The sequence below is a fragment of the Homo sapiens genome, chromosome 10 (assembly GCF_000001405.40).
Source record: "Homo sapiens chromosome 10, GRCh38.p14 Primary Assembly".
Taxonomy (NCBI): Eukaryota; Metazoa; Chordata; class Mammalia; order Primates; family Hominidae; genus Homo; species Homo sapiens.
In genome coordinates, this window is record NC_000010.11 from 43,833,199 (window position 1) to 44,087,155 (window position 253,957).

Consider the following 253,957-nt stretch of genomic DNA (forward strand, 5'->3'; position numbering starts at 1 on the left):
CGTCTGATCCTGAGCTTTTTTGGGTTGGTAGGCTATTAATTACTGCCTCAATTTCAGAACTTGTTATTGGTTTATTCAGGGATTCAACTTCTTCCTGGTTTAGTCTTGGGAGGGTGTAGGTGTCCAGGAATTTATCCATTTCTTCTGGATTTTCTAGTTTATTTGTGTAGAGGTGTTTATAGTGTTCTCTGATGGTAGTTGGTATTTCTGTGGGATCAGTGGTGATCTCTCCTTTATCATTTTTTATTGTGTCTATTTGATTCTTCTCTCTTTTCTTCTGTATTAGCCTGGCTAGCGGTCTATTTTGTTAATCTTTTCAAAAAACCAGCTCCTGGATTTATTGGTTTTTTTGAAGGGTTTTTTGTGTCTCTATCTCCTTCAGTTCTGCTCTCATCTTAGTTAATTCTTGCCTTCTGTTAGCTTTTGAATTTGTTTGCTCTTACTTCTCTAGTTCTTTTAATTGTGATGTTGGGGTGTCGATTTTAGATCTTTCTTGCTTTCTCCTGTGGGTATGTAGTGCTATAAATGTCCCTCTAAACACTGCTTTAGCTATGTCCCAGAGATTCTGGTACATTGTGTGTTTATTCTCATTGTTTCAAATAACTTACTTGTTTCTGCCTTAATTTCGTTATTTACCCAGTAGTCATTCAGGAGCAGGTTGTTCAGTTTCCATGTAAATGTGTGGTTTTGAGTGAGTTTCTTAATCCTGAGTTCTAACTTGATTGCACCGTGGTCTGAGAGACTGTTTGTTATGATTTCCTTTCTTTTGCCTTTGCTGAGGAGGGTTTTACTACCAATTATATGGTCAATTTTAGAATAAGTGCTATGTGATGCTGAGAAGAATGTATATTCTGTTGATTTGGGGGTGGAGAGTTCTGTAGATGTCTGTTAGGTCCACTTGGTCCAGAGCTGAGTGCAAGTCCTGAATATCTTTGTTAATTTTCTATCTCGTTGCTCTGTCTAATATTGATAGTGGGGTGGTAAAGTCTCCCACTATTATTTTGTGGGAGTCTAAGTCTCTTTGTAGGTCTCTAAGAACTTGCTTTATGAATCTGGGTGCTCCTGCATTGGGTGCATATATATTTAGGATAGTTAGCTCTTCTTGTTGCATTGATCCCTTTACTATTATGTAATGCCCTTCTTTGTCTTTTTTGATCTTTGTTGGTTTAAAGTCTGTTTTATCAGAGACTAGGATTGCAACCCATGCTTTTTTTTTTGCTTTCCATTTGCTTGGTAAATATTCATCCATCCCTTTATTTTGAGCCTATGTGTATCTTTGTAAGTGAGATGGGTCTTCTGAATACAGCACACCAATGGGTCTTGACACTTTATCCAGTTTGCCAGTCTGTGTCTTTTAATTGCAGCATTTAGCCCATTTACATTTAAGGTTAATATTGTTATGTGTGAATTGGATCCTGTCATTATGATGCTAGCTGGTTATTTTGTCCGTTAGTTGATGCAGTTTCTTTATAGTGTCAGTGGTCTTTACAATTTGTTTTTGCAGTGGTTGGTACCAGTCGTTCCTTTACGTGTTTAGTGCTTCCTTCAGGAGCTCTTGTAAGGCAGGCCTGGTGGTTACAAAATCTCTCAACATTTGTTTGTCTGTAAAGGATTTTATTTCTCCTTCATCTATGAAGCTTAGTTTGGCTGGAAATGAAATTCTGCGTTGAAAATTGTTTTCTTTAAGAATGTTGAATATTGGCCCCCACTCTCTTCTGGCTTGTGGAGTTTCTGCCAAAAGATCTGCTGTTAGTCTGATTGGTTTCCCTTTGTGAGTAACTTGACCTTTCTCTCTGGCTGCCCTTAACATTTTTTCCTTCATTTCAACCTTGGTTAATCTGACAATTATGTGTCTTGGGGTTACTCTTCACAAGCAGTATCTTCGTGGTGTTCTCTGTATTTCCTGATTTGAATGTTGGCCTGCCTTGCTAGGTTGGGGAAGTTCTCCTGGATAATATCCTGAAGAGTGTTTTCCAACTTGATTCCATTCTCCCTGTCACTTTCAAGTACACCAATCAAACCTAGGTTTGGTCTTTTCACATAGTTCCATATTTCTTGGAGGCTTTGTTCATTCCTTCTCATTCTTTTATCTCTAATCTTGTCTTCAAGCTTTATTTCATTAAGTTGATCTTCAGTCTCTGATATCCTTTCTTCTGCTTGATCGATTCTGCTATTGATACTTGTGTATGCTTCACGAAGTTCTTGTGCTCTGTTTTTCAGCTCCATCAGGTCATTTATGTTCTTCTCTAAACTAGTTTTTCTAGTTAGCAATGTCTCTAACCTTTTTTCAAGTTTCTTAGCTTCCTTGCATTGGTTTAGAACATATTCCTTTAGCTCAGAGGAAGCCTACTTCTGTCAATTCATCAAACTCATTCTCCGTCCAGTTTTGTTCTCTTGCTGGTGAGGAGTTGTGATCCTTTGAAGGAGAATAGGAGTTCTGGTTTTTGGAATTTTCAGACTTTTTGTGCTGGTTTTTCCTCATCTTCATGTATTTATCTACCTTTGTTCTTTGATTTTGGTGACCTTTGGATGGGGTTTTTGTGTGAATGTCCTTTTTGTTGATGTTGATGTTATTCCTTTCTGTTTGTTAGTTTTCCTTTGTTAGAAGGAAAAATGTCAGGCCCCTCTGCTTTAGGTCTGCTTGAGTTTGCTGGAGGTCCACTCCAGACTCTGTTTGCATGGGTTTCACCAGCAGAGGCTACAGAACAGCAAAGATTGCTTCCTGTTCCTTCTTCTGGAGGATTCGTCCTGGAGGGGCACCTGCTAGATGCCAGCTGGAGCTCTCCTGTATGAGGTGTCTATCGACCCCTGCTGGGAGGTGTCTCTCAGTCAGGAAGCACAGGTTAGGTACTCACTTGAGGAGGCAGTCTGTCCCTTAGCAGAGCTCGAGTGCTGTGCTGGGAGATTCGCTGCTCTCTTCAGAGCTGGCAGGCAGGAACGTTTAAGTCTGCTGAAGCTGTGCTCACAGCTGCCCCTTCCTCCAGGTGCTCTGTCCCAGGGAGATGGGAGTTTTATTGATAAGCCCCTGACTGTGACTGCTGCCTTCCTCTCAGAGATGCACTGCCCAGAGAGGAGGAATCTAGAGAGGCAGTCTGGCTGCAGTGGCTTTGCAGAGCTGTGGTGGGCTCTGCCTAGTTTGAACTTCCCTGTGGCTTTATGAGGGGAAAACTGCCTACTCAAGCCTCAGTAATGGTGAACGCCCCTTCCCCCACCAAGCTCAAGCATCCCAGATCAACTTCAGACTGCTGTGCTGGCAGCGGGAATTTCAAGCCAGTGGATCTTAGCTTGCTGGGCTCTGTGGGGATGGGATTTGCTGAGCTAGACCACTTGGCTCCCTGGCTTCAGTCCTCTTTCCAGGGTAGTGAACAGTTCTGTCTCACTGGCATTCCAGGTGCCACTGGGGTATGAAAAAAAACTCCTGCAGCTAGCTCAGCGTCTGCCCAAATGGCCACCAAGTTGTGCTTGAAACCCAGGGCCCTGGTGGTATAGGCCCCCAAGGGAATCTCCGGGTCTGCAGGTTGTGAAGACTGTGGGAAAAGCATAGTATCTGGGCTGGAGTGCACCATTCCTCATAGCACAATCCCTCGTGGCTTCCCTTGGCTAGGGGAGGGAGCACCCCTTGTGCTTCCCGGGTGAGGCAATGCCCCACCCTGCTTTGGCTTGCTCTCTGTGGGCTGCACCCAGTGTCTAACCAGTCCCAATGAGACGAGCCGGATTCCTCGGTTAGAAATGCAGAAATCACCCGCCTTCCATGTTGATCTCTCTGGGAGCTGCAGACCAGAGATGTTCCTATTTGGCCATCTTGCCAACCACCTCTATAATCATATTTTTCTAATTAATAATATAAAATATGCAATGATATATATTTGGCTGGCCATATATATATGTGTATATGAGTGTGTGTGTATATATATATAGATATATATATACGTGTGTGTGTATATATGTGTGTGTGTATATATATATATGTATCTATATATATATATACACACACACATATAGAGAGATGGATCTATTTCTCTATGGCCAGCCAAATATGAATACTTTTTTTAAGCCTATATTTCAGTTAATACTGGTAATTTATGTTTTCCCAGGAAAAAATTTTGATTTTATTCAAGTTTTCTTATTACCAGATGGTCGAACATAATAGTCCCTTACAATTGCTTTAGTGTCCTTTGTGTTTGGAATAAATTTTCTTTTCTGATTTCTAATTTGGGGATTGTTTTCTCATTTTGTTATTTATTCATTGACTCATTTCATAAATAAGTATTGAATGCTTAACATACAGTTATTATTGTAGGTCTTTGGAATTGTGTGGGATTTTTGTCTAGTTGGGGAGAGATAGACAATGACCAAGTGACTTAGTCCATTTTGCGTTGCTGTAAAAAAATACTTGAGACTGGGCAATTTATAATGAACATAAATGTATTGGCTCACAGTTCTGGAGGCTAAATCCAATATCAAGGCACTGGCATCTGTTGAGGGCCTTTTTGCTGTATCATCCCATGGTGGAAGGTGAATGGGAGAGAGAAAGAGAGAGAGAGAGAAAGTGGACAAAGTCACCCTTTTATAAGGAATTCACTCCTGTAAATAAGGACATTAATCTGTTCATGAAGGCAGAACCCTCATGGCTTAATCTTTGAAGTTAAACATCTTAATACCATTGCAATTAAAATTTAATCATGAGTTTTGGAGGGGACACATATTCAAACCATAGAATTATGTTCCTGGTGTCCCAAAATTCATGTTGTTCTCACATACAAAAGACATTCATTCTATCTCAGTGGCCCCCAAAGTCTTAACTCATTCCTGTATCAACTCAAAAGTTCAAAATCCAGAGTCTCATCAAAATTAGACATGAGCAAGACTCAAGGCATGATTTATCCTGAGGCAAATTCTTCTCCATCTGTAAGCCTATGAAATTAAACAAGTACGTGCTTCCAAAATACAATGGTGGAACAGGTATAGGATAGACATTCCTATTCCAAAAGGGAGTAATAGGAAAGAAGAAAGGGGTAACTGATCTCAAAGAAGTTCAAAACCCAACAGAGTGAACAGCATTAAATCTAAGACTTCAGAATAATCTTTGACTTCATATGCCACCTTTCGGACACACTGTGGTGGGGATTGGGCACCCAAGGCCTTGAGGAGCTCCAGCCCTATGACTTTACTGGACTCAGCCCCAAAAGCAGCTCTCTCGGGTTGTAATCTTGTACCTGCAGTTCGCCTAGGCTGGTGTTGCATGCTGGCGGCTCTACAGTTCTGGGGTCTTGGAGGTGACCTTGCCCCCATGGCTCCATTAGGCCTAGTGGGGACTCTCTGCAGCAGCTCTGTCCTCACACTTCTCCTGGGCATTGCCCGAGTGGAGGCTCTCTGCAATGACTTCACTCCTGTGTTAAGTCTCTGCCTGTGACATCCTTTGAAATCTATGTGGAGGCACCCATGCCTTCTCAGCTCTTGCATCATGTGCACCTGCAGAATCAGCATCACATGGATGCTGCTAGGGTTTATGGCATGTACCTTCTGAAGCAGCGGGCCAAGCTGTACCTGGTCTATTTGAGCCATGGCTGGGGCGGCTGAGGAGCACTGTACTGGAATTGGGAAGCAGAGACTTGAGGCAGCCCTGGGCAGTGCAGCCCAAAGTCTGGAGGGTGCCCTAGGCCTCTCTTTTGACATATGTCCGTCCCCAGGAAGGATCTGGCACTCTGGACCTGTGGTGGGAGGGATGTCACCAATAATGTCTGAAGTGCCTTGGGGGTCATTGACGAACAGCCTCTGGCTTCCTTCTATCCACATGAGTCTCCTTATCAAATGGTGAGTTGGCTGCACCATTGGTTTCCTCTCCTGAAAATACTCTTTCATCCTCTATCACATGGCCAGGCTGAGAATCCTTCAAATCCCTAAACTGTGTTTTTCTTTTAATTATACAATTTTGTCTTTAAATAATTTTTCTCTTCTCAAAATTTAGTATACGCAGTTATGAGAAGCCCCACAGCATCCTGAATACTTCGTTGCTTAGATATTTCTTTGACCAGGTATTCTAGTTCATTTCTCTTATATTCTGCCTTTCACAAAGCACTTGGGGTGGACACAATTTAGCTAAGATCTTTGCCACTTTGTAACAAGGTGGGCTTTACTTTAGTGTCCGGTACCTTTTCTCTCATTTCAACTTGAGACCTCATCAGAATTGCCTTGACTGTCCTTATTTCTACCAACATTCTGATCATGACCACTTAGTAATCTCTAGGAAGATTCAGACTTTCCCTACAGCCCCTTTCTTCCTCTGACTCCTCCCCAGAGTTGCTCTTAATGCTCCTTTCATGGCAATACAAGCTATTTCCAGTCAGCTTCTCCAAACTCTTCCAGACTCTACCCATTGCCCAGTTTCAAAGCTGCTTCTACATTTTCAGGTGTCTGTTATGGCACAACCACCACTTCTTGTTACCAATTTTCTGTCTAAGTCCATTTGTGCTACTATAACAAAATACTTGAGACTGAGTGATTTATAATGAACAGAAATTCACTGGCTCACAGTTATGGAGGCTGAGAAGTCCAATATCAGGTGTCAGCATCTTTCAAGGGCCAGTCTTCTTGCTGTATTATCCCAAGGCAGAAGGGAGACGGTGAGGAAGGTGAGAGAGGGTGAGAGAAAGAGAGAGAAGAGAGGGCAAACACACCCCTTTCTTTTTTTGAAACTTTTATTTTTGGTTCAGGGGAACATGTGAAGGTTTGTTACATAGGTATACTCACATCACAGTCTCCTTTTAGTTCTTTGTGGTGAAACATTAGCACAATCATGAAATTCGTTTTGGGGGCTCTGGTGTGTGAGGGAGGGGCTGCAGAGCCTCCTGCTCAGAGCACACTTTCTGGAGGCTGTGCACTTCACAGGCTGGTCAGAGAGGTGGACAACGGGCTGCTCAATGACCTGTAACAGGGATGCCAATAGGTCAGACAGTGACCCTGAGCCTGGCAACACACCAATTTAGTGTCCAGCAGTGAGCTCTCAGCCCATCCAGCCCCAACCTGATTGAGCTGCACAGGGGTGAAGGTATTTCTCTCTGATTCCCCACTGAAGCGCCCAGAGCATGAAAATCCCTTAATGTTGTACAGATTATTACATCACCCTGGTATTAAGCCCAGAACCCAATAGTTGTCTTTTCTGCACCTCTCCCTCCTCCCACCCTCCACCCTCAAGTAGACCCCAGTGTCTGTAGTTTCTTTCTTTGAAACACACCCCTGTCTAACAAACCCAATTCCATGATAACAGCATTAATTCATTCATGAAGGCAGAGCCCTAATGGCCTAATCACCTCTTAAAGCTCTCACCTCTTAAAACGGTTATAATGGCAATGAAATTTCAAAATGAGTTTTTGAGAGGACAAAGATTCAAACCATAGTACCAGGCAAACATAAATGTTGTAATTTCATGTACTTATAAGTATTATTAACAAAACCTGAACAAGACAAGAGATATTTTTGATAATGAGGACATCTATAAGGAGGCGTTCTCTTCCATTTAGCAATTTCTGCTTGATACTTAATGGTGGATAATTTGGCACATAGAGGATTATGACAGACACATGTTTATTATAGATTATGTGTTTCATTGTTATAATATGGAATTTTAATGCCTTTTAACACTTTAAAGCCAATTAGCTTTGTGATATTGTCATGGAAGCCCCTGCTTTCTTCCCATTTCTGTCCACGTGGGTCTCTGCACTGTCCCTATCTGTTCACCTTCCTGGTTACTTTGCTGGGAAACTCTCATTTATGCAGCACATAGTAATTTTTACTCCAGTTGCATTTATCTTATTTACATATATTTTTATGGCAGAGGTACTTGCTCTTACTCTCATCCTCTTATGCTCCATTTTATATTTCTTCCAGTGGTTATTTGTATTTTCCACATTTTGCTAAATGGTCTATAGTTTCTTTGCGTTTTCTTTTTTGTCCTAGTAATATGGTAGGCACACAGTCTCTCTCTCTCTCTCTCTCTCTCTCTCTCTCTCTCTCTCTCTCTCTCTCTTTTGAGCCAGAGGCTCACTCTGTTGCCCAGGCTGGAGCACTGTGGCACAATCTCAGCTCACTGCCACCTCTGCCTCCAAAGCTCAAGTAACTCTCCTGCCTCAGCCTCTCGAGTAGCTGGGATTACAGGAGTGCGCCACCACGCCTGGCTAATTTTTGTATTTTTAGTAGAGATGGTTTCACCACGTTGGCTAGGCTGGTCTTGAACTCCTGACCTCAAGAGATCCACGTGCCTCAGCCTCCCAAAGTGCTGGGAATTACAGGCGTGAACCACCGTGCCTGGCCACACAGTCTCTTTTTAGTTCTATGTGGGGCAATGTTACGACAATTATGAAATCCCTTTTGGTGGCTCTGGTGTGTGAGAGAGGGGCTGCAGAGCCTCCTGTTCAGAGCACACTGTCTGGAGGCTGTGCACTTCACAGGCTGGTCAGAGAGGTGGACAACAGGCTGCTCAGAGAGGTGGACAACAGGCTGCTCAATGACCTGTAACAGGACTGTTCACAGGTCAGACAGTGACCCCAAGGCTGGAAACATACCACTTTAGTGTCCAGCAGTGAGCTCCCAGCCCATCCAGCCTCAGCCTGATTGAGCTGCACAGGGGTGAAGGTGTTTCTCTCTAATCCCCCACTGAAGCGTCCAGAACATGCGAATCTCTTAATGGAGGCTGCTGTGGCTAAGCCCCCCGGTGAGGGATGCTTTGGACTAAGAAGACAGCTGTACCCATGGGTGCCACCTGAAACCTTTGCACCACCACTGCTGGTGAGCTCTCAATGCCAGACCTTGGACTCCAGGTAGTGAGGACTGTTCCACGTGTTTTTCAGTGTCCCAGTGTGCCTCCACCCTGCCTAATGTGAGACTGTAACAGCTTTGCATGTGCAGCGCAGGCAGGGAGGATCCTGGGAAACAGGCACTGCCTTGCCACTGCTGTCTTCAGTGCAAACCAGGATATTCCCAGGAGCACAGACTGTATGTGACTATGCCCCTTTCACTGAGCACACTGGCCCGTGGCAGGAGGACTTGCTGCCAAATAATGGCTTGGAGTCCAGGGGACCGTGATCTAGGCCACAGTGGGAGGTGAAGAGGGTGTGAGCTGAGGCGCCAGGTAGGAGGGAGATGGTGCACTCGGGGGCTCCCTGGGGGGTCAGGGGATGGGCAATGGGGCTGGAGGAGTAGGAGGGGCTGGATCTGACCTGAGAAACGCACTTTTGAGAACCCAGATTGGAGAGACAGCATCTGTGATGAGGGGACCATTGTAATACAAGAGGAAAAATGTTGGAATGAATGAAGGCTGTGGAAATGGGCATGTTTTAGAAATCCAAAAGCAAGGAACATGGAAGGATCAGGAAATGGATTGATGGCCAGGCTGGGGGCGGAAATGCCAGGGAACGTGGGAGCTGGTGGTGCCGTTTGCTGCAGAAGGAAGCACGGGGGTTGGGCAGGGCATCGAGAGGGAGGAGTCTGGAGCTAGAGCAGCCTCATGCGAAGGATCAGGACAGGGCAGGTGGGAGCCACAGACCTTGCCACCACTGGGTTCTGGGGCTGCCCCGTGAGTGGTTCCCTGCATATGGTGTGAGAACCGGGGAGGGCAAGAGCCCCAGAGCTGCCAGGGCCCGTCCTCATGGAAAGTGGCTGTGCCAGTGGCTGCCAAGGCCAGAACTTCTTCCAGGAGACACTGCTGAGGAAGACGAACAGAAAGAATGAATTAGTGTAAGAAAAAAAGGAAGAGCAGCAGGAATGAATGGAGGAAAGAAGGAAGGAGGAAGGGGAAGGGACTTGGACTGCTTCTTATGGGCTGGGGGAGCTGTTCGTGTTATATGTCCCACACGTTATCTTATTTACTCCTTGGGGTAATCTGACATTTTTGCCTTCATTTTAAAGATGAGGAAACAGAAGCCTCATGGGGGTAAGCAATGGCTGGGCCAGAATCAAACCCTGGCAATGGGACTTGTGTCTCTTAGCTCCACTGCCTCTAAATGGAGATATGAATGAAACGTTGGGGGATAGGATGGACAGCATGCTCACTTACTGACTGCACGTATAATAACAAGGTGATTGTGTTCTGAGTGGTCCTTCCTGGATTGATCTGTGCTGTCAGAAGTCAGGACAGGGGCTAGCCCTGGAAGATGTGGGGGCCAGACACACAGAAGCCTTCTGTGGCATGAGTCACATGTGTCTCAAGCTGGATGCTGGGGGCTGGGCCTGTGGTAGGGGAAGCTTCTATAATGTAAATCTGGAGTCCTACAGTCACAGCATCTTTGGGTAATTGAGACAAGGGCTGATGCAATCAGTAGAATATTAGAATGTGTCACTGAGTTAATGGACACAGTGTGCCTGGAATGCACATCACCCTAAACCCGGGGATAGATCCACTGCCGTGGGGGTGGAATCTGTTAGAACTCTCCAAGCTCCATGGGGCTCGAACTTCAGTGCCAAAGCGGGATGGGTTTGTGGCTTCAGCTCTCTGGGACACAGCTGCCAGCCTCTCCTTGTCCAGCTGGCTTCTTGAAGGTTGGGATCGGAGGCTCATCCATGCACAAGAGCTTCTGGACACAGATTCTTTGGCTCCAGTCTTTGGTTCAAACAAAAGGCATTTTCGTAAGCCTCTGTCTTCTTGCCCTGCTTTGAGCAAGTTCAGTTCAAATTCTGAGTTGCTTTTGGCTCTGGCCAAATTCTGCTGTTCTTGGAGGTTTGCTTTGTTTCTTTTTGATGCTCTACAAGTCAAAAATTGCAACATACACCAAGGAGAAAACATGTGGCGAAGACAATGAAAAACAGATCCGGGCCTGCCAAAGAAAGAGGTGGAAAGACAGAACCTGTCAGTTCCATACATCGTGCAGTTCTGGGTGCTCCACTCCAGAGCAAATGTGCTGGCCTGTGGATGGAATTCTTCCTGAGTGAGCCCTGCTTTTTAGATCTGGGTTCAATAAAGATAATTCTCTTCATCCAGTGTAATCTTCAAGTGTTCCATGACTTTTTTCCCTCAAGATCTTTCACCTACTTCTTATAAAAGCAACTGAATGTTGATTTAGGTTTGGGCTGGCAATAATGATGAAAAGTTGGTGACTTGGGGCTCTATGTTCAAAAACCATCTGCATCTCACCATTGCGAGGTGGACTTGTGAATTCCTTTTTTAGTCATAAAAAACTCACAGAATTCCATGAAGGGAAGGAGCCAAGGGGCCCACCTCTCACAGAGGCTGCTGTACCAGGCGGGTAGATGATGACATTCTCGAGGGTTTGCAAGTGCTGCCAGTCTGTGAGGCTGAAGGGTGTCCACAGGAGGAGGGGGCCCTGTGTCTGCAGGCTTGTAGTCTCCAGTGAAGCAACTCAGGGAGATCCTGCTCCACATCAGAACAAAGGCTAGAAACAGGAATTTCTGACTCTGAAAATCCGGATTATAATTATAGTGGAGTGATTGAGAATACCAAGAAGTGATTGATTCTCAGGAGGTGGAGGATACACTTTCACAGTTAATACAGCATGACAAAACAAAGCAAAACAAAAACTAACAACCTTGCCCTGTGGGGTAGAAACAACAGAATTATCCTTCCTAACATCCTTAATTTTAAATTATATATCCACATGTATACATATTAGCCCATTTTTTTTTCTCCAGAAGATTGTTAGTTCCCTGAGGGTGAGGCCTCTTTTTCTTTTCCCCCCACTTCTGTTTTCCAGCCATTAGTACAGTTCCTGGAAGATTGTATCTTGACAATTTATGTAGTCATTTATTTATTTGAGTACTATTTATTGAAGGCCTTCTATCCAGTGAACACTGTTCGGAAGAATATCACAGTGAACAGAAGGGACAAGAATTCCTTCCTCCCAAGGCTTACATTTGAAAGGCATGGGAAAAACAAAACAAAAAAAGAAACCAAATAACTAGAAGGGATTGTGGTGTAAAACCTAAATCATAACCAAGGGAGGGGCATGCAGGTCACATTTTAGTTGGCATGGTGGTTACTTAGTCTCTGAGGTCATTAAGTGGCCTGTGGTCTGAGGCAGGTGCAACGTGAGAAATCCAGAGAATCATGAGGGGGTAGGGCAGGCTTAGAAAAGGGAGAATCTGCTGCCAGAGAGGCCAGATGCCATGAGTCCAAAGGAATCATCCCGCCCCCAGCAGACAAGCGTGGAGCCAGCCTGCTCCTCTGGCCAAAGCATTCCACCCCCGGACCTCTCCTCCAGGTACTTCCTGTCCAGACGGGCAGTGGCCCCAGAGCCTGGGAAACCTGCCCCACAGGTGAGGGCAAGGGGTGTGTCTGAAGTGGGTGAGAGGCTGGTATGAGCCTTGGTTGCTGCTCTGGAAACAGGAAGAAGAGATGTGGAAGAAGAGATGTGGGTATGGTGGATTCTGACCCTTGGCTCCCCAAAGTTCCACAGGTATGTGCAGTTTATCGGTCTCATTGATTATTAAGTTCTGTGGGGGAACGGCTCTGTCAACATCGTCCCAGAGACATCTGTTGATGCCTTAGTGTTCCCTGCGGTCAAGGTGCCTGCAGTATGGCGGAGGAGACTCATGCAGAAAATCAGAACTGTATTATCTTAGTGCCAAAACAGAAGTGGGCATTTTGACATTGCAGTGGCAAAAGGAGGACATGGTCAGCTACAGGTGGCTATCTTAGTTTATTAATAGCAAAATATTAAAAAATATTTTAAAAATTATATTTGCCTCCCAGTGGAGGGTCTTGGGTAATTGGGCAACCCAGTGCTAAAGATAGGACTGGGACTTTCATCATAAACCTTTTATACATTTGTGTTTTTTGACATTTAAAAATCAGAATATTTTCAGCTTAAAAAAAAACATAATAAGCTTCCATAGTTCTTAGAACTGGGACTGTCCACATCAGGAATACGTGATTTGCAATGCCAAGAAAGATGTGCTGAATTTATTCGGCAAACTAAAGAGAAAATAAAATTTATTTGAGTATTTAAAAAAACCCAGGAATGAGTGCTATGCATGCCACACACTAGCATGCCAGATAAAACAGATGTGGAGTCAGAAACTGAATGATGTGCCTCTTGACCTTTGATTTGACCTCTTGTGCCTTTGATTTTGTCATGTGTATATATTACTTATTTAAGAATTATTCATGTAATTGTAAAAGTGGATGAGGAAATGATGTAAAAACAGCTACTCCTTGTGGAAGGTTGGCCTTTGTGCTAAGTGCTGTTTGCTCCACCTCATTCCTAGAGCAGGGAGCATTTGCAGAGGCTTGGGAGGGAGTGGACGTGTCCCTGATGCTAAGGGCAGAGGAGGAGCGGGGCCCTCGGGCAGCTGGAAGGGCATCCTGAAAAGACGCCTGCCTGCCGCCGTTCTCCTGGCAGCAGGGCGCGCTGGGAAGCACCAGGCAGGAAGTGAAGAATTTCCGGTTGTCAGCGGAGGGATGGGGCGTCACCAAGTCTGTGGCAAGCACACCAAGAACCAGCTAAGTCCAAGGCTCACCTGCATGGCAAATGGTGAAGGTAAAGTCCAGCTGCCAGCCCAAAGTAGAGCGCTTTTACAGCAAGCTGCTCTCAAATCATTTCCAAAATCAAAGTTGCTGTAGCTGCAGTCAGGGAACTTCAACAGGATGTGGGCCAGGGGTAAGACAGAAGCATATCTTTACCTGGTTCTCCATCTGGGAGATGAGCATCCCGAGGGAGAAGGACAAGACACCTCAGTAAGGACTGGTGCTCAATGTGTCGGGGCGTGGGGGGCGTGGGGGGCGTGGGGGCTGGGTGGGTGGGTGGTGAGGAAGCAGGAGGGGCCAGATGGAGAAATTCGAATTGTTCCTTTTGCTGCAGACAATAGGAGCACGATAAAGTTTTCAGCAGGGGAGCCATGTGATCACATTTCTGCTTTAGAAACAAAGGGAAGAGCTCAAAATCCTGGAAAGATGATATCTGAGCTGGAAGCCCTCATTGAGTTCTGACCCTCTCCTTGTGAAGCAAGCAACTTGCCAACATCATCAAACCCTTCATTTAAACTCAGAAGAAAAACAAAACAAAGCAAAACAATGCAACCCCCAAACCCTTCCTGTCATTGACCCTGGGTCACCGTCCTATTTCTAACAGGCACATTTTAATTACTGGCAACTCATTTTCTTGATTGGGTCTCTACAGCAGGCTGGAGTCTTTACTCTTGAAGACGCCCTCCAGCTCTGTTCTCTGGTGTCCCACTTTTTTCTTTGCTTCTTAAACTGGACCAACCCAAGGCAAAATTGTGATGCTGGTAGCACTTATTTTTTACTTCCTTACTCATACTACGAGAACATCTGAATTAAATCTGAATTAAATTATTTACTTTAGTTATACAATAAAGTTTGGTAAAAGCAAATTATAAAAATGCACACATAGGGTGAAAGACTTAGGGTTACATATGACTGGCCTCATCTCTTAAATTAAAATACTCTCTCCCAAAAGACCTAGAGAGGTTACGTGATCCTAAACAACTAGCTGGTAGCAGAGTTAAGGCTAGAACACCTAGCTCCCAGTGTTCCTTCTCTTCTATTGTGTATACTGGCCTATTCTTCATTACATCTTTATTTTGGTATTTATTAGAGAGTATTTCTTCAGCTATTGCTGCCTAGAAAACTATGCAGAAACTTAGTGGTTTAATAAGAATTTATTATCTCCCATTGTTCTGTGGTTGGCTGGGTGGTCACAGTCATATGTTGACTGGGGCTGTATTCATCTGAAGGCTCAGCTGGCCTAGGCACCCTGGATGGCTTGCTCGCCTGGCTGCAGGTTGATGCTGGAACTCATGCATAGACTTAGACATAGACTCTTCATGTGGCATGGGTGCCTCACATCATGGCAACTGGATTCCAATAATGAGACTGCCAACAGACCCATGCAGAAGCTGCAAGGCTCCTTATGACCTGGCTTCAGAAGTCCTGTAGTTCCCTTCCGCCACATTCTATTGGCCACGCAAATCCCCAGGACCAGCCCAGATTCAAGGGGAAGGAAATCAGAGCCCACTTCTCAATGGGAGACATGACAAAGGAGGCCATCTTTAATTTGCTACAAGGAAAGTGGAGAGAGTAGGAAAAGCAGAGGCTGTACTGAACAGGTAAATTTGAGAATCATTGCAGTAAGAGTTTAGGGCAACATAGAATGAATTAAATTAAGTCAGCAGAAAGCTGGGTGGCATACCTTTAGGCATTAGGTAGACAGGAATCAGTAGGACACCCTCTGTCTTTCAGCACTCATGTTCTATTAGGACACAGATATTAAGCAGACAGTCATTCGGATTTTAAGTTTTAAAACAGAAGTGCCTATGGTTCGTGAATCCATCCATCCATCCATCCATCAATCCATCCATCCATCCACCCACCCACCCATCCATCCATTCACTAACCTATTCATCTATCCACCTATCTATCCACCCATCCATTCATTCATCTATCCATGCATTAATTTTTTATTTATTTATTGAGGTCCTGGGGCTAAGATCTTAGATCATTGAGCTTACGTTCTAATGGGGGGATAGATAGACCCATTGCAGGCAGTGATATGAAGAAAATAAGATGAGGAGGGGCAGTAAAGGGTGGGGTGGGAAAGGAGCTGCATTCCAGTTAGGGTGATGGGAGAAGTTTTCTCAGAGGACAGGAGAGATAGGATGGCACTTGTGGGATGAACAGGATCCAGCCAGGTAAAGATTTGGAGCAGAAACTATCAGGAAAACGCAAAGGTTCCTGGGGCACAAATGGGCTTGGGGTGTTCAAGGACCAAAGGAGGGCAGTGTGGCTGGAGCTCTGTGCCTGGGGAGCACAGAGGTGTGAGAGGTCAGGGAGGCCTGAAGCAGTGTTGGGAGTGCAGAGAGTCCAGGGCTTGCCCTTCCTGGGGCCACTGCTCTGTACAGAGCAGGTGATATGAGAGGTGGGTCTTCAGGGATAAAGGCTGCACTTGGCTTAAGTGAGTTTATAATGAGGGAGGGGTCATGGGAGGCTCAGGTTGGAGGCAGAGGAGGATACTAATAAAGATAACGAATATTTAGTTATCCCTAGTCATGTTCTTCTCACAGTCCCATTTAAGCTTTATAATCCCTATGCAAAGTGGGTGTTCTTATTATCCTAAATGGAGGGTTGGTGATCAGCGGTCACTTTCCGGGCTTGCTGACTTTGAGGTCCCCTTAGGAGGCATCTAGGTGGACACGTGTAAATAAACCATTGAGATTACACCTTGCTCATATTTGGCACTCAGTAAATAAGTGTTGCATGTGATAGGGGTGAAATATAAAATTCAAAGTAGCTCCTCCATGGTGCTGAACTTGAGCTGCTAGAGAAGTGTCTATGTTACAGCTTGCTTGGCACTGAAATGAGGTTGCTGAAATGTGAATTCAAATCCACTCTAATTTCCAATATGGACTTTTTGTGTTCATGTGGTGGTCATGTGTTTCTTTTTTGGGTGATGAGTCTCTGAACTCCATTCCTGTGTTTAGGCAGGGCCTTTCCCACCTTTATTTTGCAGAGCCCAGCTCCCACTGAAGGCATATGACCCAGATCCTGAGAACCAGATGCACCGGCCTGAGCTTTCGTCAGAAGCAAGGACACACAGAACCTTTCTTAGAGGCATCATTAGAGGACCGGACATGGTGGCCAGAGGCTGCAGGGACAGAAGTCCCAGGGCCATGTCCAGGAACTGGGCTCAGGGGACCTCCTGGTGCCACCTGCATATCTGAGCCCATGGAGTTCCTCTGGTCTATTCAGTTCTCTCATTTTAACTTAATTTTGTTTTTGTAGGCTTTCTTAAAAAATTGCCCAGTTCATTTACCTGATCACGTTTATTGTTCAGAGTTGAGTGTGGTTCTCTCGTAATTATTTAGTCTCCACTGGGTCTGTGATTATATTTCCTTTCTTATTGCTAATGCTGTTTGTGTTTGATTTTCTTCTTTTTTTTCTTGGCCTGACTTAAAGAGGTTTGTCTGTTTTATCTTTATTTTAAAAATAACCAACTGTTTATTTTTACTTCTCCACTGTGATTTCCCCCTTTATTTCTTTAATGTTTGAGTTTATATTTTTTCCTATTTATTTTGGCTTAAATTTTATTATCATTTTGCTATATCCTTGTGTCAAGCGCTTAATTCAATTATTTTGTTATTTTGACTTCTAAAAAATCAGTTAATTCTATAAGTTTTCCTCTATGTACTACATTGAGCAAACTCCACAGATTTCTGTAGGGGGCATACTAATTGTAATTCAATTTCGTTTTCCATGTGTAGGTCCAGATTTATTTGAATGTCCAAATACTTAGAATTGTAGGCTCTTGTTTTGTTATTAAAGTCTGGTTTTATTACATTGTGTTTAGAGAAAATAATATGGAGGATTTTAATTTTAGATAAAGCATTAATATCTTTTTTATCCTCAAACATGATCAATTTTTGACAGTGTTCCAAAAATATACTATGAAATATATATTATCTGTTGGAATAGAGTAATATATGTACACACTCTGCCATGTGCATATGTTTATATATCATATTTAGTCAATGGTAGTTGTGTTAGCCAAGTCCTGGAGTCATCTCGATTCAAGTTTGTTGAGGCAGAATTGTCAATTTCGTCCTCAGCTCAGCTTCAACTACTTAACAGAACCTGATTCATATAGGAATTAAGTAAATGTTTGTTGAATGAAATTCAGTGTCCCCAACCTTTTTGGCACCAGGGACTGGTTTTGTTGAAGACAGTTTTTCCATGGATGATGGTAGGGGATGGTTTCAGGATGATTCAAGTGCATTACCTTTATTGTGCACTCTATTTCTATTATTATTACACTGTAATTAATGAAATGATGGTAAAACTCACAATAATGTAGAAATCAGTGGGAGCTCTGAGCTTGTTTTCCTACAACTAGATGGTCCTCTCTGGGGGTGATGGGAGACAGTGACAGATCACCAGGCATTACATTCTCATAAGGAGTGTGCAACCTAATATAGATTCCTCGCATGCACAGACCACAATAGGGTTCGTGCTTCTAGGAGACTCTAATGCCACCACTGATCTGACAGGGGGTGGAGCTCAGGTGGTAATGTGAGCCAGGAGGAGTGGCTGTAAATACAGATAACACTTCGCTCACTCACTTGCCAGTCACCTCCTTCTGTGTGGCCTGGTTCCTAATGGGCCATGGACTGGTACTGGTTCATGTAGCTTTGCTAAATTTTTCTGCATTTAAAATATATTTTATTGAGATATTTCTGGAACTTTTGGGTGCCTAGATTTGTGATGTTATACAGTGGTGCTCATTTTAGGAATATTTATTAAATGCTTTTGGTGTGCTGGGCACTGTGCTAAGCACTAGAAATACAATGGCAGATAAAAGAATCTAGTGGCCTCCTGCACTTTATGATTCATACATTATAGCTACAAAACAAACAATAAACAAGCAGATAAATAAGTATTAATTTAAAAGAATCCCGGTTGGTGCTATGAAGGAAACAAATGAGCAGCCTTTTCAAGGTATGGAGGGGATGGGACTGTTTGTGGGACGGTCAGGAAGGTCTCCCTGGGGAGGGCGCACTGAAGCCAAGGCCAGAGGACAGGTGGCCAGCCCCATGAAAAGCTGGGGCAGGCTTCCAGGCAAAGAGACCATGCCTTTTGTAAATGTGGCATCCCCTTCTCTCATTTAATGTGTTACCTTGAGTTCTACGTTGGAAATACTGCTTCTGTCTTCTTTTTGTTAGTGCTTACATGATCCATATTTATCTACACAATTATACAATCCATACAATTAGGTATTATGATGGTTAATTTTATGTGTCAATGTGGTGTGCCTAAGGGATGCCCAGATGGCTGGCAGTGCATTATATCCGGTGTGTCTGTGTGGGTGTTTTGGAAGAGGCTGGCATTTGAATCGTGGACTGAATAAGAAGACCCATCCTCACCAGCGCAGGCAGGCATTGTCCAATCCATTGAGGGCCTGAATAGAACAAAAAGGTGGAGGAAAAGTGGATCTACCCTCTCCTGCTTGAGTGGAGACATCCATCCTCTCCTGCCCTTGAGCACTGGTGCTCCTGGTTCTCAGGTTTCCCTACCCAAACCGGGACTTAGGCCATCAGCCACCGCCTTCCCCTTTTCTCAAGCCTTAGGGCTCAGGCTGCATGTCACCACCGGCTTCCCTGCTTCCTAGCTGACAGATGGCAGATTGCAGAAATTCTCAGCCTCCACAACCACGTGAGCCACTTCCCTGAATAAGTCTCCTCTTCATACAGTCCTCCCTTGGTGTGGGTGGGGATTCGTTCCAGGACCCCCGAGTATATCAAACTCCATGCATACTCAAGTCCCGCTGTCAGCCCTGCAGAACCCGTGTGTAAGGAAAGGCAGGCCTCTGCATAAGCAGCCTTCGCTTGCTGGGAATACTGTGTTTTCCATCAGAGTTTGGTTGGAAAATCTGAGTATAAGTGGATCCATGCATTGAAACCTGTGTTGTTCAAGGGACAAGCATCGAGGATAGGCACAGGCTACTGGAGACAAATATGGGAATGTGGCTATGGGCAAGACAGTGCTGGTGGGGCAGGCATCACTCCAACAAGCGGACAACAGCAGGGATCAGTGAGTTGCCAGGGGTCTGGGCATGAGTGCTGAACAAGTTGGAGGTCTTCCTTGGAGCCGGCCTCAGGCTGGGAGAGGATTGTGGGGCCTGAGCGGCTCCAGCCTGGATGGGTCCAGTCAGGAACTCTGCAAGAGGAGCTCACCTGTGCACACAGGGATGCATACTGGGAGAGAGGAGAAGCCGGGGTCAGAGGCTCTGGCCCTCTTGCACTGCATGTGGGGAGCTGCAACTCAGGGAGGCTGCTGGGCAATGGTCAGTGCCAACAGAGTGGATGCATCACAGCCATGAAGCTGTGGTCATGCAGAGCACAGCATGAGAGCCTCTGACCGAGTTGTCTGACTGGGGTTGTGGATGGAGTTGATGGGCACAGGGAAGAGAGGAGGAGGGGCTTGCTTAGCAGAAAAGATACTGAGTTGAGTTGGGGGCATGTGGAATTTGAGGTGCCTGTGGGAGACCCATTTGAGATGTTCAGTAGACAAGTGGGGGCACCCAGTTGAGCACTGGAAATGGGGCTCTGGACCCTTGAAGAGAAGCCAGCAGTTGGGTCATTGCATGAGAGGTGGTTGTGGTGATGATGGGAACTGGTAAGATTGCTCAGGTTAAAATGAAGAAAACAAGCCAAGGAAAAACGATGGTCAAGGCAAATACAGTAAGGATCGACGGCATCCTTGAAGTACTTCTTTGTCTCCAAGAGCATTCATTCTATTTCATGTGCAATGAGAATTCTAGCATTTTAGCACTGTTTAAAATTAATGACTCAGAGGGAATTCTGGCCCCACACAAGCGCCTGCTAGATGGGTAAGCCTCGCTGCCTGCCTTTCTGAATTGCTTGTCGCACAATTGGGCCATTCACTGTGTTCCGGGCCCTCTGTGTGTTTCCTCTTTTCCAGCTTAGACCTATTTGTTAGGGAAAACAATCTACTTCTCAGGGTTTCAGTTTTATGTACTGTTGATCTATTGCTTTATTTCTCTAATCTCTTTCCCACAGTCAATAGTTTTTACTACCTGGAGCTGAAAACAGCCTACAGGATACCAAAGCGTGAGTTTATTTAGAACAAAGAAGACCCTCTGATTCCAGTGAGGTCAGGGAGGAGGCCAAACAGTCAACCCACTTGCTTAGGACATGTGGCCTAAACCGTAATTTGACTTTGCGTTCACTTTTCAACTAGTTGCATTGGCCTTATGGTTTTTATTAAACTGTAAATCTCTTTACCACATTGAAAATTGTGGAACGCATTTCTTCTTCTCGAGTCTGTGCATCTGAAGGCCATAGGTGGACAAGTGCACAGCGCCAGTGGAAAATGGCTTTTCTGGAATATCAGGTTCGGTCCTCAGAGACTAAGAGCACTCCATGTGGTGGGCAATAAATCTGAATTCTGCTGCGTTTAATTAAGGTAATTTTCCTACTTAGCTCCACATGTGGAGATGAGATTCAATTTTACTGTGCCTTAAAGAACATGTCCTTTCAAACGTGTCACCAGAATGGAATGCGACCACAGATCGACATGTGACGAGCCTCTATCGCCTCAAGGGAGAAGAACTGTGGCAGGAACGCAATCTGTCCCGTTCTCCTGCTCCTGTGGGTTTTTCCATTGCATGGATATGGGTTGTGAGGGAATGGAGTCCCTCTACAGAGATATCAGATGCAGATGGAGGGCAGAGCAGGGTGAGAAGTTGAGCCAGAGGAGGAGACAGATTGTTGGATAATGTTTTCTTGCTAGGTACAGTGTCAGTGAATAAATATTTTGATCATCAGAAAGACCAAGGATCCATATTCCTGACTCTTTTGCAGAATAATTAATAAACGTTATGGGAATCACCTAGTATCTCCATATCATCCATACTGTGAGGGTTGATTTTATGTGTTGACCAGGTTAAGGATGCAGACAGCTGGTCAGACATTATTTCTGGGTGTGCTCGTGAGTGTGTTTCCAGAAGAGATGAGCTTTTGAATCAGTGGACTGAGTAAGAAGGTCCGCCCTCACCCATGTGATTGGGCACCATGCAATCTGTTGAGGGCCCAAAAAGAACCGAAAGGCAGAAGGGAAAATTCTCTCTTTCTCTCCTTGGGCTGGGTTGCCCCTTTTCTCCTGCCTGCAGACACAAGCACTTTTGGTTCTCAGGCCTGCAGACTCAGACTTGAACCTACACTGTTGGCTTTCTTGATTCTCAGGCCTTCAGGTTTGGGCTGAATCACACCACTGGCTTTCCTGGGCTCCAGGGTGTCGATGGCAGATCGTGGGGTCTCTCAGCCTCCACAATCCCATCAGCCAATTCCCATAATCAATCTCTTTTTATCTATATCTATATATAGATATCTCTCTCTCTATCTTATTATTCTGTTTCTCTGGAGAATGCTAATACAGAGTTCTTGAAAAGACTCTGAAAACAACCACATCACCACCAAGGGAACATGGAGCCTCCTGGGTCACGAGAGGCCTGAGAGGCATGGTGGACGTGCCTGAGTTTCCTCTACAGGGTTCTTGTTAAGAGGTGGCCCAACCCATGCTTGGCCACGTTGAGAAAAAGGAAACGCATCCTCCCAAAGGAAGGCCCGTTCCACTGCTGGAGAATTCAGGCTACTGAAAGCTTCTTGCTTATGTGATTTTGCCCAATTCCGTTTCCGAGTCTGTCCCTTTTGTTCTAGTCCCTTCTTTTAGAGGAACATGGAGCAATAACAATGACTCTTACCGAGGCCAATTCTCTATTAGGCTCCAGGCAGCCAAGGTGACAAAGGATGTGTATCCTCATCCTTCAGAAGGTGATAGTTGAGAGGAGCGTGGGAGAAAACCATAAGCCCCCCAAGGTTAGGGTCACATCTATTCATCTGTATTTTGGTGACTAGCAGAGCACCTGGCAAAAAGTAGACTCTTCAGATAGTTTTGAGAGGCCCGGGAAACACAAGAACTACATTACCCTTCTCTAGTTACTCTTCTATCCTGTTGTCAAACTTGGCCTCACCAGTGAAAACCTGCCTCACCTTGGTGGCTACTCCAGCTAAGCTCCTGCTTCCTGCCCTCACAGCTGGCTTACAGCATCAAGCCCCATGGGATGAGTGCTCCATCCTGACTGCCATGTCTGCACTGTGTCTGCACAGTGTCTGTGAGGCCCCATCTGTCATGACCCGATGCTGGCCAGCCTGGCCTGGGCAGAGCTCCGAGGAGCATGTGAGTGCTTGAACACATGCACAATGCAACCCCCACCATGGAGTCTATGCTTCTTGGATGCTCACTCCACGAGGTGAGGGGCATGGGATAGTTGTCTCTGCTCTGTGTGAACTCAGTCTGGCCTGGTAGATAACACAGACATGCAAGGCAACTGTGGTAAGTGACAGAGAAGCTGCCAGTTGGCCCTGTAGTTGAGAGGAAGAGTAATGTGCAGTGTCAGCGTGCTGTCCAAGGAGTTCTTGGCATGGCTGGAGGCACTTCACACCTGAAGATGGCTGGTCAGACCACTGGAACATCCCTCGTTAGGCACCATGTGTCAGAAGCCTCATTAGTGTATCAAGGAATGCTCAGGCTTCCTGGAGGATTCATCCATTCACAGTTGCTAAAAGGAAGCCTACCGTGTGCTAGATGGGGCTGCCCCAGTGCCCTGGGCCAGGTCCCTGCTGTTCAATTGGGTGGGATGAAATATATAAACATGAAATAAATGAAAATATAGGGTGTGCAAGACAGGGCTGGCAGGGAAGGGCTCATGTAGCAGGGACATCTGAGTGAGACTGGCCGGCGGCAAAGGGATGGCCACAGTCTTAGGTCAGGTGAGCAGGAGTGACAGGCGGACTCCATGTGAGAAGGGAAAGGGCACTAGAAGTTGGGGAGCAGCAGGGACCAGGCCCTCCACCTTTGTGACCTTGTCCTGCTGTTTAAGGAGTCCAGTGCATTCTGCATTGGCGATTACCTAGTTAGGGTGACCAGAGTGAGCAAATAAAACACAAGATGCCCAGTTAAATTTGAATTTTAGATAAACAGTAAATTTTTCAGTTGTACTACACAAAGGAACATATTAAAATTCTTTGCTGTGGAGGCAAATATAAAACTAGGTAGAATAGGCAAGGTGTGGTGGCTCATGCTTGTAATCCCAACATTTGGGAGGTCGAGGTGGGAGGATGGTTTGAGTCCAGGAGTTTGAGAGCAGCCTTGGCAACATAGACCCCATATCTACAAAAAAAATTAGCTGGTGTGGTGGCATGCCCCTGTAGTCCCAGCTACTCAAGAGGCTGAGTCAGGAGGATTGTTTGAGCCCAGGAGGTGGAGGCTGCAGTGTGCTGTGATCATGCCACTGCACTCTAGCCTATGTGGCAAAGCAAGACCATGTCTCAAAAAAAAAAAAAAAAAAGAAAGAAAAAGAATAAGAAAATAGGATGTAAGAAGGAAGAGAGAGAGAAGTCACAGTTACCATTGCTAGTGGGAGGTGACTAGGTAGAAAACTCCAGGTTGGCTAACCTCCCTTCAGCTTTGCCAAGAGACCAGTCTATGCCATGGCCAGTGATGGACCCAGCCCAAGGTGCACACAGGTGATTGGGTTGGGGAGAGTGTGGAAGACCAAGTCTGGTTTTCCTTCCCTTCAGAACCCACTACAGAAATGAACAGTGGGGGACTCCAGTTCTCACCCTGGAGCCAAGATGGCAAGGTGACAGCATGTCATAACAGCTGTTCAGAGCTAGGACTCAGGGATCAAGCTGAGCTGCACACCAACTGGGGTGCTGTGGGCGAGCAATCCCTTATTATATCTAAGGCAGATAAGAGAAGGAGTTAACCCCTAAGGATCTTGTAAGGATTAAATTAGTTAATGTAGGGAAAGGTGTTAGTTAAATTCCTGGTCCATAGTATCTATTTTATTTTAATTCCTAAGAAAATATAGTATCTCTGTGTCTGCTTCATCGACCAGACTGTATTGCAGATGGTTTAAGACCAGGCAGCAAATTTGAGGTGGAGTCATGGTTATCAGAATGGCTGCCCAGACCACAAAGCTGATTTATCTCAATCATAACAGCAGCAAATTCCTGTTATTGTAGTGAATCACAGCATGTAAGCGCACAGATGCAGGCGCCGGGGTTCAGAGGGCTGGGTTGTGTGGGGAGGGTAACGAAAAACAGACACTTGCAGGGCCCTAACAATGTGTGTAGCAACTGAACCTGCAGCCTGCTTACACAAAACAGGCCTTAATGAAACTCAGTTTCAAAATGGAATATTTTTCCTAAATGATAAGGTATTGCATATGGTTCTTTTCCCATTGTGTAGTAATTCCTTCTAAAGCAAACATTTTAAAGATTTTAACTGAGGTTGGAAAACTAAAACTTGCCTCAGTATAAAAATGTCGAAGCCATCTGCTAGAAAATCACAGCTCTGCGATATAAAACACCCAGAGCTGTGTTGCTCAAACTAATTTAATCACAAAATACCATTTCCTTGATCCGAAGGGAAACATTTCTACTTGGCCACTAGAGCTTTCTGGAGAAAGGCACTTATATTTGCAGTAAGGTATATTAGTAATTTTGAATTTCAAAGAGAAAACAGAGCAGGGATTTTGGAAAACATATGTTGAAAGGGTAATTTCAATTCTTTGCAGATGAGAAAAGTTTTTGTTAAAACAACTGACAGACACTGAGAAACATGGCCATCAGTTTGAAGGAAAGTAATTGAGTTGTGCAGTTTGCATTTTATTTTGCACACGTTTAACAATTAAAAGCTTTTCTGTACTATGAGAACAAAACCCCCCAAACACCAATGCAATGGCAGAAAGTTGGGAGTCAAATCAGGCAGCACACACACGAACACTGTGTTCACATGATGAGGACCACATTTTTGAGACATTTTCTGAAAAGAACCTGTATATGTGTGTGTGTGTATGTATATATTCTTTTTTCCTGCCAGAATCTCTTGTTGAATGATCATCAAGTTAGTTCTGGAAAATAGGTTCCAATATTGCTCCATTCATTGGCATAGGTTGACTTTATCTTATTCCAATTTAATTGGCAGCTGTTTTCTTAGATAGTTTTGCATAAAATGGTGCTCAGAGAACAAGTAGAGTTTTAAACATGACACAGTCGTGTATTTGAGGATGTTTATGTTATATATGTGCTTGTTAATTTAGTAGTTATGAGTTTAATAATAACTTTGAGCTCTTTAGACATGGATCCTCATATATATTAACAAAATCAGCTGTGTGCCTTAACCAACAGTGAGCATATTTTTTAAAATGGGCCTCTGAATTGAAAATTTAAAAAAACCCTTCAGCATCCTATTAGGATTGATTAACCCACAGGAGGGTAATCCTGGTAAGCAAACGTAACCAAGATTCTCCTTCCCCAGTGATTCCAAGTGCAGCCTGGCTCTCCTGGTCAGGTGCTTCCTTTACTCAATATTTCCTGATCTGTTCCTAGATCCTAATACCACCCTCTGCGTCAACCTGTGAATGCATCCTCACTACCAGGGCTCAGGACTTGGAGCCGGGATTTTGCTGACATGGTCTTTTCTCTGGTTGTCACCTTCCATTTCTTCTTTGGTTTGCCTTTCATTTTAATGCCAGATTTTCTAAGTGTAAGAAAGGAGGGTGGAGAGTGGGCAGAAGTCATTGTTTCCATCATGAAAGTCAACATCAGTATTTCCTGTCCTGGGGACAAACCAGTGCCTCATGTTTCTGGAAACGCTGCAGCATTTAACTTCAATTTTAATCTGGATAACGCCAAAGCTTTTCCTCAAATTCACCCCTGGAGTCAGCTCATAGATGCTCTGATTTTGTCTACCATTGCTCCTCCTTAATATCTCTCGCACAGGTGCCATTGACCTTTAGATGGGCTGTACGGTGTGGGGTTCGGTGCCATGGATCTGCTTCTCCAGGGACCAGGATCTTGAGATCTTCAGGCTGGGTTTCCATGGAGGCATGGAGCTGCTTTTCCTCCTTCATAACTGCACTCAAAACAGCCCTGTTGCTCTAGAATGGAGACTTGGGCAACTCCTTCTGGCACAGATTTGTTCACCTCAGGTGAAATTCAGATAGAAGCAAGCTGCAGGCAGTTTCACCTCTAAGTCCATGGGTTCTCAACTGGTAACGTCCTCTTATGGATGTTAGCCCATGAGGTCAATCCTGTAGCAATCTAAGGCTTGAGAAAAATTAATCTTCTGGAAAATTCCAAGAATACATCTTAGGGAAACTGGCTCTACCTTTATGACTTGGATCACACAAGGATATGCTTTTCATCTTGGACTAGAACTGAGAGCCAATGGATGTGTTATCTAAAACTATCCCAGTGTGTTCACTATACAGAGGAAGATTCTGAGATTCAAGACTCAAGACTGAAGAAGATCATTATTTTTATTATTTTAGTCTTATGCACAAAATGATATCTACTGAATAAGCAGGTTTTTAATAGGTGACTTATATATGTTAGCAAAAATAAACACTTTGTCTTTTAGATCTATTCTAGTTTTTCAGTAGCTGTAGACTTAAGTGCTAACTTTTAGCCCATAGGATAAGAAGAAACCAAGTCCTAAAAGTAGGCCAGCACCAGGGTTCAGGCCTCTGACTTCAAGCCAAGGGCTCATCATCTTGAATTGCGCACGAATTTTTACACAGCGCCAAAGGAAACTGCCTGTACTTACTGTTGTAGGTAAGACAAACCTTTGCTTATTTTTACTTCTCATGAATAAATAGTTGCAAGAAGAACTGCTGAAACAAAGGGCATTAATGAGCTTTTGCTACATATAAATAGGGAGTGTGAACCAGCAGTGTGGCGGAAGAACATTTTCCCCTCAACTACGGCAGGACTATGCGATGTTCTCCAATGAGCTCATCTTGTCAATAATGTGTAGACCTTCATGTGCTTTTTAATTATGTGCTGATTTTATTACAAGTGAACCTGTCCTCTTGTTTGTTCCCTTATACATATTCACTGTCTTTATACCTTTCCTTTCCCTCCACGAACTGTCTGCTCATATCTTTTGCCCTTTCAGAGGGAATAGTCTGTTTTTTCTTATAGGCTTATAATATTTTAAATGTAATGATAATGTTAAGATTTTTTTGACATGTACTTTATACTTTCCCAGTTCATTATGTATATTTAAATGTTTCACTAATATTTTAAAACATACATCTTTTCTTAAATTTTCCATGGTTTTATCTCTTAGCCATTATGCTTTTGCTTTCTGTGGTATATTCCTGGGGAGTGTCTCACTGAGACCCTTCGGTTTCTCTAAGTTGGTAACTTTATCTCCCGTGATGAGAAAGCTTTTCAAAGGGAGAGCGTGACCATTTCCATATAGAGTACAGTGTTGTTTTGGGGTTTAAGATTCTATTCCCGGGTGTCATCACTTCTTTTTAAATTTAACTTTGTTATGGAAAATCTTAAGCATATGTAGAAGTAGAACAAATAGTCTAATGAAACCTCACTTGTTCATAACCTGGCTTCAATAATGATCAGTACTTAGCTATTCTTACTTCATCTACCCCTTTACTCTGTGTTTTATTTTTCCTGGAGTATTTTGAAGCAAATTCTAGAAATATATATATATATATATATATATATAAATACCAATATAGTATATATATACACACACACCGTATTGGTATTGATATATATATATATACACCATAAAATATGGATATATTTTACAACATAAAATATGGTGTGTGTGTATATTATATATATAATGTGTATAATACACACACACACACACACACCCTGGAATACTACCCAGCCATAAAAAAGAGTGAAATCATGTCTTTTGCAGTAACATGTATAGAACTGGAGGCCATTATCTCAAATGAAACGACCCAGAAACTGAAAGTCAAATACTGTGTATTCTCATTTATAAGTGGGAGCTAAATAATGTGTAAACATGGACATAGAGTGTGGAATAACAGACGTTGGAGACTCAGAAAGGGGGGAGGTTGGGAGGGCAATGCGGGATGAGAAATTACCTAACAGTTACAATGTATACTAATCAAGTGATGATTACACCAAAAGCCCAGGCCTCATGACTATGAAATCTATCCAGGTAACAAAACTGCACTTGTACACCCTAAATCTATAAAAATAAAAAAAGGAAAAAGCTATAGAATGGAATAGTATACTGCAGTCATAATAAATGAATCTCAGCTAAATATAAAAATCATTGTCCTTTTGCAGGTGCTTTGCTGGATTCAGGATGCAGACAAGGTCCACGCATTGTGGTTGGGTGAGGTGTCTTTTAGGTCTCTTTTAATCTGTAATACTTCTCCCTCTCTTTTAAAAATGCATTTATTTGTTGAAAAAACTTGGTCATGGGTCATTTTTCTGTACAGTGGATTATGTTCTGGATTTAGCTAAATGCCCTCTTGTTGAAGATTTATCTTCCATGCTTCCTGCAGGTGGTTATATCCAATGCTTGATTAAACTCACATTTTTTTTTTTTGGCAAAGCCACTTTATATGAATGCTGTGCATTTCCTGTTGTACCTTCATCACATCAGGAAGCAACAATGTCTGGCCTTCTTGCTTTCAATGTTGTTAAAATTGGTGAGTTCAGGTGTCATGGACCTAGGAGTCACCAATCCTCTACATCTTTATTGACAATTTTCTCCAGAATTCAGAGTCAGTGGTGAGCATAATGGTTGGGAGTGATGGGTTGGAGTCAGACACTCTTCAGTTTGAGTAATAGTTCTGAAAGTCACTTGTTATGCCTGAGCTAGGTTGCTCAACCCCTCAGACCTTTCAGGGCTGACTCAGCTTTAGGAGTGGATACTCCATTTTGTGTGTGGGACTGTTGTTTGAGTGGGGTGAGTTGTGTGAGCTGGACTTTGGCCCAGTCTTGGCAGAGTGGTAGTTGTGATTTAGTGGCATTCGTTTCAAGCAGATGGAATTTGTTTAGATGACCCTAAAGGTCTTTCCAAATCTGACGTACTAGGATGAATTATCAGATGGCTCCTATAGTTGGGTTACCACATATTAACGGTAAATCTGGGGGTAGGAGAGCTCACCATTCAGTTGTAATAGTTCAATAGAGATGACAATTCTGCCAGATTTGGATCCTGTGGGCAGAGCTGAGAGGTCTGTAAATTCACATTCACTCTTCAAATCCTGGTTTATAGCAGCCAGTCAAGTGTGTCACTAAGATGAAGATAAATTATAATGACTACAATTTGGTAATTCATTTACTTTACTGAAATCAGTGCTCAGTCATGTTACAGGCGCGACTCCATCTGGTTCCCATCAATGACAGAGGGAGCATCATGTTTGGACAGAGGGGCTGCATCTGTGTCTATGCAGGGAAAGCTGCATGGATTATCCAGCAAATCATGGTGTAGACCACCAGCTTGGCCAGTCCAGGTCCAAGCCAGCCGGGTGACTCTGTCTTGCTATTTATTCACTTCTGCATTCGACAAGTACTGTGGACACCTGCTGTGTGCCAGGCACTGCTCGAGGTGCTAGGGGGAGATCAGGAAGCAAGAAAAAGTTTCCCTGCCCTCCTGGAGTTGATGCGTATTCCAACTGAGAAGTGGGGGTGTAGCCAACAAACAATGAACATAATCCCCAAATCATAGAGCAAGACATGGGTGATACAAATCATGGCAAAGAAAGCATTGTGCAGACTGAGGGGTTTCTTATTTCCTGAGAAGGACGTGGATTGCAATTTAAGGTGGGATGGGGGTTGGTCCGATATGTGAGCCTGGCTAACAAGATCGGGCAGGAAGTAATGTCTCCTTCAGACCCCGCCTGCCCAGTAGACCACCCGCTTGGCACTGATCTGGGCCTTCGTGTAACCGCCGAGCACAGGAGGGCCATTGCTGCTTGGCATCACTGCCCTGGATGCCGGGATCACAGTGCTGCCCATCCCTCTGCTGCCTCCTCTCTGTGTCCTGTCAGTGGTCCTGAGCTCCATTCCCTCAAGGGTCATCTTCAGGCCATGATTTGCATGTTGGCTCTCTTTGGGGCCCATGGTGCTTCATTTATTCCCAAAGGTGCCTTCTCCTCCCTATTCTGATCGAGACTAAAAGGCCTCCTGATCCCATTGCTTTGCCAGGACAATATTGCTTCCCAGGGAAGACTCTGCTGGCACATTTTAGGCATTTCTGGAAGAACACCATATCACCATCATCACCATCATCATCAGATCTTCCCCAAGTCCCATCTGGGAGGGTCTCATGGGAGCCACATGTGGACTTGGTTAGGGAGCTCTCCTGAGCCTGGACTGATGGCTGGCCCAGCCCAGGCTTTTGTTTGCCACAGGAAGAGAGCTTTGTGCAAACCCTTGTTTAACCTGGCCTTCCCTCTTTAGAAAGAGAATGTTCACCAGATGAATCATGCCTAACATGCTCACTGGAGCCAGAGGACTTTGGCTCCCAGGCTGTTTACTGCAGCTGAGACTTTGTCCCGTAAGTGTTCTTAGGAAATGACAATGGACAGAAAATTGTCATTGTTTTTGCTGAAAAAAAAAAAAAGTTTGAATAGTTTCCTTGGCCCAGGCTGGTTGGTGGCAACCCCGGCCCCAGCATGCTCCTCAGCCGCCTGCTCTCCAGTGTGCCCTTGCCTGTCCACACTGCTCTGCAACCAGGTGCCCTGCTGTGCCCTTGCTCAGGGGCTGGCTGTGCACAACATGACACGTGGTATGTGTTGATGTCCGATGGGCTCACATGGGCAGGGCTGTGCTGTGGCTGTGCTGGAGGCCCTCACCTGGTCTCTCTGCTGACTTCCTCCCACCACTGCCTGCCTTGGGTGGGAGGACACCCGGCCTTCCTGGTCATAGGCAGGGTGGACTTAGAGAGGCAGAGCGTGCTGCAGGCAGGGTCTGTGTTTGGGTTTTGGCAGCCTGGATGAAATCCCGGCTCTGCCACCTGCCAGCTGTGTGTGAGTGGCCAGGTCCCTTGACCCATCCTGAGTTACAGTGCCCACTTGGCTCTGTTTCTGGACCTCAGATATGGCTCTTTCGGTCTCTCTCCTCTTTGTAACATTAGAGTCAATCTCTAAGACATCATGGAGTTGCCATTGAGCTTGCCTTCCCGCCTGCACAAGCAGGTCCTGAGGCAGCTTCCTGCAGCCTCGCACACCCTGCCGCATCTTCAGGGCTTGGAGGCCTCTGTGTCTGACTCTGGCTCAAATGTAATTGCAGCTCTAGAGGAAGCGACCCACACCACAGGGAAGTGAGGAGGGTGGGGGTTGTGTCCAGATGTGCCCACAGCAGGGGCCAGGAGAGCCACCATGGCAGCAGCGACAGAGCCAGGGAAAAATGCCATCCTATGATACGCAGTCTTTAACCCAAATGATGTTTCTGCAGAAACTTTTTGCATTTGCTACTTTGACAGATGGACAATGTTTCAGTTCTTAATTAGCATGTTGGGTAATTACTGCTATTAATCTTGTCCTTTTTTCCATGTTCATTGGCCACTTTGACTTTTCTATACCCATCTTCCTTATTGAAAAACAAGATAGGAAACTTTTAGTTATTAGCTAAATTATGAAGACCTAATAATGCATGGCATTATATCCTTGAAATTTGCTAATAGATTTCAAGTATTCTTATAAAAATGTGATGGATATGGTGATTAGCTTGTTCCTGGTAATCTCACAATGCATATATCAAAACATGACCTTGTACACCTTAAATACTCAATTTTTATTTGTTAGTTATACTTCAATAAAGCTCGGAAAACACACACACGCATATTCACACACATAAAGAGTAGCAGCCAAAACAGATAACTGAAGAATTCCCTTGGCAGCCTGCGCTGAGCCCCGGGGCTGTTCGTGCTCCCAGCCCTCTTTCTATCCTCACATGGTGTGGTCCTGAGCTGCTTCTCCTCTGCCCTCCTCCTCTGTCTCCATCCCTTTCCATTTGGCTCCTACTCCTACACACGAGTGGAAACTGTGCACTCCAAACCCAGGGGACTGCAGGAACCTTGTCCTGCATCTCCCCCTAAACCCATGGTGGGAACAGTCTCTCTGCCCTTCTCTGCAGGGGCTCCATTCCTCATCCATCCTTTTCTCCGTCTCTCCTGGTCACTCCTGCTGTCCACTGTCCTTTCCTCCTGGGCTCTGTGTTTCCACAGCCCCTCTGTGCATTCCGCACATGTCCTCTGAGTGGACTCTGCAGTCCCTGCCGGCCCCACACCGACTTGCCCTGTGTCCTGAGCACAGGTCTGCAGGTAACAGTGACTGATGGGTGTCTCCACATTGTGATATTCTGCTGGAACCTGAAACAGCTGCCCTTGACAACAGCTCAGCACAGAATCCCTGGCCATCCAGCTATGACAGGGACATGGATCCTGCTTCTTCTTCCCGCCAGTCTCTTAGTTGTCTATGCCTTCACCCTGTAGTGGCCCATTCAGCCACTAAGTCCAGCTGCTCTCCTTTCCGTGTCTGTGGAGTCACCCCTTAATTCAGTTCCTGCGAGCTCAGTGGCCATGATTTGATCATTCCTGTCAATTCCTGGACTACTCCAGCCTTGTCCTACACTGCCTTATTTCTTACAAAATGGCAGTATAAACATGGAGAATGGAATTCCTAGCTTTGTTTCTCTCCTTTTAAGCCACCATGATCTTCTCTGAGCACAGCTCCAATCCTACTTCTCACATATTCAAAAGGGTTAACATTTCCTCGCTCACCCCAATTGTTTTCACATGCAACCCAATGTCCCTACAGTCTGTCGCCTATTGACTTTTCAGCATTTTCGGGATGATCTCTTAGTACAGCCCTTGGAGTTCTCTTGTTGTCTCTCTTTTCCAGGGTCTCAGCAGCTTTTGTCATTGCTAACGGTTTCTTCCTCCTGACACACCATCTTGGCCTCCAGGTCCCATTCTCTCCTGGTTCCCCTGCGCACTGCTCATGGCTATTGTCTATGGGGGGCAATTGTGGCTCGGTCCTAGCTGTCACTCTTTCTCATGTGGAGCTCTCCTCTGGCCACCTCATTCAGGAGCTTGGCTTCGTGAGCTCCTGTGTGCAGCTGACATAGAAATCTCCTTCTAGAACTTTCTTCACAGCTCCAGAAACACACAGACAATCACCTTCCTGAAGCTCCCATGTAGATGGCACCTGCGTCTTGACATAATAAAAACAGAACCTGAATCTGGAGCCCTAAGTCACACCTTGTTCCCGTGCTCCTCCTGTTAGGATATTGCCTTGGAGACAGCAAACCCTCATCTACCCCAAATGCAGTCTGTCCCCGCTGATTCTGCCTGTCAGGTGTTCTCAGACACATTCACCTTTATCCACAGCCAGCGTCTCAGTTGGAGCTGCAGCAGCTCTCTCGAGACTGCATGGTGGAAATGGCCAGGATGCCTCTCTGCACTGGTCCTGTAACTTGCAAGCCTCCCCCTGCACTGCATCTGGCCGGCATGGCCTTTTTCAAAGCTTCACTGTGCTGCTGTCCTGCCTAAAATCCTTCAGTGGCTCTACATGCTTCACATCCTTTTTTTTTTTTCATTTTTTTGCAGAACAATGACTAGATCTTTACCTGGTCCACAGCCCTCCCCAGTCTGGCTGCAACCTCTCATGAGGCTGAGCTCACCATGAACCCCTGCTCTAGGCGTCTGCATAGTGTTCTGTTTGTCCCCGTGACTGTCCACCTCTTCTTTGGCCTGTTGGCATGCGCTTATCCTCCAGACCTCAGTCCAAAGGTGAGCTCCTCACAGAAGCTTTGCCGGCGTCCCCAGGGGCTGGGGCGGGGGCAAGGGCAGGGGCAGGGGCAGGGGCATGTTCTTTCCTTTGAGGCACCTCCCACAGTGTTCATTTGCATGACTTGTGTGATTATTTGGTGGATGAAAGTTTTCCGAGTGCTTGTGGGGGTCATGCCTCTTTCTCCTGAACCACTAGTTGAGAGAATACCCTTCCCTTCTTCCAGCACAGCTTTGACATCACATAGGCACCATTTGGTGGTCTTCACAAGTCACTGGGCTTTGATAAACACCCTTCACCATAAGGAAAATGAGTCGGATGACTTAAGGATCACCCCAAATCAGGCATAAAATCTGGATTCTTCTGGTCGCAGGCCAGCAGGTCTTGGTGCCTTCGGATCCTTAGAGTGTCCTAATTTGGCTACAGTTTTCTGTCTGCAGAAAGGCTCCCAAAGGGAAGACGCCAGGCTGGAACGAGAGTGACTCATCCCGGGCCCTCATTGTGCCTGATTCACCCAGAGGAAGCTTTGTGTGGACACAGCTACCCTCTGGAGATATTTCAGGCCTTTGGGAACAGAGTAGGGTTCCTGCCTTTGTAACGAGCAAGTTCTTGGCTCCCTTCCGCCCTGTTTGCCACCTTCCCTCTATTTCTGTGGTTTCCTTATTTGCCAGTTCCTGGGCCTGGTGGACCCCACCACGACTTCTTTTTGTGAGTCCGTTCTGTCCTGCATCCCTACCACAGCTGTACCTGGCCCCAGACTCCCTCCTCCTAGCTGGCGGGCGGGTGGGCAGGGTTCCTCCCCTAACCCATCAGGGCCTCATCTCTGGAGGCAATTACTGCCTGGCCTGTGAAAATATATAAGGAGACTTGAAGAGGTATCATGTTACATCCTTCATATTTTGCCAGCAATAAATCTAGCTCTTTCCTCTTGGGTGGACTCTCAACTCTAAATTAAGAGTCTATTTCTAAGGAGGAAGATTTCATAGGCCCCGAGGTTCTGTATGGCCTGCTCACATTTCAAGGGTTGACCTAAAAGCTGGAGGCTTTCAGAATCGCAGGAAGTCATGCCCAGAGATCTGTGGCTTTAGGATCCATGTCCCACTCACAGCCCTCCTGCTTCTCCTGTACTTCCCGCCAGCTCGGACCTCAGGACCTCTCTGGTTTCCACCCTGTGCTCTGGCCTTGGCTGTCCGACCTCACCCAAGCCTGGATTCTGCTTTTCTCTTCAAATCTTCCATAATCTTTCCTGGGAACACATCGCAGGCCTAGCAGGGCTTGCTGAGGGAGCAGCTTCCTCGGCTGCCTTGAAATCTGCATTTTTATCTCTTCCTGGTGAGTCTTATGCCCAGTAAGATTCAAAAATGTTTTTCTACATGCTAAGTTTTGGGGATCTGAGCTCCATTCCCCAAAGCCCTGGCTTTAGCTTGCTTCTTATTTCAAACTCTATCCTTGTGGGTGGTTCCCCATTACCTATCTGCAAAATAGTCCTAAATGCAGCCTGGGAGTAGCCCACCTCTGCCCCTCTGCCACAAGCCTCCTCCCAGGTAGCCCTGCTGGCCTGGCCTGGAGAGTCCTGCCTTGCTGGCCACCCCTTGGTGGCTTGGTGTTGCTGGAGAGGAATTTTTTAGGTAGCTCATAAAAAGAGATGTTGTCTGGAGTGTGCCTAAAGTCCTAATGAGAAGACAGAGACAGCATATGGCTGACATGGAGCTGTGGGGGGAGGCGTCAGAGGTAGGCGTCCGGCAGAGGGAAGAGGCAGTGGGCCAAGGGGGTGGCTCAGAGCAGACAGGGCAGGCTGGCAAGTGTGGTTGGTGTGGTCTGGTGTCCTTGTCCCAGAGTCAGAGCCTGGCACCCCGGCAAGGCGGCACCTTAGGGCCCTGTCTGGCCAGAGTTGACCTGTCCACACCTGCCCCCACCCGGTCTCCTCCATGGCTTCAGGCTAGAAGGAAGCAGAGTTACATCTCAGGCCCTGGAGGGGCTGTCTGGCTGGAATGAGACAGATAGGCTGTGGGGGTGGATGCTCAGCGGCATCCCCTCCCTGTTCTGTTCATCGAGTCAGGGGACCTGCAGCTGAGGATGCCCTTAGGTAGGCCAGGCAGAGACTCCAGTCCCTGACCAGCCATTCTTGTGCCTCTCCTTGGACATTAGCCAGCTCAGAGCCCTGGGTTTGAGGGGAGGTCTCCTGGGAGCTTGTTCTCCTTGGAGGAGGCCCCATTGTGAGCCTCTCTCCTCATGGACCACAGAGCCTGGGTGGTGGCTCTGGTGGAGAGTACCAATTCAAGGGGCCAGGAAGTAGCATGTGTTGGAGCCTTCCCATTTGAGGACACAGAGTCACCCTATTTTGTTTGTTTCATGGATGGAGTGTCTGGAGACCCAGCATTTCAGAGCACAGGGCACAGACCTCTCCCTGAGTCAGGTGGAGCCCGGGACAGCGCTCCTGGGATGACAGGTGCAGAGTGCAGAAGCCCACCCGGAGCCACAGTGGCTGAGGAAACTGGGTTTTGTACAGGCACAGCTCCAGAATGGCTTTCTGGTGTGTGTGGGAGGAGGAGGTGAAGGAGTGGGGGGCTCACTTTGGCTCACCTCTGCAGGAGGCTCAGCTGGCTCCTGGCTGGTATTACTGGGACACAGGCAAGGAGCACTGCCATCAATTACTGTGCTTGCTCAGCCACCTTCTACTCTCTGTAAGGACAAGGCCCTTGGTGATCACACTCGGATGGGCATCAGACTCACCCAGGAGCTCTGAGAAATCCCTGGGCCCGGGTCCCACCCACTTCAAGGAACCTGGGGCTCTATGGTCCTTATGATCCTCCCAGGTGACTTGGACATACATCAAAGTCTGAGAACCACTGGCTGGACGACACAGAGTGTGTGGGGACAGGATGGTTCTTGTGCGGATAGAATTGCTATCAGGCTAGCTGGAGGAGCCATGGACTCCAGTCTCTGTAAGGCCTGACCCAGAATTTTCCACCCCGGCTGCCTCTTAAAATCAGCTGAGGAGTTCAAAGAATAAAGATGCCTGACCCCTCCCCAGATATTCTGCTTTCATTGGTCTGTGGTGGGGCCAGGCCTCAGTACTGCTGAATCTCTCTAGGTCTTTTTAATGCGCCGTCCTGGATCATGAAAACTCTACACCCACATGGACACTCATTTTTATGTTGGTTTTAGACTGTCTTTGCTCACAGGGGATGCTTGGAAAGGCTACTCCATAGATTGCTAAGCCCACATTTTGAGACTGAGAACCAGAAATCTTGGGGATGGTGACCATGCTCCACCCACATGCATTGGAGGAAGGGTCTGTCATGGTTGGAATAGGATGTTTCTTACCTATTGGATTTTACTTTCAGGTCAATGCCATTGTACACACACACACACACACACACACACACACACACACACACGCGCCAGACAGCGAGGCCAATTTGCATAAAGGGACTAACTTCTACAGAGCCTTGTCAAAGGGCTGAGAACATGCACCTGCCTCAGGGGGAGGGTGGTGGGTGGGTGGGGTGGCTTGACTCATTTTGTTTTTGTCACCCTCTTACTTGAGGGGTGACTGCCTCCCCAGGTCTATGCCTGGGGAAGATGCAGTTGGGAGCCACGGTCACAGAGAGCTGCTGTTGTCAGAAACAATCCTCAGGCCTCTGCAAACTGTTATTGTGCATGTTCATTCCCAAGGGCTCAGCCTCTGAGGAGTCGTAGGAGAACAAAGGCAGCAGTGCTTGCCATGTGAGGCAAACGTGCTTCTAGACCACAGAGGATGGGCGCTCCGCGGGGGCTGCCTGGAGCTGCCAACTGCCCGGCCCCGCTGGAGACTTGGGGCTCTGCACATGTGGCTGGCCTGCCCTGACCTGCCCCTGGGGCCACGCCCTCAGCATTTCCACTCAAGTGGACTCCCTTCCTTTACTGGTCTCAGAGTTGAGAGGAGAGTGCAAGGCTGACCGGAGAGCAGGAGGACAACATCCCAAGGTCACCTAGTGCCAGGGAGGGCTGTGCCTCAGGGCAGGGTGGACACAGAGCCCTACATCGGCCAAGCCCGCAGAGGGATGCCCATGGGCGAAGTTCTTCTCACATGGCCTTATCTTTTCACACACAGGTCCTGTGGGGACATCGCGATTTCCATAAATGACAGCTCAGGAGGATGGGAGAGTAGAGTTCGACTTTGACTTAGCTTAAAATAATTAAATAAATCAAACACACCAAATACACACAAAAAACGTGCACTTGCCCCAAACTGTCCCCATTTCTGAGATGTTGTTGGATGGTGCAGGCTGCCTGGCAGAATATGACATGGTGACAAGGGTTGCCCTGGGGAAATCCAAGCCATACCAGCTTTCCACCTGGACCCTGTCTCAGCATTCACTGCCCCCGGGACAGTGGCTGGAGTACATGGGCAGCGGCCAGGGCACCTGACTTCCCTGGGCTCTGCTGCCTCCACATTTGTAGCCTCAGAGCAGAGAACTGCCTGCCTTCTGCCCCACACTGCCGGGAGGGCTGCAGCTGAGACAGCTGCTGAGCGTCACCATGTGCTCCCTTCCCAGACCACCAATGGGGAGAGCTTTTTTTTTTTTCTTTTTTTTTTTAAAATGATACCATTTATTTTTCATTAAAGCAAGAAACCATGTCATTATAACAATCTGCTACTGAGAATGGTTCTCACAAAGGTATGATCCAGTAAATATTTTCTCCTGAAACAATAATATGTATTGAATAAATATAGAATGAAGTTTAATTTATGTTAGATTTTTGTAAAGTTTATATCTCTTCAAATCCACATGTGGCCATGATATTACTATAGAATCTCAAATCATTAAGAAAAAATTATGAACTCCATTTATGTAAGCAGATTCTAATGCAGTCCAACTTGTTTTGTTAAAGTCATATTTGATATAGAAAGAAGGCTATTGTCAGGGTTCATCACCCACCTACTCTTTAAAGGCAAATATTACTCAAATATTAATGTTCTCCACCAGGTAGACTTAAGAAGAACACAAATGCAGAGTCTTTAATTTCAATATTCAATATCAATTATCTTATTTCGTGAATTTAAATCAATAATGGTTTAATTTAAGCATTCTCTTTTTGCTATTTTAGTATAAACATGACCATTGTTGCTTCTGAACATTTCTTGGCCAGAGAATGAATCCCTTTGTTTCTCGACTTACAGCTCTCCCAAGCTGCTATATTCCAAATTAAAAAGGAAGGATTTTAAAACAGGATTCCAAAGAAACTCTATGCTTTTTTAAAAATTTGAGTAATTGCTAATAAGATTAGAAGAGTCAACAGTTAGACCTGAGACCAAACTGGACTGAGGCTGATTTGAGCTCAATTTGGATATTTTAGGCTCACACATGGCATCCCCAGCCTGGTGAGGGGTGAACTGCCGTTTCCCACAAACGCATCCTCAGAGGTAGAAGCTATAATCAGGTCACTCAGCAAATGTCCAGCACCTCCTTGGCGCCAGGCACACTCTCTGGGTCCTGGGGCTGTGGCCTTGAAGGAGAGTACTGGCTCCCTGGCATCTCAGTGCCTGGAGAACTGCGCAGGAGGCAGAGAGTGCAAACACGGAGTGGGTGAGTCGTGGTAGGGCAGGTGAGGGTGTAAAGGAAGCAAGCAGTGTGCAGCCACAGAGGAGCAGACAAGGACTTGTTTAGACAGGGCCATCAAAAAGACCTTGTTGAGGATGTGGGCCTGGAACCAGTTATAACTATAAATCCTGAGTTTGAAATCCCAGAGCTGAAAGTAGCCTCAGAAGTCATAGGGTATAACTATGCTGTGGTCACAGATGCAGAGATGTGCAGGACCAGAACAGAACTTCCTGTGGGTAGAGGCAGAGCCATGGCCAGGACCCAGGAGACTGGGCTCCCAGTGCCATCCTGCCTTTTTCAGGGGGACTCTTATATGGGTTCTACTGTATAAGGTAGATTCTGAGACCTAAGGGCCTTTCTAGTTCCTAGATAGTAGAATTCAGAAACCGAGAGGGAGGGGGCATTTGCCACACGTGGCTGTTGAGGCAGAAAAGTCAAATTCACCAGGTCACAAATCCTGTTGTAGACTGATTTTTGTGAATTGACAAATTACATTGACTCCAAGTCAGATGGATATCAAACCATCCTGACTTTCTACTGCATTGACTCAACCAAGAAATTAGCTCACCTTCTGAGAAGTGGGAAGAGGCCTGCCAGAGGTTTATAGAAACCTTCCAAGGAGCCGCTTTGCTAAGGGTGAGCTTGGCACTCCTTGCCTTGCCAGAACCTTCCCTCTGAAGAGCGCATTCCTGGAGAGAAGCCCTTGCTTTTGGTTCTCAGCCTCAAGAGTAGGTGCTTTCCTCTGAGCCTGGAGTCTTATCTTCGCCAATAAGGCCACTCACGGAGGCTTGGAGGTTGTGTGGATGAGGCCAGGAGAGGAGGATCTGGCTGGAGCAGCTGGGGCAGAGAGAGCTCCTACCATCCAGGAGCTCCAGCCCCAGGAATGATAGAGTGAAGGGTGAGAGGCAGCGAAAGGACCCCAGCCATCTTAGCTGAACTGCGCCGAGGCTTCCTGCAGAACCGGGCTCCTCTTGCTAACCTTGGGCTCCTTCCCATGTGTTCAAGGCTCTCCCTGGAGTCACATCATCCAGTTATGTGGCACTTGCAGGGCTGAGCTCAGATCTGGAGTCTGCAGAGTTCAGGAGGCCCTCACATGGGGTAGAGTCTAGACATGGCCTGGGGGACAGCTCACACACGAGGCACATTTGACCTGGAGAAGAGACCACCTAGAGGGGAGGAGGCTGGTCCAGTGCTGGGAGGACAGTCCTATGGAGCATCAGGAAATTCAGCAGATGAGTTTTACATCTGTTTTTTCCAACTGCAGTTCAGTCCCGGAGCAGACACAACCCTGTTTGCAGAGAGCCAACATTCTAATTGACAGTGCGTGGTGGGAAACAGTGAACCGAGGGAAAGAGTGCCAGTGTTAGAGAGCCACAGTGCAGTGAAGAAGAGAAGGCAAGAGGATGTGATGCAAAATCACAGGACCTGGCTTCCAGACCATTCTGCTTCCATGAGAACATTTCAGTTGAGAACCGGATGGCATGAAAGTAAGCCAGAAGACACCAGGCAGGGAAAGACTGGTCTCCAGGTGCAAATGAGGTTGGAGCATTTGGGACTGCAAAGAATGTGGAGCGTGGTGAATGAGATGGCCCTTTGTATCAGATGCATGCATGAGTGGCTGGGGTCATGTGTGTGCTTCAGTAGAGGGTACCACGGGGACACTAAGAAATCTGGGTTTCTTTCTGAGGGCCTGGGAAGCCACCAGAAAGCATTGAGTAGGGAGTGGTGGATTGATTTATGTGTTTATGAAATCATGCTGGGTGCTGGGTGGTGCATGCTTATTGGGACAGAGAACAAGGTTGGAATTGCGGAGACCACAGCTAAGAGCCAGTTGCAGAGCCAGGCTCATTGTGATTCAACCTGGGAGGCATTGGGGATGAAAGCGATGAGGCCAGTGAGGATGTATTTCTACATATAATATGGATTAGGTAGATGGGTTTATACGTAATGTAGATTAGACTCAGAAATCAAACTGGAGCCAATGGCGGACACTTGATGGAAGGTGTACTTCAATTTCTTCCATTCTATAGAAAAGCAATACAGTGGAAAGAGTATGGGATTTGGTGTCTTTCAGACAGGATTCCACTTGCAAGCCGTGTGATATGGGGCAGCTCACCAGATCCTGGACCTCCATAAACCCCTCTGCAACGTGGAGAGAATCAGATTTCCCCACAGACTCCATGAAGGGCTCCAGAGTGCCCTCCCCCGTTAGCCACTGATGCATTCATGAGGAAGAGAAAGAGTTAAATGCTCCTTTCGAGGAAGCGGTGGTGGCCGAGTGCTGTGGGCACTGTGAGATCAGAGCTGACAGCCCAGACTGAATCGCAACCCTCACTAGGGCCATCGCGTTTTGCAGGGAGCTCTTCCCAAGTGCCCACTTTTACTAAATTACAGAAAATACCTAACAGGATAGTTTCTTCGTGTTTTAAAAATCAATGATCAATTTTTGTTTTGTTTTGTTTTTAAAATACAGTGTTTTCAGAGATAAGAGTATTACATTGGAAACCTGTTGTGACACAGAAAATTAGATGAGCCTGTGGTTGATTAAAACAGTCAAGTTGACCTACGTGTCATCTCAGTGCACAGTAAGGAAGCGTCTTCAGCTTAGAAAATTGCTGGGATGAACACAAACAAATCTAGTTCTTTGGAATGAGAATTTTCAGATTTTGGATTTATGGTCAGAAATGGCTGAGTCCCAGGGCCAGGAGCGGTGGCTCATGCCTGTAATCCCAGCACTTTGGGAGGCCAAGGCAGATGGATCGCCTGAGATCAGGAGTTCGAGACCAGCCTGGCCAACAAAGTGAAACCCTGTCTGTACTAAAAATACAAACTTTAGCTGAGCGAGGTGGCGAACACCTGTAATCTCAGCTACTTGGGAGGCTGAGGCAGGAGAATCAACTGAACCCAGGAGATGGAGGTTGCAGTGAGCTGAGATCATACCATTGTACTCCAGCCTGGGCAACAAGAGTGAAACTCCGTCTCAAAAAAAAGAAAAGAAAAAAGAAAGAAACTGCTGAGTCCTGAAATACTGATAAAATGACCAGCCCTGTTCACGTTCAAAACCTGACACTTTTAGTGTCAGGGTGACCAGGAATTGTGGCTGTAAAGGAAGCCTGAGACTTCTCTGGTTCTGGCATGAAAGAATTTTCCAAAACTATGTAGACGCTGGGGCCTTACAAGTTTGATATTAGTGTAAACAAATGTATTCTCAACAAGAATATAGATGAGTTTGCAATGAATTTCAGAATACTTAACTCCAGGCTTATAAGAGATTAAATAATTCTTTAAAATGGATTCTCAAGCACTTTATTTATGCTACTCATGGGAGCTACACTGGCAAGGGAGGTCACAGTTTCTGACGTGCCTTTTTTCTAAACTTCTGACTTTGTTTGTACACATGCAGAACATGATTTAACTATTGGGATCCCAATCCTCTATATTGGGGGATTTTTCTTTATATTTTTTACCTTTTGATAAAGTAGATCTTTAGAAATCAGAATTCCTGAGTTTCCAGCACTGTCAAATTTAGATTCTTGGGAATGCTGAGGTCTAACCTTGACTCTTTCAAATGAATGCTGGTGAACTTGTCTAAACTCCTGTTCCTGCATTCAGTTTCTCCCTCTGTGAAGCGGAGGCAATGTCACTCCCTCCTTTTAAAATCCTTAAGGTTTGGGAAAGGTTTTCAGAGTAGTCAAATAATTTAATACCCTTAGGTAAAATGTGCTTTCAAATTGTATTTCTACCCATGGAAATGAAGATTAGTCTCTTCATTTTTTTTCTTAGAATGGCCACTGGGAGATTCTGCTAAAATAAAAGATTTTTTTTTTAATAGTGCTGTTCAGGGGTGTTCGGATTCGATTGCCTTTCTTCTAACTCAAGGGTGAGTTTCAGAGACCCTGGTTCACACAGGACGGGGCAACTTCCGTCGTGTCCTTCTCAGATGAGGCATCTCACACTCGTCTTGTCTTGTGAATAACTGCACAACTGGTCATGAGGAATGCTACAGTGTGGCCTGTCACGGGAGCCCACCTCGCACACATTTAAGGCCAATACACGTCTGGAGCTTTGACAGGGCTGTGTTTATGTCTGCCTTTCACGAAAATTGGTATTCCTCTCATCTTTTATTTCAGCAGTTACAGTTAAACTACACCTTGATGAACTACGCGTGTCTATTCTCCCCAGTTCCCGGCCCACCTCCCTCAGCAACCCTCCCACAAACTGAAATGGAAGCCGGGCTGTGAAACATGAAACAGGCTGTTATAAAACTGTATTTTATAGTTGCAGCATGTTACAGTTGAAGGTGTGTTTACGTAGCTGAGGAGACAGAAACACCAGTCTTCCCACTCCAGAGTTTACCTAACTTCCTTCAGGACTAAGGGTAGAGCTGTAGATCACAATGTACCCCTTGGGGAGCTAAAGAGGAAGAGAAAGAGTTAAACACTCCTTTAGATGAAGTCCACATGCTAAGAAACAAAATGAATGGCACAAACAAACACTTCTGGGTTTTTTTTTTTTTTGAGACAGAGTCTTGCTCTGTTGCCAGGCTGGAGTGCAGTGGCATGATCTCGTCTCACTGCAACCTGTGCCTCCCAGGTTCAAGCGATTCTCCTGCCTCAGCCTCCCAAGTAGCTGGGATTACAGGCACAGGCCACCACGCCTGGCTAATTTTTGTATTTTTAGTAGAGACGGGGTTTTACCATGTTGGCCAGGATGTTCTCGATCTCCTAACCTCGTGATCTGCCCGCCTTGGCCTCCCAAAGTGCTGGGATTACAGGCGTGAGCCACCGCGCCCGGCCCCGCTTCTGGTTGTTAAATGCCGTGAGCAAACATTTCCAAGTCATTGCCACGCTGTGGTTCTTCCATTTTAGGGACTCAGCAGCAAGAAGGCCCCTGTAAGAAGGCCTTGATGGAGGGAGCGTGGGACATCCTTGGTGACTTCGCCGTCCTCTCTTCTCCACTCCTTTGCTTCAGGCCACCTCCTGCTGTCACCCCTTCGGTTCCAGTCCTGCCGGCTGCTGAAGTGCCCTGGCTTGGAGATTTGTGGTTGGGTGGGTGAAGCTCTTCTGCTTCATGTCTGCCTGTTTTCTGGTTTCCCCTTCCTGCCTCTCCCTTTCTCCCCTTCCTCCATTCCCTCCTTCTCCTTCGCCATTTCTCTTTCTCCTTCACCAGTCGGTGAGTGCCAGTCATGTGCTAGGCCCCACTTAGATCCTGAGGGTCTTGAGATAACCCCCCTCCTTCCAGGAGAACCTCGCATCACGACACTCCTTAGAGTGAGGCTGACTCAGCTTGGACTATGCAGAAGTTAGGACACATGGAGAAATCTGGCTGTGGTGGGTTCACCCGTCTGCGTTTTGGTAGGCCCTTCCTTTCAGGTATAGGGCTGGGTGGTGAAGGGGCCCAGTGAAGCCCGGGGCCATGTGTTCCTTCAAGTTGCACATGCCCACCTGCAACATTTAGTGGCATTTCTGATAACTCACTGTGTAAGGCTGTTTTGTGCTTGCGGCAGGATTTCTCCTCCGGTTTCTTACATAAAAATATCATCCATCGCCTGGTGCAGGAGCAGGAACGGAGAGACGAGAGGCCAGGGTGGGTCTGAGGCTGTTCTCCAGTCACTTCAGGCTTGGCTCACAGCCCGACTTCCTGCCCCGCAGCCTCCTGCCCCTGTCGCCAGAATGGCTGAGCCTGTTGATGACAAAGCCACAGCTCACAGGCTGACAATTTTGTCTGGATTTCTATCAAGGCCGGGAGTGCAGTCAATAGCACATGCAGGAAATTTTAAAAGATCAAGAGCAGCTGACAACAAAATCCACTCTGGGATGTTTTTAACCAAACAATCAAGGATTCAGTGCTTTCCGGGGGTGAGGACCAAAATGGAGCAGGACTGGCGGCCAGCATCACCTCTTCCATCTTCCGTCTGTCCTGAACCACGAAGGACGGCCTAAAAATAGCGCCTGGACCTTACACCATGGGTGCTTTTGTTATTTACCCTCTTTGGTCTTTTGAAAAACATCTTTATCGGAGCTGAGAGTCTCCCATCATTTATGCTTATAGAGTCCTTTTTTCTGAAGTCGTGAACGTGCCTGTTCTCATTTCTGGGAAGTCAGTGACAGGACTTCTGTGAGGGGAAAGTGGCTTCAGCCGGGTTACGGAGGGAGGTGGTCGAAGAGTGAGGTGAGAGAACCAGGGCTTCTGGGGACAGAGCATGTGCTGGCTCAGTGGCTCTCTGATTCTTCCTAAGAAAGAACAGTACCCTCTTTGCCCTTCTCTACACAAAGCCCTCCCCAGGCTTCCCTCTGAACCACACCTTTCCTATGAGGCCCTCTGGGAAGCTGAACCAGACCCACAGTGCCTCTCGCCCCTCCTTCAAGTTATACTCCCAGGTGCCTGCCTCTGGCACATCTCAGGAGGGCAGGGGCCAAGCCTCTGCTCCATTTTGAATGCCCGCAGACCCTGGTTGACAGTGATTCCTTCACCACAGCTAGTAAACCTGAGTGGAGGGGGCACCAAGTCCCCAGCACTAAATGGTGATTCAGACCTAAATCCCAAACGAGACGGCCGCCTAGGGCAGCTGACCTGCAGCCCCTGCAGACTGCAGTCTGCCGCTTTCAAGGCCGGCTTTCCCTTTCTCAGCTTCCCCATGGGCTCTGGCCAGTCTTGTCATTTTGCCACGCTTTAGTTAACTCATCTGAATTGCAGTAAGATATTGCACAGAGAATTGTGAGTGGTGACAAAGAGACCCAGAGAATTCGTCTCCCAAAACTGGAAGTTCCATGGACATGGGATAACCACGCTGTGCCCATCTTCCTCGTAGGAGCAGCTGACTGAAAAGCCACGGCTGAGTGGGATCACCACTGAGTGGGATTGGTCCACCACTGGTACTGGCTTCAGAACGCTGACCACAGCCAGGGGAGGGTGGTCAGCCCGGGAGGCCACACACTGCAGCTTTCCTTCAGGAAAAGCCCGTGGTCCCGTGGGTATAAATCAAATGTAAGTTGGGTGGATTACTTGAAGCAGAGGATCCAGTCTCACTCCCGCCCCACAGCCAGCGGGGAGCCTCCAATTCCTGGTGCTGGACACCCGCAGAGCCCCAGGCACCCCTAGCAGATGGCGAGTGTGTCCAGCTGTGCAGGCTGCAGCCCGGTGACTCGGGTGTCTGTGATCTGGTCTTACGCTCTGAGCTGATCCCCACACTCAGACCTCTGCCCCATGGCTGTGCATTCTGCTCACTGAGGTCTCTTCCCCAGTGGTCTCAAGGAAAACACGAAAGGCAAGGATGGTGAGCATGATGAACATTTCCTGTGGGAGACAGAGTTGCAGGCATTCTCAGAAAAGGAGGGCGCTTTGGAATGGGCTGGAGATGAAGGTGCATCACAGTGGGAAGGAAAGCCAGTCTCCACGGAGACGTGGGAGGGAGGTCAGCATGGAAGGGAGAAGGGACCAGGCCTGCTCCCAACACCACAGGCTGCCAAGAGCCCAGACACAGAGAAGGATAAGGAAACACTCGTGTGGGTGTCAGGGTTTGTCCTCATTTGCTTCATGCTGCTGCTCCCCGGCTTAATTGCTTCATAAATCTTGAACAATTTATGAACCTCCCCGAGCCCCAGTTTTGTCATCCGTAATATGGCTGTTAAATTACATACCTCTCCAGCAATAAGCAGATTTAATGAGAAAAAACATATAAAGAATAACAACAAATATCATAAAACACCTTGGAGTATTTTTAAGGAAAATCAGTGTGATTGCAATCAAGAAAGTTACAAAACTTTATTGGCATATAAAATGTACACAAAAAATAACATACACATTTGAACAATATCATATTCCTGAATATAAAAATGACTGTTGTGAGAATATCAGTTGTTCCTAGATTAATGCACACATTTGGTGTAGGTCATTTCAATATCCTCCTGGCTATTTTAGAAACAGAACAAATTCTAAAGTTACAGTGAAAATAATAATGTGAGTGTTCAACATAAATCTTTGAATAAAAAGATTGGTTTTTATAATTATTAAACAATGTTATCAGGATACAATGCTCAAAATAATTTGGTTATGAATAGACAAATCAATGAAACAGAATAAATAATTCAAAGACCTTGGCTCATGAATGAATAAGCTATATGGTTCATAAAGCAACACAAATACTCATAAATAAAAATATTTTCCACAAATCACATGATAATAACCTGCTTGCAGTTGGGGAGAAAGAGTAATTTAGTCCTAAAGAAAAAGCAAATTTCAGATTAACTTAAAAGTTAAAATACAGAGCAACCAAAAGCAGATGAAAGAAAAAAATGTCATCATGTGTTTTGAGGATGGGTCTGCCCTCCATTCTGTGGCTCAGAAACTCAATTTTTTTTAACCATCCCAGGGTTGAGTGAACCCCTGTACACTGATTTGAGCTGTCCAAATTCATAAAACCAACGTATAAAATATAGAGCCTAATTAATTGACAAGGAGACATGGATCTGCCTGGGGGTCCTTTTCCCACGCCCACAGGGTGCTATGGTGAGTGTGGCATCAGAGCGGGAAAAGGCTGCACCTGAGGCCGTGTGGGACCTGCAGGCTGCTGCACCCATCTGTCAAGCCTGAATTGCTGCACACACTCAGATCCAGCCAATGGCACTGCATTCCTTTATTTTCCCAGATGTCACAAAACCTCCTTGAGCACACTGCCCCAGTGTTGGTGGGCAGGCAGACGTCTTCGCTGCAAGGTCAGCTCGCCTTTAGGGTGGTGTGCAAAGTCCAGAAAGCATTTGGTGAGCCTCCCTCTCTCCAGGAGGAGGGCTCTGGTCCTTCAGTTCTCATGTGTTATAGCCACAGGGCAGTGCTGGCCCCAGCAGGCAAGGGGAGGCTTTGGGGTGACGCTTCCCCTGATGTGGTGGTCAGAGTCCCCCCACTGGCTCCTGGCCATGCCATGCTTTTCTCTGCAGCTTCCTTCTCAGCTGTACCTCCAGAGGCCCTGTCCCACTGGAGCACATGTGTCCAGGCAGGTTTGGCACCCAGACTCCTGGGGCCAGTAACCATCACCTCTCTCTCAGATGCAACTTGTCCTCTTCCAAATCTTTTGCGCAAAATAGGGTGCATCCATCTGGTCCCTCTGGAAGACAGAGGCCTGCCCATTGCCAAGTCATCCATAGGAGAGGACTGTGTAATTTGTTTTCTGAAATAAGGCAGTTTTGAGAGTGAGATGGGGAGGGAGTTGTTACTGATGATACTGAGAAAATAGGAGTAAACTAGGGCTACCCAGCATCCCCCCAACACTCTAACTGATATGAACACTTTTTCTGGGCTCCTCGGGCCAGCCCACCCTCTTCTGATGGTCACATTCTTCAGCTACTTTGGTGCCTTCAACACTGTTTCATTTTTGGCTGCCTCCACCCCTTCAGGGTAACTTCTCAAATTGCTATACTCACTGATTATGGGTCAGCTGTTACAGCAGAAGAACTCTCAAAGGAAATCTTATTTCCAAGTTCCTGAGGGCATCTTAGGATGGTTGTCCACTCACTTCCTCTCCCCTGCCCCTTACTCCCCTACCCGTTGGGGAAATTTATCTTAACAAAACAATCTGAAATTGTACTATTATTTAAAATAATGCAGAAATAAAGCCCCAAGAGCAATGCAAATGTTCAACATAAGGAACTGTCCAAGTAAAGCTGACACTGTGGCGATGAATGGTTCATGTTTAGGAAGGTGATGATTTTGGAGAATTTGGCAACATGGAAATTGTATATGCTGTAATGGTTAATGAAAAATTAGAAAGGAGGCTATACAGTTGTAACACTTTGACCATAATTATATAAAAATAATAACAAATACAGTAAGATGTTGGGGTGAAAACAATTGCCAGCATGGTAACAATAACTTTGCTTCAATTATGGGATTAGGGCTGATTTTTTTTTCTCTCTCTTTTACTATTCTCCAATTTTTCTGGAATGTGGTTCACATAATGGAAACAATGCTCTCTCCCTCCCCTTCTGCAGGAATTAAATGAGGTAATGATTATAAAGTGCTTTTTCCTTTGTTTCTCCCCTCTCCATAACCCCATTGTGTCCTGACGGACCTTGTCCTGAAAAAGAGGGAGAATGGGGCTTGGTTGGAGGATCTCTTGTTCCCAGGGCAAGGCTTTCTCTAGTTTTCTTCCTTGTCCTCGAACTGTGTCAACCTTGGGCCACAAATGAAATGCCCTCGACAACGCCAGTGGACTTATCTTGGGGATCTCTTGCACCTGCAAAGTGAAGGCCTCTGTATCCCTTCCACAAAAACTTCAACCCTGTCAAAAACAGCTTTGTTATGCGAAGTTTTATTGGGAAAGGAAGTGTCCCAAGAATTTCCTATAGCTGAGCCTGTTACAAAAGTTCACTCCACCTCTCCAACACTCACTCAGGTTTCTAGCCGCCTTGGTGGTCCCCGCTCTCTCTCTCTCTGTGTTGAGCTGTGATTCCCTGCTCAGGTCTGAAGTGATTCTGGATTTCGCCTCATCTTGACATGTGTTTTCCACTTCTTCAATTTTACTTTCTTTTTTCTAGACCACTTGTGAAGAGGAAAGTTATTCCTCTTAAAGATGAAATATCTTTCCACCCTAACTAATGAAGGCATCCCAGTATGACCTTTCCCAGGACAGTCCTGGAGAAATGAATGGCCCCCGACAGTGCTGGGCATGGGTCTGGGCCGGGGAGGGGCCAGCATTCTGCTCCCGAGGGAATCCTGAACACCGCTCTCATATTTTCTTCCACGAGCCAACTCAACCCAGAACAATGCCCTTAAAAACATTTCCTATGTCTTAGGTAAACTCTGCATTTGGTATTCTAAAGAGACTTGGAAATACATCACTGATATTTATTTCAGCATCACTTGTAATATTGGACTATTGGACATATTCTGATGTCCATTAAGAGGGATCTGGTTTAATAAAGTATGGTCCATCTAACAAGGCCCAGAGCAGTGTATGCAGTAAGGTCTCATTTGTATTAAAATATATTTATATATGTAGGTAACTAGATGTGTATAGAATATTTCTGCAAAGATAGAGAAGAAAACAGTAACGTTCTCCTCTGGGGAAGACAACCAGAGGGGCTGAAAGGCAGAGTGGAGAAGACCAATTGTTTTATTTTATTTTGTATTTCTTTGGTCCCTTTGAATTTTTTATTAATTTATATATATGTATATTTATATTTACTAGAAAAAAATTGAAACGTATAACTAGTGGGCATGCTAAGAGACCTTTCCATTTGGGTGCATTACCTCTTAGGATTACATTTTCTCATTTTCATCTATCTGCATTAAAAAGGGAAATAATTTCCATGCCTGTATCTTTGGGAAGCCCTCTCACCCTACTTTACAAAATTGCTTCAGGCTGCTACAAATATATTCAAGGTTTGTGTTCTTTATTTTTCAGCTCCTCACCCTCTTGGGAGCCACTTAAAAAATTTTCTGGCCAAGAACTTACCCCACCCCTCCTGGTTCCACCTGCAAGGGGTGGCAAGAAATCTAAAATATAAATACTGGAAAACTGATTTGTGATAAGAACGTAAGACATAATATTTATATAAACTTTAGCTCTTGCAAGAGGTGCCTCGAGTATGCTGGGTGTTAGAACGATAAGGAGGGTGCAGCTTTCAGCAGCTGAGTTAAGGTGATCTAAAATCGCTCACACGTGGATGGAGGAATTAATAAGTGGAGGGTGTAAGTTACGAGTCGCTCCTCCACACTCAGATGCAAGAAGCATCACATTTCTTTATTTTTCCAAATCAAATTACACCTGGCTCCGAGCATCTGCTCCCTAGGGTTAAGAAGAAACATGATGCTGGCTGTTCTCAGGGTTCCTTCCTCTTCAATTAGATCATGCAGGGATCCTGGAGCCCAAGAGCCCTGGAAAGAGGCAAGAGCTGCTCCTCAGCCTGTGATCAGCATCACAGCTACTGCTATGTCCTCTTGGCTTCATGATTCCTTCATCTTTAGGGCTCTGTGGCTCAGGGACCACAGAAATGCCACTCATACCACATTGTTCTTGGCCTGAAGGAGGGTTTCCCGCTTGGCTCAGAAGCAGCAGAGGGTAATTTCCAGCTTCCATGCAGCTGTGAAGGACTGGCTCCCCAATCTCCAAAGCCCTAGCTACCCCCAGACCTTGGTTTGGATGGGGACAGGTTCCCAGGGCTCACCTGCTCTTGATTGCCTGCCCGGGGCATCTTCCCAGTCTTGAAAACACCATTCTCCCTCTTCTGCTTGTACACAAACACAGAGACTTCTCTGGATGGCTTAGCTTTCCAGAGCAAAAGCTTGAGTCTTCAGGGCTGTGGTCCATCTCCTGAAATTTGGGAAATGGGTGTTCAGGGTCTCAGGAAAACAGTGCCCGCTTCTCTGAGCAGCACGTTGAAGCTTTCCCTGGTGAGCCGAGGGCAGCAGCACTGACTGCATAAATCACCATGGTGTGTTCTCCCTGACCCACTTCCATACACTCACCTCTCTAAACATAAAGACAGTGACTTCAGTTCTCTGCGCTCACCAGGAGAGGGAAAAATGGGCAGTCTCCAGCCTACATTCTTTCCTTCATCTCCCTCTGCTGGGTCTCCAAGCTCAGCCATCCTGAACCTCTTGGTGACCATGGCTCCTGAGCTTCTGTGCTTGCAGGCCAGCCTGCAAACAGCAGGTTTGATGCCTCGCCCATGGGGCAGCAGCTCCCCTTAACTGGGCTGGTTCCTTCTGCCCCAGAGACTGTAGATGCAGGAGGACACTTTGGAAGCTTTCATTCAGCACTTTGGAATATATGATTCCACCTGAGGTTCGCAGAGTCTATAGAAAAGTGATTCTCAAACATTGATTGTGTTAAAAAATCCTCTACCTGGGCTCCTTCAAAAACACACTGTCTGAGAGACTGAGACAGTTGGCTGCCTGAAAGAATTTGACTGGACTCACAGTGGATTCTAACATAGCTCGTCTCTTGAATTGTCACTGAGAAATAATCCTTCCAAAATGACAAGTCCACCTGAGATTTACCCTGTCACCTGAAATCCACACTCACTTTTCCAATGGTATATTGATTACCAAACGGGAGAAAGCAGGGCCTTGCTGTGCACTAATTAGCTCCAATACCCTAGGCTGTCACCAGGTGGTGGGGTGCCTGTTTGCTGCTGTCTACCTTGCTACCTGTGGGATCACCAGCAACTCCTCAGGAGGTTCTGAGTCCCCAGCTCCTTGCAGACAGGATGGGTGGAGACACTAAATTTTGGTTGATGGCTGGGAGTGTGGGCAGAGGGCAGGTGGATGCATAGATAAAGGAATAACTGTAAGTTTAACTGAATATTGGAAAAACAAAAGGACAATAGAGTTCTGAAGTATTCTGAAGAAAACTTTAAAGATTGTTGGCCTAGGTAGTTGTAATTTGCTTTCAAATTTTAAATTTTTTTAGATGACAAAAGAGTGATACATATTCAAAGTATTAATTTATGCAATAGAGAAATATATACATAAAAAATCATGTCCACCTGTCCATACTACTCAAAGCAATATACAGATTCAATGCAATCCTATAAAAATTTTAATGACATTTTTTATAGAAATCAAAAAAATTCTTAAATTTTTATGCAATGATAAAAGACCTTGAATAACCAAAATTATCTTGAGAAAGAAAAACAAAGTTGGAGGCATTACACTTCTGGGTTGCAAATTATATTACAAAGCAGTAATAATCACACGGTATGGTATTGGTATAAAAACACTCATACTGTATATACCAATGGAACAGAACAAAGAGTCTAGAAATAAGTGCAAGTATACATGGTCATCTAATCTTTGACAAGGCCACCCAGAAGACAAGATGGGGAAAAGATAATATCTTCAATAAATGGTGTTGGGAAAATTGGATGTCCACATGCAAAAGAATGAAACTGGATCTTTATCTTACACCTTCATGAAAATCAACTCAAAATTGATTAAAGACCTAAACGTAAGATGTGAAACGATAAAATTCCTGGAAGAAAACACAGGGGAAAAGCTCCTTGATATTGTCTTTGGCAATGATTTTTTTAAAAATATGACTCCAAAAAGCACAGGCAACAAAAGCAAAAACAAACAAGTAAAGACTACATCAAACTAAAAGTCTTCTGCACAGCAAAGGAAACAATTAACAAACTGAAAAGGCAACTAATGGAGTGGGAGAAAATATTTGCGAGCCACATATCAGATAAGGGCTAAAATCCCTATGGAGTTCATACAACTCAATAGCAAAAAAAACAAACAACCTAATTAAAAAATGGGCAAATGGCCTGAAAAGATATTCCTCCAAAGAAGACAAAAAAAATGGCCAACGGGTTTAAGAAAAGGTACTCAACATCACCAGTCATTGGGGAAATGCATATTAAAACCACAATGAAGTATCATCCTACACCTATTAGGATGGCTATTGTAAAAATGACAAGAGATAACCAGTGTTGATGAAGGCACAGAGAGAAGGGAATCCTTGTACCCTGTTGGTGGGAATGTAGATTTGTGCAGCCATTATGGAAAACAGTATGGAGGTTCCTAAAGAAAATAAAAATAGAACTTCCATACGACCCAGCAATCCCACTTTTGGGTATATACTCAAATGAAATCACCACGTTGTAAAGATATCTGTACTACCATGTTCATGGCACCATTACTCACAATAGTCAAGATATGGAAACAAGCCGTGTCAATCAAAGGATAACTGGATAAAGAAAATGTGGTAGATATACACAATGGAATGTTATTCAGCCTTTAAAAAGAAGAAAATCTTGCCATGTATGATAATATGGATGAAACTAGAGGACATTATGCTAAATGAAATAAGCCAGACAGAGAAAGAAAAATATGGCATGATCTCACTTAGATATGGAGTCTAAAAAAGAAAAACCATGAATACGTAGAAACAGAGTAGAAAGGTGGTTACCAGAGGTGGAAGCAGGTGTGGGGGAAGTGGGGAGATATGGGTCAAAGGGTATAAACTTGCGGTTATCTGAAACGGTAAGTCTAGAGACCTAATGTACAGCAAATGGACTAGAGTTAAATCTGTTGTATATTGAAAATTTGCTAGAGTAGATTTTAGGTGCTCTTGTCACATACATACACACAAAAGAAAATGTAACTATGTGAGATGATTGGTGGATATGTTAACCTACTTGGCTGTAGTAACCATTTCACTATAAATACGTAATATCAAAGCATCATGCTGTATTCCTTAAATACATACAATTTAAAAAATAAGGAAAAAACATAATGCCCACATCCCCAAACCCACAGAAGAGAGTTAACTGTTGGTATGTATTCCTCCACAGTTTTCTTAGCTGTCATAAAACTTATATGAGCAAATGTAAAGGATGTTTTCTTTCCTTAAAAAAAAAAACCACCAAAACAAAATTAAGGACTTATTATTTCATTTGTTTTGCAGTTTGCCTCTGTCCCCCCAAATAAATCCTGGACATCACTGTAGGTCAATTCAAATAGATCTAGTATATTCTTTTAAAATTGTTTCATAATATTCCATAATATGAGTATTCTGTAACTTGGTCTTTCTGAGCCTCTTCCCTTCCTTCTTTCTCTTTTCCTTCTTCCTCTTCCTCTACTTCTTCTTTTTTCCCCTTTTTTCTCCTTTTCCTTCCTTTCTCTTCTCCTCCTCTTTCTTCTGGTCTGCACAAATAACTGTGTAACAAAATCCCTGCATTATTTGAGCACCACTGCTAGTCCAAATTGTGACAGTTAGAAAAAGGCATCCCCCAAGACATTTTACTGCCAGAAAACTGTTATAAAATATATACAAATCCATGATGACTAACGGGAAAATGATGCACCTTAGAGTTCATGGTTGCAAAATTTTATGCAGCAGTCCTCACATACTAAGGCCATTATTTATATAAGATCAGATTCCCGGTCAATGCAGATACATACTTTAACTTTTAGTAGCTTCTGCCAAATCATATTCCAAAAATGTTGTAATACTACAGTGTATGCGATACACTGCCCACACCCTCAATAACATGAATTTCTATCTGAAAATAAAAACTTTCAAAAATAGCTTTATTGTTTATTGTGTAATGAAACAAGCTCATTGCCAAAAATCCCCAGAGTCCTAATAGCCTAAGATGGCCATTGTTAACTCTCAGATTAGCATTTTTTCAGGTATTTCTTTATGCCTCTTGAAATAGATGTCAATACTTTTTCCTGATTGGCATCGGACTAAAACCACTGTTCTTCGACCTACTCTTTAAGCTTAACGCTATTGGGAGCCCCTTTGTGGGCCAACAAATGGAGATGTGCACCATCATTTTCTAGGGAACATGCATTGTTTTCCATTCTCACATTCTGGGTGTAGATACACCATTACATAGCCTCACTTTTGGGGGGTTTATGCATTTGGACCCATCTTCACTGTCTTGGATTCTTGAAATATGTTGTGATGTGTGATCTGCTTCCAGATATTACTAATTTGTGTCTTCTCTTTTTTTTCCTGATCAGTCTGAATGGGGGTTTATAAATTTAATTGGTCTTCTGAAAGATCCCACTTTTGACGTCATTAATTTCCTATATTGTTTTTCTTTTTTCTGTTTTATTGACATCCACTCTGATCTTTATTATTATTCCTTGTCTTCTGCTTATTTGGAGTTTCTTTTAAAAATAACAACTATTTTTTAAAAGAAAATATTTTTTCTAATTTATTTTTTAAACGTTGACAAAAATTGTATATATTTATTGTATACAACATGTATTTTGAAATATTTTTACTAGTTTCTTAAACTGGAAGCTGAGGTTATTGATTTGAGACCTTTCTTTTCTAATATAGGCATTTAGTGCTATAAAATTATACTTTAGCTGTATATCACAAATTTTAATATATTACATTTTCATTTATAATTACTTCAAAATACTTTCTAATTTCTGTTTTAATTCCTTCTTTGATCCCTGAGTTATTCAGAAGTGTGTTACTTATTTTTTCTACATAATTGGGGATTTTAAAAGATACCTTTATTTTACTGATTTCTAAAGTAGTTCCATGTGGTCAGAGAACATGCTTTGTATGACTTGTATGATTTTACGTTCACTGAGACTTTATGGCTAAGAGTATGCCTTGGCAAATGTTCCAGGTACACCTGAAAAGGATGTGCATGCTTGTCAGGTAGAGTGTTCTATCAATGTCAACTAGGTTAAAGCTGATTGATAGTTTTGTTCAAATCTATATCCTTACTGATTTTCTTTCTACTTGTTCTATTAGTTATTGATATAGGGATTTGCAAATCTTAGATTCTAACTGACTTTTTCTATTTCTCTTTACAGTTCTATTAACAGTTTTTGCCTCATGCGTCTTGAGGCTATGTTATTAGTTGGTGGTTCATCCACATTTGGATGACTTACCTATCTTAGAATGTATTTCTATTGCCATAGACACATGACAGCTGTGAGTAATAGAGCTCTTGAGTCCTACTTTCCTCAAATCTCGATTGTTTCATTGCATTCCAGTAAGAAGAAAACTCTGAGGAGTGTCTGATAGTCAGTTAATAGTTTTCCTTTTAGGATACTGGCTTTTACTTTCTCAAAAGTATCTGTGGTTCTTTTTTGGACAAATCTTGGTGTATTTCATCCTATATTCTTTTTATCAGGGTACAGTAAACCTTTGAATTATATTTATTTTTTCTTTCACTGTAGAAAAGATCCTAGTTGAATTTTATGTCTTACAATTTTTTTCTAGTCTTTTCTTTAGATATATAATTATTTTTATATTAAATTTCTAGTTTTCTGATTATCTCTGTTATTTTCACCCTTGTCACTTTTATTTCTTTATTTATGTTCCTTTGTCTTTCTTGTCATTATTTTCTTCTTTGTTTTCTTGGAGTCAATCTCCTACAGTGTTCACTTCAACTATCTTTTGCATCTTGCATGCTTTTCTGCCCTCCTTTCTATTTCTCCTTCTCCTCCTCTCCTACTCATCCTCTATTTCCTTCTCTTCTTTCTACTCTTCTTCCTTCTTTAGTTCAAATTTCACTTAATATTGAATGATGTGATTTTAAATATACTTTTGACCCTTGAACAAAATAGGTTTGAACTACAGGGGTCCACTTATATGTGGATTTGTTTTTCAACCAAAGGCAGATCTTAAAATACAATATTTGCAGAATGTGAAACTTGATTTCATGGAGGGCTGACTTTTCCTAGAATCAGGTTCTGCAAGGCTGATGGTGGAGACCTGAGTCTGTGCTGATTTTTGTATATATGGCAGGTCCTGGAACCAATTCTCCCCCACTGTGTACACTGAGGAATGACTGTATTTACCTTTTAATAGGGTCAGTTCTGTTTGAATTTGATAACCAAAATAATGTGGGTAGAATTTTCTTGATTCTCCACCTTTTTTACTTAACCATCATTTTGAGTGTCTCCTTAGAATATGAGTTAAATGAATGTGTTAGACCTTGTGTTTGGGCATAGAGCATGCTGAGCAAGGGAGGGAACTTAGAGCCTTGGTTCTACTTCAGGTGAGAACCAGGGAGGCAACCACAAAGATGCTAGCTAAATGTTTGCTGACTGAGTGGGCAAACCACTGAATGCCTGCCTGACCTGTCTCACAGAGAAGTGCAAGGTTAGGTGAGAAGACTAAAGCCACTTCAAGACATGGAATCAACCCTGATGCCCATCAAGGGTTGATTAGATGAAGAAAATGTGGTACACATACACCATGGAATACTATAGCCATAAAATAGAAAGAGATCATGTTTTCTGCAGCAACCTGGGTGCAGCCAGAGGTTATTATCCTAAGTGAATTAATGCAGAGGCAGAAAACCAAATACCAACCAAAAACCAAGTGCATTTCTCACTCATAAGTGGGAACTAAACATTGGCTACACATGGACATAAAGATGGGAGCAATAAACACTGGGAATTCCAAAAGCAGGGAGGGTTGAAAAACTACCTATCGGGTACTATGTTCACTTGGGTGGCAGGTTCATTAGAAACCCAAATCTCAGTATCATGCAATATACCCATGTAACAAAACTGCACAGGTACCTCCAAATCTAACCTAAAATAAAATTAAAAATCCAAATTAACAACAATAAAAAAGCCACTTTGAGCATTACCAACTACTACACACACACTGAGCTGAGGTTCTTAGAGTTAGTGAAGGTGGTCACTGCAGGGCAGTGCTTTCTGGTAAAACATCCCACTTTCTCTGAGACGCCACACTTTTTATCCAAAAGAAATCGTGCCATATGCACTTGGGCTCTGTTGCGTGGCTACAGAACAATGACAGTTATTACAAATTAGAAGTCTGTGGTTGTGACCAAATTCCTGGGATGGGTGACTCCATGGCCCAGACAGACAATGTCTGCCCTTCAGAGTGCAGACTGGGGAGGGAAGTCCCCAGGCAGCACTGCCACTGATGCAATACATCTGTGCTGGGCACTCAGTAAAAAGCCTTCCTTTCCCAAACATTTTCTACCCTGCTGTGTGGGAGTAGATCCCATGAGGTACATTAAACTGTGCTCTGATGAGAGGCCCATGCCTCCCAGCAGCTTCCAGAGATGGGCAGTATGTGATTTGGGGAGGTCACCGGGTCTGCTATCACTCTTATTCCCTCTGCACTGTGACATTTTATGGAGAATTCACACTCGGGCATGTCAGAACTAAATGGCGACAGGCTGATCTGGTGTCACTGAGAATGCTCTGGATTCTTTACTGCTGCAGACTTGCACATGTGAGAGACAGCTCAGACTCCCAGGCTCCCAGCTCAGCCCTTTTCTGTGCTGGACTGCAGACAGCAACCCCTTCCTTTCAGCTGCTCATTTTGGAGCAAAGTCTTTGCCTTCATCCTGTTTTCTTGTAACTGTTCTCAGAGCTTGGTTGACCCTCCAGTGTTAATACCCATTTGCTACTTGATCTGGCCCATGATCCTGTGTTTCTGAAGACTAAATGCATCAACAGAAAAGGGACCCACACATTATCTGCGTGTAATAGATGTGAGATTTGCATCACTGAAATTGGGCTTGAATTGGCTAAGCAAGCTTCAATAAAAACTTAAGACTTCTGGGATGTGCAGAATACAGAAAGTGGGGCATTATCCAGCTCACAACTCCTGCAGGGTGTGAGTGGTGCTCAGCCACTCCACTCCAGGCCGTGGCTGATTGGTTCTAGGGAGAGGAGCCTGAGCCAAGCTCAGCCAATCACATTCTCACTCTCAGGACCATGAAAACCTGAGATTGAAGCACAGACATCTTAGGGCGGAGCCCCAGACCTAAGGCCCCCTGACCTCTCTACACTTGACATTCTCAGCCTCTCCTCCAAGGTCCTCTCATTTCTGCTCTAGCCCTTCACTCTTGCCTCTTAACATCTAGGCCTCTAGACTCAAGAGCCTAAAGACTGTTGTAACCATGCCCTTGCTGCTGGCCACACTTGTTGGACATGTCCTCACATCTTGTCTATGACACAGCTCAGCCAACATGCCCAGAATCCAGGCCTCTAAACTCATTGTCTCAGGATGCTCAGGCTCTACTTTCACCCTTTTTGTAGGCTACAAAACTCAAGTTACGGAAACAAAATGAAGATGAAGATATATGGGATATCTGCATTTTTGAAGTCCAACAAATTTGAGCATAGAAACCTCTGGTCTGGTGGGCTCAAAAATATGTCTAAAGACTTTAGGATTATTATCCAGACCTGAGATGCATGCACTCAGTTGATCAATTTAATAATGATTATAATTTCAAGTTAATGCTTGCTTTTATGATGGGAAGTAAACAAAATATAGAAATTGATTCAGTCTCAAGGAGTTTAAAGTAGACAACACTGATTGACTTATTCATTGATGGAGTAATTCTTTAATTTATTTAATGGTCATCTATTAATTCAACAAAAGTTTATTGAAAATAAGCTCATGGCAGGGCATGTTTTGGGGGAGTTCAGGGATAAGGAGTCAATCCTAAAGACACATGTCAATATATGTTGATAAACATGAGAAAAGGCTTGGCATGAGCCTGAAGAAGTACTTAAATTTAATACAGGCATTGCATTAGTTAGGGTTCTCTATGGGGACACAACTAATAGGCTAGATGTATATATGAAGGGTAGTTTATTAGGAGAATTGACTCACAGGATCACAAGATGAAGTCCCACAATGGCCATCTCTAAGCTGAGGAGCAAGGAAGCCAGTCCTCAAAAGTCGGGAAGCCAACAGTGCAGCCTTCAGCCTGTGGCCAAAGGCCTGAGAGCTCCTGGCAAATCACTGATGTAAGTCAAAGAATCCAAAGGCTGAAGAACTTGGAGTCTGATGTTCGAGGGCAGAAAGCATCCAGCACAGGAGAAAGATGGAGGCTAGAAGACTCAGCAAGTCAGTTTCTTCCACCTTCTTCTCCCTGCTTTATTCTAGCCACGTTGGCAGCTGATTAGATGGTGCCCACCCAGATTGAGGGTGGGTCTGCCTCTCCTAGTCCACTGACTCAAATGTTAATCTCCTTTGACAACACCCTCACAGACACCACCACCCTACCCAGCTGCCACAGGGAACAATGCTTTGCATTCTTCAATCCAATCAAATTGACACCCAATATTAACCATCACAGCCATGTATGAAGGCAAGGAGACTAACTAGAAGTTTCTTGCAGTCAGGCAGGTAGATGATAATGATCTAGATTACAGAAATGGTAGTGGGTATGAACAGAAGATTAGTTTCCAAAGATATTTAAGAAGTAAGTGACTGGAAGGTATGGGGATAGAGGGGGAGGTGAGAGAGAGTCAAAGGTGAGATCCTGTTGCTGACTTGTAGGGCTTGTTAGATGCTGATAGAGATAGAGAAGTAGTTTATATGGGAAGATCATTCTGTTTTCTGATATGGGTTTGTTAGATGTGAATGAAAATGGTGAGTGAGTCTGAGTTTTGGAGAGACATCTATGTTGAACATCTAACTGGAGAATCATTTTCTTCCTTTTTGTTTTCATTCTCCAGCTTTATTGAAGTATCAGAGAATCATTTTCTTAAGAGATGGTAATGGAATCCATGCATTTGAAATAAATCAACAGAAAAAAATGATTCAGAAGAGAGGGAACTAGCCTAAGGACAACTGTGATATTGTGAAATATATATATGGGTCTTCATCCTGTGTCCTGGCATACCTAAAACCCTTGGAATATCCAAAGGCATGCTTTTCATGTGCAAATGATTGACTGATGTCTTCAGGATGGAGCCAATCACCAGAAATGTCAAAGCATAATTAGAGTGTTGGGACTTTCAGCCATACCCCACACCCCTGACCTTTGGGGAGGAGAGACGGGCAGAAGGTTAAGTCCATCAACAATGGCCAGTGATGTAATCAGTCATGCCTATGTAATGAAGCTTCCATAAAAATCCCAAAGGACTGGGTCTGGAGAGCTTCTGGATATCTGAGCACATGGAGGTTCCTGGAGGGTGGTGCCTGGGGCAGTCATGGAAGCATCTCATCCCTTCCCACATGCCTTGCCCTATGCATCTCTTCATCTGTATCCTTTAAAATATCTTTGTAATAAACTGCTAAGCATAAGTGTGTCCCTGAGTTCTGTGAGCCATCCTAGCAAATTAACTAAACTGAGGAGGGAATCATGGGAAATCCAATTTATAGCCAGTCTGTCAGAAGCACAGGTAAAATAACCTGGGGCTTTTAATCACCATCAGAAGTAGGGGGCAATCTTGTGGGTCTCAGCCCTCACCCTGTGGGATCTGATGCTACCACTAGGGAGAGAGTGTCGGAATCGAATTGGAGGACTCACAGCTGGTGTCCACTGCTGCAAGACTGGTTACTTGCCTGGTGTGCTGGAAAAATCCCCTACAGAACCTGGTGTCAGAAGTACTCTGCTTTGTGAGAGTATAGGAGAAACTAAGTTTGTTTTTTCCCTCAATATTATTACATTCAAAATGTAAAAGAAGCATGAGCAGAGGGATAAGGGAGATAACTGAAAGGGTGTCAAAGGGGCAGAATAAAAATTAGTGGAGGATGGGGTTAAGGGAGCCAAAGAGAGTCTTTGGATTAGAAGAAAGGAATCATCATTGAATGATACTGAAATGTGAAGGAAGACGTCTACCAGGTTCTCAGTTGATGACTTCTATTTTCTCTGAGCAGCAGGAGAGAAAGTTTTCTGAGAATGCATTTCAGAGATTGGAGGGCAGGGCTTCTGGGCAGCTTTCCAGCAGGATGCAGGGCACAGAAAGAGATAATCATATGTAATACACTTTGAATAATTTCTGGCGAGGATTACACTCTCAATAGACGTGGCGAGCTATTATAATGGCTCCAAATTGTTCAGCTTTGTGGTTTTTCTCTAACAGTGATTAGCACCTGGGATGTAAGCACAAAACAATTGGCAGATGATACGGTTTGGCTGTGTCCCCACCCAAATCTCAACTTGAATTGTATCTCCCAGAATTCTCACGTGTTGTGAGAGGGACCCAGGGGGAGGTAATTGAATCATGGAGGCTGGTCTTTCCCGTGCTATTCTCATGATAGTGAATAAGTCTCATGAGATCTGATGGGTTTACTAGGGGTTTCCACTTTTGCTTCTTCCCCACTTTTTCTTGCCACTGCCATGTAAGAAGTGCCTTTTGCCTCCATTCTGAGGCCTCCCCAGCCATGTGGAACTGTAGGTCCAATTAAACCTCTTTTTCTTCCCAGTCTCGAGTATGTCTTTATCAGCAGTGTGAAAATGGACTAATGTAGCAGTTGTATTAATTTTGAGGGGATTTTGTCAAGAAATGAGATAGGAGAATAAGGGGATTGGGAAATTGGCAAGCGTGATAGAAATATTGTTCTCTGGAATCTTAACTGGCTTAAAAAAAACCCACAAATAAAAGACAAGAGGAGGCTGCTAGCTAACAAGAAAGGAGATGGTTCCCAAGCCAGAAAGTGTTGGTGATGCTAAGCCATTGGTGCAGAAGGACCGATTGAAAGGACTGAGGGAAGGCTGAGGAAGAGAGAGGGATGTCTACATTTGGACTCATGAATACGGCAGTCATGGGCGATGACAGTGGTCTAGGAAGCACCAGAGGCAAGCTGATAAAGTGGAATGGAGGTGAAAGCACTGGAAATGAGCTGATGGAGGGACTGAGAACTCAAGGTATAGGACCTGAACGTCAAATTCAGTGGTAGTTAGGAATGGGTAACATGACTTGGCCTGGTACAGTAGTCAAGTTCTCCAGAGAAACACAAGCAACTAGGAGATATATGTACACATATAGGTAAAGTTATTATGAGAACTAGCTCACGTGACTGTGGAGGCTGAGAAGTCCCTTGATCTGCCATCTGCATGCTAAAGAGCCAGGAAAGCTGGTGGTGCAATTCAGTCTGGGCCCAGAGGGCCAGGAGCCAGGAGCACTGATGTCTGAGGGTGGGAGAGGGTGGGAGTCCTGGCTAGAACAGTAGGCAAATGCCCTTCCTCCTCATTTCTGCCCCATTTGGGCCCTCAACAGAGTGGCTGGCTGGTGCCTGACCACGCTGGTGAAGTGGCTCTGCTTACTCAGACCACCAATTCAAACACTAATCTCCTCCAATCACAGCCTCACAGTCACCCCCAGAAATAACATGTTACCAGCTACCTGGGCATCCCTCAGTCCAGTCAAGTTGACACCTAAAATTAAATGACTACATCTGGTTTCCCCAGAAAGCATGGCCTGAAACGGAGGCAGGAGTGAAAGTGCTGTCCTGGAGCACAGTGTCCAGGGCACAGGAGCAAGGCGGGGGTGTGAAATAGGGAAAGAAGAAGAGCTGTGCAAAGTCTGTCATTGTGTCAGTCACTGCTGCAGGCAACTGTGTGCTTGATCCCAGGGACAGCGAAGGAGCTACATGACAGGGGTCTCAGGGATTTTTCTATAGAAGAGAAAGAGGGAAATGTTTATGCACCGGCTCCCATCCCCCATTGCTCAAAGAGCCCCACATAGGGTGTGATCTCCCTAAACTCTCTCTGTGTTGTGCACCTATGGGCACTAAGCAGGTTCACAGGGAAACCCTGGGGCGGAACACCAGAGGCACACGGCATGGAGTTGAGGGTGGCTGTCTCCAGGTCGTATTGCGTGGAGGGGCTGGTTCCTACAGAGCATAGCTGGAATGAGTGGCAGGTGCAGCTGAGGGCATTTGATGGGGTGCCCCAGAGACGCTCCATGCAGTCCACCCAGGGACAGTCACACCCACTCACGTTATCTGTTAAGTCCAATCTGCCACAGCATCAGTTTCAAGGCAGTGGCTGGCTATAACCTCTGCAAACATTTAACTTAAAAGTATCGGTGAAACAAGCTCCCGTCTCCACTAGTGCAGCTGACTGTGTGGCAATAACCAGTGTTTGCAGACTTCTCCTCCACCTCTGGGTCTGAAAGTCCCCCACACTAGCCAGTGCTTGGGCTGATCTGGGTAGCTTCTGGATTTGGGAACTTTGACCTTCAACCTTCTTACCCAGAATATCTAAGGCCTTGGTTGTCTTGCCCTTGTCAGGGGGCAGGGGCTGCAGTTGCCTGTTCACCATCCTCACTGGATATGGAGGCCACAAAGGGTACCCCAGGAAATCACTGCACTCCATATAAGACTCCTCCTTGAATCCATTAGGAAGTGGAAACTCTAGCTCCTCACAGCCATCGGGATCCAGGCCCTTCACCAGTTCCCTCTTGCCTGTTGGTTCACTGGCATCTGTGGCCCAAAGGTGACCGGGTGAGAGTCACGAATTTAAGCTGAGTAGAGGCCCTGTTGTGCTCACTTAGTAGAAGCTTTTCCCTTGACCACCACCTCCACCCCCTTTGCCACCCCTAACCCAGGGCCTCTGATCAGCCCAAACCTAAGGCTGCTGTGGCAGGAAGTGCACATTCCCCAGGGGTCATGGGGGTGGCCAGCCCTGCCCCTTGGCTCCTCCAGGAGTCTGTGTGGGTACACACCTCAGGTGCCTTCTCCATACAGATTGGTCAACTTCCAGTGTGGCCACAGCTCTGCCAACAGGGAGGAATTTCCTTCACTTTCGTCCTCCAGGGATTTGTGAGTAGCAGGCATGGGCAGTCTACTTTTGCTGGTTGGTGCTGACGCACAGGGCTGCCCTATGTTGCCCAGGCCCAGTTCCGTCCCATGGCAGCTAATTGCAGGGAAACCCTGGAACTGGCCAATGCCAGCTGAGAGCAAGGTATCAGTGCAGCAGGCAGGGGCGCGGGAGCCTGGGCCATCTGTGCACATCATTTTCTCTTCCCCTGGGTCTGCTCGCGCTGGATCTTGAGCATCCCAGTTCCTGTGTGCAAAGGATTGCTGCCGTGCCCACCCAAGCTTATGGCACAGGGGGCATCCGACTGCATGCAGCCCTGCCTAGGAGCTCCTGTGGAGCCCAGCGTTGTGCCTGGAGTTGCTCTTCAAATATGAGTAATTCCTGCCACAGAAGAGGCAGCCCTGCCCAGATCCCAGGGGCCCATGCTGCAGCTCTGCTACTGGGGCTTTCCAGAGACTGGAGCAGAGGCATGCTCCATCGGATGCCGTGTGGCCTAGGGGCAAACTGCATACAGCCAGGGCCTGCAGTACAGCCTTTTCTGGCTCTGAGCCTCATGCAGAGTTGGCAGCTGACTAGGTCATGTGATAAATAGATCAGATCAGTACTTCCAGGTGTGGTTTATATGGCATCGGAAATCCACAAGGCCTGGCAAAAGCCAGATGCCGTCTTAGTGGTAGGGAGTACAAGGTGCAACAGCATGTCTTTCACCCCAGAAGAAACGTCCCAGCATCACCCAGACCACCGGACCTATGAACTTTGCAATGGGCAAAACTGCTTTGGGATCTGCTTCCACCTTCTGGGCCTCATGTGCTGTGAATACCAGTAGAGTATGTCATGCTTCCAAGTCAGAGGACTTGGGCTGCACTGGGTGCCTCTAGAGGAAAGGTCAATTGAGTTGTGATTTCCAGCATTAGGGTTCTCAAGGCACAATGCATTTATTTCTATCTGAAGAATGGGACTATTAATGTCTTCCCTACAATCCTCCTACTGTTATTATGTGGGTCAAAAGAGGAAATACACAGGAAGCACTTTGTCAACTGTGAAGCATTGCTCAAATATTAAATGATTGATATTATTATCCTGTTCTAGATGTCTCATTGCTTTTTTTTTTTTTTTTTTTTTTTTTTGGTGGGATTGGAGGCTTGAAGGAGGGGAAAGGCATGAGTTATGGTTGCCACTAACAGAGCTCAGGGCCAGAAAAATCCTGAAAATGAAGTGAACAGGGCAAACAGGGGCATGCTCCCATCCAGGTGAGCCTGTCCTGAAGCTTCCTCTACATTTCAGCTGGTGCCCTGGAATGGACAATTGAAGGGTGAAATGGAGCATTTCTAAGCCCTAATTATTTGACTGGTAGTTCCCTTAGGTGGAGCTATACCTACTCAAGCTGTAACCAAACTCACCCTGAATGGAAAGATGACCAAGCACTTCCTAAGCTCCATGTACTGCACGCGTGGCCTGCTCACTCCATGAAGCGGGCCGCCAGGTCAAGGCCCTTGGAGCAGACCTCTGAGGAGAAGGTAAGATGTCGTCTAGAAACTCAGCAGCAGCACACTATTTTGGGCTGGGAGCTTGGTCTGGGATGGATTGGATTTTCCTGAGGTCTCATTTTTCCTTGAGTAGAAGGTGTGCCCCAGAGCAAGCAATTTGACTTGGGCACAGATGACCAAGTGCCTGGATTTCTGGGAATGACAACCGGAGCATCACAACAGGTTAATGACAATGACATAGGAAGAGGCTCCAGGAGCAAACCTTGGGGGGTTTGGCTTCAGGAGTGAGTTCTGTCTGGCCTCCCCCGCTCTGTTGCAGGGCTGCACCATAGTTGAAGATGGTCGGGGGCCAAGCTGCTCCCCTGTGCACCGGCTTTCTGGGAGCAAATGTATGCTGGAAATCCAAGCCTTTCTCTTGGCAGTGATTGAAGGAAATCACTGGAAATACAGTGGTATCCCTGGACACCGAACAAGCGTGACTTATGGTATGCAATCTCAAAGCAACTTTTATTGTCAGAGTGCTGATTTTTATTTTTTCCTGGTCCTGGATAAAAACTCAGCAGTCCTTAAGTTTTATTGAAAAGAAAATTTAGAAATTAGAAATTAGAAAAATATAGAAGCACAATACTAGGATAATGTGAGATTATGAAAGCACACAGGGACATTCATGCAGAAGCTGAATAGTGAAGAAGGACTGAGGGCAAAAGTGGAAACATTCTTCTTTCCAGGGCTGAGCCTCATGGTTTTGTGCAGCTGACATTAGGCCTGGCCTGAGTAAAAAAAGTAAGTCTTCATGGACGTTTAGGTGTCTGCAACTTTAGTGTGGTATATCTACCTATTTTCCCCAAAATCAATTTGCAGACTTTTGGAGAGAATAATGATAAAATGAAAATAGCAAGGAAAAATAACACTTGTAAAAGATTAGGAACGAATTTGATGGCATATTACTGCCTTTTAAAATTAATGACAATTCTAAAGCTAGTATAAAATGGACTTTATTTAAATAAACCTGATCACATTGTAAATATCTTAAGAAGAAACAGTTTTCTTTGTATCATACTGTAATGTTAGTTTGCATGAAAAGCTCTGTGGTGCAGTGGCAAACAGGGCTAAGGATGTTTGCTGATGTCGCAGTGGAAGTATTAGGTATTGCATTGTAAGTAAAACATACACAGTAAAAGTTCACATGTCTGTAAACTATCCCCATATTATTCTAAATTTCATGGATTTTCAGTCTGAACTAGAAATCCACAGGGATCCTATCACTTGTAAACCTGGAGCTCGCTCCTGTCTTCACCCTGTCTGGCTGGTGTTTCATCTCAGAGAGTGATGTGGCTTTAAGGCAGAGGGCTCCAAGCAGATGGGCTGGCTGAGATGTTCAGTTTATTTGCTTTTGACCATGGAAAGTTATATCCCCTTTCCAAACCTATATCTTCACCTGTAAAATAAGGATAAAAAAATAGCACCTATTTCAAAGAGTAACTGTAAGAGAGAAATGAAACAATACACGTGATGTGCTTATTTGCATTGAGCCTAAAACTGAGGAGAGTTGATAAATGACACCTATTTCTATTTTTCCTCTTATGAGAGACTTTCATCAGAGTCTGAGTGAGCTGACTCAAACGACATTATAAAGCACCTGCTTTGTGCAAGACATGTGGGGATTTGGACCATCACAATGATTTCAAAAAAAAAACAAAAAACAAAAAACAGAGAAATGGTAGAGGAGCAGCCGTTGGCACTTTAGGAGTGTGAAAAGCACAGCACACACATACAATGCATGCACCCACAGCCCATAAACATCCACACCCCCTCCCACGTGAATGCCAGAGCAGAGCGCTTGGCTCATCCACGTTCCCTGTGCTCCCCCCATTTTCCAGCCTCCCTCACAGTCAGGTCAGATGTTCCGCCCAGTGGCCTGTGGGCGGCTGTGAGAAGGGTCACCTCCAGGTTGAGCAGGTGGGAGCCCACAAGCTTCCTTTGTCTTTGCCGCTTTGACCTGGGAGGCCATGGACCTGGGTCACATAGAGCAAGGTGAAGGAGGCTGCCTGACTCAAATTGAATATTGTGTGAGAAATAAACTTTTGTATATTGCAATGGTGATACAGGGGTTGGTTTTAAGAGCTAGTTGAGTGTCAGTCATTCTGCGATGTTCATCAATTACCTAAAAGGTCTCAGCTCTTGAATGACCACTGAGTGAGAGAACAATATCCAACAGCTGCAAAAGCAGACAGCTCAGATAGGGTTTCAATAAATGATGCACCCATTAAGAGGCACCGCTGGAAAGACCATCCTGACAGTGAGCTCTTACAGCATCCACCCAGCCTGTATTTGGAGAAACCATCTTTTCCTTCCCACAGTGGCTTATGCCATGTTGGAGACCCTCGGAAACTGGATTCTTCCCTTATCGCCTTCTGGCCCTCCTGATGATTGAGCCTCATGACCCCCAAATCCAGATGTCCAGAACATGAGATGTGGCTTCTTGGCAGGAGGTAGTGAGGGATGTGCGAAAGATTCAGATGAGTCCCAGCCACAGGCAGAGGCTGTGACAAGGCAGCTGGGGATGGGCAGGACTGTTGCCGGACTGTCTACACAAGCCCATTGGAAAATAGCAACTTGTGGCATTTAGGCTGTGAACAGGATCAAAGGGGGTCAAAGTCTCCTAATGGCAACTGGGAACAGGGAAGAGCTAAGAGGCTGGCAATTACAACATGGGCAAAGTGCAGGTCCACTCAAAACAGTAGCCAGCAGGTAGCCGTGTCTGCTGTGTGGTAAGCGTCTTACCTACATGATCTGTTTTGATCATCCTGATAACCTTATGAAGTAGGATTGATTACCTGTTAATGATGAAAAAACATTGAGGTTCAAAGATGGTAAGCAATTTGCCCAAGAATTACAGAATGATTAAATCTTGGAGCCAGATTCAAGATGAAATTCCTCAGACTCAAAAGCACTTACTCTCTTCACTTGAGCTCATTGCATCCCAAGAAGGAAAAGACATGAAACAAAATGGATGGCTTAAGAAGCCGGCATGGCCATTACCTGTGTGACTTGGCAGGACATCATGTTGGGACTTCAGAAGGAGGCCAGTAGGAAGAGGAAGCTGGAAATAGATGTGGCAGAAGCAGCAGGATCCAGGCCAGGGTCGCTTTCGAAGGTGAAATCTATTCTGCTAGTCTGGGCAATGGTAGCAGTTTCCAGTACCTGCAGGTGGACTACGAGGCAGTGACATTCTCGTTCCACCTGATCTGTTTAGCACCTTGCTGGATGTGTAGGGCAGAGTCTCACCTCCTGAGAAGGGGTCTGGGCAGGACTGCACAGGGCATCATGCCTTCCACCTGGACCTCTGGGCAGGGCTACAGGCCCTGCGGGTGGACTGGATGCAATTCGGAACATGGAGACAGACATGTTGCATTCCGACTAGGGAGACCTGGCAGAGCTTAGGGGACCCTGACAGTGCAGAGACTGTGAGGGAATCTAGGCTCGTCTTGGGCTGCATGGCCCCCCTGAGCAGCAGCAGGGACTGCTCTCTGGATGGCAGGGCTAAGCCTGCAGATTCTGGGGCTGCTGAGTGCCTACAGCCTAGGGTTGCGGAGAAAGTAGCACCTGACACCGGTTCAGAGGAGACAACCTGCCACTCTCTGAGTTACAGGCTGCATTTCACTTCACTTGAGGGTCCGATTCCGGATGGAATATAGGGCCATTAGAGGCGAGGACTGAGGGTCGGTAAGGCTGGAAGATTTGTTGGAAGGTCAGTGATGTGGCTGTTGACGTGCATGAAAATGAAGATGATGAACCAGGTACCTGACATCCGGCAGTTTATAGACAGCAGATCCCTAAAAGGGTGGGGCAGGAGGCAAGGTAGCTGTCCCTCGATACCTACAAGCTGTGAACAGAGTCCCCAGGACCCGTCCCTCTCTTGGGAACCACAAGCTGATGACTCTTTGGCTCCCACTGGTTTTGCTTGGCTTGCACAGGGTTAAAAGCTGAATTTAAATGTCCTGGGTGGGGCCTGTGTTTTCCAGGCCCACCAGTCCCATCCGATACCCAGACACCTTTACTCAGGTGCGCCACCTGCCTGGGTTGTGGGTGTCTGGGAACTGTCGCGGGAGTGCCGCCAGCCCGGTTTTGTTGTCCCATGCAGAGGCGGTGGTCCAGCCTCAGACTCTTAGCTGCAGGACTGACAGTGAAGTGAGAGCATGCCTTGCCCTTCCCTGCCTCCCCTCTGCAAGCTGTTTCCCCAGGACAGGACCCAGAAATGCCCCCCCAGCAGCCCCACCACCATCCTGCTCAATCTGGAAAGGGAGAGCAGAGAGGAAAAGAGGAGAGAGTTTGTGGAGAAACAGGGTGAGACAACGATTGGAAGTGGGCAGGGAAGACCAAGGGAAAGATATGGCCTTCTCCTGGGAGTCCAGAAGTGATTGTTATGTCTGGGAGCTCCCAGACATGTATTTTCCAGGTCCTGGGATTTTAGTTACAAAGTTCTGCATGAGCTGTGAGTGAGGTGGGCTGGTAGCACAGGGCTAGGAGTGATGGTTCACACACGATTCTTCAAGGGGCTGGTAGAGGGGCACCTCCGAGAGGGGGAGCTTCAGGGCCAGGGAAATACGAAGACCCGAGCAGAGCTGAATGAGTTAGAACAGGGGGAGGTTGTTCTTCTTCACTGCCCAGCCTGCCCCCATCCCAGCTGCCGGCACACGAGCTACTGAGACCCAGGCGTGTGGCCAATCCACAGGAGGTGGGCTGTGAGTGTGAAGTGCATGGCAGACACACACGAGCTCAAAGACCTGGCCTGAAGAGAAGAAAGCAACCGATCCCATTAATAAGTTATGTGAAGGTTACATGCTGAACTGATAATATTTTGGATGTATTAAGTTAAATAAATTATATTACATGATTTTACTAGTTTCTCTTTACTGTTTTTTTTTTTTTTTTTTTTTTTTTTAGTGTGGCTCCTAGAACATTTGAAACTATGTATGTGCTTTGTATCACACTCTATTGGACAATACTAATCTAGGCTCTTCTTAAAGCTCCAGGAGCAAAATATACAAACACAGAAGAAAACACACACGTGCACGTGGACACACACACACACACACACACACACACACACACACTCTAGAGGGTTTCAGGCAGCTCCAGCAGCTGGAAGACAAGACTGCTCGAGATAAGTCTGTTGAAACTGTGATAAATTAAAAAATAACGCAGACCACCCCCGGCCCTTGGGGAGCTCCTGCTAGTGCTCAGTCCCCATTGTGCCAGCGCCTGACTCCTCTTTTCCTGCCCTCGCCTCCAGCCCAGTTCAGGCTGCTTCCCACTTTCTGAACGCCACCACAGACTCAGGGTGTCAGATGTGCTGGGAGAAAACAAGCGCTTACATTTCAGAAATAAGAAATCTTTTTCTCAGGCTTTGGGGTTAATGGTATGAGAGTTTCTGCATTCCAGCTGCTGTGCTGGGTCTCTGGCAGGCCAGCTGTTCTCTGCTCCAATGGAAAACATAACTAAGTAGTCATTTCAGTGTGTAAAAAGTTCAGCAGAATTGTTGGAGCTATCACCATAAATCAGAAATGACTTTCTTTAGGGACTCGATTGCCACTTGATTTAGCATTTCCTGGCACCTTGCCTATCATAGAATGAAGCCATGATTGCTTCCTATACAGAATGTTATCTGTAAAACATCTCACCAGAAGCCCACAGAACGCTGACCAGCCTGCAAGTTTTGATAATCTATGGCTGGCCTTCGTATTGAGAATAAATTTGACAATGGGACCCATTGTTAAATTAGATAATATATTTCATGGAACAGCTTCCAAATGAAAATGGGGTTCATACAGTTTTTTACATATCATTTGTTCCAGAAAAAGGAAAAATGGACTCTGTTCAAGGGAGAAAATTCAGTGAAATATTCATACTGTGAAATCTGAGAAATTATCCTAAGCAAACTACATGCTGACATGCTTTGTTACTGTATGAATGGGGAAATGTGAATCGGCTGAGGGAAGGGTAGGGTGACAGCCGCATGATGGAAATGTCGAGAGTTCCCTTAGCTTAGTTCCTTACATGTAAAGAAGGAACAATGTAGTTGGGAAGGATCACGGGGAAGGTCTAGAAGACTCTCTCCAATGCCCTGTAGCTTTTCCTGGCATGTGCGCTGTCCAGAAGAGAGGCCCAGAGGGGAAGAGGGAGGCTGTAAGATTTGTAGGTAGAGATTCTGCCTTTCACAAAGCCAGGGAGGCACTAACCCCAGCTGACACTTGTCATGGGCTGTGAGCCATGAACAGGCCAAGAACAGGGGTGAACCTCGCTGGCGCTCAGCAGAGAACAAGGGCACTTCCAGGAAACTCCCAGTGGCTTCCAAACTGAGAAAAGAACCAAGGGCAGAGACGCTCCACTCAGGCCATCTCAGAACGGCTTGCTTCCTGGCTCCCGGGGCTGCTGAATCAGCATAGAGAACTGAGAACTCGGTCTTCTTCCCTGCCCCTTCCCTTGGGTCGGAATAACTCAGACCGGGATCCCCACTAATGGTTCTGGACAAACATTGCATTCCCTCTGTAATGTCGAGCACACAGATGAAAATCACCAGGAGAATGAGAAGATAGCACAGTTCAAAAGGAGGAAGCACTCTGAGGAATCAGGGGAAATATTTTCCTATAAAATATAGTTTCTGAAAGAGATGGGAAAATTTTGAGAACACTTCTGATCTGTGTTTCCAATAAACTTCAAATGAGCATTTCTTCTATGAAATTCGAGTAGAGAACCATAAAGAAAAAAAACAAACAGGGTAGGGAAGGCTGTGAGATGATTTAAAAAATGTTCATTTCAGAAATGGAAACGGGGAAGGGGAGAGCAAAATGGACCTTTCAGTAAAAAAGGTTTTATAAGAGAGAAGTCAAATTTGACATCACAGAAGTCAGAGGAAGAGGATAAGAGAAGGTTAATTAGAGAAAATATAGGAAAAGCATGGGCTGAGATATATTTAATTTATAAATATTAGGCATTCCAGAGAAAGAACCTCCAAAAGTGGAGCTATCATTAAAGAACTATTTGGTGGAAATTTTCCCAAGTTAAAGAAAGACTCTTCAGAAATCTAGATAAAATAATGAAGGGCTTTTTTTTGCCTAGACTTACCCTGATAATTTATTTTAATTTCAAGAAAAAGCCCCCACAAATTCAGTGAGGGTCAAGGCGATAAAACTTGGTTCCTGTTTCTTTGTAACACGAAGACAATGATCATCAGTTGCAGAAATGTGACCAAGAAAAGTATGGTGACCCACATGGGGTTTCCAGATAAAATGCAGGATGCCCAGGCAATATTGGGGGCATTCTTATACCAGAAGCGTTATTTCATGTTTATCTGAAATTTAAATTGAAGTGTCTGTCCTGCATTCTCCCATTTTGGCTCCCCTAGCTGCCATGCAGACATTGAGATCCCAGTGCAGAAAAGCTGCGTTCTCTTGTGAACTTGAGAAGTTCAGACCCCATGTGAGGGTCTGGACAGACAACAGCCACAAAAAAATGCAAACAAGAAACATCTTAGTGAGTCATTTTTAAGCCAACTGAGTGAGGAATCAAAATATCAAATCCAAAAATGGAGAATTCATGATATAAAATACTAATAAAAATAAACAAATAACCTCTTCCCCCCAAACAAACATAAACTATAGAACAAAATTAATGTAATTCTCAATGGGACATTAAAACACAACAAGAATGCCAAAAATAATTTCCAAAAGAGGACACATGGTTAAAAATATTAACTAAGTAATAGTTATCTAGTTCAAATAACCTACTGTATCACTAAAAATTGGGAATTGAATGGCCAGAAGACAAGATGTAAAAGTGGAGTATATTCCTCATATCACACAGAGAAGGATCAATTTATATTGTCTTTTTTTTTTTTTTTCCTGAAGAGGGGTCTTGCTCTGTTGCCCAAACTGAAGTGCAGTGGTGCAATCACAGCTTACTGTAACTTTGAACTCCTGGGCTCAAGTGATCCTCCTACCTCAGCCTCCCAAAGCACTGGGATTGCAAGTGTGAGCCACTATGCCAGGCCTATTTTTGATAATGAAAATTAGAGAAAGTAGATTCCAGTGCATACTTATTAAATGTCATTACTAACAGAATGAAAATAGTAGATGTGAGTTCCAAATCACAAGGGAAAAGTCAGGTTAAAAAAGTAACCTCAATATAAAAGGTGTATTAAAAATGACCATAAAACAAAATAGCAGAAATAAAATTAAGCATATAAATCATGTTAATAAAATGATCAGGATGAACTCTTATTTTGAATCACAGACTCACATTTGGTTAAGAGTAAAATCTAAATACTGCGTTAGTGTACCCAGTTAATCCAAAAATATTAAAAATAAGGCAATGGGCAATGATATAGTGAATGAATCCCAACAAAAAGAGACAGGAGTGTGAATATGAACAGGAGACAAGGTGGAACTCAAGGCCAAAACAGCTAAAAGAAAAAATCCACAATGAAAGAATGACAATTTTGCACACTTCTATGGTGATTAAAAAAAAGCATCAAATGTAATTAACAAAAGTTTTAGCAATACAAAAGAAAATAAGGGAAGCACTGTTGTTGTAGTAATGTTAACAAACTTGTGTTGCAAGAAATCACGTGGACAACAACCAATAAGGGAGTAGAGGATTCAAACCATGTCACGTATTTGTATTGCACAAATGGATAATGTATTTTTCCAAATATACTTAGAATATTGATCTACAAATTGATCATAAAAACATCTTAACACACTTCCCAATTACCAGTTAAAATTTGCATTAGTGCCTAGTTTTTGGTTGTGTCATAAAACACCCAGTGCTGTTGGGGGATCCTCACAATGATGGCTATTGTTATCATAAAATATTGACTGAGAGCCTGCAACGCACATGTGCCCCTGCAGGGTGGCATAGACGGCGAGCCCAGGGAGGCCACTGACATGCATTCAAGAGAAAAGAAAAGAAGCCAGGCTTTGGTCAGTTGTGAATATACCATCTCCTGACTCCCAAGCATTGGTTCATCATCCAGCTGGCAATTGTTGAGCCTCAGCCAATGGTGGAACCAAAATCTAGTATCTCTGGAGTAATTTCCATTTCCAACAGAAGGAGAGTGACTTTCACTGACTCTTACTCTCCATTTGGATTTCAGGCATAAGTGCTTCATGGTGGAGTGAGAATGGCTTGCCCTGGAAGGGTCATGTTTTAGAAGGAGTGATCTTCATTGTGAAGTCTAAACTGTTCTGGAAATATAAGCTTTGAAACCCAGGTAGGCAGGTTTCATTTTAAGCAATATTGCAGGATCACAGGATAATTATTGGTTTATAAGGTGATTCTTCACTGTACAAAGTATCTTAAATACTAAACATGCTGATGTGTTGCAAATTTGATTAGGTTTTCACAAGACTTCTCTAGAATGTGTTTATGTGTACCTATGAGGAAAAATTATTGACTCTTTTACCAGGGCTGCCAACAGGGTCTAAAATGAGACCACAAGGCTCTCCTTGACAGGAGTGGTGTGCTTAAAGACAAAGTCACCTGCAAGGTTAATAAATTATTTTTAATAAGTAGATAATGGAGAAAAAGCATGAAAATGTTTCCTTCAATATGTGGCATGGGCTCCATTCTAATGTGATTCGGCGGTGACTTTGTATTTTTAAGGAGCTGAACTCCTTGGCTGTCCTCATCCAGGTTTGCAGAATCTGACCAAGAATGATGTTGAACAGCTCCTCAGCCATAAGGCCCCTGAAGTTGTCAGAGCCCCACTTGTCCTGTCCTGGGTCACCCTGCTTGTCACAGAATGGAGTCCAGTTCACATACTCCCCATCTATACCTAGTTCCATACATACACAATCTTATCGTGAGCTCCTTTTAATTTAAACACTTACATCAGTTATTTACAGCTGCATGATTTCATTCCACATGGTGGTGATATTTTTTTCTCCAAATATGGACTCATTGGATGGTCATAAATAAAGTAATCTGGGCGTAGGAAATGGAGTATCCTTCCCCCGGGGTCATTCCAGGGGAGGCAGGGAAGGAAGAGCTTCGCTATTTCGGGAAAGCTGGTGGACGCTTCGGCTCCGAGGCTGGCTGGGAGGGCCCATAGCTAGGCGGCAGCTGCCCTCAATCTCACAGCTTTAATGAAGGAGGGCTGCCGGATTTACATTGTTTAAACACTTAACGAAATTAGCTATGAAAAGAAGGATGGGAGGAGCCCTGGGTAGTGGGGGAATTTAGGCCTTCTGTCTTCACACACTTTACACACACACACACACACACACACACACACACACACACACACACACACACACACACACACAGTGATTTTCCTAAGAGGCTGCCAGTAGGAACTGGCAAGAAATTATGTGCCTCTTTACAGCAAGATTAAAAGCAACAACAGTGACAAAAACGCCTGTTTTGGAAAGCTGTGCCTGGCAGGGGCTGGTCAGGACTTTGGCGCGCTGGGCCCATGGGCTGCGCTGATTTGGAGCCAGCTCTGGATCAGCAGGGTGAGCGGCTGGCCTAGGGCGGTGGATCTGAAACCTAAGGATGAGATCCCAGGGGCTTCAGTGCCAGGAATGGAAACACTGGGATGGAGGTGGGAGCTTGCAGGCCCAGCCTTCTGAGGCTCTTTCAAATTATTCCTGGTCTACTAGATTTTTAGTTTGGCTCTAGTTGGTTAGAACAGAATTATGTCTAAGAATGTTAAACATTGACTGTTTCTCAAGCTGGGGTGATCTCTAGTGGATGGCCACAGAGCTCTGTCATTGAACCTATTCTCTTCAACATTTTAATCAATGGGTTGAATGGCATCATGGAAGACATACTTACCTAACATTCTAGTAACAAATATAAAAGCGCATATGAAATAGAAAACAAAATCATGAGTGGAAATAAATGTGAAAAATAGTAAATTGAGCTGAGATCAACAAGGTGAAGCTTGCAGGAGTAAATGGAAGATTCTAAAATTAGATTCCAGAAATCCATTTCATAAGCACAATATAGGAGAACCCTAGCTGGGTGGATACGACAGACACATCAGAAAACCCTCTGTGGTTCTGGTTAAGTGAGGAAAAATCATTGACTCTCCTATCAGGGCTGCCAACAGGGTATAAAATGAAGAGACCATGTCTCTCCTTCACAGGAGTGGTGTGCTTAAAGACAAAGTCACCTGCAAGTTTAGTAGATTGCTTTTAATGAGAGAAAAAGCATGAAAATATTTCCCTCAATATGTGACATGGGCTCCATTCTAATCTGACTCCATGGTGACTTTGCAATTTTAAGGAACTAAGCTCAAGGCGAGCCCCACAGAGCCAGGACTTGCTCCCTTAAAAAGCCCCAGCAGATCTGGATTGCCTCTGAGGCGAGAGACGCCCCAGGCCATTGCTACAGCACTGCTAGTGCCATGGCTTTCTGAATTAACAGGTGGACACTGTTTAGTCCTCTTTAAGAAACAGGATTGACTCTTTCCCCTAAATGATGTCATGAAGCATCTTTGATGAACAGGATTTGTTTCTCACAGTTCTGGGGGCTGAGAAGTTCCAGACCAAGGCACCAGCAGTTTAGTGCCTGGTGAGAGCCTGCTTCCACATTCATAGACAGCACCTTCTCACTGTGGCCTCATATGGCAGGAAAAGCATGAGAGAGCTCTCTGGGATCTCTCAGGTCACTCATCTCATCACAGGTTGCCACTGTCATGATCTCATTTAAACCTAATTACTTCTCAAAGATCCCATCTGCAAATACCATCACACCACGAGTTAGGTTTCAACATATGGATTCTGGGGGGACAAACAGTCCATGGCACTGTCCTGTAGCCCCTAAGTCAGCACCCTCTGCCCTGGGCGTTTCTCCTCTAAGGTCCACATCACCTGGCACACTTTATCACCATGAGCCTACCCTGTGTTTCCTGAGGATCTGCCACCTCCTTGGATCATCATTGCCCCTCCTTGTCATTCTCCTCTGTTGGCTGTTTCAGAACTCAGAGGCCCATTATTACCATGGGGCTATTGTTACATCTTCCCGGCTGGTCTCTCCTCTTTCCCAGCATCTCCTTCTTCTCCCTCTGCTGGAATAATGACTTTGGTGGGTATGAATTTAATCACCCCAGCCCCACTTACCATCTTTGGCTGACTCCCAGCTGCCCAAGGTTGCAGCCCAGGTTCTGACCCTGGCCTTTACCCACGTTTCCTGCCCTGACCCCATCTCTCTGTCTGTGCTCACCCTCCCAGCCCTCATTGCTTCCCCAGTACTGGTTCCTGCAAGCTGCTTGGTTGATGCTCCAGTTCCTCCTTTTTCTTCCTCTCTGCCTGGGGAACCTCTCGCATCTTTCAAGGTCAGGATGAGAGGCTCTGCCTCAGTATGTCGCAGTACTTCTGCCTCCTTGAAAATTAATTGCTTTTTCTTGGGATTCTAAAGGTTTCTTTGCCATTTCTCTGTAGAAACAAATCCTGAATTTGAGTTCCAATTCTGTCCCATACTTGCTGGTGACTCTGGGCAAGTCCTGACAGGCCCTGGGGAACTTGGCCTGTTAGAATCCCAGTGTCTTTTTGTAGAAAGTCAGAATAGTAGTGGTTACCTCTGTGCTGTGGACGGAATTGTGTTCCCCCAATTCATATGTGAAGTTCTTACCCCTAGTGTGATAGTATTTGGAGATGAGGCCTTTGGGGAGGTGATTAGATTTAGGTGAAGGACTTGAGGGTGGATCCTCATGATGGGGTTAGTGTCCTTATATGAAGAGACACCAGAGAGCTTGCTCACTCTGCCATGTGAACACATAGCACATAGGCAACTGTCTACAAGCCGAGGAGAGAAGTCTTACTGGGAACCAACCCTGCTGGAACCTTGATTTTAGACTTTCAGTCTCCAGAACCATGAGAAAACAAATCACACTTGTTGAAGCAACCCAGTCTGTGGTATTTTGTTATGGCAGCCTGAGTTGCTAAGACACTTGGCAATTGTCATGAGGTTTAAATATGATTCCATAAGCTGTACTCTGTGGGATGACCCTGGCAATCCATAACCCACACACCAATGGAACTGGCACATACTGGGGGTCTCAAATTATTACTGCTGTTATTCTCATTATTATTTTAGGCAATTGCATGAATCTATTTTCTCTCCTATCTTGCTAGCTCTTTGAAGATAGGACCTAGTCTTATCCATTTTTCTATAACCCAGAACTAGTCTAGAGTTTGGCACATAATAGTTGCCTAATGAATATCTGCTACATGAATAAATAAGCTTATATTTTAATATAATATGCTGTTCATTACAGAAAGGTCATCAACGTAATGAAGTAGCTTACAGGTAGTACAAATAATGAGCAATAATTAATTATGTGCTTTGGGCCACTTTTCATGCAGTACTGAATTCTCACAGGAAGTCTCAGACGAAGACACTGCTAACTCCACTTTCAGAGAGAAACACTGAGGCTCAGAGCTAAACTAACTCGCCTCAGAGCCCACATCCTGGACTTGAGCCTCAGGGTGTTGCATGCCAAAGCCTGTCCTCTTCACCCCAGCTTCCTGGGCATTGGAGCGGATCCATAGTGTTAGATATGCAGTGGGAATGGCCCCCATTCCAAGCCACTTCCTGACCTGATGGCAGCACCCTGCTAGTCCTCACATGGAGCCCTGGAGAAGCCGGGTTCCTTAACCCAGATTTGAATCAATAGCCTCACACCTGGTATGCACATCCAGGCCAAGTGTGGCTGAATGGGGAGCATCTGTTCTGGAGACGGCCACCCTCATGGGCTCCTCTGCTTCCTGTCCCTTCGGGCACTGATTTATGGCACACAGCAGGGAAGGGCCTGAGCTTGAGCCCTGACCATCGTTATCATCACCATCTTCATTCCAGTGCAGTGAAGAACATTCTGAAGGTAGAGATGAAGGTCTTCTTTCTGAATGAAGCTCCTTGCATGATTCAGGGATCTTCCTCTTGAAGGCACCAATCATTTTGACTTTAATGCATGCACTCTGACTTACTTGTGGTGATCTCTCCTGGAAATACATGGAAAAATGAAAAATAGGCTAACTGGGGAGATTTCTTAAATACCAGTTTGTATGGCTGTGTTAACCTGAATGATTAAATATAGGATTGTTTTTTAAGTTACACATTGTGGGTTTGTGTTTTCCTCATTAATATCAATTGGTTCATTTATTTCTGCTTGCTCTGAAGCCACAGAGTTCAACAGAACTGCCTGTGTGTTTGCTGCATCTACTAAACTGCCATGATCTTACTGAATATATTTCTTAATATCCTTTTTATGTATGTCATTTTTGTTAAGTTCTTGAACCAGAACTGAAAAAAAGATTAAAACGTTATCTATTTACAAAACTTTTTTTGATGTTTTGGTAACAAAACAATTTTGCACTTAAAGTTCCCACTTCAGATGTTATTCTTTCTATTTTTTTTTATTTTTTATTATACTTTAAGTTCTAGGGCACATGTGCACAGTGTGCAGGATTGTTACATATGTACACATGTGCCATGTTGGTTTGGTGCACCCATTAACTTGTCATTTACATTAGGTATTTCTCCTAAGCTATCCCTCCCCCATACCCCACCCCATGACAGGCCCCGGTGTGTGATGTTCCCCGCCCTGTGTCCAAGTGTTCTCATTGTTCAATTCACACCTATGAGTGAGAACATGCAGTGTTTTGTTTTCTGTTCTTGCAATAGTTTGCTCAGAATGATGGTTTCCAGCTTCATCCATGTCGCTACAAAGGACATGAACTCATCATTTTTTTATGGCTACATAGTATTCCCTGGTGTATGTGTCACATTTTCTTAACCCAGTCTATCACTGATGGACATTTGGGTTGGTTCCAAGTCTTTGCTATTGTGAATAGTGCCACAATAAACATACGTGTGCATGTGTCTTTATAGCAGCATGATTTGTAATCCTTTGGGTATATACCCAGGAATGGGATTGCTGGGTCAAATGATATTTCTAGTGGTCCTTGAGGAATCGCCACACTGTCTTCCACAATGGTTGAACTAGTTTACACTCCCACCAACAGTGTAAAAGTGTTCCTATTTCTCCACATCCTCTTCAGCACCTGTTGTTGCCTGACTTTTTAATGATCGCCATTCTAACTGGTGTGAGATGGTATCTTATCGTGGTTTTGATTTGCATTTCTATGATGACCTGTGATGATGAGCATTTTTTCATGTGTCTGTTGGCTGCATAAATGTCTTCTTTTGAAACGTGTCTGTTCATATCCTTTGCCCACTTTTTCATGGGGTTGTTTGATTTTTTCTTGTAAATTTATATAAGTTCTTTGTAGATTCTGGATATTAGCCCTTTGTCAGATGGGTAGAATGAAAAAATTTTCTCCCATTCTGTAGGTTGCCTGTTCACTCTGATGGTGGTTTCTTTTGCTGTGCAGAAGCTCTTTAGTTTAACTAGATCCCATTTGCCTATTTTGGCTTTTATTGCCATTGCTTTTGGTGTTTTAGTCATGAAGTCCTTGCCCATGCCTATGTCCTGAATGGTATTGCCTAGGTTTTCTTCTAGGGCTTTTATGGTTTTAGGTCTAACATTTAAGTCTTTAATCCATATTGGATTAATTTTTGTATAAGATGTAAGGAAGGGATCCAGTTTCAGCTTTCTAGATATGGCTAGCGAGTTTTCCCAGTGCCATTTATTAAACAGGGAATCCTTTCCCATTTCTTGTTCTTGTCAGGTTTGTTAAAGATCAGATGGCTGTAGATGTGTGGTGTTATTTCTGGGGCCTCTGTTCTGTTCCATTGGTCTGTATCTCTGTTTTGGTACCAGTACCATGCTGTTTTGGTTACTGTAGCCTTGTAGTATAGTTTGAAGTCAGGTAGCGTGATGCCTCCAGCTTTGTTCTTTTTGCTTAGGATTGTCTTGGCAATGCGGGCTCTTTTTTGGTTCCATATGAGCTTTAAAGTAGTTTTTTCCAATTCTGTGAAGAAAGTCATTGGTAGCTTGATGGGGATGGCATTGAATCTATAAATTACCTTGGGCAGTATGGCCATTTTCACAATATTGATTCTTCCTATCTATGAGCATGGAATGTTCTTCCATTTGTTTGTGTCCTCTTTTATTTCACTGAGCAGTGGTTTGTAGTTCTCCTTGAAGAGGTCCCTCACATCCCTTGTAAGTTGGATTCCTAGGTATTCTCTCTGAAGCAATTGAAAATGGGAGTTCACTCATGATTTGGCTCTCTGTTTGTCTGTTGTTGGTGTATAAGAATGCTTGTGATTTTTGCACATTGATTTTTGTATCCTGAGGCTTTGCTGAAGTTACTTATCAGCTTAAGGAGATTTTGGGCTGAGATGATGGGGTTTTCTAAATACACAATTATGTCATCTGCAAACAGGGACAATTTGACTTCCTCTTTTCCTATTTGAATACACTTTCTTTCTCTTGCCTGATTGCCCTGGCCAGAACTTCCAACACTATGTTGAATAGGAGTGGTGAGAGAGGGCATCCCTGTGTTGTGCCAGTTTTCAAAGATAATGCTTCCAGTTTTTGCCCATTCAGTATGATACTGGCTGTGGGTTTGTCATAAATAGCTCTTATTATTTTGAGATACGTTCCATCAATGCTTAGTTTATTGAGAGTTTTCAGCATGAAGGGCTGCATCTATTGAGATAATCATGTGGTTTTTGTCTTTGGTTCTGTTTATATGCTGGATTATGTTTATTGATTTGCATATGTTGAACCAGCCTTGCATCCCAGGGATGAAGCCCACTTGATCATGGTGGATAAGCTTTTTGATGTGCTGCTGGATTCGTTTTGCCAGTATTTCATTGAGGATTTTTGCATCAATGTTCATCAGAGATATTGGTCTAAAATTCTCTTTTTTGGTTGTGTTTCTGCCAGGCTTTGGTATCAGAATGATGCTGGCCTCATAAAATGAGTTAGGGAGGATTCCCTCTTTTTCTATTGATTGGAATAGTTTCAGAAGGAATGGTACCAGCTTCTCCTTGTACCTCTGGTAGAATTTGGCTGTGAATCTGCCTGGTCCTGGACTTTTTTGGTTGGTAGGCTATTAATTATTGCCTCAATTTGAGAGCCTGTTGTTGGCCTATTCAGCAATTCAGCTTCTTCCTGGTTTAGTCTTGGGAGGGTTTATGTGTCCAGGAATTTATCCATTTCTTCTAGTTTTTCTAGTTTATCTGTTTAGAGGTGTTTATAGTATTCTCTGATGGTAGTTTGTATTTCTGTGGGATCGGTGGTGATATCCCCTTTATCATTTTTTATGGCATCTATTTGATGCTTCTCTCTTCTTTATTAGTCTTGCTAATGGTCTATCAGTTTTGTTGATCTTTTAAAAAAACCAGCTCCTGCATTCATTGATTTTTTGAAGGGTTTTTTGTATCTCTGTCTCCTTCAGTTCTGTTCTGATCTTAGTTATTTCTTGCCTTCTGCTAGCTTTTGAATGTGTTTGCTCTTGCTTTTTTAGTTCTTTTAATTGTGATGTTAGGGTGTCAATTTTAGTTCTTTCCTGCTTTCTCTTGTGGGCATTTAGTGCTATAAATTTCCCTCTGCACACTGCTTTAAATGTGTCCCAGAGATTCTGGTATGTTTTGTCTTTGTTCTCGTTGGTTTCAAAGAACATCTTTATTTCTGCCTTCATTTCATTATTTACCAGTAGTCATTCAGGAGCAGGTGGTTCAGTTTCCATGTAGTTGAGCGGTTTTGAGTGAGTTTCTTAATCCTGAGTTGTAATTTGATTGCACTGTGGTCTGAGAGACAGTTTGTTGTGATTTCTGTTCTTTTACATTTGCTGAGGAGTGCTTTACTTCCAACTATATGGTCAATTTTGGAATAAGTGTGATGTGGTGCTGGAAAGAATGTATATTCTGTTGATTTGGGGTGTAGAGTTCTGTAGATGTCTGTTAGGTTTGCTTGGTGCAGAGCTGAGTTCAAGTCCTGGATATCCTTGTTAGCCTTCTGTCTCGATCTCTCTAATACTGACAGTGGGGTGTTAAAGTCTCCCATTATTATTGTTTGGGAGTCTAAGCCTCTTTGTAGGTCTCTAAGGACTTGCTTTATGAATCTGGGTGCTCCTGTATTGGGTGCATATATATTTAGGATAGTTAGCTCTTCTTGTTTAATTGATCCCTTTACCATTATGCAATGGCCTTGTCTCTTTTGATCTTTGTTGGTTTAAAGTCTGTTTTATCAGAGACTAGGATTGCAACTCCTGCCTTTTTTTGTTTTCCATTTGCTTGGTAGATCGTCCTCCATCCCTTTATTTTGAGCCTATGTGTGTCTCTGCATGTGAGATGGGTCTCCTGAATACAGCAGACTGATGGGTCTTGACTCTTTATCCAATTTGCCAGTCTGTGCCTTTTAATTGGAGCATTGAGCCCATTTACATTTAAAGTTAATATTGTTATGTGTGAATTTGATCCTGTCATTATGATTTTAGCTGGTTATTTTGCTCGTTAGTTGATGCAGTTTCTTCCTAGCATTGATGGTCTTTACAATTTGGCATGTTTTTGCAGTGGCTGATACCGGTTTTTCCTTTCCATGTTTAGTGCTTCCTTCAGGAGCTCTTGTAGGGCAGGCCTGGTGGTGACAAAATCTCTCAGCATTTGCTTGTCTGTAAAGGATTTTATTTCTCCTTCACTTATGAAGCTTAGTTTGGCTTGATGTGAAATTCTGGGTTGAAAATTCTTTTCTTTAAGAATGTTGAATATTGGCCCCCACTCTCTTCTGGCTTGTAGGGTTTCTGCCAAGAGATCCACTGTTAGTCTGATGGGCTTCCCTTTGTAGGTAACCCAACCTTTCTCTCTGGCTGCCCTTAACATTTTTTCCTTCATTTCAACCTTGGCGAATCTGACAATTATGTGTCTTGGGGTTGCTCTTCTCGAGGAGTATCTTTGTGGTGTTCTCTGTATTTCCTGAATTTGAATGTTGGCCTGCCTTGCTGGGTTGTGGAGTTCTCCTGGATAATAACCTGAACAGTGTTTTCCAACTTGGTTCCATTCTCCCTGTCACTTTCAGGTACACCAGTCAAATGTAGATTTGATCTTTTCACATAGTCCCGTATTTCTTGGAGGCTTTGTTCATTTCTTTTTACTCTTTTTTCTCTAATCTTGTTTTCTTGCTTCATTTCATGAATTTGATCTTCAGTCACTGATACACTTTCTTTCACTTGATCGAATCAGCTACTGAAGCTTGTGTATGTGTCACATAGTTCTCGTGCCATGGTTTTCAGCTTCATCAGGTCATTTAAGGTCTTCTCTACACTGTTTATTCTAGGTAGCCATTTGTCTAATCTTTTTTCAAGGTTTTTAGCTTCCTTGCAATGGGTTCGAACATCATCCTTTAGGTCAGAAAAGTTTGTTATTACCAAATTTCTGAAGCCTACTTCTGTCAACTTGTCAAAGTCATTCTCCATCCTGCTTTGTTCCATTGCTGGCAAGGAGCTGCAATCCTTTGGAGGAGAAGGGGCACTCTGGTTTTTAGAATTTTCAGCTTTTATGCTCTGGTTTCTCCCCATCTTTGTGGTTTTATCTACCTTTGGTCTTTGATGATGGTGACCTACAGATGGGGTTTTGGTCTGGATGTCGTTTTTGTTGATGTTGATACTACTCCTTTCTGTTTGTTAGTTTTCCTTCTAACAGGTCCCTCAGCTGCAGGTCTGTTGGAGTTTGCTGGACGTCCACTCCAGACCCTGTTTGCCTGGGTATCACCAGTGGAGGCTGCAGAACAGCAAACATTGCAGAACAGCAAAAATTGCTGCCTGATCCTTCCTCTGGGAGCTTTGTCTCAGAGGGGCACCTGGCTGTATGAGGTGTCAGTCAGCCCCTACTGGGAGGTATCTCCAAGTTAGGCTACATGGGGGTCAGGGACTCACTTGAGGAGGCAGTCTGTCCATTCTCAGAGCTCAAACACTGCTGGGAGAACCACTGCTCTCTTTAGAGCTCTCAGGGACATTTAAGTCTGCAGAATTTTCTGCTGCCTTTTGTTCAGCTATGCCCTGCCCCCAGAGGTGGAGTGTACAGAGGCAGGCAGGCCTCCTTGCGCTGCTGTGGGCTCCACCCAGTTTTAGCTTCCTGGCTGCTTTGTTTACCTACTCAAGCCTCAGCAATGGTGGGCGCCCCTCCCCTAGCCAGGCTTGCTGCCTGGAAGTTCGATCTTGGACTAGCAGTGAGCAAGACTCCGTGGGTGTGGGACCCACTGAGCCAGACGTGGGATATAATCTCCTGGTGTGCCGTTTGCTAAGACCATTGGAGAAGCATAACGTTTAGGTGGCAGTATGCCCATTTTCCCGGTACAGTCTGTCAGGGCTTCCCTTGGCTAGGAAACGGAAATCCCCCGACCTCTTGCGCTTCCCAGGTGAAGCAATGCCCTGCCCTGCTTTGGCTCACCCTTCGTGGGCTGCACCCACTTTCTGACCAGTCCCAGTGAGATGAACCAGGTACATCAGTTGGAAATGCAGAAATCACCCATCTTCTGTGTCAGTCATGCTGGGAGCTGCAGACCGGAGCTGTTTTTATTTGGCCATCTTGGAACAGACCCGCTATTTTTTTTTTTTTTTTTTTTGAGACGGAGTCTCGCTGTGTCACCAGGCTGGGGTGCAGTGGTGCAATCTCGGCTCACTACAACCTCTGCCTCCTGGGTCCAAGCGATTCTCTTGCCTCAGCCTGGTGAGTAGCTGGGATTACAGGTGCACGCCACTGCACCTGGTTAATTTTTGTATTTTTAGTAGAGACAGGGTTTCACCATGTTGGTCAGGTTGGTCTTGAACTCCTGACTTCATGATCCACCTGCCTCAGCCTCCCAAAGTGCTGGGATTACAGGCATGATCTTTCTATTTTTATACAAATCTTTTTATCCCTCCCACCCATCTTCAGGGGAACACATAGCCCCAGGTACATTTGGTAAGGCAGTCGGCATGTAACTACTCAATGCTGCTGGTGCAATGTGCAAATTGGCACAGGCAACACACAAACGAATACGCATGTCCCAGCAAAACTTAATTTACACAACAGGCAGTAAGCACATGGGACCTTCAGGCCAGAGTTTGCCAACCCCTGTTCCACAGAGTCAGACATCTCAGTTCAAGCCCTGTCTCCATCACTAACCAGTTCTGTGGGTGTGTGTCAATGGGAGCCTTGGTTTCTGTATCTGTAAAATGGGCATTACAACCCCCTAGTCACCTCGGAAGGAGCTCACTTCCTAATACTAGCACATTGGCAGCACCTGCATTCTGGAGGGGACACATTCAAACTGTAGCCGTTTCTGCAGCTGGGGTTGGTCTGGAGACGGGGGTGGAGAACTGAGCCTGAGTCCCACAGGTGTGTGCACCAGGGAAGGGCCTAGAATGTGGAACAGGATGTTACCCAGGGAGCTGTCTGCCCTTCATATCCCAGAGAGATGGCAGACTCCCCTCACAGCAGTAGTGAGTTAAAAGGCGAACAGAGATCATGTAGATTCGGAAAACACTGGTGAGCAGTTGCATCTCCCCTCCCTCATCATGTTTGCGTCTTCCTCAAACCAGGGATGGACTTCCAGTAGATTAATTGGTGGTCTTGACTCTGAATCTTCTACGGCCTGTGGTTCTGAAGTCAGGTCCACACCTGGTTGCCTCAGCCATGGCCTGGAGTTCTGGACGTTGTCAGAACAAAGGGCATGAGTGTGTCCCCTCTGCCGTAAGGAGCCCAGCCTGGAGACACAAGGCTTCAGTGACTTTGCCCAGGAGGCAAAGGGCAAGGGCAGGGGTGCCCTGGCAAAGGGTGTCTGTGTCAGTGGCTGCCAAAGCCCTGAGGTAGTCCAGGGGCCAGGGAGAGGGTTCCCCTAGTCGGGGTTCTCTGGGGTGCTCACAAATCACCTCACGTGACCCCAGAGAGAAGCAGCATCGGCAGACGGTGGGACTCGTCAAGCGGGATCTTGGTGGCCCTCACCCTTCCTCCCTTCCTCCCCAAACACGGAGGAGTGAAGACCTAGCAAGCAGGGGAGGGGAGGGAGTAGAAGAGTCCATGGGGCACTCGCAGACAGGCCTCAGCCAGGGACGTTCACAGTGGTGGCTGTGAGAGTTGATGGCTACTTCATGCCGGAAGGGGGCTGTGTTTGTGGGAGAAGGGATCAGAGAACTTCCTCATGACCTGAGAGGGCCTGACAGGCACCGAGACTTCCTCCAGGGACCATCAGGAAGTGGCAGGCGGGGAGAATGGCTGGGAGGTGACCCTGGACCTTTGTGAGGTCACTGATCTGAGTGGACCCTCCCCACCCAGCTGGCCATGGTAAGGAGGCAGGGGCCACAAAGACCTGAGGCAGGGGCTCAGGGTTTAGATAGAGGCTGGGGCAGGGTGGGGACTATGACAGCATGAGAGGGGGCTCTGGGCTGAACTGGGTCCCCTGCACCCCACAATTCCTACATGGAAGCCCTAGCCCCCAGCATCTCAGAATGTAGCTGTATTTGGAGATAGGGCCTTAGATTAGATAATTAAGTTAAAAGGAGGCCACTAGGGTGGGCCCTAATCCAATATACAGTGTCCACATAAGAAGAGGAGATGAGGACCGAGATGCACACTGGGGTGAGACCATGTGAAGACGCAGGGAGAATGCAGACATCTATAAGCCCAGGAGAGAGGCTCAGGAGAAACCAGCCCTGCCACACCTCCATCTCAGACTTCTGGCCTCCAGCCTGAGGAAACTGCCATTTCTGCAGTTTAAGCCTCCCAGTCTGTGACACTCATCATGGCAACCTGAGCACATGAATTCAGGAGGGCTGGAAAATCACTTCCCTCACACCCTTCCCCAGCCCTACTGAACTGCTGCTTCCTCCTCCCCTGTCCACCCGGATGGGGACTCAGTTGCCAGTACCTGTACCTCTTTGTTGAACCCTCCTTCCCCATCTCATTTCACCAACTACTATGAATTCCTGGCGATCCTGCATCTTAAATATCACTGAGAATAGAATGACCCCATAATTTACTATCAAATAGGGACACTTTAGAAGTGAAAGTAATTGTGAATTATGTAAGACAACAAGCAGACAGCAGGCCCGACCTAGCAATGGTGGGGCAAAAGTGGCCCTCTCTTCTTTCTTACCTCCGTGGCTTATTTCAGGTCCTCATCCTTCACCCCCTGAATGACTGACAGGCCTTTCACTTCTCTCTCTGCCTTTGCACTCAGCAACATCCTCCAGTAGATAATTGCTAAAATGCAAATCAAATCATGTTACTGCTTAGCCAATAAAATAACCACCACAAAATCAAGAAGTGGAAGACACACTAAAACTTAATGTGAGAGATTCTCTGTTGCCTTTCAGCATGAGGAGAGCCAAGTCCTTTACCAATGCACCCAGTTCCTCCCCAGCCCCTCCCTTCCAACCCTAACCTCCCGTCCTAAGGGACTGAGCTCAATTTCTCCATGATTCAAGGCTGCATCTTGTTTCTCTGAACATCAGTGATATTTGCTTAGGATACTGTCTCATTCCTTACCTGCCACCTTATACTCAAGATTCAGGTCAGTCATCCACTGGGGAATATGTGTGAAAGATTACTAGCCAGAAGGTTATTTGCTGGTGCAAGCAGACAACAGAGGCCTGTTAGTGGAATGAGGACTGTGACCATGAAGATAAGTCAGGTCCAAGTGCTACATGAGCAAGGAGGAGAGGCCTCACCCAAACTGGAGGGTCAGAAGACCTTCTAGAAGGCTGGTTTGGGAGATCTGTTCCCTTGAAGGAGAAAGGAAGAATCAGGTTCACCAGATGGGGAAAATATTCCAACCAATGGGGCAGGATGTTCCCAGAGAGGGGAGTGGGCTGGACCTTTACGAGAACCTAAAGGAGGTTTGATGTGGATACATCACAACATTCCTAGTCCCCAAGGAGTCCCCTGCATCCCCCTCCCAGGCGCTAATCCCCCATGGGGAACCATTGACTCCTGGCAGCATCCATCTGGCTTGTGAACTTTTGGACTTGCATAAATGAAATTGCATAGTCTTTAGTCTTTTTACTTGTCCCCTGTCTCCATTAGACACTGAACTTCTTGAGGGCAGAGATTGCGTCTTTTGTCTCCTTGTCCTCAGTAGAAGTTCAATAAATGATGTTGGCGAATGAATGAATGAATGCATGGTCACGACTTCACAGGGGCCTGGAAGCCTGGGGATGGCCACGACTTCACAGGGGCTGCTCTGTTCCCACACACACATTGAGGTGACCAGGTGAGGAGTGCATTGACCGTGGGTCTTTGAAGGGACCCTTGACTCAGGGAAAACCTCGGGACTGTGTCCAGATGACTTTTGTTTTGGTTTGAGTGCACAGTAAGTTAGTCATGTGATGTTCACGATGGGCTCAGCCTTCCCATGTGTGAAATGGAATATGAATTTGTCTGTGTCAGATCAGGGAGGGTACACTGTAGCTCTCCAGAAAAGACAAATTTTAAACAGCAAGTACAAAGACTTTTTACAGATCCTGCAAAGTGATTCTTGACCAGGTCCTGTGTGTCATGGACTGTGGTGAGGCATTCTTCTGCTCAGAGAGCAGAGCAGGTGAAACACAGCCTATGGCCATTTTCATTGGTACAAATAAACGAAGAAGCCTTTTTCCACCCAGAGGAGGATTTTTGTCTGTATCCTTTTGGTTTGGTCCTTAGGGAGAAATACTGTAGCCACCATGAATCCCTCCTGCTGCTCCCGCTGAAGCTCCTCCAGCCTCCAGCTCTGTTGCTTTCATGGTCCTTGGTACTTGGGGTTTGCTTTTCAGGTGTACTCACCTTAGGAATTAAATTACGAGTGATCTGAGGCTGGTCCATGTCAGATTCTTCATTTCCAAATGTCAATCTGTCCCGCTTCTCTCCCATTGGGCTTTCTCTCTGTTGAGTACTCAGGGAATACTGGAATAAAATGTTTCCATGGGGAGAATAATTGGGATCAGAAGGGCCCAGAACAGAGAATGGAGCCCGAGCCCTGGTGGGCAGAGGGCTGTGGAACCATAACAGGATTTGGGGACATCACACTTTAGCTCTCTTTGTAACTGTCCCTCAAGCTGGATCTGCTGATGGGCAGCTTTTGGGAATGCATGTCTGCTGTCACTGAGATGGTGGTCTCTGCATACTAAGGCAGGCTGTGAGGGGAGATGAGCTTTGACAAAGGTAGTCTTAGCCAGCTTGGGCTGCAGTGACCACAGACTGGGCGGCTTAAACAACAGACACTTCTCTGGAGGCTAGAAGTCCAGGATCAAGGCACTGGCAGATCTGGTGTCTGGTGGGGGCTCTCTTTCTGGTTTGCAGATGGCTGTCTTCTAGCTGTGACCTCATGTGGTGGGGAAAGACAGACAGAGAGAGAGAGAGAGAGAGAGAGAGAGAGAGAGAGAGAAATAGAGACAGAGATCCACTCTCATGATCTCCTTACCTCCCAAAGGCCCCACTGCCCAGCACCATCACACTGGGGGTTAAGATTTTGACATAAGACTTTGGTGTGTTTAAGGGGGCACAAGAGTTCAGTGCATGATGAGGCTTTCAGCACCCAGGCTGGCTTCACATTGATACAGCGGGTCCTTCTGCTGCTCCGAGGATTCAGCACTGGCAAGCACGGTTTTCACAGATGAAAAACAGAATATGGACCTATGCTTTCCACCCCTGCAGCTGAGGCACGCCGTGGGCTTGCTGGTTTTCCTCTTTATCTTCTTCTTCATCCTAGGTGGCCATTTGCCTCAGGGAGGGCTTCTGATCATACCAAGGCCCCGAGAAACTGTACTTTCACCTATACCAGAAAATTGGAGGGGGCGTGGGTACTGGATACTGACTCCAGTTGTTCCAGATGCTTTCTTTGCAATTTGTATAATGATATTGGGTTCTGGCCAAACCGAACCAACTTTATTGTCAATGACCAGAATGAATCTGTCATGGGAATGCTGTCCTGGCTTAGGCCAGAGCACTAGGGAATACTTCCCATTCCAAATCAAACTCCTTCTGCCGACTCTTTTGCTGCCTTTCTGAAAGGAGCAGAAACCTGACCTTCTCAAACAGATATTGATGGACCTGACCATCAGAAATTTCAGTGCTGAGTCCATGAAAAACATATGTCTATATATATTTGCTGTTGTTTGTGCCATTCTTAGGGTAGTCAAAGACAACCAAAAAATAAAAGGCGTGCATTTGACCTCTGATGCACAGAACAAACAGACAGCATGGGTGGCCCTGCACTCCCTTCTCTTCTTACCCCCACCAGAATGTGTGTGTGTAGCGGGGAGGCAGTAGCGTCAGCTGCTGCGGAGAGGGCACGGGACCTGCTAGGGGGAATGAACTCTTCCCTCCACCAGGGCACCAAGACCACAGGGGTATTTTGGACCAGATGAAGCCTGAAAATAATCTAATTTTGTAACAGATGAGGTATCCACTATGTTCTGCCTGTCTGCAGTGTTACAATGCAATTTCTCAAGCCATAAACTGGAGAAAGATCAAAAGAGCCTCTTGTGGACACCCTTTGGGGAGGTCCCTCATGGCCAAGTGACTGAAATGGGAGGTTGGAGTAGACCATGGCCAGGACTGAAGAAAGAAGGCAGGAGGCACGGACCTTTATGACACCTTCCCTGTCCCTGCCCTGTGGAGGTGTGCTGTGGTGCTGTCTAGAGGAATGGCTCTCCTGCACTGAAGACGGGGCCAGACCCCTTGCTCCATGTTTCTGATCCGTGTTCTGGCCCCCTGCAAGCTCCTGAATGTCCACCCAGCACTCTACCACCAGTGAGAACCTGCGTGCTCATCAGACAGATGCCGCTCCGTCTGCAGGACACTTCCTGTGTCTCAGTCCATTGCATGTCCCGTGGGACTCACTGCAGGGGCATCTCCCAGGTCTTTCACCTGCCCAGCCCCTGCCCCTGAGTCTTCCCTTGGCTCTGCCATGCCCCTGTATCAGACCACCCTCCTCCTGAGCTGGGTTTCTCTCCCACTGGGCTGGGAGCAGCTCAGGTGAGGCTGTGTCCTCCCAGGCTGTCTCCCCAGCAGCACAGCCAGACAGTCCCCATTCCCAGATGTAGGTGGGGCAAAAACAGGATTGTTTTCTTAGAGCTTCTTTTTTAACTTGATCCTTATTTCCTTCTCCAACTCAAGTGTAGTTGTCAGGGGAGCTACTGCAGTGTGTAAAATAGAGAGGAGCACTGCAAATGTGGAAACAAACTCCTTGCCCTTTGGCAACTCCATCCTTTTCCTTCCGTCTTTCTTTTTCTCCTGCCAAGCTATTGTGGAGCCTCACGATGCCACAGACCCTGATTTCCAGGATATGGCTGCTCTGGAAAATGGCTTCACCTTTTCTACTTAACATGCCCAAACCTCAGTTTCCCCATCTGTAACATGGTGGTGATGGTAGTTATCTAACAGAGTTCTTGTGAGAATTAAGTGAGGTAGCAGCAGTAATGAGTCCGCTCTGAGCCGGCTCAAGGGAACACACGCACTGTGCCGGGTGCTCTCCTCAAGGATGCATGAACTCCACCTAGAAACCTCTCCCCTTTCTGTAGCTGATAGCATCCATTTTCAGTATCAATTTTGGGAGAGGAAAATACTTTCCCTCTACCCTCTGAGGTTTGGTAACTCGGTCTATGAAATAAACAAACAGCATGGAGATTAACAGGAGAAGACAGCTACACTTATTGTGTGCACAGAGGTATCACAGGGAGAAAAATGTGGGTACCCGAAAGAGTGGTGAGATTTGGGAGCTTACACATCATCTCCACAGGGGAAAGGGAAGAAGAACTGCAGGCCACTTAGGGGAGATAATGATTTTTAGGAAAGATGAGGAATGCTTTGAAGAGCAGATGGGCGATATGAGGCGAAGCTTGTCTAGGTGTGGTGCTGGCTTCTGGTCTCCGCTCTTGTGACAGGGGTCAGTCTTCCTTGGCTGATAAAAATCCTGAGGAGGGGACTCGTGACTTGAATTGCTTTTGCAAGATCTTTCTTTAGGCAGTTAAGAAGAGTTCAGAGAGAGTTTCTTCCTGTATTTGCTGTTTTTCAAGCGTCTTTAACTCAAAATAATCAGTATATCAAAGTGGCATATTTTGGGGTGGCACATTCCAAACTCCTTCACATGCTTTTATCTCAGCTCTGCCCATGGCTGTATCACCCACAAAGTCACGTGGCCTCTCTAAATCTCATCATTCTTGCTCATGAAGTGGGAATAATAACATTACCCACCTCACAAGGTTATTGCAATGGCTTCCACAGTGTCTGGTCTGGATGACAGTTCCACAGATATGCCAGGGGTGGGAATGTGTGATACCGACGCTCCCACAGGCCTGTCCTGGAGTCCCAGCCTGGGAGGCGCTTGGATCTGAAGCAGAATGAATGGCATCTTTGCCCACTGTTTGCTGGACCATCCTCCAGACGGACCCTCATATGCTATTTTTGGATATAACTTGTCATCACATTGGCCACACTTTCCTTCAACATGAGGATGCCAGGCTCTGAAGTGAAGCTGTGCCCATGACTCCTGGGCCCCTGCCCTCCTCTGAGCTCATTGGTAGAGTTAAGGCTCATTTCCTTCATAGATCTTTGTGCACTGATAACACTGGACTGACGAGACTATGAGAATAGAGGAATGAGGTCTTGCGTTTCTTTGGCATCTTTCCTCAGAGGCTAGAGCACTGTGGACATTCACCATCCCCTTCAGGGCTCCATTGTGAGCTTCAGGGATCGGGTGAAGGAGCTTACTCTTTCCTGCTTTCCAGTCCCATTGCCAGCAGGTGATTTTGAATCAAATAGTGGGACAGCAAACAGAAAAATGATTCTAAAAGAAAACCATGTCAGAGGGCTCTAGATACTCCTAAACATATAGTTTAAAATATAAGAAGAGTAAAATGAGACCACAGCCTGTGTAGCGGAAAGCCAGGGTGGACAGACTCTCCAGAATTGTTCTGCAGTGCCCCGGGGGCTCTGGGCTCCGTGCTCCTTGGTCCTGTCCCACAGGGACATGTCATGGCATCCAGCTGAGGTTCGTAGGCATAGAGGCAGCACCAGTGTCACTGGAGCCACAATCCTGGAGTGCACATCACAGACCCAGGGCTGGCTTCATGAGTCTGCGCTTAGAAAAACCCTGGGCTTGGCTTAGCACTCTGCTGTCACAGTCTTGAAATTCTTCAAAATTTTTGAACAACGGGCCCTACATTTTAATTTTTTACTGGGTCCTACACAGTATGTAGCCAGTCCTGCTCATTTTCAGCCCAGGCCTATCAGAGTCTCCAGAGGAGGCCCCCGGTGTGCATCCATGGAAAGGAGCCAGGCAGATGACCCAGCTGCTGGCCAGTCTTGGTAAAGGAACCCCTGGCACAGACTCAGGGTGGAGACTCCTTTCAGCCACCAAGTCTTACTGAGGGATCCTGGGGCTTTCCTGCGGGCACTTGCTGCTCTGTGAGAACTCAGGGTAAGCAAGAAAGCAGATGCTAAGACACCCCCGTCTCTTCTGAGAGTCCACGTTGTAGCCTTGAGTCAGCAGGCCACTCTGTGACTTGGTTGGCCTTAGTTTCCAAACATTCTGCAGCTCTTTATAATTTCCTGATGATTTTGAAAAATGCAACCTTCTAGTGATTCTGACAATGTGTAAAGCATGGCACCTTTGATAGAGATATTTGGACATGGAAAGAGCCCATGGTCTCTTCCTTTAGAGACTGTGGAGCCCGGTGGGGAGAGTGTGGAGCCATGAGGGGATGGTGAGTGTCCACCGGGCTCTAGCCTCTGAGGGAAGATGCAGAAGAAATGCAAGACCTCATTCCTCTATTCTCATAGTCTTGTGAGTCTAGCGTTATCGATGCACAGAGACCTCTGAAGTGAGCTCAGAGGAGGGCAGGGGCCGAGGAATCATTGGCACAGTTTTGCTTCAGAGTCCAGCATCCTCATGTTCTCTGACATGACTGTGTGTCCAATAAGGTCAAGGCAGGTGGTGCACCTGGGAGGGGTAAGCACAGGGTTACCTAGGGGGAGATGGGTGGTGCTTCAGCTGGCTGGGTGCTTGGCAGGGGAGGGTTAAAGTGAGTATCAGAGATGGGTAGAATTTAGATGCAGGAGTACGGGCCATAGCTGAGGAAGTGGGATTTGCTGAGGCCTGGAGGAGGTGCTTCTGAGCAAGTCCCATGTATAGGGTTTGCAGGAAAGTTGGGGGGAAGGGGCGGAGAAAGGTCCAGAGACTGCATCCTGGGGAGGGGCTGGCTCTAGACTAAGAAGGGGTCTGAGGGGAAGCTACTGAAAGACAGAGAAGTGGCACGATTGGATGCATGCCATGGCTGCAGAGTGGAGAGTGGACTCCATGTTGGGAGGGAATGAGGAGATGTGAGGAGGCTGGGGGAAGTAGATACCGGGGTTTCAGAAGATCAGTGTTTGCAATTTATCTGTGAGGTGGTTTGATCCTGGGCAGTGGCAGGAGAGTGACAACTGACACAGAGTTCCACATGTTTGGAACCAGGCTTTAGAGGCCGAGGTTAGGGAAGGGTGACAGAGCAGGGGAGGAAGAGTGGTGGCCAGTTTCCTGCTTGGGGCTGTGTGGAGGACCTGGCCATCTGAGGTCAGCATCCTTCCAGGAGAGCAGGCTTTCAGGTAGGGGAAAAAGCATGAGTCCTATGTTAAAGAGGCTGAGTCTGCCATCCCTGTGAGACATCCCTGAGTGTCCCACAGGCGATGCGGTAGCTCAGAGAGGGGGTCTGCATTGTGGAAGCAGTCAGCCTGCAGGTATGCATTGCACCTGGGCTGCTGGTGCATCTGCCCAGGGAGAGCAGAGGGGTGGGAGAGGGAGGCCAGGCCAGCTCCCAAAGGAGCACCACTCTGCAGATGGGCCACGAAGGAAAGTCCAGGAGTTTTCGGCACTGCCTAAGCTTCCACAAAAGCTTCCAGTTCTCTCTTTTTAGGAATGTTTGTGGATGTCTTTCTGTGCTCTTGTCTCCTCTTGGCTGGGCCTACCTATCTCAAAAGTCTAAACTGATCCCAGTGCCTTCTGGAAAGGGGGACACTGGACTCAATGGTCCTGGACACAGTCTTCTTAGCACACGAATTTTCCCAAATGTGAAGTAATTTGAGCAAAGACAAATAGTCAGGATCACTGCACTCACAGTTAGAAGCACGCCTCACACATAGTAGTCACCCAATAAATATTTGTTGAGGGAATGAATATACACTTAGCAATTTTAGACATTTCCAGGCAAAACGGACTCATCCTTGAATACAATCTGGGCAATCAGTTCCTTCCTCAGGGGCTGAGAATAGCTGTTGTGGCCCCAGTCATCAGAATTTCCTGTATGGGGGATATGTTTCTCAGAGGGGCTCAGTTTTCCCCTGGATAATCACTAGGGCCCTAGGGACAGACATGGCTGCCTTGAATGGCAGCACAGGAGGGAGAACAAGCAACACTCACCCTTCTGTGTGGCCAATAGGGTGCCTGGAATGCACTCCAGCTCCAGTATAGAGAAGGAAGCCAGGGAACTGACCTGACCCAGACAGATGTATCTGAAGCAAGGGTGTTTTTATTTTTTTCTAATCCTTTTTATTGTGGTAAAATACACGTAAAATTTGCAGTTTAGTGGCACCAAGTACATTTGCATTTTTCTGTAGCCATCACCACCATCCATCCCCAGAACGCTTTTCATATGCAAAAATGAAACTGTACACATCAAACAACTCTCCACTTCTCCCTTTTCCCCTGAGTTCCTGGTACACACCACCCTACTTATGTCTCTCTGATCTTGACGACTATAGGTACCTCATATAAGAGGAATCACATACTATCTATCTTTTTGTGATGATGAGCTTATTTTACTGAGCATAAAGTCCTTAAGGTTCATCCATGTTGTATCATCTGTCAGAATTTCCTTCCTTTTTAAGGCTGAGTAATATTCCATTGTGTGTATAGATAGCAGTTTCCTTATCCATTCATCCATTGATAGACATCTGGCTGGCTTCCTCATTTTAGCAATTGTGAATAATGCTGCTATGAACATGGTGTGCAAATATCTCTTGGAGACCCTGCTTTCAATTCTTTTAAATATACACTCAGAAGTGGGATTTCTAGATCATAAGATAATTGTATTTTTAAATTTTTTTAGAAACTGACATATTATTTTACACAGTAGCTGCATCATTTTACATTCCCATCAACAGTGCACATGGGTTCCAATTTATCCACACCCTTGCTAAGGGTTACTTTTCATTAAAAAATATATATGTATATAAAATAGTAGCCCTCTTAATGGTGTGAGGTGGTATCTTGTTTTGATTTGCATTTGATGATTAGTAACGTTGAGCATCTTTTCATGTGCTTATTAGCTATCTGTGCATTTTCTTTGGAGAAATATTTTCTGAAGTCCTTTGCCCATTTTTGAATTGAGTTGTTAGTTTTTTGTTGTTGAGTTTTAGAATTTCTATATACATTCTGGATATTAATCTCTTATGAAATAAGTGATTTGCAAATATATTCTCCCATTCTGTGAGTTGTTTTTACTCTGCCAATAGTGTCTTCTGATGCACAAAAATTTTAAATGTTCATGAAGTTCAATTTATCCATTTTTTCTTTTGTTGCCTATTCTTAATCAAATCAATAACTACATTAAATGTAAATGAGTTACATACCTCAATATAAAAGAAGACATTATCAGATGCAACCCATTTATAATGTAAATTTAAAAGAAGTAAGGCCACGTGTGGTGGCTAAAGCCTGGAATCCCAGCTACTTCAGTGGCCAAGACATGAGAATTGGTTGTGCCACTGTCCTGTAGCCAGGGTGACAGAGTGAGACCCTGTCTCAAAAAAAAAAAAAAAAAAAAAGTAAGACTGAGCATATGCGGCCTAAGTAAAACTCATTTTAAATACAAAGATATAAATAAATGAAAAGTATAAGAATTAAAAAAAACTATTCTAACTCTAATCAAAAGAAACCTGGAGTGGCTATTTTAAATACAAGGCAAAGTAGATTTCAGAGCAACAATTTCTACCAGGAATGAAGAAGGTCATTTGGAGGTCATTTCAAAATAACAAAGGCATTAATTTATCAACATGACGTAACAATTCTAAATTTTATGCATGTAATAAGAACTTCACAATAAATGAAGCAAAACCTGGGAGAACTTGAAGGAGAAATAGACAGATCCATAGGTATAATCAGAGATTTAACTAGCCCTTTCTCCATAACTTATATGCTATATAACAGAAAATCAATAATAATGTAGAAACTTTGAACAACAGTCAGCCAGCTAGAATGAATTGACACCTCTGACAACAGCAGAATACATATTCTTTTCAAGCGCACTCAAGACATTTACCATATTATACCATATTCTTGCCATGAATTGGAGGCCTTATTGATACAGAATGTTTGGGCTCCTGGCTAAACCCCACCCTTAAGCCTGGAACTGTAGCCCTAAGTGAAAACAGCTGACCTTGTTTTTAATGCCCAAATGTTGCCTTTTTGGTCTATCACTCCCCTATTCTGTATTGCTCTGCCACAAAAAGACATCAGCTGGCAGAGCAATACAAGCTGCTGAGTGGCAAGCACAGAAGCAGCAAGGGAGCTTCTGAGACTAAGGATAGACACGGCTAACGTCAGATGGTGTGGCTTCAGGGAAAGATCACCTTCTTTCCGCACCATCCCCTTTCCAATTCCCCATCCCACAAGGAGCCACCTTTATCACCTAATAAAATCCTCTGCATACACTACCCTTCAGTCTGTTTGTGTGACCTGATTCTTCCTGGATGCCAGGCAAGAACCTGGGTGCTCAGAGGGCAGGGACTTGGACACTGCTGCAGGGCCCACACAACCTGCTCCTGACAGAGAGGAGTGACCGGCTGGCTCTAGCATTCATTCCCTCTGGTTCCTGCACTTGCTTGCTCATGTGCTCCCTCTCTCAAGGAGTGGCCAACAGCTGGCTGAGTGAAACAAGCCACTCCAGTTCCTGCCCACAAAGGGGCTCAAGGGAACTATCCTGTCTCACTAGCTCCAAATATAGTCACACTGGGGGTTAAGGCTTCAACATATAAATTTGCGGAGGAGGATAAAATTCAATCCATAACATTTGCAAAATCTCTATAAACTTAAAAGCATTTTACAAAGTATGTTCTCTGACTCCAATATATTAAATTAGAAATCAATTTTTGAAAACCTCTGGAAAATTCTCAAATATTTGAAAACTGAGTAAAACAGTTCAACATAAACCATGAGCAAAAATGAAAACTACATTAAAATGAACTTCTAAAGTGTTTTGAACTACCTGAAAAAGAAAATAGTACATATCAATATTTGTGGTAAGCAGCTAAAGCAGTTCCTAGGGGAAAGTTATAGCACTATAATTCTATTATAGAAAAGAATGTCTCAAATCAATGACAACAGCATCTACCTTAAATTAGGGATGGCAGAACAAGTTAAACACAAGTTAAATAAAAGAAAGAAAATAATAAAGATCAGAATAGGAATCAATGAAATCTATAACAGAAGTAAAATAGATAAACTTAAATAAATTAATAGTTGCTTCTTTGACAAGATTAACAAAATTGATAAACCTTATTGCATGCCGATTAGAAAAGAAATTACTAATATTAGAAATGAGAGAGGATCCCTTCTCGGAGTTTTGGCTAGGATCAAGTATAGGAATGAGAGAGGTGACATCACTACAGATTCTACAGATGTTGAAAATAAAATAAAGAAATATTTTAAACAACTTTGTGCCAATAAATCAACAATTTATATAAAATGGACAAAGCCCTTGAAAGATACAAACTACCAATGCTCAGTCAAGTAGAGATAGCTCTACTTGATAGATAGCTCTATATCAAACAAATAATTAGTTGTTAAAACCTTCCCACAACAAACCTCCAGGCCCATATGACTCTGCTGGCAATTCTTCTAAACATTTAAGAAAGAAATAATATGAGTCCTACAGACATTATTCCAGAAATTTGGAGAGGAGTGAATATGTTCCAACTCAATCTATAAGGCCAATTTTATCCTGATACTAAAATCAAAGCCTTAACTGAAAAAGAACATTGCAGACCAATATCATTTATGAACATAGATGCTGTATTAGTTCCCTCAGGCTACCATAAGAAAATATCACAGACCAGCTGTCTTAAACAACAGAACTTTATTTTCTCACAGTTTTGGAGGTTGGAAGATGAGATCAAGGTGCCAGCAGGCTGCTGGTGGGTCCTCTCTCCTGGGCTTGCAGAAGGCTGTCTTCTTGCATGTCCTCACATGGCCTTTCCTCATGCACATTCACTCCTGGTATTTCTCCCTCTTCTTATAAGGACACCAGTCTTATTGGATTAAGATCCCATCCTTATGACCTCATTTAACTTTAATTACCTCATTAAATGCCCTATCTCTCGATATAGTCACATTGGGGGTTAAGGCTTCAACATATAAATTTGGGGGATAGAATTCAATCCATCGTAGAGGGAAACACTCTTAAAAACATTTTTTTTAGCAAACCGAATTCAATAATATAAAAAATGAATCACCACCGAGTAGTTGTATTGCAGGGATTCAATGATGATTTAACATTTGAAAATCAGTCAGTGCATTTCACCACATTAGGAAATTGAAAACGAAAAAAAAAACCCCACCTATCATCTCAACAAACACAGAAAAAGTATTTGACAAAACTCATCACGTATTCCTGATAAAAACTCTCAGAAAACTAGGAATAGAGAAAAAGTTTCCTGATCTGACAGAAGGCAGTTAGGAAAAAACTCTGTAGTTAATGTTCCTACTTCAGGCTGACAGACCGAATCCTTCCCATTATGATCAGAAACAGAACAAGGTGTCTGTCTTTACCTTTTCTAGTCAACAGATACTGGGTGTTCCTGTCAGGGCAATTAGGCAAGAAAGAGAAAAAAGTCACTGAGAGTGGAAAGGAAGAATTAAAGTTATTTTTACTCACAGATGGCATAATAGTCCATGAAGATGTGATGGATTCCACAAAACCTCGTAGAAGACATAACAGAGAATATACTTCAGTAAGGAGACTTTGAAATCAGAAGGTAGATTTCCCAATAAAAAGAAGTTCACAGGAAAAAAAGTAAACTTTTCGGCCATTTAAAAAATGCTAAGACTGACGATTTTTGTTTTTTGAAGATTTATTTTTATTTTTATTTTTGAGACAGAGTCTTGCTCTGTTGCCCAGTCTGGAATGCAGTGGCGCAATCTCGGCTCACTGCAACCTCTGCTTTTTGGGTTCAAACAATTCTCCTGCCTCAGCCTCCTGAGTAGCTGGGACTACAGTCATGCACCACCACACATGGCTACTTTTTGTGTGTGTGTGTGTGTGTGTGTTTTTAGTGGAGACAGAATTTCACCATGTTGACCAGGCTGGTCTTGAACTCCTGACCTCAGGTGATCCACCCACCTTGGTCTCCCAAAGTAGAACTAAACCATTAGGCAATATGATCAGTTGGCAGATGGGCGGAGATGTACTTAGGATAAAAAACATTCTGAAATTCTTGTTGTCTGGGAAGAAATTAAAATATTAACTTTACACTTTTTAAAGTCTAGTATGCACATTGAAATGTAATGGTAGCTAATAAAAATAACAGGAATAGAATGTGTAATTCTAAACCAACAGAGAGCAAGGGAGGAGGATGAATTAAACCTGCATAAATACAATGACAAGTAAAAAAGAAGAAATAAAGAAAGAAAAGGTACAATAAATTCAAGACGAAAGATAGAATGACAAAATAGGCCCAAATATATAAACATTTACAATAAAGTTAGTGATTGTTTCTAGAGAAAAACAACTTTTTCCAAATTAGATTTTAAAATCTAATTATATTACATTTACAAGATGACCTAAACCTAAAGCCTAGAATGAAAGAGAAGTATATTTACATCAAAATTATTAATAAATAAAGCAATACTCATATTAGGCACAATATATTTTTAAGCCTGAAAGCAAGGAATAAAAAGGATAATTACTCAAAAGAAAAAGAAAATATTGATTAGGAAGGCAAAATAGTAAAATAATGTGTATTATTTCTCCAAACCAAAAAACATAGCATCAAATAGGTAAAATGGAATCTGATCAAATTTGGCCAAATTCGCACAGGGATTGATAAACCTGTAATACGCTGGGAGATCCTCATGGACCTCTGTCATAATTGTTGAGCTAAATTAACTGAATAAGTTTAATCTAATAGCTATACAGAGAGAGTGCTGCATCAAACCAGGAAACAGTCACGATTTTCGACCACTTGGAAAATGTATAATGATAGAACTCTCTGCAAATACCAATGCATCATTATCATATAGACCATATTTTCTGACCACAATGGAATAAAATTAGATATCAATAGGTAGAAGGCAAAAAAGCCCTAAACAAACATCAAAACAACAACAAAACATAGCAAACTAAAAAGACTCCTTTAAAAATTTTATGGGTCCAAATAAGTTATTATGAATATTACCAAAGATTTAGAATTTTGTAGTAATATAAGTATTGCCTATCAAAAGCCATGGAGTAGAGCTAGAGCCATACTTAGGGGAATACCAGTAGCTTTAAGTGTATATATTGTTATTTAAAAAAGTTAACACAAGAAAAATGGAATAATCCCAAAATAAGAAAAAAATAAATAATTAAAAGAAAACGTTAATGAAGTTGTGTGTATTACACACACAATTACACACACACCACATATACATTTAAATCAAAAGCTAGGTTTTGAAAAGATAGGTTGTAGAATGGTACATTCTACCAACAAGCTTAATGAAGCAAGGAGAGAAAGCACAGATCACCAATATTAGAAGGAGAGAAGGAGGAGGAGTGTTGAGGTTGGAACAGGCTGGGGAAGGTCAGATTTTGATTAACTTGTACAGTGTGTCAAAGATTTGGGGCTTCATTTCAGAGCAGTGGGAAACCTCGAAAGTTTTTAAGTAGATAGTAAATATATGGATGGGGGAGGGGATGGTGGATTGGGAAGGAGTGAGTTGGACTAGGTAGGAGACACCAGTTACAGAGAGGACTGCAGAAGCCCAAGCAAAAAATGATGGCGGTATTCATAAGGGAAGAAGCAGACAAAATGAAGACCTAGGAGACTCAACAGAGATGTGGATTGTAGAGCAAATGGGATTCAGTGTTTGAGAGTGCATCAGTTAGGTCTAATCAGGAGACAGAAGCCACGCAATAATTTGGACTGAAAAATTTTAACATAAAGAATTCTTGCTGGGCGTGATGGCTCATGCCTGTAATCCCAGCACTTCGGGAGGCCAAGGCGGGTGGATCACCTGAGATCAGGAATTTGACACCTGCCTAGTCAGTATGGTGAAACCCCGACTCTACTAAAAACACAAAAAATTAGCCGGTATGGTGGCGTGCACTTGTAATGCCAGCTACTCAGGAGGCTGAAGCATGAGAATCCCCGAACCTGGAAGGCGGAGGTTGCAGTGAGCCGAGATGGTGCCGTTGCACTGCAGCCTGGGTGACAAAAGTGAAACTCCATCTCAAAAACAAAACAATTCTTAACTGTAATGTGGGAGTAACTATAAAGGACAAAAACTAACTTTAAAGAATACTCTGGGGATGAGGAAAAATACCCAAGGAGGATGGAAACTTGGAGGGCCCCTCACCAAGGCTGGGATTCTGACCCGGTCGGAGAGGGTGTGGCTACTGCCCATTACACGTCACAAAGGAGGTGGCCAGGCGTTGCTGGGCTGCCCAACACTATGAACTGCACAAAGATGGCGCTCCCCATAAGTGAGGCTGGGCAGAGCCCCGCTGTGCACCCCCATCTCCACCTCCGCATGTCATTTCTGAAGCCTCGCCACTCAGTAGTAGGAGGAATAGGCCAGTACCAGCAAGAGAGCCCCTTTCTGCTGCTGCATCCCTCCAGTGTCCTCTATTGACAGTTGAACCTGGTGGCAGTTGCAGATGAGAAATGCTTACAGCTCATTTTTTTGCTGAGCAAGAAATGAGAGATGAGTTTAGAGCTGAGAGGCATTCAACTGCTACCAGATGGGATGCAGGGAACCCATGACTCCCAGGAAATTGGCCAAGTCCCTGAGAGGACAGTTGGTGGCATTCTCGGAGACAGGACCCTTGAGGAAAAACTCTAGAGCAAAGCAGAGGAACGGTGTCAGCATTTTGAAAATGCTGAGCTGAATGACACTGAGAAATGCCCAGTGCAATGATAAACGGGCAGATAGTTTCTCAGGGGCCTGGGGCCTGGATGGGGGCTGGGCTGGAGTGAGAGAGAGGCAGGTCTCCAGCTGTGCTATGCACACCTCAGGTTGAAGATGCTACATAGGTAAAAGCGCTGATGGTTCAGCATGATTAACAAGGTATTGGGGACTACATTTAGACTGAGGCTGGTATTTTGCATTGCAATGGACAAAAATATCGCTGTCACAGCTGACTTGGGGCTCATTCATTGCACATGCAGTGAAGGCAGCTGTGTGGCGGTGGGGCCACAGGGCAGGTAGCATGGATGGAGAGAGGATTCTGAATAACTTTGACTCCGCAGGTTTTTCATAAGGAAGGGCTGAACAAAAGCAGCCAAGGGGGCCAGAGAAAGAGAAAGTAGAGAGTGTGAGATTAGAGGAGATGGGCAAGTTCTAGTGAAGATGCAATGGCCCATAGTGTCACAGAAGACAAAGACTGCAAAGAGGCCCTTAGCGTCAGTGACCCAGAGGCCTGTGCTGAGGCCTGCGCTGACTTGTGGCTGGTAAAGTTTCAGTGGAGGTGGAGGCAGAGATTACTGTGGGCCAAGGAATGGGGGCAGGAGAGGAAACAGCTGGTGACAATCTGTGGTCACATTTGCCTGTGAATGAGAGGAGAAAGGATGAGAGTAACTGTGGAGAGGTGTGAGGCTGAGGCAGGGTTTTACTTTTACTGGGAGAAGGAGCATATTGATGGTGATGAGATTGCGAAGGGTGGCAGATGGAGGTTACATACTGTCATGAGTGTGAGCGAGGGAGAGAAGACTGCAAGGGGCTTGCCCAGAGCCGGCAGTCAGGGATGGCTTAGCACGTTTGCTCACCAGCTGGGAGGCCTATAAATGTCATTTGGATGCCTTCCAGGGATTAGCCAGGGGACACAGATGGATTTAGTAAGGATGATAACAGATAGTTCTCTTTTTAAGCAAGGTCACATGGTAGTGCATGGTGTGTGTGTGGTGTGCATGTGTGTGTGTGCTGTGCACGTGTGTGTGTGTGTTAATAGCTACCAGAGCCCAGGTTTCAAACTGAAATCACTTGCAAAAGGGTGAATATGGCTGTGGGGGCTGGAATCAGAGAATGAAAGGCTAAACACTGGCCACGACCTTCAGTTCTGGCCTGTGAGCAATAAGAAGACATCATTAGCATAGTCTGACTTTCTCTTTTTTTATTTCTATCTGCGGTGATTTCTCAACATGTCTTCCAATGGGCCGCTGTGAATTTCAGCATCAGTCACCAGCTTCTACTTGCACATGAAATGCATAGTCCCCACTCCCAGCTTTTCAGAGTGCCACACATCTGGAAGCAGCCTCCTGATGCTCCCAGCTCCTTTTGGGTTGTGGATTTGTTTATTTTGCATTTATAGTTTTGCCAAGTTTTTGGCAAATTTTTTGTTGATTTACATTTAACTTTATCAGTCTGTTCAGGGTTTCCTTCCCTAGCTTGTTCTCAGATGTGGCCAAGCATCACTCTTCACCAGGAGGTGAGTGGTTCTCTCCTGGCTGTGGGAACGTGAGCAAGGTTGTGCTACCTCCCTTCACCCGAGGCTCACATCCTCTCCTGCAGTGTGGGATGTCTGGACAGTGGCTCTCCTCCCTCCAGAATCCCTCAGGGGGAGACAATAAAGGATGTGTGAAGATATTGTGCTTACAAAGCCATGCACACATCAGGTTGAAGATGTTGTATAGGTAAAAGTGCTGATCATTCAGCTAAATGCAGCAGGACTGCATTTAGACTGCAGCTGGTATTTTGCATTGCAATGGACAAAAATATTGTGGTCACAGCTGACTTGGGGCTCATTCATTGCATTGTATTTTGTATAAAAGTGTATGAGCCAGAGTGAAGCAGGATGCTGAGGTCCTGCCTTTCTGGGCATCTCTGGGAGGCAAACCACACTGTTGGGCTTCCAGGTGTCTGGGTAAGATTGTCCTGCAGCCTACCCCTCCATTCCAGGAAGCTTCCTAATGTTTGGTTTCCAGAAGAGACCAAAAGTCAACTGACTTTAGGAGCCCCAGCCCTGCTGCCTGCCCCACTGGAGCACTTAGCCAGATCTTGCATGTTTGTATTCCTCTGATAACATGTGGGAATCTGGCAGTACTAACTGGAGCGCACACTCCATTAATTAACTCAGCTCCTAGAAGGTGCCAGGGACTTTCCTAGGAGTTGGGGTGCAAAGATGGAGCAGATATGGCTCCTGCCCTTGAATGGCTCATGGTTCAGTGGGGAGATGGTCCACAAAGCATTGGAATAAGCAACCTGAGAGAGGCATGTGCACAGTGCCATGGACACACAGATGAAAGAGCAGTCGATTCTGAAACTGATGAGACAGAATGATGGCATGGGAAGGGAGCCAGGAAAGGCAGGCTGGGCCTGGAAGGATGACGAGAAGCTCATCATGTGGGGAAAAAATAGAGAAATGGCATTCCAGGTAAAGGTGAAAATGGGTAAAAATACAGACGTGGGACTAGGCACTGAGTGTGCAGAGAAGAGGTAGCATCCTATGAGATGGAGAAATGGAGGGATGGAGTGAGAGAGGCTGACAGAAATTAAAACCAAAGGGAGTGTTTGGTGCCCAGTTTGAAGAGAGCCTAATGGCCGAGTTCCCTCTTCAGCAGCGCAAGCTGTAGAAGGATTCTGAGCAGGGGAGTGACTGAGGGAAGGTGTGGATGCCAGAAAGTGAAACTGCGGGAAACAGAGTATGGCTGCAGGGCTCCTGGCTCACCTATTAGTGGGTGAGCTAACAGGGGCTGCAGGCACCATCACCATGGAGCTTCGTGAGGCCCTGCATTTCTGAAAGCTGCTCTGTTCTGCATCTTTCTGGGAGAACTCAGCATGCCTGGGAGAGCCCTGTGAGAGGCCCTGCAGTTCAGGGATGCTGCGTCTCCTGGCTGGAAGCTGAGACTTCCCCAGAGCAGTGCGTTTTAGCAGGGAGTGGCCTGGGCTAGACACGAGGGGCAGTGGGGACTCGAGTAGCCAGGGGTTCTGGCCATGCCCTCCTTAGCAACCCCAGGTGAGCGTGTGATTTAAGGAGAAGCATCTTCAGCTCATGGAAAGAATAAGGCTATCGCCTGTAAGACAGGAGCCAATTTCAAAGCTGCTTCCAAGTGCTGATTTCATCAGCTTCTCATAGAAGAGTGTTTGCTACAGACTCTTGTAACGAACTCAAATCAGCAGCAGCAGGGCAATCTCTTTTGGTGTGCACAAATTTTTCATAATTAAAGCAAGGCAAGGTCATGACCCTTTCCTGCCAAATGTTTCTTTTTGGATCCCTTCAGGCAGAAAGATCCTACTGTCTTCTATTTATGGTACTTCTGAACAAACTCAAAATGAAACTAAAAACTGATGGCCCTAAAGGGGACCCCGAGATACCAGGTGGCCCCACATCACAGAGGGTAGATTCTGAGTAGGGTCGGTTAGTGGCAGTTATGCGGGAAGCTCTACATGTTTGAAAATCAGTGTTCTGTGGAAAGGCTCTGTGACAACCATGTGCTAACAAGAGTATCAGTCAGCCCAAGTGCCACCCAACAGAGGGTGGCATCACCCCATGTCCTCCCATGGCCCAGTGCTACCGTGGTAGGGGAATGGGGATAAGTAACTGTTCTGTCATGAGACAGGTGATAACACGGACCTAGCTCCATTCTTAGTGAAGGAAAATTACCTTTCTATTTTTCCCATCAATATACACCACAACAAACAGAAGACACTAAAGTAAAAGAACCATCAACACAAGTGACATGTCATAGCAGGAGCTGACACAGCCTCACCAGCCCATGCTCGGCCAGACTAGGTATGCTGCTGAGTCTGGGTTGGGAGGCGGGTGTGGGGGTAGCCTTGTGGGGAAGCGTGGGTGGGGGGCATGAGGGTGGCTGGGTGGGGAAGCATGGGTTGGTGGAGTGGGGTGGCCATGGGGGTGGCTGAGTGGGGAGGTGGGGGTAGCCAGATGGAAAAGCATGGGTGGGGGACGTGGGGGTGGCTGGGTGGGGAAGTGTGGGTGGGGAAGTGAGGTGGTAGCCGAGCGGGGAAGAGGGGTGGAGGGTGTGGGAGTGGCCGGGTGGGGAAGCTCGGGGGAAGGTGTGGGGGAGTGGGGGGTGGGGAAGGTGGCAGGACCCGGGGAGGGAGCGAGCCCCCCCTGAGCTGAGCTGCCGCTCCCGACTCTGTGGAGCATGACAAGCTTTACTTGTGCGGAAGTGCTTTGAGTAAATTAAGTCCCAGTTAATCAAGAAGGTTCTGCTTGAATTATGGTGCCTTTGGAGGCACTTTCTTTAGGAAAGGACGCTGATTCTCTTTTTTCACCAGTCAGCATGATTTGGGCCCCGAGGTTCCCGGCAAGGGTGACAGCTTGTCCCCACTCCTGTCTGACAGGGAGCATCGGCCGCTTGTTCCATCCTGTGCTTGTCTGCCTGCCTCTCTGTCATGAGACGCATTCGAAGAGTCCTGGGCCCAAAAGCAACTCACAGTCCAGGAAGACGTCCAGGCCTTGGGTGACGCTCAGTCTCAGTAAATGGCCCTGGCTGGCAGGTGGTGGTGGGAGGGACCCAGGTTGGTCCCTGTGGCTGCCTTTGTGCTCCCTAAATCCCCTTGTCTAGGGTCAGCCTAGGGTCTGGCATGGGGCAGAGACAGGAGTGCCCTCATCTGCCAGGGAAATGCTCACTGGGGGAGGGAGCAGCCGGCCCCCCAGGCCACACTCCATGCCCCACCCTCTAAGCTGCAGAGTGCATGTACATCAATGGAACACAGAGGGAGGGTCCCAGGCTCCTGTCCACACTAAAATGCCCCTGGACCCCAACCCTTAACAGACGAGATCCTGTCTCATTAGAAAGCACATGTGACTTCTCTAGCAGCTCATTCCCACTTCCTTTGTCTTCAGTAAAGACGGAGAATGGTGGCCTCCTCCACAGGAATGGTGCTCATCATTAGCCATGACAAGCTTCAATGTTCAAAATGCCTTTGCAAAAGAAATACTGGACAAATTACACAGGGTTTCCAGCCACACACATTTGCTTCTCTATTTGTCTCAACATCTTGGCTCCTTCCTTAGAGATAAGCGTAGGAAACCCAGAGAGACACATAAATTATCTGGCTCTTTTATTACTCTGGTTCTCATAATAGGCTACATTGTGTGACCCGACCATATCTTTTCTAGGAAATTTATGTTGTGGCAGTAATAATTCCTCCTAACAGAAACAGCCCATAACAGGGTAGGTTTATTAGGAGAGTATTTATGGCTAATCAAGCTGCCACAGACACTCCTGGGGTGCCAGGGAGCAGATCCTGTGGGGCATGGTGGGCACTGGAGATAGCACATGTTTCTGAGGGCAGGAGACCCTCAACCCCCAGCAGCGTTGAAACAACAGGGTGAGACACTTCCCTTCTCTTGACCAAACTTTTGTCAGCTGGAAAGTGGACAGGTTGAATTAGGTGAACTTCATGCCCTGTGATTGTGAATCTGAGGGTGGAGGCCAGGCTGTGTGCACAGGGATGTGACATGGGTGAAGGATACCAGCACTCTGAGGCCTTAGCCCCCACCCACCAGTCGTGAAGGTGACAGATAGTTTAACCTAGTCCAGGAGACAAATCGGAAAGTCAAAGTAAGTTAGACGACCCAAAGCATCATGTTCAGTGTGTGTGTGTGTGTGTGTGTGTGTGTTTGTGTGTGTGTGCTCCCAGTGTCTGTCCCTGACCCACACTGAGAAAGCCATTAGGGAAAAACACACTAAGTGACCTAACAGGAGGCCATCTGTGAGCCAGAAAGTGCCCGTCATTCATCACCTCCTCTAAGTGTGTCTGCTTCCACTCTGGGGAGACTAACGACAGTCTTCCCACTCAGGGATCCTGTCCATCTCCCAGCCACAAATCCCTAGACAAATACAGCTGGGAAGAAATTATTCTCACAGTCAGCAGTGACACATCCATCTTGAAAACCATTTTAGCTTGGTTCTGCCCTCCCCCTTGCTGAGGTGCTGGGTCAGTCTGGACCCCAGGGAAGTCAACTCCAACTAACCTGGCCCTCCCCACCCCCTCATGTACCGGGAGAAGGAACTGCAGCCCTTGCTTTCTCAGTAGGTCGCCGCCTATGTCCAGTGACGTTCTGACTCCCCAGAGGAGACGGGGCTCATGCTGTCCCACCAGTTAGGAGCAGACAGGATTAAATGTGTGGCCATTTCAACCAAATCACAAATGGCGACTTACCTTTGGTCAGTAATGGCTTCACCACCATCACTGCAAAGATGCAGGCTTTGTACCACCCACGGGAAGGTTGTTCTAGGTGACTGTGGAATTATTTAAGATACAGTTCTGGCCCTGAAGGGGTTTGCTGCTGGAAACTTCCTGTTTGAGAGAAAAATATTGATAGAATTATTTATAGCTGTCAGTTCTAGGAGGTGCTCCTTGACTGGGTGAGAATAAGGATTGACGGGGACTGCATGGCAGGCTTGGCTATACTTGGCGGTCTGATACTGGTTCCCACTGTGTGATCTCTCTATTCTTATGTCCCTAATAGGAAGACAGCAAATTACTTTACCCTACAATTAAAGGATCAGACAGCCATTTGGAACAGTTGTGCTTACACTGACCACTACCAGCAGCCCAATCGCTCCTTTCATCAGAATGCACAGCTGGCCTTGTGCCACCAAGATCCCCTGCGGACAAGACCAGAAGTAAATCCCAATGTGTTTTCTCATAATTTTTTAATAACACTTTGAGGAGTAGAGTTAGATGTGCTTTTGAAAAAGAGTCTGTAGACACTTGAGAGGGTAATAAATGACATCCAGCCCTGCCCAGTAAATCTAGGGCAAAATCTCTCCGTAGGAAGTAAAAGTACAGGTGACCACACCCCAAGGAACTGGGTGATTGGAGCCTTTGTGTAGCACTGGGTGCTCCAAGGTTTTATGCATTCCAATCTGGTCCCTGTAACTAATGGTGATAATAACGGCAATATCGTTAGGTAGTTATCAGTTATCAAACCTATCAGATATTGTGCTAAACGCTTTATGCATGGGACCTACTTCAACACTTCCAACAACTCTATAAACAGATGCGAATTTCTCTAGACAGGCTCAGAGAAGTTCAGCCAGTTACTTGAGATGAAGCACCAGCAAGCCTCAGAACTGAGATCTGAATCCGCTGCTGAGTTCTGCGCTGTCTAGTATTCCACATCCGCCTGTTCAGTCCCACGCCCTCGAGGAGCGGGGTTCTCTAAGGCCAGGTTTCTAAATGCTGAGGTCTGCCTCTTCCTTCATCTTCCCGTTTAACCACATCATTTGTATCCAAAATCCCAGCATCACCCAGTATGCCCATTTAACATACCTGCACACGTACTCCCTGCCTCTAAAATAAAAGTTGAAATTATATAAAAATTTTAATACATATATTAAATTTTAAAAAAATAGTTTGGAAACCCCTGCATAAAATTGATAACTTGAAAGGGAACAATTTCAAGTAAAATTCTGAACTAGTAAAACAAAAAGGAAGAAATGAGGGATAGCAAGAAAATGTTCTTGTCTCCAACAATAAAAAAAAATCATATGAAAGAAAACTAATAAAGGCTTGGAACACGGATTCAAACTACTTATGTGGCCAGGGGGAAAACGATTAAAAATTTAAAGTAGACCTGGACAATAAGGGCCCAAGATACCTTGCAGAAACTAAGATAAATTTTCTTTGGGAAATTACCTCACAACGAAGACCTCAAGGAAATTCCATAGATAAAAGTTTCAATGAATATAATCTCAAAATCAAAGACATGATAAAACAAATGGAGTCATCAAAAATTAGAAACTAAAGTTAAGATACAAACATACTTGTGACATTGGAATTACCATATAAGAATATAAAATAATATCTCATAGGTTTAGAGAAATAAAAAGTGAAATAAAATTATGAGTAACATATAAAAGCTAATACACATCTCCACATCTTTAACAGCTTTATTGATATATAAACCATATGCCATACAGTTCACCCATTTAAAGTGTAGATTAAATGATTTGGTATATTCACAATTATGCAACCATCATCACAATCTAATTTTAGCACATTTTCGAGATCCCAAAAAGAAACCCTATAGCCATTATCAGTCACTCCTAATCTTTCTTAACCCGTAAGTGCTGGACATTATTAACTCTGTCTTCATAGATTTATCTCTCCTGGGATAATTTATGTGAATGAAAAATAGGTTATGTGGTCTTGGTCTTTTACTAGGCATAATGTTTTCAAGGTTCACTTATTTTATAGCATGTATCACTACTTTATTCTTTTTTATTGCCAAATAATATTCCATTCTGTGGATACACCACATTTTATTTATCCACTCAACAGTTGATGGACATTGGGACTGTTTTCTAGCTTTGACTATTATGAATAGTGCTGCTATGAACATTCATGTACAAGACTTTGTATTGCATGTTTTCATTTCTTTTGGATATATACCTAGAATTAGTATTGCTGGATCACATGGTAACTATATTTAACTATTTGAGGAACTATCAAAATTTTGCTGCACTATTTTACATTAGAATACATTGAGTAAATTCTTTATTCAGCAATCATTTTACATTAGAATACATTGAGTAATTTCTTTATTCAGCAATATGTGAGAATTTCAGTTTCTCCATTTCCTTACCAATGTTGTCTTTTTGATTATAACTATTCCAGCTGGTGCAAAGTGGCATCTCATTGTGGTTTTGATTTGTATTTCCCTATTGATTAATTATGTTGAGTACTTTTTCATGTGGCCACTTGCACATCTTCATTGTAGAAGATTCTATTTAGAACCTTTGTCCATTTTCGATTAGTCTTTTTATTATTGATTTGCAAGAGCATATTATATATTCTAGGTATAAGTCTCTTATCCAAATATATGATTTGCAAATATTTTCTCTCATTCTGCAGTCATCTTTTCACATTTTTAGTCATGTCCATTGAAGAGCAAAGGTTTTTTAATATTGATGAAGTCCAATTTATCTATTTTACTTTTTCACTTGTGCTTTTGGTGTCATAATTAAGATACCATTGCTTAACCCATGATTATGAAGATTTGCTCCTAAGTTTTCTTCTAAGAGTTTTGTAATTTTTAGCTCTTACATTTACATTTATGATCATTTTGGGTTTTTTTTTTTTTTTGGTATGGTGTAAAGTAGGGTCTCAGTTTCATTCTTTTGCATTGAATATCCAGTTGTCTGATACTTGTTGTCAGCATTTATGTGATAGTTGTCACCATCTGTTGAAAAGACTAATCTTTCCCTCATTAAATTGTCTTGCTTCCCTTGTTGAAAATTAATTGACCATAAATGTAGGGGCTTATTTTTGGACTCCAGATCTATTCCATTGATCTGTCCTTATAGGAGTACTACATTGACTTGATTACTGTAGTGTTGTAGTAAGCCTCGAAATCAACAAGTATGAGTCTTCCATGTTTATTTTTCTTTTTCAAGATTATTTTAGCTTTTCCAGGTCACTGCCATTTCCATGCAGATTTCAGGATTAGCTTATCATTTCTAGAAAAAAGCCAGCAGGTATTTTGATAGAGATAGCCTTGAATCTGTGGGTGACAGGTTCAGTATTCTAAACCAATATTAACTAATATTGGTTAATATTGACTTATATATTGGTTAATATTGGCTTAATATTGATAATATGACAATACTAATTAATACAATTAAGCAATATTAATCTGAGGCATTTCTCAATTTATTTTTGTCTTCTGTTTCTTTCAGTAATGTTTTGTAGATTTCAAGTTCAAAATGTGCACTTCTTTTGTTTGCTTTATTCCTGAGTATTTTATTTATGTTAATGTTATTCTAGATGGAATAATTTTTAAAAATTTCATTTTTGTGTGGCTCAATGTTTGCATATATTGTATTCTGCAAATTTGATCAACTTGTCTATTAGATCTAATCGTTTTGAGTGTATTCTTTAGAATTTTCCATATACAAGATATGTCATCTGTAAGTAGAGAAAGCTTCGCTTCTTTTATTTCAATGTGACCTTCCTTCCTTCCTTCCTTCCTTCCTTTTCCTTTCTTTCTTTGCCTCATCGTCTTGGCAGGAATCCAGTACAATGCTGAATAGAAGTGGTCGGAATGCACATCTCTGTCTTGTTTCCTGAACTTATGATAAAAGCATTCAGTTTCTCATCATTAATTGTGAAGTTGGTTGTGAGTTTTTCATAGATGATTTTTATCAGGTTGAGAAAATTCCCTGTTTTTCTAATTTATTGAGTCTTTTTATTACAAAAAAATTTTGAGTTTTTCAAGTGCTTTTTCTCTATTTATTAAGATAATCACATGCTTTTGTTTTTATTAATATGAATTACTATTTGAATTGATTTTCAGATGCTAAACAAATCTTAGATTCCTTGAATAAATACTAATTAGTCATGGTGTATGATTCTTTTTATATATTTTCTGGATTTGGTTTGCTATTATTTTGTAGAGGATTTTTATATGTATATTTGCAAGTGCTTTGTCTATAGTCTTCTTGTTGTGTGTGATGTTTTTGTATGGTTTTGGTGTCAAGGTAATACTGGACTTGTAAAATATATTGGAGTGTTTCCTTCTTTTCTATTTGTTTGGGAAGAGTTTGTGAAGGATTGGTGTTGATTCTTCATTAAATGTTTGATAGAATTCACCTTTGAGGCTATCTGAGCTTTAGCTTTTCTTTGTGAATAGTTTTGAATTACTAATTCAGTATCTTTACTTTTATAGGTCTATTCAGATTTTATTTTTATTTTTCAGTTTTTATTTTAGAATCAGGGGTACATGTGCAGGTTTGTTACAAAGGTACATTGTGTGACACTGAGGTTCGAAGTGTGATTGAACCCGTCACCCAGGCAGTGAGCATAGTACCCAATAGGTAGTTTTTCCGCCCTTCCCTCTTCCCTTTTCTCTCCTCTCCAGTAGTCCCAAGTGTTTATTCTTCCCATCTATATGGGAAGAAGTTTAGCTACTACTGCTAAGTGAGAACATGCAGTATTTGGTTTTCTGTTTCTGCATTAGTTCACTTAGGATTATGACCTTCAGCTGGATTCATGTTGCTGCACAAGACACGATTTCATTCTTTTTATGGCTGTGTAGTATTCCATGGTGTACATGTACCACATTTCAAAAATCCAATCCACCATTGATGGGTGCCTGAGTTGATTCCATGTTTTTGCCATTGTGACTATTCATATTTTTTATTTCTTCTTGAGTCAGTCCTAGTAGTTAGTGTGTTTCTAGGTATTTGTCCATTTTATCTAGGTTATTTAATTTGTTGCCATACAATTGTACATAGAATTCTTCTATAATCTCTTTTATTTCTCCAATAGTAGTGATGCCCTCTATTATTTTTGATTTTGATAATTTGAATCTTCTCTTATTTATTGGTCAGTCTAACAAAAAGTTTATCAACTTTTGGGTTTAGTGATTTTTCTTGTTTATTCTTCTATTCTCTATTTTATTTATTTCTTTTCTAATGCTTTTATTTCCTTCCTTCTGTTTTCTTTTGGGTTTAGTTTATCTTCTTTTCTAGTTTCTAAGATGGAATGTTAGTTTAATGATTCGAGAACAGTGAATCCTAACCACTAGACCACCAGGGATGCTTGGTTAATAATGGTTTGAGATCTTTCTTCTTTTCAATTTATAAGCATTTAGAGCTATAAATCCCCCTTTCTTCCAAGTACTGCTTCAGCTGCAACCCAGAAGTTTTTCTATGTTGTGTTTTTATTTTCATTTTCATTTATTTCAGGTATTTTTAAATTTCCCATGTGATTTCTCCTTTAAGCTATTGGTTATTTAATAATATGTAATTTCCACATATTTGTGAATTTCTTAAATTTCTTTACTTTTATTGATTTCCTATATCATTGTGATTAGAAAAATACGTTGTGTAGATTTAAATTTCTTTACATTTATTGATCCTTGCTTAGGGTGTAGCAAATCCTGAAGAATGTTCCATGTGCCCTCGAGAAGAATGTGTATTCTGTTATTGTTGGGTGGATTGTTCTATAGATGTCTCTCAAGTCTAGTTGGTTTGTAGTGATTTCTAGTCTTCTATATGCTTTTTGATCTGTCTAGTTCTCCTATCTTTACTGAAAATGAGGTATGAAAGTCTCCAGCTGATGTTATCAAATTGTCACTGTCTTCCTTCAGTTCTGTCAGTTTTTGATTCATCTATGTTGTGGCTCTGTTGTTAGGTGCCTGTGCTTATAATTGTTACAGTATCCTAATGGATTGATCTTATTTATCATGATAGAATTTCTCTCTTATCTCTAGTAATTGTTTTTTTTTTTGCCTTAAGGTCTGTATTGTCTGATATTTGTATAGTCATTCCAGCTCTCTTATTGTTGCTATTTGTATGACATGACTTTCTACATTCCTTCACTTTCAACTTGTTTGTGTCTTTGAATCTAAAGTGTCTCCTGCAGGATTTTGTGGATCCTGTGGATTTTGTTTGGCATCTGGTCTTAAAATATCTGCCTTTTGATTGGATTGTTTAAAGTATTTCCATTTAATGTTATTATTGATATAGTTGAATTTATGCCTGCCATTTTACTTTTTGTTTTTTATGTCTCGTTTCTTTTCCTCTTCCTCTGTTCCTCCAAAATGAATATTTTCTACTTAATATTTTAATTCCTTTAATAAGTTTTTAAGCTACTTTTGAATTATTTTCTTAGTGGTCGTTCTGGTGCTTACAATATGCATCTTAACTTATCCAATCTAATTTAGATTTAAATTAATTTAATTTCAGTAAGATATAGAAACTTTACTTCTATATGGCTTTTTCCCTTCCTCCTGTCATTTATTATTGTTGTATATATTATAACATCTATATAAGTTATTAATAGAAACATAAGGATTCATTGTTATATTTATTATTTTACATATTTTTTTTTGTTTTAAAGAAGCTGAGAAAAGAAAACAAAGCAAGTATATATTTACAGAGTTTCTTAATTGTCATTTCTGGTTCTTTTCATTTCTTCCTGTGGATCTGAGTTACTAGCTGGTGTCATCTCCTTTCCCATACAACCTTTTCTCCATTGATCTCTTTCGTTTTGGTATTTTCAAATACACTATATTTCTATGTGTTATAGACCCAATGACACAATTATATACCTTTTTTATGTAATTGTTTTTTAAAAAATATACTTAGAGAAGAAAGGAGAAAAATCTGCAGTTATACTGCCTTTTATAATTATCTACATAATTACCTTTACTGGCAGTGTTTGTTTTATTGTGTGGATTTGAAATACTTCCTGAAGTTATCTGCTGTTAGCCTGAGAGATTCCTTTAGGATTTCTCTCAAGGAAGACCTTCTAACATTGAATAATCTCATTTTTTATTAATTTAGGATTTTCTTTACTTAGCCTTCATTTGTGAAAGTGTTTTCCTGGTTGTAAGGTTCTTGACTGACAATTCTTTTTCTTTCTGTATTTTTGAATCCCACTACCTCTGGCCTCCATTGTTTCTGAGGAGAGGTCAGCTGTTAGCCTTCTTGGGGTTCCCTTGCATGTGATGAGTCACTTTTCTTGTTCTGTGTTCAAGGTTTTCTCTTTGCTTTTGCCTTTCGACTAGTTCAGTGATGTCTATTTCCCTGCAGTGTGGAGCCTCTGATGTCTCTGCTCTGAGGGTGCAGCCTTGAGAAGGCAAACAGTCTCCCTGGCCAGCATAGATCTGTGAGATCTGTGGTTTAGTTGGGTGCACTTTGACTCTCTTTCCGTGATCTGCCTGTTTTAAGCTTCTGGCTGGTCTGCCTCTATTCATGTCTCACACAGATATTAGCCTCCAGTAATTGCTATTTTCTCTATATTGTTTTAAAAAATACCTTGGTGTATAATGCTTCATAGTTTAATTCAATTAAAGCCATGTCTTTTTGCAGGGCAAGGTGTTCCCATCTTCATGTCTTGCACTGACCCAAGGAGGGCTCTTCTTAGCAGTTTCTTTCCCTGGTTCCTCTGTCAAACTTCTAGCTGGTATACCATCTTGCTTGTTTCTACTACTGTCATGGATAGACAGCTTCCTCTTACTCATCACCAAGATCTCCGTTGCTTTTAACAATGCCCTCAGACATTTTTCTGTCAAACTATATGACAAATAATGTCCATTCCTTTAAGGAGAGTTGAGGGTCTTCCTGTTCTTAAAACTCCCTTCTCCTTTTGGGCAGAATCTCTATGCCACAAAAAACAGAGCTGAGGGTGGTGACAGTGGCCCTTTTCTCTTGGAGAGATATCCTTGCTCTATGAGTGAGGTCTTCTCCTCTTGCCTCTCCTGGCATTGAGCTGCCACCCTGCAAGTGAGCTGGGGCAGGGGTGATCAGTCCCATGTTCTTAGCCTTATGAGTGGGGCCTGAGTACAGGAAGGGAGCCCTGGTCCTCTTAGGCACGCCTGCCTAGAATAAAGCTCGTGCAGCACAGAGCTGGGGAGGGCTGTGAGATTGGCTGACAACCTCCCATCCTGGCTGAAACTGTAGCTCTAGACTTGGATCTTGAGGGAGAAGAAGCCCCACCTTCTTGGCCACACCCACCTAGAGGAGAGCTTCTTTCCTGAGCCGAGGGTGGGCATGGGAGCTGGTTGTAACTCAGATGTCACAGACTTTCACTGTTATTACTAAGATTTAGTAGAATTTCTTGAACGAATGTTCCCTATCTACCATATGCCCTTAGGACAATTCCCAGAGACTTTAAATCATTGTTTTGTGAAATGTTCTCCAGTTAAAAGTTTGTTTTGCTGGGGAGAGGGTTTACTGAACTCCTCCCAACACCACTTTTCATGTCCCCATCTGCACCGCCCTATGATCCTTTTGAAGATGGAGCAAAATCTGCTCTCCTCTAATCTTTCAAAAACCATCACAACACAGTTCTACAACTGAATGTTATGAAAGTTTATTCTCCCACATAATATGGTCCTAGAACTTTTTAGCTTGGATTTTCTAGCTTTTCATTTTCTTTGCTTGCCTTTGGCCAGTCAGCCATTTCTGCTTTATTTTTTTGGCAGCCTGTGTGTCTGTAGTTACTGTCTTTCATGCTTTCTACTTTTCTGATTCAAGGCTGACTGGAAGATTATCAGAACTGTGGGACAATTACAGTAAAACCATTCTGACTGAAAGCCTAGAGAATTCTTCAACAAACCAAGTGCTGGTGCTTTGAGTCATGCCATTCCATGAAGACTATTGAGAGCCCCTGTGGAGTCCTGCTTATTTTGGTGTTGATGGCCTTCCAGAAAGGGGGCTCATGGGGAGCTGACGGGCGCTACACAAGGGACCTTGCAGGCTGCTCCCAGCATCAGCAGTGATGATTGAGCCAGGGAGTCAAGAGACTTGTGAGAGTGTCACTATTTTAGCATAGAAAGGGAACACCTTACCAGGGTTGCTTACAGGGACTGATAGCCAGTCCTGAGGTAAGGCAGGAAGAAGGCCAGAATTTTCACGTAACACAAAGAGACCAGCACTGGCCTTGCAGCTAGTCCCACCCAAGGCTTAGAGTGTCCTGATTCTTATAATGGAGCTGTTGCATTTTCTCTGCCTCTGAAGATTGCCATGGAAGACTGCTGCTCAGAGCATCTATGCCCTGGAGTGGTATTTCACCTTTGCTGTGTCCTTGTGAGAGATTTGCATACACAGCAACCCCCAGCTGGACTAGGCCCCTCAATGACAAGCCTTCCTAATGCTCACTGCCAGCTGTCCAACTGCCTATGGCTCTGGCTCCTATCTGTGCCTGGTGTCCTTTCTGCAGGGTCCCGTCTGTTTTCTGTGCTGTACCAGCTTGCTGTGACCGTCTCCTGTGGTCTTGCATATGTCCCTTGCTACAGCTGGTCTGTTGGTCAGTGAACATGCAACCTCAGTTGGAAGGTATGTTTTAAGCCCTGGACTCTCCCAACCTACTCGGCCAATGTGCAACCCAGCTGCAGGTAATGGAGACCTAGTAGAAACAATCAGTGCTTCTCAAACTCCAGCAGGCATCAGAATCACCTGGGGGTGTGGAGCTGTCTTTAATACACAGATTGCAGAGCTCTGACCCCAGGGTTTCTGATTCAGTAGGTCTGAGGTGGGGCCAGGAATCTGCGTTTCTAAGAACTTGCTAAATAGTACTGATTGCTGCTGGTTCAGGAACCGCACTTTGGCAACCACTCATCTAGAAGGCAATACCCTTAAAATGGTTCTAGTTGTTGTCCCTGGGGAGATTACTGAAACTGATTTTTAATGTTTTCCCACAGTTTTAAGTTTGTATTTCCAGTTTTTATAATTAAAGAAATAATAAAAGGTAATAGGAAAAAACACAAATACCTATGCCTTCAAATGCATGTCCTCAAGTTCTCCATTCAGGTGCTTGACTCCAGCCCCTGGGCCTTCTTCCTTTTCCTTGAGGAAAATGTGCTTGTTCTTCTTCAGGGCCACTGATGAAGCTGTTCTGTGCCTGCAGAGGACCCCCCAGGAGGCCCTGCCATTCCCATCAAAGGTTACACCCTCGGAGAGAGTGCTCCTAACGTGTGCCACTCTCTACCACCTGAGATGCTATTTTTTATAGCACTCTTCACAACCAGAGACAATCTTAGTTGTTTGTGTTTGGTGTGTTTTCTGTTCCTGACCTGCCCCTTCTTCCACCTCCCTGTCCTTAGCTCAGTCACCAGAGCATCAGCTCCACGTGTCTTCCCTGTTCATGCTGAGTCCCACGGGCCCAGGGCAGTGATGGTCACATAGCAGGTGCTCAGTAAAATATTTGTTGAGACTAACTGGAGATAAGAGAAGAAACAGTAGTTAAAAACAACAGGACCAGACTCCCCACTGTGCTTTCAGCCATCACAGGGGTGTGTGCTTTAATTTAGCTGGAGCAGCTCTCTAGGGAGGCACTGTACCTGAGCAGGGCATGGAGGAGGAGGGCATGGCAGAGAAGGAGCTGTCAGAGCTCGGGGACTGAGGGGACAGTGGACAGAGTGCTGCCCCACAGCACGGGGAGTTTCAGTGGGCTGCTCACACTGTCAGACAGAGCAGGGAGCTCCTGCACGCAATGGACAGAAAGTTCTATTTGCTTGCAGGTGGTTGTGTGTTTGCTAGGGCTGCGTAACAATGTCCCACAATCTGGGTGGCTTAAACAACAGAAATGTATTCTATCACAGTTCTGGAGGCCTGAAATCCAAAACCAAGATGTTGACAGGGGCACGCTGTCTCCAAAGCCTCCAGGGAAAAATCATTCCTTTCCTCTTCCAGCTTCTGGTAGCCCAGGGGCTCCTTGGCTTGTGGCAGCATCATACCAATCCCTGCAGCTACAGGGTGTCCCGTTCCTGTCTGTCTGCGACTGTATCTCTTCACCTCTTCCTGTGAGGATGCCAGTTGTTGGATTAGGGCATACCCTAATGACCTCATTTTAACTTGATTACATTGGCAGAGATCCTATTTCCAAATAAGGTCACATTCACATGTACCAGGAGTAGGACTTCAACCTATCTTTTTGGGGGACACAATTCAATCTAAACAGTGGTCTTTGTAGAGCAGTTTCCATGGGGTGGTGTTTCATCTGCCAGAGATCTGCACCAACAGGTTACATCTATCCAACTGAAGAATGTTGCACTCCACAGTCTCCAAAGGAAGAGTGGCCCACTGAAGCCCCCCAGGAAAGGTACCTAAGTCCAGGGCCCCTCAAAATAGGGAGTACTCTCACCCAGACCCCTAAAGGAGAAGTGTCTTACTCCAGAATCCTTCCAAGAACAATATCCACTGATGTACCCTAAAACTTAACATGATCTACATCCAGTTAGGGACCATTTTTTGATAGATTGGGAGGGCTGAGATTACCCTGATTTCAACTGTGCTAACAAGGCAAGCTTGACCTGTGTCTTTGCCTGGGTTTTAGAAAAAGAGGAGGCTTCACTGCTGTGTGATGTGGCACATCTTGTAAAAGCCAAGTCTTTCTATGTATGTGCTGGTGCAACCCTATGAGCAATGTACAATGATCCCTTATACAGAAGAGGAGACAAAGGATCAGAGCGGTGACAAAGACTTGTCAACAGTCACATGACTCAGTAGTAGTAAAGCCAGGCCTCATGGCTCTACTCCAATGATCTGTGCTTTGTAACATGAAGAGTCTGTGTTATTGGGGTGCAGTTACCATTGGTGAATCTTTAATCCATGCTTGGTCCTTTAAGACTGGAGGGCATCAGATGGGGGCTGAGGGGAATCCCTGGACAGTGAGCTTAGTGCAGAGGACCCTCCTATCTCACAGGGCCATCCTCTCACCTGCTCATTGTTATTAACGTTGGCTAAGCACAGACCAAGCATGGCAAGGAAGCTGTTTCTGTGGAGCCTGCAGCCCCCTAGGCTCTGATATTTGCATTCAGCATTGTGCATGGAGACTTCTGGGGGCAGCCAGCTAACCCAGATGGGAGGGCTTTTGCTTGAGGACGTGACCACAAAACCAGGTGCGGGAGGATTCTAGGAGCTCGGCACATCATGGAGGGAGGCCTGGGGTGGGCCAGTGAATGGGCTTCCTGGATTTAGACCATGGGGAGCAAGGAATGGTAGGATGAGCCCTGTGGTAATCAGAGGTGAGGCCACAGGGGGCCTTGATACCACACGAAGGAATGTGATGCTCTTCATTAAAGTCCTCAGGGATTGGGATCATCCAGGGAGCAAGAGAGATGGGTATCAGCCTTCTAGATGCCGCTGCACTGTGCAAGACAGGACCCTGCTCACTGCGCCTGCCTCCTGGGTCCTGGCATTGTTTAGTGCTGCCTTGGACCTCCCATCCTGAATGGAGAGGAGCAGCAGCTGTGCTTGGGCTGTGTCCTCTCACTGATGGGGTCAGACTATACCGGGGCCGTGAACCCGGTAGGATCCTGGCCTTTCTCCTAAGCCTGTGACCAGAAACACGCCCTGCCTGGCTGCTATCTCAGTACACTAGGGAGCAGGGAAGCTCTCTAAGTCCCTGGCTTCATGCCATTCAACATGGCCACCAAGAGTGGCAGCCTTGAGACTGGCAGAGCAGGAAAGCCTGCCTACCAGACTGGCTGGGTGAACAGGGCCCTCATCAGAGGCACCCATTCCATCATTCACTTAAGCATCAAATATTTACTAAGTACCCACTGTGTGCACAGTCACCTGCTTACTGCAGGGACAGAGAGGTGGGGAAGGGTAGACCCTGACTTCAACCTCCCCACAGTGCAAAGAAGCAGATGCCCAGAAAATGTTTACACATCCAGATCTGGGATCCAGAAAAGGGAGCAGTCAGCCACATCACCCTTCACCTGAATTTTGCCGTAGCATTACTGTTGATTCCACGCCTATAATGTACCCTTTGCTAGTCCACCCTCCATGTTATCTCAAGAGTGAGTTCTCTAAAAGCACAAAGCTTAAATTCAACCTGACTTTCCATTAAAAGTGGACAGGACTGTTCAGAATCTGCTCCCTCCTCCCTGTACTCTGATGTTCTTCACCTTCCCCTATGACCTCTGTCCCTGCCTGCAGCTCCAGGAATCTGGAATTGTCCTGGCTGTGGGCACTGCTGACTGCCCACCCTGTACTGCTCTCCTGCTCTCTCCTCATGTCCCATTACCCCCTGCCCAGCTCTTGGGAGGAAGGCGGCTTGTCCTCCTTCTCTGCACGCAGCATCCCCTGCGTAATTGACCTGGGGTGGAGAGTCAGGCTGAAGCGAAGATGACTTCCTTTCTGTCTCACTGGTGTGGATAAGAGAGCTTGTAGCGTGTTGCTGTTGGCTGCCCTGAGACAGACCACTGGGGCCACAGCCCTGGGATGAAGCTGAGGGTGAGGACAGTGAAACACATGAGGAGAAGGCAGCTGGGTCCCTGGTGGAGGCATTAAGATGCTGAATGGCACCTCACCTGGAGGCTGACTTGGACTCGAGTTACACACACTTAGCAATGGTTTTTGTTACTAGCAGCCCAAATTCAATAGATGTTGTTCATGCCTCCAATGCCTGTGCACACTCTGTTTAGACACAGGGTGAACACGTGTCCCACATGGCTGGGGACAGCACTGGTTTATGCCTATTGTTTGATTATCATTGGTAACCGCATCCCCTTTCCCTCTCCAGTGTTCCAAATCTGGACAATGGAGTAGGTGTTTCTGCTGCTGGAATGAGGCTGCACAGACATCTGCCTGGCACACTCCTAGCCAGAAGCCTAGAGCATCGCCTCCCTGAGGAGGCTTATCCAGCCTCTCTCTACACGTCCCTGCTTGCCTGAAGGGAATCCCGTACTCCTTTGTAACAGCCCCTGTCATGTGGACATGCTGGTACTGCATGCACTAGACTGCACTGAAATAACTTATATTTATTTTTATTAGATTGTGAGCTCAAGGGGAGGAACCACATGGCCACGTGTGCTCAATAGATGATTGTTAAAGACATAAATAAATCATTCAAGATATATCATTTTCATATAGTAGGTAGGGCCCTCTGAGCCACAAGGTGGCCATGTAATAATTTACAGGGGACAGAGCCTGACAGAGCCTTGGGCTCCTCCTCCAAGGTCATGGGCACTCACTGACCAGCCAAAAGCCGTCAGTGGAGGAATCTTCTGACCCTCCTCGGCTCACTCAGCAGCCTGCAGGGTCTGCCCTCAAGAACCTGGCACGGTGCTCTGGGCTCCATCTGGCCGGGGAGCTGGCAGCAGGACAACACCAACGATACCCCTAAAGGCCCCCAGCTGCTTGGCTGAGGATTTTGTGATGCCTGAGCTGGGTAAGGGCTGTCCCCTACTTCTAGAAGCCAAGGGTCATTTCAATGGACAGGGCCCCAGGGTCCCCACTTCCCATCTCAAAATGAAATGCCCCTTTATTCTTAAGCAGACATCAGGCGTCCTAGAACTGAACTCCATTTGTTATTTCTTTGTTGCTCTTTGTCCTCGTGCACAGGCCTGGGGGCTTCCTTGAATAGTTTCTCTATTGGAAAGACCTGAGTAAAGGGAGGTTGCATGGCTGTAGGTCTTCATTCTGTGTCTCCAGAGAAGGTTCCGTGCAGCCATGTGCTGCCTTCCCTCCTGGGCTGCCCTGGAAAACTTAGTTTATCAGATAGTCCCACCATCCTAGAACAGAGAGGGCAGAGGGGACCCCAGCAAAGGAGATGGCTCCTTAACAAAGAATGTGGGCATCTAGACAAGGAGAGTCAAAAAGAGTCCCCAACATCCTCCTAAAGCCAGCACCACCAATGAGAGTGACACAACCATTGGTGCTGAGAAGCACAGCTTGTGGCCCATGGCGGGGCAGCTCAGCACCCGGAGAGGCCTCCTGCCCTGCCTGCACTGTCCATGGGTCCCATATGGTCCTGGATTCTGAAAGCCCAGAAAGGCAGGAGCTGGAGATTTTGCAGAGATCTGTCAGAAGTAAAATACACCTATCAGAATAAACGCCTAGCATCATAACATGTATTCGGGAAGTTTTCTAGCATCATCTCTGCACTCCCACCTGCTGTCTCCAAACACAGATGGTCCTGGGCCCTCAGCATCACTGACTTGGACTTCTCAACCTCTGTGTATTTGCCCATCTATTTCTATCCGGCAAAACCGTACCAAAACTTTTAAACCCAGTTGAAATAACTTCTCCTACAAAGCCTGCCGTCTACGAGCTTCCAAAGTGGAAGAAATTGGGATTTATTTTTACTCCTAAAAACATTGGACCTCCTTGACTACAGATGTTAGGATCCTAGAGCAACCATGTGAGTGTGTGTATGTGCGCATATGTGTGTGTGCAAGCCCTAGCGACTGTCTGAGATCCCTTGGGGGGAGGCACTGTTTTGTCCAGATTCCCAGAAGTTTCTCTGTTTTGTGGTCCATGCTCTGAAACATTGAATGAGTTGATCACTTGCCTGAGGACTGGAAGGAGACTGCTGGTTTCAGGCAGATGAACTTGAAAATTATGAAGAATGATCTTTTTTCTCTTCTGGTTTGGCAAATAACTTTAATTCTCTAATGGAGAGCTTTAATTGGAACCTTGATTCTATATTCAGAGGTAATGGGCTTTACCAAAAATGGATTGGAGCAGTTCATAAATTTTTCCCAAAATGTTAACATACTACGGGGCCGATAGGGGTTGTTTAGCTTGGCAAAAAAAACTAGCATTAAAGATTAAAATAACAACTTCCTGGATTCCTGTGCAGGCTGCTAACTTGTCCTGGTGTCCTTGGGCCCTGAGTGGACAGTCGTGACATCATCAGTAATGACCATAAATCAGCAAGAATCCCAACCTCTTCATAGTTCTCTTGCAAGAAGTTTGAGGGAACAAACAGGCAGAGTGGGTGTCAAGGAATAATGACTGATAACAGCTAACTTCCTGAGTGCCCATGCCACCCACATCTCCTGTGAGGGCTGTGCCTCGGTGACCTCTGTAACCTCCTTCCAGCCTGCGAGTGGCTGGGTGCCTTCCCCAGGTCGTGTGGCTGAGAACATGTGACTGTACTGGATTTGAGAGTCCAGGTCCCTAACTGCTTTGCTGCACCTTCTCAATTAGAAATAACCTGCAGAGGTTCCAGAACAGAGAGCTTGGCTGAGGCAGAGAGGCGTACTCTGAAGGTTCGGATCTCGTGTTCTTCACTCCAGGCCAGGGACCATCGTGCCCCAGACACAGTGAGGCTGGGCTCTGGAATAGGTCTAGACTGGGTCTGGATCCAGCTCTGTGGAGGGACAGGGTACCTCTGGGCTTGTTGTTCATGCCCTCAATGCGTTGGTGTCTTCATCTGTAGAATGGGGTCTTTATGACATTTAAGGGAGACACTTCATGTGCAGGGCTCAGCACGAAATCTGGGCTTGCGGCGAGACGGAAAAGGAGAATGGGGAGGAGGAGGAAAGGCAATCGTGGCTGCGGGTGTTGGCAGGGCAGGGGGCAGAGTCTGTCTGTCCTCTTGAAATTGCTCCCATTTCTGTGGTCCTAAGAATGTTCAAAGAAAGAAAAATAAGTATTTGCAGACAGGCCCTCAGGAATCTGCTCCCCATGACTTTCTAGTGGCTGCCCTGTCTTTCAGCGCCTTTGGAGCCTGGTGCCCAATTGCTGCTTCTCCTTCACTCTTCCCCTTCTGCCCGCCCTTGCCATCTCTGGGATTGTGGGCTGGCCACTCAGCTGGGTGCCAGGGCTGGTGCTTGGGTTTGTGTGGGGGCCCCAGCACCAGTACTGCACAAATGCAGCCGGGCAACAAGTACTCTGTCCCCTCTCCTGCAGCTCCGCTGAGTGTTATACCCCAGCCCAGGACCATCAGAGGGTGGGACCCTCTGGACCACTCCCTTAAGAGTGACCTGCTGGCTATGGGACATCGGGGCCAGGCCTACCTTCCCGCAAAGTCACAGGGATGTTTCCCACAACTGAGAGGGTTTGGAGCTCTTCCACCCAGCAATCCCTTTGACCTGGAAACCAGGGGGAGAGATTTATGGATCTCCAAGTTAATGAAGCTCAAACACCAGCTGCCTGGGCTTCAGTGGAAGGCATGGCCCTTCGTTCACTTTCTCCATAGCTCTGCCGCTTTCACAGCCAGAGCCAAGATGACCAAATTCCTTACATAACCACAACACTAATTCATCATGTGTGTTTATAATAATGAACACACTTCAAGGCCATTGACAGAAAGCAGCCTCCTGATGGTTGAGTCTCCCTGGTCATGCAGTGCAAAAGCCCATCAGCCAAGCCTCGAGATCCGGGTGAGATGTGACTTATCTTGGGAATGGCTGGCTTTGAAAAATACACACAGAGTGACCCACGGCAGACCCTTAAGCCCTGTTTGCAAGCCCTCATGTATTCTCTGCCTCATTAAAAATGTTGTTTAAAATTGCCGAGGGATAATTAAACAGGCCTGTGGTTGATTTACGGAGGACAAACAGAGCTATGAATGCACAGAAATATTGTGTTGTGGGGGAGGCAATTTATGAAGATAAGGCTAACTGTTGACCAGAGGTTGGCCACAGAAGTGATGTGTCTTGATGATGCTTCAAGTCCACAGAGGCCCAAAGTGTCCAGGTATTACATGTTGACTGCCTGGCCCACATTTTGAGTTTAGTAGCTTTTTAATCTCAATACCCCAACTAACAAATGAAATGAAAGATTGTTGCCCATGCCGCTACCCCACACTCACAGACACATGTTTGGAATTTGAAGTGGAAAACAGGGTGTCTGACTGTGATACTGATGTTGGAGTGGCCCCCACTTCTCAGCACCCAGCCTTGCCTGGCAGCATGGTTGACAATCCCCCAGGTGGTTTTTATGGCAAGTTATAAATCAGAGGGTGTGGGTGCGACTCAGGCACATCTGGGTCCTCATTCTGGGAGTTCTTTGGAGTAGGATGGGGAAGGACATTGTCATTCTCTCTTTGTGTTGATGCTCTTAGTAAGCAAACAAAACACAGAATGTAGCCGAGGCTGCCTTCATAGAGGAGAACCATCCTAGAAGGCAGAGAACATGAGACTTATGAGCCCGTGACCTTCCCTGCCTGGCCAAGCTCCCTGCTGATCCAGGAGCAGCTTCGGTCCATGCCTGGAGTCCTGATGCAGGCCCTGCATCCTGGCAGCTCCTGGAGCTTCCAGCAGCTGAGCCTGGGGCTAGTGTTTTGGGGCCACAGTCTCTGTCCTGTTTGGTCCAGTCCCTCAGTGGTCGGTGGTCACAGGGACACCTACTTCCAGCCACTTTAAAAGATTTGGTCTCCACTGTGTCTGAGAAAGGCTCCTTCTACCCTGAGAGCTGTGTCCTGGAAGCCAGCCTGCACCAGGGCCCTCCTGGACACCTTTGTGCATTTACCCATCACTCCCTTTTGGCCACCTCTTGTCTTCTCAGCTCTGCCCTGAGCATATTTCCATCCCTAACGCCTCCAAACCTGTGACCCACCCCGCAACCACGTGCAGAGTTCCACACTGGAGCCCTGGGACCCGAGTCCTCTGTGCTTGGGCGTGAGGCCAAGCTTCACTTCCTCTGCCTGTGCACTCAGGGTTGCGTACCCTGAGTGCCCCAATAACTTCCAAGGGAAAAAAATTAAATCGAGCTCTAGAAATGACCACAGGTTGCATAGCGTTCATGACACATTTTCCCTGCAGGGTCCTATCTTGAAGGTGCTCCCAATATCATCAGGGTGACCGTGAGAAAATGGCCTGATCCTGGCTTCCTTTGTTGGCTCAAGTCTACCCACTCTTCTGTTCACCACCTTAGAAACTCTGCCCTCCTCAGAAACCCACGCTTCTGCTTCTGTCTTTCTGAATGTCCCTCTGTCCATCTCCAACAACATCCCCACATGTCCCAATTAATGAAACTGCCCTCCTCAGCGTTAGGCTATCACCTTTCCTTCTGTCAGAAACCGCCTCAGAATCTGAGTAACTCTTCCGGGCTCTGAACTCAAAGCTATCCCCAAATCACCACCAAACCTCCCTTTGTTCTAAGGAAGGAAACATTTCACCAGCCTGGTTTGAGTTACTGTGTGTACTTGGAAATATTTGAAATACTCAAAATACTCTTTCCTATAGAATTAAGTTGATTTAAACTGTCCTTGTCTTCAATTTGTCTGAATTGGTAAATTTATTGGATGGGAAAGTTAAAATCAATGACTATGTTTTACACATCCCCCACAACCAAGAAACCCAAATCTTGAAATAAAGTAAATGGTTACTTTATTCTATTTAAGTGTCCCCCAGACTTAAGGTAATCACATACTTGAGGCTTTTACATTTCTGTCTTATTTGTCAGTAATTCTAACCCAAGAGCCATTAAAAAAGTGGAACTTATTGTTTAGCTTGGAAGGGAAAGCTCCTCCTGTTCCGCAAATCACCGAGGCACCTCCCGTCCCGTCTACCGTGTCCCGAGCCTTTACAGCCAGGACCGGGAAAAGTCAGTTTCCTTTTTACATAAATAGGAAAGTCGTACCGCTGTGCATGTGACCCCAGAGACTGGCCTCTGCAGTGCACTCCAATCTGGTAAAAATGTCACTTCTCCCTCTCTCTAAGTTAAAGCATGTGGATGATCCGAACAACACAAGAATAAGCTAGAATGTGAAGCAGAGTCAATCTTATCAGTTAATAAAGTCAAGTTGTTGATTCAGAGAAGATTGGCCCTGAGAGGATTTCAGGAGCAGCAGTGTCATCAGAGCCGAGGCTTCATTTGTGGTTGTTACCACAAACTCTTGGCTGAACCCAGAGGTGGACAAGATTTGGGTATGTCTGCAGGGAAGGAAGCAGTGGTGGTGGAGAGGTATTTATGGGTTTTAAGATTTAAATAAAAGAAAAAACCACATTGTCATCTGAAAGAAGATAAATGGCAAATTGTTGAAGCGACAGGCCCCTAGGGACTAATTACTCTTCCGCAGTAATTCAGGAACTTCACCAGTGACTTACATTGACTTAACATGTCAAATGTCAGTTCTGTGTTATGAAATAAAAATACATGTTCTTTTAGTGTAAACAATACAGAAATGTTCTCAGATGTCCCAAGTTGTTAGTCATGTGGGACAGATTCAGTGCCCTATGATGCATGTCCACGGCTCTGTGCCTGAGGTTACAAAGTGTAACAGGGCAGCTTTATAGTTAAAATCCAAGTAGACACCTTGTTCATCTGGGGGCTGAGGAGCACCCACACCACCCCTCGGAGACATTCATGTTGCACCTTCAGAATGCAAGAGTGATCATGAATAAGTGTTCCTGACACTCCATTCTCCAATCTTCATTCTACTTTGGTTTTGGGGAGGTTGTTGCAGGACATTGATGGGGAGACCGCTGGCCAGCTGTGCCCCTGGTAGGGTTTCAGCCAGTAGCAGGGTGGCAAAGCTTACAGCACTGCGCTACATGGTGTGAGCTGCTTTGGTTTCTCATGGGGTATCACCACAGGTCAAATACAATGTGTCTGCAAACCAGGCCGAGAAGCTGGTGCACAGCTCACACGCTACACATGCTAACTCAATTGAAATAGGCTTTCAGCAACAGGTGCACACTAGTGCTTATTCTACACGAGGCTCCATGCAGGTCATAGAGGGCTAAGGTTCTGTGTTCCGTAGAGCAGGCCCTGTCTTGCTGCTTCTTCTCTGTGGCTTGGCTCAAGGTCTAACAGTTTACAGAAACCCAATCACTGTTGGTTGGCTTGAAGACAGGATCTCTGCCTACAAACTTTTCATAGTTTAGGAGAAAAATCCTATTAATCATCCAAGGTTCAACCAAGAAGAGAGGTCACTCTAAGTATTTATAACAGAGGACTCTCATTGCCCAGGTTATAGGAAGACTTTGAGGCCAGAGCACAGTGACATTGGAGGGAGCCGCAACCCTCCCTGGGTTGAAGGAACTAAGGAGGTAAGTAGTGCTATGGGGCCCAGGTACGAGGTTCACCCTTTGGAAGCTGGCGTCTTGGCTTCCCTGGCAGGAGCTGGACCCTCAGGGAAGTCTGCTGGAGATAGTGCTTAGGTGTGGGGAAAATGGTGATGGAGAAATACCCTGGCTTCCCCCTTCTTACCCCTCTTTTTAGCACCTCTCTCTGGGGTGAATCCCACCAGAAACCAATTGGCACATGAGCCAGGAATGACAGTCTAACAGGCTCAATCCTTCCTTCCCTGAAGCCCATCCCCATAATGCAGAGAGGGAAAGGGCTTGGACTGGCTCTGAGGGCAGACAGGTTCAGGATTGGCACATCTTCCATTGGACAGCATCCCACAGCCTAGGAATAAATTTCCTTTATGTATTTCATTCTCAAAATCCCCACAAAGACCCCGTGAATGGTGCATTTTTACCTCATTTTATGTATGAGAAATGTAAGACCCAGAAGCTTCTGATAAATGACTATAAACTCCCCAGCTAGTGCCCGGCTCAGCAGTACTCACGGTGGGTCTGTAACCCCCATTTCCCTCTTACCCTTGCTCTACGTAAACCTCGAAAGGCTATTTTTCTTCTAAGGACTTATGGGGAGATCTTTCTGCTCATGAAGGTTTTGCATTTTAGATTATTGTTCAAATTGTCTATTTCCCTTTTGATCTCCTGTCTAGTTGTTCTCTCCATGATTCCAAGTGTGGCGTTGATGTTGCCAAGTATTTGTATTGGTCTATTTTTCTCATTATTTATATCAGTTCTGCCCCATGTATTTTGGGGGCTCTGTTAGAAACATATGTTTATAATTGTTATATCTTCTTCACGAGTTGATTCTATTGTTATTATAAAGTGTCCCTGCTTATCTCTGATAACTATTTTTGTTTGAAAGTTTATTTTGTCTGATGTCAGTATGGCCACTCCAGTGTTCTTACAATTGTTTGCATGATTATTTCTTTTCCATTCTTTTACTTTCAGCCCATTTATATCTTTGAATCTAAAGTGTGTCTCCTGTAGCAAACATATAGTTGGATCTTGTTTTTCTTATCCTGTCTGATCTGATAATCTCTGTCTTTTGTGTTGCTTAATCCATTAATATTTAATGTTAATATCCATAGGTTTGGATTTATGTCAGCCATTTTACTTTCTTCTTTATGTCTCATGTCTTTTTTTTGGTCAAGTTTGGCATATAAAGCTGTATATTACAAAACTGGGGTTTTGGAATGCAAAATTTAATAGCATAAAGTATTATTTTGCTTTCTTTCTTTTGTGCGTGAATCTCTTCCAAGGTCTTCTCTAGGAGGAACTCAAACACCTCTTCTCCACCTTGCAAGTCCTGCTGAGTTGCTCTGGGAAGGGGTTAGGAAGGGAGGTAGGGATTCACATGCTTCTGGTAGAAGAGATGAGTTGCAAATAGGGAAATGCCCAGTAGCCCCTCAGCCACCACTCCTCCTTACCTGCATCTCTTCAGATCATTCTCTTCAAGTCATTTCAGGTGCATGAAGACATTGGTATCTGAATGGCCAAGAAATTCTCTTCAGACTTGCCCATCACTGTTCATGGGGACCAGAGGGCAGTTCTCTGTGGATCACAGTCAGTCTAAAGCACCTTCCCCTAAAGCTACCAACATTGAGGCATCAGCCAAGGCTTCCCCACCATGTGCTTTAGTCCACCCCGTGAAAGCCACAGGCTTGTGGCAAATGATAATAGGGAAGCTGATTTGGCAAAGTGGAAAACATGATATTATCAAGTGAATAAAGCAAACTACTAAATTCTACTCCTTGCTGGGACCACCAGGAATAACTAAGAATGCCTGTGGACAGGATTGAGGGGCGGCATGGGTCAGACAATTTTTTTGTCGTAGTTCAGTGGTGATGTGCCTACTGCTTCTCTTTTGTTACATGTCCTTCATTAGTGTCATAATTCTTTTTGGTTTTTGATGTAAGAATCAATTAAAAAAAGAAAAGACAAATTAAGGAAGGGCTGATGGAAAGAAGAGGTGGGGAGGGAAAGAGGTAGAGAGGGAGAGAAGACAAAGAAAGGGAGGTTCGATTTCATTTGGGCTGTAGGAAAAAGCTAATCCCCTCAAGTTTTAAGCCAGCTATAGTTGATGAGTAATAAAGGGAGGTCCAAACCTCATTTATGTTTTAATATTGACTTTGTGTAGTAAAAAGCAGGGAAAAATAGAGTGTCATGGGGAGTTCAAGACCTAAAACGGAGCATCTGAAACATAACCTAAAAAAAGGATACTGTGATTCCAATCCAAGGACTTTAATTTCATACAAGGGAATAGGAAACTGCATGGCCTGTAAAACGTTTTTTACGTTTGGTTATTTGCTCTGAGGAAGGAAGCCGAGGCTCATCTCTGCACCCCGTCCCCTCTGAGCTCTGCAGCGGACGCTGCTGCCGCCGCGCCTGCTCTGCCCGCTGCCCGTGACTCTCCGCAAGGCCTGTGCACTGCCTGTCACAGTCTCCTCTCCTATGATCGCTGCCCTCCCTTGGCTCCCATATCCTCTCTGTCGGAACCTCTGTCCTCTTAGGCCCCATGACCTGTTCTCACCTGATTCCCAAAACCAGCTGAGATGTTTCCAACTCCCTGGAGCCTTCCTGATCTCTGGACCTCATTTTAAAAGAGAAGCTGAATTCCCCACAGTTGTGTTTCTGAAGCTCTCAGACTCTCTCTTCCTAGGAGAAATCATCACCTGTTAGGTTGCGTCCTGGATACCTGTTGGGTGGTTTATGTCAGGTCATCTTAGCTGAGCTGGCCGTTATTCCTCAGAATTGTCTTCTCTGAATAGTTCCAAGGCAGCCTGAAACACATGTTGTGACGCAGAAGGCTGCAGCATGGGAGCAGCCTGACCACTCATAGGTCCGTGCAGGCCGTGTGCCTGACCCCCTGGCTCACCTGGTCAGCGTGGGGCAACTGCTGGTGGCCACTTTCGGGTCCTGCTGTGGCCCCCGCTCTGGCCTCTCCTACTAGAGATCAAAGCAGTTTCAGTTGGTCCTTGCGGGTCCTGTGCAGCCGCGGGGGCCACTTGGTCTTTCTTCCTACACTTGACATCTGTCATCCTCCTTGAATGCTTGCCCTGTCTTACAGGCTCTGGGCCACAGCCTCAGATGCAGAAACAGCAGCAGCAGCCCCACAGGCTGAGGAACCAAATCCCTGCTTGAGGCCAAACCCCTGCAAGAAATGTATTATTCTACAGCTACTGCAGTCCTGCTTGGCACTGGACCTCACAGATGCCCCCCTGTAAGCTGCCCAGATCGCTGTCAGGCAGGGCCAGGGATCAGCTCTGGTTCTTCTCTCTTGGCAAGTTTAGGCATAGAGCAGGCACTCACAGAACACAGGTTGGTTGGGGGCCTTGATGTACCCAAGCTAGCTGAGATGGCCTTGCAGACCCTGGCTGAGCGGGTCTGAAAAGAGCAAGGGCTGGCTGGCTTCCCATGGCTGGAAGAGGCCTTTTGGTTGTGGTTGTTTTGGGTTTTTGGTTCCCCTCATGGTGGGACTACTTGTCAGGCAGGTGCTCGGAGACAGGATCCTGACAGTTGTGGCTCCTCAGATGCCTTCATCTGTCCAAATGGTCTGACGATGGCTGTGCCCCAGGGCCAGGAGTGTGTCCCTGTGCAGTGTGGTGCTTCAGGCTGCCTGTGCTGCACCCTCCTGGAGCTCCAGGATGGCTCCTTCCCCTTGGATCCCTTGGACACAGATATCTTTGTGTCTCTGGTCTTTGGGATCTGGCCCCAGGCTCTCCCACAGGAGGACAGACTGTGGCTGCTGGCCTGGTTTGTGGACCCTAACGATGAAGTCTCTATGATGCAGTTAGGTCCAACTGACACGTGTTTTCTCCCATAACTCTGGCACGACCACTATGCTGCCTCCAGTGCTGCTGCCCACCCTGCACACTCTCTGCCCCACCCTGGTGAATTTCCCTGCTGACTATGGGGTGCCCAATTGGGGGAAGGGGGCAAATCATCCCCCTACGTGGATCCTTTCTGAGCTAGAAATTCCCAGTGTGAGCTGCTGTGTTGAATTTAAGAATGATGTCCAAATGTCATCAGTATCCATTGCTTGGCTCTGCTCCCAGGGCCTGAGGACAAAGCAGGACTCTGTGGTCACAGGCAACAGGCCCTGCTCACTGCCTTGCTCCACCAGGTGGGTTAAACGGCAGCTCCATCTCCTCCTGCCCGCCTCAAAGCCTGGATCTACAAGGATGTCCAGGTCAGTGCAGCATCACAGCAAATGACCCCAGGCTTCCTTCTCTCCATTGTTTCATAAAGTTCTCTGATGTGCATGTTACCATGGTTACAAATCCATCAGTACATTGCTCTCCAAGTGATCAGAGACTTTCTGCTTCTTAGTAGCTTTTGGTCACTTTAGAAAGGGCCTTGGATGTCTAGAGAGGGGGTGTGGGCAGACATGAGATGACCACTGAATGACCTGTACTTCCAGTTTCGGGGCTCTTGGGGCTGGGGTGGCATTATGGCTGAGTTGTGTTCTCCCAAAACTTGTATGTTGAAGCCCTAACCCCCACTACTGCAGAATATGACTGTGTTTGGAGATAGAATCTTTAAAGAGGTGATTAAAGTTAACTGAGGTCATCAGGATAGGCCCTAATCCAATACAACTGATGTCCTTCTAAGAAGAAATGAGAACACAAACGTGCATAGGGGGAAGACCATGTGAGGACACAGGGAGAAGACAGCATCTACAAGCCAAGGAGAGGGGCATGAGAAGAAACCGAACCTGCCAGCAACCTGATCCCAGACTCCCACCCCTAGAAGTGCAGGAACAATGCAAACCTGGCCTATGGTGCTTTGCTACGCAGCCCTGGAAAACTAGGACAGGTGCGTCTTAGTCCATTTGCGTCACTATATAGAAATGCTTGAGGCTGGGTAATTTATAAAGCAAAGGGGTTTATTGGCTCACAGTTCTGCAGGCTGTACAAGAAGTGGGGCACCAGTATCTGCCTCTGGTGAGGGCCTCAGGGAACTTCCATTCATGGAGGAAGGCACCACATGAGGAGACGGGAAGCAAGATAGGGGAGGAAGCACCAGGCTCTTTTTAACAATCAGATCTCATGAAAACTAATAGAGTGAGACTTTGATACTCTGAGGATGAGGATGGCACCAAGACATTCATGTGGGGCCGGCTCCCATCACCCACACACCTCCCCCAGGCCCACCTGCAACACTGGGGGTCACATTTCAACATGAGATTTGGAGGGAGCAAACATCCAAGCCATATCAGGTGGTGACAGAATTCCCCTTGGCTTCCTCCAGCGGCCCCACCTATGGCTTTGGTGGATTTGGTGCCCACTCAGTGAGTGCTCACTTAGCCCAGTGATACTGCACGCACACGGCTCACTTCTCTTTCAACAGTTCCTGTGATTCTTCCCGATGTTCCCAGCCTTCCACCTTCACATTTTGGATGCCGCTGCTGTGCGGCCCCATCTTGCATGAGCTGCCTCCACTCAGCAGGTACCATCTGGGCTGCCATTTCCTCCTGGAGGGCCCAGGGGAGTGGGGACGGGGGTGAGAGGCACTGGAGCAGAGGATCCTGTCCCTGCTTTTCCCTCTTGGCCCCTGGCTCAGCCCAGCAATTCCAAAGTGGGACACCGAGGGGAAGCAGATGGAGGGCCAGGGTCCCAGGGCAGCCCCTGTCACAGACCTGAGGGGAATCGTGCTTGAACGTGGATGTCATTGACTCAGGGTCTTCCTTTGTCTTCCTCATCTTAATTCCTGGAGACAGAAAATTGCACCTGGCAGCCTTTGATGTTTTGTACAGGATATGGAAAAAAACAAATGTTGGCCTTTTTGAGTTCAGTCGCATATGTAGCCAAAGGCCCAGGAGTGTAAGCTGTCTGCAGGGAAGGCAAAAGCATCTCTGTTCATCGAAGCTGCCCATTTGTCCAGGGTTATGATAGCAGCATCCATAACCTGACACTGTATGATGGGTTATGGCTTCCTGGCCATGTTTTCAAGCATTTTTAAATTTTAATACAGGTATTGTTGTCTTTGTTTTATAAATAAGAAATTAAGATCTGAGGAGAGCATATTCTCCCAAAGTTCTCACAACTGTGATGATTTCTTTTTCTTTTCCTTTTTTTTTTTTTTTTTTTTTGAAAGGAGTCTCGCTCTGTTGCCAGGCTGGAGTGTTATGGCGCGATCTCGGCCCACTGCAACATCCACCTCCTGGGTTCAAGCAATTCTCCTGTCTCAGCCTCCTGAGTAGCTGGGATTACAAGTGAGTGCCACCATGCCCAGCTAATTTTTTTTTGTATTTTTAGTAGAGATGGGGTTTCACCATGTCGGTCAGGCTGGTCTCGAACTCCTGACCTCATGATCCACCTGCCTCGGCCTCCCAAAGTGCTGGAACTACAGACGTGAGCCACTGCACCTGGCTGGTTGTGCTGATTTCTAACCCAGTGTGACCACTGCCCCATCCACCTGGCCTCTGCCATGGCATCTCCCCAGCTCACCAGACCCATGGAACACCCAGACCCAGCCTACCTTTCTCCATATGCCCTGTGAAGAATGTGCCTCCCCAGATCTGTGAGAATGCAACATTTCTTTCCAGGGAAGCCTGTTTCTGACCTCGCTGGCATTCCCCTGCCTATCTTGATAATTTCCTGGGGGATCTGAGTCTGCCAGGTGCCTGTCCTACTCTGCCAGCTGCAGGTCTCACTGACTGTGCCCGAGCCCATCCTGAGGGTATGAAGGATGGCAGCAGCTGTCTTTCCCAACCAGGGTCAAAAAATGCCACGCTTTCTCCAAGTCCAGGCCACGCTAGTTTGAGAGTAAAGGGAAGTGGCAGTTTCTGAGCGTGATGGCATCTTCTTTCAACTGCAGTGCTGAGAAATTGCTGGCCTTCCTTTCTCAGGAGGCTTGGTGACTTACGTGTGAAATCCTAGCATGGCTCAGATATTCTCAAAGCTCAGAATCTGCTGAGGCTCTGCTACCTTTAGGGCTCATGGGCTCCCGAATAGCCCTTGGTGTCCGTCAATGCTGCCTGCCGGTGGCCCCAGGTGCTCAGGGTGGCTGAGTTGTAGCTTGTCCCAGCCCTGTTCTGTGTTGGTTGAATGTGGCATTGGCTCTGCCTTGTGTTTCTGCTTTGCCTTCTGCTGGACAGGCCTGTAGCACCCTGTCCTGGACTCCAGCCCAGCCTGCCTGGGCACTGCAGGCCCTCCAAGGGTCCCACACCAGTCATAGGCAGAATTCTGAGAGGCCTTACAATTCCCACCCCGTGGTATACACGCCCCAGTGTAATCCCTTCCCCATGGCTGGAGGCCAAGCTGCAAATCTGATGGCCTTCCTGCTAGTGATGAGGGTGCAAAGGTGAAGAACCTTGCAGATGTAATTTGCAGATGTAATGAAGCTCCTTAATGAGTTGCCTTTGAGATGATCAAAAGGGAAATCCCCTGAGCCTTTAAAATAGCCAGGATCTTCCTAAAGAGAGAGATTCCAAACAGGAGAGGGACGCCCCTGCTGGTCTTGGGGAAGTAAGCGTCGTGTCCCGAGGGGCCCTGCCTGGGTGGAACCAGGGAGGGAGGTGTGTGGCCTCTTGGTGTGGCAGGGAGCAGGTGTGGCCTCTAGGTGCTGAGAGGAGCCTCTGGCCATCGCCTGGCAAGAAAGCTGGGACTTGCTCATTCCATTGCAAGGAACTAAATTTGGCCAAGAACCACAGGAACTTGGAAGGGGACCCAGCTCCAGAGGGGACTGTATCCCCACTGACATCTTGATTTTAGCCTGGTGAGACCCTCAGCCAAGGACCCTGCCCAGGCTTCTGATCTACAGAAACTATAAGACAGTAAAGACATGGTGTTTTAAGTTGCTGAGTTCATGGTGCCTTGTAACACAGCAATGGGAAACTAATACAGTGCCCCCAACTCCCTCTCCCCCTACCCACAGGGGTCAGATTTTTAGCACAGCTAGTAGGGTCTCCTTATTGTCTCTGCCACTGTGTGACTTCTAGATTGGCCTGAAAACTGGAATCCCATTCTTCATACTCATCCTAAGGCTTAAGCCCTGACATGGGTGATGGCCCCAGGCCTTGGGCTACAGCTTATCCCAGGATGAGCCCCTCTGCCCCATGCACCTCAGTGAACAGGAGGATGGAGCAGGCGCAGGGCCCCAGTGGTCCTTTTTCAGTGGGCTCTACTCTTCATGGCTCTGTTCCTAGTTCCCATCAGGTCATTTCTAGGAACTTACAGGAACCGCAAAACCCAGGCCTTCCCTAAAGAAGATAAAGAAATATTACCATTGTTCCAAGCATTGGTACAATGCAAGGTCTTGAGTCTCAAGACCACAGTAACTTGAGACTCAAGAGGAGTGAAGATTTTTTAGAATTACAGTGCCTTCTGCTATCTGCAGGGTTGAGAAATTGTCATTTCATAGGGGGATTGGTGATTTATTTCTGAAATTCTTAGGAGAGATTGCAATGAGAAGAGAAATATCACCAAAGTCTCAAAGCTGCTGACCAGCTTATTTAAAATTATGCAATATATTCAGCAAACACTTAGGGCAAACCACAGGAAAAACAGAGGATAAAATTGATTGCCTTATGGAAAACAGTTGGAAATGTAAAGCCCAAAAATGTGTCAATAAAGATGGAAAATGGAGTAAGATCCCCATTTGATCTCCGTTTATGTAACATAATAATTTTTAAAACTCTTTTGATTTTGATGTAATTATAGATGCACAGGAAGTTGCAAAAATGGTGCACAGAGTGCCATGCCTTTTATCCGCTTCCCCCAGTAGTGATATTTTATACCACTACAGTACAATATCACAGACAGGAAACCGATATTGGTACATGCTATGGCTTGAATTGTGTGTCTGAAGTCCTAACCACCAGTACTTCAAAATGTGACCCTTGAAAGTAGTGCCATTTCAGATGTCATTAGTTAAGATGGAGTTACAGTGGAATAGGGCAGCCTGAATACCATATGACTGGCATCCTTAGAAGAAGACGGCATGTGAAGATAGACCCGCACAGGAGAAGTGCCATGGGGTGAGAAAGGCAGAGATCTGAGTTATGCAGCTGCAAGCCAAGGAATGCCAAAGGTGGCCAGAAAACCACCAGAAGCCAGGAAGAGGCAAGGAAGGATTTGGACTTTCAGGTTTTAGAGAGGGGTTCAGCTCCCTAGTCCGCCCTGCTGATCATTGGCAGAATGTTTTCCATGGATGTTTGGCTGGAGAAGAATAGTTATTGTCAAAAATACCTTCTGTTGTGTTAGACTGCTATTTCCCCAGTCCTGCAGCTGCAGGAAGCAGGCTTTTCTTGGGACATGTCTGTCTACAGTGGTTGGTGGTTCCAGGTTGCAAGTTTCTCCAGTGCTTTGGCTGAATTACATGGAAACATAAAGAAAATCCAGGCACCTCACCGTAGTGCCAACCTCAAGTCCCAAGGTCTCTAAGAAGTCACCTTGCTCTTTCCACCTCTCAGAGTCTTCCTAGGTTTGACTGTTTTTACTGTAGTAAAATATACATAACACAAAATGTATGATTTAACCAGTTTTAGGTGTATGGTTCTAAGTATACTTAGTATAGCACTTAAGTACATTAACATTGTGGGGCAACCATCACTACCACCCTTCTCTAGAATACTTTTCATCTTGCAAAACTGAAACTGATTCATTAAACACCATTTCTCCCTATTTCTGCCTCCCCCCAGCCCTTGGAAACCACCATTCTAATAACTGTTGCTATGATTTTTGAAGTATTTGTCCTTTTGTGACTGGCTTATCTCACTTGAAATAATGTCCTCAGCGTTCATCTATGTTGTAGCATGTGTCAGGATTTCCTTTCTAAGGCTGGATGACATTCCATTGCATATACTGCATTTTGTTTATCTCCTTCTTTGTTGATGGGACACTCAGGTTGCATCTGCCTCTTGGCTATTGTGAATAATGCTTCTATGAATGTGGGGGTACACAGATCTGTTTAAGTCCTTGCTTTTAATTCTTTTGGGTAAACACCCAGAAATTGGATTGCTGGGTCATCTGGTAATTCTGTCTAATTTTTTATGTTCGACTTTTATGTTATGTCCAGCAATTCTTTTTTTATTTTCAAGAGGGATGTCTAGGGATGAAATGGGGTTGCTCCACCTTGGCTAGAACTAGCAAGCTAAATCAACTTAAAAAATATTCTTATCAGCTAAACCCCATTTACAGAATAGCCAATGTGTCCCTTGAAGTTTGTGTCAAGAACATGAACACACTTCTCCTTAGAATCCTTACCTGCTTCCAGTGCTCAGGAAATCTTCCTGAGGGATGATTTTGTTCCAGGCCTTCTGGTCAACCGTGGAGCCTGAAACCACGGAGGCAAATTATTTTCTTTCTTCTTCAGTGTGATTTTCCTTCTCCTTCATACAACTGCTAATGTGTAAGTAAAACATAGTTGTTACAATAAACGCCATACTGACCCTTTTCATTTTTGAAGAAGTGTTCATTTTCATTACCTCATTCATCCTCATCAACCGCTGTGAAGGAAGCAGTCAAGGCCTAGGCTTTATCTCTACTTCATAGACAAGGAAATGGACTTGGAGTCAATTTGGGATGAGAATTCTGAAACTTCCCATGCAGAAGCCACTGCTCTTTCAACATAATTCCCATATGATTTGATTAAAGGAATGGTAAGAGCACCACTTCAGCATTTCAGACAATCAACCTCATCTCTACCAGTAGAGAGTGTCTGTTAATGGGGCTGTACCTCATTCCCTAGCCTGGGAACTATGGGAGAAGGGTAAGGATGGAGGGAGCATGCTGGTGGATTGAGAACATCTGGTTTGAATCTGGCATTGGAAAGGATCTTAACTCTGTTACCCCAGGTCTGTAGTTCTCTTTCTGATTTATCATTGGTGCTGCAGTGTTATATCCTGGAGTAGGACATCAGCGTTAGTACAAACTGAAGCACGTTTCTTGTGAATACTGTGAATTTGGGATCACCTCCAATGGAAGATTGTGCGTGGGGTAGTTTAGTAGTAAATCAGATCACATCAGGCTAGGGCTAATAGAGCCAAAGGCAGCAGGAGGGAACAGAAGAAACCCCTGGGCACTTTGGCTGATGGACACATTGGAGTCTAAGAGTCGTTTGCCTTGCCCGGGCCTGGGATGTTGACCAATTGATCCCATGAAGCTCTCCAAGCAGAAGGTCAGATGAAGACTCAGAGCTCTGCCTCCCAGAGCATGATAAGGTTTGATCAGAATTTGCAGGCAGATTCTCAGCCTAGGGGTCCCGTGGACCTACAGCCTTGCTCTGGAGCCTTCAGCCTCCCTGGATGGCAAGCCCAAGTTCCCATAGAAATGCCCAGTTGTAGTTGTAAAGCAGACTTCATGAGTAGTTTTTCCACCTATGTCAGCATTCTCCCCACGTTATTATGAACTACGCTATGTCAGAACACCAACTCTCAGCTCTGGGAAGACAAGTGAGATGTCAGGATTTCTGGGCAAGAGCACCCTAGCTACCCCTCTATAAAAAGAAAATGTTTTTCTACTTTGTTTTCACCGCTAGACATGCAGTAGGTTCATCTGCAACATGAACAGCTTGTGTAACTTCCTGCTCATTTTCCTGTGTAGCGTAATAGTTGAGTTCTCTCTTTAATGACCTCATTAAATTAACAAGTTAGGGTTGACTCTCAGCTTCTTTCTATCCCTTATACAGTAGTCCCCCTTGTTGATAGTTTCACTTTCTGGGATTCCAGTTACCCTCGGTATGGTACAATAAGATATTTTGAGAGAGAGACCAAATTTATGTAACTTTTATTACAGTATTTTTTCATAATTGTTCTATTTTATTTTTTGTTATTGTTGTTAAATCTCTTACGGTGCCTAATTCATACAACAAGCTTTATCATAGGTCTGTATGTATAGGAAAAAGCATATTGTATATAGAGTTCCCTAAAATCCGATGCTCAACCATCCACTGGGGGTCTTGCAATGTGTTCCCATGGATAGGGAGGGGCGGCTACTGTAATAGGAATGAAATAGGAGTGGAAATTTAGTTTCTGTTACAACCTTTAAACTCAGAAGATTATAAGTAAAATCTCAGGAAATCATGTGCTGCACCGAATGAAGAAAATGGCTTCTTTTGGTCTTCCATTTGTCACATTTTCAGCCTCTTAATGTTGCAGAACTTTTCCTTAGTTCAGCTAAAGACGGGGTTCTTTGTCCCATGGCCACAAAAATTCAGGCTTGCAGACAACTTGAATAATGAGTAAGACAGGGTTTTACTGGGTGAAAAGGAAGAAAATGGGCGAAACAGGGACTCTCGCAGGGCCAGAGTCCCTGCTAGAGCGCTTCCCACCCGGGTTCCACACAGGAATCTTGGATTCCACACAGGAAGAAGAGGGGCCCGGCTCCTCTCCCACCGCAAATAGTGTGAACTTCCCGAGGGTCCGCCCCATTGCGTGGGCAGGTTGGAGTTTTTCCAGGAACCCCCTCCCACCTGGATGCCTCATTAAATAATGTGGTAGCCAGCACCAAAGTGTTGATGCACCAGTGTCTAGCTTTGGGGAGTGTGACATCCAGACATTGGGTGGAAGGGCCAGCCTGTCCCCATGATAAGGCTCCTAACATCCCTCCTACTCTCCAATCACAACAGCTTCTGATAGGTCTCCATCTCCACTCCCCCAGAGTAAAATTTATGAACATTCTGCAGAAAAGAGTCCCTTGGCTCTCACTTACAGCCTATTAAAAAAAAATTTTTGTGTGTGTGTTTAACCAACTTAGCAGATTCGAATAGAGGAAAGAGGCTACATCTTTATGGCAATTATTATTTTTTTTTTTTTACAAAATATTATCCAAAGTAATGAAAACATTAAAAACAACCTGAAATGGTGACTGTGGTAGGATGCATGATGGCCTGTCAAAATGTCCACATCTGAATCCCCCAAACCTGTGAATGTGTCATATTATGTTAGCAGGAGAGAACTGAGGCAGCAGATGGAATGCAGGTTGTGTCAGGTGACCTGGGGATGGGGAGAGGGTCCTGGATTCTCCAGGTGGGCCCAATGCCGTCACAGGTCCTGATAGTTGGGAGAGAGAGGTGGAAGGCTCTCCATGCAGTGCTGTGAGGGCTCCGGCCTTGACAGGCTTTGAGGGTGGAGGAGCAGCCCCTGGAAGCTGGACAAGGCAAGGACAGTTTCTCCCTGGGCTACACGTCTATTTCAGTCTAGTGAAACTGACTTCAGACCCCTGACCTCAGGAACTGTAAGATAAACAATGTGTGTTGCCACTGAGTCTGAATAGCCCTTGTCCAAAACGCTTGGGACCAGCACTCTTTCAGATTTTGGATTTTGCATTTTTTCAGCTTTTGGAATATTTGTACATACATATTGAGATATCTTGGGGATGGGATCCAAGTCTAAATACAAAATTCATTCACATTTTATATACATCTTGTACACATAGCCTGAAGGTAACTTTTATTATTTAACATATTTTAAACATTTATTATTGAAATTATTTAAATATTTTAAATTAGGAATGCTCAGCCTATAATTTGTTATATCAGCGAGAGGAAACTAATAAAATAACATGGCAAAACGCCTGATTCCCCAAGCTTTCAGGACAGGTAAGATTGTAATTGTAACTTATGTAGGAAAACAGACGCTTGGGTTGCCTGGGGCAGTGGGTGGTGGGACGCCTCTGTCCTTGCTCTCTCCCTACCCTGCACACGCCTGCTGCTACTCTCATCAGTGGGTGGAGTTCATTTCCTTTTCTCTTTATCAACAGAATGTGGCAGAATTGGCCGGAAGCAGAATTGCCTGTTTCCAGTGAGGCCCCCTTGCCCTCTTGGAAGCAATTGCTGTGTAGGAAGTCTGAACACCTCACAGGAGATGGAGGCCAGTTCCTGCCTGCTGTAGCCACCCAGCTGAAGGGGGTCCAGACACGAGTGGAGGCATTGTGACCTCCAGCCTCAGCAGACACCTCCACACTGCGCAGGGCAGAGCAACCACGCCACCGAGTGAGCCCCATTTGCAGACTTTGAGCAAATAATGATTGTGCACGTTGGATCATTTATTGAGTTTCTCTCGTACACCAAGCACTGGTTGGATCCCATGCTTGTTGGTGACAGAACTGCTGTGATGCCAGTCCTGCGTCCCCTTCAGCCTGTGAAGGAGGAGCACCATGAACCAGCCAACTAACACGTGTCTAATCACATAAAGGGAACTGAACACCAGAGAGCCACAGTCACTTTCCGAAGGTCACACAGCAAGTGCAAATGAGGCCTCATCCTCAGGGCTGGGTTCCAGGCCTGCTGGGCAGGTCGGTTACTGCTGCACAAAATTTCTGTTATCCTAAAATTGTTTCAGACAAGCACCAAAGGACGTCCCATAGTTCTGCTTGACTAAGGTTTAATGAAGTTAATGTTCATACTTTCCACTCTATTTTTCCACTCTTTAAGGATCCAAATTTTCTTGGTGTAGCTGCGTATAAAAGTTTAACTATTACAGAGATAACCACAAAATTTGATGAGGCTTCATTGAGTGGAAAACACTGTAGTCCAAATAAATGCAGAAATCATTGGTTTGGGAACCAAGGGATAAAATGCTCCCAGCTGTGGCAGTTCCTCTTCTACCTTCTTTGAGTGAATTTGCAACACAGAAAAAGGCTGATGAAGCTGAGACATTGATTATCAAAGTGCCTTCACTTCCCAGAACCATCTGACGCAAGATAGAATCCAGCTATGCTTAATCACCACTTACACAGCACTTTCTGAAATGCTTTCTACATCTTAGGGTAGGTTTTATTTTCTCTTAATGGAGGGGTTTTCCCAGGCTTGTAGGGGACATAGTCTTCTCTGTCCCTTCCTTATCTTGGCTTCTTCTTTGTTTTTATTGTGGTAAAATACACAAAGCATGATGTTGACTGGGTTAACCATTTTTAAGCATACAATTCAGTGGTATTAAATTTACTCATAATATTGTGCCCCCATCACCACCATCTATCTCCACAACTCTTTTTATCTTATAAAATGGAAACTCTGTACTCATTAAACAACAAGTCTCCATTCTCTTCTCCACTCACCTCTGGCAACCACTGTTCTTTCTGTCTCTATGATTTTATGAAGTACTCTGTGTACCTCATGTCAGTGGAATCATACAGTATTTGTCCTTCTGTAACTGGCTTATTTCACTTGAGCACAGTGTTCTCAGAGTTCATCCTTCGTATACCACGTGTCAGCATTTTCTTCCTTTTTAAAGCTGAATAATATTCCATTGCATGTATAGACCACATTTTGCTTATCCATTTATGTATTGATGGACACTTGAGTTGCTTCCACTTCTTGGCTGTTGTGAATAATGATATTATAAACAGGGATATGCAAAAGCCTCTTCAAGTCCTTGCTTTTAATTCTTTTGGGTATGTACACAGTAGTGGAGTTCAGGATCATATGGTAATTCTGTGTTTAATTTTTTGAGGGTCTGCCATACTGTTTTCCAGTGGCTGCACCATTTTACATTCCTTGTGCAAACAATGCACAAGGGTTCCAATTTCTCTATATTCTTGCCAACATCTGTTAGTTTCTGTTTTCTTCCTGGTAGCCATCATTATGGGTGTGGAGTGGTCTCTTGGCTCCTTCTTGACAGGGGTTCTCTTTGGAATCCGTACCTGCCAGCCAGGATCCCTGTCTACTGGCTGCTCCTTGGTCCTGTGGAGCTTTGCTCCTGCACTCTGCCAAGCTCTGAGGCTGGCCTCTGTTTAGGCTGCTGATAGACACCTGTCTTCATGCTAAGGCCTAGCTGACTGGCTGAGCCAACCTACTCCTCCAGGGCCTGCCCAACCCTGATGGGTGCCTGACGCAGGCCTGGAACATCTTGCTGCCTTCTCGTACTCACAGCTTAGGAAGCAAAAAGCAAGCCAGGTGTTCATACTTCTCTGCTGGGGACATAACAAATGGCATGACAAATACTAAAGCAATAAATGAACTGAAAAATAAATGAGTTGGCAATTATTTATCACAGAATTATCTGAGATGGTATTTCAAATTATTTCTCCCCTTAAAAAAAAGGATATTTTTTTACGGCATGAAGAGTCAAATGTAAAAGTAAAGAAATGAAAACAATCAGATGGAGAGAGATGAATATTTATCAGATTCCAGGATGAACATGGGCTTTGTAATTGTAATTCTTTGGGGAAAATTAATTCACCAGAAGCCCCCCTGGGAAGGGCATGGTAATTGCTGAAAAGATGCCTGATAAGCCACATACACGGGAGGGAGATTCCCTTAGGAAGGGCAAAGGGATTGCAAAACTGCCTTCCAGAAAGCTGAGGACCTTGCTAATGAGCTGACTTTATGTTCTGCTAAGAGCTGGTAGATGGTTTAGGGACAAATATCAGGCACTGTGCAATGGAGGGGAGGGAATTTGAGGTTTTGGTGGGGTTCAGGAAGATACCCTGGGGGGAATTCATTTGTATTTCATAAAAATTAATAACTTCTGAAAACAGCAACAACAAAAATGTACCATGAGCAGAAATAAGAGTACTTAAGAAACTAAGAGAAATGTTTTCAGCAAAGATGAATAAAGTTTAGTTGGTATATTTTCAGCACTCCCTATGAAAGGCACTCAGACTCCTGAAGAAAATTGTTCAAGGTCATTAGATAAGTCAGGGGCCCCTGAGAAAAAGAGCAGAAGATGGGAGGATTTTATTCAGGGAAATGGGGGGTGAGAGGGAAGAGAGGGGAGGACTGACAGAAAGCTTGACTCCAGAGAGAGAGAGAGAAAGTTGGGAGGGAGTGCGCTGGACACCCTGGGGATTCCAGGAACACCAGAAAGAGGACTCTCCAGTTCCAGGAGCTGGGCCTTGGTCTCCCAGCCATGCCCTGGTGAGTGGGAGCCGCCCCTGGGCAGCGTGGCCTCAGTCCCAGTGCAGCCTTGGTTTCCCAGCAGCAGCGGGGCCTGGGTCATCTATACTTTCTGTGGTTGGAGTCTTGAGGTGCATTTTGTCGGCCAGCACAGATGTGACAAGAGAGTCCCAAAGGAAGGCAGGCAGATGGCTGAGGAGCATTTCTGTAGGGTGTCCTCAGCCCTCTGAGAAAGCTTCCCACAGCAAAGTTCCGTGCTGAGGCATAGAGACCTTCCGCACTGTCCTCAGGGCCTAAACTATGTAACCACAGCAGAATCAAAGATCTCCAAATCTCAAGCACAGTCCCTTAGTGCACCTCCCCATCCTGTGGTTGTCCAACCTGTGTCTGAATACCTCCCATAACAGGGTGCTCATTCACTTCTGTGACATTTCTGGACACGTCTTGAAGAGCTGTGGGTACAGAGCACCCTTGACTTAACTAACTCCATCTTAGAAAAAGGCTCCATTTTATGTTCACAGAGCACTTTACCAACAAGGATAAGATATTTTGTTTAATAAATGAATTAAAAAAAATAAGACTGCATCCAACAAGATAAGGTCATAAACAAGAATGCTCTTCTCTATCTGTTCTCACCAGAGGACTCTGACTAGAAAAGATTAGGCCTTCAGCAGCCTGGAATTGGCCATCCTAACTGACACCATCTTGCAGTCACTTGTGATAAGAGCTGGGCATCTGCTTCCAAAGGCTCTGCAGCATCAAATACTCTGCATTGCAAAACCAGTGGACCACCTCGCCTAGACAAGGGCTCCTTTAGCTACCCCTGGACTGGTTTGTTCACTTTTTCTTCTATCTGTTTTGCCCTTTGATGTTAAATGTTACTTTGTTTGTTGTAGAATGTTTAGCCTATAACATTCATATATTGATTAAGTATACTATGATGTATGGTGTGCAATACTGACTGGCTTGTGGGGTGACTTGAGCCTGTGTGCTCAGGACTATGTGCCCGTGACTCCCTAGTGCATGGGAAGTGTGATGGAGAATTGCCTTCTTGGGAACTCCATGTAGCTCATGGCTTTTGTGATTGAAATACCTTCAATAAAAGCCTGACATTGTGGAAAGACACACACGTGCATGGATCTGGTTATTTCTAACCTTGTACCACTTATGCCATCATGCGACCGAAAGCGGAGTCCACAGGTCACAGATCTGCCTGATCTCTTTAGAAATGCAGAGCATCAGGCCCACCCTCTACCTAAGGAGCGAGTGAGCATCTTCCTCTTTGTAGATCCCAGAGCTATGCATACACGTTGCAGGGTGAGAAGCAGTTCCTCAAGGTGGCTGCTGTAGCCTGAGCTAGCATTCACTCCCTCCAACTGTTAGCCTGGGTCTTAGTTTTGCTTTGTATAACCACAGCAATGGCCTTGCTCCCTTCCCTCCATAATGGCACAGTGAAGAAGTGCCATGGCAGTCAGCTCTGGTCTGGGTAAGTGTCCTGCCCTGGAGGAGTGAGGAGTGCAGGAGTTCCCACTTCAGGTGGGCAGAGATGGGATAGGAGCGGCTAGCTTTGGGGATAAGGTAAAAGTCTTTGTGCTTACGATTTAAGGATTGAGGGCAAGAATGGCCCAGATTGTCAGGGCCTTGAATGTCAGTCTGAGGACTTTGTTCTGTGAACAGCAGATGGTGCAGGTATGGGAGGGTGATGTCCACATGGCTCTCCAGCCTGGACCCCGGACCCTTCTCCTCCAGCGCGGGACCCAAATCCTCCCTCGCAGCTCCTCCACCTGGATGGCTTCCAGGAACCTTGCTCTGGACTGAATTATGTCCCCACAATATTCATATGTGGAAGCCCTAACCCCAGTGCAGCTGGATTTAGAGATGGAGCCTCTAAGAAGGTAAATGCAATTAAATGAGGTCATGAGAGCAGGGCTCTGACCCCATAAGGGACACCGACTGGGTGAGGTGGCTCATGCCTGTAATCCCAGCACTTTGGGAGGCTGAGGCGGGTGGATTACCTGAGGTCAGGAGTTTGAGACCAGCCTGGCCAACATGGTGAAACCCCGTCTTTACTAAAAATACAACAAAATTAGCTGGGCATGGTGATGGGCACCTGCAGTTCTAGCTACTCGAGGCTGAGGCAGGAAAGAATCACTTGAACACGGGAGGCAGAGGTTGCAGTGAGCTGAGATCGCACCGTTGCACTCCAGCCTGGGCAACAGAGCGAGACTCTGTCTTAAATAAATAAATAAACAAATAACATAAAAAGAAGGGACACCAGAGAGTTCTCTCTGTCTCTCTCTGTGAAGGCACAGTGAGAAGGTATCATTTACATGCCAGAAAACGGCCCTCCGTGGAAACCAATTCAGCTGTGCCTTGATCTAGAATTCCAACTTCCAGAGCTGTGGGAAATGAATGTCTGCTGTTTCAGCTGCCCAGCCTGTGGTGTTTTGCTGTGGCAGCCTGAGCTAAGACAACCTAAAATGCAGTGTCTTCTTCAGAGAACTGAGGATTTCTCCCACAGAACCTGCCCTCCCCTGCGTTCCTGGTCACTGACAGCACCACTGCAAGCCTGGTTTCCTGGCTGGGAAGCCCCTGACCTCTCCTCCTCCTCTGTCCCCTGCATCTACACAGTCACCCCATGGTGCGGCTTTACATTCTCCTCAGCCCGTGTCTCTGACCCTCTGGCTGCTGCCTGGGTGCAAGCTGCCTTAACCTCCAGCCAGCGATGGCGGCAGCTTTCTAGGTGACTTTCCTGCCCCTAAGTCCTGCCTGCAGCCCCTCATCCCACCCTATATACTGTGGACATTTTTCCAGATCCTTCTAAAGGGACTCGTTTGATGAAGTCACCCCACCATCACACACTCCTGGGCTCCACTGCTGCAGGAAGAGGTGCAAGTTACTCTGTACAAACGCGATGGTGTTGACCTTGCCTGCTGGCCTCTTAGCTCACAGAAGCCATTCTCCCTGCCCTTCCCCACCCTCCCCACCCACATGACCAGTGACCCATGGCCCAAGTCTGCCAGGCTCCCGTCTTGCATGGGAGCCTCTGCACATGCGCTTTCTTCTCCTTGGAGTATCTTTTCCTCCCCCACCTCATTACCTTCCAACCCCCTCACCTTTGAGCCTCAGCTGAGCTTCTTTAGGAAGTACCTCCCTACCTCCCAGACTCCAAGGCAGCAGTCTCCAGGCCCCTGTGGCTGCTGAGCTCCTGAGATGTGGCCAGTGCCATTGAAGAAGGGAATTTCTAAGCTGTGAGTAAACTATGCAGCAGATTCATCTCAATTTTATATCAACTATATATTGAATCTTGAATAACAATATTTTAGATATATTTAGTTAAATATATTATTAAAATTAATTTCATATTTTTAAACTTAAAAAATATAGTCACAAGGCAATTCAAAATGATATATGCAGCTCGCCTTTGTGGGTCATGTTATATTTCTGCCAGACAGTGCCCTGGTCCGGGTCAGATGTCCCTCCCATGTGCTCCCAAAAGGCCCTGTTCTTATTCCTGGTACAACACATGTCAAACGCCCTGTAATCACCAATCTGATCCCTTGACCATCCTCTCCAACAGGGTCTGTTTCCTGAAGGGGTGTCTGGTGTCCTAATCAATGGGACATCCCTGTCACCTAATCACAGTAACTCACACAGAGGAGGTGCTCCCAAAAGATCAATGGGAAGAAGGGAAGGAGGGAAGGGGAAAGTAGCATGGGTCTGAACACATAGGAGGAGGCAGTTGCACACCCAGGAGGGTCTGAGTGGGCAGCTTAGGGGAGCCTCCCAGGCTAGGAGGGTGCAACACTCTTACTGGCCTGGATCTCGAGAAGGAAGCCTCCTGGATCAATGACTAGAGTAGGTTTCATGGCAGCTGTGATTTCCTATCACGGTGAATAGCTAAGTCGTGTTAGATGTTCACTCATACACATCCCCAGAGGCCTGGAGGAGAAATGCTTGATCTCCTAACATAATCCAAAAAGTAATCTTCTAGACACTAGTATTTCAGGTGAAAGCACCTTCTTCCTCTTCTTCCTCATCTTTTAGTCCATACGATGAAAGCATAATGGATTCTGTAATTTATCCACCTGGCAGGACTTTTTATATTTTTTTGGCCCATAGGCCATAAATCAACCTGGGTCTACTTACCTACAGCAAGTCTAGTTTGCAGGGGAAGGTGGCGTTCAGATGCAGCCTTCCCTGCAGTCATTCTGGGGGAGAAGCCTCACTATGCTGACAGCTCCTGCCTGGGACAATGCATTCCATGTGGTATAATTAAACACATACCCTGCAGATCCAGGAAAGGTGAGTCCGGTGGGTTAAAGGAATCCATGCAGTGGGTAAGACATCAAATACCATGCTTGTTATCATTTTCTTCAACATAGTGGAATTGGTCCACTGACAATTTATACAAAATGCGTGTCCTAAAATGAGAAGACAAGATGTATTTCAAACATACCTAAATTAAGTAACACATCTTTATAAGTTGTCTAGCTCTACACATAGACTACAGGTATCATTGCCTGGGAAACTCTTCCCTTATGGATTATGGAAATAAATGGACTGCACAGATTTTTTCAGTTGAGGTTTAGTCAAGAATTCTCATCTAGGTATTTTGAAGACTAAGATGTTAATACAGGTCATTAGAAGCTTAGGCAATCCTTAGAAGCCTGGGTGTAAAGGACCAGGGCAAGTCCTGAAGGGTGGAGTTCTCCTTGGTCTCAGCCTCCTGCAGGACCCAAGTGAATCCGCTCAGGAGGCTGCCCAAGGTGCTTGGAGCTTCCATGTACAGCTCGGGGCCCACAGTCCTGAAGTAGGGTCTTTCCTGACAACGTCTCCTGGCAGAGGAAAAGCCCCATGACCTCTCCTGTAGGGGAATTAGATGGTTTCTCTTTCTCTTTGGCCATCCAAGTTTTATAGGAAGCATTCTTGTTTCTTGTGGGATTCAACTGAAGTTTAAGGGACTTGAGCAGATATATAGTTTCCAGGCTGTATCCACTTTGGTTTGGGGTGAGGGAGCTCAGGTGGGAAGGGAGACATATCTGGAAGGTGCCTGAAATATATAAATGGTTTTTAATTTATGTATCCACAGTAGAAAATTTATTTTCATCGTGATTGTAAATCTTTATTTTTTTTCCCTTCAAATCACAAACAGGATTGTTAAGGCTTATTATGGTCAGAAGCTGGCCCCAAGTTTTACTAGACTTACAGACCTCTTAAAAACTTCAGGCTTACCACCCATTCCCAGGGCAGGAAGGTTATTGCACCTCTTCTTTCTACAGATTCTGCATTGCTGCAATGAACAAGAGCATCATTTCGTAGAGGTCCAGCACATGTTAAAGCAAATAAAATGTAAAGCAACACTTTATAATGGCATACACGCTAAATTATAACTGTTTTCCTTTTTTGCCTCCCATCCTTAATGTGAAGGGTTTTCATTAGATGACAATGGAGCTGAGTGTTGCAAGATAAGTGGGGGTTGGTCACATGGAATTTGGGGAAGGCAGGGGATCCTACCATCAAGAGGAGTTACATACTCAAATCATGGAGACTTTCAAGAGTCTTGGGGAACCACAGGTAGATCTGCATGGCTGGATCCTCGGATAGGAACGGAAAGCATGAAGGATGAGATGATGACAGAGGCAAAAGCTAGACTCTGAGTTTTAGATTTTTATCCTAAACACAAAGGGGTCAAGTAAAAATAAGGCACAGTTTTTTGTATTGAAGGAGCCATGTGAAGAGCAGAAGTTTAATTTTATGATGTCCAAATTATCTTTTTTACTTTCTTTTTTAGATCAAAATAGGGGTCTATTTTGATTACCACTGTTATTTTATCTCTATTTGATTTTTTATTTTTATTTTTATTTTTCTAATTTCATTGTAAATTTTTAATTAAACCCAAATATTCTAGGGGAAAGAGGCAAGATAGAAATAGTCTAACTTGGGCATAAATTTTAGAGTTATATTCTCTTGCCGAGAAAGGAAACTAGCTCTCTTACAATGATTGTTTAATTTCGGACTTCACTACTTTATGAGGATGCCCAAATTATGGGCTTTAAAAATATATATCCAAACAGGGGTTCAGAAAGAATAACTAATTGTGGACAAATGATTCCACCATAAGTTTGTCCAGTGACAGGGTCTATATTATTTTCTATATATCAAATTCTACAACTGGTTCTTAAACCTATTGTACATAACCTAAGTTAGAATATTAGGTATTAGTTGATAAGACATTTTATCATCTATGAAATTTACCCATTTCTTCTAGATTTTCTAGTTTATTTGCGTAGCGGTGTTTGTAGTATTCTCTGATGGTAGTTTGTATTTCTGTGGGATCAGTGGTGATATCCCCTTTATCATTTTTTATTTTGTCTATTTGATTCTTCTCTCTTTTCTTCTTTATTAGTCTTGCTAGCGGTCTATCAATTTTGTTGATCCTTTCAAAAAACCAGCTCCTGGATTCATTAATTTTTTGAAGGGTTTTTTGTATCTCTATTTCCTTCAGTTCTGCTCTGATTTTAGTTATTTCTTGCCTTCTGCTAGCTTTTGAATGTGTTTGCTCTTGCTTTTCTAGTTCCTTTAATTGTGATTTTAGGGTGTCAATTTTGGATCTTTCCTGCTTTTTCTTGTGGGCATTTAGTGCTATAAATTTCCCTCTACAAACTGCTTTGAATGTGTCCCAGAGATTCTGGTGTGTTGTGTCTTTGTTCTCTTTGGTTTCAAAGAACATCTTTATTTGTGTCTTCATTTCGTTATGTACCCAGTAGTCATTCAGGAGCAGGTTGTTCAGTTTCCATGTAGTTGAGCGGTTTTGAGTGAGTTTCTTAATCCTGAGTTCTAGTTTGATTGCACTGTGGTCTGAGATACAGTTTGTTATAATTTCTGTTGTTTTACATTTGCTGAGGAGAACTTTACTTCCAACTATATGGTCAATTTTGGAATAGGTGTGGTGTGGTGCTGAAAAAATGTATATTCTGTTGATTTGGGGTGGAAAGTTCTGTAGATGTCTATTAGGTCTGCTTGGTGCAGAGCTGAGTTCAATTCCTGGGTATTCATGTTTACGATCTGTCTCGTTGATCTGTCTAATGTTGACAGTGGGGTGTTAAAGTCTCCCATTATTACTGTGTGGGAGTCTAAGTCTCTTTGTAGGTCACTCAGGACTTCCTTTATGAATCTGGTTGCTCCTGTATTGGTTGCACATATATTTAGGATAGTTAGCTCTTGTTGAATTGATCCCTTTACCATTATGTAATGGCCTTCTTTGTCTTTTTTGATCTTTGTTGGTTTAAAGTCTGTTTAATAAGAGACTAGGTTTGCAACCCCTGCCTTTTTTTGTTTTCCATTTGCTTGGTAGATCTTCCTCCATCCTTTTATTTTGAGCCTATGTGTGTCTCTGCATGTGAGAAGTGTTTCCTGAATACAGCACACTGATGGGTCTTGACTCTTTATCCGATTTGCCAGTCTGTGTCTTTTAATTGGAGCATCTAGTCCATTTACATTTAAAGTTAATATTGTTATGTGTGAATTTGATCCTGTCATTATGATGTTAGCTGGTTATTTTGCTCGTTAGTTGATGCAGTTTCTTCCTAGCCTCGATGGTCTTTACAATTTGTCATGATTTTGCAGTGGCTGGTACCGGATGTTCCTTTCCATGTTTAGCACTTCTTTCAGGAGCTCTTGTAGGGCAGGCCTGGTGGTGACAAAATCTCTCAGCATTTGCTTGTCTGTAAAGGATTTTATTTCTCCTTCACTTAGGAAGCTTAGTTTGGCTGGATATGAAATTCTGGGTTGAAAATTCTTTTCTTTAAGAATGTTGAATATTGGCCCCCACTCTCTTCTGGCTTGTAGAGTTTCTGCCAAGAGATCCCCTGTTAGTCTGATGGGCTTCCCTTTGTGGGTAACCTGACTTTTCTCTCTGGCTGCCCTTAACATTTTTTCCTTCATTTCAACTTTGGTGAATCTGACAATTATGTGTCTTGGGATTGCTTTTCTCGAGGAGTATCTTTGTGGCATTCTCTGTATTTCCTGACGCTGAATGTTGGCCTGCCTTGCTAGATTGGGGAAGTTCTCCTGGATAATATCTTGCAGAGTGTTTTCCAACTTGGTTCCATTCTCCCCGTCACTTTCAGGTACACCAATCAGACGTAGATTTGGTCTTTTCACATAGTCTCATATTTCTTGGAGGCTTTGTTCGTTTCTTTTTATTCTTTTTTCTCTAAACTTCCCTTCTCACTTCATTTCATTCATTTCGTCTTCCATCACTGCTACCCTTTCTTCCAGTTGATCGCATCAGCTCCTGAGGCTTCTGCATTCTTCCCGTAGTTCTCAAGCCTTGGCTTTCAGCTCCATCAGCTCCTTTAAGCAGTTCTCTGTATTGGTTATTCTAGTTATACATTCGTCTAAATTTTTTTCAAAGTTTTTAACTTCTTTGCCTTTGGTTTGAATTTCCTCCTGTAGCTCGGAGTAGTTTGATCGTCTGAAGCCTTCTTCTCTCGTCAAAGAGAATGACTCGTCAAAGTCATTCTCCATCCAGCTTTGTTTCGTTGCTCGTGAGGAACTGTGTTCCTTTGGAGGAGGAGAGGTGCTCTGCTTTTTAGAGTTTCTAGTTTTTCTGCTCTGCTTTTTCCCCATCTTTGTGGTTTTATCTACTTTTGGTCTTTGATGATGGTGATGTACAGATGGTTTTTGGTGTGGATGTCCTTTCTGTTTGTTAGTTTTCCTTCTAACAGACAGGACCCTCAGCTGCAGGTCTGTTGGAGTTTGGTAGAGGTCCACTCCAGACCCTGTTTGCCTGGGTATCAGCAGCGGTGGCTGCAGAACAGCGGATTTTCCTGAACCACGAATGCTGCTGTCTGATTGTTCCTCTGGAAGTCTTGTCTCAGAGGAGTACCCGGCCATGTGAGGTGTCAGTCTGCCCCTACTGGGGGGTGCCTCCCAGTTACGCTCCTCAGGGGTCAGGGGTCAGGGACCCACTTGAGGAGGCAGTCTGCCCGTTCTCAGATCTCCAGCTTCATGCTGGGAGAACCACTGCTCTCTTCAAAGCTGTCAGACAGGGACATTTAAGTCTGCAGAGGTTACTGCTGTCTTTTTGTTTGTTTGTGCCCTGCCCCCAGAGGTGGAGCCTACAGAGGCAGGCAGGCCTCCTTGAGCTGCAGTGGGCTCCACCCTGTTCGAGCTTCCCAGCTGCTTTGTTTACCTAAGCAAGCTTGAGCAATGGTGGGTGCCCCTCCCCCAGCCTCGCTGCCACCTTGCAGTTTGATCTCAGACTGCTGTGCTAGCAATCAGCAAGACTCCATGGGCATAGGTCCCTCCGAGCCAGGTGCGGGATACAATCTCCTGGTGTGCCGTTTTTTAAGCCCGTCAGAAAAGCGCAGTATTCGGGTGGGAGTGACCCGATTTTCCAGGTGCCGTCTGTCACCCCTTTCTTTGACTAGGAAAGGGAACTCCCTGATCCCTTGCACTTCCCGAGTAAGGCAATGCCTCGCCCTCCTTCGGCTCACGCACGGTGCGCTGCACCCACTGTCATGCGCCCACTGTCTGGCACTCCCTAGTGAGATGAACCCGGTACCTCAGATGGAAATGCAGAAATCACCTGTCTTGTGCGTTGCTCACGCTGGGAGCTGTAGACCAGATCTGTTCCTATTCGGCCATCTTAGCTCAGGTGAGGTATCTCTTTCATTTCTTGTATGGCCACTAAAGACAAAGTCGGTATCATTTTACTTAGACCTTGTGCACATGCAAAATGCTCTTTGCATCTGTTGATTAGCAGGCTCATAGCATCTGAGCAATTATCATTTATTGAGATTAAGACATATTGACTTCCAACGAGATCAGCTGGGGTTCTGTGCATACTTCCAGTTGTGTTTCATCAAAATTTTGTTAGGTGAACAAGGGAAAAACAACATCTTAATTTGCAATTATTTAATTATGAGGTATGTTGAGGTTCTTTTCAATTATTTGTGTGAAACTTGCGTTTTATTAGTGTAAACTGCCCATTTTTCTTTTTCCACTATTTTTATTATATTTTGCAGATGTGCAAAAAGCTTTTATATATATTAAGGATTTTTCCCTTCTATCATTTTGGCAATCTTTTTTCTTGTTGTTGGGTTTTTATTTTTAATCATGATATTTTTGTTGTGAAATTTATCTGTCTTTTTTATGGGCTTTAGTTTTTGCTTCTTGCTTAAAATATCGTTTCTAATAAAAGATTACGTTTACTTGTTTTTTCTAATATATTTGCATTTGCCTTTTTAAAACATTAGAGGTTTTGATTCGTCGGATTTAGGTAAATTTGTCAGGAAAGGTGGAACTGAGTTTTGCTTCTTCCTTGATGATGCAGTTTTCCCTTGTCATTTATTTAACAATCAATTTTTGTCCAGTGATTCAAAATTCTGCATTATAATATGCTATAATCCTATATTTCATTCTGGACTCTCCTTCTAATGGTCAATTTGTCTATTTCTATTGTAGAGCAAAACTTTTAATGACCACAGTTACAGAATATGTTTCAATATCAAATGGCCCTTGACGTCATTACTACTTTCGTTTTCCCCAGAATTTTCCTGACTGTGCATGCATAATAATGTTTCCAGATGAACTTTACAAATAGGTTTCATGGTTCTAGAATAAGATAATATATATGAGGAATGAAAGTTGATCTTTTTGTAATACTCAAGGTCAAGGTATAACTTCAAAATATTAGGTCTCCTATGTTCCTTAGAAATTTAAAGTGTTTCTCATAAAAATCCTTCAAGTATTTTTTGTTTAGTTTATCCTAGACATTTTTATTATTGTTTTTGCACACTAATGGGATGTCCTTTAATATTTTATTTTCTAAATACTTGCTGCTTATGCTTAAAAATACTCTTTGATGTTTTATAACCTGCCATTTTGCTGAAGGCAGTTTACTAAATCCTAATGTTCTAATGGTTTTACTATATTTTATTTGAATGATTGCCTTGGTTGAAAGCTCTTTATAAAGTCCTAGACAGTGTTGATTCATGCCATCATCATTGTCATCCTCCTCCTCCTCCTCCTACTTATCATCATCACTCTCACCGTGATCCTTATCACCATCACCATCATCCTCATCATCACTATCATTATCCTCACCATCATTACTATCATCATCACCCTCATCATCCTCACCATCATCACTATTACCAATATCACCATCACCATTATCACCATTATCCTCATCATCATCCTCACCATCATCATCTTTATCATGCTCCTCCTCATCATCTCCATCATCATCATCATCATCATCATCATCATCATCATCATCATCGGTAGTAGGAGAGGAGTAATAACAGTGATAGCAATTTCAACCCTTCAGGCCCTACATTATTGACCCTATTCTGCCCATGTAAAGAGTCAGAACAATTCTCAATGAGTGACTACCCAAAAAGGTGGGTCCCACAAATGAGAGTAGAAAAAGTATTTATTCATTCACTTAATAAAAACTTTATGGATTGTCTACATCAAACATTCAGTTATGGCCAAACATGCAAAAATAATCAAGGTACAAGACGAAAAATGGAAAGTTGAGTGTATCAATCACCTTATGTACCTCATCTCATGTAATTGTCCCCAAAGCAATTTATCAGTTGTATATTGTTAATCCTGTTTTTGTAAACAGGAGTGTCAGTGAAACTGACACTCAGAAAGGCTAATTCCCTTGGCTAGCATAATACAGTGATGTATTTGGGATTGAAACTCAGGTCTATCTGATTCCAGAGTCCTCTCTCTTTTTCCTCTACCCCTACTCCCTGGCATTTAGGAAAAGCCCTAGGCTTGAATTCTTAGTGCCATGAGATAAGTGATATAATGGACCCATGTGCAGAGGAAGGCGGGATCAAATGCCACCTGCCATTGGGGGAGTAGGGAATAAGTGGGCATTCATCAGAAAACCAAGGGATTGGGGGGAGAGGTGTTGCAGAGATGGGAAATAGCATGTATGAACCATGTATAAACATTTAACTGTTTTAAATGTGGTCATGAATTGCTGTATTTGAAATGCAGTGTGCTGCAATGGGAGGAGAGTTAGAGCTGAAACTCTGGCCAGAGGATGGAGAGGCTAATCTGAGTGTGTGGTAGGTTAGCATATCAATGGGCTGACATGCAGTTTTTCTTTTTTAATATCTTTATTAAGATACAATTCACTACTACTCTTCCATAAAAAAATGTATTTTACAGTAACTTGGATGGAATTGGAGGCCATTATTCCAAGTTAAGTAACTTAGGAATGGAAAACCAAATACCATGTGTTCTCACTTATAAGTGGGAGCTGATATATGGGTACACAAAAGCATGGAGAGTGATATGTTGGACACCGGAGACTCACAAGTGGGGAGGGTTTGAAGAGGTGTAAGGGATTAAAAGAACTACATATTGGGTATAATGGACACTGCTTGGGTGATGGGTGTGCTAAAATTTCAGACTTCACCACTATACAGTTCATCCTTGTAGCTGGAAACCACTTGTACTCCTGAAGCTATTAGAAAAATAAAGATACAATGCACACACCATAAAATTCATCCATTTGAAATACACAGCTGGGAATGCCCATCGAGAGGAAGAGGTTTACATTTATCTTGAGGATACGGACTCAGGAGTCCTCAGAGCATCTGGGGAGTGAGAGTGTGTGGTGCCATTTGAGCAAAGGGTGAAGGAGACAGAAAGAGCTTTGAGGACAGACCAGAGAGATGCTGAGACTTAGTAGGCAGGCGGAGGAAGAGAAGCCCACGGGGGAGAGAAGGAAGGAGGAGAATGAGCAGCTGTGCATCACAGAAGAGGGTGCAGGAAGAGGGAGGCATCCACCAGGAGGACTGGAAAGAGTCCAGAGGACATGGCGGCCAGGAAGCCCTGCTAAAGCTTGGTGAGGGTGGGTCAGTGTGGAAGGATGCTAATCAGAGCGAGGAGAGGCATGAGAGGCAGGTGAGGCGGCTCAGCCATTGCTCAAAGAATCGCCCTTCAGAGGCCTTCCCAGCTCCACGGTGACATCCAGACGGTCTCCCTGGCCTCTATGTCCAGAAACTAGAGAGAAGCTCGACCAGTTCACCGTGTCTCATCCTTTCTCTGGCGCGATTTAGATGGTACCTGGAACCTGGGCTTGCCCCAGGTGGGCCTTCACATAGACCATCTCTATTGTTTTCAGGAATCCAAGAGGAAAGCAGAAGAAATTCTGGGGACCTGCAGCAGACAGACCCAGTTAAAAAGGCAACTCAAAGGCTCTAGCAAGATCTCAATTTGGCTCTGGGCTATATTAATTCAGGTAGTCATATTGAACTCTGTTGAAATACGTGGGCCATGTTACATCTAGAACCTAAACTGTGGTGAAAGCCTGTGGGTAACCAATTCCAGGATATTCTTCAGAGTTACTCAGATGAAGCCTCTTTATTTATCAGCACTTCTTGATCAAGAAGAGCGAGTCCTGGGCCTGATGCCTTTTGTTGCAACTTGGGGTGACATATCTATTTTTTGGCAATTGTATTTGCAGTTCATAACAACGCTGCACTCCTCACCAATGACCTGAAACGTACACAGTTGGATGAGGCTCAGTCCTAGAGCCCTGGATCCTTCCTGCAGCCAGAATGCTGAAAGAACGCTACTCCAGGCTGGGCACAGTGGCTCAGGCCTGTAATCCTAGCACTTTGGGAGGCCGAGGCAGGTGGATCACCTGAGGTTAGACATTCGAGACCAGCCTGGCCAACATGGTGAAACCCTCTCTCTACTAAAAATACAAAAAATTAGCTGGGTGTGGTGGTGGGCACCTGTGATCCCAGCTACTCTGGAGGCTGAGACAGGAGAATCACTTGAACCCAGAAGGTGGAGGTGGCAGTGAGCCAAGGTCATGCTATTGTACTCCATCTCAAAAAAAAAAAAAAAAAAGAATGCTACTCCACTCCTGTTGGCATGGAGCAGACTGAGTGTCCTCCGGGAAAACCTGAAGTTTGCTGTAGGCTCAGACTAGAAATGATCTTGCCGTGTTACAGTGAAACCAGGTCAAGGCTTCTCTCCCACTGAGCTCTTTGACCTTCAGTTTCTCAGTATCCTGGCCAAGCCTCAGAGGTTGAGGGGCTGAGGTCATTAGTAGACAACCATCATGTCAGGCTCAACTTCTTATCTTGCAGACCACCAAGGCCACACAGAGCCATCCAGAACTGCGTGATCCCAGCAACACTGTCCTCCTCCCTAGAGAACAGTTGGTGTGTGCCTTCTGCTTTTTTAGAGCATTTCCTCACTGTGGCATTGGCTGATGCATTTTTATTTTCTGGATTTTAATTAAAATCCTGTAATATTCTGATCTAGGCAGCATAAAAACTCACATTCAAATATATGTGTGTCTGTGTGTGTGTGTGACAGCGGTGTATACACACACATATACATATGCTTTGAATAATTACAATACAGTTTTTCTCATATATACTAATTCTTTTTAAGCCAAAGGAAATAATTTATATTTTTCAAAACTTTGCGTTTGGCCAAAAAACCAAAACCCAACCAAAACCAAAACCCAACCAAAAACAAAACCAAAACCAAAAACAAAACAAAACAAATAAACCCTCCAAATCCCAGCACTATTGATTTAAAACAACTTGAAAAGTTTGAGGAGTTGCCTCATTTTTTTGCTTCTATTGTTTCCTGTATATAAATAGCCTTGCATGGCCTCATTTATCACTGTGACTTCTCTGGGGAACTTCCATTTCCTGCTACCTTAGCCTCCTACTTGTACAAAAACATGGAACAGGGAGCTAAATATCCCAAATAGAACAAGTCATTGAAAAAAAAAGCAATCAATGATGTGTGTAAATCATCTATCTGCAGGCAGGGGTATTTAGCAAGGGAATCTCAGTGAGGGTGTGGAGGAGAAAGATCTGTATAACACAGCACTAGAGAAATCTGCACACTCAAGCCTATCTCTGTCCAAGTGATGACTGGAAATCTTGGAAGTGCTGTCTGGCTGTGGAAGAAAACCAGGTGGTGGTAACTGCTTCACCATGTGGCACTGAGGGGCAAGGCTTGGGGACCAGCATGAATTAATCACAGGCTTTTAGAATGTCATCACATTCCTTGGGTCTGGCTTTGGTGAATTCCAAAGCAAAAGCTGGAAGAGAAAGGCCATTTCAGCTTCAGCATTTTCTTTTTCAAATGCCAGTGTTGTGGTTTCAGGTTCCCTTTGATGTCAGTAGCCCAGAGCCTTTGCAGAGCGGGAACCCACTGCACGTGGCAGATGTGTTCAGTGTTTTCTGTAGAAAGAGACGCGGGGATGAGTTCTCCACCATTGAAGAGGCCAGTGAATGTGTAGGGCCCTCACTGTTGAGCAGCTGGCTCAGGATCCTTCCACTGATGCATTTTGCCTGATACAATCTCTGCAGAGAGGTCCATTTACTGTTCTTTGGTCAATCTTTGAAAGAGACACATTCCCTACCTCTCTGTAGATCAGCATAGTTATGAGAATGATGAACTCAGCATTGCAATCCCTGCCTGCCAGTTTGCTGAGTGACCTTGAATGTGAGTTACCAAGGACTGCAATTGCCTGTCTTCCTTCAGAACATGCCTCGAGGAAGATATGCTCAGGTAAAGTAATCTGTTGACAAGCCAAGCAAAAGGCAACCTTTGATAATCTACCCAATGGAAACATTTAATGGAATTCAGCAGAGCTTGTATTACACGAAAATTATAAGGCATAGATATGGTCAAGTGTTCTGGAAAATTGCTTCTGGCTTTATCAAGTACTAGAGGCTTAGTTTTCAGAGACTTAACGTGTTTAGTTTTAATTATTTTTTTCACATGTAACATACTTTATTTAATAAAGTATTTGAAACAGTTTACAAAAGTACACACCATATAAGAAGATAAAGTATACACAAGGAGATTTCCAGGTTATGAATGAAACTTGCTACCTATGCCTGAATAAATATCTTCCACTTTCCAGTGGAATTCCCAGGGAATAAAGAAAAAGGTGCAAAACGTGTAGGGCTGGAAATAAGAGGTTTGATCACTGAGCCCAGCTGTGGAACTTCCGTAAGTGATTTACATACAGCTCATATCCAAAGCTCTGAACACCACCACACTGGGGAGGAAGCAGGAAGGAGACTGTTTGCCTTCACTCCATCTGCGTGGTTCTGCCTTGGAGACCTGGTCCCAGGTGTCAACCAGAAAGCCTGGCCACCAATTCCCAGTAAGAGGATTTGCTTTTGAGATGCTCAAGTCTTTCCTTACCCTACCACTTCTATGCCCAGCCACCCAATCGAGAATTTCTCTGTTGTCACATCTATTATGCACATTGTTACTTGAGTGTTTAAGTGTTCACACAGTGATTCACTGCATCAAGAAATTGAACTCAACAGAAGAGATGATGAAAACAGTTGGGGTCGGGTATGGTGGCTCACGCCTGTAATCCCAGCACTTTGGGAGGCCGAGGTGGATGGATCACGAGGTCAGGAGATCGAGACCATCCTGGCTAACACGGTGAAAACCCCGTCTCTACTAAAAAATGCAAAAAGTTAGCCAGGTGTGGTGGCGGGCACCTGTAGTCCCAGCTACTCGGGAGGCTGGGGCAGGAGAATGGCGTGAACCCGGGAGGCAGAGCTTGCAATGAGCTCCAGCCTGGGCGACAGAGCTAGACTCTATCTCAAAAACAAAACAAACAAACAAACAAAAAAGGAAACAGTGGGAACGATAGGGAATCCCCCACTCTGGGCACTGCCACTGTGCATAAAATACCTTCAGCAAAGACGAAGGACAGTGTGTGTCCACTCACCCAGAGCACTGTCTCCTCTTCACAGTCAGCACCCTGGGCCATCCCAGCAGAGGACAGGCCACGCCAGTTCAATAGAGACATATGAATCAGCTCCTGATAGACAAGGGAATTTCACCCACAGTTATCACATCACCACCTGTCCCTTAGCTTAAGCTCCTGCAGGTGAGAAAAAAGGAGATACTTTTTCCCACCTGTTGGCAAAGAACCTCAAGAGTTTTCTTGTCTTATTAGAACTTTATGAAATAAGACACTGGGACTAAAAGAGAAAAAATGATTAATCTAAGGATATGAAGAAAATGATTCACCACCTATAACAGAATAAAACTTTAATATTCATATGTCTTCTATGCTCAGAATAAAGTATAAAAAATCATAAAATCGGCAGTAAATATTTGCAAAAAATCCTACTCACTGGCTTTCCCAGGTAAAACATGATGGCAGGCATGCACAGTTTGCAGTTGACAGTTTTTTTTTTTTTTAGACGGAGTCTCTCTGTCTCCCAGCCTGGAGTACAATGGTGCAAATTCAGCTCACTGCAACCTCCGCCTCCTGGGTTCAAATGATTCTCCAGCCTCAGCCTCCTGAGTAGCTGGGATTACAGGCGCCATTATGCCAGGATAATTTTTGTATTTTTAGTAAAGACAGGGTTTCACCAAGTTGGCCAGGTTGGTCTTGAACTCCTGACCTCTAGTGATCCACCTGTCTCAGCCTCCCAAAGTGCTGGGATTACAGGCATGAGCCACCATGGCTAGCCTACAGTTTTTTGTATTGCATAAAATAGTTCTACCTTGTTAAGTACATTCAACTTTATGATTTACATTTATCATGTAATTAAAAATCCATCAATCTAGTGTATGTTGATAGAAGGTCTGCTTTTGGTATTCTTTTTGCTTGAATACTCCTATCAGTTACTGAATTATTTGGTATGTGGAACTCCTAGAACCACAGGGAGGTATGCAGGTATCATCAAACCTGGCAAATTTCCTTTGTGGAATAACAAAAACTGTGATTCCACAGCTTTTCTAAGACGTTGGAGATTCTCTTTTAGACTAAGCAAAATTCTCATTACAGAATGTAACCCAGGCCAATTTATAATTGAATCTCTATTTGTTCTGATGATGCTTCTAAAATAGCACTGATATGTTTAAGAAGTTTGGGATTTTTAATTTACTTCAAGGATTAGCTCATATGTTTAACTGGAGTTTTAATCCTGTGATACGTATATTGGATTCATGACCCTTTATGCAGCATTTTTAGTTTTGTGATGTTTGGCAGAATGACAATAAGGTTTCCCCCCATTTTGGTTTCAGAAGGACATGAATAGAGTGTATCATAACTCCTAGTCCTAACCACTTTCAAAACCAGCATCTTTTTTTGTAAATGTTGCTATTGCTTGTCCAGGTACCTCAATTGTAGCTTGTGTAATGTTTATGAATATCTGTCTCTTATGACTTTCATAATGGCTAGTTGATATTTAAAAATCTATTTCTGTTTTGAGGGGTGTGGAAAAAAAGCACTAAATAACAATTTGAGAAAGGCATATTACTTCCAGATTCTGATGTGTGTGGGAAAATACTGTCACAGTGAAAAGCTTGACAATTTACTGCAACAAGGAACTAATAGCTTATCAAAACCAACTTGTACAGACTAATACATCTTTATCATAGTAAAAAAAATCACAAAGTTTATGAAATAAAGATAATCATATGAAAGAGGTTGAAGTGGGCTGAAATTAAAAAAAAGACTTGATAAAAGCTAAGAGAGGTAAGAATGCCAAGGACTCTGTTACAAAATTAAAACCTGTACCATAAAGAGTGAAAAAAGGAGTTGGCAATTAAAAAAAAAAAATCAGTTACCTGGAGGCCAAACTTCATAGGCTGTCTAAGAAAGCAGAATGAATATATAAGTAGAATATGATGAGAGGAAATAAAATAGATATCAATAATGGAAAATCCAATTTATGACTATGTGGCATTCTGCTAACAAAAGCTAAAAGAAATGTGGCAAAAAACAATCGTCACCTGGAAGAAAGCTTTTGAGGTTATAATAGGATATCTGGACTTTTCCAATAAAATCGATCATATTGTGAATAGAACTTTGCATGCAGATATACTCTGCCCAAATGTCTTAATTTCAGTGATGAAGAATAACTGCCCAAAAGGAAAATTACAAGGAAAATATTTAGAAAAAAATCTTCCAGAGATTTTAGAAAATTCTTCTGACATTAAGCAATAGAGAATACTGCAGGGAGTCCTGTACATTTTTCTGGGGAAAGATACAGAGATTCAAAATTTCTACGTTCAGCCTATAAGAAAGACATGTTTGGTTATCCAAGACACATGTGCCTTTCTCAGAAAACTTACCGGTAGAGTGAGAAATAAATCAAACGCAAATATTTAAGAATAGGGAGATGATAATGTAAAAAACTGGTAGTGGTTGGGCGTGGTGGCTCACGCCTGTAATCCCAGCACTTTGGGAGGCCAAGGAGGGCAGATCACTTGAGGTCAGGAGTTCGAGACCAGCTTGGCTAACATGGTGAAACCCCGTCTCTACTAAAAATAAAAAAATTAGCCTAGCGTGATGGCGGATGCCTGTAATCCCATCTACTTGGGAAGCTGTGGCAGGAGAATCACTTGAACCTGGGAGGCAGAAGTTGCCGTGAGCCAAGATCGTGCCACTGCACTGCAGCCTGGTGACAGAGTGAGACTCTGTCTCCAAAAAAAAAAAAAAAAAAAAAAAACAAAAATAATGATGGTTAGCATTATTACCAGGTACACATGTAGAGCCAGATATTCAATAGTTTTGTAAATAAAGAGTCAAAGTTGTTTGTAAAAAAATATATATATATATATATATATAAAACCAGAAGGTACATGACATTTAAATAGTAAAATAATAAAAATAATCATTCTGGCATAAGCAAATGAATAAAAGCATGCAAACATTTTTCATCTAAGGGAGGGTCAAAAGTTATTAAATTTTCTTGAATTTGACAATTAGAGAAAAACAAAGAAAGATGTATGTTTTGGAAAATCTTGAAGGATACCAGAAATAAATTAGATACAGGATATACGCTTCCAAATCAATGAAGAAAATAAAAACAAAGGAGATGTCCTTAAGAAAAGCACAAAAGAAACAGTAAAAGCTTACCAAAGTAGAAAGCATAAAATGAGATGATGGAATTAAGAACAATATATATTAAGTCATTCAGCTTAAATTATGAAATAGAATCAACTACAGCTAACAAAATAAAACACTTAAAAAGATATAGAATCATGCCAAGTAAAGCTAGGCACAGATACCCTCCGCACTGCTGCTCACATGCAGCTCCTTTCCATAAAGACCACTTTCATGAAAAGTAGAATTTAGTGAAAGAAAGATTAACAAACATGAGGAAAGTTATATTATTGATGAAAGGTACAATTAGCAATAAAGAAATAATATGAATAAACTTATATGTGTCCAATAAGGCACCATGAAAAATAAAGCAAGAGTTCCTAGGAAGCTTGTAGATGAAGTACATATTTATAAAACTTCCCTCTTGGAATGCCCCCCATGAAGAAAAAGACCCCAGTATAAAGAAAGAGTTGGTCATTGGTGAAACAAAGAAACAACTCAATGGAAGAGTTGTTTGGAACTCTTCCAATGGAAGAATGGAAGAATATATACAGAATGCAATAAATTTTAGACCAAATTAGAAGAGGGTACTAAGGCAAGGTAAGCATCTCTCTTAACGCAGGGGAAGAGAGAGCCCTTGGAGGTGAGAGATGATGACAGCCTTACAAACAGCTTCCAAGTTGGAGAGGGAGTTCTGCATTATGGATGGCTTAGGGTTCATTTTCACTGCATAAAAGAAATCAGGGCCAGGCATGGTGGCTCATGCCTGTAATCCCAGCACTTTGGGATGCCGAGGCGGGCAGATCACCTGAAGTCAGGAGTTTGAGACCAGCCTGGCCAACATGGCGAAACCCTGTCACTATTAAAAATACAAAAATTAGCCAGGTGTGGTGGCAGGTGCCTGTAGTCCCAGCTACCTGGGAGGCTAAGGCAGGAGAATCACTTGAACCCGGCAGACAAAGCTTGCAGTGAGCAGAGATCATGCCATTGTACTCCAGCCCAAGCGACAGAGCGAGACTCTGTATCAACAACAACAACAAAAATAAAAAATAAATAAATAAAAGAAAAGAAAAGAAAGAAAAGAAAAGGATTCGAGAAGCCTTGGCTAAAGGTGAGACCACATGGCCCTGCCATTTAGGTTTTCTCTAATCAGGAAGAGTGACTGGACATGGGCTGGGGCAGAAGAAAAATTGGGAAAATGCCCTGGGAGTCGGCTTTGCATCTGCAGATGCAAATGAGCAGAAATCAGTTAGCATTCACCCATCCAAACAAGATGTCCTCCTTACTAGTTGACCTGCTTGCCAAGAGGAGAAATGGCCGAAATTGCAAGGGAGAATTTCCCACAATACACACATATACACCCTCTGCCTGCCACAGAAACCAATGGTCGGGGCAGAGTGTTCAGCCACCTGAACGCGAAGGGCTCCGAGATGATGTTCAGAAAGTATAACATGCTCAGGTCCCACGTCTCCACAGTCAGGGGAGGGTCCCTTCATTGGCAGCATCCTGCCACTAAGAAAACTCCGGGAGCCGCCTAGATGCCGCACTGCTCCTTGGTCCCTCCAAAGGGACTATGGGGAGCTATGCAGAAAGAAAACCACATAGGCAGGAATGTCGAAAGACTGCGGGCTCTGCCTGGAGGAACTGAAGTCCTTGTGGCCCGAAGTTTCTAAGCAGAGGCTGGGCTGCCGTTTGGCGGGGATTTCCCCTTCCTGAGCTTACATTTTTTTCAAGGACCAGGAAGAAGGGGACCGGAGATGAGCATGGCAAAAGCACGTGAGGCCCTGATTGCGGTCAGATAGCACCCTGTGTTCCTTGCTCCTCCACCGTGAGTGTAAGGACACAGGTCCAGGCCCTTCCCAACGCTGTGCTGGGGCAGGAGCCCGCAGGGCCCCAGAGCCTGGGTGGTCCCCGCTCCCCGGGCTCTGGAAGTCCGCTGTTCGGGGTAAATTGGCAGCTGCTGAACCCTAAAGTCGTGGGGCAGGGCTCCGACAGGCCTTTGCGCCTCCTTTCCCCATCAGCGTTTAGAGCTAATGGGAAAGGAATTGTTTATTTTCTTTTGTTTTTATATTTTTGGGTTAGCTTTACCGCTACAGAAAAGTAAGGTAAATGACCCCGCATTCACGGAGGGTGACTGTGCAAAGCGTGAACATGCGCCGAGTTTATGAAGCGGGTGTCGGAGCCAGCGCTGCTTCTCGCTGACCCGCATGCCCCGGCCGGCCAGGAACCTGCGCCTGAGTGCCCTGGTGTTTCTCTTTTTTCCCACGAAAGCACGTGTGAAGGGCAGAGCCACGTTTATCAAGAAGTCATTTTTCCCGTTCGCCGGCATTACACCATTAGCATTACAGGGGCCACCTACACCTCGTATTTCGATTCCACAGCTCCGGAGAACCTGCGGTGCTGCGGCCACTCTGTGGGTGTCCCCCCACCCCCATCTCCACTGCGAGCTCTCCGGCCTGGGCACGCAGCTGCTGACACACATCAGCATGGTGCCCTGGCCGGCATCTGCTCTGTGGCTGGTGCCTGCCTTGCCAGGGGCAGTAGGTATTGTAAATGCCTCTTTTGACTGGCACCAGCCCCCCGCCTCTCCTTTCCCTTTCTACAGCTGTTTCCCGGTTCTCTCACTGCTCCCAAGCGGAGAACATTTTCCTGCACCCCGCCCCCCTTCCCACCATTGCCAGGCCCTGACAGTCTCCACTTTGACGCCTCTTGTACTGTCCCACTGCCCATCAGCCCCAAATCTCATAACCTAGGTGGCTTCTTAATTTACTAAAATTACTCTGCTTCTTAAAATGCTTCGAGGACTCCGGGTTGCATGTAACCGTTCTTCTCAGGCTGAGCTGCGTGACCCCCTGGGGGCACTTCCCTGGGTTCTAGGGCACCAAAAGACTCCTGGGAGATGTCCTGTCTTACTCTGGAGCACCCATTTTACGTGAAGCTTAGAACTATTTTTGAACATTAAAACAAATATCAACGTACTTACAGAGTAGAAGATAAAACTGGAATATTTAAAAATATTTAAAATAAATTATGTGCACAGGGGTTCCCTTTAGGCTATGACCTAAGACCCTTAGGGGATAGGAGATCAGGGTCCTTAAGGAGTTTGAAGGTTAAGGGAGATCATTCTATCCAAAGAAACACAACGTCCTAGTGCGTCCTGCGCGGCCCTCTGAGGTGTAGCCTCTCCACCTGTCTGATCTTATTTCTCAGTGTCTTTCTCAAAGCCTGTGCTCTGGCCACACTTCATGGAGTTTTCTCTGCCAAGGTTGCTCTTGCCCTTCCCTTTCCAGGTGACACGCTCATATCCCCCTTCTAGGTTTATCGAGATGTTTTCTTCCTCTCTGAACCCTCTACTCTTTCCTCCCCAAATGGAGTAGAATCAGTTCCTCTCTCTCTTGTCCCCAGCCTCTCTCTTTCTCCCAGCTTCCCAACACATTCATTTTGAAAAAAGTAAGTGTTTTGGCTTCTGTGTCACAAGCGCTGTGGAGGAATTCTTTCCCAACTGTGCACATTCTGTGGGTTGGGGAAAACCAGCACCCACTTAAGGCACCTCCCTGCTTACACAATCCCCCAGCAGTGACTCTATGTGCAAATGTCACACCTGACTTGGCTCTCCTTCTTCCTCACAGTGCTGGGGCCCACATTTAGGGTTAAACACTGAGATAATCATTTCCTGGTTGTATTCCTGGGAACTGCCCCCAGAGAAACCCCAGTCAGGACTTGCCAGGGGGACCTGCTCTTCTTGCCCTGACTATGACAAACCCAGATTTGCGACTGGGGGTCCTCGCCCCATCTGCCTCACTTGTTTTCACTCTACTTTCTTCTTTGGGTTTGGGAAATTTGTCAAGAAGACCTCTTTCATCTTCCTCTAGAAAAGAGGTCTGAGAATCTGCCCTCCCTTCCTAGAACTTACCACTGTCCCTAACCCACAACTGGTGCTGACTAAACTCAAGTTGGTTGGATGGATGAAGAGACCATTGCAGGCAGCCCTGGAGAACCTCCCTCTTTCAAGTTCCTTCCCAGGAAAGAGTGTCTCTTGGGGCCACGGTTTTGTCCCTCTTCGCTAGCTTTGCCTTCATGGAAAGAATAGTACAAACATTTACAAAGAGCTCCAGACTGAGAAGGTAATTCCCACTTATTCCCAGCTGGTGTGATGTGAGGAGTGTTACCCCACCAGACCAAGGCGCCCAAATCCACATGCATGCCTAATAGCCAGTGGGACACCTGTGCTTTCTTTCCAAATCCCTCAATGAACTGTCTTGAGAAAGACTCACTCACCCACTGCCTAGATCAACCCATACCACCACCAGCCCTGTCTCTCACACTCTACATTTTCCCTGCCGTGTGGTTTCTGGGCTCAACTTCTTGTTTTTTAATTTCCAGGACCAGAAGCTTTCCTATGGTATTAGCATTATAGGTCTCCATGAAGTAGCTGAGTGGGTCGAGAAGTAGAGTTTATGCAAATAATTGGGGAGTAATCAATACTGTAGCTGGGGTAAATAAAACAATTAGAAAGCCATCAACAGGGAAGAACTAATTCTTCTTGGGGGAAGAGAAGAGCAGGGAACACCATCAGCAAAGAGGTGATGTGGGAGCATTTCAAAGGTGGAAGGAAGCAGAAAGAGAAGATGACGGCACATTCTAAAATGAAGGGAGGAGGGGTTGCAAAGGAATCAAAGCATCCCTGACCTCTCCTTCAATCAAAAAACTGTAAACAGAATATGTTTATTTATATGCGTTAGTATTTTTTCTCTTTGCAGGGGTAATTTTATACCTTTATGGAAAATCATTTAAAAGCCTTTTATCTATTAGAATTAAAAAGTATATAAGAAAAACATAAAAGCAGTAAGGGCAATGTTATTTCAGACAACTCAGAATAATTTAAATCGCCATCTGGAAAGCCCATCAGCGACAGAGCCTTCTGTGGCCTCTTTTCTCTCTCTCTCTCTCTCTCTCTCTCTCGGGCTCACAGGTCAGCCCAGAGCATCTGAACATGACCCACGTGGCCCAAGACTCGTGGTGACTTCTCACGGTGGCATGGCTCTGACTTGGAATTCCCCTGTAGAGGTCCTCCTGGGTGACATCATGTGCATTCCATGCTGTGAGGTGTTTCGAGCCTGTGAGTGTGAACTTTCTTTATGGACAGGAAGCAAAGGAAGGAAAGTGAATTTAGGAAAACAATGGTCATCTTAAAAAAGAGGTCAGATTTTAAACAAAAGTTTACCAGCCTGTTTCATATTTCTACTTATTTGGAAACAAGGCTGTTGAACTGTCCTGACAGGCTCTCTCAGACAGAGCTGGGCCCTACAATGGCGTTTTATGCAGGGCTTTGTGGGGAAATTTGGTGAAACAAGCCCCTGGGAGTTCTGTACCCACCCACGCCACAGGGAAGCCAGGGCAAGCTCTCTGCTTTTAAAGGGCTGGTGTAATAGAGCTCAGGGCTGGTGGGTTAACGGCATTACCCTTATTAACCACCTCATTTAATTCTCACCCTGGTGGGTTGTATCTCCCATCTGAGAAAACAGGCTCAGAAAGTTGTTTCTTGCCTACACTGTCAGCACTAGTGAGCGCACAGAACCGTACCTAGGTTCATTTGATGCCAAATGTTCACCCCAACAGAGGGAGGATAAAGAAGGAAGAGAATGGAGGTTAGAATGAGAACCAGTGAGTGTGCGGCCTGCAGTCAAAGTCTGTAATTGTCTCTCCTGTGGCTTGGCCAGGACAGTCCCGCTCATTAGCTTGTTTGGCCAACAGTGGTTTCTAATGAGGGGACTTGGGAAGATAGAGAGAAAAATAGCAGTCACGTGGTAAAAGTGTTAAGGTTTGTAGATGCAATGAATCAACACAGGGAGAAAATAGTCAAGTTGGGAGAAGAGAAATCACTTCCCCAACATTCAAGCTTAACTGATTTGCTTTGGGTTCAGCCTTCCACTCTTGAGTCCAAATACTACATCATGTCTGAATGTTCCTGTCTTGAAATGGTAACCTAATAATCTTCCCAGTCCTCAGGGAGATGGAGCATTGTTTGTTCCCTTCACCTTCTGCCCTTAGAAAGCACAGTCTTTTGGAAATTATCTTTGGCTCCTTGGATTTAAGCACTGAAGGCACTGCAGCCTTGTCGTGGTTCAGAAAGAACGCACGCTCTCCACGGGCCTGTTCGGCCCCCACTCCAGGAAGATGCCACTTGGCCTCAAAATATTAATGTTGGTGGGTTAAACTGGACCCTTAACCTCCTTTCCAAGTCATAACGGGTATGCAAACAGAGGGGTGGTCCTATGTGAGCTGGAAATAATGTTCTTGGCTGCCGCTTCCTTCTCTTTCTATTTTAGTCCTCAGGGACATGGCTTTTTTGCTTCTTTGAGATTTGGGAGTCTTGAGGTTTTATTGCAAAAAAAAAAAAAAAAGAATTCTGTGTGGTTTTAGAAGGCAAGTCACTTTTGAGTAATTTAAACCCTCATTTATCTAAACACGGAGGCTGAGGACCTCTTAGCGAACTGGGTCCCATGTTATAAAACTTTTGGCAAAGATTTGTCATCTATCCTGTGCTCTGCCCACACTCTTACCTAGCAAGTCCCGTCGTCATCTTTCCAAGCCAGTTTGGTCCTGCTGGTTTCTCTTCTTAGGTGTGCATTTTGTGCATGTATGTGCAGATGCCTGTGCACATGAGCGTGTGCTATACAGGAGGTCATGTTACAGAGAGCAGAGGCTGCGGCTGTTTACCAAGCCCTGCAGCCAGTGAGGTTCAGGGATAATTAAGAGAAATCTCCCTTGGCAGAAATGTGCCTGCTTGGGTCTGCTTCTCATTTTGGACAATTGGAAAAGGCAATCACTCAAGTTTTATTGATGCCAAAGAGTTTTTCACAGTCATCAATATGGGTTACAAAAATGAAGTTGTTGACATCTTATTTCTGGGGTTTTTTCTTTCAGATAATTGTAAGCCCTCAAGCATCATATATTCTGAAATAAGGCAGTTCCACCCCAGAACATAGCATTTTCAATGCACTACATGCAATTGATCTTACGGACATTCTGCCAAATTCCTGACCAATCATATCCATCTGTATCTATCAAGCGCATTCAGAGTTCTCTCGCTGCTGTAAGACAGAGGAAGAGTAAAATCTAAGAGTAAAGTCAGAGTAAAATCTGACCTTGATTTTACTCCAAGAGGTGTGAGATAAGATTTAAATTCTACATGACTGCTTTTAGCTATTTCTTAACATGATGTATATTTTGGGTATTAATTCCTAGGGTGTTGTAGAGTTTAGCTTGCTCCCTTAAGCTCCCTGTTAGTTAGGTCTTCTGGACTGCTTTGTTTTTACTCTTGGACCAACCTGGGCTGAGGCTCTACTTGGGAGCTCAGTTCAGCAGCTGTGAGCCCTGATTATCAGCTCTCTAGGTCCTAGGAACTCATTCGAATATCTGCTAGGTTTCCCAGCTTCCACGGGCTGGAAGAGGACATCTTTCCTCCCCATTTGCAGAGAGACAGCAGCCCAGGACTGAGCTCTTGGCAGCAGCCCTCTGTCCCTGTCATAGAAGGCCAGGCTCTGTGCCCAGATGATCATGATGGGGCATAAGGCTGGCTTAGCCAGTCAGGGGCTGCCCTCTGTGAGCTCAGAGGAGACTTGGGCAGGCCTTGGTGCCTGCCCCTCATGGCATGAGGAGCCATGCTGATCTCATGAAGGAGGAGCCATTTCCCCCAGGTCAGCTCCCTGAGGGCTCAGACCTGAAACCAGGTGCACAGGAAGCTGAGTCACTAGGGGCCAACACAGTTGCTCTCAGCCCTGGGGAACGCAGGGGAGCTCATTACAGCTGGCAGAAGTCCTCACCATAAAAGCAGAGGTATTTACTAGCCCAGGAAGGAAATGGAGTGACCCATATGTAGTATTACCATGGAGGAACTCTATGAAAGTCACAGTTTTAGCCATCTTTTGTTTAAGATTAAAGAGCTAAGTAGAATAATGGAATAAGTTGAAGGTATTTGTCAGGCCACCGGGATGATGTCATTTGCTTTCTGTCATTTCTAAAACTGGAGCCAATTTCAGAAACTGAAGCCACCCCTTGCCAAATTATCCTCCTCTATTCTAGAGGGTAAATACTATTCTAGACTGCTCTTACCAATCTCCACTGAAATCCATGTACACATCTATAGTTCCTTTTTGTGGAAAAGAAGTCAAAGTTTAAATAAGTTTCCCAATGCCACAAAAGAGTTAAACAATCTGGACATTTTTCTCAGACCACCTCCTCTATCATCCATCTAAAAATGTGCTTCTCCCTCCAGATATGTGCAATGCTGCAATCAGTTGCCATGGAGACCACACTCTGGCCCTGTACCCTCAACAGCATGGTTAAATAAGTGGTAATGTCAGACCTCTCAAAGCATCTTGGCGGCCCCAATCCAGGTCCCAGAGCTCCAGCCAGCACAGGCCTGGCCAGCGTGGGCACCGGGCTGGGAGCTTGTGGGAGCCTGGGTGGTCTGGTGCATCCCTGGCCAATGTTTAAATGCTGACTTCACGTGTGGGGTTGCCCTGGTGGGTTGCGGTAGAGACACTCCTCCCATGAACTGCTGATAAGAATGAACATTGTAAAAGAAACAATTTGTAACTGGCTATGGCAAACTCTTCTTTGCCATGGGTCTGGATTCATGAAATACAACATGACCCCAACAGAGCTTTAATGTGTTCAGGAGCTGGTTGTTCTTTACCTTCCTCTTGCCCCTCTAATGAGTGATTACCTGCATGCCCATACCCGCTGATGCCCAATGTACACACAGCTAGAAGTATAAATGAGTGCGTTGACCACCGAAGGTCAAAAAATATATATATATTTTTACATGATATTGCTATAAATGACAGGACTGTGGGTCTGAGCCTGCTGGAAAGCAGCTGACTTTAGGTATTCTGTCAGTGGCCTGTTGGGAAAGCCCTGCCCAGCTGGGTAGCTCCATATGGCACCATATTGACCAGTTGCAGTGTCTTTCTTCTGGATTTTGAAAATGAGACACACACAGGGATGTCAACATTGGGCCAGGGTGAGCCAGATGACTCACAGAGAGGGTCTGTGAGAAGACGCCTTTGGATAGCAGGGCGTGTGTGGGCTCAGGGGCATTTGATTGGCAGCAATCAAACGGGGATGCAGAGATGAGAAAAGTCAGATCTCCATGTGGGGTACAGGGCAGAGTGCAGAGCACACTTGCCCAGGATGGGGTGAAAGATGCCTCCTTGCAGTTGGCCTGAATTTTAGATATTTTTCATTGGTGGATGCTTTTCCCTCTCATCTTGACTTCTCTCTTAGGATGAAACCCAAAGCTGTCCTCACTTTTCCTGCCAGACAGATTTCCTTAAGTGAGCCATGTGTTGGTAATGAAATCCTGAACCCACGCGGGGTTAGACAGAACCAGCAGTGCTTGATGATCTATCAGATGTGGGTGAAGACAGAACAGAGCAAGGTATGACATGGTGCCCAGCCTCTGCTTGGCCACAGCCATGGAGGACCGGGCGAGAGAGTGCAGAGAGCGAGGTGGTGCTAATGTGCCCTGAAAAACAGTTTCTGACCTGCGTGATGATAAAATGAATCTGAAGTGCCTTTCAAAATTGTTTATTCTTCCTCCCTTTGCTGCTGTTTCTCCTCCCCTTTCCTCCTCTGCTTCTCCTCTGCAGGGCAGCACATCCATTGAATGTCTTATCAGCTTCCCTGGTGTTTTCAGGGCAAACAGGCCCCCTGATCCATCTCTTGAAGGAAAATCTTTGTTATGACATTTCTAGCTCAGAGCAAGGCATGCTCGATATAATTAATTGGCAATTCCTTGGGATGGAAAAGTTCTGCCAAAAATGTTCTGAGTTCAGGGTGAGCATGTAAATCCTTTCTGAGCTCTGATCTGCAAGCTTGGGGGCAGGAGATCACAGAAATTAATGATTGGCATCTTTTCTGCAGTCAATTTCCCTCTAAAGGTCAGCAGTGGCAAAGCACACCTGGGAAGCAGAGCTTTGTAGAACCTGATAAGAATAAGCACCCCGTGCAGTGTCACTACATGCCACGCTGTCTGTTCTAGCTCATATGTGTGCTAATCCATTTGCTTTTCACAGCCATGTGAAGAGGTACTTTTAATATCCCATTTCCTGGATGAAGAAACTGAGGCACAGTGAGGATAAATAGCTTGCATAAAGACATAGGATGGGAAAGGGCTGGGCTGAGCCTGTGGTTCCGGTCCAGGCTCTCGGGCCACCACACCCCATCCTGCCTTTCTGTATCTCTGCATCTTCCATTGCTCTTCATCTGATGAGCCCTAGGCTTGATTACACCTAGATTTCTCTCCATACTGCAGCCAATTTGAAATTATTTTCTTTAAGTTTTTAGGGGGAAAATACTTTCCTATAGAATTAACCAATAAGGAAATCCTGTTCAGAGAGGACCCTTGCATGGGTTTGCAGCATCAAGGGATTGCTGTCTGTTAGGGTGAAGATGTGGCTAAACTTAAAGCCTGTCTCCTGGAACTAATACTCATCTAGAGGGGTGGGCCCCTCCAGTGCTACTGTGCCCCCTGCAATGGTACAGGCTCAGCAGTTGACACAGGGCTGCTATAGGTGCATGAGCCCATCTGATCTGCACAGGAGTGCAGTGTGCAGGACCCAGGGTGGAGAATTTGGGATTGCACCTTCATCTTCACACTTCCTTTTCCCCTCCCCTTCTCCTTTCCCTCCCTCCCTCCCTTCCTTCCTTCCCATTTTTTCTTCCTCTTTTTATCATGGCACATACATGCTCTGACTACATGCCCCATACAACTCACTGAGCTGACATGTGCTCAAAGACACCAGTCTGCTAAGTGTAGATTGAGGGCAAATCCTTTCTGAAGCCCTCAGGTCCTGAGCTGGAAGCTACCACTTGGCTGATGTAACTCCAGGTGTCTTCTTTGCTCATTACGAGTTGCACAGGCACCTATGGCCTTTTTACAGGGCCTGCAATTGGCTCCAGCTCCTTCCCTGAGGTTTTACACCTTCAGGGACAGTTGAGCTCTTGCTGGCTCATCTTGCTGCCTGAGTACCCAAAATTTGGTGCCTTGAACTGATTTCTGATCCATCAGCTTCGACCTTTAGCCCAGGTGCCGAAATTTTGTTTTCAAAACAGAGCAACCTATAACTCCATCCTGTTTGGATTTTTTTAAACTGTTACTTCTTATTCTTACATAGCTCATTTTTCCCCCTTCAAGAAATCCTTATTCTTCTAAATTATTCTAAACTCTACCAAATTTTCACCCCATACCCTAGAGTCGTAACCCTCCCTCCTCATAGGCACTCACTAAGGACTAGGGACATAGTGGTTCAGCTTTTCCAGGAAGCCGAGGGTTCCTGGCTGTGCCAGGAACCTGTCCTGAGTCTTTTGCCTCTGAATCACCTCTGCTGTGATGCTCCATCCAGGAATGAAATGATCCCAAAGCGGCCTCGCCGCCTCGTCAGAACTCGACTTGCTCGGTGGGGATGAGAGTGGAATGGAGAGCCGTGTCCACTTCTCTTGCCCTCAAGATGCAACACCTACTGAACCTGCAGCTTCCCCATTACTTGGACACCCAGCCCCCTGTGAATTCTCCCCACTCCGCCCCCACCTCCTACCAGGCGCCTCTTTATCTCCGCCTGCGTCAGCATCCGGCTGGCTCTCCACTCAGAATGTGGTCTCTCTCTGCCTCTCCAGCCCCACCTGTCCCCGGCACCCAGGCTGTGTCCTGGGGCTCTGCGCTCTGGCCACCCTCACAGTGACTGTCCAGGTAGGGTTTAGTGGCAGGCCCAGAGAAGGAGAATGGCAAACAGAAATGCCTCCTCAGTGTCCTGTGTGCTGTCTGTCTCCCCTGCTCTGGCCCACAGTCTCCCTGGGGCCAGGAAAGCACCCGCCATGCTCATCACTGTCCAGTGCCAGATGAAGTGCCTTGTAGGACAGTCTCAGGCATCCCTACTGGCCCGACCACCACTGACCAACCACCCACAGGCGTGCCCACTGTGCCTGCCAAGAAGTGTGCACACATTATCTCATGAGCCCTCTTAAAAATCCTCTGAAGAAAACTTTGTTCTTATTTCCATTTACTAATGAGGAAACAGGCTCAGAGCAACTGAGGAAGTGGCTCCTCAGCCTCGCTGATCAGCAGAATCACCCTGAAGCTTTTGGAATACAGATTTCTGAGTTTCTTTCCAGACTTCCTAAATCAACATTTCTAGAGTCAAAATATCTGTAATTTCCAAGAGTTCACCAGGAGCTTCTGATATCAGTGGAGTTTGGGGCTAAATTAATTATCCAGCCCCCAAAGCTAGTAGGAGAGAAAGGCATGATTTACACCTGGGCGTAGCTGGCTCTAGGACCTCTGTCCTCCTGCTACAGAAACCAGGGAGTGACAGCCTCTCCTCCTGTTCTTGGAGAAGTGGAGCCTCAGGGAGCATCTGGCCATACAGCAATTAGCTGCAAGGCAGACATTAGAAGCCACATCCTTGACCCTGGTCTGTGGCATATCCCATTCTCTGGCTGCCTCAATGCGTTTATATCCCAGGCACACGGAGAATATTGGCTGCTCTGGAAGCCAGAATTTGATGGATGACTAGAATGTAATATTACAGAAATGAGTTTTAGAGGCTGGTCATTTTCAAATGAGGTAACAGGTCTGAATGTGGCACAAGTGAGCAGAAGTGTATGCAGAGCACCTGCTTTGTGGCCTGGGAGTGGCCCTGCCCACCTTCCCTTCTCAGCTTTCCCTGGGCATCGACGTGGTACCAGGGCCTCGGCTGGGGACTGGGGTTCACAGGTGAGGAGAGCACCCTAGTTTCTCTGCAGAAGTGAATGGCCCAGCCCCTCTCTGGCATACCATAGCAGGCAGTCAGGATGGCCTGCGGGAGGAGACAGGAAGTGCAGTGGATGGCATCTGAGCCTGCTGACCAGGAGTGACCAGAAGGTGCCAGCCATGCAAGAATCTCAGGGGGTAGGGGTGGGGAGTGGTGGTGCAGAAAAGCTCCTGCAGGCATGTGAGCCTGCTGCTTCCTGCATTGGAAAGGGCCAGTTTCACTGGAGCAAAGGGGGTATGAAAGAGAGAAATGTTGGATGAGACATAAAAGTCACTTGTACCCACTTTTGGAGATTTTTTTTACTGCTTGAGTGGTCAAAAACATTCTTGACTGTTTGCATTTTTTTCACTTTGTTGTTTGTTTTTGCTTCTGCCTGCCTGGTGTCCACCTCATCTTCTGGTAACAGCTCCCTAATTTTGTGCTGGAGGCCCTTTCTCCATAGGGTAGCTTTCTAGTGGGGCTGTCAACCAAGTTGTCCTAACCTGCTCCCATCTTTGCTGACCAATAAGTCAGGATGGGACCAAGCCAGGTCAATCCACTGTTCTCTCCTTGGAATTTTTGTCTGAGAGGAGAAACTGGAAGTGCGATTGCCCTGGGCTTCCGTTCGCCCCAGTAACTGCACCCCAAAGGCAGAGGCCATCATCAATTCAAGTCCTCCACATCCCTGAACTATCCTGAGTCCTGAGTCTTGTCGTTTTGGAAGTCTGGTCCTTCTATTTCTATTTTTTGAATCTCTCATAGCCTTTCAATTAAAAATGCTTTTGCTTTCATAAGCCATGGTTGTTTTCTGTTGCTAGCCACCAAAATAGAAACAAAAGCAAAAACAACCGAGAGATCCACAGGGCTAGAGAATACACTCCTAATTCTGAGAATGCTTTGGTGCAGTGGAGAAGCTTACCCCTGGAGAACTGCCTGTTGTTTGCTCTATGCTTTGGGAAATAATCTGGCAGCAGTAAAGAAATGGATAAAAATAGAGAAAACTGAAAAGTCAATGTCAGTCCATTGCAAAACCAACTTGAACTGTGACTATGTGCCAGGCCCTGAGTTAGCCACAGAGAATTCAGAAATAGAGCAGGGCCCTCCCACCCTTTACTTCCCCTTTCCCTAAAGAACTCACTTATTTTGTAGGGAATATAATTAAAGGACTACTCTCTGACTCACCCAGGCAGAGCTAGCACTGCTATGCTTAGCTTCAAAGATCTTTCTAAGTCACTTTCCTATGTAGTTAATCCCATTGTCCCATAACTTTGGTTGTGTTTATCTGCCTCCCTCAGTAGTCTCTGAGCTCCACAAAGGCAACTTTTATGTTTACTGGCTTATTCTTACCTTTTATATCCCTCATGCCTAGCTTGGAGCTTGACTCATGGGTTAACAGATGACTATTGAGTGAATGGATGAGAGGATGTATGGGACATCCAAGCTAAAAGGAAAAGGACTGGACAGGAAACTTGTAATGAATCAAGGCACAAGGCAGGCTTCCAGGTGTGGAGTAAGGTGTCGAGGCATCAGGAACAGTGTTCAGCTTCAGCGTGGCATCCTGTTCTGCCCTGGGCCATGCCTCTGCACAGCCTGGCCCTTCTCTCCTTCCTCTCCAGTTTGGATTTGTTTTCTCCAGACTTTGGATTTTGCCAAAGATATCTCTCTTCTCAGATGACCCCTAGCTTTGGGTTTCCCAAGTCTCCCCTGGAAGGCTCTGGCTTCTGTGCTCTGTGCTCGCTCTTCCTCTCAGTCCCTCCCTGCAGGCAGTGATGCCCTTCTGCTGACTTCAGCCTGGCCCAGGGTCAAGCCCGGTGGACCTGGAGACACATGATTGCCTATGTAGAAAATCTGACGGAACCTACAAAAAAGCTAGCAGAACTAATAAGTGAATTTAGTAAGATTGCAAGACAAAAATCAAATACAAAAATCAATTTTATTTTAATATGCTATAGTAACAACCCCCCAAAAACTAACATTAAAAACAGTATTATTTAGAATAGCACTAAATATGAAATACTTAGAGATAAATCTGACAAAACATGTGAAAGACCTCAACCTACACCAATAACAAAATACGTTGTTGAGAAAAATTAAATAAAACCTAAATAAGTAGAGAGCAATATGTTGTTTGTGAGTTAGAAGATGCAACGTTATTAAGATGTAATTCTCCCTGAATTAACAGAGTCAATAGGATCCCAATCAAAATGTCAGCAGACTTTTTTTAAGAGAAAAATTGTAAGTTAATTCTAAAATTCAAAAGACCTAGAGTAAAATTTAAAAGACCTATAGTAGCCAAAACAGCTTAAAAAAAAAAAAAAAAAAAAACAAAGAACAAAGTTGGAAGACCAACACTACCTGATTTAAGGACTTATTATAAAGCTACAGTAATCAAGATAGTGTAGTATAGGCATTAAGATAAACAAAAAGATCAATGGAACAAAACAAAGAGTCAAGAAGTAAACATAGTTATATGGGATATTGATTTGCAAGAAAAATGCAGAAGCATTTCAGTGGAGAAAGGATAAGTCTTTTCAACAAAAGACTGTAACAATGGACACATCCATGCAAAATAAAATGAACTTTTAACTTATGTCTTGTATCATATACAAAAGCTTAACTCAAATGGATCATAGACTTAAATGTGAAATCAAAAGCTATAAATCTTCTAGTAGAAAACGGAGGAGAAAATCTTCATGCTCTTGAGTAAGGCAAAGATTTTTTCAAGATACTATACCAAAAGCTCAATCTATAAAATAAAAATGAAATGGGTACATTGAACTCATTAAATTAAAACTTCTGCTCTTCATTGTTGATGGAATGAAGACAGACCACAATCTGGGAGAAAATATTTGCAAATAAAATATCCAAAAAAAGACTTAATATCCTAAATAGGTAAAGAGCTCTCAAAACTCAATAATAAGGAAAAACAACTAAATGTGCAAAAGATGTGAACAGACATCTCACCACAGAAGGCATAAATATGCAAATAAGCACATGGAAATATGCTCAGCTTTTCAGGAAAATGTAAATGAAACCCACAAAGATACCACTACACAGCTATTTGAGTGACTAAAATGAAAAAGACAGCATACCAAGTGTTGACAGGAATGTGGAGAAACTGGAACTCTTCTACACATTGGAAAATGGTTTGCTAGGCTCCTAAAAAAGTTAAATATATGCCTGTAACATAATCCATCCGTTCCACTCCTGTATATTTATCTAACATAAATGAAAGCATATATCCATACAAAGATTTATACATCAATGTTCACAGCAGCTTTATTTGTAGTAGCCCAAACTGGAAACAATCTAAATGCCCACTGGTAGATTAACGGATAAACAATCTGTGGTATATACATACAATGGATTATGACTTGGCAACAAGAGTGAACTATACTGAGTAAAATAAGCCAGACCAAAAAAAAAAAAAAAAGCGCACACTGTATGATCCATTGACTTGCATTCAGCATCCCCTATCAATCTATGTGCTATGCTCCCCTGTGACAAATCTCCTGTGGACAGTGATAACAGTCAAAGTAAATTTTCAGTTCCTGGACTCAATTACATTTCTTTGGTGCCTCTGAGAAATTCTGTTGAAATATTTATCTTCACTATTTATTTCCCAAATTCCCAAGCCAACTCTCTCCACAGGGGTCCCCAGAAAATTTTACTAATGAAATTAAACAGAGGATTGTCCAGGAAACATGCTGGCTGTATTTCACATGTTGCTGGATTGATGAACTGGATCTTCTAGAGCTACTAGCAGCATCCAGCTTCTGGGAATGGCTAAGTTGGCACATACTGTTGTCAATTTGAACAGCAAACTCAAGGACCCAGCTTCCTCTATCTGCTAACAGAGCCTTCAGTTCTTTCCATTACCTGTCACTTATCAGTTCCAGTCATGGCTGTAAGAAGATTTAGGCTTCCTTGAGGTAAAACAGAGCTCCTCCCCAAGGTTGGCTGCAGAGGGAGAATCATACCCCTGTGCCCAAACCCAAACCTTTGCCTTGGGGTTTCTGTGTGACTGTCCCTACTTCTTATCCTTGGCAGGACTGCGTGTCCTGAACAACTCAGCATTAATGAAGAAAGATGCCCCTTTCCTAGTAGCAAAACCAAGGCAAGCCCATGCCATTTAGACAAGCCTTTGCAGGAGTTGGGGGTAACATAAGAGAAATAGAGTGGCATGAAGTTGAGTGATGTGGCTCAACTTCAGGGTGGTTGTCTCAGAGCTTTCCAGCCAGAATCCCACACTTAGTGATCAAACCACCCATGTCCAGAAAGCAGAGTAAGATGTGAGAGGTCCCCTATCTGCTTGCCTTAGTAGAAAGAGGAAGTTTCTATTTCGTTTCTGATAAACTCTTTCTCCTAATTATTGATGTCAGGAATGCCCACCCGCCCTACCCACTTTAGGGGAAATCTCATGTAACCACCTGGCCTTGCAGGCCTCCCCATAATAACCATATTAGAACTTAATACAATAGGCTCAGTGTTCATTGCCTCAACACAGGCATCCACAGGCCCAGGGCCATATCACACAGGACAGAACAGTAACAGGTGTGGCCTGGTAGAAACAATGTCTACATAACCAAACCAGCCAGTCTCACACTTTATCAGCTAGAGAGGACAAAGGCGGTCATGTTTATACTGTATGCCATAAACACTAGATTCCCTGACAATGGCACACTCCCCCCAGTCCTCCTGCACAGCGAGAGTTCTAACATTGCCCTGGGACTCCTCTCCACAGCTGTTCCCAGGAATTTCGAAAGGGAGCACACCCTTGACTTGGTGTCAGGCCAGGGTGTTCTCACAGCTTGTCTGGGGTGAGTACTGGAGACTTAGGCTTGCCCCTGGAGGTCAGACTCAGAAACTGGCTTACAGATGGTAGCATGGGAAATTCCTCCCTCCCTGGCAGCTGTAGTGATATAAATTGCTGCACAACTCTGCCTCTGACAAAAATACGACAAGGACACTGTTGTGCCTTCTCCCTAAGGACCCCTGGGCTTCCCCATATTCCCACTGTGCAGGGGGGCCTCAGTCAATGCTATCTGACCCTTGGGTGTAGGGACACCTTGGATTCATCATTAAGGGGGTATCTCAAAGACAATCTTCCGGAGCCCTGAAAGAATATTGCTCCTTTTTTTTTTTTTTAACCAAAAGACATACATTTTTTTTCCCTCTGGGTTCACACATGCTGCTAAATGTGTTGTGTCAAGATGGGATCTAATGTGAGCTGATAAGAAGATGCCACCCCCAGTGACCATGAATGGGTTCTCATGTGTAAGGTGATTTCCTTTTAAGGAAACTCTTTTCCTTTCTGGCAACCTAAACTTGGGTAGGGCATCCTGGTTTGCCACCCATATTTTTATAGTTTCAAGTCTCAGTGGATGGGGAGAAGGGCTCATTTTTGTAGTTCCTTTCCTCCCAGGAGACCCTCTGTCCCTTTCTAAATTCATGGAAGTACATCAATGTTGGGGAAAGAATCATGATCTAATTCCACTGGCCTCCAAGTGTGTCCAGAACGTTTAGTTTTGAATCAGAGACCCTTGACCAGGCTGGAGCCTCAGTCTCTCCAATGACAAAGGAGAAGGGGATCCCTAGACTCTTAATTTAGGTTTGATTCTGTGAGAATCAAAGGTTAGGGATTAGAGAAAAGACTAGAAGATAATTCCTCAAGTGTCCCATTGTAATGGTAGAGCTGTCTGGGAGCACAGCAGTCAGCAGCCTCATTGAATGCAGAGGCTAAAGAAGAAAAACGGCAGCTGTTGCCTCCCCATGAATAAATAAGGAAGCCTACTGGGGAGGAGTGAGTGGGGAGCTGTCCTCTTGCATCTCTGGGGCATGTCCTGATGCCAGCCCATCCTTGTTCTCTGTTTACTCGTGTCAAAAAACAACATATCAACGAATTGAGTTTCAAAGATCTAATTGGTTTTTCTTAGTGATTCATGAATTAGGCAGCATTCCATCTACAAAATAGGTGCTCCAATTAGCTTGAGAAGAGGGATGGGCTTTATAGGCAGGAAAGGCTGAAGAAAGCAGAAATAGATTACAAAAAATGAATTTGGTGTTTCAAAGCTGCTTTCCTTATGGGGTTAAAGCTGAGGGTACTTCCTTATTATGCTGGCTCAGGTTGGCTGGGTTCCTTTTGATTGGTTGCTGTGAGTTTTTCAGAATCTCCATTTCTAGGTTTGATTTGATTATGTGGCACCTAGCATGAGGGACTCCATTCTGGTTTGGTTTGGCCTGTTGGGCTTAGAGCAGGTGCCCAGTCTAAAACAATGGGCTCCCATAAATTTTATGTACCATGTATAAAGTCTGACATGGTCTGATTATACTTGCCTCTTTTTCTGTGCGTGTCTAATCAAATTCTACATTTGTTTTAGAGACAGAACCAAAGTGGGGGTAACTGAGATTGTGTGCCTACTTTTGTGGATGAACATCCCTGACAAGGTGGTGCTATCTGTGAAAGGTTGGTGTGGCCACTTTGCACATCCTTGCGAGGTACATCTTGGGGCAAGGTGGGGCTGGGGCTTCACCTCCTCTGGCTTCTGCCCACTGGGAGAGTTTTCTGTTCAGTCGCCACCTAGGAATGACTTCACATGATTGTCTTGATTATAGTGCTTAGATAGGCTTGGATGGCAAATTGAAGGCTTGAGTAACAAAGGTGTTTCCCTAACCTTGGAGGACAGTCCAGCCTTCTTTCCTCTCAGGGTACAGTTACACATTCACACATTTTGTAAATCCCACTCTGCCCAGCTTGTCTGTGTCTGTTTTAATTTGCTGCAGGGCTTAATCTCAGTCCTTTTAAATCTCTCTGGGCAACTGTGAATTCTAACAACAAATCCTAATAAATAATAGGAGTTGAGAATCTCTTATCTGAAATGCTTGGGACCAGAAATGTTTTGAATTTTGGGTATTTTGGATTTTGGAATACTTGCATGAGACTTACCAGTTCAGCATGCCAAGTCTAAAAATCTGAAATCTGACATGCTCCAGTGAACATTTCTTTGAGTGTCATGTTGGTGCTTCAAAAGTTTATGATTTTACAGCATTTCAGACTTTGGAGTCTGTTATTTGGGATGCTCAACCTGTATAGGGAATGAGGAGGAACAAGGACAAAATCCTTGATAAAAGCATTTGATAGTCATCAGAACTTAGAGCATTCGGGAACTACAAAAGAGATCTCTCTCATATTTTTAGTTAGCCAGGGGGTATACTTGAAGACTTCAAAATCCTTTCAAAAATAAACCTCCCCTACCTCCTCATTTAGGCAAGATTGAGAACATAATGGATTTAGGAATTTCAAAAGCAGCAACAGGTCCTCACAGGGGATTTACAGACAGTCAGTTTTAAAAACATATGTCTTTGAAACATTTTTTCATGGGCATTTGAATTCCAGCTGGTGGACTGCATATGGGGTCAAAATAAGCATTCTAGCTTAAAAACAACAAAAAGGAAACTGGACTGAAGTTTGCCTCGAGCTAAAGAGAAGGTCTTGTTCTTGTGGCAGCAGCAGCTGCAAACACACACCAGAGCAGAAGTCGGGATGACCAGGGACTTTCTCAGAGAAAAATGCCGGCTTTGACTAAAGAGAAAATATATTTACATCTTTATGCATTTTTCTGTCTTCCCTCCTTCCCTCACCAGCCTGCTCTCCCACTTCCAGGCTTGGCGAGAACATAGCAGGTGATGCGTCAGAGAGAACAGCCACTGTGGCACACTGTGTGTAGAGGAAAAGCAACTTTTCAAACCCTCCCTCCATGGAAAGTGGGGTGTGCTATAAGCTGAGTCCTTTTCCCCCAAATTCCTATGTTGAAGCCCTAGCCCCCAGTATAGCATCAGAAGGTTACTATATTTGAAGCTAGGGCCCGGTGGTTATGTTAAAATGAGGCATTAGGGTGGGCCCAAATCCAATATGACTGGTGTCCTAATAAGAAAAGGAGATGAGGACACAGACACATGCAAAGGGATGGCAATGTGAGGGCACAGGGAGAAAACAGCCATTTGCGAGCCAAGGAGAGAAGCCTCAGGAGAAACCAACCCTACCAGCACCTTGATCTTGGACTTCCAGCCTCCAGGACTTTGAGAAAATACACTTCTGTCATTTAAGCTGCCTAGTCTGAGGCATTTGCAGCAGCAGCCCCAGTTGACTAATGTGGGTCCCTCTCTGCTCAACCCTGGAGCCACAAGAAAACCTTGACCCACGAATGCCACAGAGGGCTCTCTCATCAGCACTTTCCTCAGGAAGTTCTCTGCTGACAGTGGATGTCTGGGTAGAGCAAGGAACAAGCTGCCTTTCCAGAGACAGAGGTCTTAGGAATGCTGTTTGGGGGACTGGCCAAAGTCTTTAGCCTGGGAACAGATGGAGGTTGATTAACATTTGGCATGTGGGTCCCTCAAGGGGAAAACCTTTCATGTGAACAAGAGATGGCTCTTGGAAGAGAGAAGTGTGAGCCTTGAATTCCTCTTTCAGACATGCCTGTCACTAAATCCCACACCCATCTGGCTTCAGGTTCTCAACATATAAATTCTAGATTACTTCTAGGCCAGTGCTTCTCCGACTTCACTGTGATGCGAATCATGGAATCACATGGGGATTTTTTTTTTTATTACAGATGCTGATCCAGAAAGTCTGAGTGGGGTCCATGAACTTGCATTTCCAATTAGCCCCCAGTGTCTACTGGTGCTGCTGGGGGGCCACCCTTGGAGAGCAAGGCAGAGTCTCCACGCATATTCTGACCTGTATCAAGGTCCAGTGCAGCAGTGGTCCCCACCCACCCTTGCTCCATGGCACTCACAATTCCTGGTATGCTCTGGGCACTGGGCATCAGGGACAGATGTATAGGACAGCAAGACACAAGGGCGAGAGAGAAAAGGGTATGTACAGAGCCAGATGGGTTGGAGCCGGACCCTGAAGGGCACAGAGCTAACTCTGCAACCTTAGACGAGGGTCCTAACTACTTAGAGACTTAGTTTTGCTTCCTGTAAAATAGGCACTCTACGTTTCATAAGGTAGAAATAAAAAAATTTTGACACTTAGTTTACCTCAGAGAAAAAAGAAAACAGTGAGCTTTCCAAGGGTCGAATGAGGAGGCTGACAGACAGGGAGATCTTTGGGGCAGAGGCTGGGATCTCGCCCCTCTGTAGAATGAGGATGGGGTATTGGACCATAGTAAGGGGAAGTCGGAACTGAAGTCGGTGCATAAAGTCTAGAGCTTCATAAAGCTGTCCCTTACTATAAATAGAAACTCAAAAACTCAAGAATACTATAAGAAAATTTACTGTCTGGGGGAGAGGGGATAGAAAGTCATCCTTGAAAAATTGAAACGCCAGGTTGCACACACACAGATGTGCAATCCAAATTTGTACGATCAGTCTGGTGTGGGAATTCCAAGTGGAGAAATTAAAATAACTGTTCAAGACCATTAAAGTCCTGTATTTTTAGCAGAAGAAAATGTGAAATTATTGCTGTAGGGAAACTTCACAGCCCAGAGGTCATGGGACTCCCACTGAAAAAACAACTTCATTGAAGATGAGCTGACAATCAGAATTAAAAACCCACCACAAAGAAAATGATCCACCATGAGGGAGAGTCAACAAATGCAATAAACAGAATCAGCACCTTCAAAACTGCAGAGTGCATTAATCTGAAAAGAACAATGAAATAAAAAGATTTCGAAGTATGAAAGACATAAGAGAATAAATGAAAACCATACTCAAAGCATTAATCAGTGTAGAAAGTGATTTGAAAGAAGGCCACAAAAGTTCTTTAGGTGAAAAGTATAGTCATTGAAAAATAAAAGCTCAGTGGCAGAGCAAAACACAGATGAAGCACTGCTGAGGGACTGGTGAACAGGAAGATGGTTCCGAGGATGCAAAAGAGAATGCAGCACAGAAAGAAAGAGACGCAGCAGCTGAGAGACATGGAGAGGACGGAGGTTGGGTCCTTGAAACAGGAATTCCAGGAGAGAACAAAGAAAAAGGAAGACCAGCAATATTTAAAGAGATAAAGGCTGAGGATCTTCAGATTTAAAGAAAATACGCATTTTTATTTTAGGGAAGCACGGGAGTTCTGGAGAAGAATGAATAAAAATAGAACTACACCAGATGTATTAAAACCAGAGAACATTGGAGAAAGAGACACTCTTTCTTACAAAGACAATTATATTGACAGATTTTTCCCCACAACAGTTAATGCCAAAATAAAGGAATAATCTCATTTTCAAAAAAACAAGGACTAAAGTTTCTCCCATATAAGCCCACTAAGATGTAACTACTAAAAGATGGGTTGTAGTTAGATAGAAATTTAACCTGAGGTAGGAGTCAGTTGCCAGGAACAAATGGTGACCAAAAAAAGGGCAAATATGTTAGGAAATATAAAACAGCAGTGTCTGGGGGTCAAAAGAAAATTTGGGGAAGGTTTAAAAATAGGTACAACTAAGGTACTAACAAGCAATAGCATGGTAGGTAGAAGGGTAGGAATCAGAACTGATATATTTCAGTATCTTTGTGTTGTTCAGCATGAAAGTAAAAGAATGATTAATTTTATATTTGTTTATTTAAGTATATAAATTGGAAATTTGAGGGTAACTAAAAAAATGAAAATAGAGTACAAACTTCAAAATCATTAGAGGAAAAAATGAATTAAGGGAACCTAACCAGTTTTATACAAGATAGAAAAAAGAAACAAAGAAATAATGAACAAAAAACATGGTACAGAGAAAACACCAAATAATATGGTAAAAATAAATGCAAATATGGGTAATTGCAATGTAAACACTAAATTTGAATTATAAATTAAAGGATTTTTACATTTGATTATAACAAATAAATGATACAAAACAAAACCCGGCCCTAAACATCCATCTAAAATAAAATGGCAAAGAAAAATTAAATTAAAAGTAAAGAAATGGAAAGGTGGACCATGGAATTACTAACCAACAGAAAGTGATTGCACCAATGTTAACATTAGATAAAACTAGTATTTAAGGGAAAGCATTTTAGAGATTAAGCAATTTATTACTTACTAATAAAATATGTATTTTCAGTAGGATTTTCAGCCTAAATGTAACTAAAAACATAGTCTCCGAATCTATAAGCCAAAACTTTTAGAATTACAATTAGAAATAATTAAGTTATGGTCACAGTGGGGAAAGCTAATGAATCAGCCAGAAGCGTAGTAGTAAGGATGGATAAGATCAGAAAAATGTATTAATGAGTCGGTCTAATAGATATTATATGAATTCTGTACCCAACAAATAACATGTTTTTTAAAAATATTATGAACATATTTTTGTTTTTCTTTTTTGAAAATCTAGTTTTAAAAGCCATCACATATAAATGTCATTAATTCCAGTAAAAGTAGTGATGGTGCAGCCTGACCTAAAAGTAAAGCCTCTCCACTTAGCCGGGGGAGGAGGCAAAGCACAGTGTGTATGTGAGGGGGTGTTGGAATGAGACAAGCATGTGAGTTACGACGAGAGTTACATAGCCCAAGTCAGCAATGTCTGGGTTTAAATCCTAGCCTCACTGTTGATTAGCTCTGTGACTTTGGGAAAATTAACTTAGACTCTTTGAGCCTTAGTTTCCTCACCTGTGTAATGGGTCTAATAGCAGCATCTACATCTTAGGGCTGTTGTGGGAATCAAATAAGATAGTGTATTTTAAGTGCCCAACACCATGTCTATCTCCTCATAAGTGTGCAATAAATTAGCTGTTTTCATATTCATTATTATTTTAATATCCTCCCTCCTATGTCGAATTATTTGAATATATTACTATATACTAAGGTAACTTACTTTTATTCTATCATCCGTCTTCTTTCAAGAATCTGGACTCTGAGTTAAATATTCGTGTTCTGAACATCATTTTGTGTTAAGATGCCTTTGCAACATGTTTTATTACAAAATTAGGGTGCTATTACTGACACATGAGAAGTGAGGAGGCCCAGAAAAAAAGATTAAGCTATTTTGAAGGAACTACATTAGTAAAACAATGAAGCAAAATATTTCAAAAATACATAATAAGGACTCCACGTATTATTGAGCAGATGTTGAAATTTGCAGAGGCAAATAGTAACCATGCGGCATTTTTCATCCCAATGCAGTGAGGAACTCAGAGTCTGGGGACATCCTAATCTTGCTTGAAGTAACACAACCCTACAAACACAACACTACGGTATGGTTAGAACTGAAGAAAGAATTCTTTGAAAAGTGTCTTTCTATTTTGACACAGAAGTTTTCATGTAAAACCCTGACTTTGCCCTCCAGGATGATGCAAAATCATTAGATAAAAACTTCAAGATTTCTCCAGAAATGTTGCCTTTCAGGAGCCAGAGTGACCTGTTGCTTTTGCTCAGATGCTGGTGTGAGCTCAGTCTGGACGACGTCCTTCTGCAGCAGGACAGGGCGAGATGCATTTTCATGGAGCCTCCAGTTTCACCAGAATGAAGCTGTGAGGTTTTTTCTAGAACTGAAAACTGAGTAGGGGGTTTGAAGCAGAAGGAAAGGGACCAGGTCATGCCCCTGGGTAGCTGGGCCCAAAGATCTGTTATGTGTGTAAACAAGGTTCCATTCAGGGCAATCCTGCCTTTGAGTGCCTGGGACGGTTAGAGCAAGGGGATGTCCCTAGGACCTTGGACAGTCTAGAGACAGAGAGGCCACAGGGAACAGGAAAAAGAGGGCATGGCATGGGGTGAGGGTGGGGTGTGCAGTGTGTTATCAGGAAAATGAATGGATGACTACTTTGGCATGAGTAGGTGGTGGGATGTCCTAAAATGCCAGGTTCACACAGCGGCCTCCACGCATGGCGAGCCGCGGACAGGTGTTACCAGGCAGGAGGCCAGGCACTTGGCACTGCAAGGCTCAGCCTGAAGAGGAGTGACAGTGAGGGCTTGAACCAAGGGAGTGGCGGGGGGCATTCTGTGGTTTTCTGCTTGTCAAATCCAGGTACACAGAATAAACACAATCACATGCATGTGATTGAGGCGCCCATGCAAAGACATGGTTCTGCTGTGTTACAGTGTAATTTCCAGCCTCTATTATGGGGTTTAGTGTCTCCAAAGATGGGGTGCATGTATCCAGGGGTGCTCAGGATAACCTATAGGTCTGTATTGCTTTCAAGTAAGGAAATCCATTTGGTTATGATAAGATTTCATTTGTGGAGTGGCCCTGGTTGCCTGCTTTGGGACCCTGTGTCTGAGATGGTGTCTCACAAACACTGGAGCAGGAGTCCCCAGCATGGGGTGATGGCTGCATCTTCATTCATTCCCTTGCTTCCAGTACATCAGTATTTAGAGATTTCTTTGCACTGGTTATGGATTTGCAGACTCTATGATCTGCACTGGGGGTCCTGGGTGGGCTGGGGCTCAGGACCACAGCAGGAATGGCTGTGCTGATATGCACCCAGTGCCCACTGACAACCAGCCCTGCTTTAGGCAACAGTCTTTGGCCTATGGTGGCTCCAATCTGCAAACACAGCTCAGTTCAGAAATCATTCGATTGGGGATATTATTCAAAAACTTCACTCTTCTCTAGAAGTCTAGATTTCTGAGCCTTCCCAAGCTGGGGCTTGCTTCAGGGAAAGGATGTGGTCAGTTCTGCCCCCTGCCCCGGTCCCCATCTCCCCCACCCACTAAGTGCTGTTTCAGAGGAGGGAGGGGGAAGAATGAGGGAGGAGAAGACTGGGATGGGGCAGCTCCTGCCTTGCCAGGGGCTTTGTTGTCTCTGGATCTGGAATGAGATAAAAGTAGATTCTTTATCTTGTTGGTATCATTGAGAGTTCTTAAGGGAGTCCTAGCTGGAGATGTGTTTTTTCTTCACCAAGGCAAATGCACCTTTATTCCAGATGGTTTCCTGGGACTCCTTCCTTAGCATGTAGGACTCAGGAGCTTCTTGCTGTTGGGTTCCTCTCTCCCTTCAAGCAGTCCTTTAGACAGAACCCAACTACTGCTGCTCTGTCTTTTTGGTGACCCCATCCATTCCTCAGGAAGCATGATGCCACCTGGCCCCTGAAGTCCTTGGGACTGGGCTTACTCTGCCCAAGTCTCATCTGTCCTACATACAGGTCACTGTAGGCGTCTCAGGTGTGAGTCAGGGAGGCCGCCCAAAAGCCTCCCTACTTTGAGGAAGCAATTCAAGGCTCCGCATGAGGAACCAGCACCATCTGCCCCTCGTCAGGTGGGACTGCAGCTCTCTGAAAAGATGTGAGGTCAGCATGCCCTTCCCCTCCCTGCTCTCTAAACCCTTTGATTTTTGGTCTGGATTAGGGGCTCAGAATGAAGCTACTTCTTGGAAATTTCCTTTGTAAATTCTGGTGGTGGTGTTCCAGTTTCCAATTTCATAGCCATAAGGGCTTCAAAACTTCAGTAATGACACTTTGTGGCATGTAAATGGGGAAAACAGTTGCCCATATTTTTTTTTCTTTTATTTGGCTGATTGGAGTCAAACAGAAAGGATGGGAGACCACTGCTCTAGACTTTTACTGCTTACCTTAGTTATCCATTCTAACAGATTTCTGGCCCTTCTCTACTAAGGTTCCTTGCTTCAGAAACTGCAATAGAAAAGCATAGCGCAAGTTTTGAGACAATCCATCATTTGGCTGCCTGGCTTCCAAAAGAAAGTTCCAAATGATTCTCCTTCCAGACTCAGACATTCCAGGCCCTATCAGAGCTTAAACGTGCTTTTTCTGTTTGGTCAGTCTGAGTTAAATTACTCTGTGCATTTTTGAGTTTCAAGAACAGGAAAAAAACTTTTTCAACCTGAAAAATAAATGGAAGCCATTCATTTTGGCAGCAGATAACTCCAAAAAATGTGACCTCTCAGAGTTCACACTGCCCAAGTGAATTGTTTCCTGGGAGGAACAGAATCTGCATGAGTTCAATCAAGTAATGTCAAGGAGAAAATGTTAAATGATGGAAGAAGAAAAAATATTTATAAGACAAGGAAATTTTGGAGCCAATTATTCTCCTTGATTTCCCGCCTCACTCTATGTCCGGGCTTCAACATTAGGCAGAATGTTTTATATCACTTTAGTAACCAAGTTAGTTTGGCTGAATGCATACAATGATTTGATTTAGAACAAGTGATCCTCTGGTGGCTAGGAAAATAAGTCTCTATAGAATTGGGATAATTTGATAGCTGCTGGGTAGGACAGATTTGTGTGGAACCTTGTGTAAACAAATCTGAATGGTACTTTTCCCCTTGGTGGATTCCTTTGGTAATCAACCTACAAGGTTCTGGAAATGGACCATTATACAAATTCGTAAAATACAACTGGATCTTTTCACCTTGGGATGTTTATAATTCTTTCCCTTGGAAATAAGATCTTTAAATATAAATCTCCATGGTAACGCTCTATGAGGAGTAACACCATAAATATCTCGCTAGGGAGAAGAAAATACAAAATGTTGGGCTACTCCGAGAAGTAGTAACTCAGTTTTGTGGCTAAGATATTTCAGATCCTCTCAAAGACTATACTTTACAGATCTTTTATTATAGTATTGCTAAGGACATAACTGTTTTTATTTCTCCTTCCTGGCTCTGTGGTAGGTGTAGGAGATGTGTGACCAGGAACAAAGGCTATTTTCTTGCCTTATATAGCTCAGGCACCTTGTTTGCTTGAGGAGACTGACAAGTCCATTGATAGCTACAGCACAGAGGGTACATGCCACAATGGTATGGGCAGGAGATGCTGTAGGGGTGGAGTGGGGTGTTATTAGCCAAAATTGTAAAGGCATCTTGAAACTCACAAAACACTTTACCATTCTGCACATATTTAGTGAGCGGCTGCTATAGGCTGGTTACTATACATTCATCACTTTCATTTTCAAATGCTTCTCCCAGTATTATAAAGTAGACCTCCACAAAGATTGGCATATCAGAAATGGCTTGCACATAGTCCTTGTCTTTACTGGCATCCTGCATGAGAAAATCTCATTGCCCAGAGACTCAAAGAAAATGATTGGATGTCAAAGGAGAGACTTCTAGGAGACACCAAGGAAAACATTGGAAAAAAAAAAAAGAAAATGAAAACCTTAAGAAGAACAACTTGAAAAACAAACAAAATAAGCCCAAAGTGTAGCACAGAACCCAAGGGCCCAATAAAGTATTTCGCAACTTAAATTAAGTACAAAGCAGGGCATCTTGAGAAATTCCCACATTTCCAAGGCTGAACCACATCTAGAACTCAGGGAGTGACTTGAATCCCTTAGGAAATAGATGCAGTAAGGGAACTGCATTGCACAAGGGCCAAGTAGAAAGATTGCATGGCTCCACCACCCAAGGACATCAAGGGCCTTCCTGGGAAGCCAGAAGAAAACTAGAGACCTTATAAAAAAGCAAGAGCAAAACTGGAAACCCAGACTCTAAAACAAAATATTAAGTGAACACTTCCAGAGAAAGGGATACAAAATAGTTGATGTGGCAAATACAGCAGTATGAATTAGTTGAGCACATGGAATGAAGAGAAGTGTGGGATGATGTCCTTCCAAACCCCACCAGGCAGTGCTTCCCTCTGGAGAACATTAAAGAGTCTATAGGCCTGCCCTCTAAGTACAGCCCTGCTTTGGTAACAGGAAGGCCTATGGTGGCTCTAACCTGCAAATTCAGCTCCATTTACAAATTATTTCATTGAATATTTTATTCAAAAGCTTTTATCTTCATTAGAAGTCAAGACAGGCTCTAGAATAAAATGTTAGGTGTTAAGCAATGGCCTGTGGTTCAGACACTATCAGAAAATGGGATAAAACCTAGAAACCAGAGTGGAGATCTGGCCAGGTATCTCACTTCACTGATTTGTTGTTGTTATGTTTTTTATTTGTTTAATATTCAAGGGCATTACCTTATGTGCATTCCCGATAAAGTATGTATTTTGATATTTGGCTCTGTTAATGTTTTAATGTGTATTTCACAGACTTCTGTCAGCAAAACTTTGATCAGCCATGGATTTCCTTGTCGAAATTCCAAAAGGGAAAATGACTAACTGTGGTTTGCAAGTCTTTTTTTTTTTTTTGATCAACATTACTCCCTGCACATTTACATAGATACAGGCATACCTCAGAGATATTGTGGGTTCAGTTCCAGTTCACTGCAATAAAGCAAATGTTGCTGTAAAGTGAGACACGCAAATTTTTTTGTTTCCCAGTGCATATAAAAGTTACATTTACACTATACTGTAGTCTCTTAAGTGTGCAATAGCATCATGTCTAGAAAACAATGTATATGCCTTAATTAAAAGTACTTTATTGCTAAAAAATGCTAACGATTATCTGAGCCTTCAGTGAGTGGTAATCTTGCTAGTGGAGGGTCTTGCCTCAGTGGTGATGACTGCTGACTGTTTAGGGTGGTGGTTGCTGAAGGGTGAGGAAGCTGTGACAATAAAAAAAATAAGACAATAAAGTTTGCTACATTGATTGACTCTTACTTTCACAAAAAATGTCTCTGTGGCATGTGATGCTGTTGATAACATTTTACCCATAGTAGAACTTCCTTCAAAATTGGAGTCAATCCTCTCAAACCCTACGCTGCTTTATCAACCAAGTTTATGGAATAGCCTAAGTTTTTTGTTGTTATTTCAACAGTGGTCTTCATCCAGAGGAAATTCCATCTCATGAAACCACTTTCTACGCTCATCCATAAGAAGAGAGTCCTCATCCTTCAAGTTCTATTACGAGATTGCAACAATTCAGTCACATCTTCAGGCTCCACTTCTAATTCTAGGTCTCTTGCTATTTCCACCACATCTGCAGTTACTTCCTTCACTGAAGTCTTGAGTCCCTCAAAGTCATCCATGAGGGCTGTAATTAACTTCTTCCAAACTCCTGTTAATGTTGATATTTGACCTCCTCCCATGAATCATGAATGATCTTAGTGGCTTCCAGAATGGTGAATCCTTTCCAAAATGTTTTCAATTTACTTTGCCTAGATCCATCAGAAGAATCACTACCTATGGCAGCTATAGCCTTGTAAAATGTGTTACTTAAATAATAAGACTTGAAAATCAAAACTACTCCTTAATGCCTGGGCTGCAGAATAAATGTTGTGTTAGCAGGCATGAAAACATTCATCTCATTGTACACCTCCATCAGAGCTTCAGGGTGACCAGGTGCATTGTCAATGAGCAGTAATATTTTGAAAGAAATCTTGTTTTCTGAGCAGTAAGTCCAACAGTGGGCTTAAATATATATATTCAGTAAACCATGCTATAAACAGAGATGCTGTCATTGAGGCTTTGTTTTATTTACAGAGCACAGGCAGAGTAAATTTAGCATAATTCTTAAGGGCCTGAGGATTTTCAGAATGGACAATGGCTTCCACTTAAAGTCCAGTTAGAGAGTCAGCCTGTCCTTTGATGCTTTGAAGTCAGGCATTGACTTCTCTCTAGCTATGAAAGTCCTAGATGGCATCTCCTTCCAGTATAAGGCTGCTTTGTCTACACTGAAAATCTTTTTAGTGTAGCCACCTTCATCAGTGATCTTTGCTGGATCTTCTGGATACCTTGCTGCAGCTTCTCCATCAGCACTTGCTGCTTCACCTCGCACCTTTTTGTTGTAGAGATGGCTTCTTTCCTCAAACCTCATGAACCAACCTCTACTTGCTTCCAACTTTTCTTCTGCAGGTTCCTCACCTCTCTCAGCCTTCTTAAAATTGAAGAGAGTTAGGGCTTTGCTCTGGGTTAGGCTTTGACTTAAGGGAATACTGTGTCTGGTTTGATCTTCTGTCCAGGCCAATAAAATTTTCTCCATATCAGCATTAAGGCTATTTCACTTTCTTATCATCCATGTGTTCACTGGAGTAGCACTTTTAATTTTTTTCAAAATCTTTTCCTTTGCATTCACACCTTGGCTAACTGTTTGGTACAAGAAGCCCAGCTCTCCGCTGTCCTTCTCAGCTTTTGACATGCCTTCTTCACTAAGCTTAGTCATTTCTAGCTTTTGATTGAAAGGGAGAGATGTGAGACCTGACTTCATTTGAACACTTAGAGGCTATTGTAGGGTTATTAATTGTCCTAATTTAGTAGTGTTGTGTCTCAAGGAATAGGGATGCCCAAGGAGAGGGAAAGAGATGGGGAATGGCTGGTCAATGGAGCAGTCAAAACAAATACATTTATTGATTTAAGTTTTTCATCTTATATGACTGTGGTTCGTCATGCACCCCCCTAATTACAATAGTAACATCACAGATTAATGATCACAGATCACCACAATAGATATAATAATAATAATAATAAAGCTTGAAATATGGTGAGAATTACCAAAATGTGACACAGAGACAGGAAGTGAGCACATGCTGTTGAAAAAATGGTGACCATAGACTTGTCTGACGTGGGATTGCTACAAACCTTCAATTTGTAAAAATGCTAGAGCAAAGTACAACAGAATGAGCTCTTCCTGTGGTGCTGTGACAAAGGTGACACAGAACGCTGGATTTGTTGGCGTCATTGTTCATCTAGAAACTGAAGGAGGCTGAGCAGACCTCTTGTCAGCTTTAGCTCTTGTTCATGTGAACTGAAATCTTCCCAGGCTCGGAATTACTAGAAACTCTTCCCCTCCCACCACTGACTAGCTGAGGGTGCCTGTATTTTCTGCTGCTCCAAACCTGATGCCTGGGTCTCCTGGGATGAAATGGCATCTGAGGGATGCTGTTACCTTGCTGCATCTCTGCTCTGGCTTGTAGGTCTCACCCCATTTTCTGGTAATCTCCAATCCACATGCCGTTCAATTAAGACCTGACATTCTTATTCTAGATCCCACTCGGGCAGTCGTCTAGACTCTTAACCCTCTGCTTCAGGAAACACCCTCCCTCTGAACAACTCTCCTCAGTTGTGGGAGAAACCACATTTTCTCCAGTCCCTTCACCTCTGTCTGCTCAAGAAATGTTGCATACCTGGGGTGACTAGGCAGTTCCCTTTCTACTGTCTACACCTCACTCACCCTTCCCTAAGGGGTGGGAGGTTTTTCCGGTGGGCCAGTGGGTAGGTCCTTGGTCTACTCTCTGTTTTGAAGCCCCTGCCCACAGGGTTCATGCACGTCCATGCACACTTGTGCTTCTGGCACCAGCCCCTTTAGGGCCTGACTTAAAAGGTACCTTCTCAGAGAGATCTTCCCTGGTCCCCTTACCCAAAACTCTGTTTTACCTCCAACACTGACCACGCCTTATTCCTCTTCACTGCTTTAATTTTCTCTTTAGCTCACATTACTATTAAAAAATATATGTAAAACACACACACACTCTCACAAATACTTTTTAATAGAGATAACTTATTTATCTTTTTGTTTAACTCTCCCAGTAGTGTTCTGATGAATGTTTTACCACTGGCTGTTCACAGCAGGGTGGGGCGGGGGCACCCTGATGGGTAGTGTTTGCCAATGGTGTAAACATTCCCACCAGGGCTAATTTGCAAGAATAGCTATGTTCAACAATCAGCTTGCAAAATTCTTGAAAATTTCACAATTTGGTCTTGCGAACCCGTTTGAGCCAGTTCTAAGATACCACTGGCTGTCCCCACACTGAGACATCCCATGAGGGTGTCCCATGAGGGCAGGGGTTTCTGCATGCTTTGTTAACTGTTGTAACTTCAACACTCTAAATAGTTTTTGGTCCATAGTAGAAGTTTCATAAATAACTGTTAAATGAGGGAATGAGTATAAGCACATACTTTACAATTGGGATAATTATACATAAAGAACGATGCATTCTGTTATTTTCACTTATGCTCACAATGAGAACTTTGCCCATGTAGTTACATGTTATTTTAGAATATTTTAATGATGCTTTAATGATTAACCTTGCAGTACAGTTTGTTGCACTGCTATTTTATATTTAGGTAAATTTTATCTCATTAAAAATAACACTATTATAAATATATTTGAACACAAAATTCATATAAGCTAGGTCAGATGTGGTGGCATATTGTTTATGGTTAATAAAATACTAAAAGAGGTATGAGAAATAAATTTGAGAAGATTTTGATAGTATTCTGAAATTAAAATGACATATGAATGTTTGATCAAATACAACTGATATTAGAATTTTAAGAAATTAAGTTAATTAGTTTTTTAATTTTTAAGAAATTTGGTATACACTGTAGAACAGATCAGGAACCCAGAACATTGAATTTCTTTAGATACAAATGTAATATGTAAAATAATGTTATAAACAATGCAGGATAGACATTAAAAATGAGTGGGGGTAATTTTAACAATATGAAAAAAATTAATTTAGATTCATAATTCACATTATATTGCAAAATAAAGCCAAAGTGGATAAAATAATAAAAACTAAAATAGCTAAAATTAGAAAATACATTTAATACAGAGTACAAAAATGAGAATTTTCCAAGGAAAATAGAAAAAAATTTTAAATAAATTCAACAAATTAAAAAAGACATGAAGGACCTCTTCAAGGAGAACTACAAACCACTACTCAATGAAATAAAAGAGAATACAAACAAATGGAAGAACATTCCATGCTCATGGGTAGGAAGAATCAATATCATGAAAATGGCCATACTGCCCAAGGTAATTTATAGATTCACTGCCATCCCCATCAAGCTACCAATGACTTTCTTCACAGAATTGGAAAAAACTACTTTAAAGTTCATATGGAACCAAAAAAGAGCCCACATCGCCAAGTCAATCCTAAGCCAAAAGAACAAAGCTGGAGGCATCATGCTACCTGACTTCAAACTATACTACAAGGCTACAGTAACCAAAACAGCATGGTACTGGTACCAAAACAGAGATATAGATCAATGGAACAGAACAGAGCCCTCAGAAATAATGCCACATATCTACAACTATCTGAACTTTGACAAACCTGAGAAAAACAAGCAGTGGGGAAAGGATTCCCTATTTCATAAATGGTGCTGGGAAAACTGGCTAGCCATATGTAGAAAGCTGAAACTGGATCCCCTCCTTACACCTTATACAAAAATTAATTCAAGATGGATTAACGACTTAAACGTTAGACCTAAAACCATAAAAACCCTAGAAGAAAACCTAGGCATTACCATTCAGGACATAGGCATGGGGAAGGACTTCATGACTAAAACACCAAAAGCAATGGCAACAAAAGCCAAAATTGACAAATGGGATCTAATTAAACTAAAGAGCTTCTGCACAGCAAAAGAAACTACCGTCAGAGTGAACAGGCAACCTACAAAATGGGAGAAAATTTTCACAACCTACTCATCTGACAAAGGGCTAATATCCAGAATCTACAATGAACTCAAACAAATTTACAAGAAAAAAACAAACAACCCCATCAGAAAGTGGGCGAAGGACATGAACAGACACTTCTCAAAAGAAGACATTTATGCAGCCAAAAAACACAGGAAAAAATGCTCACCATCACTGGCCATCAGAGAAATGCAAATGAAAACCACAATGAGATACCATCTCACACCAGTTAGAATGGCAATCATTAAAAAGTCAGGAAACAACAGGTGCTGGAGAGGATATGGAGAAATAGGAACACTTTTACACTGTTGGTGGGACTGTAAACTAGTTCAACCATTGTGGAAGTTGGTGTGGCGATTCCTCAGGGATCTAGAACGAGAAATACCATTTGACCCAGTGATCCCATTACTGGGTATATACCCAAAGGACTATAAATCATGCTGCTATAAAGACACATGCACACATATGTTTATTGCGGCACTATTCACAATAGCAAAGACTTGGAACCAACCCAAATGTCCAACAACGATAGACTGGATTAAGAAAATATGGCACATATACACCATGGAATACTATGCAGCCATAAAAAATGATGAGTTCATGTCCTTTGTAGGGACATGGATGAAATTGGAAATCATCATTCTCAGTAAACTATCGCAAGAACAAAAAACCAAACACCGCATATTCTCACTCATAGGTGGGAATTGAACAATGAGAACACATGGACACAGGAAGGGGAACATCATACTCTGGGGACTGTTGTGGGGTTGGGGGAAGGGGGAGGGATAACTTTAGGAGATATACCTAATGCTAAATGACGAGTTAATGGGTGCAGCACACCAGCATGGCACATGTATACATATGTAACTAACCTGCACATTGTGCATACGTACCCTAAAACTTAGAAAGTATAATAAGAATAAAATTAAAAAATAATAATAATAATAATAATTTAAAATTCTATTCTACAAACACTAACAGAGTTAAAATTGAAAGAAAGAGTTGTGACAACAGTGACAGGCATAGTTTTTTAAAAATCTTATCCCAAACTACAAAATTCTCTGAAGTCAGAAAAGGACAAGAGGTTAAAGAATATAACAAGAAGTTTTATTTAAAGTAAAGTATAAATGATAAACACACATTAGGGAAAATAAAAATCAGTTCGATTTTCTTATTAATTAAAGCAATGCAAAGTAGAATTTTATAAGGAAAGCTTGTATGCTCAGTTCAAGTCTCTTTTCATTTATCACACTGCCTGTGTTGATGTCATTTTAATTCTGCCATGCCTTCATTGAGTTATTCATTGATTCGAAGGTGGATCTCAATTTGACCATTCTCAATTCAGTCACGGAGGTGCCAAAGGAAATATCAGAAGCTTGCCAAGGTAACCAACAGAGCCTAGAGCTGATGTGTGATTGTATTGTCCTGAGAGATATTAGAATAACATTCTTTTGTTCTTCCTCAAGAAAAGCAAAACCTCAAAGACTCCGTAAGCCAGAAGCAAATATATTTCAAATCCAAGTAAATTGCCTTGAGATTCCTTCACATTTGGCCCCTATGTGAAGCTTAAACACAGAGATAAGTGCATTTGTGTGCTTCATGTGCACTGGAATCCAGTGGTGCAATTTCATTATGAAAACAGTGATCATTAGGAGTGTATCCAGCTTGAGAGGGAGTTGTGCGTCACTGAATCATGGACTGCCAGGTGGTAGAGGAGATGGCAGTTTTCATCTGCTCTGAACCTGCAGAGGCCCCGTCTGCACACCTACTAGGTGGGCACCCATGGCATTTGCTTGGGTGCTTTGTTTCCATGTCATTGCCATGGCCTTCAGAAAGATAGGACTGTAAGGATTCTGAATGGCAGCTTGGGAGGCTCAAAGGATTCAGAGAGAAAACAAGCATCAGTAGTTCTTTTAAGAGTGATGACAATGATTATTGATAAATAGCTGGCTACGATCTTTGAGAGATGAGAATATGAGGTGAACTTTGTGTTCTCTCTGTTTTCTGCATTGAGTCACTTTCTGAACTGTGACATGAGGAAGTAGAGCTCCATAAAGAGCTGCAGCCTCACTCATCAGTGAAGCAGCTGGATATTTGGAGCCAGGACCATGGCTAAAGTGTGTGGGGCATAAAACTGGAGAGGAGGGAACTACTTAGAAAAGGGACACCAGTAGCCACTCCACAATGTATACATATTTCAAAACACCATGATACATACCATAATATATACAACTTTTCATTAATTAAAAAAGTAAAAACTGAAAACTATGGGGAATCCATTGAAAAAAGAGAAAAGAAAAGGGGCACAAAAATATTCGAGATCTCCTTGAGTCTTTGGCTGAGCACTATACTTCATGTGCACAAAGCAAGACTGAAAGCTGCAGCTACTGGAGGCTCTAAGCTAAAAGGAGGCTTCAGAGGTCATACAGTTCTGAGAGATGCTGGAGTTCTAACCAGCAAGATCAGAATGAGCTCACTGAATGAAGTCCTAAATGGTCAATACCTCAGGGTAGGGCTATGTTAGCCCTAGACTAAAGGATACTCTAGATGTGCCTTAACAAAGCTGAAGATCAATCCTTGGCCAACTGATGCTTATCTACCAGTAAATAAACTGCCTTCCACAACAAAAATTGATACTTTTTGAAGGAAGAAAACTAAATTCATTTTCTCAACAGTGTAACTAACTACTGTTACATATGATTGAAAACTACTAGGCATGAGAAGAAGTAGGAAAATGTGATGCATAACAAAAAAGTCAGTATAAACAGACCCAAAGATGAGACAAATTTTTCCATTAGCAGGCATGGACTACAGTTAATATAAATGTATTGAAAGATTTCAATTAAAAAGTAAGCAGAATAGCTGAGCAGAAGGGGAACAGGGTCAGAAACATGGAAACTAGAAAATAAACCAAATAGATATTCTAAAACTAAAAAATTATTATATTTAAAGTGAAACGTTCAATAGATAGACTTAAGACAATGCTATATACATTACAAAAGAAAACATCAGTGAACTGGAAGACAGAGCTATACAAACTATCTAAACTAAAAAACAAAGAGAATAACGCTTTTTTAAAAAAAGCAGATTTTTTAGGTGGACCTGATTTTTTAGGTGGAGATATTTTAGGTGAGGTGGGGAGGAGAAGGAATACATTACATAAAAGGTGAAGTAACTCTGGAGGCTGAGATGGGAGGATCGCTTGAGCACAGGAGTTCAAGGCTTCAGTAACCTATGATTGCACCACTGCACTCCAGCCTGGGCAACAGAGTGAGACTCTCTCTCAAAACAAAAACCAAAAACCAAACAAACAAAAAAGTGAGGTCACTAAATTATAGAGAGATAAAAGGACTATCCCAACATCAAAGAAACAGTAAAATTCACATTGGGAAATCAAACGTTTATCTTCTGATGCTCAGTCTAACACCTTTTCCTACAGAAAAGGCACTGGCCAAGGCAATGGATGTGCTGATGCTTTTTGGCTGATTGGGACATTTGGGGGCTGTGTTCAGACTGGAACCAGTGAGTTTGTTTCAGAAAGGAGATTTGAAGAATTGTGATATTTCTAATTTCAAAGCAAGGCAAAAAGGCCTAAATCTTGCAGTTGGTTCCAGGTAGGTCAAGTCACCAATTTTCTGAACCTCAGACTGCACATATATAAAAGAGACATTATGTGCTGTGTGCACAGAATGTGGTGAATATTAAGTTGAAGCACACAGGAGCAGCCAGCCCCCAGGGAACATACCTTTCCATACTGTGGATCAAGGGTCTTGAACTATTATCCATCATTACACTGAGCTCCTGAGAGCCAGGGACAGAGGTACTGGATCCTTTGTTCTGCAAAACAAGGCCAGCATGACTAAATAAGAGCCAAAGTGGATGTGCATAAAAGAGTGCTTCTTTTGGCAGTTCCCAGCCCCAGTTGCCCTGGGCTCAGAAACACAGGCCAATCTGCAATGTTATCAGTCTGTCTGGGCCCAGCCTCCTCAGAGTCAAAGTTCCCAGATCCCACAGGGCAGCATCCTCACCCTACTCCAGTGCTAAAGCTGGGATACTGAGCAGGGTGTCAGTAGAAACCCAGACAGAAAGCTGAAATCTCCCGGTTTCCCTGATGCGTGAAGGTGGAGACATTACTTGTCAGATTCCAGCTCCACCTGGAAAGGCCTGGGCAGGATTGGCCACATCAGTGTCTACTGCCTGCTGTGAGACCTAAGGAGTAGCCCATAATGCCCATTCATTCAATCAGCAAACATTCACTGAACATCAGTTCTGTGCCAAGTGCTGCATGGGGCCCTGGAAGAGTAGCAGTGGATAGGACAGACCCAGTTCTTGCTCCTGTGGGCTCATCACACTGTGGCTTGGTAACCCCTCTAATAATGTGGGTGCAGGGGCAAGAATTACAGACCTATTAAGCAAACCTGGTCCCCAATATTCCTTCCTTTCTCCTGTCAGACCCCTAAAGATACAGGGAAAACTGAAATATTGAGCATCAGTTTAGGGGTGCAGAGAAGTTTCAGTGGCAGCTTTGGGGATTTGGAGGACCCGATTTGGAGGTCCCCACCCTGTCCCTCTTTGGTCCTAGCAGGGCTCAGCCCCACATGGACACTTCTGGCTGCATTGCTCCTGTGCCCCCACTTCCAAATGCACAGGTAGGAATCGCCCCTGTTCACTGTGCTGATGCCACCTCCTGGCAGTTTCTTCTCTGATTCTGTCTCCTGTGCCTGGCATGGCTTGGATCCAAATCTGCATCCCAACCTCCCCAATGCACCAGGTAAGTCTTCAAAGATACGAATAAAGGAAATATGTAGGAAACAAAAGACACGTCAATGAAGAGGTGGACCCACATTTTGGGGTCTTCACTGTAGCCAAGGAAAGGATGTTGTGGTCTGTGTTAGGTGAGCCATCTACTCCTATGACTCCAATGTGCCTGACTCCCAGGAAGAGCTCAGCCCAGGGACCCCTTGATTTAGCCTTGTCCATCCCTATTCCCATCCTCAGGGATTTCACTGTTGACATGTTCTCTCCATGACTCAGAGCAGTTGTTCACCTTGTTGGTCAGGTGAGGACACTGGGTCAAACGGGGGACCCGGGTGCCAGTGATGCATCTGGTGAGAGACAGGCACAGGCAGGGACCCAGGCCAGGGCTCCTGCCTCTCGGGCTCTGGCCCTCCCAGTCCATCCCGCCTCTCGGGCTCTGGTCCTCCCAGTCCATCCCAGGGCTTCTCCCTGCAGCATCCTCTGCCCGGGCCCAGGATCTGCTTTGCAGAGGGGAGCAAAGCGCTCTAGGGCTGATGTGGCAAATCTTCTGACAAAAACGTGGCTTTTAGTTTGGCCCTCCTGCTCGGATATTGTTTGAGCCCTGATTCTGGGTGAAAGGCAGAGGGGAGCCCGCGTCTGTCTTGCTGGCTGTCCGAGGCTGGGCACACCCTCCGCAGGGCATGGGCGGTGGGCTCCCATCATTCTGCTCTCACCCAGGGAGCTGGGCACATTTGTGGGCCCATTGTGTGCTGGGCCAGCTGCCAGGCACCTGCTCCACACAGGGCTGTGCCACATCCCCGCTTTCCTGGAATTCAGGGAGTAAGAATGGAGCCGACTCCTTGTTCATTCCGCAATTATTTCTAGCTTCATTTTTCAGGCACCCCCTATGACATTGTTTTCCCAGGAACTCTGAAGCAATGAAACCATGAAACATTCAAACACTATGCATGGACGGTTTATCAAGAAAACAATCACAGAAAAAAGATCCCGCAAATTTTCCCAGTGAGAATTTCAGTGTGGGGAGGAGGAGATGGGAATGGCCAAGGGGAGGGTCAGGTTTCTCCTGAAATGCTGACCAGCTGGACAGGCCTGGGGAAGTGTCCATAAGTGCACGCACAGGCACACAGGGACACTGGGCATGCTCTCCTGTCCTGGTAGGACTCTTCCAACAACTAGAAACACTCATATTTCCTTTTAGATAATTTATGAAGTACTTTTAAACACACCCACTCCCTCAGGGGGAAGATTGTTCAAGCAACAACTTAACTTTTGTTGATGGATTATTGGCTATTAGGGGATATTAGTTCAGCATGTTTTGATTTGTGAGTTTGATTGAGGGGAGCAAAGGAGGCCCAGCTTGTTTAGTAGACAAAGTCTTGGGCTGAGAGGGGCCTGGGCTATGATCCTTCTCCTGGGCGCTCCCTGGGCACCGGCAGGCAGGTCCTCCCTGCCTCATTTCTCCCCCTGGTGTTTGTTCCTGTCATCCTCTCACTCAAAGCTTAAACCAAGGGGGACAGCAGGGCCCTGGGTCTTAGATGCTAGTTGCCTATCCCCTGGGGATGGCTCACAGAGGAGCCAGGGACTACGTGGGGTCAGGCCGTTGCACCAGAACTTGCTGCCCTGGTGTTTAAATGCTGTGACTCTCAGCACTCCAGGGCTAGACAGGCCGCTTGAGGTCCAGAGGGGGCTGGGGTTGGACAGGCTTTCCTCCACTCGCTCGGCCATCTATCTGTCTGTGATCAGCAACGCTGCCCTTGGTCAGCTGCTCAGCGAGGGCAACAGAGTAAGGGTATGCGAGGGAGTTTTTGCCACTTCAGCTAGCAGAAATTTAAGGACTCCCTCAAAGAAGGAAAGGAAAAAGAGGGCATGCTGGGGAATGTAGTTAGAAGGCTGTTGGTCTGCCCCACTGACCATCATTTCTATCTGGGCCCCAAGTGGCTGGGTGGGTGACGGAGGGGCCCAAGACCACAGAAACACACATTTCCTCTGCGAATCTCCTCAATCCTGCAGCTTCAGAGACTAAAAGGCGGAGCTTTTCCTTCGTGGGGAATCCAGATGGCCTGAGTGTTGTTCCCAGGCCCTGGGGCTATACACAGCTCCAGCTGCCGCGTTTCCTCATTTGGGATAATGAAAACAAGGGCTTGGACTGTCTCTGAGCTTTCTAATTGGGCCACCAGCTGATCCACATGGCCTTTTTTCTTTTAACCAACTTGACCTTCTAACATGAGCAGGGAAATGCCTATTTGCTTAAGCTTGTATTTTCCATAGTTATATAGCAAGATCCCATTTTTGTAAGCATAGTTTAGCTTACAGTGTAATGAAGCCCCATTGAGCCATCCAAAAAAAGTGAGTTGGGCTTCCTTCCAGTGTGAGGACCAGGATGCTGGGAGGGATGGAGGTCCTGGGGTGGCAGTGGCTCCTCTTGGGATGTGCACGAGGCTCTGATTCCATCCTGCACAAAAACAATGGCAGATTCACACCACATGGGTGGATCAGGAGGACATCATGCTCAGTGAAATAAGCCAGTCACTGAAGGACAAGTGCTGCATGATTCCACTTCTGTGAGGTTCTTAGGGAAGTCAAATTCATAGAAACAAAAGAATGGTGTTTCCAGGGGCTGCGGGAGGAGGAATCAGGAGCTGTTGTCTAATGGGGATAATTTCAGTTTTGCAAGATGAAAGGAGTTCTGGAGATGGATGGTGGGGATGGTTGCACAACAATGTGAATGTATTTAACGCCACAGAACTGTAAACTGTAAAAGGGTTAAATTAAGATGGTCCATTTTATTTTACGCATTTTTCACTACAATTAAAATGGTCTTGGGGGAATTGAGGCCAGCCAGCCCGTTTCTCCGAGGGGTGTGGAAAATGTCCCTAGGCTTCTGCATCAGCAGTTCTGTAGCCTCTGAGAAACCCACTGCTCTCCACTTCATCCCTGTGGCAGTGCTGATCCTGTACATTCTCATCTGCTAGGAATCCTAATTTATGATTCTGGCATACAATACAGGGCAAGCCTCACTGTGACCCATGTCTGGGGATGGGAACTGGAGCTTGGTTAGTTTGGTACATGCTTTGGTTTTGATAAGAGCTGGATCATGATCCAGTTGTATCTGTGAGGCCTTCCTTTATTCACTTGTTTGTTCTTTCCTTCATCATTCACAAGCTTTTACAGGGAACAGGTTTGGGGCTAGCACTGCACTAGGAAAACGCAGTGAAATCCTTGGTCCCAGACTGTAACGAATGTTGAGTGTGAAATGTACTCACTCCATACAAGGCTGCAGACATTCTGACTTTGAGCTTTTAATTTGTTTCATGGAAGATAAATAGCACTTTGTTTATAGATGAGTCTGAAGAGTAGAGAGCATGTGCCTGTGTATGCCGATGAAACTCCTTGCTACTTCATCTTTGCCATAGGGTCCCTGTGTGCCTCTCCTCGTCACTAGGGTGCCCATGCGGGAGAGCAGGCAGGAATGCTTCCAGGTACACACTGAGGGAGGGGCATGCTGGAAGCTGATAACACATGTTTAGCATAAAACCTTACTAACTCACTGTGAACAATGACTCAGTTCAGCCTGCAGGAGCCAGAAAGGCCCCCGGCGAGCTCTCTGTTGGAACTGGCATCTGCTCTAGTGGAAGAATTGTTTCTTTGAGAAAAGAAAACACACATGCATTATGGGAGGCAGAGCTGCCTCCTCAGCACCTCTGTCAGGCTCTAGCTCCTCAAAGAATGGCAAAGGGCGGGGAGGCTCAGGATCATATTGGCCGATAGAATCCTGCCCACTTGTGGAATTGGCTGTGCCAACGCAGGGCTATTTAGCCATTGCACAGACAAAATAGGAAACACACATTTCCTATAGCAGTGGGCAATGGTGCATTTCTATTGGTTTTATCAAACAAACCTTAAGCTCTTCGCCTTTTCAAAACTTAGAGAATAGGACCGTTTATATTTCGTGTGAACCTCGCCTTCCTAAACACAAAGGCCAATCTCAGAAGCCTGAAAACCCCGAAACAACGTTTGGCAGGAATCTCCATTCAGAGCAGGAAGGTTGTGTTTATATTCTTCTCTCTAGACCAAAGGCTCTTGCAGGGCTGCTGTTTATTTTTCTGTCTCAAAGAGCAGAGCCGCCAATATAATATAAAATAGGTAATATAATAAAAATACTTCATAAATCAGAAGCTCTGCTCAGTTAGGTCCATGCTCTGTCGACTCTGAAATAAACTTGTGGGCGCCCTTGCTGGCTTCATTTCCTCTTGGTTTCTTCATCAGTGTGCTGCCAGAGTCATCCTTCGGTTTGTTTCCGTTAATTCCCCCAGCCCATCCTGCACCAGGTCAGTCCCGCTGCAATTAGGAGTGAACTTTGTCTTGATCTGCAATGTGGCGTGGAGGGAAGTGTTTTCCTTCCCTCTCCTGGTGGAGTGGAGAAGCCGAATCTGCATAGCAGCAGGCACTACCGGCCAATCAAACGCACATCCATCATCCGTCACGGGAAGGTCTGGTTCTCACAATGGCGCTTTCCTTAGTAAAACTGGCCTTTCCTCTTGGGTAAATGTTTCCTTTAGAAAGCAATACATTGTGTAGTGGACAGTTAACTGCGAATAAGGGACACCTCAAATGCCAAGATTTTGGGGGCATCACCTTGCTCCTTTGGCATGAAGACATGCTGGAAAGAGGATTTTGTGAATGTCTACTCCCATCACCTGGCGCTGTGGGCCTGCCCCTGGGATGCAGGCCTGTTTTCACATACCCCCATCTCCCCTTCACGCCCGTGCTTTTGTTCTACAGACATTCTGATTGGAACTTCTCTCTATATTAATCTCAAACCTGCCCCAGTCTTTAGCTGTCAATCCCTGATTCTAATTCTGTTGTCTGAATTGCAACAGAATAAATGCATTTTTTTCCCATGTGATTGGTCTTCAAAAATCCAAAGACTTCTAGAATGTTCTCCCAAGTCTACACTTCTCCAGGTTAACTACATTTCTTCAGTGCTTCCTCAAACCTCCCAGACTCTTCTCCCATCGTTTCTTCTTCCAATGTGTCCGATGTTGGTGGTCATCACTCCTAAAATGTTGCATCTGGAATGGACCGCAAACTTCCAGACAGGGATCTGACTGTGTTGTTAGAAACATCCCCTGCCGTGGACTCATATTGTGCAGACACTATTGAACTTACACATTCTTAGGTCCCCTTTTGTTTGTTTGTTTTGTAAATAAAAACCATTATTTGTATTTCTTTATTCAATGATTTATTTCTTGTCTTCATTCCTGAAAGGATTTAAGGTGTCTCTTAAAAATATAATGCCATATGTAAACTAGCAAAGGGATAGTATGAATAGGGAAACTATGGACAGACAAAAGTTTATACTGGCCATAAAATGCATTCCAGAATGTCCTGCAACCTTGCTATAGGTGACCCACACATGTGGCTGGGTTTCCTAGCAACAAGAAGAAAGGAGGTAACATCATTTGCATGTCAGGGTGCCCATAAAGAAAGCACAAGCCAGTGGCTCAGGACAGGCATAGCTATTTCTGGTACTGAGACCTAAGAGAAATATTCCTCATAGGTCTTGATAGAGGACACTAGGTGATGTAGCTCTCAATGACATCCTTAGAGCAAACACAGTCCATTTCCTAAGAATTTAGGTTGCTTTCAAAGTCCCTGAACTGTTGCTGATCTTATGCCCTATCCAGCGTGATGGTTTTGGCAATTGATTTTTTTGTGACAAATACTTATCCCTGCTACATTTTAATGTGTATTTTAGGGAATTCATATTGAAAAAGGAAAATTGAGAAGCTGAATGAGAGCACCCATTTCACTCAGTGTCCCATAGGGCGCCCTTTGATTTTGGAAATTGTCTTGATATTCATCCCATTTGCAGTTGGATCACATTCTTATAACATTCCCCCGGGGCCCTGTTATTATTGTTATATTTTAAAATGAAACATGTTTTGAGGCCAGGGACATTTGTAAGAGGCTCTCTGTTCTGATTTTTAGTTCCAGGCAGGTCTAGCTAGAACCTGGGATTATGCAGGGCATCTGTCCCTCTGAGGTATAGAACAACCTCTACTCTCCTGAAGCCCTAGATCCCAAATGTCTCCATCCAGGTACAAGCAGAAGGGAAGGGTGGGGCTGTTTCCATATGACAGCCTGAGAAGCTCCTGTGACAGGGAGAGAAGATAGCCTGGTGGAATTCCTCTAGTCAGGGACGTGGGCAGGGTGGAGGGATTCTCATGTGGATGGAAGTAATACACTAACCTGAGTGAATGCTCACACACCTTCATGTGCTGGGCACCAGGGCCCTCGCCCTCTCACTGCTCCTCCAGCTGGGCCTGCTGGCAGTGAGGCTCTATCTCTACCATCTGCTCAAAACTACTCACACTTATTTCAGTGTAGCTCGGTCATTCTAACAGCTCATTTTGTGTTTTGGCCTCAGTGATTTTATGTGTCAATGGCCAGATATTTGGTCAAACATTATTCTGGGGGTTTCTATGAGGGTGTTTTTGGATACGATTAGCATTTACATTCATGGACCGAGTAAAGCAGATTGACTTTCCCAATGTGTTAAAGGCCTGGAAAGGACAGAAAGGCTGGCCCTCCCACCAGCCGCCAGTAAGAGAGACCTACTGCCTGACAGTCTTCATGCTGGGCATTGGCTTTTCCTGCCTCTGGACTCAGACGAAATGCGAAGTCTTCCTGCCTCTCAAGCCGGCTGGCCTTCTGACTGCAGCACCAGTGGCTCTCCAAGGTCTCTGGATTACTGCTGCAGGTCTGGGGGCTTCTCAGCCTCCACAGCCATGTAAGCCAATTCCCATGCTAACTCTCTGCATCTATGTGTGCCTCCTATTGGCTCTGTTTCTCTGGAGAACCCTGACTCTAATGGGCAAAACTGACTGCTTTTCGACTCATTACCTCCCCCATGCCCCCACAGCAGACTCTGTGCTGGGGTCAACAGCCTTGGTTGCTCTGTCCACCCACCCTTCAGCACTGCTTGTGGTCAGTCCATGCAGAGGGAGCGGTCTGGGCTTAGGTTTGGAAACATCTCTTTGTCATCCCAGCAACTTACTATGTGCTTTCTTAATCTTCATCAGTTTCTTCCTGCATCTGCACAGGCCATCCTAAAGCACTAAACCTTCTTCTTTGCTTTTTTTTCTTTAAGAGATGGGGTACTGCTCTATAGCCCAGACTGGAGTACAGTGGTGTGATCATAGCTCACTGCAGCCTCAAGCTCCTGGGCTCAAGTGACCCTCCTGCCTCAGCCTCTCTAATAGCTGGGAGTACAGGTGTGTGCCACTATGACTGGCTAAGTTTTAAAAATTTTTTTGTAGAGTTGGGGGTCTCACTATGGTGCCGAGGCTGATCTTGAACTCCTGGCCTTAAGTTATCTTCCTGCTTCAGCCTTCCAAATTGCCAGGATTGTAGACGTGCCCATAGACACTGTGCCCAGCCGGTATCTTCCTTCCTCATGTTAATATCAGCCATACGGGTAAGCATTTGTGTCCCCTCTCTGGCAAGCTGCCATACCTGAATTTCATGCATTCCAATTTTAACCATCAGTATCTCTAGAGCTTTTTTCATCTCTATGCTTCTCTGAAAGCTTCAAAAATTATTTATTCAGTAAATGTCAGTAAGGTCCTTGAAAAGAGTGAGGTTTCAGGAGGTGTTTTGAAGGAGAGGAATAGGAGACTTTTTATTCCTGGGGGTTCCCCCATGGTGAAGAAGTTAACATAAAAGGGCACATAGCATTCGAGTCTGGAACTTGAGATACTCTCCTCCAGACAAATCACCTATTTTCCCAGTGAAAATGGTCACAACTTTACGTTCCACTCTAGATAAGAGCGCTCAGGCACAAATCATTCAGGCAACTTTCCCAACTCAGGGTGAGGGGAAAACAAAACTCCAACAATATCTGGGACAGCGAAGTGGGATTGATTCAATTTCATCTTGAACTGGGTCATCACTGCTCCCAACCTGCAACAACAAAGAAACAGGGATAGTTTCTATTCTGTTTCCATTTAATGATGACCCAAAACAAGAGAAAGGGTACAGCAGAAAGGGTTTATTTATTCTGATGGAAGAACCAGCTGGCAAATCTGCCTCTGTGTGTCTGCAAAGCCCATCTGGGATGAGTCCACAGGCCCAGGGTGCTGTGTATGCCTGGCGAGGGTGGCAGCTGCCCAGATCTGCTCTTTCTGCTTGGCAAGTGCTTTGGCTTGGTCCTGAACAAGAACGTGAACTATGTCAGAAGTTTTAGGGGCACTATCCATCTAAAAACATTATGCACGTGCTAAGCACATATACACTGGTATTTATCATCGTAAGCACATCAAACTCGAGTGTCTCAATCATCACACGACTCTGTGATATAGAAATTATTATTAACAGTAGCATGATCTCCATTTCCCAGGTGATGTCATTGAGGTTTGAAGAGTGTAAGTTCCATTTGCAGTAACGGCCTTGAACCTGTCTGAGATCCACTTGGCTCTGTTTGCTCATCAATCCTCTGACTATTGCTCTCTATCACTCCCGTTGCCTTGGGCATCAGGCCAGGACTACCCAGTGTGACCTGAGTCACTGCTCCTTCTTGGTATGGGAGTACTGATGGTCGCCACATTCAGAGACATCGGGGCTCCCAGAAGCAGCAGCCTCAGCTTTGGAGAATGGGGTCAACAGCTTCTGGTAGCTGTTCACCTGGAGAAATGGGGGAGAGTGGGAATTCTTTAAAAGATGACACATGCTTTGTTATTTCTGGCACTCACGGTGCTGAACTCGTTTCAGCTGAGTAAGCACTAGTGACTCAACTCCAAGGCACACCGTAGACTTCATCTCACACTGTGCGGGATGTTTAAGGGTTATTGAGTACTTTCTTTATGGCCCCTTAAGATCTGTGAAATAAATCTCTGCCGTTGGCAAACACACTGAGGGCTTTCCATCTCCATGCCCGATTGAAATGTCAAAAGTATGTCAAAAAAGCATAGCTTCTCTTGTTTAGGAGGCTTGATAGAACAAAACCAATGATGAATGCAAACCAGCTTGAGGCTTTGCCAGGAACCTCTGTGAAAATACATAGACTTCCATCTAGTATTGTTTTTTATATGTTAGCATGGAAACCAGCTTGGTTTACAAGTCTAAGCATCTAGTAGACATGTGAGATCCTTGGGTGCTCTGAAGTAGCAGTCTGAGGTTCAAGTATCCTCTCTGTATGGAGGGACTGCCCAGAACTCTTCTTCCCAGGGAGCTCAGTTGCTCAGAAAAGCTGCTGCAGGGGATGGTCTGATTTGGGGACAGCACATTTGGCTTCCTACCTTGTAGTTCTTGGAGACAGGAAATACTTTGATATGAGTTTAACCAGATCTTTTACATTGCTGTTTTATAGATGAGAAAATTTGAGACCTGGAATGCATTTCTTGCTAAGGTAAAGCAGCTAGGATTGGTGTGGGAGGCATCCAGAAGGGGATAGGCTCCCTCTAAGTGGGTGATGCACCAAGGGAGGAAGCACAGGGGGCAAGCAATGAGAGCAGGGACCTCCCTTTGAGTGGAGTGGTGGCATTGGGATGCACATGGACACTATTCATAGAGCTGGGTGAGTGCAGGGCCACTAGTCGTCATGACTGGGTGGGGAGACATCTGAGAGATGATGAGTCTGCAGAGGGAATGCGGGCAGCCTCTCTTGCGCTTGGGTATTTTCTAAGCTGGGGTGGGTGGGTAATGAGGGGTGCAGTTTGCATCAGAAGAGCAGAGGAGGCATCTGGAGAGGTGGACATGATGGCTGACTGGGTTTAAGGCAGTGGTTCTCAACCCCAAATCAAGTGATTTCCACCCACCTCCCAGGCATTTGGCAATGTGTGCTTTGGTTGTCACATCTGTGGAGAGAGGTGCTACTGGCATCTAGTGGGTAGAGGCCTGGGATGCTGCTAAACACTCTACAATGTTTAGGTTGGCTTCCCACACAAGGAGTCATTTGGGCCAAAATGTCAATAATCAATAGTGCAGAGGTGGCCAGGCACGGTGGCTCACGCCTGTAATCCCAGCACTTTGGGAGGCCCAGGCAGGTGGATCACGAGGTCAGACATTCAAGACCAGCCTGACCAAGATGGTGGAATCCCATCTCTACTAAAAATACAAAAATTAGCCAGGTGCAGTGGCAGGCACCTGTAATCCCAGCTACTTGGGAGGCTGAGGTAAGAGAATTGCTTGAACCTGGGCGGCAGAGGTTGCAGTGAGCTGAGATTGCACCCACTGCACTCCAGCCTGGGTGACAGAGTGAGACTCTGTCTCAAAAAAGAAAAAAAAATGTGAAGAGGTTAGGAAAGCCTGGCTTAAGAGTGTGAGTTAGGGAATATTTTCATTGGCATGCCATGTTAGTTTTCACTTATGTTTTATCAATCTACCATCTAGATTTAAGATTCAGTCTCTCACACTTTACAGTCATTCCCAGAGAATAGTGTCATGATGTCAGGGGAAAATAGTTTCAAAATATTCCAGCCCATTCTGCCCTTGTTTGGGGCATGGCTCTTTCTCCCAAGCTGGAGGCAAGCACTCATTCCTTGGCTCCCTAGGGCTCTGTTCTCCTGGGGATGTGAGACTTCACCTCCTCTGGGCCTGATTAATTCACCTCCCACCTCTCACTGCAGGCTGCCTATTGTTTTGTCCATAGAAAGTACTCGCTGGATGTTTGCAACTGTACCGTGGCCACTGAAGCTACCTAAGGCTGAGATTCCAGACCTTAATTCCACCGTGTTTCTCTCTGGCTTGAGAAGCATGGTCACATGTACTTTCAGAGCCTGTCTCCATTGGAAAGCTGGAGGAAGAAGGGCAGGAACCCCCTTAACAGCCATTCCCTGTCTCAGCTCTTTGCCTCCCTGAGCCTCCAGCAGGTGCTCACATTTATGGCGTTAAGACCTCATTGGAAATGGTGCACCCACCTGCTTGCCCCTGCCCACCTGCAAACTTGTGTTGTGTGCTTCTTGTGCACTCAATCTGTGGCTGTGAACAGGTGGGTGTCTCTAGCACTGTCCTAAGAGACCTATGTGGTGTGATGAGTGAGGAACCTTTCCTCGCTTAAGTGAGGGGGACAAGCAGGTTCATCCATGGTCACAGGAGATAGACTAAATGCTCTCGTGGAAACACATCCAGGCTGCGGGTGGGAGTGGAGAGAAAGAAGCCTGGCACTGCATATGGTGGAAGGGCAGCGATGGAGGGTTAGGGAAGGCTACACTTTAAACAGCCCTTAAAGGAGGCACAGAAGGTGAACAGGTGGAAGGATGTGCCTAGAAGGGATTCTTTCTTCACCTAGAGGAGCATTTAGCCAAGGAAAGAAGCTGTGGCCTCCCTGCTGCTGCCCAGGTGGCCTGACCCACTCTTCCCATAGCTCTGTCATCCTGGACAGGTGCACCATGGGAGTTTGAAAGTGGTGGATGAAGGTCCTCCTCCCTGAACCACAAGGCTCTTCACAGTCTGGGTACCACTCAGCTGCCTCATGTCTGCCACCCCCTGCCCTCCCCCAGTTGTAGTCATCTCCTCTAATTCCTGGTGATGGTAGAATGTTCTCAACTCCTTGGCCACTGTGTGCTGAGCTGTCATGACCTTTCCGTGTTTGGAAAGCATCCTCCTCCTTGAGTGATTTTTCTATCTGTTAAAGTCACCTTCAGCAAAGACATGGAATCAACCTAGGTGCCCATCAGTGGTGGGTTGGAAAAAGAAAATGTGGTATATACCCCATGGAACACTATGCAACCATAAAAAGAATGAAATCATGTCCTTTGCAGTAACGTGGATGCAACTGGAAACCATTGTCCTAAGTGAGTTAACTCCAGAACAGAAAACCAAATACTGCATGTTCTCACTTAGTGCAAGCTAAACATTGGGTACTTGTGGACATCAAGAAGGGAAAACAGACCCTCGGGGCTAGTGGGGGGGGCGGGGTGGAGGGGTCAGGGGCTGTAAAACTACCTCTCAGCTACCATGCTTACTGCTTGGGTGATGGGATCCTTTGTACCCCAAACCTCAGCGTCATGAAGCATTCCCATGTAATGAACCTGCATATGCACTCCCGAATCTAAAATAACAGTTGAATAACTTTAAAAAAGAAAGAGGCAGCCAAGAGTAGTGGCTAATGCCTGTAATCCCGTCACTTTGGGAGGCTGAGGCGAGTGGATCACCTAAGGTCAGGAGTTCGAGACCAGCCTGACCAATATGATGAAACCCTGTTTCTACTAAAAATACAAAAATTAGCCAAGCGTGGTGGCATGCGCCTGTAGTCCCAGCTACTCGGGAGGCTGAGACAGCAGAATTGCTGGAACCCAGGAGGCGGAGACTGCAGTAAGCCGAGATTGCACCACTGCACTCCAGCCTGGGTGACAGAGGAAGACTCCATCACAAAAGAAAACAAAACAAAACAGATGAAGAAAGAGGCATAAGGAAGCTATGGGAGGTGTTGATATGTTTACTACTTTGAGGTGGTGATGGTAGCACAGATGTTTGCATATGACCAAAGCCATCAAATTGTACACATTAAATATGTATAGTTCCTTGTATATCAATTATACCTCAATGAAGCTGCTTAAAAAATAAATAAAATCATCTTCAGTTAGGATGTGAAAGGCTACTTTTTCCATGAAATATTTTACACTTCCAGGATGGAAATAGCTGCTTTTGTAATCTCATCAGACTGGGGTTTTGCATCAGTGCTCCTTGAGGCCATGCAAGGCATCTAAAAAATATATTTGTATTTTTGTACCACTCTGTCCACCTAGTGAGTGGACTCATTACTACTGAAATGAGTAGGTAGTAGATGTTGAATGAATGTTGGCTGGTGATGAAGATGATAAATAGCACAGAAGTCTCATTATATTTTTCAGGAACAAGTGTGAACCTACCAGAAAGACTCATGTGGTTCAAAGAAATTCTGAATGTTTTCAGACTCCCCTCGCATTCAGCTTTTAATGATGTTCCTGAACACACAGACCCCCATGGTGCACAGGGGATATTAAAGTTCAAAGAGACATAGAATCAGGTTGAAGATGGTAAGTGATCAGACTCCTAGGGGAATGAGAGCATTTCCTCATTTTCGGACTACAGCAGAAATGTCTGTAATCCAGATATTTAAAACTCGGCTGGGTGAAGAGGTGGGGGAGGTTTCATGGAATAGCCTGGAGTCAGGTCCTGTGGGATGAGGTGGATGTGATTGTGAAGGTCATCTCTGGCCCCCGCGCCTCGGATTCCATGATAGCACATCTGCTTTTGATTGCAGCGGGTTCTGAGCCCAGGGCTTAGGGCCCGACGCCATCTGAAGGAGGAAATACTAAGCCTGTCTGCAGGTCTGGACGTTCCCACAATGGGACACCAGCTAAGCCCTGTGGCCGCTGGAGAGACACTAGAGCTCTGTCTGGGGCTCCGCTTGTTCTCATAGGCCCCACACGTGGAGGTCTTTGCAGCCCACGCAGGCCTCTGTCAGACAAATAAAATGAAGCAGGCAGGATGGGAGGTCTGGGAAAATGGACCTAACAGGAGCAGGGGGTGGCTGTGAAAGGGAGGGTCCATGGTAATGAAGGGGAAGGAGAAGAGTCCGAATCAGACCTGGGCAGTAATCTTGGAGACACCACTCACTGGCCAAATGGGACCTCAGGAGGTTCCCATTCTTTGTTTGCAGAGTAGAGGGTTACCAAGATATTGCAGAAAAGCGTTTAATGCTGTACCCAGCACCTACCATTCAGTCACCTCTGCCTACTGGTATTTGACAACTTAACTCTGGCTTGCTCCATCTGAGGAGACAAAATGACTCTGGATGGATGCTTCCTTTTTGAAAAGAAAGAAGGAAAAATACCCACCCCAGAGTACTGTTTAGAATAGGGAAGCCTTCTTTGGGTGAGCAGCCTCCCTCCCCGCTGGGTGCAGCTGTGAGGGACCCGAATCCTCCAACCACAAGTGCACTTGCTATGCAGCGAGAGCGAGGTTCACCGAGTCACGTGAGCGGAGGCGGCAAAAGCTGCACAAACACATGGGGCGGGAACAGGCACAAGGAGGTGATGCCGGCCCCAGGAGGTCCCCGAGGCTGGCTGGGACACGGATCTCTTGGAACGCTGCAGAGAGAAGGACTATGTAAATAAGAGATCAAAACCCAGCCTCGCCGGGCCTTCGGTGTGATGAATGTTTGTCCTGAATGTGCAACAGAAGTCAGACCACCACCATCTTTTGTAGTCTGAGCTTTCAGAGGACCCTAGGGAAAATTCACTGGTGTGGGATCTGGGGGATCCTTTCAGATGGCTTGTCTCCACGGTGACTGGACCCACCTTCCAAGGGCAGACAGCCCCCTGCATTTTCAAAGCTCAGCCTGCTTGCATGACCCCTCCCGAGAAAGGGGCCAGGGAGCACACTGCTTAGAGCTTTCATCATCCAAGGCGGCGCACGGTCCCCTCCCCCACGGCGTGGGAATGAGCCCGCTGCCTCCTCCAAATTAGCCTATCATCCCAGGACCACCGACGACCTTGTCTGCCAGCTCAGCCAAGGGAAGTTTAATGGGAAGGAAAACAGCGTGGCCAGGTGTGCCCAAGGTTATAAAACCCAAATAAGTGTCAGCAGCTCCTCCTCCTTGTTTGCTACCCATCAGGAGGCCACCTCTCTTTGGCAGTTCCTGATTCAGCCCCTCCCTGCCTTATCAAGAGCATCTTCCCTTAAAGGAGAAAACACAGAACAGAAAACGTCCTCTATTAAATGTCCAAAAATGTGTGGCTTCTCTGTCTTGCCTTAGTGTGAAACTGACAGGCTGTTATGACTCAAGCAGTCTCCCTGAATGGACAGACAGACAAATAGACACACAAACAAGTGGACAGTCGGTCAGCCAGTGGATAATCTATTGATGAAAAGATCCCCTGCTGGTTGAAATGGTCCTCTTGATCTAACCTTCTCCATTTCATTATGAGGAATGCAAATCCTATCATTGCTCTGCGACTATTTATCACTCTGTCTTTTCTGTCAGAGGTGCTGAATCACTGCTCATGCTTGCTGTTTCCTTCAGAAGGCATTAGCAAAGAGGCTATTTGCCTGAGAATGTTTGATCTGTTCTGTTTTTGCTGTCTGGTCCTCCACCACAGTATCTGGGACCATAAAATGATTCCCAATTCTGTGCCTGAGAGAAGGTGCTCAGATTGACTCAAGGACCATCCAAAAGGAGAGGCTAAGGCAATCCTGGGAGCCTGGGGGTGAAGCGTGTCAAGCTCAAATCTCAGGTGAGGGCTGTGGCTGGAAATGGTCTTGGAGGATCTCAGAGATGTGCATGTATATGCACATGTGTTTGTGTGTGTGCACGTGTGTGTGTGTGCATGAGTGTGTGCACATGAATATGCATGTGTGTACGTACACATGCATGGGCAGAAGAGCTTGGGCATGATGATTATGATGATGAAACCTGTGACCAGCTTTGCATGGTGGCAAATGAGCATTTGTACAGGTGCCAGTCCATGGTCAATTCAGAGTGTCTGGGCATGCAAAGGCCCTACAATGCCTCCTATAAGTACCAGTAAACCACAATGCTGTTGAGTGTGACTGGATGCCTCGGAGGGTCCCAGGCCCTGAAGGCCTTTCTTTCTATTCTGGTTTCTCTGTGGTGCCTGGCTGGGCATCTCTGAGGTCGGAAATGTCTGACATCCAAGGCTTCAGATCTCAGATGGGGAAGGGCTTGGTAGACAACAGGCTTCCCAAGGCACGACTGGCCACTTTTGCTGGGTGTACTTTGGGAAAGTCCTCCTCTCTGTTAGCTCTCTGACACCTATTTCTCAGAATATGATTGCAATACACTAAATAGAATAATGCATGTGACAGCCTTTTAGAGAGTAAGAAACACAATTCTATATTGGGACTGTTGAGGGCAAATGTACACACACTGAAATCAATCCATCCCCAAGGAAGACATGCCTGAACTATGGAGAAGTACCCATCCTAGAGGGTTCAGTATTCAACAGCATCCATTTCTTCCTCAGGGCAAAGACATTTGATCAATTAATTCCTAAAGATTTAACTCTGTTCCACCATGGGATGAAGGGTCTTGGTTGGGTTAATAGATGTGAAGGAAGTGGAAGGTCACTTTTGAGTTTGGGGATGTAGTAGGGTGGGCACTCTGGGAAGGTAACTGAGCAGGGGCTGGAGGCACCCCAAGGACAGGCTGTGTCCCTGGGAGTCCTAGAGAGATGGCGATGTCAAAGCAATCAGGTTACAGTTGCCAAAGGACTTGCTCGGGTGTTCCCAATAGGCTGGGGTCAGACACATCCCCAGGGAGTTCAGGATGGGTGGGACCAGGCCCTCAGACCCCCAGGGCAACCTGCATCTGAGGATGGGTTGTCCAAGTCTCCCTAGACAGTGCATCCTCGGGTGTATCCAGGGTCAGGGATGCAGGGTGTTGGTTTCCATCAATTCAAGGCCAGGCTGCACCCTGCTTTCCTGACCTGGTGGCTCCCGGACACTGATCTTCAGACCCAAGTGTCCCTGCTGCCCTGACCTCATCAAGAGCTCAAGGGCCAAGCCATGCACAGACTCTGATGCTGACGGAGAGCCAAGAAGGCTGCTGGCTTTGGTGTTAAAGATCTACCAGTGGTCTTGAAGACCGAGTTTCAGGAATGGGGGCTTCAGGGATCCTAACAGGGTCCAGTCTCTTCTGCTCCTTTGTGACTCTCCAGAGTTGCACAAAATCAAAACAACGCAACAGCAGCAACACACAGCAAGGGAGCCTTCGGCGGCCCCTCTTAAACGCCAAATCCATTCAGTTATTTAATTTGAATAAAAATGATTTTGTTTTGGGCTTTACTCTGGAATCTCTGGTTCCAGGGTGGTATTGTGGCTGTGAAATGGGAAAGATTAAGGACAAAACACCAGTGGTTAAGAGTGCTAGGTCCTACTTGAGATTGTGGCCTCCAATGTGGAGGGTTTGGGAAAGGAAAAGTCATATTCCAAGTTCTTGAGGTTTTCATCATGCTAAGCACCCATCCACTTGTCCAGAACTGGAAACCTATTACAGTGTGTCCTTTGTTATTTTTAGAATTTAAGATGATATTTTCCTATTTTAGTTAATGGCCTGAGAATGAGATATTGGTTGTTTGCAATAAATTGCCTGATTTGGAAGTATTGGTGCAGAGGGACTCTATAATTCAAAGTCTTTTTATAGCACAGCTTTTTTTCCTGGTCTGGAGAATTCCTTTAATCAGGTGGTGGGAGTGATTAATGACCCTCTGTGCCTGTGTGCACGTGGGGGCTCACATGTCCTGAGAATGGGAAGCTGAGGGGTGGGTAGTCTCATTGCTGCAGAAAAGGAAATCTCAGGGCCACATTCTCCACCCAGAAAGTGCATGCATCCAATTAAAGCCCTGCCGGGTCCCACCCAGATGCAAATAGGGATGAGTAGATTAATTGTTGGACTGTGCTCAAGGCCACATCCTCAGATGTGCTGGCCCAACATGCCTCTTTCTGCCCCAAAAAAGCAAAGTCAGGGTAGGGGACAGGGGGTGTAGAGTTTATTCCTCGTCTTTGTTTTTCTTCTTGTTATTTCAAAAGGAAAACATTTAACATCTTCAATCAACTTTTACTAAGCACTTCTTATGTGTCAGACACTGAGTGGAAGCAGGAGGAGAGATTTTAAAGAGAAGTCATATTCTATATTCCTCCTAGGGAGTCCACAGTTAGAGAGAGGCTCAAAAACAAACAATTGCAGCAGAAGGTGGGAAGAGCCACTCCAGGGCTGTTGTGTTGGGCTGCTGATGAGGGCGGGACTCGCCAGAGGAGTTCACCAGGCTGAAAAGGAGAGAAAGGTGTTCTCAGCTGAACTTGGAAAAGATGCAGTTGCATTGAGGCATGAAAAGCAAGAATGCTCCCCTGCCTGAGAGGATGGAGCCTCAGGCAGGGATGGGCAGGGGGGTGGGACCTAGAACATAGAGGGCTTGTAAGCCCCAGTGAAGACTGGATTTGCTTCTGCAGGCAATGGGGAGCTAGGGGATGTTGTAAAGCAGTGAAATTAAAGTGGGGCTGACAACTGAGAGCTGCACACACCTCATCATAAGGATGTGAGAGCTGAGGCCAGTGCAGAGTTGGGATAGGCCTTGGGGCATGCGGCTGATGGCAGAATTGGGATAGGACCATGGACACACGGCTGATGGCAGAGTTGGGATAGGATGGGGGGCATGCAGCTGGTGGGAGAGTTGGGATAGGACTGGGGGCACATGGCTGATGGCAGAGTTGGGATAGGACTGGGGGCAGGTGGCTGATGGCAGAGTTGGGATAGGACTGGCGGCAGGTGGCTGATGGCAGAGTTGGGATAGGACTGGGGGCAGGTGGCTGATGGCTGGCAGGACCTAAGTGAGGTCTTGGATCTCCTCAAAGGAGCCTAAATTGGTTAAATCTGGACTTACTATTGCATTCTTTTATCTTTATTAATTCATTCTCTCTCTCTCTTTTGAAAGAAGTTCTTTCTAATTTTGTTTCCCACGAGTATGTGCCAGGTACCATGTTTCCCCTTGAATCTCACTTTTCAGTGTGTCCTACGTGTACTCTGTTGGGCACACTGATGTGGGTCTGATGATATTTGTGGGAAGAAGCTTGATCAAATGAAAACACAAGAAAATGATCAGGCTCACCACAAGCTTACCACCCATTTTTCAAAGGATACCAAAAAAAAAAAAAAAAAAACAAACAAAGAAAACCATCCATGCTGACCCTCAGAATGTTCCTAAAAGGGGGTTTGGTGCTGCCCCGACCCTGACAGAGGCTTCTGGCGCTGCCCTCACCTGCGGAGGCACAGACACCAGCCCTCCCACCTGTGACTGTGCCTCCCACAATCCCACAGCCTGGCTTCCTGTTCACCTGTATCCCTGTTTTAAAAGGTCTCTAACTCACTTTTACAATGGCCTGAGGGTAAACCTCACTGTTCCTGTATCAGTGAGGAGGAAACAAGGTCATTCCCCTGAAGAAACCAGGGACATCCTCACAACTGAGACGGTGAAACTTTCAGAAGCTGGAGGACACCAAAGCCAGCAGAGCCTCCCCTGGTTCGTGCTCCCCTGGCCCCCATGGTGTTGTGACACACGAGGCTCCCAAGCTGTGTCCTGAAATGACGTTCCCTTCACATCTCTCCCACACTCAGGGTGTTGGTCCCCTGCATCAGGGTTGTCAAAACACGTGCCTGTCTGGCCTGCTGCTGAAGCATCCGGCCCCTTCTTGCCATGCCCAGTGTCCAGGCCTGGGGGAGCTCACCGCCCCCTGCAGTACTGTAGGGAAAGGCCTGTGAGGACACCTGGGGTAAGCTGTGCTAAGGAGGCTGAAGGGAGGTGGCCAAAGCATTGCTGGAATCTTACGGAGTGGAGCAGTGAGGAGAGTTGGGTCTGGAATTAAATAGAACTGAGTTCAAAAACTGGCTCTTCATCACTCATCAGAGAAATGCAAATTAAGGCTCATGCCTGTAATCCCTGAGACTTGGGAGGCTGAGGAAGGAGAGGGAGAATCACTTGAGGCCAGGACTTTAAGATCAACCTGGGTAACATAGTGAGATGCCATCTCAAAAAAATGGAAATTAAAAACACAAGGATATACCACTGCGCCCCTGCCAGAGCAATTAAAATGGAAAAGACTGATGATAGTGAGTGCTGGTGAGGGTGCAGGGCGACCCCAACTCTCATCCCTTCCTAGTGGGAGGGTAACCTGGACAACAGCTTTAGAGGGCTGAAGCTATCTCTAAAGTTAAACATGTAGACACGGCCCAGCCCAAAAGCTTCACCCCTGGGAGTATCCCCAGCAGAAAGAAATATCTGTCCTCGAAAGGCATGTCAGACATGTTCATGGCAACCTTACTCAAAATAGTCAAAACCTGGGGAGAACCCAAATATTCAACAGCAGTAAAATGGATAAACAAATTATGGTGTGTTCATACAGTAAAGTACACCACAGCAATACAACACAATAAATGATGGCTGTATGCCTCACCCTGGGTGACCACACATACACACAGCATGGGGGACACCCCAGAATAGTTACTGCTTGGTTCCACTCAAGTGATGTTGAGAAACAAGCAAACCTTGCTGGAGAGATGGAAGAGTGGTTGCCATGGGTAGCCTGATGGGAGGGGAACAGGGGAGCCCCTGGGTGATGCAGAGATTCTAGATCGAGATCTGGGAGGTGGCTCCTGGTGCCCATTTCTTTCATTGTAAATGGGATAATAAAACATGACTTTGGAGTTCTTATGGACTGAGTAAAGTGATGGACATCAGGGCTCAGCACTGTGCAGGGTGAGAAGTACCCCAGACAGGGTGCAGGGCAAGTATTTGTTTCTTCATATCCTCTAGTCCTTAGTCAAAAGGAGAGGGGGTAGAATATGGAGTCCAGAGCCTGAATGTGGGCCAGATTGGTAGATGGAGCCTCCTGCAGTTCCGTAGCCAGAGAAGTCCCAGGAGCATCTATCCCTGCAGCTCCAGAATGCTTTGCAGCTAGGGGAGCTCAGGTCCCTTAATTAGCCCACCCTCCCTGACCAGCCCCCAGGACTGCCACCACCAGAAGCTAAGGCGAGTCTCCTCTCAGCCAATGGGCCATGTCCAGGGAAGGACTCTGAAGGCCCATGATCACTCCGGTAAGGGAACCTGAGCCCAGTGGGTCCCAGCAGCCACTTGCTTGCCTTGTAGCACTGTCATTGGCCTCTGACAGCTCAGCTGGAGTCTAGCTTAGCTGCCTTTTTGTAGTTAGACATCCCACTGGCCCCATTGAACATAGACTTGAGACCCTGTGGTTAGAGGCAACAACTCCTTGCAAAGACCAAAGGCCCTTGGCTCCTCCTTGGTTCTGGGGCCTCAGCATTTGGATCTTTTCCTGGCAGACACCAGTGCTTTCAAAGGGCTGTACTGGGCGGGGCAATTGGCTTGTTCCCAGGATCCCATAATTCATGGACATGCACAGAGGCAGAAACCTGGTTAGGGGCAGTCTCTGGGACCCCCTCTCTGTTTCTCATGCTCCTCCTCTCTGCACAGGCAGCCCTCCCCTCTCCATGTGCCTCTGTGGTTTCGGGCACACTTTGTGCTGGTTTCTTCAGTGATGAGATCTCTCATTCCACTCTCTCTTCTGTGTATTCACAGGCTCCTACAGAAGAACCCAAATGCAGCAGGCGACACCCATGTGCTGTGGATGCAGCAGCACTTGTGTGTCAGCTCATGAACACAGATCGCTCACATCTGCAGCGTTCACAGGCACCAACATGGCACCTCACGAGACATCCCAGAATTCAGGGCATTGTTAGGATAATTAGGGGTCCAGCTCATGGAGAACATCCTGCTCACCTCTCCCGGTGAGTCAGGAGGACTCTGACTTGCCTTCTCCTCCACATCCAGCCTCCCTCCAGCCTCCCCTCCCCTCCCCTCCCTGCTCCTGGCAGATACAAAGCAGGGAGCACAGCCAGACGCCAGGCTCTGTGGGGGTAGCTCCCTGCTGAGGCTGCGTGGAGTTAGTGTGTCTTGGCGGCACACTCCCCACACCCCACCTCAGGCACTAGCCGGGCACCACATCCACATGTCTCTGTGGCTTCACCCATCAGAAGATCCTCTGAAGACCTCACTGACATGTTGATGATGCAGATATAAGAAGGCAGAAAGTAAATGATGAGGTCTTATCTGCTGTCCATTTTATAGAAGTTAAGCTGAATGACCTCCACCTAGATAAGTGGCAATGTGTGTGTCCAATCTTATATCTGTTTTACCTATATTTATACATATATGTTTCATATGTTAATTTGTCTTAATTATCTGTACACCTAAATGCATTCATGCCTTCTATTAAGTCTATTCAGTAAAGGGAAAGGAGTGAGAGAATTGAGTGTCTCCCTTGTCCTGGATGTTTTATACAGATGATAGCACTTTATTCTCACAGTCACATTAAAGCAGGGCTCTCATATCTGAGCTGGCCCATCCAAATGACCTGGGGGCTTCTTAAAACACAACTTTCTAGACCCCAGTCCTAGGTTTCTGATTCAGCAGGTGTGGGTTGAGGTGTGAGAAGGTGGATTGCTGATGAGTTTCCAGGTGAGGCTGTAGCGTCTGGCCCAGGGACCCCACTTTGAGAAGCACAGTTTTAAAGAAATAGGCTCAATTTATGTTGAAAAATTTGAGGCTCACATTTGAGACGTAAAGTCATACAGCTAGTGACAGAACAGGATGTGGGCCTGGCAACACTCTGCCACCCTACACAGCACAGAGTTCCCTCGGTGTTTTTAAATGCCACTCCAAGGGCACTGCAAGGCAGCAGGACCCATGCTGCCCAGCGTGGTGTGTAGAGGCTGACAGTCTTGCACTGTGTGGTTGGAAGTTTCACAGCTACCACTGCCTCTGAGTGACTGTCTACATCTGTTAGCTTTCACTGGGTAAGAAACTGCTCCATAAGGGAGTGGCTTAAACAACTATTTATCAGTGCTGGGCAGTCTTCAGGCCTGCTGGGCAGTTCTGCTGTTGAGGTCAGGCTAACTGATGGAAGCTGGGCTTGCTCAGGTCTGGGGTCAGCTGACAGGTCAGGTGGGGTCTGCTGGTCTGGAGCCCTCTGTGCTTGCGTGGAGGTTGGCTTCATTCTGGCTGAGAGGTGGGGAGTCAGGGCCACGAGCTTCTCATAATCCAGCAGGTGACCTAGCCTCGTTCACACAGTGTCTGCCAGATTCCAGAAACGAGGGCAGAGCGTTAGTGGTGTGCAGAGGGCCTGGTTTGGATCTAGTACACATGGCTCGTGCCCTGTTCTGTTGACTAAAACACTAGAATGGCCAAGATCCAAGGGGTGGTTACAGGAAGGGGTGGAATTTGTGGCTATGTGAAAAATGGACCCTACTGTTTGTTCTGTATTACGGCCACTGCATGTCCTCCTGTGTCCCTATCCCACACCTGGCTCAACAGCAACAGGGGACAAGGAGGCCAGCTCTGCCTCTCATTTGTTGCTTCCTTTGTGGATGGCAGGAAGACAAAATCTATCGTGAACAACAGCATGCCACCAGGGTTTCCTCCTGAGAAATACGTTTTTCATTTTCCATGGAAAGCTCTTAAATGACGTTTCCTTGGAACCATCAGCTGTATGCATAAATATGGAGTTCAAATGGATATCCAGTTTTCACAGCTGTGTCTGTGCTAAATTAAAAAGAACAGAAAAACAAAGAGAAAGAAATAAAATGACCTCTGGCTTTTTGCAACAGAATGGGGGTGCAGGGAAGGAATCCTTCCAACACCGTGCAGCCGGCTTCATTACTCCATCATGTGCAGATTGGACTCTTAATTAATCATGGCTGAATTTTTGCACTTTTACTCTGGGGCTGGTGGTTTATTTTCTTGTTCTAGTGCCCACATGAGCATCCTCTGGCAATAAAACATCCAGAGAGAAGTTATAAAAACATGTCATCTTGGTTATAACATATGGCTAATTGATTTTTGAGAATCGCTTAATTGTGTGACTTTAGTTAACTAAACAACAATGCCTGTTTTCACACCTCTGATATTAGCTCATACGATTTCACGACCTGCCCCTGCTGAGACACACTCCATATTTCTGACCATAAATCTGGCCTCTGCTCAGCTAGCATATTTGCTCCAGCTTTGTTGTGGTAGTTTTACTGCATTGGTTGCCTTTAAAAAAAAATTATAGTTGGCAATAAGCATTGAGAAAGGTTTAAGGGTAGAAAGAGGTTTTCTTTTTTTCCAGTCTATATGAGCTGAATCTTTAATTTCTTCCTTAAATAAAATAATAAAAGGTAGTTTTCTTAACAACTTTGCCCAACATGGATCTCTGTAGGTTCCACTTAAACAGAATATGAGAGCAACATGAGCCTGTGGTCTTTTTTACAGAGGTTTACAAAAGCTCTGCTGAGTTCGATTAATTGCCTGGAGTTTCACAGGGGTCCGTGTCAGTTACAAGAGGGTTTTAATGTGGAAAAGTTAAGATGATAGGCATGTGAGGAGGAGGGAGAGGAGAGGCTTGAGTGAGAAGAAGGAGCTAGGGAGGAAAATAAAGGTGTTTGAGAAGCAGTGGGAAAAAAGCCTTCAGTGGATAATGAGAAAGTGGGTTGGAAGACTCAGCATATTCCTCTAGATTATGGTACAGGCTACAAAGATGGGGGAATGAAGAGATCATCTTCCAGTTTTGCTCCTCTGGAAACTAACTGCCCGTCATGGTTATTATGCAGAGTCAAAGTACAAGATCCCTGTCAAAAGCCATAGCCTGGGGTAGAAGTAGCCACCCTCAGCGTTCCACAGCTTCACTTGAGATTGATGATGTTTTATTTTCTTCCTTACTATAAAAGAAGCCCAGAGTAATGATTACAGTCTATAATAATAGCTGATACTTGCATGTTTTTGCCATGTGGTCAGGCAGTGTTCTAGGTGCTTTGAGGATGTAATTCCTTAAAGCCTCACAAGGACCCTGTGATGCAGGTACTATTGTTACACCATTTCACAGATGAAACTCCTGAGGCACACTGAGGTGAGTAACTTGCACACAGTCAGGTAGTTGCTGTATGTACATGGCAAAGCAGGGACTGATGGGCTCTTTGCTACCTTGCCTCCTTGTTTGGATATTCCCCAGGTAAAGCCTTCAACAAGGCCCTGGGTGCTAGGCCCTGCAGTCATCGGTGCCAGGAAAATACACTGGGGCTGATTCTCGAGGTGGAAAGATGTATGCCTTTTATTCCCTTTCTTGCCTTACTACACTGGCTAGAAGTTGCAGATGATGTTGAGATCTTGCTTCATTCCCAGCATTTGGAGAAAAGTATTTCGCATTTTGCCATTAAGTGTGATGTTAGCTGTAGGTCTTTTTGTTGATACTCTATCAAGTTGCGGAAGTTCCCCCTACTCTTCATTTTCTGAGAGTTTAAAAAAAATTATAAATGGTGTTTTTTTCTGTATCCATTGATATGATCATGTAATTTCTTTCTCCATTAATACAGTGGATTACACAGATAGATTTTTTAGTACTGAACTAGCCTTGAACTCCTGGAGTACACTCCACTTGGTCATGGAGTATATTCTTTCTATATATTGCTAAATTTGATTTGCTGATACTTTGTTAAGGATTTTTGCAACAAGAGAAGGAAAAGAGTATGCAAAATTTGAACCTTCACCTGAACAGTGGGCAAACCCAGGATTGCCTAAAGTTTCTGGCTCTGTGGGGCCTATCCTGGCCAGGCCCCACTGAGGAAGACTGCTGTGCCATAGTGCCGACAGGATGGGACCACATGGTAAAAGAAAACACAGAAAAAAAGGACAAACCTGAATGTTCTCATCTGGACCATCCCATTCTTGTAAAAACAAGCAAACAATTATAAAAGGTCACAGCTTTGTGCGATTCTTAGGGGAAGGTCTCAACCAAAGCATTGAGACTGAGTTCAGTGCTAGATGCCAAGCAAGAACCACAGAAAAACCAAACAAGTCACTCTTCTATACTTTTGTATCAAGATTAAAAATTTTCAGCAATTTTCATTGAACAGAAACAAAGCACTCTGCAGGAATGCAATCCCCTCAGCTATCAATACTTGCCTTCATCCCCCTCAACCCCACCATAACAGTCATGGTGAAGGTCAGTGTGCCCCAGGCTCTGTGGCTGACTAACTTTAGGGAAGAAGGACACAGGGTCCCAGGCAGGGGGCACCATTCAGGCAGACCCCACTCTCCACTTTGTCCAAGCATGTTCCTGCCTTCCTGGGTGACAGCGGCTTTTCTGTGTACCTTTGGCCTAATTCCTTGTGCTGGCTCCTGCATTGGTAACCACCCTGTTGTGACCTATAATTCATCTTCCAAACCAAGGATGTGGCAATTTTGAAAGTGATTTTGCCAGAACAGCAGGCCTAACCTAGGATTGCTTGGGGCAAATGGACCCATACGGTCCGTCTTCTAATATTTGAGGTTCTCCAGAAGTGGGGCTCTGGGTTGTCCTTGCCAGACCCCACTCCCCACCATGGTGGCTACGAAAGGTCTGCCTGTTCCCTGCCCCAGCAGCTGAGCCCCTTCTCCTCTCTTCCAGAACCCCCTCTGCTGTCTTGCTCTGGGATCTCTAACAATCTATTGTCTGACCCTTGAACCCTGCTGTGAAATCTTGGTGTGTCCTACAGCCGTCCGTTCTCGGGCTGGACTATGCCTGCTGGTGCTTGCCCTTTGAATTTTGTCCCATGCTCTTGCTACAATCTTCTGGATTTCACACCAAGTGAGTCACTCTGTTCTCTCCACTCCCACCGGGCAGACCCATGAGGCCCCTGCATGCACATGCTCTCTGCCTCTCGAGAAGCACTCCTCCCTGTTGGGGATGCAGTGGGGGATTGAATGAGCCTCCACTGGTTTGAAAGCTGAGGGGCTTTCGTGTGTTGCCTTCCTCTTCTCCCTGCTATTTATACCTCCTGTAGTATGATTTCCCTTTCAGAGGTTAGATCCTGAGGCTCAGAAAGATTAAGGAAGCAATTCCTTGTATTCTGTAGTGCCCCTGTAGCCTCTTGGAAGTAGGCTTAAGTTGGGAAACCCAGTCCAGCCATGGCAGAACTTGGCCTTTATTTATAAGGGAAATGATAAGAATGTCCTGGACATTGAAAACAGGAAAGAGAAGAGATATTCGTACACCCATGACCGTAGCAGCATTATTCACAGTAGCCAAGAGATGGAAGCAACCCAAATGCCTATCAATGAACGAATGGAAAAGCAAGTGTGGTGCATGCATACAATGGACTATTATTCAGCCTCAAAAAGGAATGCCAAGAAAGAAAATTCTGGCACATGCTACAATATGGAAAAAGCTTGAAGACATTATGCTAAGCGAAATAAGCCAGACACAAAAGGACAAATGCATGATTCCACTTATGTTAAGTACTTAGAGTAGCCAAATTCATAGAGACAGAAAGCAGCATGGTAGTTGTTAGGACCGGGGGAAGTGGGATGGAGAGTTACCATTTAAGGGGTACAGTTTCAGTTTGGCATGATGAAAAGTTCTGGGGATGGATGGTGGTGATGGTTACCCAAAAATGTGAGTGTTCTTAATGCCACTGAATTGCTCACTTAAAAATGGTTAAAATAGTAAATTCTATGTTGTGTATATTTTACAAAAATTTTGAAGAAGAGGGATGTTCTGGATGTTCACTCCATAGGATACTGCTTCGTTTGTTTGGTAAGGGCATTTCACTCTTCACCCTGTCCTCCTCCGCAATCCCCGCTTTCCTGGAAGCCCCCACCATCTGGCCTGAATCTGCACTATCAACTGCATGTACTGCTGATGGGCTACTCGTGCCTCTGGAGAAGTCTTCACAGACACACTAAGCAGGGCCTGGCTCTGCCCAGAGTCTGCTGGCTCCCTGGCTCTGAGGAGACATGCCAAGCCCTGCGTTGGCAGGCATTGGGAGTTGCTCTCACTCCTGTGCAGCATGGAGATGCCAGGCAGAGGGAATGCATTATGCAAGCCCAGTTCTGAGACACCACGCATTGTGCTTTCCAGCCCAGCCATGCAATGCTGACCATGTGCAGTTATTGCAGCAAGGCTGGTGTCCTGGGGACAGGGCATCCTCTCTGTATAGCCAATGTCTCAGGGCCTCCTTGGTGCTGCTGTAGTGAGTCTAGGAAGCCAGGAGATGGATGAAAGCACTGTGGAGCCTTGTCACTCCATCACCTCTGTGTACAGAGGAGGGGGCCAAGGCCAGCTGTCCTAGATGCTGCACAGACACAGGGAGGTTTGGTCAGATCTGGGGTCTCCTGACCCTGGGCAGCACGCACATCATGGTCCTGAGGGCTGTATGCTGCCTGGCTGTTCTTGCACAGTGGCTCCAGGAAAGAACTCGGGAGGAGAAGTGTCTCTTTCTTTTATATAACTAGCTTCTATTTATTTTTACCTTTTACTTTTGTTGTGTTCAAACATTTTCAAATAATGTGCCCCTCGAGCTCATAATTAAATAGCCCAATCCTTTTACTCTTCACAGCATGTATCAGATCAAATCAGAAGCTTTTCCACAAACTTTAAAAAAATATTGTAGATTAATAGGAGTTTGCAAAGATTGTACAGAGAGATCCTGTGTACCCTTCCAGTAGGTTTCCCCATGATTACTTCTTATGAGATACAATATAGCATCAAAATCAGGACTTGGATATTGGTGCAAAGTGTGTGTGTAGTTATGGCTTATTTTATCACATATGTAGTTTGTGTATCCACTACTCCCATCAAGATACAGAACTATTTCCTCACTACCAAGATCTCCAGATCTCCCTCCTGCCACCCACCCCTCCCCACCATCCCTAAGTCCTAGAAACCACCAATCTAATTTCTATTTCTATAATTTTGTCAATATGAGAATGTTAAATAAATGGAATTATATAGTATGTGACCTTTTGAGATGGGCTTTTTTTTTTTCTACTCACAATGCCCTTATGATCCATCTAGGTTGCATGTATCAACAATTTCTTTTTATTGCTGAATAATTTTCAGTGGAACCAGTTTGTTTAACCACACTTATCCATTGGAGGGCATCTGGGATTAGTTTTCTCTCTTATAAATCGAGCTGCCTCAAATGTTTGTGTACAGGTTTTTGCATGCAAACATTTTCACTTTTCTGGGACAAATGCCCAGGAGTGCAGTCCTGGCTCAAACACCAAGTGGATATTTAGTTTATAAAGAAAACGTCAAACTATTTTCCAGAGTGACTAAGAATTCACATTCCCATTAGTAATGTATGAGTGATCCAATTTTTCCACATTCTCACTTGCATTTTGTGTTATTATATTGTATTGTAGTAAGAATATTTAACATGAGCTCTACCCTCTTAACACATTTTAAGTATACTATATAATATTGTGAACTAAAGGCATAATGTCATAAGCAGATCTCTAGAATTTACTCATCTTGTATAACTGAAGCTCTGTACCCACTCAAAACAATCACTTCCCATTTCCCCCTACCCCTAGCCTGGCAACCACCATTCTACTCTCTGCTTCTGTGAATGTGAATATTTCTGATAATTCATAGAAGTGGAATCATGCAGCATTTGTCCTTCTGCAACTGGCTTATTTCGCTTAGCGTAATGTCCTCAAGTTTCATCCATGTTGTCAAATGTGGCAGGATTTTCTTTTTAGGGCTGAGTAATAGCCATTATCTGTGTATACCACATTTTCTGTATCCATTTATCTGTTGATGGACATTTGGGGTTGTTTTCACATCTCGGCTTCATAATGCTGTAATAAACATAGTAGTAAAAATATTTCTTCTGGATCCTGATGTCAATTCTTTTGGATGAACACTCAGAAGTGGAATTGTTGAATCATATAATAGTTCTATTTGTAATTTTTTGAGGAACCTCTGTGCTGTTTTCCATAGCAGCCATGCCATTTTGTTTTTCCACCAGTAGTGTACAAGCGTTCCAATTTCCCTACATCTTTGCCAACACTTGTTATCATTTATATTTTTGATAATAGCCATTCTAACAGTGATATCTCATTGTGGTTTCAATTTTTAATTTCCCTGATGATTAGTAATGTTGAGCACCTTTTCATATACCTGTTAGCCATTTGTATGTTTTCTTTTGAGACATTTCTATTTAATTCATTTGTCTATTTTAAAATCAGGCTATTTGTTGTTCTACTATTGAGTTGTACGCATTCCTTATATATTTTGGATTTTGACTCTGCCCGTCTTATATATTGCAAATATTTTCTCCCATGCCACAGGTTGCCTGTTCACTTTGGTTTTTCTTTTGCTAGGAAGAAGCTTTTTAATTTGATGTAATCCTACTTGTCTATACGTGGTCTTGTTGCCTGAGCTTTATATGCCATATCCAAGAAATCATTTCCAGGACCAATGTCATGAAACGTTTCCTCTATGTTTTCTTCTAGGAGTTTCAACTTTGAAGTTTAAGTATTTAATCCATTTGGAGATGATTTTTACGTATATTGTAACAAAATGGTCCAATTTTATGCTTTGGTATGTGGATATCTGTTTTTTCCAACACCATTTGTTAAAGACACTCTCTTTATCTCCCTATTGTGTAGCCTTGGCACCTTGTCAAAGATCTTCATAGGGCCATATATGCATGTGTTTATTTTATTTTTTCTGGTCTAATATGTATGGAGTTATATGTCATGGTGGCTTTAACTTGCATTTTCTTAATGGCCAGTGATGTTGAACATCTTTTCATGTGCCCATTTATTATTCATAGATCCACTTTGATAAAATGTCTCTTTACATCTTTGGCCCATTTTCTAATTGAAATATTTGAGTGTTTTTTAATGTTAAAATTTGAGAACTATATTCTAGATATGAGCACTTTGTTAGATGTGTAGTTTGTACGTAATTTTCTCTAGTCTGTAACTTGCCTTTACTCCTTTAACAGGATCGTTAGCAGAGAAATCACTTCAGGTTTGGATGAGTTCCAATTGGTCATTTATGTACTGTGCTTTTGGTGTCATGTCTAAGAACCTTTCTCCAAGCCCCAAATCTCAAAGATTTTCTCTTACGTTATCTTCTAAAAGTTCTTATGTTTTACATTTAAATATATGATGTGTCTTCAGATGATTTTTGTAAAAGGTGTGAGGCTTAGGCCAAAGTTTATTGTTTTTGCCTATTTCATTGCTCTCGCACCACTTGTTGAAAAGACTATCCTTCCTCCAAGAAGTTGCTTTTGCACTTCTGTCAAAAAACAGGGGAACACATTTGTGTGGGTCTACTTTTGGGTTCTTTACTCTGTTCCATTGATCTATGTGTATATCCCTTGAGTAATATGCCATAGTCGTGATTACTTTAGCTGTATGATCTGGATAATTCCTCATATTTTATTTTTTTCAGAATTGTTTTAGCTATTCCATACAGATTTCTATATAAATTTGAGAACAATCTTATTTATATCTATCTAAATTGTCTATATCTACAAAAAAACCTTGATGAAATTTTGATAAACCTGTATATCAATTCAGCAGAGAGTTTGTCTTCACCATATTGAGCCTTCTAATCCACGAATACAGTATGCATCTCCATTTATTTAGGTCTTCTTTTATTTATTTCATCAGCATTTGGTAGTTTTCAGCATAAAGTCTTGTATATATTTTCTTAGATTTACACTTCAGTATTTTTTTATGTTTCAACGATATTGCACTCAAAATTTTGGTTTTCATATGTTCATTGGTAGTGTATACAAATACAATTGATTTTTAAATATTTATCTTGTATCTGTGAACCTGTATCTTGTTGAACTCACTTATTCTAGAATTTATTTCGGTAGTCTTTTTTTTTTAATCTGCACTGGCTATCATGTCATCCACAAATAGGAACAGTTTTATTTCTTTTTTAATCTGTATGACTTTCGTTTCATTTCTTTGCCTTAATGTGCTGGCTAAACCTTTCAAGTATTCTGTTGAGTAGCAGTGTCACATGAAAGTAGAATCCATGCCTCATTCACAATCTTAGGGGGAAAACATTCAGTCTTTTACCATTAAGTACAATGTTAGCTGTTTTGTAGATATTCTTTATTAAGTTGAAAAAGTTTATCTCTACCCCTATTTTGTGACAGTTTTTGTCATAAATGGGTGTTGAATTCTGTCAAATGCTTTTTCAGCATCCATTAATATAGTGGATTACACTGATCGATTTTTCAATATTTAACCAGCCTTGCATTCCTGGAACAAGCCATACTTGGTCATGGTGTATATTCTTTGCACATATTGCTAAATTCTATTTGCAATTTTTTTTCTTTGTGGTATCAGGGTAATATTGGCTTCAGGGAATATATTAGAAAATGTTCTCTTTTTTTCTGGAAGAGATTGTATAGATTTGGTGTGGTTTTTCTTAGATCACATATTAGTCCCTTCTTGCACTGCTATAAAGAAATGCCTGAAACTGGGTAATTTATAAAGAAAAGAAGTTTAATTTGCTCAGGGTTCTGCAGGCTGTACAGGAAGCATGGCTGTGGAGGCCTCAGGGAACTTAAAATCATGGCGGAAAGTGAAGGGGAAACAGGCACGTCTTTCATGACCAGAGCAGGAGGAAGAGAGAGAGGAGGGAGGTGCTATACATTTTTAAATAAACAGATAACGTAATAACTCACTCACTATCATGAGAACAGCACCAAATGGGAAATCTGCCCACATGATCCAATCACCTCCCACCAAAGCCCACCTCCAACATTAGAGATTACAATTTGACATGAGATTTGGGTGGGGACACAGACTCAAACCATATCAGACTATTTGGGAGAATTCTCCAGTGAAACCATCTAAGCCTGGATATTTCTCTTATGGGAGGTTTATAGTTATGAATTCAACATTCCTACTTGTTTACAGGATTATTCAAGTCATTTATTTTACATTGGAGGAGTTGTGGTACTTTGTACTTTTTGAATAATTTGTCTATTTTATCTATGTTGTCAAATTTACATATGTATGTTCATAGTGTTTATTTTTCGTTTGATGTCTGCAGAGTCTAGAGCTATCTTTTCATTTTTGATATGGTTGAATATCTGTAATCCAAAAACTCAAAATCCAAAATGCGTCAAAATCTGAAAATTTTTGAGTACTGACTTGACACTCAAAGGAAATGCTTATTGGAGCATTTTGGATTTTGCATTTTCAGATTAAGGATGTTGAACTATAAGTGTAATGCAAATAGTTCAAACTCTGAAAAAGTCCCAAATCCAAAACACTTCTGGTCCTAAGGATTTTGAATAAGGGATACTAAACCAGTACTGGTATATTGGAATGTCTTCTTTCTTTTTAAGTTTTGCTAGAAGTTAATGAATTCTATTTTCTTTTGCAAAGAACAAACTTTTACTTTCATTGAAGTTCTGTACTGTTTTTCTGTTTTCAATCCCACTGATTCTTGCTCTTGTTTTTGTTTCCTTCCTTCTACTTGTTTTGGGTTTATTTTGATTTTATTAAGATGAGAATTTAACACTGATTTGAGACTTTTTCTTTTTTCTAATGTAAGCATGTAATGCTATAAATTTTAGTCTTGGAACTGCATAATTGCATACCATAAATTTTGATATGTTGCATTTTAATTTTCATTTTCAATGTAATTTTTATTTCCCTTCTTTTAGTTTTCCTTTGAGAGAAGCTTTATTCATCCTTTATTACTTAGGAATATTTTGGGCGAATATATAATTTGGGGTGAACAGTTTTATTTCTTACATCACTTGAACAGTGTTTTGCCCCTCCCTTGGGCCTCCATGGTTTCTGATTAAAAAATCTACTGTAGGCCAGGCGCGGTGGCTCACGCCTGTAATCCCAGCACTTTGGGAGGCCGAGGTGGTGGATCATGAAGTCAGGAGATTGAGACATCCTGGCTAACACAGTGAAATCCCATCTCTACTAAAAATACAAAAAATTAGCCAGGTGTGGTGGCGGGTGACTGTAGTGCCAGCTACTCGGGAGGGTGAGGCAGGAGAATGGCGTGAGCCTGGGAGGTGGAGCTTGAAGTGAGCCGAGACTGTGCCACTGCACTCCAGGCTGGGCGATAGAGCAAGACTCCGTCTCAAAAAAAAAAAAAAATCTACTGTAATTTAAATTATTTTTCCCATGTAGGCAATGTGCTGTCTTTCTCTTATTGCTTTCAGGATTCTTTATCTGTCTTTAGTTTTTAGAAGTTTGACTGTGGTGTATCTTCGAGTGAATTTCTTTGAATCTATCACGTTTGGAATTCATTTAGCTTCTTGCATCTCTAAATATATAGATTATTTTGGCCACATTTGTTAATTTAGCATTGTTTTTTGAAAACATTTTTAGTTCCATGATCCCTCTCTTCTTCTAGGACTTTGATGACATGCTAAATCTTTTGTTATATTCATACATGTAAATGAGGCTCTGCTAATTTTTTCAGTCTGTTTCCTCGTTGTTGTTCAGATTGAGTAATTGCTATTGCTCTATCTTTAAGTTTATTGATTTATTTTCTTTTGTCATCTACATTCTGCCATTGTGCCCATTCACTGAATTTTTATTTCAGTTGTTGCATTGTTTAGTTCTAAAATTTCCCAGGGGTGAAGCCCACTTGATCATGGTGGATAAGCTTTCTGATGTGCTGCTGGATTCGGTTTGCCAGTATTTTATTGAGGAGTTTTGCATCGATGTTCATCAGGGGTATTGGTCTAAAATTCTCTTTTTTTGTTGTATCTCTGCCAGGCTTTGGTATCGCGATGATGCTGGCCTCATAAAATGAGTTAGGGAGGATTCCCTCTTTTTCTATTGATTGGAATAGTTTCAGAAGGAATGGTACCAGCTCCTCCTTGTACCTCTGGTAGAATTTGGCTGTGAATCCATCTGGTCCTGGACTTTTTTTGGTTGGTAGGCTATTAATTATTGCCTCAATTTCAGAACCTGTTATTGGTCTATTCAGAGATTCAACTTCTTCCTGGTTTAGTCTTGGGAGGGTGTATGTGTCGAGGAATTTATCCATTTCTTCTACATTTTCTAGTTTATTTGTGTAGAGGTGTTTATAGTATTCTCTGATGGTAGTTTGTATTTCTGTGGGATCAGTGGTGATATCCCCTTTATCATTTTTATTGCATCTATTTGATTCTTCTCTCTTTTCTTCTTTATTAGTCTTGCTAGTGGTCTATCAATTTTGTCGGTCTCTTCAAAAAACCAGCTCCTGGATTCATTGATTTTTTGAAGGGTTTTTTGTGTCTCTGTCTCCTTCAGTTGTGCTCTGATCTTAGTTATTTCTTGCCTTCTACTAGCTTTTGGATATGTTTTCTCTTGCTTTTCTAGTTCTTTTAATTGTGATGTTAGGGTGTCAGTTTTAGCTCTTTCCTGCTTTCTCTTGTGGGCATGTAGTGCTATAATTTTCCCTCTACACACTGCTTTAAATGTGTCCCAGAGATTCTGATATGTTGTGTCTTTGTTCTCATTGGTTTCAAAGAACATCTTTATTTTTGCCTTCATTTTGTTATATAGCTGGTAGTCATTCAGGAGCAGGTTGTTCTGTTTCCATGTAGTTGAGCAGTTTTGAGTGAGTTTCTTAATCCTGAGTTCTAGTGTGATTGCACTGTGGTCTGAGAGACAGTTTGTTATAATTTCTGTTCTTTCACATTTGCTGAGGAGTGCTTTACTTCCAACTATGTGGTCAATTTTGGAATGAGTGCAATGTGGTACTGAGGAGAAAGTATATTCTGTTGATTTGGAGTGGAGAGTTCTGCAGATGTCTAATAGGTCCGCTTGGTGCAGAGCTGAGTTCAATTCCTGGATGTCCTTGTTAACTTTCTGTCTCGTTGATCTGTCTAATGTTGACTGTGGGGTGTTAAAATCTCCCATTATTATTGTGTGGGAGTCTAAGTCTTTTTGTAGGTCACTAAGGACTTGCTTTATGAATCTGGGTGCTCCTGAATTGGGTGCATACGTATTTAGGACAGTTAGCTCTTCTTGTTGAATTGTTCCCTTTGCCATTATGTAATGGCCTTCTTTGTCTCTTTTGATCTTTGTTGGTTTAAAGTCTGTTTTATCCGAGACTAGGATTGTAACCCCTGCTTTTTTTTGTTTTCTATTTGCTTGGTAGATCTTCCTCCATCCTTTTATTTTGAGCCTATGTGTGTCTCTGCACGTGAGATGGGTCTCCTGAGTACAGCACACTGCTGGGTCTTGACTCTTTATCCAATTTGCCAGTCTGTGTCTTTTAATTGGGGCATTTAGTCCATTTACATTTAAGGTTAATATTGTTATGTGTGAATTTGATCCTGTCATTATGATATCAGCTGGTTATTTTGTTCATTAGTTGATGCAGTTTCTTCCTAGCATTGATGGTCTTTACAATTTGGCATGTTTTTGCAGTGGCTGGTACTGGTTGTTCCTTTCCATATTTAGTGCTTCCTTCAGGAGCTTTTGTAGGGCAGGCCTGGTGGTGACAAAATCTCTCAGCATTTGCTTGTCTGTAAAGTGTTTTATTTCTCCTTCACTTGTGAAGCTTAGTTTGGCTGGATATGAAATTCTGCATTGAAAATTCTTTTCTTTAAGAATGTTGAATATTGGCCCCCGCTTTCTTCTGGCTTGTGGAGTTTCTGCTGAGAGATCAACTGTTAGTCTGATGGGCTTCCCTTTGTTGGTAACCCGATCTTTTGTCTCTGGCTGCCCTTAACACTTTTTCCTTCATTTTAACTTTGGTGAATCTGACAATTATGTGTCTTGGATTTGCTCTTCTCGAGGAGTATCTTTGTGGCATTCTCTGTATTTCCTGGATTTGAAGGTTGGCCTGCCTTGCTAGGTTGGGGAAGTTCTCCTGGATAATATCCTGAAGAGTGTTTTCCAACTTGGTTCCATTCTCCCCATCACTTTCAGGTACAACAATCAGATGTAGATTTGGTCTTTCCACATAGTCCCATATTTCTTGGAGGCTTTGTTCATTTCTTTTACTCTTTTTCCTCTCAACATCTCTTCTCACTTCATTTCATTAATTTGATCTTCAATCACTGATACCCTTTCTTCCAGTTGATCGAGTCGGCTATTGAAGCTTGTGCATTCGTCATGTAGTTCTCGTGCCATGGTTTTCAGCTCCATCAGGTCATTTAAGTACTTCTCTACACTGGTTGTTCTAGTTAGCCATTCGTCTAATCTTTTTTCAAGGTTTTTAGCTTCTTTGCGATGGGTTCGAAATTCTTTCTTCAGCTCGGAGAAGTTTGATCGTCTGAAGCCTTCTTCTCTCAACTCGTTAAAGTCATTCTCCATCCAGCTTTGTTCCATTGCTGGCGAGCAGCTGTGTTCCTTTTAATTCTTCTTTTTACCTCTCTCTTCATTGAGATTTTTGGATTTCTTTGCTGAAACTTCTATATTTTCCTGTGTTTCAAGTTTGTTTTTATTTGGTAATTGCAGCACTTTTCATAATGATTGTATTAAACTTCTTGAAAGATAATTCTAACAATTGTATCATCTCATTGTTGGTGTTTTGTTGATTGTCTTCTAATTCACCTTGAACTGTTTTTGGTTCTTGGTGTAATAAATGACTTTTGATTGAAATATAGACATTTGGGTATTATAAGTCTATGAATCTTATTTAAATAATGTGTTTTAGTGGGCTTCCTCTCTCATCTCTCCAGTGGGTGAGGAGGTGGGGTCACTGCCATGTAATTACCAATTAGGGATGGAAAACCAGGTTCTCCACTTGACCTTTTTTGACACCTAGGCTGGGGGAAGGGCTCTTGTTACTGCTGGGCAGAAATGGAGTTCTGGTTCCCCACATTGTCTCCACAGACATGAAGGGACAGGGGACTTGTTACTACCCACCAGGGAAGCAAACCCTGGTTCCCAACTCAGCCTTTATTTATACCAGCTGGCAAAGGAGGTGGGGATGCCACATAACAACACAGTAAGGGCAGAAGTCTAGTCTCCCTGCTCAGCCTTGACTTGTGCAAGTGGAGGTGGAGCCACAGTTTTTCTGTGTTTGGCTGGAGTAGGCATTTTATTCCTAAAAGTTTTCTGTCTTGCTAGGTTTTTCCTTTCCTGGTTCTTTGGCTAGAAAGAGCTGGCATTTTTTTTTTTTTTTTTTTTTTTGTCTACACTAATTAGCAGTTCCAGGTTGCTGACTTTCCAAATACCTAATCTTGGGATATATGAGGCAATAAGAAACTCATTGTCATGTTATTCCTTAAGTCCCATGGTCTCTGGCTCTTCTGCCTTCTTCTCTGTACCTTTCAGAGTCTTCTTATATTTGTTTTATATATAATGCCTAGGGCTTTTAGTTATACTTAGTAGGAATAGGGAAAAGTATGTCTACTCCATCTTCCTGGAAAATGGAAGTCTTATTCTCATAGACTTTTGGGGTTCAGGGAAATTGAAATAAGAGCTGGATCCCTGGGAATAAATCAGGCCAAATCCCATGATTGGGACTTGCTGAGCATTGAGTAGATAGAGTCATTCATTCATTCATCCACAAATGTGTGAGCACCTGCTCTGTTCCAGGAGCTGCTTAGAAACTGCAAATATAGAAATAAACAAAGCAGTTAAAGCTCCTGTCTTGGAGACTCACATTCTACAGAGCAGACAGAAAAACATTCAAGATACATAAGCAAAAAATATATTTTATTAGATATGTTATTAAATGCTGATAACAAGATATGAATCAGGGAAAGAAGATATAAAGTGTTAAATGGGGGGCGGGAATTCCCAGCAAAGTGGCCAGGACAGGCCTCATTCAGAAGGGAACTTTTGAATAGAGACTTGAAGGTAGTAAAGCAACCAGCATTTCAGGCATGAAGAACACTGAGTGCAAAGGCCCGAGGCAGATGTATGTCTGGCAAGTTCAAGGAAGGGTCAGGCAGGAGATGAGAAGGGGAGTTTGGTAGGTGAGCCAGAAAGCCATCAGCAACCTGACAGCAAGGGTGAGTCTTAATATAACTTTCATAAATGGTCATTCTGGCTGCTGTGTTGAGAGCAGACTGAGGAGAGGCAAGGGCAGAAATGAGAAGAGCAATTTGGAGGCTTGTTCAATAACACACTAGAGAGGGTGGCTTGACTGCTTGGGGACAACAGGGGCCATGAGTGGTCAGAGTCTGGATATATTTTGGAGATGGAGCCAATAGGATTTGCTGAGGCTGGATGTGGGGTGAGAGAGGAAGCTGGGAGCCACAGGTAACACCAACGGGTGTGGCCTGAGCGTGGGGCTGACGGGTGGTGCGTTAGGAGTGTGGACCTGCCATGAGTGTGGACATGCCACGTCATGATGCTGTTAACCTTCCCACAGGGAGGTCCAGCCCACTGTGGACACAGGTTCAAGTTGGGGACTAGTGTGAGAATCAGCATCGGTGACTTTAAAAAAGCATGACCTGGCCGGGCGCGGTGGCTCACGCCTGTAATCCCAGCACTTTGGGAGGCCGAGGCGGGTGGATCATGAGGTCAGGAGATCGAGACCATCCTGGCTAACAAGGTGAAACCCCGTCTCTACTAAAAATACAAAAAATTAGCTGGGCGCGGTGGCGGGCGCCTGTAGTCCCAGCTACTTGGGAGGCTGAGGCAGGAGAATGGCGTGAACCCGGGAAGCGGAGCTTGCAGTGAGCCGAGATTGCGCCACTGCAGTCCGCAATCCGGCCTGGGCGACAGAGCGAGACTCCGTCTCAAAAAAAAAAAAAAAAAAGCATGACCTGTGTGCTGACCCTTGAGGCAAGTGTAGATGGAATGTGGCTTCACACAGGGGCATTTGGGAGGACCCTACACTGGCGAAAGTCCCAGTTCATGAGATTCTGGAACCTTCCCTGATGGATATGGGCTCTTTAAACTCCCTGTTATCATGGGAGGCAGCCTGACAGTGCCTCTCTTAGGGCTCAGCTTTTCCTGGCAGAATCCTTTGCCTTTGTACCTGTCCCTTCATACCCTCCAAAGTGTTTCCTCTGCCCACACCCCCTGCCTACCCCCGTGCCAGCAAGTTTGTGTGGTCAGGGTGCCTGGCTGGGACCAGGGTGGCTCCCACAGTACAGCGCTGCAGCCCAGGAAGCCTGATCGAAGGTGCAGGGCAGTTTGTAAACTCCTCAAGGATTGCTTACACACCCAGAGAAAATTCCATTTGCCTATTTTCTTACACACGTGTTCACCCCCTTGCTGGCTTTCCCAAGTCCAAATAAGAGGATCAATAATTTTGTTTAACAGTAGACAACTTAGTCTGATTCTGTTTGGGAATTTTCATGTTTTGAGAAATGAACCTTCCTGTTAAAGAGATTTAGCATGCACCCAGACCACAGAAAGCCCCACATGGAAAAAAGTAATGCAACATACCATAAGTTTTGTTTTCAAGGCCTCCGGGACCCCAGCATAAGCAGTGGAATCAAGTGAGCCAGCTTTCTTGCCATCTGACTTAGACCTGGTGACGTCTTCCGGAAGGTATGAGCTTAACATTTCACAAGTTGTGACTCAAATAAAATTTGCACCCACCATCTCTGCTGGCCCCATGCCTGGCACTCACTTAGTGATGGACTTTCGATAAATCCTCAGCCTGTGAGCCTTAGGTGCAGGGGAGGGAGCAGAGCAGGTGTTCTGAGGGACCCTCCTGCTGAGGAGGGAGGCCATGATGCCTGGCTTGTGCCAGTGAATGTGGCCATTCTTTATGCCCCAGTTGAACCAGCACAGACTGTAGCTGTCCTTGGGCAGTGTTTCCTGGCCTGCCCACCTTGACCCTTCTACCATTCTATATCTTCTCTCACTCCTCTGTGAAAAGCTCAAATGAGTAAGTCAATTCATGGGCATCCAAGAAAATGCCTCCCAATGCGTGGGGCAGGGTCAGCACTCCTTCAAGGGCAAGAAGAAGGAGACTTTGCTTTGCTGTATTTCTCCCCACTGATGCCCCACTCAAAGTTCCCCCTTGGACATCATCCTCCAATTACACAGCAGGACAGGGGCTGGGAGCAGAGTTCTAGAATGGGCTCTTCCTGCAGGAGGGGCAGGTTCCTGGTGGGAGACCAGCTGCAGGGTCCAGGAGGATGTGGGCGGATGGGAGAGGGTGGAGGTGGAGGTAGCCGCTTGTCTTTCCCAGCCACTGAAGTCAAATTCGTGAAGTGCTTTTTGAATTGGAAAATGGCTTACAAGTGTTCACTGCTTTGAATTTCTGGTAACCTGTGGTAGCCGTGTGTGTGTGTGTGTGTGTGTGTGTGTGCAAGTGTGTGCACATGTGCTGGGGAGGTGGGTAAGGAGTGAGGGGAAACACCAACACCTCACAATTACAGTCTCCTCCTACTTCACCTTTGTATTTCCCACAATCTTCAGAGCAAATCAGATGGGGAAGCATTACTCCAATACTATGGCAGAGAAAACTGAAAGTCACAACAAACAGAACTGTTAAGCCAAGGGGCCAGTCCCAGGTGCTGCCACTTGAGAGGTCGGCAGGGCTCTTTCTCCTTGGCTGACCTGCCAGTCTTGGGCCATGACCCTGGGACCTGGGTGGGACAGGCTGAAGACACATGCTTTATTGGTTTCTCAACAAGCTTTCTGGTCTATACAGAGGGTGGAGTCTGCAGAGGTCCTTGACAGCACACAAGGAACCTGGATGGAGAGAAGGGCAGGCTTCTCAGAGAGGTCTGCAAGTCAAGAAGTGAGGCAGGGTGGCCTGGAGACTGGGACAGCATTCCCAGTTCCCAGGCTTGAAGTGCCAGGCCAGGCCACACATTTCTCAGGCTGCGCAGTCGAGAAAAATGACTTCTGCAATCTTATCCTTATCATTCACAAAATGGGCACAGGGGCTGCTTATCTCATTGGAATGTGGCAAAGAATACTGAATTGAGATAATCACAAGGCATGCAGTCAGGTTTATAAAGTGCCATGTAGAACAATACAGAAATAAATGCAGAAATGCAAGTCTTTTCTTCAGGAAGTTTGTCATTTTTGTGGACTAAGAAAAAACTTAGTAGACACATGAACAATGAACCCTGAAGTGCAGGGCATGCTCCCTGTGCTGCCTTCATTTACAAACCTTTCTCCGAAGGTTTGCCAACCAAGGAGTTTCGCTTAAACCTGTCTGGTAACTGCGATATATTTGCAGTTAAATGTCCCAGCAAAGTGCATTGTATTTTTCCCCCTTTATGCAAAAGTTGTGCTCAGATTTTAATTCCTTTGACCTGTGGGCCATTTGATCCTTTCTGGCTTTAATTACCTCTATCCCTGATTAATCCCTTTGTGTTCTTCTCCTCCTCTGCTGTCACTGGCAGAACATACTGCAAACTGCAAATGCCTTTTGGTATGTTTGTGAATTTAACTGATCCCAAATGTGAAGGAGAAACCTCCTGGAATTTAGATCTGGAATTTTCATATGATGATTAGAATTTCACAGGTGTTTTCTTCTTTTTTCCTGTCTTGAATGAAGGCTTTGGGAACATGTTTTGTCATTTTATTTTTTTTGTAATTAGATTTTGTAATCTCTATCTCCTATGTTCCCATCAACAAACACTATATCTTGCTCACAAATAACACGAGCCACAAGTATAATCTGCCTTTTCTTCTCCTGAGGATTTTAGTTAATATCTGTGCCTTTCAATCCTGCATTGCTTGAAGCAGCAGCAGGCAGCCTATGGCTTTCCTGTACCCTGAGTCCTGTCTCCCTGAGGATGGCGGAGCCCAGGGAGAATAGGTTAAGGTGGTAAGGACCTGTGATTGAAATTTAGATTCCATACTCAGTCTGTATTTGATTCTGGGCAAGCATTTCAAGTGTATCAATATTTTTCACCTCTCAAACAGAATGAAGCTATTTATGTTAAAACACTTAAAAAGTGAAAAGCACTGTATTCAAAAGGGGTTCATGTTCATACATGTACATGCACAGGTTTGAGAACACAAAAGCAGCATGCATGTATGTTTTTATGAGTGACAATGACGGAAATAGGTATTCAAATTCTTTGCATTTACCGAGACACTCTCTCTGTTTCTGTTTTTCTCTCTTCCCCTCCCTCCCTCCCTCTCTCCCTAGCTGCTTCTCCTTCCCCTCCTCCTTTCTGTAGCTGTTGCTCTCACTACACACACACACACACACACACACACTCATTCCCTCTCTGTTACATACACATCTGTGGAAAATTGGAAAATTGATATCAGAAGTTAAATTATCAATTGTTTTAGAGGTTAAATTTATTGCTGTCTACAGGTGCTACGCTTTAGGGAATTTGATTTAATAATAACATCTGTTTCATTTACATAGTTAAGAGTGAATTCATGTGAAAATGATGTATCAATGTTATATCTCTCAGTGACTAAGAATTGCACTACAGTCATTAAATAATTTTTTCATAATTTTATTCCTTAAATAATGTTACTATTGTTTATTACAGATTATTTCTATAAACAAACTTTCAAATCCATATCCTTGCATATCCACTTGTCAAAATACAAAATAGGTGGCTCTTTTTTGGCCTGTTATGTTTTTGGTGGTTGTTGATAATGTATGATTTACAATCAACAAAATGGAGAGGTCTAAATTTTTCTGTGCATATGAATCCCAGCAGTTTTCTTTTTTTTTAAAAAAAATATTCCATAGAGTTTTCTATGTACATAATTGTCTTCTATTTAAAAAAATGATAGTTTTACTTGCTTTTTAAAAAATCCTTGCTTTTTCCTTTCTTTTTCTTGCCTTATTGCCCTTGCTGGAACTTCCAGTAGAATAACATTGAATAGAAGAGGGGAGAGTGGAAAGCTTTATTTTGTTTCAGATCTTAGAGAAAAAGTGTTCTATTTTTCATCACAAAATCTCGTGTTAGGTGTAGGTTTTTTGTAGACGTCCTTTATGTGATTAAAAGAGTTCCTTTTTATTTCTAGTTTGCCAAAAGAGTTTATCATGAATGGACATTAGCTGCATATGTATTTTTAATTATTGCCTTTTGTTTCTTGATCATGGCATGGCCTCAGCTCCCATTGCCCCGGGTGTCCATTTCATTCCTGTAGATTTGCCTTTGATTAGGCCTTAATCTGTCTCCTTCACTGGTATTAGCAGAGTCTAAAAAAATCCTAAGGGTTTTTTTTTTTTTGTGACATGAAGATATTACCCACTCTGTTTGTGAAACTAGATGTCAGACTTTATATTGTTTATTGTACAACTTTGTACAATCTAAAAGTTCTTTCACCCATCCAATTTTATATCAATTCATTATTTCACAAGGCTATCATTGGGATTTCATAAAATATGATCCTATAATGTTTTAGGACCATAATGAACCAAACCACATTACTTGAACCAAAAGATAGTAATTGAGTTTAAAGTAGAGGAAACTAGTTCATCATACCTATTGTCCAGGAGTGTAGGCTGGGTCTTCGGGATAACCATTCTTTTTTCTAGGTGTTAAGAAGCAATTGATATATTAGAATCTTACTATTGAATCCATTTTATGGTCCTACACTTTTACTTTTGAAATGTGTATGTAAACAAAAAACTTAAATCAAAACCTTCTGATTTTAAATTTGTAAAAAAGACCAGCAGGAACTTATGATGTATTTTTTTTTTTCTAAAAAGAAGGTATGTTTTCTAACTCTATTCACTGAAAACACCAAGAGGCAATGACAACTCCATCATAATTAGCACTTTGGGGACCCAATGTGTGAATTTGAATTTTAAATTATATTTCCCACTAAAACAAAATTCAG

The 253,957-nt window shown here is 44.5% G+C and overlaps 4 long non-coding RNA genes across 10 annotated transcripts, besides 18 other annotated features; 3 read left to right on the forward strand and 1 right to left on the reverse strand.

Annotated features, from left to right (window-relative positions):
• Nucleotides 9,118-9,287: an enhancer, noted in NCBI's record as "experimental_12499 CRE fragment used in MPRA reporter constructs". NCBI's record gives its function as "activates a minimal promoter by MPRAs in K562 erythroleukemia cells, with activity observed for both the introgressed and non-introgressed 10:44337849 or rs76720082 variant alleles {active_cell/tissue: K562}" and the evidence as "EXISTENCE:reporter gene assay evidence [ECO:0000049][PMID:34662402]".
• Nucleotide 9,203: a transcriptional cis regulatory region, noted in NCBI's record as "Neanderthal adaptively introgressed variant 10:44337849 (GRCh37/hg19 assembly coordinates) or rs76720082 in the experimental_12499 CRE". NCBI's record gives its function as "modulates activity of the experimental_12499 enhancer by MPRAs in K562 erythroleukemia cells {active_cell/tissue: K562}" and the evidence as "EXISTENCE:reporter gene assay evidence [ECO:0000049][PMID:34662402]".
• LINC00619 (long intergenic non-protein coding RNA 619) lies at nt 12,108-17,424 on the forward strand. The gene is made up of 3 exons (NR_033923.1): nt 12,108-12,209; nt 12,335-12,404; nt 16,476-17,424. It is a non-coding gene; the product is annotated as a long intergenic non-protein coding RNA 619 (long non-coding RNA).
• Nucleotides 17,425-26,212: 8,788 nt separating this feature from the next.
• LINC00840 (long intergenic non-protein coding RNA 840) lies at nt 26,213-62,235 on the forward strand. Its single transcript, NR_038268.1, has 5 exons — nt 26,213-27,162; nt 28,681-28,729; nt 33,959-34,141; nt 40,992-41,214; nt 61,667-62,235. It is a non-coding gene; the product is annotated as a long intergenic non-protein coding RNA 840 (long non-coding RNA).
• Nucleotides 29,802-30,302: an enhancer, noted in NCBI's record as "H3K4me1 hESC enhancer chr10:44358448-44358948 (GRCh37/hg19 assembly coordinates)". NCBI's record gives its function as "activates a minimal SCP1, AML or CMV promoter by ChIP-STARR-seq in naive H9 embryonic stem cells {active_cell/tissue: H9 hESC(naive)}" and the evidence as "EXISTENCE:reporter gene assay evidence [ECO:0000049][PMID:30033119]".
• Nucleotides 30,303-30,803: an enhancer, noted in NCBI's record as "H3K4me1 hESC enhancer chr10:44358949-44359449 (GRCh37/hg19 assembly coordinates)". NCBI's record gives its function as "activates a minimal SCP1, AML or CMV promoter by ChIP-STARR-seq in naive H9 embryonic stem cells {active_cell/tissue: H9 hESC(naive)}" and the evidence as "EXISTENCE:reporter gene assay evidence [ECO:0000049][PMID:30033119]".
• Nucleotides 31,566-31,735: an enhancer, noted in NCBI's record as "experimental_12564 CRE fragment used in MPRA reporter constructs". NCBI's record gives its function as "activates a minimal promoter by MPRAs in K562 erythroleukemia cells, with activity observed for the introgressed 10:44360297 or rs79466182 variant allele {active_cell/tissue: K562}" and the evidence as "EXISTENCE:reporter gene assay evidence [ECO:0000049][PMID:34662402]".
• Nucleotide 31,651: a transcriptional cis regulatory region, noted in NCBI's record as "Neanderthal adaptively introgressed variant 10:44360297 (GRCh37/hg19 assembly coordinates) or rs79466182 in the experimental_12564 CRE". NCBI's record gives its function as "modulates activity of the experimental_12564 enhancer by MPRAs in K562 erythroleukemia cells {active_cell/tissue: K562}" and the evidence as "EXISTENCE:reporter gene assay evidence [ECO:0000049][PMID:34662402]".
• Nucleotides 33,963-34,257: a silencer, noted in NCBI's record as "tiled region #2960; K562 Repressive non-DNase unmatched - State 22:ReprW". NCBI's record gives its function as "represses a minimal TATA promoter and a strong SV40 promoter by Sharpr-MPRA in K562 cells {active_cell/tissue: K562}" and the evidence as "EXISTENCE:reporter gene assay evidence [ECO:0000049][PMID:27701403]".
• Nucleotides 42,498-42,667: an enhancer, noted in NCBI's record as "experimental_12586 CRE fragment used in MPRA reporter constructs". NCBI's record gives its function as "activates a minimal promoter by MPRAs in K562 erythroleukemia cells, with activity observed for both the introgressed and non-introgressed 10:44371229 variant alleles {active_cell/tissue: K562}" and the evidence as "EXISTENCE:reporter gene assay evidence [ECO:0000049][PMID:34662402]".
• Nucleotides 43,633-43,820: a silencer, noted in NCBI's record as "fragment chr10:44372279-44372466 (GRCh37/hg19 assembly coordinates)". NCBI's record gives its function as "represses an EF-1alpha promoter that drives an FKBP-Casp9 reporter gene in an ReSE screen in HepG2 liver carcinoma cells {active_cell/tissue: HepG2}" and the evidence as "EXISTENCE:reporter gene assay evidence [ECO:0000049][PMID:32094911]".
• Nucleotides 62,236-68,166: 5,931 nt separating the features above from the next.
• LINC02659 (long intergenic non-protein coding RNA 2659) lies at nt 68,167-79,171 on the reverse strand. Of its 5 annotated transcripts, none has more exons than NR_184140.1 (3): nt 79,095-79,171; nt 70,230-70,391; nt 68,167-68,625 (listed from the first exon to the last, which is right to left on the reverse strand). It is a non-coding gene; the product is annotated as a long intergenic non-protein coding RNA 2659 (long non-coding RNA). The 5 variants fall into 5 exon arrangements; NR_184144.1 differs by having other exon boundaries at nt 70,230-70,402; NR_184142.1 differs by having other exon boundaries at nt 70,230-70,951.
• LINC00841 (long intergenic non-protein coding RNA 841) lies at nt 76,098-148,067 on the forward strand. 3 transcript variants are annotated; one of them, NR_033846.2, is made up of 8 exons: nt 76,098-76,171; nt 76,345-76,461; nt 109,997-110,083; nt 110,659-110,835; nt 112,796-112,952; nt 132,185-132,391; nt 133,437-133,516; nt 136,620-136,709. It is a non-coding gene; the product is annotated as a long intergenic non-protein coding RNA 841 (long non-coding RNA). The 3 variants fall into 3 exon arrangements; NR_136147.1 differs by lacking the exons at nt 110,659-110,835; nt 112,796-112,952; nt 132,185-132,391; nt 133,437-133,516; nt 136,620-136,709 and adding exons at nt 122,002-122,117; nt 147,256-148,067 and having other exon boundaries at nt 109,994-110,083; NR_136148.1 differs by lacking the exons at nt 76,098-76,171; nt 76,345-76,461; nt 109,997-110,083; ... (3 more) ...; nt 133,437-133,516; nt 136,620-136,709 and adding exons at nt 79,204-79,280; nt 80,561-81,308.
• Nucleotides 146,933-147,434: an enhancer, noted in NCBI's record as "H3K4me1 hESC enhancer chr10:44475579-44476080 (GRCh37/hg19 assembly coordinates)". NCBI's record gives its function as "activates a minimal SCP1, AML or CMV promoter by ChIP-STARR-seq in naive H9 embryonic stem cells {active_cell/tissue: H9 hESC(naive)}" and the evidence as "EXISTENCE:reporter gene assay evidence [ECO:0000049][PMID:30033119]".
• Nucleotides 147,435-147,934: an enhancer, noted in NCBI's record as "H3K4me1 hESC enhancer chr10:44476081-44476580 (GRCh37/hg19 assembly coordinates)". NCBI's record gives its function as "activates a minimal SCP1, AML or CMV promoter by ChIP-STARR-seq in naive H9 embryonic stem cells {active_cell/tissue: H9 hESC(naive)}" and the evidence as "EXISTENCE:reporter gene assay evidence [ECO:0000049][PMID:30033119]".
• Nucleotides 172,609-173,182: an enhancer, noted in NCBI's record as "H3K4me1 hESC enhancer chr10:44501255-44501828 (GRCh37/hg19 assembly coordinates)". NCBI's record gives its function as "activates a minimal SCP1, AML or CMV promoter by ChIP-STARR-seq in primed H9 embryonic stem cells {active_cell/tissue: H9 hESC(primed)}" and the evidence as "EXISTENCE:reporter gene assay evidence [ECO:0000049][PMID:30033119]".
• Nucleotides 175,169-175,488: an enhancer, noted in NCBI's record as "active region_3305". NCBI's record gives its function as "activates an Ori minimal core promoter by ATAC-STARR-seq in GM12878 lymphoblastoid cells {active_cell/tissue: GM12878}" and the evidence as "EXISTENCE:reporter gene assay evidence [ECO:0000049][PMID:35858748]".
• Nucleotides 177,619-177,698: an enhancer, noted in NCBI's record as "active region_3306". NCBI's record gives its function as "activates an Ori minimal core promoter by ATAC-STARR-seq in GM12878 lymphoblastoid cells {active_cell/tissue: GM12878}" and the evidence as "EXISTENCE:reporter gene assay evidence [ECO:0000049][PMID:35858748]".
• Nucleotides 181,993-182,492: an enhancer, noted in NCBI's record as "H3K4me1 hESC enhancer chr10:44510639-44511138 (GRCh37/hg19 assembly coordinates)". NCBI's record gives its function as "activates a minimal SCP1, AML or CMV promoter by ChIP-STARR-seq in primed H9 embryonic stem cells {active_cell/tissue: H9 hESC(primed)}" and the evidence as "EXISTENCE:reporter gene assay evidence [ECO:0000049][PMID:30033119]".
• Nucleotides 208,745-209,265: an enhancer, noted in NCBI's record as "NANOG hESC enhancer chr10:44537391-44537911 (GRCh37/hg19 assembly coordinates)". NCBI's record gives its function as "activates a minimal SCP1, AML or CMV promoter by ChIP-STARR-seq in primed H9 embryonic stem cells {active_cell/tissue: H9 hESC(primed)}" and the evidence as "EXISTENCE:reporter gene assay evidence [ECO:0000049][PMID:30033119]".
• Nucleotides 215,844-216,013: an enhancer, noted in NCBI's record as "experimental_12630 CRE fragment used in MPRA reporter constructs". NCBI's record gives its function as "activates a minimal promoter by MPRAs in K562 erythroleukemia cells, with activity observed for both the introgressed and non-introgressed 10:44544575 variant alleles {active_cell/tissue: K562}" and the evidence as "EXISTENCE:reporter gene assay evidence [ECO:0000049][PMID:34662402]".
• Nucleotides 230,457-230,626: an enhancer, noted in NCBI's record as "experimental_12643 CRE fragment used in MPRA reporter constructs". NCBI's record gives its function as "activates a minimal promoter by MPRAs in K562 erythroleukemia cells, with activity observed for both the introgressed and non-introgressed 10:44559188 variant alleles {active_cell/tissue: K562}" and the evidence as "EXISTENCE:reporter gene assay evidence [ECO:0000049][PMID:34662402]".